The 255,000-nt window shown below is 35.3% G+C and overlaps 4 protein-coding genes across 12 annotated transcripts in view; 2 read left to right on the plus strand and 2 right to left on the minus strand.

The window, feature by feature from the left end:
* The window catches only part of LOC106867862 (uncharacterized), a 90,022-nt gene extending 64,755 nt beyond the window's left edge, over window positions 1-25,267 (plus strand). The window contains exons 2-6 of one of the 3 annotated variants that reach the window (XM_014912906.3): window positions 6,773-6,991; window positions 12,000-12,320; window positions 13,710-13,934; window positions 20,889-20,973; window positions 23,361-25,267. In XM_014912906.3, the coding sequence (XP_014768392.1) occupies window positions 6,773-6,991; window positions 12,000-12,320; window positions 13,710-13,934; window positions 20,889-20,973; window positions 23,361-24,267 (1,757 nt within the window). In that variant the 3' untranslated portion in view covers window positions 24,268-25,267. The remainder of the gene's footprint in view (window positions 1-6,772; window positions 6,992-11,999; window positions 12,321-13,709; window positions 13,935-20,888; window positions 20,974-23,360) is intronic. The other 2 variants (XM_014912907.3, XM_089352756.1) reach the window with 2 other exon arrangements.
* A 42,766-nt stretch (window positions 25,268-68,033) lies between these two features.
* On the minus strand, window positions 68,034-199,488 carry LOC106867861 (sortilin-related receptor). 2 transcript variants are annotated; one of them, XM_014912904.3, is made up of 43 exons: window positions 199,151-199,488; window positions 150,613-150,846; window positions 149,769-149,930; window positions 147,786-147,853; window positions 146,070-146,244; window positions 133,289-133,390; window positions 132,691-132,860; window positions 131,473-131,671; window positions 128,345-128,374; window positions 125,858-126,046; window positions 123,986-124,074; window positions 121,980-122,155; window positions 120,622-120,823; window positions 119,765-119,890; window positions 118,934-119,016; window positions 117,215-117,387; window positions 116,676-116,902; window positions 115,939-116,203; window positions 114,788-114,926; window positions 113,103-113,303; window positions 112,420-112,530; window positions 109,895-110,011; window positions 106,037-106,159; window positions 104,570-104,686; window positions 103,843-103,965; window positions 101,249-101,407; window positions 99,832-99,966; window positions 96,539-96,808; window positions 95,319-95,462; window positions 94,262-94,376; window positions 91,841-92,019; window positions 90,844-90,950; window positions 88,552-88,677; window positions 87,280-87,505; window positions 84,954-85,052; window positions 83,675-83,772; window positions 82,465-82,675; window positions 81,667-81,770; window positions 77,424-77,589; window positions 74,095-74,201; window positions 72,454-72,637; window positions 71,679-71,882; window positions 68,034-70,163 (listed from the first exon to the last, which is right to left on the minus strand). In XM_014912904.3, the coding sequence occupies exons 1-43, from the start codon at window positions 199,469-199,471 to the stop codon at window positions 70,099-70,101; spliced, it is 6,621 nt and encodes a 2,206-aa protein (XP_014768390.2). In that variant the 5' UTR covers window positions 199,472-199,488; the 3' UTR covers window positions 68,034-70,098. The 2 variants fall into 2 exon arrangements, with proteins under 2 accessions (XP_014768390.2, XP_014768391.2); XM_014912905.3 differs by lacking the exon at window positions 128,345-128,374.
* A 19,609-nt stretch (window positions 199,489-219,097) lies between these two features.
* LOC106867860 (protein phosphatase Mn(2+)-dependent 1K) lies at window positions 219,098-244,032 on the plus strand. 4 transcript variants are annotated; one of them, XM_089352751.1, is made up of 5 exons: window positions 219,346-219,364; window positions 224,026-224,602; window positions 226,557-226,870; window positions 227,066-227,098; window positions 243,057-244,032. In XM_089352751.1, the coding sequence occupies exons 2-5, from the start codon at window positions 224,071-224,073 to the stop codon at window positions 243,324-243,326; spliced, it is 1,149 nt and encodes a 382-aa protein (XP_089208877.1). In that variant the 5' UTR covers window positions 219,346-219,364; window positions 224,026-224,070; the 3' UTR covers window positions 243,327-244,032. The 4 variants fall into 4 exon arrangements, with proteins under 4 accessions (XP_089208878.1, XP_089208877.1, XP_089208876.1 ...); XM_089352750.1 differs by lacking the exon at window positions 219,346-219,364 and adding an exon at window positions 219,868-220,108; XM_089352752.1 differs by lacking the exon at window positions 227,066-227,098 and having other exon boundaries at window positions 219,098-219,364.
* Window positions 244,033-249,747: 5,715 nt separating this feature from the next.
* Window positions 249,748-255,000, minus strand: part of LOC106867859 (CD63 antigen) — a 48,168-nt gene continuing 42,915 nt past the window's right edge. Inside the window, exon 9 of one of the 3 annotated variants that reach the window (XM_052968254.2) lies at window positions 249,748-249,982. In XM_052968254.2, the coding sequence (XP_052824214.1) occupies window positions 249,894-249,982 (89 nt within the window). In that variant the 3' untranslated portion in view covers window positions 249,748-249,893. The remainder of the gene's footprint in view (window positions 249,983-255,000) is intronic. The other 2 variants (XM_014912900.3, XM_052968255.2) reach the window with 2 other exon arrangements.

Genomic DNA, 255,000 nt, shown 5'->3' on the forward strand with positions numbered 1-255,000 from the left:
ATATATATATATATATATATATATGTATATGTGTGTGTGTATACACACACACACACACACATATATATACACCAAAGTAAGCATATAAATGTGAAACAAGGTGGGAAGAAAATAGAACTCAAATACCGGAGGTAGCGTAATATGCTTTATTATTAAATCTGCGAAAACATCACAAAAATCACAAAAAACTGCTATTTAGAGTTTCATGTTCCCATTCGTTGGACAGTTTTGATTGAGAATGGAACAAAATTAAAGTTATATTGTGATTTTTGTGATGTTTTTGCAGTTTTAATAATAAAGTATACACACACACATACACACACACACACACACACACACACACACACACACACACACACACACACACACACACACACACACACACACACACAAACTATGACCCTGCATGTTGTAAGAGATGTCTAAAAGGACTGATTCTTTTTCTGTTTGATCTGGTTATTCTTTGTGGTCAAGATATCTTATCTGACCTTGTTATTCTGATTAGATATCTATCACCTCCATTAAACTCCAGTACTTTTTTTTATGTCTGGCACTTGATCTATCAGTCTATTATTGCAGAACCATTAAGTTAAAGGGATGTCAAACATTGAAAAATATATACATGTACATATGCACACACACACACACACACACACACACACACACACACACACGTGTGCTCATGCACTCACATTCACACAGTTTCTCTCTATCAGATTCACTCATAAAGCATAAGTTGGCCCAAGATTATGGCAGTAGCTCAAGATGCTAAATAATGAGACTGAATCCCAAACTATGTATTTGGAAAGCAAACTTCTTAACTGTATGACTATGTTTGTACCTATTTATGTTAACTGAACAGAATGTAAATGGTTGATATATGCTGGGTTAAATAAGCACTTAATGAACTGATGGTGAGTGAGTAAGTGTGATCATGGTGGAGGCGAATCAAAATATACCCACAAGGGAGTGTTAGTGTTAGATTAAGAACATAGGCTTGAAGATTGAGATTAAGGGAGATATTTTGTGTCTATAACATGTTATAGACACTTATTCAACATTATGCCAGCATGGTAATAAATTAAAAAAATTGGTATCAAAATAAGAATGGTTAAATAGAATGATGATGATGATGATGATGACGACAAGGGTGACAATGACGATGATGATAACTACAGCAATGATGATGATGATGATGACAATTATAATGATGATGATGAAGACAACTACAACATCAACAGTGATGTTGTTGTTGCTGCTGCTGATGATGACTACAACAATGATAGTGATCATGATGACTTTGGTCTGCAGCATTTTTCTTTCAAGCAATGTATACAGTTTTGAAACATTTCACTTCACTATATATCAAGGCATCCTTTGCAAAATAAAGAATTTTTTAATGTAAAGTACAGAGGTACTAGAAATCTTCAACAAACTGTTACAGACAAATTCTTTTTTTTTTCACATTGAAAAAAATTGTCAGCTGATAATGATTACTGAGGTCTTGATGAAACGCTATAATACTCTGGGTTTTCAAGAAGACATATCATTCCAGTAGAAACTGTTGTTATTGAACCCTTTAGCATTCGGATTACTCATCATCATCATCATCATCATCATCGTTTAACGTCCGCTTTCCATGCTAGCATGGGTTGGACGATTTGACTGAGGACTGGTGAAACCGGATGGCAACACCAGGCTCCAGTCTGATTTGGCAGAGTTTCTACAGCTGGATGCCCTTCCTAACGCCAACCACTCAGAGAGTGTAGTGGGTGCTTTTACGTGTCACCCGCACGAAAACGGCCACGCTCGAAATGGTGTCTTTTATGTGCCACCCGCACAAGCCAGTCCAGGGGCACTGGCAACGATCTCGCTCGAAAATCCTACAGGAGCCAGTCAGGCGGTACTGGCAACGACCACGCTCAAAATGGTGCATCTCATGTGCCACCCGCGCAAGAACCAGTCCAGGGGCACTGGCAACGATCTTACTTGGCTTGCCGGGTCTTCTCACGCACAGCCCATTTCCAAAGGTCTCGGTCCGTAGTCATCGCCTCGGTGAGGCCCAATGTACGAAGGTCTTGCCTCACCACCTCAGCCCAGGTCTTCCTGGGCCTACCTCTTCCACGGGTTCCCTCAACTGTTAGGGTGTGGCACTTTTTCACGCAGCTATCCTCCTCCATTCTCACCACATGTCCATACCAGCGCAATCGTCTCTCTTGCACGCCACAACTGATGCTTCTAATGTTCAGCTTTTCTCTCAAGATACTTACACTCTGACGGGTAAAGAACCCCTTCAGTCATGAATGACCATGAGATTGCACCTAGAAAGTTCCCCTCCAAGGTACAGGTCTAGGCAGGGTTGTTTATGGAAGACCAACAATCACCTATGCATACCAGACTTCTCTCTCCACACCACCGATGTTATCCAAGGAAAAGGCAAAGGCTGATACAGCTTGGCACCAGTGATGTCATTTCTACAGCTGATGTAGAATGTTTGACAGCTGATGATGTAATGTTTGACAAACTTCCAAAATTTCAATCAATGGAGGTTCCATTCAGAAACCCATATCGTTTTTTTATCCTACTCCATCTTGTTTGTCCTGTTTCTCTTCTCTTTGCACATGGTATGTTTGCATCTTCTCTTTGTTAATTCATTCTTTCATCATTATTTTCATGCATGCATTGGAATCTTTTTAATATTTTCTCTTGCTCTTGATAAATTTCTCCTTGTTTTGGCACTTATGTATGACTTCATTTTATTTTCCTTACTCATTCCTTTTCTCTCCTTATTTCAATATTGCTTGTATATATCTGAATCAATCAGTGCTAGTTCTTCTAGAGACAAAACCCATCCTGCTTGATATATTAAAATTCTTCTACTTCAGTTTCTTGCTTATTGTCTAGCAACTCAAGGAAAGTATACCAAAATTAGTCTCACATGCATGTCTGATCTAGCAACATCTGGACTACTTCCCTAATATTTCTTTTTCTTTTAAGTCTAATTGATTTTGAAGGATATTGGCATTTATGCAGTATGTAATTTCATTTTCCTTTCTCTTTCTTTTCCCCATCTTTCTTCCTTTCTTCCTATGGTGTTGTATATAGCAGGTCATCTCATAAGTCCTGTCCAATTTTACCTTTTTTAAAATTGAATGAAATTTAATAGTATTTTAGAATGTCTAATGGAATTAAAAATTATTTTTAGGCATTTGTGTACATTTAAACTAATTAAATATCATTTTACAGAATAATAGAATTAAAATTTCCTTGATGAAAACCGTTTCTAGTATAGAAGTATCCAAAGAGCATTTGAGGCACATAATGCTTTATGAGTACAAAAAAGAAAACTCTGCAGCCGAAGTGACTCGAAACATACATTCAGGGAAAGAATGCTTGAATGAAAGAACTTGTAAAAGATGGTTTGCAATATTTAGAAGTGGCGATTTCAGCCTTGAAGATGAAAATCGAACAGGACATCCAGTTGAGTTTGATGATAAGCTCCTTGAGGCATTATTTGAAGAAAATCCTGCATTATCAGTTGAAGAATTCACAATAAAGCTTAGTTCAAACCATACAACTATTCATCATCATCTTCAACAACTTGGAAAGGTTCCTAAACTTGGAAAATGGGTGCCTCATGAATTGTCCGAAAGCAACTGCAAATCCCGAGTTGATATCTGCTCTTCTTTCCATTCTCGCAAACTCATTTTACCCTTTTCGGATAGACTTGTGACTGGTGATGAAAAATGGATCTTCTATTGAAATGTTAAACATCGTAAACAGTGGCTTGGTAAAAGGGAAAAAGCTCAACCACAACCAAGAAGGGAACTTCATGGGAAAAAGGTTCTTCTCTCTGTCTAGTGGGATTGCAAAGGAGTAATTCACTTTGAATTGTTACCACCTAATGCAACAATCAATGCTCAAGTCTACTGTCAGCAATTAGAGTGTTTGAACCAAGCTTTGAAGTAAAAAAGACCTGCTTTAGTGAATCGAAAAGGTGTGATGTTTCATCAGGACAATGTGCGACCCCACACTGCAAAGATCACATCACAGAAGATTGAAGAACTTGGTAGGGAAAAAATTCCTCATCCACCTTATTCTCTCGAACTTGCTCCTTCAGACTATCATTTGTTTCGTAGTTTACAGAATTATTTGGAGGAGGTCGAAACTGACATTTCAGAGTTCTTCGCTTTGAAACCAAAAGAGTTTTACATTGATGGGATTAAAAAGCTTGTAAATAGATGGAAGGAAGTCATAGATAATCAGGGAAAGTACAGTGATGATTAAATTTCAATTAAATATAACATTTGATCACTTGTTTTCTTTATTTAAAATTCGGACAGAACTTATGGGATGACCTGATATATTTGCTATGATAATTCAAAGGCAAGTTAGACGGAGACATTTATGTGTATGTGTGTGTGTGTGTGTGTGTGCGCGCGTGTGCATGTGCGTGTGTATAATATATATATATATTTATATATAATCAAAATAAGAAGTCAAAGAAAGAGTTTAGTACATCTTTTATGATCAGTTACAACTGTTGTGGTACCTTGTTAAGTGTTGTATGTTGCTTATACCAGAAGGAAACAATAAGTATAAAATAAGAATATATATACATATTTGGATTTATCGTAATAAAAACTGTATTCCACTAAATTTATTTGTGTTTGAGTTGGAGGAGAAACATGAGAAAAAAAAATGAAGAATTAAAAGTGAAATTTTAAATGTTTAGACAAGTTCTGTCCGAATTCAGCAAACTAATTGTTAACTGATGATTATATGACTTAGATAAGGGTCTGCATAAGGCAATGGGAAACAACCCTTGAATCACTGCCTGAAGATAAGGTCTTCAGTAGTGTCCAGATAACCAAATAGGATTATGGGATTAACCACCATTATATTAGCTCTATGTCTGTCTCTTTTAACTTTGAAACCTTCACCAATTTGAAATATTCATTTGTTTCTTTGGCATACCAACCAAAGAAACAGGTAAAAGTTTATATTGCAACTACATCATGGTGTTAGATATCTACCAAAAAATAGAATTTATATTTTCTGAAAATTATACTGCTTCAATAAACATAACATATCTCAGCAAAAAATAGCTTCAAACATGACAATCTTCAATAAAAGATAGATTAATATATAAAACTGCTTTCTGCAGTTAAGGATAATGAAATTTTGAGTGGATATGTCTTATTTCTGTAGTAAAAAAGTTAACCTATCTTTCTCCACATCTCTCTCTGTCTCTCTCCCCTCTCACTCTCATTCAATTAGTTATGCCAATTTGTACCCCTTTCAACATTCCTCCAGGAACTACAACTATACGGAAACAAAATTCAAAGCAATAGCAGTAACTTGAGAACCATATTCCCAAAGAGTTATCTTTGTCTTTAGCTAAATTGAATCACAGATGTTTGTGAGATTAAATTTGGAGTCCTGGAGTTTTTGTTTAAAACAGTCCCTTTAAAAATGCTTCAGCATGTACTTCCCTCTGTTTTTTTGAAGGGTCTCTTAATGTTTATTTAAAAAACCCTCAGTTTATATCCCATAGTTAATTTACTGTTAGCCCACTTCTTTTCTTATCTTGAATGTTATCTAAATATTATTAACCTGAAATAACTTCAACTTGTTTTCTATAATTCTCTAGTGGCCAGTTGTTTTTATATATAAAAACTGATTATTTTCTTTTCCTTGTGCTTGTGTCCAATTTTTGTTGGGAAAGGGTGGAATAGTCTTTGGTATATTACCTAGAGTCAACTTTATTTATCCTTTCTCACATTCCTCCTAGAGAATAGAAAGGCAAATTGATATGACAAAATTTGAAAGTAGATGTATGAAGTTATATCTCCATCACCACCACCACCACCACAACTTAATGCCGATGTTCCATGCAGGCATGGGTTGGTAAATATTGAGAATTATTTAGTCTGGTGTTCTACCATTTTTGTTAACTCACCATGCTGTTATGAGCCAATAAGAGAGACACTAAATTAATGCTCGACCTGTTGGAAATAGTAGTCGAATCCACCTGAAATCTCAACCCACCGTTTAACTTTTTAACTGTGATATTAAATTTCATGGTCATTCCAGTAATGATGATAAATATCGAGACCCTGCCCCTGCCCCCAAAAAAGCAAAAAAATTAAATTGGTATTTTCTGAAAGTCACATTGCTTCAATAAACTTGAAATACCTCAACAAAAAATTATTTCAAACCTGACATTCATCAACAAAAGATAGATCAGTATATAAAACTACTTTCTGCAATTAAGGATCATGAAACTTTGAATAGGGATATCTGATTTTCGCAGTAAGAAGGTTTGAAAAATTAAAGACTACATCAGATAATGTAAACCTAGGTATTTCTCAGAAGACTGGAATATTTACAATTGGAATTTTTTTGATCAGAGATTAGTTCTATCAGCATTGGCCCAAGGCTAACAAATAAGTCATTTCTCAATATTGAATTTTATCTTGTAGTATTTCACATATCAACTTGTCCCAATATACGAGGAGGTGCTGGAAATTTCCTAACTTTAAGGGTGTTGCAAAAGACCTGGTTGGAGGCCCAACCTTCTGAGTTCTTTTAGAAGGCTTAGAAAAACTGCAATAAATGTGTGAACCTGAGAGGGGAATATGTTGAATAAAATCATAATTAACTAATCCTCCTGTATTTTCTTTTACCCAAAGCCAAGATCTTCTCAGTACCCCCTTATATTTTCTCTGAAATTCAATAATTTTTCCTTTTTACTTTTAATCTTTTACAGGTGATTGTGCAAAACACAATCAAAGTCTCGACATTGCAGCCAGGATCTCTGAAAATGGTAGTGATATCAACTGTGGAGACAAGCATGTGATTTTCATTTCAGACGTTCAAGCTGATGGCATTTTGCTGGAACCTGTTCAAGAACACTGTGGCACCAATCATACATGTGACATAACACAAGTGTATGGTGAATCATATGTAGAGTACTATTGTGTTGATGGTTAGTTGCTTATTAACTTCCACTCACGGATACATGAACAGACATACACACAGCATACACACACACAGACGTACACAAGTTTTCATTGATTTACATCATATCTTCATAAATATTTGCTGCTATCAGAGTGAATGGCACCACTGCTGGTGACACATAAAAGACACCCCTGCTGGTGACACATAAAAGGTATCCATGCCAGTGATACATACTAGACACCCAGTACATTCTATGGAATGGTTGGCATCAGGAAGGGCATCCAGCCATAGAAATCAAGCCAAAACAGATTGGAGCCTGGTGCAGCTCCCTAGCTTATATTTCCAGTCACACTATTTATCCCAGGCCAGCAAGGAAAACAGACGTTAAAGGACTATGATGGCAACGACAGCGGCTGCAGCAGCAGTAGTGATGATGATAATGATGAAAGTTCATAAGCAAATGACTTATGACTAGCTGAAGGTTGATAGTTTTGTCATCAATACATAGCATGATACACTGGCTCTGGCCAACACCATTAATTAAATGACAATGGCTCTGTGCACCTATCAGTAAGCACTACACAGCTGATGGATTTTTATGACACCTATTGAGTGGTGGTTCAACAGAATCATTAGAGTGTTAGATGAGATGCTTTGCAGCATTTGATCCCAACCCTTTGTGTCCTGAGTTAAAATCCAACTGAATTCAACATTGCCATTCATCCTTTTTGAGTTGATAAAATGAAGTAGCAGCCAGCTAATCAATCAACTGGGGTAGCCTAGACTTCTTCAAGCAAAAGACTATGGCTGAAAACCTCAAATAAATATTCTTAGTACTACTTGCTCTTTAATCCTTTTATTACACCATTTCTGATCACTTCAAAAGATGAAGTTTGTATCATAGAACCAGGGTCAGTCTCATGTAGGTCAGTATCAAATAAATTAAGGGTTGATAATGACATAAACTCCAACAACCACAGTATTCCTATGAGATGTAGTAACCTAGGTATCATTAATCTTGCAAAGACTCTAATGATTCTACAAATCTGACCCACTTTAATAATCATAATAATAATAATAACAACAACAACAACAACAACAACAACAACAACAATAATAATTTTTGCCACAAGGGCAGCTTGTGGGAGGTGGGTATGAGATGATTACATCAACTCCAGGGTTCAACTGGTACTTATTTTATTGACCCCAAAAGGACAAAAAGCAAAGTCGACATTGGCACAATTTGAACTCAGAACATAGCAACAGGCGAAATACTGCTAAGCATTTTGTCCAGCATGCTAACAATTCTGCCAGCTCACCACTTTCATAATAATAATAATGATGATTTCAAATTTTTGCCATAAGGGCAGCTGAAGGGAGGGGATTAAGTTGATTACATCGACCCCAGTGTTTCACTGGTACTTAATTTATCGACCCTGAAAGGATGAGAGGCAAAGTTGACCTTTGCGGAATTTGAACTCAGAACAAAGTGACAGGCGAAATACCACTAAGCATTCCATCAAGCATGCTAACGATTCTGCTAGCTTGCCACCTTAATAGTAGTAATAATAACAGTCTCTTGTTTTCCAAAATGGAGGTGGACATCTTTCTCCATGTGATTGGCTCGAAAAATTGTTAAGACACTAAGATATTTTCCTACTTTTCTTAATGTGAAACCAATGGTAGCCTTAATTCACAAATATATATACATACACACACACACACATATATATGTATATGTGTATATATATACAATTAAACCTTGGGAGAGGCATTATGCCGGTAATAAACACACGCATTGGTTCAGTCCTTTATTAATTTATATAGTTTTTTGTTAAATTATTTCATTGCACTCTTGCAATCTCTTCAGTAACTTGTCTCTCCACTTCCATTTATTTTGAATATATGATCTGGCGTTGTTTTGGCGTTGTTTCGAAACTGTTTGGTATGAGCATGTGAGTGTGTGCAAGCTCGTATGTGTGCACGCTCATATGTGTGCACGCACTTATGTGTTCGTGCTTATATGTAAGTATGTGCGTCCATATGTGTGTTTGTAACAATTTCGTTTATATCAGATCAGATAGAGACTTTTTAATTAATTTATTTACGTTCATATTCCGCATCATATGTGTGAACAAATTAATTAAAAAGTCTCTATCTGATCTGATATAAACGAAATTGTTACAAACACACATATGGACGCACATACTTACATATAAGCACGAACACATAAGTGCGTGCACACATATGAGCGTGCACACATACGAGCTTGCACACACTCACATGCTCATACCAAACAGTTTCGAAACAACGCCAAAACAACGCCAGATCATATATTCAAAATAAATGGAAGTGGAGAGACAAGTTACTGAAGAGATTGCAAGAGTGCAATGAAATAATTTAACAAAAAACTATATAAATTAATAAAGGACTGAACCAGTGCGTGTGTTTATTACCGGCATAATGCCTCTCCCAAGGTTTAATTGTATTTCTTTCAACACACGTATCCACATCAAGAATCTTGCACACGAAATACACATACGAAAAATGTATATATATATATATATATATATATATGCGAGTAAAAATAAATACAAAAAAGGTGGGTTTTTTTGTATGATTGTGTATAGAGGAATATATTATTTTGTTTAAAAGAGTTCCAACACTGTCTGTTTTTAATGTTTTATTTATATTCCTGCAGAACTAATGTGGGGTATAAAATATGGAATATACAATATATAATATAATATACAATATACAATATATTTTATATTGTATATTGTATATTATATTATATATTGTATATTCCATATTCTATACTCCACATTAGTTCTGCAGGAATATAAATAAAATATAAAAAACAGACAGTGTTGGAACTCTTTTAAACAAAATAATATATATATATATATATATATATATATATATATATATATAGCCATTGGAACAGGTCAGAGATCTTGGGAGGCACACCGATGTAATGGCTCCTTCATCTACCTGGGCTCCACACTCACCAACAACGAAGATCTTACCCTGGATGTCAACCACTGGGGTCGTGTATTCCCTATGGAAGCCCCTCTGGCACCACTTCTCTTTCTCCTGAAAGACAAAGCCCTGCATTTACAATGCATCCGTACCCTCCATTGTCCTCTATAGAGCAGAAATGTCACACCTCAAAGACCCTGGCAAAGAGGATCGATGGCTTCAATTGCAGAACCCTGAGAACTGTCAAGAACATCAGATGATACCACCATGTTTCCAAAAAAAAAAAGATGCTGCATGTGTGCACACATCAGCCTGCAGCCTCCCACCTCATGGCTATCTATTGCATGCGCTGGTATGGACATGTCCTCTGCCTCCCTCTAGATCACCACACCTGGGCTTTACTTTCATCTGAAGCAGCAGCTGCAGGCTGGAAGAGGCCTTGTGTGGCAGGCCTTGTGGCAGGCCTTGTGGCAGGCCTTGTGGCAGGCCTCGCATCAGATGGCTGGATGTGATTGGGGAAGATCTTCAGAGGCTCAACATCAGGATGCAAAGGGACTGTTATGGGAATGCCAGTGATGGAGAGCACTGGTAGACCTGGTCGGCACTATGGATGATGACACCTCTGAGACCACAAACTTGGAATAACTCCAACCCCTTCAAGCAAGAGCATGAAGTGAAGCCAAGCAAAAAGTACACACACAAAGACGCACAAACATATATATACACACACACTTGTTTTAGAATGTTCATTTTCAAATTAAAACTTTCCATCATAATTTTATATAAAACATTCTAATTACTTGTGTTCCAAATATCAACTTAATTAACAAAAGGTTTGTAGTTAACTGTTGTTATGATAGACAGCAAATGAAGGATATGATATGCTGGTGACTGTGTTGAAATCAAGCTGTGTATAATGAATGCACAGCACTTGTGAACAATTATCAGAATTTTATTTCACTGTAGAAATAATGTTCATGTTGGTCATGAATTAAAAATTGTGACATCAAAGTTTACATACTGAAGGACAATTATGTAGCTCTTACAAATAGTTGATTAAAAAGACTTTGTAATTAAGCTACCAAGATAGGGGGAAATATACATACTGGGTTCATGTCAGCAAACTTGTGTGGCTGCACTTGGAAGCTTTCTCTATGAACAAAAGATCCCAATTGTCAGTTCATTATCTACCTTACACAGAACTTGCAAACCTAAAAGGCTTATGGATTCCGACATACTGGTCAAAGTTCATGCAATTCCAGAGACCTTCAGTTGTTTTATATCTATGGCCTCAGATGTTGATAATGTGAAGCCACAAGTGAAATTTTCTCAGCTGTTAAGATATCAGGAAGTGAAAATAGTGGAATACATTTTACAGACAACTTCTTTGCAGCAAAAAATATTAACACTTTACATATACCCCAATAGATAAGTGCTCTGTTTATGTTTGAATGTGTCTTGTAATCTAAACACTTCAAATTTTAGTAATGTTACCTCACCCACATGCAAAAAAAAAAAAAACAAAAACAAAAAAGATAACGACTGTTAAAAGCAACAAAATAAGTATGTGGTTAGCTTAGCTGTGGGCAGCCACAAACTGAAGTTTGGTGCTCAAAACATGCTTATTTAAAAGCTTTGTAAAGAGATGTTCTAGCAGCTTCTAAAAAGATGCCTCACATAATGTCTTGATGCTGATTGGTCCAGAACTTGGCCAATCACATGAAAAAGCTGTTGCTCTGCTATGATTTTAACTTGTCAGTTTGTCAAGTAGGTTTTGAATCTTGCAACAGGATTACTAATTTTTACATTAACTGAAACATGGGTACCATCTTTCATTAGGAATATGGTTTCTTAAAGGTTAATGAAAGCATCTTAATTTAAACAGCTTAAAAACCTTTCAAAAGACTAAAATATAAGAATATCAAAATATAAAGTTTCTGTTCTGTACACTATTGTTCCCCATTCTATTTACTTTTTGTTGCTCCTTTTTTTAATTTGTTTTTTAAAATAGTATTATTCATGTACATTATTATTTTTTAATTACATTTCAGAATCTTTAATCCTGGGTTGTGAAGAAATTACATCAAAGCACAAAGTAGTGAAAGAGGATTTTGATGTGCGATGCTACAAGTATACACAGCACAAGTTCAAAGATTCAATATATCCGTGTGGCATAATTCCTAACAAATTTGCTAATAATAGATGGCTAATACTTCAAAGCCAAAGAGTTCATGTAAAAACATGCAAGGACTGTGATACAGACATGCATCCTTACTATCAGTATAACATTCCCAATAAAAATATTGCAGATGGAGATTATTTACAAACAATTTTCTATGATTGTGACAAAGTGATTTGGTTCTTACATGTTAGTAAGTACACAATATTTACCTTATTACTACTTGGTAAACACACCCATATATACATACACTCACATTTACAAATCATTCACATAAAAATGAACACATGCATTCATACATGCTAGTTCACACATATTCATGCACGATGGAACTAGTGAGGCACCAGACTAATGCAAACAGCCCATGTCCTTTTCAAATATTCTAATATAAATTCAGATGATACCAGTTATTTTACATAAATTTGGGTAGTCAGTTCAATGTTTTCTAAGCATGCAAAATTTATAATCATTTTTAAAGATCCAGAGAAATCTCAATAATAATCTATGATAGTGTTCTATGATTGTTTTACAGAGCATCATAAATCTTCAATAACTCACTAATACTACAGATTTCACTTCTTCAAATATTCTTATACATGTAATTGTTTTTAACCACTGTAATCTTGAATGTGTAAACCTTTTTTCCTTCCCCCTTCTTGGAAGCTTTTTCTATGAAACAAGATTTCGATTGCCATTTCATTATTTACCTTACACAGAACTTGAAAACCTAAAGGACTTATGGATTCCTCCAAATTGATCAAAGTTCATATAGCTCCAGAGACCTTCAGTTGTTTTATATCTTTTTTAACATCAGATGTTGATAATGTGAAGCCACAAGTGAAATTTTCTCAGCTGTTAAGATACTAGGAAGTGAAAATAGTGGAATACATTTTACAGACAACTTCTTTGTTTACAACAGAGAGAATTATCTCCTTATACATTGCAGTCAAGTATGCCACAGTGAAATGCACTGCTTATGTCTGTGAATGTGTCCTGTAATCCAAACACTTCAAATTTTTTTAATATCACCCCCACCCACATGCAACCCCCTCCCACAAAAAATGAATAAAGAAACAAAACAAAAACAAGGAAACCAACTACAAATAACTTACAACATACCTATATACCAGCGATAATATTTTTAATTTACAGATTTTGATGTAAAATATATATATATTCTAAAATATAACAGAATGTTAGATTCAGTTTTTTTTATTAGAAAATACTTTAAATATTATCAATAACTGAATTGATGACATTTAAAAGTGCTTGAACATATCTAAAACAGGCAAGGAATTTGTTTCTGGATGCAATGCCTTAGAACCAGATGGTTTATTTTAACTTTATGCAACAGTTTTAACTCACTTCATGAGATAGAATACGTGCTGTAGTGCACACTGTTTTATTTAGTGTATTGCCTTTATTATACCTTAAATAATTATATTGTGTTGATCCCTTTACAGTAACTCTCAGGTATTTTATTTGAAGAGTTAGAACTAAAAATAAACTAGTTTCAGACTGATATTTAAATAATAAATAAAAAGTAGTTTTATTTTTATGCTCATTTTGTTTCATTTCAAAGATTCTGATGACTGTGAAGGAATTTTCAAAGAATTCTTTTTGAAGACAAATTCTGGTAATCCAAAGTTTAACGAAAATGAAGCAGTTGAAGAGAACATTACAGGTAGCTACCCTACAGAAGTTGAAACCATTTCTCATTACGTTGACACCACTTCCTTCTTGCCTTCTCAAGAAGTATCCTCTCTTCCTGGTTTCTACAATGTTGATAAAAGGATGTTTCCACGAGGTAAGATAGGGATCTCTTGTAAATAGTATGGTAATCTATTACTTTACCATAGAGCTAACCAATCAAGTTGGTCTTCTCTGTCTGTTCTGTGTGTATGTATGTGTGTGTATGTGTCTCTCTCTTTCTCTATCTCTCTCTCTATCTCTCTCTCTATATATATCTATATATATATATATATATGCATATGTTTATGTATGTTTGTATGCATGTATGTATATATACTGGTTCATCCCATAAATAATGCGGTTTTTTCAATTGCATGAACTAAAAGTTGGAGGAGGACATGATAAACTACCTACATCAACTTATTATAAAAACAGGTATTAATTTTAACTTCCCTTAAAATTAATACCTGCAAGTTTTGAAAAATGTAGTTTGATTTTAACAGTTATTTTTTCAAAGTTATAATGGAAGTGACAAAGTAGCATATTCAGCATATTTTGCTTTACGAGTTCCATAAAGGCAACAACGCAATGGAAAGTGCAAGGATTATTAATACAGTATATGGGGATTGGACAATAAGTGTAAGCCATTGTCAATGGTGGTTCCAGAAATTCCAAGCAGGTAACTACAGCCTAGAAGATGAGCCTCATCCTGGAAGATCTGTATAACTTGATGAGGACATCCTGCAAATCCTGGTGGAACAAAATCCCATCATAACTGTTGAAGAATTAGCAGAGAAGCTTGGATTTGGTCTTTCAACCATTCATCAACACCTGCGTGCCATTGGAAAAGTCAGCAAATTGGGTCAATAGGTTCCTCACAAACTTTCCGAGTTAAAATCGCGTGCGGAGAGTGAATGTGTGCTCTCCTTTGCTGTCATGTCTCACAAATGAACCTTTTTTGGACTGAATAGTGACTGGTGACAAGAAATGGGTTCTCTATAAAAATATCAAGTGCCAAAGACAGTGGGTAAGGAAAGGAGAAAAATCGGCACCCCAGGCTAAAAAGGTCTTCACCCACATAAAGTGTTGTTATCTGTTTGGTGGGATATGAAAAGTTTAGTCCACTTTGAACTTTTAAACCCAAACCAAACAATAACAAAAGAGATCTACTGTGAGCAGCTTAAGCAGCTTAAATCAGTGCTAGAAGAAAAACAACCGTCTTTGTTTTCAAGACAAAAGGTGTTCTTCCATCAGGATAATGCTCGTCCACATACAGCGAGGATGACATTCCAAAGCCTGGAGCAGTTTGAATGGGAAAAGATGCCCCACCCACCATATTTGTGAGACATTACCCGATCTAATTATCATTTATTTCACAGTCTTCAAAATCGTTTGGACAAAAAAAAAATGAATTCTGTAGATGAGGTCAGAACAGTACTAGAGGAGTATTTTTCATCATGGACAAGTGAATTTTGGAAGAGGGGCCTTGCATGTCTACCAGATAGATGGAAAAGTGTTGTAGAAAATGAAGGAGAGTATATTTTAGATTAAAAAAGAAGTTTGTTTATCTTAATTTTGAAAAATGAAAGAAGTATAAAAAAGCTCCATTATTTATAGGATGATCCAGTATATCCCTTTCTTAATATCCTCCTACAAAAACAGATTGGTTTCTAACTAAGAAACAAATCCCTATCTTCAGAATTCAGATAACAGCAACAGTATATAGTAACATGGTGAACTTAAGAAAAGTCTGGTATATTTTCACTGTTCTACTTGTAGAATGAATTTGCCGGGTAAATGGTTTTGGTACAATTACTAACATAACCAAGTGTTTTAATGATTAAGAGTACAAATGTAAATTTATAATCTGGGAAGAGAATCTGTAGGTTTCAAAACAATTGATCATAAATATTTTATCTTTCACTGATTTTGAATGAAATGTTCACCTCTGTAGGGCAGCTAACCATAATAATTGTACACAGGCTTTTTTCTGTTTCAAACAACTATAACAACTCTGTTGTGTTTGAATTTAGTGGGTGTTTTGATTGGAATGTTTTATCAATGTATTGAAATGCATGGATATACTAAGCATTTAAAATATTTTTTTATAACAGTCCCATGGAAGTCTTTTCTAAGAGTGGCATTGAATATTGTTTTAGCAAAAACACCATACTGCCTTGGAAGAAATAGTACCTATATGATATTTTGTAGCAGTTACTGATCATGAAAACACATCTTATCTTCCACAAATATGTGATATAACAACATTTTTTAGTTCAGTTGGTATTCAATTGATATTTTTTACTCTTGGGTCACAAAAGCATAATTTTCAACTTTATGGGAAACATGCACACATATAACTTTTTATCATTTAGGTATCTGCTAAGGTCAGTTTGCATGGCAGTTCTGGGGTCATTTGGAACATCTTCAAGAACTAAGTACTTCTTGAATTGATCACTCCTAGTCTATATGATATTACTCCCTTCACGTTTGAGCACTTTATTGATGTATTTGTTTTTGCTACTGTTATTTAACCAGGTGCTGTCTGAGTGATACCTCACAGCAGTAAAAAAATGCTTGTTTTTTTCCTCCCTCTTTCTTTTGAGATAGAATCAGAAAACATTCCAGTACTCTATTACACACAAAATATTAATCCGAATTCTGTTGCCTTTCTATTTTAACCTTATCCTATTGTTTCTTTTTTATTTTACAATTTGATGTCTAACAGTTGTGTTCATTATTTAAACATTTTAAACTTGTGAACTGATATCATAATTGGCTTTTGAATTTTGGTTGATGCACTTTATTTTGCTGATGTCACTAAATTTCACTTTGCTTTCTCTTAAAATTTAAATCCCTTTAGCCAGTTTAACTAAATCATTATTTGATAAATTTGTTACCTCTTTCCAAGTTAAACACTTGTGAGGATCATTTCTCTTTTATCTCCTATAGGATGACTAAAACAAGTTCCATAAATATAAAAATAATTTGATTTTTTCTATCAAATATACCCTCTCTTTGGCCTTGTACAGAGCCAAAACAAATTAATATTTGATCAATTTGTTGATAGTGGTATGAAGTTTGTTGCAAAATTGTGTGTGAGATTTAGTTTCAGCTCACAGCTGAATTTGTTCCACTTATATCATTGACATCCTTATAACTGATAGAAAACCATAGTGCCCTGTGCATTTTAAGCTTCATACTTTTTAAACATATCATTAATTAATTTCAAACCAGATGTCAAATAAGATGCTTTATTGTATATTGTTTGATGTCTTGCTATTTTGAATTTAAGTCCTACCATTATCAAATTTAACTTTACATTATTCTGAGTATCACTAAACTCACTGATATATTTGGGATTGATTCAGTGGAGGAACATATCATTCATCTATTTGTGCATAATCAAGACAAACCAATAACCTTTTTTCCACACATTTATATGATCATATGATTTCAGTTTCAGAATCCTAAATAATGTACAAACATAAATGGAGTAGATTAGTGAGAATTTATTTCCTTTAACATTAATATATATATATATATATATATATATATATATATATATATATATATATATATGCTATGACTGTTGAGGACATGTGTAAGTTTGCAAGGAATGAAGCCAGTATGCTCCACTGAATGTATAATGTCAGTGTGCATATACAACAGAGTGTAAGCACCCTGAGAGAAAAAGTTGGAGATAAGAAGCATCAGATGTGGTGTGCAAGAGAGACGACTGCGCTGGTATGGCATGTGTTGTGAATGGATGAGAACAGCTGTGTAAAAAAGTGTCACACCCTAGCAGTAGAGAGAACCTGTGGAAGAGGTAGACCCAGGAAGAGCTGGAATGAGGTGGTGAAGCATGACCTTGGAACATTGGGCCTCACTGAGGCAATGACAAGTGACTGAGACCTTTGGAGATATGCTGTGCTTGAGAAGGCCCGGCAAGCCAAGTGAGACCATAACTGTGGCCTATGCTATTGCAGTATAACCAGCCCATTTAAAGAGTACCCTTCAATCATTGGGAAATAAACTGTGCTTGTGAAGACCTGTCGAGGCAAGTGAAATTGTTGTCGTGGCCAATGAGAGTACTGCCTGATTGGAACCCGTGCCAGTGGCATGTTAAAAGCACCATTCGAGCGTGATTATTGCCAGTGCTGCCTGACTGGCTCTTGTGCCAGTGGCACATAAAAAGCACCATTCGAGTGTGATCGTTGCCAGTTTCGTCTGACTGGCTCCTGTGCCAGTGACATGTAAAAAGCACTATCTGAGCATGGTCAATGCCAGTACCACATGACTGGCCCTTGTGCTGGCGGCATGTAAAAAGCACCCAATGCACTCTCAGAGTGGCTGGCATTAGGAAGGGCATCCAACTGTAGACACTTTGCCAGATCAAATTAGAGCCTGGTGCAGTCTTCTGGCTTGCCAACCCTCAGTCAAACCGTCCAACCCATGCCAGCATGGAAAGCTGATGTTAAACGATGATGATGATGATGTATATGTATTAATCAATGAAATTCTAACTTAGTCTGATTTTCATCTTTTATTATTTCCACTTTTCCAATTTTTCCAATTTTACAATATTGGAGTAATCTAGTATTTTCATACATTACACAATCATTAGGTTTATGTAGTGACAGTTGTGCTCCACAACTGACAACTGTAGTGAAATGGTTAGATTTGTCCGTTAAATACCCGCCAATGGGCTCCAGTAGGCTGAATGTTACGACCTGTATTTTGATCAATTAGTATGTAGCTTAGATGTCATGATTTAGTGAGCACGCCAACTAAGTCAGTATCAGGCTTAGATGTCATTATCTGGTGAATGCACCAACTTGGTTAGCATTTATCCTGCTTTTTTTGACAAGATGTTTTTCTTAATTGGTATGCAGCTTAGACATCATAGTTTGGTGTGTACATCAAGGATTGTTTACTTTGACTGCACCTAAAGGAATAATTGTTTTGGAATGTTGTAAACAATGTTCCTGTTTTTATAGAATTCTATTGTTACAGTTTTCCAGAAATTTTACATTTCAATCAAGTCAGTATTGATATGGTTAACACTACTACTATCCTCACCACCACCTTTATTATTGTTGTGTTAGTGGTGGCAGTGGTAGTATTATTATTATCATCATCACAATTATCACTGTAACTTTAATTGTTATTATACTGTTATTAACTGTTATTACTATTAACTGTTATTACTATAAGTGTTATTAGCGGTATTTCACTCGTTGCAATGTTCTGAGTTCAAGTTCTTTCGACATTGCCTTTCACCCTTTCAGGGTCAATAAATTAAGTACCAGTGAAACACTGGGGTTGATGTACTCAACTAGTCTCCTCTCCCCAATAGTAGAAAGGATCATTATTGTCCATTTAAAACAGGTTTGAATTTACCAATAAAATTCTTTACTCTGACTTTTCTCTTTACTTCACCTGTGTAAATGTCTTCAACTGTAGCCTCAGACAGACCAATACCTTGTGGGTGAATTTGGCTGATGGAAACTGCAGGAAACCTGTCATACAGACACACTCACATACTAATGAATATATATATATATATGTATATATATATATATATATATATATATATATATATATATATATATATATATATATATATATATATATATATATCTGTGTGTGTGTGTGTGTGTGCATGTGTGTATGTGTGTGAAGGCATGTGGCTCAGTGGCTAGAGCGTTGGGCTCACAATCATGAGGTACTAAGTTTGATTCCCAGACTGGACTGTGTGTTGTGTTTTTGAGCAAGACACTCTATTTCCCATTGTTCCAATTCACTCAACTGTAGAAATGAATTGTGACATCACTGGTGCCAAACTGTATCAGCCTTTGCCTTTTCCTTGGATAACACCAGTGATGTGGAAAGGGGAGGCTGGTGTGCATGGGTGACTTCTGGTTTTCCATAAACAACCTTGCCTGGACTTGTGCCTCGGAAGGGGAACATTCTAGGTGCAACCCCATGGTCGTTCATGACCGAAGAGGTTTTACCCTTTATGTGAGTGTGTGTGTGTGTGTATGTATATATCTATATCTATATATCTATATCTATATATATATATATATATATATATATATATATATATATATAACTACACTCTTGGAATGGTTGGCGTTAGGAAGGGCATCCAACTGTAGAAACTCTGCCAGATCAGATTGGAGCCTGGTGCAGCCATCTGGTTCACCCGTCCTCAGTCAAATCATCCAACCCATGTTAGCATGATGATGATGATGATGATGTATATATATATAAAATAGTTCCCAAAAATTAAATAAAAATGCAACAAAGAAACCAACAGAAAATTCACACATTACTCATTCCTCATCAGATATCATCCAAAAGATCCTTACAATTTCATGCCTTTAACAATAATATTGTTCACTTTTGGTGGCATCAACAATGTGAAGCTGCTGGGAATTGTGAGCAAATGTTGAAGACAGTGACAAAAACACACACAACACAAATGTGAATATGCAAACAAAATAAATTTACAATAGACAAACAAAATAAGGCTGTGCAGTTCTAAGATGAGATAAGTGTATGGGTAATGCAAAGGAAAGGAAAATGTCCAATGGGACTGGAAACAAAAAAGGGGACAAATGGAAAAGCAGAATGGTGAAAAAAAAATAATTAAAAAAATAAAAAAGCAAACTATGCTGAAAGTAGAGAAGAAAGTGAGAGAAATGTGACAGAATGAATCAGTGGTGAGGAAATATAGAAGATATGTATAGAACTTCTGATAAGCATGCGTGTGATAGCAGACAATTTAGCATGATTTTTTTTTAGAATTTTGCTCTTACATACTAAAGAGGAAAGACTTATTAATTTACTCATAGGTTGTGAAGTGAAAGCCAAAACTCCAACTGTGCTGTGCATTTCATCTATTTGGGTTTTACAAAATAACTTTCTTGCATGTATTAGGTTTGAGTGAATCAACTACTCTACTTCCTTACACATAATCTGTGGTCTATCATGTTTGTTGAACAGCATTTTCTTTTATATATATTTTTAATATATATCTGTATATATATATTTTTTTCAGAAATTGTCAATTACTTAACAATAGGAATTGCTGGTGGACTAACACTCATCACTTTAACAGTGTGTTTTATTGTCATTTTGAGAAGGTTAGTTTCAATTTGCATTTGCTTTTTTTCAATAAGGTACATGAAGTGTGAAGTGAAGCTTGTCTGAACTTCTGATAACCTGGGTACAATTTCAAACCTTATCTTTAGAACCTTTATATGGTGCTTCAACTTGCACCGCATTCTTCTTAAGCATTCTTTGTTCCTACCTCAAAGTGGAGCAATTATGTGAAGTAGCAGAAAAGAAAAAAAAAAAAATCTACCTAAGTTGTCAGAAGAAATGACTTGGAATATATCTTTTATCTTTTATCATTTACTTGTTCAGTCATTAGACTAGGGCACCACCTTGAAGAATTCTTTAGTCGAATGTATTTATCTCAGCACTTATTTTTTTCTTTTAAAGCCTGGTACTTATTCTATCGATCACTTTTGTTGAACTGCTAAGTTACTGGGACGGAAACGCTTCAGCACTAGTTGGCAAGTGGTGGTAGGGGACAAACACAGACACTAAGACACACAAACATATCAGGTCATCCCATAAGTTCTGTCTGATTTTACCTTTTTTAAAATTGAATGAAATTTAATAGTATTTTAGAATGTCTAATGGAATTAAAAATTATTTTTATGCATTTGTGCACATTTAAGCTAATTAAATATTATTTTACAGAATAATAGAATTAAAATTTCATTGATTAAAACCTTTTCTAACATGGAAGTATCCAAAGAGCATTTGAGGCACGTAATACTTTATGAGTAGAAAAAAGGAAACTCTGCAGCCGAAGCGACTCGAAACATACACTCAGTTTATGGGAAAGAATGCTTGAATGAAAGAACTTGCAGAAGATGGTTTGCAAAATTCAGAAGTGGAGATTTCAGCCTTGAAGATGAAGATCAAACAGGATGTCCAGTTGAGTTTGATGATAAGCTCCTTGAGGTATTACTTGAAGAAAATCCTGCATTATCAGTTGAAGAATTCGCAATAAAGCTTAGTTCAAACCATACAACTGTTCATCATTATCTTCAACAACTTGGAAAGGTTCCTAAACTTGGAAAATGGACGCCTCATGAATTGTCCGAAAGCAACTGCAAATCCCGAGTTGATATCTGCTCTTCTTTCCATTCTCGCGAACTCAGTTCACCCATTTTGGATAGACTTGTGACTGGTGATGAAAAATGGATCTTCTATCGAAATGTTAAACGTCGTAAACAGTGGCTTGGTAAAAGGGAAAAAGCTCAACCACACCCAAGAAGGGAACTTCATGGGAAAAAGGTTCTTCTCTCTATCTGGTGGGATTCACTTTGAATTGATACCACCTAATGCAACAATCAATGCTCAAGTCTACTGTCAGCAATTAGAGCGTTTGAACCAAGCTTTGAAGAAAAAAAAGACCCGCTTTAGTGAATCGTGAAGGAGTGATGTTTCATGAGGACAATGCACAACCCCACACTGCAAAGATCACATGACAGAAGATCAAAGAGCTTGGTAGGGAAAAAAATCCTCATCCACCTTATTCTCCCAACCTTGCTCCTTCAGACTATCATTTGTTTTGTAGTTGACAGAATCATTTGGGGGACATAACTTTCGCAAGCCAGGGGGAGGTCGAAACTAACATTTCAGAGTTCTTCATTTTGAAACCAAAAGAGTTTTACATTGATGGGATTAAAAAGCTTGTAAATAGATGGAAGGAAGTCATAGATAATCAGGGAAAGTACATTGATGATTAAATTTCAATTAAATATAACATTTGATCACTTGTTTTCTTTATTCAAAATTTGGACAGAACTTATGGGATGACCTGATAGATATATACACATATATACATATGTACATTGGGCTTCTTTCAGTTTCTGTCTACCTGCATGAATCTCTTTGCCATTGAACCATTCTGTAATTTCTGCCAATGATCAATAATATATGTGTGTGTGTGTGCGCACGCAAGCTTTTCCTTTGTTAGTTTCATTATTGAGTAATATGATTTCCTAAAATTAAAACAGCAGTGTAGAGTATCAGTGAAGTTATTTCGGAATAGAATTACATTGGATATAATGCAATTTGGGATTGGATCAGGATGTGGAACTACAAATGAAATATTCTCAGAAAAACAACTACTAAGAAAAAACCCACTGGGCTTTACATTTATCAGTCAACAGAAGACCTTTGATAGGTTCCTTCACTCTGCAGCGTAGGGAAAATTAGGAAGCCTGGATATACCACTTTTCTGATTGGTACATTTTCACAATTTAATCTGCTAAGCCATGAATCCATCTAGCATAATTTATCCATCTTTATATGTCTATTGTGTGTGTTGGTGGTGCACGCACGTGTGTGTGTGTATGTGTGTGTGTGTGAGAGAGAGAGAGAGAGAGAGAAAATAACCATTTTAATTTGACATTATGTTTAACTTTCTCTTAATTTTGATTTATTTCAGACCAAAGCAAAAATCTGTGGCAGCTCCGCCATCTTCAGCAACTGGTTTATATGGTTGTACTCACCTTCCTGAGAATTTTGATGCTGCTTCACCAGAGGAAGAGAATACTTATTTTACTGTTGAAGCTGATGATGAGATTATTCAGAAAAAAGTTGAGGAAAACACTTACAATTGTATTGATGAAGTTAAAGGGTCAAACCAGGATCCTGTTGTTGAGCGCTACAGTAAATTAAGGAGTCCAAGGACAGTGTTAGAGAAAATACCCTCTTTGACTATCAAAGACAACTATGATCAAATTGTTGAAGAAATGGTTCAGGGTAGAATGAATTCCACCTGTCCCAGAATGAAGAAAGTAAAACCGAATGGATCTCTGAGAAAAACAGGTAGCCTTCATCGGCAGGCATCAAAAGATTCAACAGCAAAGCCAGGTTCTCAAGAAGTTAATGAGGCTATAGTATATAAAGAAGTTCCATGTTATCAATGTTCTTCTCTGTCTCCAGAATATTTTGACCGTGCCCTTCCATCAGCTCCTCTGATGGAAAGTGACAGTGCATCAGAGCCTGATGCAATTTATGAGAGAGTTGATGATTTACTCACTTCTGATCAGGACAGGAACAACAGTCAGGTTAATGACATTTATGAAACTGTTACAGAGCCAAATGAATTAAAAAGTCAGTATTCCACATTCCAAAGGCAAACAGATGGTAACGTTGGTGAAAATAACTCACAAAACAACTCTTTAAAACTAGATAATAAACCTGCAATTGCCAATGGTAATCTTCAGCCACCAAGAATTTATGACCATATCTGTGACAAATGGAACAACACAGATAAGCCACTTCATCTCATTCCATCTGATGAATATGTATATACACAGTTACAAGATGACACTACACTAGGGTCATAAATTGATTAAGTGACAAAGGAATTTCATGACTTAAAGCAGCTCTGTCTTGAAAAATAGGTTTTGTTCACTTCTCTCAAAACCAAGAAGCATCAACACAAACAATGACAACCATTTACATTTGCTGAGTTATGAAGGAATTTTTAAATATGGAATAAAAAGTTAATTTTTTTTTCTCATATTTTGGGTTGGGAAATATTTTGTTATATTTAATGCTTATGATAATATCATTTTTTACTATTTCTTTTTGCATATATTTTATCATAAAATTTCTATTTAATTATATACCAAACCAAATTTTGGCCCAGTTGTACCTACAGATCTTAGAATAATATTTCTTTTAAGATTTGCAATTTTTTTATGTCAAATTCATTTTTGAAGTAACTTTTCTTAAAATTATTGAAGACATTTCTTTCACATTTGTACGAACACAATTTATAATATTCTTTTGTCATATTTAGTTATCAAAGATGTCATATTGACAAAGTGAAGACAAGTATTTTGTTTATTAACACACTTTTATACTAAACATGTTTTTCTTCTTAAAACATAATGACTTCAGTTTTTTTTTATTATATATCATTGGAAATACTTCACTCCATATTTTTGATTTGGTTTGAATTAGATGATTTTTTTTTTCCTGATTTTAAAACAAAAGAATATAATAAAGAAAGAGTGTGTTACACTCCCATTTCAAAAGGCAGATGTTCTTGACTATAATGTTTCAATGTGAATTAGATGTCAGTAAGATACTGTGGCATAAGATTTAAAGAGTAAGAAGATAAGCAAAAAACTCATGAATATTTCTGAATACAATGTAATAAAAGGTGATTTATTATTACTATTATTATTATCATCATCATCATCATTATTGTTTGATTGCATTTAATGGAGTGGGGATGCATTTCTAATACAGTCTGAGGAGATAAATATATTTGACTGCAAGACAGTCAAAGTTAAAGGTCTTGTTTCAATTTCTGATGAAATAAATGTTTCTTTTGTACAACTGTCTCTTTCTTATACACCCTTCTTGTTCATCATATCACTGGACTATGTTTTTGCTGTGGAAGGATTCTGACCATCCCCAAGTGACTAAAAGTAGATTGTCTTGTTGTTATAAAACAAAGAACTGTGAGCGATTGGCAGTTCGTATTGGTAAGCAGTTTGCTTCTAGCTGTGATCGAGAGTGTTGAGTTTCGTGTAATATTAATAGTGGTGCATTGTGTATATACTTTCTTCACCCCTGCTTTGTTATATCAGATATCCAATACAAGGATATAGAAGTGGTGACGAGTTGTTTGAAAATTGTGTTGGGCATTTAAAATTTTTGATACAAAACCAAAGAAAAAATCATTTTAAAATGGAGAACTTATTGACCTGAATGGTGTAGTTGCAACAGCAACTACAGCAGTAGCAATAGCAGTTACAGCAGCAATGGCAGCAGCAACTTCAGTAGCAACAACAAAACCAACAGTTGCTGGAATTAACACTGAAAAAGTCTGAAAATACTTCAGGTTCGTACTTGCCAGACAGCGTAGCAAACTCAATTGGAGAATTCAAATACAATCCAGAAGGTACCTTCTCTACATATTTGCGTAGATATGAAGAAATCTTCAAAGAAGAGTGTAAAAGTTGGTCTGACAAGAAAAAAGTACGACTACTTTTAAGAATGTTATCTCAAATATGAAAAATATAGTAATTATATATATAGGTGCAGGAGTGGCTGTGTGGTAAGTAGCTTGCTTACCAACCACATGGTTCTGGGTTCAGTTCCACTGCATGGCACCTTGGGCAAGTGTCTTCTACTATAGCCTGGGGCTGACCAAAGCCTGTGAGTAGATTTGGTAGACGGAAACTGAAAGAAGCCCATCATATGTATATGTATATATATATATGTGTGTGTATTTGTGTGTCTGTGTTTGTCCCCCAACATCACTTGACAACCGATGCTGGTATTGCAGCTCTTTGTAAGCGAGTCGGCATTATGGTTTTTGGCAATTATCTTATTGTTGTGCTGGCCGATCAAAGAGGCGAAGTTTTTGCAGCAAGAATAGCTGATCTTAAGCGTTCTTCTATTGAATATTCTGTAAAACTTATGATCAGGTTGAAAGTGCCTAGAGACCAATTTAAAAAATTCCTTACCTATATTAGTTCTTACGGCCATATTGAAAGCTGGGTTGAACCACAAAACTTTCCTAGTCCTAGTTCTACGTGCTGCACTGCTGCTAGCATTAGACTGGGTGTACTGGATCCTCTCAGAGAATCCACTATTCCTTAAAGCGCTATTATAATAAGGTGCTGCGTTACAGAATGTTGCCTCGTCCGCAGAAATTGACGATATTCGCCTACCTATGTTGCTAACTAAGTTTCTAAGAATAACAGGCGGATGGTTGGATTCTCTGCTAATATAGAATAATTTATCATTTGGTTTACGGTAAGGTTTGAATATATTTGAATTCAAATCTAAATTTACATCTAAGAAATCTACTTTTTTTAGGTTAGTATCTACTGTGATCCGTAAGCCTATCCTTTGGAAGAAAGCTATAAGATCCTTCCTAAGCTTATCCAGTTCGTGGCCGTTTAAATTATGGGTGACTATAAGACTGTCATCTCTATATAATCCTGCATCTATAAACGGAAATTCTAGTTTCAGATAGTGCAGAATGTAAGCTCCTATAAGCATACACAATTCAGCCCCGTCGTATGCCCCCATCGGTACATCGAAAAGAGAATCATCACTCCACCTGGATTAAAAAGAGTGAGCTTAAAGAAATAATGGAGATATGCCAACTATCTGAAGTTAGTTTTTTAGTGGATAGTTTTTTTAATAGGTCAATGAAAGAAGCTAAAGTGAAAACCAATTATGTTAAAGTTGAATACTTAAAAATACCTTATGTCAGTAATTTCATTGATGATGTTAATTCAGGTAAGGTAATTAGAAATAATAAAACAAAAAAATCCTTTTGCTGGAAAATGTTAGACATATAAATGTCAAGATTTGTTATAAGCTTGGTAAGAAGATATGTAATACCTTATTTAATTATGATAAGATCCTATCAAAAATCAGTCTTGAAAGTTTGAAAGAAATATACTTAGAAGATTGTAAAGGAGATAATTCGGAATTTTGTTATAAAGAAATAGGACATGTTTATACAAGAAATTTAGATATTATTAAAAATAAGGAACTAAGGGAGATTATGAGTAAAGGGACAAAATACAGAGAACAGGGTAAAATTAGTAAATATAATTTAAAGAAAGTTATATTTAAAGCCATTAATGAATTCATAGTTAAATTAAGTCTCAAAAAATAAGGTCAAATTGGATGAGTTCAATAGCTGGGTTAGCAAATTAACTTATATGGTAGTTAAACATTTAAAGAAATTTGATAAGTGGATCGGGAAAGATTCAGTTTTGAATAAACCACTAGTTAAAGAATACATAAATGAATTACATAAAAAATATGTAATAGTACGAGCAGATAATGCAGCAGGAAATTTTGTGGTAATTTGTAAAAAAATATTATATGATGGTTGTAAGTAAAGAGTTAGGAGTGGATAAGGAATTTAAGTTTATAGGCTAACTAGCAGAAATATCCAGCGTTGCCTGGATTAAAGAAAATAATGAAATTCGAAAATGCCTTTTAGATCTCTAACATGACACATGGATTATGCAGTTCTCAACAGTAATTAGCTGAGGTACAAACTATTAATGTCAATAACATATTTTGTCCAATGTTCTCACTGTTAAAATTGTTAAAAAAAAACAGGTAGTTCTTTGTCTTTGCAATCACCTTTAATTGTCAGTACTTATTTGAAACACATTGAACCTGAAAATGCATAAACTTGAGAAGAACCAGCCTGCAGGCACTCCTCTCCTGTTAAAAAGTACATCAACTCCATGCAAAATACATTTAAATGAGCATTCATTATAACGGCATTCCCACATGCATTCTTTTCAAGTTATTTCGATATTACAATTGCTTGCCCTAAGCCTTATTGCACGCAAATGGAGAAAACGTTCACTGCGTATACATCGATCGCTGTATGCCAGCGTCTAACAGCTTTGTGAATAGGGCCTTGCTATAGAAAATACTTGGCAAACTTAGATGTCCAGATCACTTTGTACCCATAATTAAATTATTTCATGATGGGATGGAGGCTTGGGTCAATGTTGGTGGCGGCATGGCGGGACCCATTCCTGTAAAGAATGGTGTCAAGTAGGGTGACATCATTGTCCCAACTCTCTTTTCTCTGTACTTTGTTGTTTCTTTTACTCATGCTTTTGCTAAGGTTAGCTCTCTGGGAATATATATCAGGTATTGATCTTTTGGCTGCCTCTTTAATCTGCACCAATTTGCCGCCAATTCAAAAGTTTTCCAGTCTCTTATTCATGACCTCCTTTATGCAGATGACTGTGACTTAGTCACTCATACAGTGGATGACATGCAAATACTTATGAATCATATTTCTGCTTCTTGCAAGGCATTTGGAATCAGCATTGGTCTGGACAAGACTGTTGTAATGTTCCAGTCTGCACCAGGAAATCTATATGTGGAACCAACTATCTTGGTCGAAGGAACAATACTGAAAGTGGTAGACATGTTTGTCTGCCTGGGCAGCACACTCAGCTGTTCTTGCTCCTTGGATGAGGAAATATCTTTCAGGCTGCAGAGAGCAACTGATTCCTTCCAGTCTCTTCAGTCTTGTGTCTGGTCCCAGCATGGCATCACAAAACAAACAAAAATTGCTGTGTACTGTGCAAGTGTACTGACATCGCTCCTCTACTCATGTGAGACAAGAACCCTTTACAAATGTCATGTAAAGGTCCTTGAACACTTTCATTAGAGATGTCTGAGACACATTCTGAATGTTGACTGGACCTTAAAAACTCCAGACACACAAGTCCTGAGGAGATCTTATATCTTGAGTATTGAGGTGATGGTGCACAGGCACTGGTTACGTTGGACTGGACACCTTATTAGAATGAAGGATAGCAGGATCCCTAAGCAGATGCTATATGGGGAGCTTGTTAATGGAAAGAGACCCCAGCAGAAACCAAGGTTGCAATTTAAGGACTGTGTTAAGTCCTCATTAAAGGCCTGTGATATGCAGGAAACTGACTGGGAGAGCAGATGGAGGAAGCAGGTTAAGGAAAGGACCGACACCTTTGAGAGAGCACGTATTCTGCATGAAGAATTTAAGTGTGCTACTCGAAAGCACACTGCTAGTGTAGTGAATGGGGAAAGCTTGGTTTGCAATGTTTGCAGTCATGTATGCTTGTCAAGAGTAGGGCTCATTAGTCACCAACATAGCTGCAGATGCAAAATATAAGTTAGTCCTAGAGCGCACAATGTTCCTGAAGGTCAGCAATGGTCTTCCTCAATCATGAGTAGACGACCATCATGTATGTATGTATGTATGTATGTATGTATGTATGCATGTATGAGTGTGAGTATTTTTAAAATTTGTTTCAGTCATTTTACTGTGGCCATGCTGGAGCACCGCCTTTAGTTGAACAAATTGACCCCAGGACTTATTCTTTGTAAGCCTAGTACTTATTCTATCAGTCTCTTTTACTGAACCGCTAATTTACCAGGACGTAAACACACCAACATTGGTTGTCAAGCGATGGGTGGGGTGGGTGGGCGCAAACACAAACAAACATATACACACACACATATATATACATATATATGACGGGCTTCTTTCAGTTTCTGTCTACCAAATCCACACACAAGGCTTTGGTCAGCCTGAGACTATAGTAAAAGACACTTGCCCAAGTTGCCATGCAGTGGGACTGAACCTGGAACCATGTGCTTGGTTAGCAAGCTACTTACCACACAGCCACTCCTGCACCTATGTATATGTTTGTGTTTCCGTGTCTTGACATTACATGATAGTTGTAAAAGAGTGTCACTCTCACACAGGCAGTGTCATTCATTTCCAGTTTTCTGCAGAAACATGTCTGGCTGTGGGGGAAATTATTCCTTTGCTTGAAAACAGGTGAGGGTTGATGACGAGAAGGGTATCCAGCTATAGAAAATGTACCTCAGTAAACTCTGTTGAATCCATGTGAGCATATAAAAGCAGGAGTTATAACAATAATGATGATAAATTCAAATTATGATAAACGTAAACAAACAAAGTTTGCTTTTAGAAGTGTTGAGATGTCTTAGAAAGTTAAAGAAGTGATTTTAAATTCTCGAACGCAGGATAATGCTAATAATATAGCCTATATTATTAGCATTATCCTGTGTTCGAGAATTTAAAATCTCTTCTTTAATAATGATGATGATGATGAGCATGTGAGTGTAGAGTAACTTTGCTTCAACATTTTATCTTCAAAGATCAATTCTCTGAGTTCATAATTTCATCCGACAACGAAAATAAACTATTTGAGTTAGGTGTAATGCTTCGTCAAAAAGTAAAGAATGAATGAAGGAATGAGTTAAGCATGTGAATGATAACTGTAAACAAGAAATACATAGTCAAAAATGAATAAACAAGCTATTAGATAAATGCATAAAAGAATGATAACTGTCAGCTTAACAAACAGGAAGAGTTTTAGTGTTAATAACTTGTTCTTGTTCTCTGGTTGGTTGCATGCTTAGTGGTGTCATAAAGTGGGATATGTGGTAAAGGAATTAGCAATGAAGCAGAGGATATGGTTGTGTATGGGATTTGTGAGAGGTGTTTATATGTAACATACAAGATTAAGATCTTTTTTGTCAGGGTGGGACAACTCATTTAATTAAAAAGTAAGTTATGTCTGGCAATATGAGGTTCTTGATAAAACCTGCCAACCTCAGTGAAACTGAGTTCTGAGAGCGCTATGTAAATTGTGCTCTCCACCAACATGTTACATTGATTCAGTGCCTTTCACTGAACCAAATTACCTCCTATCATGCTCTATGTCTGCCTCTTCTCACTCCACTCCTGCAGTCTACCCAACCATGTCATCTCTCTCTCTTTCTTGTCCTCCCTGTTAACTGTTTCATCATTATCATCCTGTTGCTCTACTCTACTCTCTTCTGCATCCTGTCATCTTTCCCAACTCATGACTTGTCGGTCATCAGCTTTCCCGGTTTATACAGTTGTAGTCTGCCTTCTCTTCTCTTCATATCCTACCCCCAAATCTTACAAACACCCTGCATACACACTTCTACTCACCTTCCACTTGAAAGACCACCTGGACACCTCATCAACACCGTCTGTCACTTCACAGCTCCTACTGATCATTCCCCCCCTCTCTTAATATATATGACTCTTCAAGCTGCTCCTCTACAAGAACTTGCTCTGTCCCCCTCCCCATTTCTCCCATACTTTAACCCCTCATCCCCTAGTACAAAGGTGACCCTGACTCCTTTGAGATTCATAGTCTTGTGACCTGCATGGTGACTTCAATAGTGCAGGTAACATGGAAAGGGTAATTAGAACACTGTAAAGGGGTTGGGGTTAGGAATAGCATCCAGTTGCAAGACCATGTCAAATCAGATGCTGGGACATGAACCTTTTAGATCCTGCCAAACTGTCCAACCCATGCCAGAATGGAAGATTGCTGATGCTAAATGGTGACGATGATGATGATGATAACGATGACGACAACAACATATACATTCTGGTGGAATCAATGTAACACAGTGACAAGGCTGAGACCTTTGAATCAAGAGATACATTCTGCCTGATGGCCTCCATACAGTTTCCAGCAATTGAATTTCACTCACAATATCAATAGGCTATCATCATCATCATCATCATCTTTTAACATCTGTTGTCCATGCTGGTATGGGTTGGATGATTTGACCACGGCTGGTAAGCTGAGGGGCTGCATCTGACTCCAGTCTGATTTGGTATGGTTTCTATGCCTTCCTCATGCCAACCACTCTGAGAGTGTAATGGATATTTTTATGTGCTAGTTGCAGGTCAGCAAATCTCTATATATACATCTATACATATACAGCTATACATACATATACATACATATACATACATATATATATATATATATATATATATATATATATATATATATATATATATATATATATATATATATATATATATATATATATATATATATATATATATATATATATATATATATATATATATATATATATATATATGTGTGTGTGTGTGTGTATGTATATGTATGTATATACATAGCTGTATATGTATAGATGTATATATAGAGATTTATATGTATACATATGTATGCATGTATATATGTGTATGTATGTATATATATATATATATATATATATATATATATGTATATAGACAGATGTATATGTATAGATCTCTCTCTCTATATATATATGTTTACAGATGTATATATATATGTATATATATAGATGTATATACATATATATGTATATATATATATAGATGTATATATATGTATGTAAAGAAAACAGAAAATGGAGAAATATTGATGATCTAACAGCTGTTTAGATGGGATGCAGTTTATTTTTTATTGAATTAATAAATAATAATTGATATAAGTCAATTGTTGTTCATCAATATTTCTCCATTTTCTGTTTTCTTTAAATTTTGATCTGTGACAAATTCATATTTATGCTTGTCTTTACCTATAATCTATGAGCGTAATATGTTTGCGTATGTATGCCCATAGTTAAACATAGGTAATGTACTGGTAGTGTAATGGATACTTCTATCCCTTAGATGGTTATTTTAACCTCTAACTCAGCTAACCTTTTATTTATATCATATATTTCTTATACATGTATACGTATATGTATATATATGTGTGTGTGTGTGTGTGTGTGTGTGTGTGTGTGTGTGTGTGTGTGTGTGTGTGTGTATAATAATATAAATAATATATAAATATATGCATATATCCATACATATATGTACATACCTACATCTATATGTATACATACATGCATATATGGGTACAGAACATGAAAAAAAAACGTTAAACACAATGAGAAACGAAAACATAAAAATGAACTTTTTTTGAACAACGAAAAAACAAACAGAAAAACGAGATATACAACATAAAGAGTATGCCCCTTCGTCAGTTGTCCCTGTTCCATCTACTCCGCATTTCGAAGGGAAGGACAATACGCGACTTCGGTGGAACAGTCCTTCCCACAAAGCAAATTAAATAAAATTTGGAATTTTTTGCGGAGGGTGAAAGTGTTAACAAGAACAGGACAGTGAGAACAAGACAGTAAAAACAAACGGTGAGGACTGTTGAGCCAAGACGATAGAAAAATTATTGTGAACGTTAGGTAGACGTACCATGAGAGAAGAGACACAAAAAACACGTCTTTTCTTTAGGAAGGAAGTGGACGGAAAGAGAGATCCCCTTTCGTCACGTGTTAGCGACGAGAGAGTCGAGGAGGAAGAGTGAGAGAGAGGAGGAACGGTGAAAGGGAGAGAAGAATAGGGAAAGGGTGGGAGAGAAAAACAGAAAGGACGAAGAAAAAGAGAGGGAGAGAGATAGACAGTCAGAGAAGAGATAGTAGAAGTGCGCATTGTAATTATTAAGATAAAACTTACTTGGAAAAGGATGCTTGGCATTCGATCATATAATAATATAAATGTTTCAGCTTCATAGCTGCAGTCATGCTGAGGCACCACCATTGACTGAGCTACACTAATATTTGAAAGATGTTTTGCAAACAACTTGCACATGCAAGTGCTACCAGTCAAGAACGCTGCATACTGGAAGCCAGCAAGTGTATGGGATCATCAGGAGAGAATGTGCGCCATTTTGGGGCCTACCTGTCAATGGCATCAATGCGCACTGGCCCCCTCAGTGATACGAGGCTCTGCTTACTAGATATGTATATATACATATATACATACAGATATATATATGTGTATATATATGTATATATGTATATATATATACATGTATATATATATCTATATATACACACACACACACACACATATATATATATATATATATATATATATATATATATATACTAATATATATATATCATCATCATCTTCGTTTAACGTCCGCTTTCCATGCTAGTATGGGTTGGACGATTTGACTGAGTACTGGTGAAACCAGATGGCTACACCAGGCTCCAATCTGATTTGGCAGAGTTTCTACAGCTGGATGCCCTTCCTGACGCCAACCACTCAGAGAGTGTAGTGGGTGCTTTTACGTGTCACCCGCACGAAGGCCAGTCAGGCGGTACTGGCAACGGCCACGCTCAAAATGGTGCAGTTTATGTGCCACCCGCACAAGAGCCAGTCCAGGGGCACTGGCAACGATCTCGCTCGAAAATCCCACGAAGGCCAGCCAGGCAACGATCTCGCTCGAGAATCCTACGACGGCCCCGCACAAGAGCCAGCCCAGGGGCACTGGCAACGATCCCGCTCGAAAAATTTCATGTGTCACCCGCACATGAGCCAGTCCGGGGGCGTCGGCAACGATCTCGCTCGAGAGTCCTACGACGGCCCCGCACAAGAGCCAGTTCAGAGCACTGGCAACGATCTCGCTCGAAAAATTTCATGTGTCACCCGCACATGAGCCAGTTCAGGGGCACTGGCAATTTCATGTGTCACCCGCACAAGAGCCAGTCCAGGGGCACTGGCAACGATCTCGATCGAAAATCCCACGATGGCCAGCCAGGCGGCACTGGCAACGGCCACGCCCAAAACGGTGCATTCTATGTGTCGCCCGCACATGAGCCAGTCCAGAGGCACCGGCAACGATTTCGCTCGAAAAATTTCATGTGTCACCCGCACATGAGCCAGTTCAGGGGCACTGGCAACGGCCACGCCCAAAATGGTGCACCCCATGTGTCACCTGCACATGAGCCAGTCCGGGGGCACCGGCAACGATCTCGCTCGAGAATCCTACGACGGCCCTGCATAAGAGCCAGTCCAGGGACACTGGCAACGATCTCACTCGAAAAACCTCATGTGTCAACCGCACAAGAGCCAGTCCAGGGGCACTGGCAACGGCCACGCCCAAAATGGTGCACCCCATGTGTCACCTGCACATGAGCCAGTCCGGTGGCACCGGCAACGATCCCACTCGAAGGTCCATACACATGCTGCGGGCACAAGTGCCAGAAAGGCGACGCTTTCCATTTCGCTTGCCCCAATAAGTCTTCGCAACCTGAGTTTCGTGTCTAATGAAGGAGACGGTGTTGGCATGGGTGCCAGTCGTCGAATTTAACTCGATTTCGATTTCACTTGCCTCATCAGGTCTTCACAAGTGGAGTTTAGTGTCCAATGAAGGAAGGTACGCATATGTGGACTGGCTGAGGCCATAGATTTAGGTCTCACTTGGCTTGCTGGGTCTTCTCATGCACAGCATATTTCCAAAGGTCTCGGTCAGAAGTCATCGCCTCGGTGAGGCCCAATGTTTGGAGGTCGTGCCTCATCACCTCATCCCAGGTCTTCCTGGGCCTACCTCTTCCGCAGGTTCCCTCAACTGCTAAGGTATGGCACTTTTTCACACAGCTATCCTCATCCATTCTCGCTACATGACCATACCAGCACAATCGTCTCTGTTGCACACCACAACTGATGCTTCGTAAGTTCAACTTTTCTCTCAAGGTACTGATACTCTGTCTAGTATGCACACTGACATTACACATCCATCGGAGCATACTGGCTTCATTCCTTGCGAGCCTACGCATGTCCTCAGCAGTCACGGCCCATGTTTCACTGCCATGAAGCATGGCTGTTCGTACACATGCGTCATACAATCTGCCTTTTACTCTGAGAGAGAGACCCTTTGTTGCCAGCAGAGGTAAGAGCTCTCTGAACTTTGCCCAGGCTATTCTAATTCTAGCAGCTACGCTTTCAGCGCACTCACCCCCACTGCTAATTTGGTCACCAAGATAGCGGAAGCTATCAACCACTTCTAGTTTTTCTCCCTGGAATGTGGCAGAAGTTGTTTTCTGCACATCCACAGTACTTATAGCTCCTGAGCATCTGCTACATACAAAAACTAACTTCCTAGTTAACCTTCCTTTGATATTGCTGCACCTCTTATGTGTCTATAGCTTGCACTGGGTGCATCTTATAGAGTTACTACCCACTCCTTTTCTACAGATCGAGCAGGGCCATCTACCCGAAGGGGTTTGTGTTTTGTCTGCCTTCCTACTTATTAGGACTTTGGTTTTAGCTAGGTTGACTCTAAGGCCCTTCGATTCTAGTCCTTGCTTCCACACCTGAAACTTCTGTAGTTCTGATAGTGACTCAGCAATTAGTGCAAGGTCATCAGCATAGAGGAGCTCTCAGGGGCATCCTGTCTTGAATTCCTCTGTTATAGCCTGGAGGACTATGATAAATAGGAGGGGGCTGAGGACAGAACCTTGGTGGACCCCTACCTCCACCCGGAATTCTTCACTGTACTCATTGCCAACCTTCACCTTACTGACAGCGTCTCTGTACATGGCTCGCACAGCTCTCACTAACCATTCTTCTATCCCTAGTTTCCTGTCAAAGGCTTTCTCCATGTCAACGAAAGCCAGGTACAGAGGTTTATCCTTGGCTAGGTATTTCTCCTGAAGGTATTTCTATGCTAATATGCCCAACCAAGTCGGATATAGGCAGACTTAGTAAGACCATTCTAGACTCAGTAATTCCCTGGATTAAACCTCACATTCCACTCAACATATGGGTTAACATTGAGGATGCTTGGAACTGGTTCAACTCCATTACTTGTAGGAACAATTATTCATTTATATAATTCGACATATTGAATTACTACGCAAGTATTTCTCCAATCTTATTGAATAAGTCCCTAATTTATGCTCATAACCTTTCACTTACTCTTAGCTAGGAAGACAATAATTGAATTTGAGGTTAAGCTTTGGACTAGGTCAGATAGCCCTGATAACTTCGATGTGGCTATGGGCTCGAGCCACTCAGCTCGGGTAACTGAGTTAATCGGAGCCTTTCTACTTAAGAGGCTATTCTCGGAGGTACCAAGCCTTCAGTGGGGTCTAAACAGAGATGACGCCCTATTCATATACCCCACCAATAGCAAAAGTACCCTCGAAAGAATTAGGAAAAAGATTAGACATTTTTTAAAATCATTTAATCTGAAACTTGAATTCATGACCAACACTAAGATAGCTATTTTTTTAGATGCTACATTAGACATAGATAAAAGCCTTCACTACCCTTACAGAAAGCCAGAAGAAACCACATGTTATATTGGCACACTATCTAATCACCCGCCCTGTATAATTAATACTACAGTCCAGGCTGTTTCGGATAGACTATCTAAGTTATCCTCAAATGAAAATATTTTTAGTGATCATGCTCATCATTATAATCAAGCCCTCTTTAACGCTGGGTACTCCCAGAAAATCTCTTTTGTTAAAAACTTAAATTGTAAACCACCTGAAGCATCAATCATTAGTAAAGCTCAGTCATATAAACAAATTAGTAATTCTAGAGTTGATTCTTTGAACGGAGGTAAAGTAAATAAGTCTAATAAAATCTAAAATAAAAGCACAGATACAACCAGCATAAATACAAATAGGCTTAAGATAAAAAAACATAAAGAAAGAAATCACACCAATCATAGTTCAGTTAGAGAAAACCCTAACGATTGGAGTAATAATAACAATAAAAGAATTCCTAAACATAAGAACTGTAAATTACGCAACTATATATGGTATAACATACCATATAATGTAGCAGTGACAGGAAAATTATGCAAGAAATTAATTTCAATTATATCCAATAACTTTCCACCTACTCATAAATATAGCAGTATTCTTTCCACTAAAACTATTAGAATCTCATATTTGACTCTCCCCAATATGAAATGCCTTATATCTAAACATAATAAAACCAAAATAAAAAAAACCTAGATTAAGAACAAACAATAATAATCAGTCTAACCCCCAAAATCCAGGAACTAATTAATAATGATAGTATCCAAATTGATAATCCTGAGAATAATAACATTGTTGATAATGGTAGTAATAATAGTAATTGTAATGACAACAACATTATTAGGCCCAATAACTCTATCCAAATATCGAATCACAGTACACTAGATGAATCACTAAACCTACACCCAACACAGAATAGTGGCACACCCTATAGTACTTTCGTGTTAAATAACGATATTGCTACTACTAATAGAATAACCAGTTCCACCTCAAACAGTAATTACAGCAATAATTATACTAGTCACAATTTCAATACAATTAATAATAATGTTGATAAGGCTAATAGATCTAGCACCAGTATTAACGGCGGAAAGAATAGAGATAGTGAAACTTTGAACAACTCCAATAGAGGTAATAACAGTAATAGTAACGACAGTGTAGGCGTAAACTCTAATTACCCTAGAAGTAACCAAGATAACAATTCTATAAACAGTTACCCTCCACGTGCAAGCATTAGACGGCCTGGCAATCATAAATTTGGGTGCAATTGTGTAACAACAAAAACAACATGTCTTTTACATAGAAACTGCCTAGCAAAGAACCTAGTCTACTCTTGTGAAATAATTACGGAAGCAAATACTCTCACTTACCTTGGTTGATCATCCTCCTGGAAATCTAGGTTCTATAACCATAGGTCATCATTTAGACTCAAGCATAAGGCTAATAGCACTTCATTATCACGTAGAATATGGGAACTTAAAGATGAAAATATTAACTTTAACCTTAGATGGTCCATAGTTGGATTGGCAGCGATTTATAAAAATAATAGAACTGGTTGTCAGTTATGTTCCTTAGAACTATTGAAAATCATTAGATTCCCTGAGAAGGACAAGCTAGTTAATAAAAGATCGGAATTCAAACCAACTTGTATGCATAAACTGATTAAAACCTTTAAATACTATAAGCCTTAAGTCCCCATTTTTAATTTCTAATCCCTTCATGATCTTCTCTCATTGGAAATTCCCTCATCTGATCCCTCCTGCCACTATTCAGGCATTGAATTAACAACTCCTGGGCTTACCCCCAACTACTTACTTATTCAGTTTACTTTCACTTAGCTAGATTCTGACCCCATATAGTACACACATTTAATAATCCGAGGTCTCTAGTCTTATTTATAGAGAAAATATCTAAATAATTTAGTCACTGACTCTAAAATTTCGAATAACACTACAATACACATAGGTCCTATTAGCTAACACTAATAACTTCAATTATGTTTATAACAATATTATACTAGTAATCATTAGTGGATAGGAACCTAGACTCTTTTAATTTCGTATAACACTTCCTAAACAATTAAAATAGGAGTATAGTAGAAGTTGCCCAATGACATAATTTACACAAGTAGATAGACCTGAAATTTCTCCAATCACAATATTTTTCCAATCACTATATTATTACTATTATATTATTACTATTATAATTGTTCTTCATACTTTTAATTTTAATTTTAACTTCAATCCTAATTTTCTTTTCATTTTATTTTTTTATCTTATGTTTTACATTTTCAATTTACTTTTTACCCCTTCTATTATTATTTATTTATCTTCTAAGTAAGTGTATGTACCCATGCAATAGATAAGTTTATAAAGCTTGGAATTTTTAGTGGTGTGTTAGGGTAAACTGACCACTCATCGCAATGATATTAGATTACAACCTTAATCTATATTTCAACCAGTGGTCTAGCTAAGAAATTATTTATGACCACTACAATCCATCCAAGACAACATCCTGTTCTCAACTCTATAGTATTTTATCTCTTTATCTCTATTCTACTTTATGGTTTTATTTCTTTTATTTCTTTTTTCCAATTTTGCTAAATCTTATTTATATATGTATCTAACTTTATTATCCTTTTTTTACTTTTATTACTCTCCATTTGACTTCTATTACTTTAATATTTTATTTTATTTTTTTATTCTTTTAACTTTTACTTTATTTTTTATTTTTGATCTTCTCTTTCTATCTTATACACGCTGGTTGAATACAATCCAATCTATTTAACATTCACTCTATGCTGAATTGTGGTACAACATTTATGCAGATATAACTTTTTAAAGGATAAACCTATTATAATGGATAATACTAAGTGGACTTTTCTTTTTCTCTTTCTTTTTCTTTTTCCTTTGTGATGTAATCTTGGGACTAGCAATGTTTTGCGGCTGAAGATAGCTTTAAACCATCCTTTATATCAACAATGTATACTGATGTAATGACAGATTGTGCATAAAGTTTGAAACACGTGTACCGTGATATCCTTTGTGTTCTGTTTTCAATTTACGTTTAATTAATATATATATATATATATATGTGTGCATATATATACATGTATATATATATATATATATATATATATATATATATGTGTGCATATATATACATGTATATATATATATATATATATATATATATATATATATATATATAGTAAGAATTTACAAAAATCAAAAGACAGACGGGTGTGTAAACAACAAACAGATGTATTAGTTAAACGCTCAGGAAGTGAGAAAGTCTTTTACGTTTCGAGCCTACGCTCTATGTATATATATATATATGTATATGTATATGTATATGTATATATATATATATATATATATATATATATATATATATATATATATATATATATATATATATACATATATATATATATATATATATATATCATCATCATCATCGTTTAACGTCCGCTTTCCATGCTGGCATGGGTTGGATGGTTTGACTGAGGGCTGGCAAGCCAGAAGGTTGCACCAGGCTCCAATCTGATCTGGCAAAGTTTCTACAGCTGGATGCCCTTCCTAACGCCAACCACTCCGAGAGTGTAGTGGGTGCTTTTACATGCCACTGGGACGAGGGTCAGTCAGACGGTACCGGCATTGACCATGCTCAAATGGTGCTTTTTACATGCCACCTGCACTGGAGCCAGTCTGGCAGCGATCATGCTCAAATGGTGCTTTTTACGTGCCACCAGCATGGGAGTCACTCAGCGGCCCTGGCAATGATCACGCTTGAATGGTGCTTTTAACTTTCCACTGGCAACGATTCCACGACAACGATTTCACTTGCCTCAACAAGTCTTCACAAGTGTAGTTTATTGTCCAATGATTGAAGGGTACTCTTAAATGAGCTGGTTATGCTGCACTGGCATATGCCACGGTTACGGTCTCACTTGACTTTCTGGGTCTTTTCAAGCACAGCATATCTCCAAAGGTCTCGGTCACTTGTCATTACCTTGGTGAGGCCCAATGTTTGAAGGTCATGCTTCACCACGTCATCCCAAGTCTTCCTGGGTCTACCTCTTCCACAAGTTCCCTCAACTGCTTTGGTGTGACACATTTTCACACAGCTGTCCTCATCCATTCGCAACACATGACTATACCAGTACAATTGTCTCTCTTGCACACCACATCTGATGCTTCTTAAGTCCAATTTCTATCTCAGGGTGCTTACACTCTGTCATATGAGCACACTGACATTACACATCCAGTGGAGCATACTGGCTTCATTCCTTGCAAGCTCCCAGGGGCATCCTGTCTTGAATTCCTCTGTTATTGCCTGGAGGACTATGATGAATGAGAGGGGGCTGAGGACTTATCCTTGATGGACCCCTACCCCTATTCAGAATTCTTCACTGTACTTGTTGCCAACCCTCACCTTACTGACAGCATCCCTGTACATGGCTTGCACAGCTCCCACTAACCATTCATCTATCCCTAGTTTCCTCATTGATCACCAGATAAGGGATCGGGGGACCCTGTCAAAGGCTTTCTCCACGAAAGGCTTTCTCCACGAAAGGCTTTCTCCACGAAAGGCTTTCTCCACGAAAGGCTTTCTCCACGAAAGGCTTTCTCCACGAAAGGCTTACTCCACAAAAGACTTTCTCCAATGAAAGCCAGGTACAGAGGTTTATCTTTGGCTAGGTATTTCTCTTGTAGCTGTCTTACCAGAAATCAGTTGTGCTTTTCCTTGGCACAAACCCAAACTGCATCTCATCTAAACTGACTCGCTCCCTAATTAGTTGGACTTTCATTACTTGGTCCAACAACTTGATACCTCTGTAATTATTTGTATCTAAAGCGTCACCTTTACTTTTGTAGCAGTTGACTATGGTGCTGCTACACTAGTCATTGGGTATGACTCCTTCATGTATCACCTGATTGACTATACAGGTGACTAGGCTATAGCCGACACTGCCAGATATTTTAAGCATCTCTGTGGTGATTCCTGATGGGCCGGTGGGGTTTCCCTGTCTTCATACTCTTAATTGCTTTATCTACCAAGGTACTGTCAATTCGGATAGCTGGTCCCTCTGTTGGGTTGGCATTCAGCAGACTCTCTTTCTCCCATTCGTTCTCTTCATTTAGCAACCTTTCATAATGGCGTCTATATATTTAAATGTATGTATATATGCATATATATTTATATATATGTATAAATATATAGTCTCAGGTCCACCAAAGCCTTGTGAATGGATTTCATACATGGAAATTGAAAGACAACAGTTGTATATATGTGTATATTTGTGTGTGTGTGTGTGTGTGTGTGTTTGTACCCCCACCATCATTTAACAACTGATGTTGCTGTGTTTATATCCCCATAACTTAGCCGTTTGGCAAAACACACTGATAGGATCTTTCTGATTTGGCGGACACCATTTTTTATTTAGTTTTTATTTAGTGTGTTTTCTACCGAAACACTTTAAAACTTTGTATACTTGTATATTTTGTCTTATAGAACAGAGAAAAATTTTTATATTCGAAGTTGTTTCATGTTAAAAATTGTCGTATTTCGGTAATTTCAACCAATCACTGACGTCTATTGAGGTGAAAACAATTACCGCTGTGGTTTGTCAACAACAACTATCAGCGATACTGTTATTTATGACATCGTTCGTGCGTTTGTACTGGTTTTAGCTTTAGGGGGTTAGGGTTATGAGTATTTTTGCCGGCACTAATTTTATTCAAGGGAAAAGATCCTATTACACCGCCACAACGTGTTGTTGACAAAGCACAACAGTAATTGTTTTCACCTCAATAGACATCAGTGATTGGTTGAAATTACCGAAATACGACAACTTTAACAAGAAATAACTTTAAAAATATAAACTTTTCTCAACAACACTAAGAGTAAAAGATGTTTTATATGACACATTCTACCAATGTCCCAAGTTTGAAAGTGTTTCGTTAGAAAACAAATGGTGTCCGCCAAATCAGAAAGATCCCACTGATAGAGTAAATACTAGGCTTACAAAGAATAAATCCTGGGGTTGATTTCTTTGACTAAAGGCGGTGCTCCTGCATGGCCGCAGTTACATGACTGAAACAAGTAATACAATAAAAAATTATGCCATTTTAATCCCAAGCAACGCCGGGTATCTCTGCTAGTGTATATATATGTGTGTGTGTGTGTGTGTGTGTGTGTGTATGTATATCTGCACAAACATATACACATGTATTTGTATGTATATGCAAGCACGTGTGTGTGTGTGTGTGTGTGTGTGTGTGTGTGTCTCTCTCTCTCTCTCTCTCTCTCTCCAAATATATTTTGGGTCCCAGTTTTTGAATTGTACATCCTGTTTTTTGCTTTTACTTTTTTTCCATTTCTTTTTGTGCTAATATTTTTTCAGGACATACATGGCATGATACAATGATAATATCCAGTGTTTAGCAGTGGTGATGGGTGTTGCTATTGGTGGTGAGGGTGGGTTGTTTTAGCAACATATGGTTTTGTTGTTGCTGTTGCTGATGTTGTTGTTGTTGTTGCTATACGAATGAAAGTATCCCTTGTTTGTATAAAGCATGTGACTAGTTGTGTGTATGTGTGTGCGTGAGGGAACTGGTTAGAATAATACACTTCCCAACATCCTGGGTTAGGAATAGGGTGGAGATGAATTAATAAGTCCGATCTAATCAGAATGTGTGCAAAAGTATGGATAAGAGACACATCAATGACTGGGGTGGACAAGGGGTGTTGCTTGGTGGGTTTTGGTGAACTAAAAGAAATATAGAAATATAGAAATAGAGAAACTGTAAAGTGAAGGCTATCTGGAATAGATTTGCTGAAGCTGTAAGATTTGAAACCTCACAAGGGAACAGTTAAGTGAATAGTCTACTTTTTGTTTGGAGATTTTTTTTTGTTTTACTTCTTGGTTTTGGTTTTAGGGATGCTTTTTCTTTTTTTTCTTTTTGTCTTTTTTCATATAGGGATTGAAAATGCAATTCTTGGAGTGAAAACTGAAACTATTGAGGATGGAGAAAAAAAAAAATAATAAAAAATAAAAAAATTAAATGTGAAAATAGTATTTTCATTTTTCTCAGGAAATGATATTGTCAGGATAAAAAGGAAATAACTTTGAATAAATAAGATAAAATAAGAATAAAATAAGAATAAAAATTCAAAAATGAGTTTCAAAGCAATACTAGATTCATGAGAAATAAGAATCTACATCAACAACAACAACAACAGTACTAAGAACAATATCAATATCAACACCACCATTACTATCACTCAACTTGCTAGAAATAACAGCCAAGTCTATCAAATCAAAATGTATTAAAAACATCAAGAGCACATTGCATAATGTTGTTCTAGATGCTAAAAGAAGTAACGAGATAGTCACAGCTAAAATGCCATTAATCATAGGTTTGCTAGATCAGGGTTGACCTGGAGCTAAAGAACATCACACAGCTACTGTTAACAAAAAAAATCATTAGCACTGTCTTTGCATGCATTCTCTTCATCAAGAACACCACACCATCACCACACTGTCACCACCACCAAAAGGCTCTACTGCTATCACTGTTATTTCATTCATCATATCAGAAAATACAAGGGAAAATTTTTTTTAATAAATCAATTAAAACTTTGCATTATTTCAATCTTCTTACAAGCAATAAAGACTCCCTTTGGTCATGAATGTACATGGGATTGCACCTAGAAAGTTACCCTCCAAGGCACAAGTCTGGGCAAGGTTGTTTTATGGATGACCAGCAGTTGCCCATGCATACCAGCCTCTCCTCTCCATGCCACCAATGTTATCCAAGGGAAAGGTAAAGGCCAATACAGCTTGGTGCCAGTGACATCGCAACTCATTTCTACAGCTGAGCAAACTGGAGCAACGTGAAATAAAATGTCTTGCTTAAGAACACAACACACAGCCTGGTCCAGGAATTGAACTCACTATCTCATGATTGTGAGCCCAACATGCATGCGAGAGAACATTTATGGCAAATTAATGTGGAATTTACAGTTCTTGTACACAGACTATGAATTCTAATTTGTACCTATCATCATAGATACATTAGGTTATGTACCAACAAATTTAAATTAAATTTATTTTGGAATGGTGGGCTACTGCATGATAGCTTCTATTGTGGCCCGGGAGATGTTGAACTCATCATCATCATCATCACCATCACCACCGCCGTCATCATCATATTAGCCTGTACTTCTCCATGCTTGCATGAATCAGATGGAGTGTATTGAAGCAGATTTTCTATGGCTGGATGCTTTTCTTGTTGCAAACCCTCACCTCTTCCTAAGTCAGGTAATTCTCCCCCAAGGCCAACTATGTTCTTGAAGAATATTGGAAATGAATGACACTGCTTGTATGACAGTGACAATCATATTACATCTGTCGTGCAATGTCAAAACAAGGAAACACAAGTATATATGCACTAACACACACACACACACACACACACACATGCATATGCACCCCACCATATTCAAGGTGCTTTCAAAAAGTACCTGACTATATTTTCCTGTAAAACTAATGTTGCATGGGCAAAATCCTTTGGGAAGTGTCGCCACCCTTTCTGTGCATACATGAAAATTACTGCATGGTAGACTACTTCAGTTTCTGGCTGTTACACCTATAGTACAGAGGTGTAGTGCACACTCGTCAGATATCCATTTCTACAAAGTGCATCAAACAGAGATATTGTCCTAGCAAAGGCGACGAGCTGACAGAAATGTTAGCATACCGGGCGAAATGCTTAGTGGTATTTCCACTGCCATTACATTCTGAGGTGGGGCATCATGAGATGAAATATTTGAAACTATTATCTTTGTATTTACCTCTGCAGCAGTTGAAGCGTGATCATGGACCACAATCTTCTAAAGCTCTTTACAATTTTCATCTGTATGAAGTCTCGCCTTGCGCACATGATTTTCACACCTCCAGTATATCTTCAATCCATCTGCATTCTGCTTATTTTTTGTGTACATATAATTTTCTTGATCAACTACTTTGATTTTTCCTTTTCTCTTGCAGGTAGGTAGTCATGTTGTTGGGTAGGCATATTGAATAAATTTGATTTGATTTGCTTGAAAATCTTTGTTTGTAAACTGTCCAGTACAGATACTTAAGAGTGGGGAGAGGGGGTTTAAAGACAGGAAAAAATATCTAAAACTGTCTAATGACAATTTTAATTCTAAAGTAATTGTTTTAAACTTTCCCTCAAAAATCACTTTTAAGAGTATTTTGGGACAAATTGACCTGGGGATGAATTGATCAACAACAAATTGACCGAGGACAAATTAACTGATGATGAAATAACTGGGGACGAATTGTCCTAGCACTGGTATCAGCTTTTCAAAAATGGATCTGACCTTTCTAGCAAACATCAATTCTGCGGGTGACATTCCTGATGGTGTATTCAGATTAGATGTTACTCAGTACATACTTAGAAATTGTTGCAGTGCAAGGTTGTCCATACCTTCATTGTTCACCTTTTCCAATGCCCTCTTGAAAGTGTCAACAAAATTCTATGCTTGACTATTTGACCTAGGATGATATGGCGAAGTAGTGATATGTTCGATGACAATGTTTTCTTGTATTTGAAACCATGGCTTCGTTTTGGTACACAGACCTAATTCACCGGACACCACCTCAGGAAAAATATAAAAAATTTTTTTTTAATTCATCTGACAACTTATTTGTACCTGAGGCAAAACCATTTACGTTTTTACAGAATTTATGGAGTGATCCCATAAATTAAAGAATTCCATCTAATCAGTACCACACAAGTTTGTTGTATTATTTGGCACAAAAACTTTAGCCTTTAAAGATTTTTCACGAAATGTAATGTTACTTATCAATTTGCCCTTAAAATATAATTTTTTCCTGAAACATCACAGGCAGTTTTTGAGGTTTCATTTAATTTAGCGCCCCCCCCCCCCATCTTTTTCCACGTATCTGTGTTAATTATTGAGATGTCGCTGCCTGTAACCAAGTGTAACTTTACGTTTGTGTTATCAATTTTTACATATCCAAATTTTCTTTGAGGCTCATTTGTATTTTTTGTCACTGATAATTCGTTTATGTGATTTTTTCTATTGAACCGTTTTTTAGGGTTTGTCCTACAATGTGACCTTTTATAGTGTATTTTACCACACTTGAAGCGTTTTATATTTTTAAACAGACAGTTATTTTTAAAATGTAGACCACTGCAGCCATAACATGGATTCGGTCTTGACATATTTTGGTCTATTTTCTTATTTGTTACCAGTTGACTCGCTTGAATCTGAGAACAATCTTTCTCTTCAATTTTATTTGCGTCATGTTGTAGATTACTAATCCTCTGGCATCCTTCTGCTACTGCCTGTACAGTTAAATTTTGGTCCTGTTCTAATTTTGTTGATATCCGGGAATGTATATCTGCATCTTTGCTTACAGTAAGCCCTTGAACAAAATTTAAAGACTTGAACATGTCCAGGGTCAACTCATTCAATTTGAATTTCTCACGCTCTCTGTTGACCATTTCGGCATAAGTGACTAAATCTTCATCATTTTTTTTGATCAAATTTAAACATTGCCAATGAGGGAGCTTCTTTCGCTGAAAATTTTTGATAAGATATTAATCGTTTCATCGAAACAAATCTCACCTGGCTTCTTTGGCAGAATATAATTACTATATTTTTCATGTCCGGCAGGGAATAACTTTTCTAAAAGTAATCGTACTTTTTTCTCATCGGGTCAACTTTTACACTCTTCTATCATGATTTCTTCATATCTACGAAAATATGCAGAATGCAGAGAAGGTAATACCTTCTGGTTTGTATTGGAATTCTCCAATTGAGTTTGCCATGCTATCTGGCAAGTATAAATCTGAAGTATTTTCAGACTTCTTGAACATTAATTCCAGCAACTGTTGGTTTTGTTGTTGTTGCTGTTTTTGTTCCTGCTGCTACTGTCACTGCTGTTGTTGCTGCTGCTGTTGCTGTTACAACTGCATCATGGAGGCCAATAAATTCTCCATGTTAAAACGATTTTTTCTTTGGTTTCACACAACAAAATAATTTTTTTAAACATCCAACCTAATCTTCAAACAACTCATTGCCACTTATATATCCTCGTATTGGATATATAATATAACAAAGCAAGTAGAAGAAAGTATATACATGGTGCACTACTATTACTATTACATGAGACTCAACATTCTATATCAAAAGTTCACAGGGAACTGCCAACCAACTCGAACTGCCAATCGCTCACAGTTCTTTACTCTATAATAATGAGTCAGTCCACTTTTTAGTTCTTCCGCAACATACATATTACCAGAAAAGTTCCATTCAGAAAAAGTAAAAAATGCCATGTTTGTGGCAGTTCCTTTGTCCACAAGTTTTTCGCTCTTTGTATGTTTCTGATCAGCTTGGTGGACATTTAATGGCTACAGATGGTTACCATTAGCAGATATCTTTCATCAGAGAGCTATTTAGTACCTTTCCAAAGTAAACTTGTCATATATTTTTTGTCTATTTCATTTTATGATTAGCTTAGTTTTTATTATGCTATCACTTGACTCAAGGGAATACTAAGTTTCAATTTTCCATAAAGATCCCATTTATTTCCTGTTCTTTTCTGTTCTTTTAGAAAGAAAACCTATTATCACTAAGTCTTTCTCAAATATCTTTTCAGAATAGTTTATCACATTCAGTGTAAGCCATCCTTTCTCTAGTCTAACCTAATTTCACTGTTGTGAAATGAAAATATGATTTTGTACATCTGAATATGATTAAGATATTTTTTTTTATATATCTTATTTGGTTTGTCAAGGATAATTTTTGTAGTGATGATAGAAGGGTTAATGAAATCATCTCTTGTGTATAATTAGTACTCATTTTATTGGCTTTAGGTAGTAAAGAAAGAAAAAATGGTATAGTCAATCCTCTGACTGCTGGGGATCAGAATGTAAGGAGATGAAATTAAATACTGTAAGATATTTATTTTAGGATTAATGATTCTGATATGAAGAAAGAAAAAAGGTAATGCAAGTGAACAACAGGAAGAATTTTGTGCATCACAATTTGGTGTTAAATGTTTTCCAGAGTGAAGTTCTTACACATCACAATCATGGGAGCAATCGAGTTATTTGGACAATGAACTTATACTATTACTACTACTACTACTACTACTACTACTACTACTACTACTACTACTATCCACCACCACCACCACTGATAATTTGATGGGGATGACCTTAAGCAGATGAGAAACAAATAGGCTTCTAGATGGCACCTCAGATTCTTGTAGTAACTTTTTCTTTAGACAGAAGTTTACTGTTTGGCAAGAAAATGTAATACCTGTCAATAAAGAAGCCTCTATGAGGTGCTCTCAACCATTTTTTATCTATGGATCCTTTTGTTTACTATTTTATTCTGGTAGACCCCCATAACCAGTCGATGTTTAAAAACTATTTTTATAGATACTTCTTTCAAAATTCCTATTTTGATTTTTTGTATATTAACTTGTGTAGGTTGAACTATGTAAAATGTTAGAGAAAGAAACCTGGCTGTTTCTTGCAATACATACCAATACATAAATCTAAAGCAAAATGTTTTCAGGGGACCTTAAAATATTATTGTGGATCCCCCTATTTTATTACATGGACCCCTTCAAGGGCCATATGGACCCTGGTTGAGAATCACTGCTCTATATGTTCATTCAGCTTGCTAAGCATACACCATCTTCTTGGAGAGGGAGACATTAGATCATGTTGTCTAACATATCTGGATTGGATGGCCATTGTTGGAATGCTTTTAATTGTAGATCTCTTCAATTAGGGTTAACCTGAAATGAAATAATCACACCAGCAACAAAAACATCGTCATCAGCAGCAGCAACTGTATTTCTAGTGCTTATGGTGGTGAATGATGCCATCTTGCATCATCTACTTGTTGCTAAGAAACCTGGACCTTTAGGAGTTAAGTGGTTTGGCAATGGCAACAGGTTACACCAACCACTAGTCTCTTAGATGGGTTGCCTTGTGGCCTTTCAACTCAGCCTACATGCTCATTAGTATCTTCAAATGAAATAAAGATGTTAACAGACATCTACACCCATAATTAAATAATTTCAAAGTTGTTTCAAGATCAGGAACCTATGTGTTCTAGTCACCACCGTTTTTTTTTTTGTATATATTTCTCTTAAGAAACTGAGTCAAAGGAAATTACTAGTCCAGGGTTACTGTGTGTTTGTGTAAATATACATGTAGATACAAACACACACACACACACACACACACACACACACACACACACATGCACATATACATGTATACACACACACACACACATGCACATATACATGTACACACACACAAATTTGTTTACAGAAAACATTTTAATATGCAAATAAAATGCCTGTTCCATTATGCCAGTCACAGTCTAATGATGCTGACTGGTGAACCAGTTTTTGGAGGTTGCATTGAGTTGTACTGATATAATGTAGGATAAATATAATAATAACAATACTAACCCTTGTATGGAATTTATAAACATTTAATGCATTGCAACACATGATCCCACAAATTACTTGTCTCTTAAGACCATAGTCCATATTCTGGGGATGATTACAGTGCAGTCTGTGGGCATCAGGTTGATCATCTTTATGGATTCATTTCTTCAGGCAATATAACATTAATGGGTGTACAACAAAAAGATGCTTATCTATTTTGACTGGTATGAAGGTTGACAGAGTGAAAAGGGATAAGAATCTCTCTGTTGTACATCTGTTAATGTTATATTGACTGAAGAGATGAATCCATGAAGATGATCAACCCGATACCCATGGATACTATGGATTGCACTGTAATCATCCCTGGAATATGGACTATGGTCTTAAGAAACATGTGATTTGTTGAAATGTGTATAGTGATGCATTAAATACTTATAAATTCCATCCAAGGATTATCGTCATATATATATAGGTGCAGGCGTGGCTGCGTGATAAGACACTTCCCACTGCGTTGGCACCTTGGGCAAGTGTCTTCTACTATAGCCTCGCACTGAAAGCCTTCTGATTTGGTAGACGGAAACTGGAAGTAGCCCATCATATACATATATATATATATATATATATATATATATATATGTATCTGTGTGTGTGTGTCGTTGTGTCTGTGTTTGTCCCCCCATCACCACTTGACAACTGGTATTGATGTGTTTATGTCACCGTAACTTAGTGGTTCAGCAAAAAGACTGGTAGAATAAAAAAATAAGTCCTGGGGGTTGATTTGTTTGGCTAAAACCCTTCAAGGCAGGGCTCCTGCATCCCCCAACCTGACACATCCACATTTCTTTGTCTGGCCGAACTTGTTCTCTCCTTCAACGGCTTCTTGTTTGTGGGGGAGTTTTACCAGCAGGTCTTGAGAGTGGCCATGGAAATGAGAATGGGCCCCAACTATGCAAACCTGTTCGTTGGCTACATTGAGGCCTAAATATTTTCAAGATTCACTGGTCCCACTTCCGAAATTTACGGTTGTTATATTGATGATTCTATCGGTGTGACTTCGCTCTCCTGTGAGCAACTAGACTTCTTCCTCTCTTTTGTCCAATCCTTCCATCCTACCCTCAAATTCTCCTGCACTGTTTCCAACACTTATGTCGCCATTCTTGACATTTTGGTCAACATACACAACTGTGTTCTCACTACCTCCATCTACTACAAACACACCGACTCACAGTCATACCTCAACTTCTCCTCCTCCCACTCTACCCACACCAAGCCCTCCATCCCCTACTCCCAATTCCTCCATCTGTGCAGGCTCTGCAGTGACAACCATGAGACTCAGTCCCAACTCATAGCTTGCCACTTCATCCTTCGTGGTATGCCCTCACCACTATCCACACCGCTCTTTGCCAGAACACGTTCCATGCACTGTGCCTCTGCTCTCTCTCCTCGCACCTGCCCCACTGTTACCATCTCCTGTTTCCTCTCACCTACCACCCCTCCACCCTGCCCTTCCAATGCACCATTCTCTGAGCTTTCTGGCAACTCCAGTCCGACCCCTCCACTTTGCACATCTTTCAAATGAGCCCACAACCTACATGACCTCGTGGTCCACAGTTTTTTCCCTAATCCCACCTCCGAACCTGGCTTGTTCCCCTGCTCCTGCCAACGCTGCCACACTTGCCCCTACCTCTCCAACACCACCATCCTCACAGGCACCCATCATCATCCCTATCATATCACTGACCCTTTTACCTGCACTTCTAGCGACGTCATTCACTGCATCTCCTGTTCCTTCTGTCCTTCTCTGTACATCCGTCAAACAGGATGTCACTTGGCTGACTGGTTCGCAGAGCACCCCTGGGGAGCTGCATTAGGTTCTGATCTGATTTGGCAAGGTTTCTACAGCTGGATGCCCTTCCTAATGCCAACCACTCTGAGAGTGTAGTGGATGTTTTTTACATACCACTGACCTGACACACACACACACACACACACACACACACACACACACACACACATATATATATATACCAGAGCATGTGTATGTATAAATATGTATGTCTGGTTTAGTAAACAATTTTAAAAGTGTTATACTGTACTACAGAATATATTTGTAAATCTTAACCAACATTGTTTGTAACAGACAAATATAAATTCTTGTTTTGGGGACAGAAAAAGAGGGGGTCAGCAAAATTAATTTCAATCCTGTGTTAGTATTTCATTAGAGATTGGATATCCTCTTTAACAGTCAACAAAGACACTGCTCAATCCACTGTTAATAGGAGCTCAACATCATACTCAACATCACACCTGGTTCAACATCACCAGGTTTTATGATACAAATTCCCTGTTTTATATTGATCATCATGAAAACTTCCTGCCAAAATTCAACTCAGGTTTACAGAAGATGATATCCAGTGTGCCACACATTGAGACTGAACTCAGAACCATCTGACTGAAAGCGAACTCCTTCACCATACACTTATGCCTACACATTCTTCACTATGCAGTCATCATTTTAAATTTACATATACACAAACAGGTGTGGTGTGTGTTCATATATGTGGGTGTAGATATGATGTGTGTATGTGTATATACATATGTGCATGTATATGTGTGTGTATGAGTATTTGTGTATATGCGTTATCATCATCATCATCATCATCGTTTAATGTCCGCTTTTCATGCTGGCATGTGTTGAATGGTTTGATTGAGGACAGGCAAGCCAGGAAGCTGCACTAAGCTCCAATCTGATCTGGCAAGATTTCTACAGCTGGATGCCCTTCCTAATGCCAACCACCCCGAGAATGTAGTGTGTGCTTTTTACATGCCACCAACACAGGAGCCAGTCAGGCGGCACTATGTATACACATGCCCACACACATCTATATATGTATATATTATACATGTGTATGTGTTTATATACATATATAAATATGTGTGTATATATATGTATGTATATATGTATGTAGGTGTGTGTGTGTGTGTGTGCACATGCATGCATGTATAAGTGTGTGTGCATACATTGAAATCTCACAGTATAGAATAAATTGACAGCACCCCAACTTTTATTTTGTATTACTCCCTTGGGAATAAATTAAGGCATCCTGAGTAACTCTGAAAGCTCTGAGACAATATTAACTGTTCATAAAAAAACACAAGAATTGGGATTTGCTGCCTCAAAACTATAAATAGTGAAGGTTATTTTTAGACAACATAAAGTGTCTTTCCAAAATCCCACCCACTCTGTCCCCACATTCAGCATCTTTATACCATATGGCAACACTCCCTAAATTGTTTCTAAGGGTTTGGTAAAAATGTACCTTAATTAATGCTGTGATACAGAATTTAAGATTTTGGGTTGGTAAGGCTAATGTGTGCATGTTTGTGTAAATAAACAAGCACCCACATATATGAATATACATAGACAAACACACACACACACACATATTTATACACACACATATACAAGGAGGTGCTGAAAAGTTCTTGGCTTTAAGGGGATTGCAAAAGCCTGGCTGGAGGCTCAACCTTCTGAGTTCTTTTACAGGGCTTAGAAAAACTGAAGGACCACTGCAATAAGTGCATGAATCTGAGAGGAGAATGCACTGAATTAAATTATAATTAACTGATCCTCCTGTATTTTCTTTTTCCCAAAGCCAGAAACTTTTCAGCACCCTCTCATACATATACATTTATAAATATATATTCATTCATTCATCTGTTCATTCATCATTTCACCTGTTTTTCTATGCTAACAAGAGTTAAGTCAATATATTACTAAGGGACGTTTTCTTTTTTAAACAACTTAATGCCCTTCTTGTTGCTAACTCTTGCCTGTTTCTCAAGTAAGGAACTTCTTATTCCACTTGTGTTTGAATGCGCAAACCCAGTGGAAGATTTATTGATGGCAGGAAAGACAATATAATGGCTTGTAGCTTATTGATTTTTGGAGCACACACACGCGTATATGCATATATATATATATATATATATATATATATATATATATATATATATATATATATATATATATATATACATATATATATCATTCACACACAGCAGTGTGTGAATAATATTCTTTAGGCCAACTTTTACTCACTGGCAGCCAATTTTATGCTTTACCACTAATTCAGTTTTAGCTCAATCTTAATTTGCTTTTTTGCACTAAGCTATATTTTGACATAAAATAATCGAAATTTGATTCAATAGAAAAAAGTTATGATAAAAAATGTAGGGCCAAAAATGCGTAATGGCTATTTGCTTTGATTCATAATTTCTCAGTTATTTGAAAACAAAACTATACTTTAATTATGTTTTTTTTTAAAGAACTCAATGAGTAGAAACTTTTGGTAAAAAATTCTTTAAAAGATATTAGATAGAAAAAGTATTATGCAGCTTCATGTAGCCAAAAATTTGGTAAGTAACTACTAAAATTGACTTTGACTCAAAGTATCTCAGGTATCTGAAAAGCAAACTACACTTTTATTATATCGTTTTAAAAGAACCCATTTAAAAGAATTCATTGAGTACAATCTTTTGGTGAAAGCCATACTCTTTTACTTGTTTCAGTCATTTGACTGTGGCCATGCTAGAGCACTGCCTTTCGACTGCAAATCGACCCCAGGACTTATTCTTTGTAAGCCCAGTTCTTATTCTATCGGTCTCTTTTGCCGAACCGCTATGTTGCAGAGACGTAAACACACCAGTATTGGTTGTCTAGTGATGTTGGGGGGACAAACACACACACATACATAAATATATATATACATATATACGACAGGCTTCTTTCAGTTTCCATCTACCAAGTCCAATCACAAGGCTTTCGTCGGCCCAAGGCTATAGTAGAAGACATTTGCCCAAGGTGCCATGCAGTGGGACTGAACCCGGAACCATGTGGTTGGTAAGCAAGCTACTTACCACACAGCCATTCCTACGCCTATGTTAAAAGATATTAAATAGAAAAAATGTCATCTGTTTAAGTGATGGAAAAAAGTGATAATTTGTTGTTTCCAACTTTTACTCACTTGCAGCCAATTTAATGCATTACCACTAATTTAGTTTTAGCTCAATCTTAATTCGTTTTTTTTTTTTTGCAATATGATGAACCAGTGGTAAGCTACATTTTGGCAAAATAATCGAAATTTGGTTTGGTAGAAAAAAAGTTATGTTAAAAAATGTAGGGCCAAAAATGGGCAAGTAACTCATTATGTTTACTTTGACTCATAATTTCTCAATTACTATACTTTAATTATGACTTTCTAAAAGAATTCAATGAATAGAATCTTTTGGGGAAGACCTCATTAAAAGATATTGGATAGAAAAAAAGTTATGCAGCTTCAAGTAGCCAAACAATTGGTGCAAAAAAAGTGCAAGGCTGCAGTAGAGTCCCCATTAAGAAGCAGCCACAAGAATATGACAAAAGCCTACCGTGTCCAGTTTGAGCTATTGGCTGACCAGAAAATCGAAGTGTATGAGGTAGAGACAGGATGAAACTGGTGCGACCACGTGAGCGTGCAATATATAGTTGGAATTTACAAAAAAACAAAACAAAAGATGAAGACGGGTGTGTAAACAAACAGATGTACATCTATCTATCTATCTATCTATCTATATATATATATATATATATATATATAAATAATAATACGACGCAAAAACGTATAAATTCAAATGAACATATTTATCTTCTTCAATATATATTTCAGTATAAAGAATTCATTAAGAGACTTAAATCAAATTTTGTTGGTAGTTAATTTATAATATATTGATATATATATATATATATATATATATATATATATATCATCATCGTCATCATCATCATCGTTTAACGTCCGCTTTCCATGCTAGCATGGGTTGGACGATTTGACTGAGGACTGGTGAAACCAGATGGCTACACCAGGCTCCAATCTGATTTGGCAGAGTTTCTACAGCTGGATGCCCTTCCTAACACCAACCACTCAGAGAGTGTAGTGGGTGCTTTTACGTGTCACCCGCACGAAGTCCAGTCAGGCGGTACTGGCAACGGCTACGCTCAAAATGGTGTATTTTATGTGCCACCCGCACAAGAGTCAGTCTAGGGGTACTGGCAATGATCTCGCTCGAAAGTCCTTACACACGTCACGGGCACAAGTGCCAGAAAGGCGACGCTGGGCACAGGTGCCATCCCAATTTCGCTTTAGCTTGCCCCAATAAGTCTTTGCAAATATATATACACACACACATACGTATATATACACACACACACACATATATATACATATACATAGCTATACCTATATATATATATATATATATATATACATATACATAGAGATATACCTATATGTATATATGTGTGTATACACACATACACTCATACATACATACTCGCATACATATATATATATGTATAATAATAGTTTGGCTCAGCCCCACATGACAAAGTTTCATGGGTGTGTAGGACACACCCATCTCATCAGATGTTCAGAAGTAGAGTGGAAGGTTTGAAAGAAATTCAAGATGGTTTTTAGGTGTTAATGGCTCTATTAATCAGCTCGGGTCACATGGTATTAATGGTAACAATGGAACGTCAGCTATTTTCTTCTTTTTTATGCTCATGTGCTCAGACGGGATGTTGGTGCTACTTTGGAGGCAGGTTATGGCATAGTGTAATCAGTGACATTAGTTCCTTCTATAAAGTACTGCATATGGTGGCGGGGAGAAGATATTGGCACAAGTTAGTAGCTCAGTTATCAATCAGTAGAGCAAGAATATATTACTGGCATGGGTTATATCAAATACAATTGTTGTTGGGACGTTGGTTATCTAGAATTATCCTTGTATCCCTTAAAGTCCTACCGTGTTTCTGTAAAATATATACTCCAGACAATTTTTGCCATCCAGTGAAGCATATATGGAATTACCATTGGAAGAATTCATGGAGTGACTTGCAATAAATTGTAGTCACAGATGTTAAATACTGATCAAAGTGGTTAGCCATTAACTGGAAGTTAACTGAGAGCTAACAGAGTATCTGCCTACCGTGCTGAGCCACTGAACTCAATGCGTTTTTTTTTTCATTCTCTCTCTATTTATTTCCTCTTATTCTTTTCTGTTGAAGAGTGTAGGCTCGAAATTTAAGACTTTTCCATTTTTCCCAAGCATCAAACTAATACACTTGCTTGTTGTTCCTACACCTGTCTTCATCTTTGTGTTTCTATAAATTTGAATTATATATATATATATATATATATATATATATATATATGTACGTGATATATATATATTTATTCATTCATAGTCATCAACAAGGGAGAGTACTCTACATGGCTTATGGTCAGAATTTATTAAGTTATGTTATTTGATTCAGGATGAAAATTGACAGCTGAAAATTCATTCGAGGTGGAGACAGATGAAAGAACTTTCTGACTTCAAATACAACTATTAAGACAGATAACTTACAGAGACCAAGGAATAGTGGAGTAACATGATATATGACTGAAGCAGCCAATAATTCTTTAGGGAAAATTTCTGCTTGTGGTGACAGTTAAATAACACTTTGGATTTTCTATTGATGGCTATTGTAAGCTGTTTCAGTATCTGAGGCTTTCCAGATAGGCAAAATTTGCAATTAAATGATTCTTTGGACTATGGAGTGGTGTTGTCAACATTGTTCCAACTTATAATAGAAGGATTGTGTCCTTGATTCCTAAACTTCCAGGTAAATTGAGAGGAAAGTGGAATTTTCCTTGTTCCCAGAGCTAAAAGTAGTACAGATGTTGATGGAATGTCCCTTAAGTCATTAGCAGTAACACATCAGTGGTGGAGTAACTATTACTTGGTAGAATTCTTTTTGGAGAGGCAAGATGCCCTGATTTCAACAATTGGAATATAGTTGTAGAGTGGGGTTGAGCAGCGGTGTGCTTCCAATTGTGGTATTTGTTGGTGGAAGCGATGTTATCTAAGCATTGAGTGCATTAAAGAACTTAAGATGTTTGTATATTGGTGGGAAGTAGCTCTTTACAAATGAACTGGAAATTCCTACTTATATACAAGGTCTGATCAATGAGTATCCTGACTGTTGCCATAGTAATGAAGCTAAAGCACACAGAGTAAAGGTACTTGGCAAAGATTGACCTTGAACTCTGCTGTGCATGCACACTAAGTTTTAACATTCTAGCTCACTGCCACTGTTTACAGTAGTACTTGGAAGGAAGGTGTGTAGCATGTGATTGTCGCATTGATCACGACAGAGAAAGTTGCCATGATGATACCTGCTCAGAGGCCTACACAAAGTTTCAGAAAGTGTATGGAGTGGATTGTATGAGCTGCACATAAGTGTACAAGTGGTTCAGACGATTCCAAGATGGCAGAAAAAATGTCAATATTGACAAACATTCTGGGAGACTCAACCAGCAGAACTGAGAGAAACATCACAAATGTGCATGCGGCTGTGAGGGGAAATCATTGAATCATCTGTGAGTTATCAGAAGATATGTGGATTAGTTATTGTTTAGTTCTGTCCATTATCACTGAAGATTTGGGTATGAGACGTGTGCCTGCCAAGTTTGTGCCAAAACTGTTTTCAGCTGACCAAAAAGACACTTGGGTTTCAGTTGCACAAGCACTCTTTGATTGTGCTGAGAATGATGCAAACTTTTTGAAAACTTTGTGTGGGCCTCTGAATAGGAAGGGAAATGTAATTTGGTTTATTCCACCTTCATCACATGAATTTGATGTCTCCATATACATGGTCTGATCAATAAGTATCCGGACTGTTGCCATAGTAATGAAGCTAAAGCATGCAGTTTGCCAGGCTGTCATCTATGTACATGTCATAGTTATGTGGGAAAGTTGGATTTCTAAGACTACCAAGGATGAAGAAACCCACAAAATCAGCCATCTCAGCACCATCATAGCTCTACAAGAAGTTATTGGACTGATTCAATAGTAGTTCATCCTTCTTTGTGAACCAATAAGGATTGTCATGGCATAACAATATCTTCCTGGCATACATCACTATCTTAATTGCTGTGAATTGTTTCCCAAAGTCCAGTACTTTCAAGAGGAGAGATTTTGACAGAAAAGAATAAAATACCACAACACTGAATCGAGTAGATCAGCAAGCTACTTTATTTTCCATACCGTGGCACCATTATTTTACTTCCAAACAACTAAAGAAAATAATTCCCTGGACTTTACTGCCTCAAAACCTAGAACTCATGGGGTCAGTTAATCAGTTTCCTTGAATCACAACATACTCTCTGAATGGGACACCAGTCTGTTGTAAGATTATTCATTTACAGCTGAGTGGACTGGAGCAATGTAAAATGAAATATTTCGCTCAAGAACATAATGCACCACCCAGTCCAGGAACTGAAATCACAATCTTGTGATTGTTAGTGCTATTGCCTAACCACTAGTCTAATGCCTTCAACAACAACTAGAAGACATTCTTAAAACAATCTTCTGATGTTCTTACACTTGCAGAAGCAATGAACTATGTACTGCAACCTTTTAAGCCCTGCACAAACAATGTTGTCACAAATGTACAAAAACCTAGTCCTTTGGCATACAATAGCATAAACACTGAAATGAATGTGTTAATTAACCTACAGAAAATAGGTTGTTATCTATATATGTTGTTGGTTTTTCTAAGTTTTGGTTGTAGTTCTCTGTCAGGTATGAAAATTTCTTTCAATAGCAGTATATGATTTCTATTCATGCATCATATATAGTCAGTCATTCCTGGTTTGGATGTTTCTCCACTTATTAAGGCTTTAGGTGCTCCTCTATTCTGACATATAAGAGTGTTCCATTTCTCCTTTAAAATGCATTGGATAATATAGATGCCATTCTCATGTTCCAGTCACTCTTAGATAAATATAACTTTGGTGAGAAAACTGAACAGTGTAATCTTAAGTCCTGATAATATGTGTTGCATATAACTTTCTCAGAAGATACTTACAGTAAGGTAAAATAAGCAGACACAATAGAAGCTCTACTTTTGTGTTTGAGAGTGACAGTGATTTGTTATCTAAGAATGTGTTTTTCAGGCGACTCATTTCTTCTGAAGCCCTAAGTGTCTTGTCCCTGAAACACAAATGTAATACTCACAACACATCAGTGATAGTGCAATATTATACCCATGCAGCATGTTTACCTCAAATTAAATTTAAAAATAAAATAAAAGCATATTGAACAATTTATTTTATTACAGAATTTAATTAAAATACAGCTTCTGTATTGAGAAAAGATATATTCAATGGCAGAGTGTGTGAAGCAAACAATTGGGTGAGAGACTGGATATAACTTAAATCTAAGAAGGTTCAAACGAGAGAGAGAGAGAGAGAGAGAGAGAGAGAGAGAGAGAGAGAAAGAGAGAGAGAGAGAGAGAATGAATTAAAAAAAGCTAGTAAAAACATTAGGCCAAAACAATTCACCCAAATTGTCTCTGGTTCTTTTGTCAAAGATACATGTATATAATATTTACAAGATTTTAAATATAGAAAATAAAAAGTAAGAAAGAAAAGTGTATGCATGTGTGTGTGTGTGTGTGTGTGCACATGGTATATATATATATATATATATATATATATATATATATATATATATATGTACAAATCTACTTCTATACATGTATAGCTTCTAAGAATAGTTTTGTTTTTAAATATTCTTCCAGTTTCTTATGTGTGTGTGTGTGTGTGTATTCTATATACAAAGGGATTTACAAGAAGTGTATTCTTACAAGAGTTTTTTTTTTTTATTTCAGTACTTTTTGAGATTCTTATTATTTGGGATTTGGTCCAATCAAAAACACAATGTCTATTAGTGGCTGTGTAAGCAGTTGGTCAGGGACAGAAGATAGAATATACACATATGTACACATAGAAAGGTTTCACTAATTTGAAAATGCTTAAAAAGTTTAATATTGAATTCACTATAGCTATATAGATGGTAGTTGAAATTTGGTAAGGAGTATTACCAAGTGTCTCGGAAGTAAATCTATAAACAGTAGAGTGAAGAACTGGAATCAAAATCTTAACAGATAACAGAAGAATTTTCAATCATAATCATCATCTTCCCCATCCTCCTCCTCATCATCATCACTATCACCAGCAGTAAACACTGTCATGTTGCCAAAGATGAGGTCTTTGGATATAAGCTTGTACTTTATATTTCTGTCTTCCTTTATTACAATTAGATATTTTAGAGTAAAAATAGAAAAATTTCCTGCCAAAATATGAAAACACTGCAAAGGACAAGTGCCAACCTTCTTAAACAAATAATTTAGGTTTGCAATTTTTAAGCATAAAGATTCAATAAATAACATGATGTGTAAGTAGCAAGTAGGATTCTAGATAATTTTTCAAGTTTTGGTCATGTCAACAATAAATCTGCATTGAGGAATCATAGTAACATTTTACTCTCAATACAGATATGCTGATTGTTGCAACTAGCATTATGTAGCACTTTTATATTAGCATAAATATTTTAACCCTTTAGCATTCAGATTACTGTCAAATGTAAAACATATTTCGTATGTGTATTCACATTGTTTTGAATTAATTATGTATTGTCTTATAACTGAGATTTCAATGATGTGATTGTTTATTTTTTGAGTGACAATGTAGGATAGGTGTGAGAGGCTGGATTTGACCTGTTTTAACATAAAACAAGTAGAATATTTGAGCTAGATATAGCTGGTTTAAATGCTAAAGAGGTTAAACATTTTCTGATAAAATATATTTAAAATCTCAGTTTCAATGGTAAATAATAATGGCATCTAACTTGAATTTAAAAAAAAATGTCTTACTATATCTAATGATCAAATTACTGTAATGATGTAAGGATATTAAGGTGTCGCAATACTTTTTATCAAAGATATGCATTACTATAATAAGATATGCATTACTGTAATAAGATTCTAATTTCTTAGTTAACTTGAATTTTCCAACCAATAGTTGTTTAAATATTAGTTCTTTCTGAAAAACATTTTACAATTAAATGTCTACTATGACAGTTACATGAAAGATTAAATAAGAAAATAAATGCATGTCATGTGGTTGTCAGTAACTTAAGTGTCATGACTTTCGTACAATGAGAATAGACAACTCTGGTGCAAAGTACCAAGTATTAAGTAATCACAGTCAGGGAAAAAAATGCAGTCATTTGTGGAAATGAGTACACATTCTAAGGAAATCAGACTTTAATGTCATGGCCATAGGCACAAATAACTCCAAGGAAATTGTTTCAAAATTTTGGCACAAGGTCAGCAATTTTGCAGGGAGGAGGAATTTGTTGATTAAATAGGCCCCAATACTTTGTTGATACGTTTTTCTATTGACTCTGAAAGGACAAAAGGTAAATTTGACGTTGGCAGGATCTAAACTCAGAATGTAAAGTGCCAGAAGATATGCCACTAAGCATTTCCCCAATGTTCTAACAATTCTCCCACCTTGCTGCCTTATAAAGAAATTACTAATTTCAGCTGAAGTCTTCCCCCTAGCAACAAACGATTTAAAAACATTGTTGCTTTCTTAACTTCAAAATTTAGGAAGCTCTACTTATTAGAAACAAAAGTCTCATAGCCAACTTTCAACACAATTAATCTTATTAATTATTCTATTTATTCTTGACAATGAAAGGTTGTATAGAACTCCCTTGGTTATAATTGAGAAATAGGGTTTAGACTTAAAGTAGGCTGTGGCCATGCTGGGGTACTGCCATTTGTTTACTTTAAAATGCTTCATTCAATATTTATACAATAGTTTTACTTAATAGATAAAAAGATGAAAATACTTATTAATCCTACAGACAAATGCAATCACAGGCAATTGCTTGTCTTTTTTCCTGATTAGCCAAGCACATCCAAAGTAATTACTTTTATAGACAAAATTCGCAGTTTTGTGATAACAGTGTTCATGCTTTTCCAAAGAGAAGTAAAATTGCTACAGCTAAGAATTGAAACTGAATGCCGGACTTCATTCTGTGGCAGCTAAGAATTGAAACTGAATGCCGGACTTCATTCTGTGGCAGTTTATATCTTACTTTACAACATTAATCATACAAGAACAAAAAATTCCATCATTTTGAAAACAAAGATTGAAATTTTCTAGAGAACAATGAAATATAGATATTTATACACATATATATGCAGGTCTTAGCATTTGTGTAGTGAACTTTCAGCCAATCACGCAATTACTTTATGCACTAAAATAGCCTTCAAAAATACATTAAATAAATGCAGGGGGAGAGAGAGAGAGAGAGAGAGAGAGAGAGAGAGAGAGAATAAGATAACTAAAGATGCAGTAATGTTACAAACTTTGCTATGTTTCATAGTGCTCCTTTTCCTCATCCATTTCCTGTATCACTTTGACCCTCTCAACTTTCTGCTCTTTCTCTGGCATTTTTACTTTAACTCTTACTCAGCCACTCACTTCTTATCATCCTCTGTCTTACTCTCTCTCACTTTTCTTTTCCCATTACAACTCTGAGATAGCTTTATCTCTCACTTGCTTCACCCCTGCTTTACAAAGTTTCAATATAAACATCACTGCTACTGCTACTAGCATCATTTACCATTAGCAGATCTTACTTTCATTTTCTCTAACTTTTACTCTCTCTATCTCTATATGTTACTATTATCTTTCTCTCTTTTTTTATTCTCTTGCTGTGTATCTTTCTCAATTCAGCATCATCAGCACCAATGTCCTCATTACTGCCCCTGCCACCACCACTATCATAACCAAATAGTCTTTACTATTTGAGTTACTTCTCTTAGTGGGGAGTAAATATATTATTGTATTAATGGATAAGTGAAGCAAACAAATCAATTCCTTTTATAAATTTTTTTTAACAATCAAACACAAGTGAATAACAAAGCAGTTTATTTTTGGATTTCAACATATATAACTGTTTCTTTCAGAAAACCAAAATAGACAGTATTTAAGATGATTTGGCTATTAACAGAAACATTTTTCAATTAAGAAAATATGAATTAAAATCAAGAGAAATAACACTTTTAACTCCTCGCAAAATATATTGTTCTAATTTCAAAAGATATCTAGTGGAAACTGATACAAAATACTATTCATGCAGGAAGAATACATTTCTTATGTTTTATCTATATAATTCTTGAAAATGAAAGGTTGCATAGAACTACTTTTGCTATAGTTGAAAAGAAAAATGGCTTAAACTTAAAGTACATAGTAGAGATGGTAGAATGAAGGTTCTAGATTGTTTTGTAAGAGCAAACTTGAAGATTACTCCTGTTTGTAGGTTTATTAGATAGATAGATAGATTGAATTTAATGTAACAAAAATATATCAAATCTAAAGATATGAAAGAAAAGGAGAAAATAACCAAACATATACAAATAATTTTTATTCCTTTCCACTTTTCAGAAAAGCAAACATTTTATATATGGACAAAATAATAAAATTACAAAACCAGGTATGACCACAAGTTAAAAATAAGTAGTTTATGTATGCAGATGTGTTCATATATATGAGTGCACTTATGAATGGAGGAAAGGACAAAATAAAATATTCAATTTGCGAAGATATTTTGTTAATTACGATAAAATTGAAATTGAAAATTTTATTGTACTAATACTAAATTCAGTTAGATTTCCTGCTACATAGTTTTATTTAGGTTGAAAAAATTTCTTGAATGAATTTATTAGAACAGGCCATTATAATTCAAGGGAGATAAATCTGATGAATAGATAAATTGAAAACTGGTCTCTATTGCATAAAATTTTGATACAAAAGGATAAGTTAGTTGGAATTTATAATAGATTATCATTCAGAACTGTTTACGTTGCAACCATAGGCATACAATGTAGCATGATAAAAGATGCAAAATTATTATTATTATTAAAAGTACACACTTTCCTAAAGTATTTAATTTCAGAGAGAAAAAGGAAATGCAACATAAAATCCATAATCCAATCAGAGTAAGTAGAATGTGAAAGATTATTTAGAATAACTTCACTGTATTCAGATTTATCAACATAGTCACGCATTTATAGGGGATGATGTAGAAGATTGCGTATTAGAGACATGCTTCAGGTTTACTTATAACAACACAAAAACTGCTAAATGTCTTTAAAATGTAGAAAAGGATATGCAAAATTTACTTCAGTAAAACAGGGAAGGATGATATCAATGTGAGGTAGGAAAGTCCTCTTGCTGTTCCTCTCAACAGTTTGTAATGTTCTAGTGATACCTGCTATCTCTACAGGTCAATAACAACAAGTAAAAGAAATCCATTTTGCTATATACTTGGTAAATGTGGCATGCCTGGGAACCTACTTAGTTTAGTATTACCACCAGATCCATGAGTGCCTTGAGTGGAGTTCAGTGTATTGTGAGCACTTGAACCAAACTGTCCTCTCCTCTCTGCTGTCCACTTATTTTCATACCTACTGTTTCCCTGTAGGCTGGATGTTGGCAACATCAATCTCAACAGTCAGAGAACGTGATGGACTTTGCCTTACCACCCCTGGTCATGAGGCTACATAAGAAATCCTTATATAAGAAAGACAGAGAGAAAAGAGACTGGGAAATTTTTCGAATATCTACCAGCATAAGTCTATCTGCTTCCTTATTGGGAAGGTTAATTATTTAGAACCAAAATTCAGAATATTTTGAAAAAAAAAAGGTACGGGCACTTTTTCAATAAATGCTTACAAATCTATTGTTCAAGGAAATATTTTGTGAATAGGAAATATCTGTTTCAACTGTCAGGAATGTAAAGAAAAGATAGTCAAATATACAAGCTCCAAAATAAATCTTGAAAAGATGATGATGAGGATGATAGTGATGATCAGATAGTTGGAGACACTTAAGATTCATCATGACCCTTGTTCTTCAGTAAAAAATGAAATACACAAATTTAACGGAGAAGACAAAATAGTATTATTAGCAATGGTAGGAATAATAAATGAAGCCTGACAAATACTACACACAAATATTCTCAATTAAAATAGATACAGACATACACAAAGAAAATAAATCTAAATAAAAAAGCACCTAAATGTATGGTGGTATGTGTAATACTAGATATATCTGAAAGCAATTGAATACATGTGAGTTAATATATGACATATGTATGTATCTATGTGTGTAATTTTTGTAGATATAGATGCCAATGTATATTTGATTCTATTTTACCCTTTTCTTCCAAGTGTATAATGAGAGTTTATTATAAATGTATTTACTATAAATGCATGATTAACAAGTTTTTTTCTTTCTTTATAAATGTCCTAAACAAAAAAAAATCAATAATTTTACATTTGTTATATATCTCAGAAGCTAGGTTTGGAAGAGAATGTCTTGCAAGCCTTGATCCTGGAGAAAATGACAGAAGTGCAAAATTGAAAATATTATAATACAACACAAAAATAATGCAAAAAGCAATTAATTAAAATTATATTTTACCACAGTGACATCGATTGGGTGGGATTTTATGATGAAGTGGCTAACTTAGGGAATGATGAAACTATTTTATAAACAGCAAAGATGAGGCTTGTTAGTTTGCTCAGGAGAGCAAAAAAAATTCATAAAGATACAAAGCCTAAGACTTATAGGAATGGAATTATAAGACATATTGATGTTTATATCTATTGGAAGGACACACAACAATGAAAAATCTGTCACAGACTTCTCTGGTTGAGAGCACATCAATATTGTATTGTATTCTAGAGAGTGTAGGTATAAAGAACATTTGTGTGTGTAATTTTTCCAGCTTGGTATAAATTAAATGTCTTTGTTCTATAACCTGAAGCATTATAAAAAAGACTGTCACCAACTTGTTAATTTAAGAAAAAAAAATCTAATCACTTCATAAAATACTTTTAAAGAAATGTTAGTTATACAGTAAGCAATTCTACTTGTTCATTCATTGTAAATATATTTAATAGATGAGATTCACTTTCAAAAAGTGTGTGTGTTATAATTTGTTTAGCTGAAAGAGATTCATTCTCATTTGAAAATGCTTGCGATAAAGGGAAATCTATTGGTAGTATGTACACATATACTCACATATACACATGTACACACACAGTCTTGAACAAATTCTTACTATGAAGTAGCAATGTTTTATTTTAGTATTTCTTTTAAAAAAAGTAAAATGCATTTAAGACTTGAAATTTAAAAACCCTGGCAAGATAAAAGAACGGTGAGAAAAACTAATAGTAGGATTGTGTCTATCTCCTGTTAAACTAGCTTCTGAAAAATGAGGAGTAGTGAAAACAGGAATAGGAATTAATACATTTGGACCAAGCTAAGTCATCAGACACTAACATATGTAAATAGAAACAACTGTTGATTTCTTACATACATACTAATCACATAATTATTTGTAAAACAGGGGAAACAAGGTTCTGAGAAGCTGATGCTTTTTCCCAAAGGCATTAACAACTTACAACAAAATGAAATAGCTACAACCGGGAATTAAAACTGGATGGCAAACTCAGCTCACCGAGAAATAATGTCTGATTCGTAACAGTTTATGTTTGGCATTTGAAGAATTTTCATCAAGAACAGAACACTGGGAATGATACAACACTCCCAAGTATCGTAGGATATTAGATAAATTTTGGTAGGAATGGGTAGATGGATGAAACAAATCAGTATATTCACAAAAGAAATATATTACTTCCATAAAATAAAGATCTTGTATGGAATATACTTACTTTAGAGAATTTTCAAAGGGAAAGTAAATTTATTTTTTGTGTATGTAGTTTATGTGTTAATAATTATTTAGCTATAAATGTGTTTGTATGTATGTTGTTTTGTTTATTTTGTGTGTGTGTATATATATACATATTAAGTATGTATTGATATGTATTTATCTATGAGAGAGAAAGAGAGAGTGGTATGTATATACATGTGTGGTTTAAAGGTTCTCATTTCATTCCTCTCTCTTTTCGATATGTTAATCAATATTTTGACAAACTACGAAGTGAATACGGTGTCAAACATAAGCAGTTAAAATAAACATGAACTACTATACAGTATAAATGAAAATAAAGATTAAAATATTAAAAAGTAATATATGCTAAATTGTAAAAAAAAAAAACCACATTGTTTTTTTAGGAATGGGGGCTGTGGAGATTTTACTGAAGGGAAACAAAATGAAATATCTTTATGTAGAGTTAAAGCTAAATATATGAAAAGTTTGTTTTTTTTAGAATATTTATAATTTTTGAGTGAAGATTTCATCTCCATGCATAGGAGCCAAAAAAAAAAAAATTTCAAGAACATGTTAAAATTTGTCACAAAATATACAAATGGAAGGTAATTTTACATTGTTATTTTTTATTCTTTCATTTTTCTCCAGTTTCTATTCAGTTTGTTCCCCCATGTAATAATAATAATAATAATAATAATAATAATAATAATAATAATAATAATAATAATAATAATAATGATGATGATTTCTGATTTAGGCACAAGGCCACCAATTTTGAGGGATGGGGTTGTCGATTCCATCAATCCCAGTGCTTGACTGGTACTTTATTTTATCAACTCCAGAGAGGTGAAAAGCAAAGTTGGCCTTAATGGGATGTGAACTCAGAATGTAGAGCTGGAAGAAACACCACAAGGCATTTCTTAATGATGCTCTAACATCTCTGCCAATCCAAAAATAAAAAGGAATGTGTAATAGGAATGTATAACAACAGTCGAATGATCTCAGTGAAGTTTAGCAGCATGTTAAATAGCTGTTAATTAAGAATTCTGATGTTTGTAGGATGGCATGTATAGATGTATGGTGAGTGTGTGTGCTTGTGTGTAAGGGAAAAGTGGAACTGATCTATTTAAAAGCCAGTAAACATATTGACCAAGAGGGAGTCTTTTTTAGCTGCAGGAAGGGAGCAAGCCCAAGTCAAGTGGACAACAATATCACATAGGAAATACACTCAGAATTATGGCCAACTCCAGTGAGTGTAAAATGTATATCTGTGTGAATACATGTGTAAGTGTGTGTTTGTTTATAACTGATGGATGTATGTATGCCTGCTTGTAATTGCATATATATATATATATGTGTGTGTGTATGTGGATAGCCAATTCTAATATACTGTTATTGTTGCTCAGTAAATGTGTTCTGCAGACATTCTAAGTAAGTCTGCCAGTGGCAGCAGATTGTTACCATGGCTATTCTGCTCCATTCTATAGCCATTCTATGCTATCACTAACGGTTCATCATCAGAAAATCCAGTTATCATTGGAGAATCTTCATCTTCTCCTGAAAAGAAAGAAAAAACAGTAATATTATATGGTAATGAAATACAGGGATTAAATGAGAAGGATGTGTAAAAGTTGGGAAGAAATGAGGTGAACATGTTCCACAGGATGTCAGCAGTGCATGAACAATGGAATTCAAAAGAGAAGACTGAGCTGGTACAGACATCTGATGCATATGGAGGATGATATGGAAGGTGCCTAGAGATTCAAGTGGAAGAAACCAGCTATATAGGAAGACATAGGAAGAAGAGGCAAAAGCTGATCTCAGGAAGCTGAACACAGAAAAATGATAAAAGAACACAAGAGGGATGTGCTGGAAAAAACGTGTTCAACACATGCTAGTATGGATGTGAAAATAATATGTGTGTATTGATCTCTACCACAGACACAAGGTCACATACATTTTGAGAGATGTATAGCTGATTGTATCGATCCCAGTATTTGAGAGGTAGTAATTTTACCTTGTGCATATTCTTAGTGCAAGTTGTGAAGAGTGAAGTTTGATTTTAAGTTATTTTTTCAAAGCTATAATGGAAGTGACAAAGGAGCATATTTGGCACGTCTTGCTTTATGAGTTCAATAAAGGCAACAACACAATGGAAAGTGTGAGGAATATCAATGCAGTCTATGGGGATTGGACAATAAGCATAAGCCAGTGACAATGGTGGTTCCAGAAATTCTGAGCTGGAAACTACAACTTAGAAGACAAGCCTCATTCTGGAAGATCTGTAGAGCTTGACGAGGTGTCTTGCGAACCCTGGTGGAAAAAATCCAATCGTAATTGTTGAGGAACTAGCAGAGAAGCTTGGATTTGGTTCTTCGATCATTCGTTGACACCTGTGTGTCATCAAAAAAGTGAGCAAATTGGGTCAGTAGGTTCCTCACAAACTTTCTGAGTCTAATCACTTGCAGAGAGTGAATGTGTGCACTTCTTTGCTGTCATGTCTCACAAATGAACCTGAATAGTGACTGGTGATGATGACCATCTTTGGTTTCAAGATGAAAGGTGTTCTTCCATCAGGATAGTGTTCAGCCACATACAATGAGGATGATATTCCAAAGGCTGGAGCAGTTTGAATGGGAAACAATGCCCCATCCACCATATCCACCATATTTTCCGGACATTGCTCGATCTGATTATCATTTATTTTGCAGTCTTCAAAATCACTTGGATGGAGAAAATATGAATTCTGTAGACAAGGTCAGAACAATACTGAAGGAGTATTTTTCGTCACGGACAAGTGAATTTTGGAAGAGGGACCTTGCAAGTCTACCAGATAGATTGAAGAGCATTGTAGAAAATGAAAGAGAGTATATTTTAGATTAAAAAAGAACTTTATCTTCATTTTGAAAAATAAAAAGTATAAAAAAACCGCATTAGTTAAGGGATGACCCAATATTTTCTTTGCACTTTTCTGTATGACAAAGTAAAGCAAACATAATGTATGACAAAGTAAAAAATGTATGACAAAGTAAAGCAAACATAAAATTTAAGGGGGAAAAAAACGAAACTTACCAAGATATTCTGCAGAATTAAAGGTTGTTCGTTCTGATCGAGGATCATAATGACTACTAGCATAGGCAAGGAAGCTGCGTTGGAGGCGTTTATGTCGCACAAAGAGAACAAGGAGAATACTGCCTAAGATGACTAAGATGAGAGTCACAACACTGATGGGTACAACGATGGCAACAAGATTGACACTTGAGGCCTTCACAGTCACTGCAAAAAAAAAAAAACAAAGGAAAGAAAGAGTTGTGTAATTTAGTTTCCTTTTCAATGTAATTATGTTTTCTGTAAAATATATTAAGTCATTCTGAACAGAAAGGGAGTTCTTAAGAGAAGGATGCTGAGATTTGGAGCAGCAGGTTTTGGGGTTCAAAGGATGTTGGAAATGGTGGAAGATTAAGAAAAAAAACAAAGAAACAAACATAATAATAAGCCTTAATTAACAATGTGTCTTGAACTGAATTCAGCCCTCTGCAGGCACAACTAAACTTTATAGGTGCAGGCATGGCTATATGGTTAAGATTCTTTCAGTTTCTGACTATTAAATCCATTCACTTTGGTTGACCAAGTGCAATTATAGAAGACATTTGCTTAAGAGGATACACAATGAGATTGAACTTAAAAACGTGTTTGAGAAGCAAACTTCTTAATCACATAGACCCATGCAAAAAAAAAAAAGAAAAAAAAAAAGAGGGGGCAGGGTTAGCAAAGCAGCATAGATTAATAAACAAATACTTGTAATACTAATTTCTCAAACACAACAACATAACACAAAAATACTTACAAGGAATGGCAAGGGAAGCTACACTACTAAATTTTCCATAGTAGCCTTCAATTTTATTCAGCCGCACTTTTAGTTGATACATGAATCCTTTAGCAAGTTTATTCAAACTGACTGATGTACTGTTGATAACACAGTACACCTGAAAATCTTTCTCACCTCCAACTTTGTAGACTACTTGATAGCCCTGTATCAGAAATGAATACAATACTGATTAAATGAATTGAATATTTTGAAGATGTAACAGAAATTATAAAGTTATACATGAGACATAAACAGATGTGGAGTTAATGGACTGAACCACAGATCATAGAGTCACAAGTTGAAGCCATATCTTGTATTTGCTACAATTACAGTACAAGCTTGCTCTGCTACAAGTTACAGATACTCTTTTATCACTCTAGCTGGCAGAAATGTAATGAATCAGTGACTGGCTCACTGGAAATGTCTAACTAATAGCACTATTGTTCAGAAATTATTATATAAATAAAAGACTAATATTTACAGTAGCATTTCCAGAAGAAATGCAAAATTGACTTCAGCAGGATAAAATCAGAAAAGAGAATTGTATCTTGACCAAAACTTCTTTTTGATATGCAAATAACAAGTTTATTTGAATTATGAAAGCTGATACATTATGAAAGATTTCTTTCCAACCTATTAACCTGTATATTGATACACAGATAAGGCAGAAAATTGGCAGATTTGCTAGAATAGTGGATAGAAAACCTTGTGGTATTTGTAGTGATTCTCTGTGCTCTGAGGTCTACATTGTCTTTTATTGTTTTGGATCAATAAAAAAGTACCAATTAAGGGAGTTGGATTGGCAAAATTGCTTGAGGGTTGGAAAAGATGCCTTGTGATATCTAATCTGGCTCTCTGTATTCTGACAGTAACACATGCAATGACACTGGCAAAAAAAGCCATATCAAGCAAAAGTTGGTCACCTTTCCCTTGAATAAACATAAGTGGGAAAAAAAGAGACTTGTATGCATGGATAACTGTCAGTTTTCTTAAAAAGAAAGCAAAAACAAAGCAAAAATAACACACTAGGCCTGCACATACATGTGCAGAAGAACAGACAACCTTGGTGGTTGGAGAGACTATATATATATGTATATATATATATATATATATAAAATAAAGACATCAAAAAGTGGACTTAGTGATATTACTTTTAATACATTGTTTGCAATTGTTTCACTAATTCACACTTTGACCAATCTTGTGTCATGTTCATTGACATGCTACAGTTATTGATTTACTTCTATACACTGTGTGAATGGTCATTTACACAGTGCATAGAAATAAATCAATAATTGCTGACATGTTAATGAACATGACATAAGATTGGTCAAAGTGTGAATTGGTTGCAAACAATGTATCAAAAGTAATATCACTAACTCCATTCTTTGATGTTTTCATTGCATACATACATACATACATACATACATACGTACATACATACGTACATACGTACATACATACATACGTACATACATAGCAGCTTCAATTCTGGGATTTCCAGTTTTTTTTTTGTTGTTGTTGAACAGTGTGTGTACATTTGTATGTATATCTGTACAAACTTGCATGTACACACTTGTGTGTACATGCATGTTTTACTGTTTGGGTGTATTGACTCACCGTAAACAAATGTGATGGTATGTTGATTTTGTTCCATATCAATTTGTAATAATATTTATCCGGATCTTCATCGACCACCTTCACAGCATTGGGCTCAGAGTATTGTTCTGCAACAGAATAGTAACTATCAGAGACTGCTAATGCAAAATTAGCACAGGGAAACCTATTGAAACCTGGTATTCTGGCAAAGTTACAGAATAGGACCCATTAGAAACAAACAATATCATAGTAATCAATAATGTTTGATAAAACAAATATTCTTTAGAAAAGTGATAGAAATAATGTTAGTTAGTGAATCCTGTTAAGTTACACATGACTTGGGAGAGAGAGAGAGAGAGAGAGAGAGAGAGAGAGAGAGAAAGAGAGAGAGAGAGTATGTGTGTGTACATATGTGAATGGGATATGAGTAGTTGATGTGGTGTCTGAAGAATTTCAAGTTAATGAATTGTGGCTATTTATTAGCGGATGTAAGTTCTACAAAGTAGTATTCCATGAAATGATCAACTATCTATAATGCTTGTTGCAGCGTTTAGAGGTGGGAATGAGGTAAGCAAGCACAATCAAGGTTGGAATACATCTAAAAAGTTCCAAAGAGTAGAATCTATTACAGAAGTAGTAGAAGTAGCAGTGAGATGTGCTTGGCTAAGAATAGATGACTTTCAGTATGGCAAAGTGTACCTGCCAGACATGCACATCTTCAATAGTTTCAAAATATCCTTCAATGATGGTATTATAACTTTCAGTACCAATCCACCTAACTCTATGATACAAAACCAATTTTTTTAAAGTATTCATATTTAATTTAAAACCTTCCCTCATAATTTTAAAGTAGAGCCTTTGCTTATGCTATAAAGACCAGTTTGATAATAAATTACTTATTTTACTCTCCTCATGCCTGATTACTTTCAAAATTAATTAAATATCACAGGCAAAGTATTACATTAGAAATCTGGATTCAAGAATCAAACTTGCAATTCTCTATCTTCAATACACAAATAGCATACAACTAAAATCATAGCATACTCTAAAATTCATACTTTACAATTCCTGATGATTTTCAATGTGTATTACACATATTTTACATAACAGAGTGCATTTACAGTGACCATCAAAGCTTTGAGTGCTGCATATGTCTAAGGAGGTGTGGTGTCTTGGTGTTTTCTTGTTACTAGTGGCAATTGAGATTTTCGTTTTATGGCATAAAAAGAGACAAGATCGTTATGAGCTAAATGTTTCAGCTCTTAGCAATTACTGAATCTCTACAAAGTGCAGGTAAGGTCCACAATGGAGTGTCACTCCCATGTCTTGAATGGTGCTGCTGCTGCACACACAAATATGAGAGGGTACTGAAAAGTTCCAGGCTTTTAGGGTATCACAAAAGGCCTAGTTGGAGGCTCAACCTTCCTAGTTCTTTTACAGGGCTTAGAAAAACTGAAGGACCACTGCAATAAGTGTGTGAATCTGAGAGGGAAATATGTTGAATAAAATCATAATTAACTGATCCTCCTGTATTTTCTTTTATCCAAAGCCAGGAACTTTTCGGTACCCCCTTGTAACTTAGATCATGTTCAGAGAAAGTCACCCAACTGATGGACATAAAATCACTCACAGGTGTGCTTCAGATTCTTGTGCACAAATGCGCCGTCTTCTCTCTCTGTGCCTTTTCTACCACTATTGCAATGATCTCTATTTGTTCATTTGTTGACTGATCTTATGCCACCTCCTCTCAGGCACTTCTACTCATCATCCATGTTATGTCCAACCACCAGGCCCTGCACTAATCACTATACCCAATCCTTTCTTCCTAGGACATCATACCACTGGAATCTGGTCTATAACAAAACATCAAGATCATCAATCTTGGAGAACCTGCAAAGGTCATGAGCAGTGCCTTTTGTCTGGACTTAGCAAATAAGGAAAAAATAAAAAAGAGAGGGCCTGAAAGGGCTATGGTTGCTCCTTCTTCCTTATATACACACACACACATATAATATATATATATATATATATATATATATATATATAGAGAGAGAGAGAGAGAGAGAGAGAGAAAGAGAGACTAATACTCCAAATATACCCCGTTTCACTCTGGGCTGGGGCCATGCTATGCTATTCTGTCATATGATGTTTATACAGAGTGCAATGTCTAGTTTGTTCATATCTGAGAGAAAACTTCAGTGGAAGTCTACGATCCTACAAATATCAATATGTTAATCAAAACTTTTACAAAAATCTTTCTGTCATCTTATAAAATAGAACTAGCCTACAATCCTTTGACATTTAGATCAAAATGCTATCCTGTCTCTTCTCTCTCTCTCTTTTTATATATATATATAAATATATTTATATTTATATAAGGGCATTACTATACAATAACGCCTCACGCCATAGAGAAATAGCGATGAACAGTCATCTATATGCTATGCTGGATACACGGTGTTCGTTTGGTATGTTGATTCACTGTTTATTTCTATTTTTCTTGACCATATTATACTGACGAGTAGAAGTTGTATAATACTACAATAACTACGAAATCATGATCTATAATTTAGTTCGTTTTTAAGGGGTTGGCTTTGAGAGTTGCATTTCCTCGCATTCGGTAAAAATGTGCTTTTTATAGTAGTCTGACCTTAGAGTCCCTCATAGCGTGAGGCGTTATTGTATAGTAATGCCCTTATATAAATATATATTTCGGGAATAAATGATGGATTTTTTCCCTTATGAGGTTTTTTCACGCTAGCTACTTGATAAATTCTTGTAAAAGAATTCATCCTATTATTGAATTTATATATATAAATATATATATATTTGTATTTGCGTAACATTCCGTTTTTGTATACATTCGCTGCTTTCTTCCAAGGAATCTAATGCTCTTAGCTTAGTTTTTCCTTGGGGCTGGCCAGATTGGAGCAATCTCGAGTATAACCAGCCAAAATTGCAAAGATAATCTAGAACTCGACTGAGAATAGAAAACTTGTCTTCTTTGTATCATCTGTCTGGATGTTTTGCGTTCTTGTCCCATTTTTGTATTTTTTATATATTAAAAAATATAGCGGCGTACGTACACTTTGGATCCCTCTCTCTGTATATATATGAATATATAATACTGATGGTAAAGTGTGATCATGCAGACATCATATATTTGTCATAGGTAATGGAATCAGAAGTAAGATATTGCCATAGTCATAGTTTGTAAAGGCTGGTCAATCAGTAAAAACACTTTTTAGTTTGGTGATATGTATATGTAAAATGCATTATTTGAACTAATCAGAATACAAGAGAAATGAGATAAAGAAAAGAAAACTGAACAGAAAAATAATACAACTTACCAACTTGCCATAAGACTGGTATTGAAAGACGAGACTGGCTAAGACCTATGGAAATATTATAAGTGGCACCACGTCTGAAGTTACAGATCTCAGTTGCAAGATATTTCTTGTCTGTAGGTGGCAGTGGTGACACTGAGTTAGAGCCATTGATATAGATGATGTATACCTGTATATCAAGTTAGTGACATTCAATAAGCATATTTCTTTAACATGCAGTAACAAAAAATATTTTCATTGAAGAAAAAAATAAAAAGAAAAAAGAAAAACAATGTATTGAAAATACCTGAAAATATATGTGTAATATGATTTAGTTTTAATTAAACTCAATTTCTGGTCATCATATTTTATTGTTGATAATGTGATCAGGTACACGACACTGCTTTTCCTCTTCCCAGGCTACAGGCCCACACCCCCAACACCCATACTATTAGGATTGGCACTCTCAACGTCGGCACGCTGAAAGGTAGATCTGGTGAAATTGTTGAGATGCTTGAACGGAGATGCGTAGATATGTGCTGCATCCAGGAAGTAAGATGGAGAGGAGGTTCTGCAAGGTTCCTCACAGGCAAAGAACACAGGTACAAGATTTTCTGGGCAGGGAACACTGACGGGGTCGGGGGCGTAGGAATACTTCTAGCGGAGAAATGGGTGGATAAGGTAATCGAGGTCGTTAGAGTAAGTGACAGAGTACTTAAGATCAGACTAGTGCTTCATCATAGATTAGCTACTGTCATCTCAGCCTATGCACCTCAACCTGGGCTACCAGATGGTCTGAAAGACCAATTCTATGACACCCTCTTGCAAACTACCTCGTCGACGAGTGACAGGGACCTTCTCTTTGTGGCTGGAGACTTCAACGGTCATGTCGGACGTCGTGCTGGGGGCTTCCATGGCATACATGGAGGCTATGGCTTCGGTTCCCGCAACGAGGAGGGAACCAGACTGCTGGAGTTCTGTGATGCAACCAATCTTATGGTCTGCAATACCAACTTCAGGAAACCTGCCAGTCACCTAGTCACCTACCGCTCCGGCAGACACTCTAGCCAAATCGACTACATCCTCGCCAGAAATAGGGAAAGAGGGCGGCTTATAAATGCCAAAACCTACCCTGGCGAAGAATGTACCCCACAACATAGATTAGTAGTTAGCGACTTTGGGATCAAGGCAAAATGGGTGCCCAGAATTAGACAGGCTTGGAGAAGAAGGGTGTGGAAGCTTAAAGACCCTGCAAACGGACAGAGACTTAGAGACAAGTTACTTGAAGCATTTAACGAAATAGAAGGGGATATAGCATCATACAACGTGGAAGACAATTGGAGATTTCTGCGGGACAACCTGTTGAAAGCCACCGACCAGATTTGTGGGTGGTGTAAGGTCCCCTCCCAACCCAGAGTAACGTGGTGGTGGAACAAGGAGGTAGACAGGGCTATTAGACAAAAGAAACAAGCTTGGAAGGACTGGAAGAACGGTGGTAGCAGGGAATTGTACCAATGTGCCAGAAGGGAGGCTAGGCGACAGGTTTATTTAGCCAGAGGGGAAGCAGATAAGGAAAGATTTGCCAATGTTCTGCGCCGTGAGGACCAAAGACTCGAGGTATTTCGGGTTGCAAGACAGTGTAGGAGAGAGAATAGTGATGTTGTAGGAGAGAAATGTGTTCGCATGGATGATGGTACGCTTGCATTAAATGAGGATGCAAAGAAAGAGGTCTGGAGATGCCACTACGATAGATTGCTTAATAAAGAGAATGAATGGGAGAAAGAGAGCCTGCCTTATGTCGACCCAATAGAGGGACCAGCTATCCGAGTTGATAGTACCAGGGTAGATAAAGCAATTAAGAGTATGAAGACCGGGAAAGCCCCCGGCCCATCAGGAATCACTGCAGAGATGCTCAAAATATCTGGCAGTGTTGGCTATAGCCTAGTCACCCGTATTACGAACCAGGTGATACACGAAGGAGTCATACCCTATGACTGGTGTAGCAGCATCATAGTCAACTGCTACAAAGGTAAAGGGGACGCTTTAGATACAAATAATTACAGAGGCATCAAGCTGTTAGATCAGGTTATGAAAGTTACAGAGAGGGTCATAGCCCAACTAATTAGGGAGCGAATCAATTTAGATGAGATGCAGTTTGGGTTCGTGCCAGGTAAAAGCACTACTGATGCCTTATTTCTAGTGAGACAGTTGCAAGAGAAATACCTAGCCAAGGATAAACCTCTGTACCTGGCTTTCGTTGACATGGAGAAAGCCTTTGACAGGGTCCCCCGATCCCTTATCTGGTGGTCAATGAGGAAACTTGGGATAGAAGAATGGCTAGTGAGAGCTGTGCGAGCCATGTACAGAGATGCTGCCAGTAAGGTGAGGGTTGGAAATGAGTACAGCAATGAATTCCGGGTAGAGGTAGGGGTCCACCAAGGTTCCGTCCTCAGCCCCCTATTATTTACCATAGTCCTCCAGGCAATCACAGAGGAGTTCAAGACAGGTTGCCCCTGGGAGCTCCTCTATGCTGATGACCTTGCCCTAATTGCGGAGTCACTATCAGAACTAGAGGAGAAGTTTCAGGTGTGGAAGCAAGGTCTAGAATTGAAGGGCCTTAGAGTCAACCTAGCTAAAACCAAAATCCTAATAAGTAGGAAGGTAGATAAAACACAAACCCCTTCAGGTAGATGGCCCTGCTCAGTATGTAGAAAAGGAGTAGGTAGTAACTCTATAAGATGTACCCGGTGCAAGCTATGGACACATAAGAGGTGCAGCAACATCAAAGGCAGGTTAACTAGCAAGTTAGTTTTTGTTTGTGGCAGATGTTCAGGTGCAATAAAGACTGCAAACAAACAGGAAACAACTTCTATCTCATTCCAGGGTGAAAAACTAGAGGTAGTCGATAGCTTCCGCTATCTGGGCGACCAAGTTAGTAGTGGGGGTGGGTGCGCTGAAAGTGTAGCTGCTAGAATAAGAATAGCCTGGGCAAAGTTTAGAGAGCTCTTACCCCTGCTGGCGACAAAGGGACTCTCACTCAGAGTAAAAGGCAGACTGTATGACGCATGCGTACGAACAACCATGCTACATGGCAGTGAAACATGGGCTGTAACTGCTGAGGACATACGTAAGCTCGCAAGGAATGAAGCCAGTATGCTCCGTTGGATGTGTAATGTCAATGTGAATACCCGTCAGAGTGTAAGTATCTTGAGAGAAAAGCTGAACATTAGAAGCATCAGTTGTGGCGTGCAAGAGAGACGATTGCGCTGGTATGGACATGTGGTGAGAATGGAGGAGGATAGCTGCGTGAAAAAGTGCCACACCCTAACAGTTGAGGGAACCCGTGGAAGAGGTAGGCCCAGGAAGACCTGGGCTGAGGTGGTGAGGCAAGACCTTCGTACATTGGGCCTCACCGAGGCGATGACTACGGACCGAGACCTTTGGAAATGGGCTGTGCGTGAGAAGACCCGGCAAGCCAAGTAAGATCGTTGCCAGTGCCCCTGGACTGGTTCTTGTGCGGGTGGCACATGAGATGCACCATTTTGAGCGTGGCCGTTGCCAGTACCGCCTGACTGGCTCCTGTAGGATTTTCGAGCGAGATCGTTGCCAGTGCCCCTGGACTGGCTTGTGCGGGTGGCACATAAAAGACACCATTTCGAGCGTGGCCGTTTTCGTGCGGGTGACACGTAAAAGCACCCACTACACTCTCTGAGTGGTTGGCGTTAGGAAGGGCATCCAGCTGTAGAAACTCTGCCAAATCAGACTGGAGCCTGGTGTTGCCATCCGGTTTCACCAGTCCTCAGTCAAATCGTCCAACCCATGCTAGCATGGAAAGCGGACGTTAAACGATGATGATGATGATGATGACAGATAACCTCAAAGCTCTTCTTTAATTAGTCATAATCTTAGAGTAATGTTAATGTCAAAGAAGATGTTGCCTCCAGCAGTCATTTGCATTTAGAACCACTAAAACAATGTATAAAATATTCAGTTTTTACACTCTTTGTCTTTGATCAAATTTTGGATCTTTTCTGTGGCTGTCACACATCTTGAAATTTTAAAATTAAGTGAAAATTTTCAAATCTGGTATATCGATGTAACTTTTCATGCTGAATCCAAACAGACATAAACTGTATTCCCTGTCTAAGAAAAACTGTCTTTCCATCAGATAATTTATAAAAAAAAAAATAGTCTATAAATTTGCTATGACAGCACTACCTTAAATATTTTTACGTTAGATTTAAGCTATTTCAGCACAAAAACTAACCTGTTTAATTTTTTCTTCTGAGCATGGTGGCTGCCAGGTGATATTTATACAACTTTTATTGGTGCCTTCAGTCACATGCACTTCTTTAGGTGGTGCTCGGTCATCTTGATTAAAAAAAAAAGCAACAAAACGTTTACAATTCAAGTCATGCAATCAATATGAACAGAGTTGAGAAACTGAGACATACACAACAGCCAGCTTCTAAAATGAGTTTTATTAAGAAACCTTTTAGTGACAAACTGCAGTCTTTAATAAACATTGAACTTTCTCTGTTATCATAATGGCCTTAAATCTAAGACATTGCTGTTTTATTTCAGTTTTTAAAGAAAAGGATAATAGTATATCATTTCAAAAGCTCTGCCTTCATTTCAGCAAAAATTTTATTATTTCCAAAAACAATATATTTTCTGTATTCGTTCTAGACACCCTTATCTTCTTATAGGAATATGAACTAAAGAGGCACACCTATTAATAGGTAATTAGCCATTTATGAATACGCCTGAACATTCAGTCTAATTCAGTCATATTCTCAGAGTGGTTGGCATTAGGAAGGGCATTGAGCTGTAGAAACCTTGCCAAATCAGATTGGCACCTGGTGCAGCCTCCTGGCTTGCCAGTCCTCAGTCAAATCATCCAACCCATGCCAGCATGGAAAGCGGATGTTAAACAATGATGATGATGATGATTGTTAATCTCAACAAAATATCACAGTTGCTGTTGTTAGCTGATCTAATGCAACAGTAATGACTATTAAAGTTAATATTTTATGTGATATGATGGATATAAAACAGTATTTACCTGATGAAGTTTGAAAGAGTATTTCAGAACTGAGTTGGCTGAGAGGTATTGTCTTGGATCTTACCACTGCAACTTTTACAATATAAGCTTCACACGCCTGTAAATTCTGTAAGACCATAAACTGGGATGTTGTGTATTCTACCCATCTTGCATCTTTTATGTGAGAATTCTCTAAATGACGAGGAATTGTGTCATAGAAAATGGCAAAGCGCTGCAATCAGGTTGAAACAGAAAAGAGTTATGAGTAGAAAATATATTTGAAATACAATTATCATCAGTTTTAATTTATTGATTCCAAGGTGATCACAAAATTTCTTGCTAATTGTCTTTTAGATCTTACTTTCTTATTTGATGTGTATATTGATTTAAATTCAAACAAGCTGAATTCAAAATGTATTATAGTGTTTCTGCTAAAGAGCAATCTAAAAATATTTGCATTTTAGGATATGTATGTACAAAACATACTGAGACCAGTGAAAACATGCTGGACTGGTATAGATGTGTTATGGTGGCTACAATATTATCATTACAGTTTGGTGATCATTATATAGATTAAAAAGAAAACTGAAAGATAAGTGATCTTTGTGGATGTCACATTTAGCTGGAAGAGGGTAATCTACAAAAGCTACAGTTAAATAAATAATGACACTGATGTGATTTCTCTTTTGCTCTTTGATACATTTAGTTTATTCCATAATGCTATATGATAAGTTATCTGTTTATCATTTTCAAGTGACTTCTATCTTTTATTTCTAGATGGCTCAGTTAAATGTTAATTAGCTAGTATCTTTACTTATGACCAGTCTTTTTAACACACAGTAAAAGCAACAAGGGCATCTGGCTGAAAAGTAGGAAACCATGTGTATGAGTTCCGTCCTGGGGCCTGCAGAGCTAACTCCTGCTTTAGCAGGGAAAATGGCATTAAAATGTTTGCTGCTATATAATTCTTATCAACTAGGTTATTTCATCAGAATGATTTAGCTTCCTATATAACATATCTTCTACCTTAAGTACATTGTTGATAAAATTCATGTTTTCAGGATTGGAATGTATTATCTGTGAGATGAATGTACTTAATATACTCAAATTATTAATTCATTGCCAAAGAATCAACACATATTTTCACAGTAAGTTTTATTATCAAATAGCATTACATCAATATATCTATATCTAAAAAAATAAACAGAAAAAACTGAAAAGATAATTTTACCTGGTGATGACCAAGGCTTGGTCCAATCCATGTGATATTGAAAGAATTATTTTTTACCAACATTGCTGCCAAAATATTGGGTGTTGTAATTTCTTTACCTAATGGATGAAAAACAAAACTGAATAATTTATTCACATTCAAGAGGTTCATCATTACAAGGAAGTAACAATTACAACCAGTATCATATCTTCAACACACACACACACACACCTAGTATCCCTAATGTCTTTCTTGGTATTAAAAAGGATAATTTTTTTTTCATTCTCATGTTACAAGCAAAATTTCCATTTTGGGTACTTTGTAACATAATCTACGACTTAATGAAAATTTTGTGCTGCTTGCTTTGGCAACCCTGTTCTACAGTTGACAAATGATACATTAGGCATACTGTGAATCATAAAATTTATTTTACTATAATTTCATTATAAAATGACATTAAGAAGAAGAGAGGTTTGCTACATGTTTATGTAAATAGAGCAGAGGAAAATTATCAAGTAAAACTCTGAAGTGCCATCACTGAATTAAACATGGCTTAGAATAACATGCTACAGAAAGGATGAGTTCATTAGAACACACAATACATAAAAGTTAGCATTTATTTATTTGCAATATGAATCTCTAATGTCAAGAATATGATAAACTTTCCAGTCAGTCATAGCTTAGGTCACTAGTGTAGCTTGGGAGCAGTAGGGGTGGTCTGTCCCAGGTGGCACTTTTAAATGGACAGCACTTTTGGGTCTACTATAGGCGATATGTGTTTTTGTGGGGTCCAGTGGCGGCAAATGGAAGGGCCACCCTGGGCAGTACACACTCTAGCTACGCTAGTAGCTTAGGTAGTTCTGTCTATGTCTCTCTTCCTCTGTCCTTTAGGTATAGATGGAGTTCTTGTGATACTCTTCTCTCTCCTAAGAGTACAAGTGTTGTAAATGAAGAAATACTTTTAACTAAAATTTGAACTTGAGTTAGACAATACTTGCACTGAAGCATAAAACTAAAATTAACCTAGCCAACAACAGAGCCATTTCATGGTCACTCAATCTGCTAGAAATAGTAGCCAAATCTCTTTTAACTAGTTTTTAAGAAAAGGACACACACAGAAAAAAAAAAAAAAGGACAAGATGATCATTGTTTGGATACCTCTAACCAATGGTCTGGTTGACTGAGGCTAACTTGGGGCTAAACAATAACAATAACAATAATACAAATAATGATTATAAAAAAATGTAAATAAAGCAAATCAGAGAACAAAAAAATAGTTCAAGTAACAAAGATCCTGTACCTTTTGTGTGAACAGATATCTCTACAGGGGGACCAGCTGATATATCATTGTAACCCTGGATCCGGATCAAATAACTACAGCCAGGAGCCAAGTTATTAACTGAAACAAACAGGTAAGATCATTAGAAAACATAAGAATAAACAGATAAAATTTATATCCAGCAGAGCCAAGCGCTTAATCAAAAACATTCAAGGGGTGATTAGAACAAGGGTTCCCAACCTTTTTTAGATTTCATATAATAAATAAAACAACTGACAAAGAGAAAATGAAAAATATTGTTTTAAAACATTAAATTCAAATAACAATAATTATGAAAAATAATATATGTGGTTAAGAAGCTTGTATCCCAAACCCATGGTTTCAGGTTCAGTCCCACTGCATGGTACTTTGAGGAAGTGTCTTCTACCATAGTTCTCGGGGTAACCAAAGCCTTGTGAGTGGATTTGGTAAACAGAAACTGAAGGACACGTTTTATGTGTGAGTGTGTGTCTGCTGTGTTTGCGTCTCCTGGTCTTGACAGCACATGATTGTAAATGAATGTCCTTTATTTTCAATATTGCATGGAAATATCTTTGGTCATAGGAAAATATTACCTTGCTTAGAAACCGGTAAGGAATGACAACAGAATGGGAATCTAGCCATTGAAAATTTACCTAAAAACAAAAATTCCATCCGTCCCATGCAAGCATGGAAAAGTGGACATTAAAACGATAATGAACAATGATATTTCACTTATTTATGAACTAAAGATGAACAGATACCAGAACCAAACACAGTCTTTTACACTACTCTGTTAGCAACACAGGAATTAAGAGGTATATAATACAAATTGTTAAATCCAAAGTGGTAGAATGAAAAAGAAAATTTAGCATTTTTTCACAAAATAGGTTCACTTCACATTTAGTATTCAGTTTTTAAAAATCTATAATTGAAATTATAATGAAAAAAAAAATATATGTATAGGTGCAAGTGTGGCTGTGTGGGAAGAACTACATGGTTCCAGGTTCAGTCCCAGTGTGTGGCACCTTGGGCAAGTGTCTTCTACTATAGCCTTGGGCCGATCAAAGCCTTGTTAGTGGATTTGGTAGACGGAAACTGAAAATAAGCCTGTGTGTTTAGATCCCTGTAACTTAGCAGTTCGGCAAAATAGACTGATAGAATAAGTACTAGGCTTGCAAAGATAAGTTTTTTTATGTTTTGAGCCTAAGCTCTTCAACAGAAAGGAGTAAGAGAAATAAAACAGAGAGGGAACGAAAAAAAACTTGGAGATTTCAGCGGTTCATATGAGTAGTATAAGATATGGATTCAGAGAATCATGTGGCTATCACAGTAAGTACTTCATACGGATTTGGCTATCAGTCCACATAGCAATCAATTATAAAGCAATGTAATGCAAAGTGTCTGTATGTATGTGTCTTTATGTCTATGTTTGTGTTTGCCACCCCATAAAATAAAATAATAAATGCGCCCTTTTAAAGCCTAGCCTGGCTCATGGGCCAGGTTTCCCGGTTTCAATGGCGTATGTGTTCCCCAGCTGGATGGGACGCAGATCCATCGCAGTGTTACTCATTTTTGCCAGCTGAGTGGACTGGAGCAACGTGAAATGAAGTGTTTTGCTCAAGAACACAACGCGTCGCTCAGTCCAGGAATCGAAACCACAATCTTACGATCATGATGCTGACACCCTAACCACTAAGCCACATGCCTCCACTTTCACCCCATACCACTTGACAACTAATGTTGGCTTGTTTACGACCCTATAACTTAGCAGTTTGGAGAAAGGTGACCGATAGAATATGTACCAGACTTTAAAAAAAAAACCCATAAGTACAGAGGTTGATTGTTTGAGTAAACTCTTCAATGCAATGCCCATTTTAGTCACAGTGCAATGATAAATGAGTGCAAGATAAAAAGATATCTTCAACAGACTTAAAAATAGGGGATATGCGTTATCCAAGATAGCTTAGTTCTAGATTTATTAAGCCTTAAAAAATAAATTGATCAAGGTTTGAACACCTTTCACCATATGTCTGCTGAATCAAGGCTAGTCTGGCACTAAACCAATAACAATACAAAAAAACCCACCTATTTTTAGATTTCAATCTAAAGACTGATACTTCAAAATTTAAACCACTTAGTTACTTTGCTTCAGCTTAGCAGTATAAGAGGTGGTGGTGGTGGTGGTGGTAGTCATATTCATCATCATCATCATTTAATGGCTGTTTCCCATGCCAGCATGGGATGGTTGGTGTGACTGAAAACTGGTAAGCTGGGGAGCTTTAGCAGTATAAGAGGTATTTAAAAAAAAAATTATTATTTCACTTACTAGTTACAGTTTCCTTCTGAACATCAATGCGGTGTTCAGCATTCCATATATCGAGGTATATGACTTTGTAAGATTTTGCCTTAAGTACCCGATTCCAAGAAAGAGTTACTTGATAATTTTCAGACTTCTTTGTGAGTCCTGTAACTGGACTAATCACTCCATCTCTGTCATAAGTTACATTGTTTTCACAGGCTACACCATCACCCGAACTGGTTGCAGCAAGAATCTAATACAGAAATACAAAAATGTACATGCATATAAAGAGAATGAAATTTACAGGAAAAGAGACAAGAATAGAAAGGGATGAGAGAGAAAGAAAGAGAGAAGAATTATGAGAGAGAGGAAAGAAATGTGATAGAAAAAGGTAAGAAAGTAATAGACTGAAGATAATATGGAGATTGAAGGAAACAAGAAGAGTGTGAAGTGATTGATATGTGTCCCATAAGATGGTGAGAATTAGAATAAGTGATTCAGGTTCATTTTGGGCAAGTTAACTATACAAGCAATGATAGGGGGTAGCTATTGAGGAAGTAAATTAGAGTTTGTCCTTTTAATTACAGGTACTGACTATTGGATGGGCTTCTACACAATTTCTCTTATGAACCTGTCAGGTTGTCAAATATAAATAATACTTAAGTGTTGCTTTTTTTCTTTTTACTGAGTCTCAACTTGAAGGAAGAAGATGATGAGTTCATAAAAATGAAGAATGAAGTCAAACGCAAGAAAGAAGTAGAAATTAGTAAGAGATAGGGTAAAATGAAAATTAAATGAAATAATCATCATCATTGTTTAACATCCGTTTTCCATGCTGGCATGGGTTAGACGGTTTGACTGAAGTCTGGAGAGCCCCATCCTCTTAAGTGCAAGTGTGTAGGGTGCTTTTTGTAAATTTTGATATTCCCATCTAAATTGATGGAAGAAATAGTCCACAGTAGGGAGAGGGGGAGAGAGAGGGGGCAGACAGGCAGACAAAGATAAGCAAAGTTATAGTTACAACATGGAAAGCGGACGTTAAACGATGATGATAATGATACATACATAATGGATTTGAGCACAGGTTTTTAGTTATCTATTCAATATCTTATTCAAACAGTCTTTTCACTTCTATGTTACATATATTATATTTTCTTTAAAAATTCAAAGTTCTTACACTTTGCAATGTTTAAACAATATTTAATGTAGTGAAATCATAAAGAAGGAAAAAAGAGACAGAAGAGATGGACAAGCTCACAGCCATTAGTTATGAAGGACGAATTAAAAAAGCAGGCTTACCTTTATGATAAAAGTGTGATTCTTTATTAAGGGCTGAGAAGTCAGGGTTACTGAATAGTTTGATTGACTAGTGTCTTTGACACCAATACTGTATTGGTTCCCAATGCTTGTGTCTTCAATGGTAACCTGCAAAAGAAAATGGCAAGATTGGAGGAATAATGAAAAACTGATGCTGCAATTTTGAAGGAGTTTGTTAATGTGTGCAAAGAGTCAAGAACTTCAACATAGATGTTTTATGCAAATGGATGATGAACACTGGATTTTAAATGTGCAGATATGAACCAACAAGTGAGTCTTCTTCTCAAGCATGACATAATGCCAAAGGTCTTGGTCATTGCCTCCGTGAGGCCCAATGCTCGAAAGGAACTCAGCCACTTTGCCTCTGTCAGGCCCAACATTCAAAAGGTGCTCTTTATGTGCCACCAGTATAGGTGCACTTGGCTTGATGGGTCCTCTTAAGCACAACATATCACCAAAGGTCTCGGTTACTATTCATTGCCTTTGTGAAGTTCAACGTTCAAAGATCATGCTTCACCACCTTGACCCATGTCTTCCTGGGTCTACCTCTACCACAGGTTCCCTCCACAGTTAGAGATTGGCACTTCTTTACACAGCTATCCTTGTCCATATGCATCACATGACCATACCAGCGTAGTTGTCTCTCTTGTACACCACATTTGATGCCTTGTATGCCCAACTTTTCTCTCAAGATGCTTACACTGTTGAACATGCACACTGTCGTTGCACATCCAGCAAAGCATACTGCCTTCATTTCTCTCAAGCCTACTCATGTCCTTGGCTGTTATAGCCCATGTTTCACTGCCATGTAGCATAGCTGCAGGCATCAAACAATCTGCCTTTCACTTGAGAGAGAGGTCCTTTGTTGCCAGCAAAGGTAGTAGCTCTCTGAACTTTGCCCAACCTAATCTTATTTTCACAGCTATGCTCTCCAAACATCCACCTCTACTACTAACCTGGTTGCCTAGATACCGGAAGCTATCTACTACCTCTAGCTTGTCCCCCTAGCAGTTGATGGAGTCTATTTTCTGCACATGTTCAGTATTTATTATGCCTGTGCACCTTCCACATACAAAAGTTAGTTTCTTGTGTACTCTTTTGCCCCAACTTTCTCTCACTCTATCTTCCTGTTTCTTGAATAACGCTGCGATGGACTGGCGTCCCATCCAGCTGGTGGGGAGGAACACATACACCATAGAAACCGGGAAACCAGGTCCATGAGCCTGGCTAGGCTTGAAAAGGGCACACAAATAAAAAAAAATATATATATATATACATATATTTGATCGGCTTCTTTCAGTTTCTGTTTACCAAATCCACCCACAAGGCTTTGGTCAGCCTGAGGCTATAGTAGAAGACACTTGCTCAAGGTGCCACATAGTGAGACTGAACTTGGAACCATGTGGTTAGAAGCAAGCTTTTTACCACACAACCATGCCTGTGCCTAGCCATACCTGTGCCTAGCCATGCCTGCACTTAGCCAAATATTCATTTGTTTCTTCATAAGCCATGTTGCACTGTTATTCTAGTAATTATTCTAATTCAGATCATCATTGAAATGCCCCAGAGTGACATATCATCTCTCTTTGTACTTTTCATCAATGATATTCTTTCACAATACACCTCATTCGTTCTATTACAATTTTATTTTGCAAACCATATTAAAGCTTTTTGTTTCAATAAATAGCCAAGAAATGTTGCATTACTGAGTGACTGTTTGCTTTGAAATGCTCAATTATGCTTAGACTATAGAGAGCTGTTTGCAGATCTACCATCAAACATCATAGTATTAATTTAAAGGCAGTCAAAGGCTTGATTGATAAACCTTCCTACTGAAAATTATAATTCTCCAACTTATTTATAATTTTTTTTTGCTCATTCTAAGAACTGACTGGCTGCATTTTGTCTCTACTCAAGAAGACCAACAATGGTTATCTATCTGCCTCACATCAACTGTACACTCTTCTCAGTAAAACACTGACAGTAACTTATAGTTGCAATCATTCATTCTAAGAATTACAAAATCTTTGATTCTATATTTCTATTCATGTGTTTCAGACTTTACATTAAACTTCAATTATTCAAAGTAATCGCACCAATTTTACCCATCTCTCTCCTCCCTCTTAAAGTAGAGACAATGTTTCTTTTCTTCAGATACAATGATAAAGTAGAAATTAATCAGTGAAATGTTTTTAACTATACACTCATGCTAATGTTATCAGTACTATTAGAGAGGAAAATTGCACCTCAATTACAAAGCAATTTCATACTCACTAGATAGTAAATAAGCTTTCCTCTTGGATAATTTGGTTTCTTCCAACTGGCAATGAGACCTCCATTTCCGTCTTGGTGGACAGAACAGTGCACAGGTTTGCTAGGAACTGCAAAACAAAGGAAAAATATTAGACATTCTAAGATAGAATCTTATATTATTAATTAATTTTCAACCATGGAGTACAGGTTAAAATATATGAAGCTGATTCTATAGCTTAGTTTCAATTCCCAATTGAAATCAATTCACTTCTTATCATATAAATTCAGTTATGCTGCTTATGTCCACAAGAAAAAAACCTCAATTTCCACTTTTCGTATGTCATAGGTCTTGTGCCCTATGTCCAGAATATACTTTCTGCAGTCTGTGCATATATCATAGAGGTAATTTTAATGTTAGCCCTTGGCCAACACAACAGTCTTATTAAATATTAGCTCTCTAAGTACAAGGTAGCTTAATTAAGTGATAAAGAAATATCCAAGAGGCTCTATGGTATAGCTTAAGGAGTTTCATATTTCTTAATTAAAATCAAATTTTTTTTCTCTTCAGAAATAAAATATTGGGATCAAGTTAATCATATTTGACTAATGATGCCCCAAAATGTGCACAGGAGAAAAAGTTAATCATATACTAGTATCAAGTTCAATTGATATCAACAAATCATAGCTTCCAGGCTTAAAAAAGGACACTGAATGTAGTTCTTGACATAATAAAACAATAACAACAACAAGAGCAGCAGCAACAATAATATCAACCAAAGAGAGAGCCTCTATGAGGCTGCTCAACTTGCTGGAAATGGTGGTTGGGTCTCCCTCAAATCACATCTGACCATATTAAAAAAGACAAAGGGATACTTTAGATAATGAAGTATTGGATATACTATGTATGAATAAAAGATGAGATGGACATAGCTGGAAAGCCTTTCATCATAGTTCTCCTCAATCAGGTCTAATTTGAAGCTAAACAATGACTACAACAACAACATTGAAGAATGCTTACTGCCATCATTTGTCTTCACTGAAACAAAATGCACAGGGCTGTAGATACGGCTACCGGTGGCATTGGAGACCTTCACAGATACAAACAAATAGTAGATAGTTGCTGGTTTTAGGTTGGTAAAGTTGTAGGTGGTTTTCCTGGTGATGCTGCGGTTCAGCCATGTATATGATGGCACTTCTCTGCAGAAAGATACAATCATAGATGTAGTTATACAACACATATAACATTATGTTCATATTTACTCTTTTCCAATCAACAGCAAAGAAACACGCACATATGCGCAAACACACACAAATTCCCAGCCATGCATTCACCTTATACATTTAGAGTTGAAGGCACATAAGCAAGTGGTTAGGGTGTTGGGTTTAATATAAGAAGACCGTGGATTTGATTCTTGTAGGGGCAGCATATTGTGTCCTTGAGCAAGACACTGCATTTTGTATTACTCTAGTCTACTTAGCTGAAATGAGTGCCAGCTGAGTACTAACTAGTGTGGCTCTCTTTCCCTTCTGGTTGTCACATCCTGGATGTCTTGCTGGGTCATGAATGGAAGTAGTGAGTAGGTGCCTATGTCTGCTTGTGACTACAGAGACACCTAAAACAATTAGTGAAATCATGGTATATACAACCAATTCATACTTGCTAGATGTGTGTGTGTGTGTGTGTATATGCATGGACTGGTAGGTGTGTGGGTACATGATTTGTGCTGATAAAGGTAGAGCAGATATTATCAAATATTATTCTGTAGCACACTTGTTTTTTAATCTTTTATAGGCTTCAATTCGGAGGCATTTCTACTGTTAATTATGCCTATCTGCAGTCCTTGTAATGTATTAGGACTGACTATTTTATCTGTGCGTCCATTGCTCATACTGAATACATGATACTCATCATCATCATTTAACATTTGTTTTCCATTCTGACATGGGTTGGACAGTTTGACAGGAACTGGCAAGGCTGGTAGCTGTAGTAAGCTCCATTATCTGTTTTGGCATGGTTTCTACAGCTGGATGCCCTTCCTAATGCTAACCACTTCACAGAGTGTACTGGGTACTGTTTAAGTGGCACCAGCACTGGTGCTTATTACATGGCACCAACACTGGTGCTTTTTTATGTGGCATCAGCAACAGCACTCAATGTACACTTAAATATGAGGGTTGTACCAGAAATAAATCAAAAGCAGGTATAACTTGAATTTTTAACCACAAAATTTGTTCAAATTGCATATGTCAGCAAAGTAATTCATTTTCTTTCATGACTCTTCTTCCTGTTCTTCTTAATTGCAGGCAAATAATGGGTTCCAAGCAGAAGCAACATTCACTTATTCAGTTTTTGTCAAAAATGGCATGCAGGCTGTCCAACATCCACAGAAGACTAAAGGTTGTGTATGGAATTTATGCCACTGACATGCACAGATTGATGAAGTTTAAACAAGATGAAACCAGCAAGAAGACAAACCATGTAGTGGGAAATGATCATCTGTGACCACTGACATGAATTTCCAGTGAGTAGACATATTTATTCATGTGGACAAACGAGTCACAGTATGAGTTTGCTGCACAACTGACTGTGGTCACAATATACTACAGAAGATGGGGGAAGAATCTGGACATTGGGAAGTGTATGCACTGTGGATAACTTGGCAGCTGACACCCAATTTGAAGGAGAGAAAGTGAAAGTGTGGCTCTGTGCAAGTATATCCTATTAAAGCATTGAACCAACCAATACCTTGTGAGTGTGAATTTGGGAGACAAGAACTGTACAGAAGACTGTTGTATGTATGTATGTGAGGGGAGTATAGGTGTATGTGCATGTGTCTTTGTGAGTTTATATTCTGTGCTTCTCATGAAAAGTCAACAAATCAACCCCTCATTCTACACTTTCAAAGAGACTGGAACAAAAAAATCCTTTATTTGAAAAACAGGTAAGGGCATTTGAATGTAAAACAGTTCTTCAATGATATGTATTCACCTAACTCATACGAGCATGAGGAAAAAGATAAGTATAAAAACAAATGAACAAATGATATATACACATAAATGCACAAAAGAGAAAAAGAATGGGGAAGATGGAAGTTCATGATAATTCCATTACCCTCTTAACATATCCCATATATTTTTGTTCAGCAATGTCTAGTAAATATATATTTGAACAAAAATATATGTTTACTGTACTCTGAGATATCTGTCACTTATTTCTAACCCGAAATACTTTGTTCATGATGTTATTCCTGTTTTCTATCATTAACTATCAGTAACTATCCTTTCTATCACTAATTTTATAATAAATCATAACTAATCCAAAATAATTTGTGTACTTATTGTTCCTTATATATAAATTCAAAATAAAAAAATAAAAAATTTTTTGCATGGAAATTGGAAAAAAAAAATGTGTACGTTAAGAGGTTAAATTTCAACTTACACAATACTTGGCATATAGGATATATTGCTGGAGAAATGTTTGGTTGCTTCCCATGAAAGTAAAACACTGTTGCTGGTCACTTTGGTATACCACAGATTAGGCACACGCAGTTCCTCTTGAAAAAAAAAAAAAATTTTTTTCATATTAAACAAGAATTTCACATAAAAAGCAAATGAAGATAATCTTTTTGCTCTAATAGGTCCTAAAGTCTAATTAGAAACTGAAAAACACAAAATCCTTGTGCCATTTGACAAGGAACATAAATCAAATTGTAAGTGAAAGGCAGTGAGCAGGCAGAATCTTTAGCACATTCGATAAAATGTTTAGTGGTATTTCTTTCAGCTCTTCATGTTCTGAGTTAAAATTCCACTGAAACTGACTTTGCTTTCATTCTTTCCAAGTTGATAAAATGAGTACTGGGGTCAATGTAATCAACTATCTCCCAAACCTAAAATTGCTAGCCTTGTGCCAAAATTTGAAGCCACTATGCAGATGAAAACTGAATACTGTACATTCACTGTAAGCAATGGTTGCACAGAAAAGATGGCAGAGAACAAGGACTTCAGATAAGAATAATTAACTGTAGAATTGTCTACGAAATTAACCTAGATAAAAGTTTTTAAAATGTTGAGGTTGTGCACAGATTTCTTTCTCTACATAAGTTTTCAACAACTGAAAACCCATCTTGAGAGATTTAACAACAGAGACTTTCTATGATTATTCAACCTGCTAGAAATAGCAGCCAAATTTTCTTAAAATCATATCCTACTTATTTTTTAAAGTTTTTTTTTGGGGGGGGGGGCACATTGGATAATGTAGTCGCCCTAGATACACAATGCTGATAGAATAAATATCAGGCTTTAAAAACAAAATAAGTATTGGGATCAATTCATTTGACTTCAAAGAAATTCTCCATGGCAGTGCCTCAGCATGGTTACAGTCTAATGACTGAAACAAGTAAAAGATAAAAGATCCATATTAACACTAGCTTCATTTACACAACTACCATATAATAACCATTGAAGTTTATGCATTCATCATATACAATGGCACTAACCTTTACACATTCCAAATTCTTCATCCCGGCCATTAAGACAATCAATATGACTGTCACATGCTTTCCAGTAAGGTAAACACCTGTCACTATCAGGTTCACATAAGAACTCATAGTCAGCACATTTCTTTGGAGGCTTGTTAAATCCTGAAAATCAAAACAAGGAATGTAGTAGTTTGGAGATCATAGCTAAGGAGGACAAAGCTATTCAATAGACTGATTTTTCTTCAACATATTTAATAATACATTTTTATCTTAGTAAAATGAAATACATTTGATTTATTTTTTCTACTTTTTAAACAAATTTTCACTTAACAACAAAGTGGCTTTGATATACAGAAATCATGAGAGAAAATAAAAGGAATCAACTCTGTATTTGTCCTTATAGTATTTTATCTACATGAACAATCTAGATAAAATTGTTCAAATAATAATTATACAGGCAACTGTTGTTATATTACTAACATCAGTGAAGGTGTCCTTAAATATAATCCATTCCAACTCTGGCTTATGTTGGCATAAAAAAAATAGTTCAAGTCTCTCTCTAAAACTAATCTTCTACCCTCTTTTGTTACCATATTTCTACTGAAATACATTAACTTTGTTTCAATTAATTTTGAAAATAATGAAAAATTTAGTAAAATAATTTTGTCAGTACTAATTTTGTGTTTGGAACATAGATTAATAAGAAATCTTGATAGAAGGTTTTAATTTAGATTACTTTAAAGCAGGAAGTTTGAATAAGATCCAAGTGGCCTGGGGGGGGGGGGGGGGATTTAGAAAAAAAAAAAGGAGCTGTCAGTTACAACAAAATATTGTTGAATGTTGTGAATTTTAAGTTTCTTTTACTGTAACTAAACATGGATCCTACTTTCCAGAAATGTTCTCAATTTAACATATTTAGACAGGTCACAAATGGCTAACTCTTAAATAATAAAGAATGTTCCTATTCTTTATCATTTCATTATCTTCCCCAACTCTGCCAATTTCATTCTCAATATTCCAAACAAATAATGATTAATTGTAATGTTGCTTCATATTAGGATATATTTTCCTTGATACCTGTGAAGCTAATCATCTTGAAACTTTTTCTCTTGCATTTAATCTAGAAGGACAGACAAGACCATATCAAGTTCTAGCTGTTCTCTATTAATATGACAATTTCTAGAAGTTCAGACAAATCAGTTGTCTCCCTCAAAATAGCCATGATGTAAAATACTGACCGTTAGTTGAGTGGTTGTAGTAACAATCCCTTTCATCTGAATGATCAATGCATTCATTGATACCATTGCAAATAGAGCTTTGTGGAATGCAACCAGGGGATTGTAAGCAGTGAAACATGCCTTCTCCACATTTTTCAATCGTTGGACAATTTTCTTCATCAGAATTATCATTGCAGTCATTCTCACCATCACAAGTCCATGACATGTGAATACACATACCATTTGTGCAGCGGAATGAAAATCCTTCACATTTGTGTTCATTGCCTGATGCTAGTTAAAAAAATAAATAAATAAAAAGAACAAAAAACAGAAAGTGACATTGAAACTTTAACCAATTGTTAAAGAAAATTTTAAAATGTTAAAATTTTTTAAATCAGATAAAAAATAGACATTATTTTCCAAATATATTTTCCCATTGTGATTTTTATACTTGTTTTCCTCTCATCCACACCAATTATCTCAAAATATTAATAGATACTTCCTATTTTATTTTAGTGCTTAAGGATTGGTGCAATTAATTTTCATAGACGTCAAACTTCAACTCATGAAGTCACAAATCTATATAATTGACTCACTGACCTATCCCAAGGCTTTAATAAAAATAAAAGACTGATTTGGCTATTGTTTTTCAACCATGGATGACAGAATTATTTATTTTATTAAACAATGGAATCTATTTCTAAATATAATATATTAGAACTGCACACACACCTATGTATTTGCTATACTTCCCTAATAGCTTACAGGAATGGTTACAAAAGGAAAGGATAGTGTAATAGGGTGGGGAGGGGTTTCAGAATAAGGAAATATACATGAATTATGAAATAAGGAAAGGAACAAAGAGAGAAATTGTTTGGCTGTCTATATCCTTTCCCACCCACCCATCAAAAACAAAAAAAACAAAAAATCCAGTCTTGTATAGGATAAGCAGCTTGTATAAATTAACAATACATGAGTTAAAACAGATAGCAAAGACAGGCAAGATGGTAGCATTTTGGCTTGTTCCACTTGTGTTGTCTTTGCTTTACCTTGTCTGGAGAAGGTAAAATACATCACTGCTGGATCAGGTGATAACGGTCATGGAGAAGGTCATAGCCCAACTAATTAGGGAGAGTTTTGTGCCAGGTAGAAGCACCACTGATGCTATATTCCTGGTATGGCAACTTCAGGAGAAATACCTAGCGAAAGATAAACCCCTATACTTGGCTTTTGTTGACTTGGAGAAAGCCTTTGATAGGGTCTTCCGATCCCTTATCTGGTGGGCAATGCGGAAACTGGGGATTGACGAGTGGTTAATAAGAGCTGTACAGGCCTTGTACAGGGATGCTGTTAGTAAGGTAAGAGTCGGTAATGAGTATAGCAAAAAATTCCGGGTAGAAGTAGGGGTTCAACAAGGATCAGCTCTCAGCCCCCTCTTATTCATCATAGTCCTTCAGGAAATAACAGAGGAATTCAAGACAGGTTGCCCCTGGGAGCTCCTCTATGCTGATGACCTTGCTCTCATAGCAGAATCACTACCAGAACAAGAGAAGAAATCTCAAGTGTGGAAGCAAGGTTTAGAATCTAAGGGCCTTAGAGTCAATGTTGCAAAAACCAAAGTCCTGGTAAGTAGGAAGGCGAACACATCACAAATCCATTCAGGTAGATAGCCCTGCTCGATCTGTAGAAAAGGTGTAGGTTGAAACTCCATAAGTTGTACCCAGTGTAAGATATAGACGCATAAGAGATGCAGCAACATCAAGGGAAAGTTAACTGGGAAGATAGCTTTTGTGTGCGGCAGATGCACAGGGGCAATAAACACTGCAGATGCTCAGAAAACTGATTCCATCACATGCCAGGGGGAGAAACTAGAAGTAGTTGATAGCTTCCTCTCCCTAGGTGACCAAGTCTGTAGTGGGGGTGGATGCTCAGAGAGCGTTACCACTAGAATAAGAATAGCCTGGGCAAAGTTCAGAAAGCTTCTACCCCTACTGGTGACAAAGGACCTCTTGCTGAGAGTGAAAGATAGATTATACGATGCATGTGTGCGAACTGCCATGCTACACAGCAGTGAAACATGGGCTGTGACTGCTGAAGACATGCGTAGGCTTGAAAGAAATGATACTAGTATGCTCTGCTGGATGTGTAATGTCAGTGTGCATGCACAACAGAGTGTAAGCACCGAGAGAAAAGTTGAACCTAAGAAGCATCAGATGTGGTGTGCAAGAGAGATGACTGCACTGGTATGGTGATGTATTATGTATGGATGAGGAGAGCTGTGTGAAGAAGTGTCATTCCCTAACAGTGGAAGGAACTTGTGGAAGAGGGAGACCCAGGAAAACATGGGATGAGGTGGTGAAGCATGACCTTCAAACGTTGGGCCTCCGAGAGGCAATAATGAAAGACCGAGACCTCTGGAGATATGCTGTGATTGAGAAGACCTGGTAAAAAAAGTGAGATCACAGCCATAGGCTACACCTAATATGGTTACAGCTAGCCTTCAAGAATTGCCTGTTCCACTTATGTGCTCCTCAAACTTTTGGATACTAATAAATTTTTTTGCTATAACAGTTAAGACATTTATACATTTTCATGTTCTTATTTTTTTCATTTTCCACCCAATTTAAAGATACAATGTCATAAAATGCTTGAATAATAAATATACTGTGTGCAAACAGTGATTTATATACTGTAAAATAGGCTGTAAGAGAACTGTTTCATCATTTAACGCTCCTTTTTCTATACTGGACAGCTGAGCTCCAAGGTTTGCTTTGGCAGGGTTTCTACAGCTGGATGCCATTCCTAACACCAACCACTTCACAGAGTGTACTGGGAATATTTTTTTTGTAGCACTAGCACTAGTGAGATGATCAAGTACTTACAAGGGAAGATAGACCCTTTGATTGAGTGGTGTAAAGCACTGAAGAAAATTAAAATGTGATAGAGGGACAAGAGCAGGTGTCTTGCCAAAGAGGTGAATACATGGCTTCCCCACCCAGAAGGAGAGACAGATGTGTGGTCAAAGTACAAGGTGACAGAGAGAATAGGGATAAATGAACAGAAAAGGTGAATAATATTTCACATCTATCATATACCAAAGGTAAATGAAATTAAAAATTTACTTGTTAATTTTTACCTTCCGTATAATCAAAATCATCATCCCATTAACTTTTCCCCTGCAATTTTGTTATTGTTTATAATGTATCTCTTTTCCTTATACACATATACAATATCAATCCATATCATCACAATCAGTGAAAATGGACAACCCACTCTCGTACTAGTTTGGTATAATAAGGGCTCTCTTTACTTACAACAATATTCTTCATCACTTCGATCAGAGCAGTCTACATGGCCATCACACTGCATCCTTGTTAGGATGCACTTCCTGTCAGTAGTGCACTGAAATTCATCTGCTTTACAGCTTGGTGGTGGAGGAGAAAGAAAACCTTGAAAAGGTAAAAATAACAGTTATAGTAGCAATAATACCAAAAAATATATAAACAAAGATAAGTGAAAACTATAATACTGATTTTCAATAATGGCAAAAGGCCACACATTTAAGCGAGAGAGTAGAATTGATTAAATCATTCCCCAGTAGTTGACTGGTGTTATATAGATTTTAAGGGCATTCAGCTGTAAAAATCCTGCCAAAACAGTTGCAGAAGTCTGGTGCAGGCTTCTGCCTCACCGGCTCCTGTCAAACTGTCCCACCCATGCCAGCATGGAAGGTGGATGATAAGCAATGATGATGATGATGAAAAACAAAGCTGATCTCATCAAAGTTTGAACTCAGAATTATAGCTAAATACTGCAAGATATTTTGTCTGATGCTCCACCAATCATGCCCATTAGCAAATTCAACAATGATTTTTAACATTGGCCTAAAGCCACAAATTTCATTTCTTGGTCCTGATGGTTTACCTTTGACAAATAACATCAAGACAACTCAATGAAATGCTGAAGACTATGAGGAATATACATGAACGACAAAAAGAAATCCAGATCATTGTTTCAACACAGACGCAGATTTTCTATGGCCAGATGCCCTTCCAGTTGTCAACCTTACCTGTTTCCAAGCAAGGTAATAATTTCCCTATGGTTAGACATGTTTTCTTAAAACATTGGAAATGAATGACTTTCATTTAAAAAAAAATCATGTGATGTCAAGACAAGGAGATGCAAACATACACACACATATATATATACAGGTATATTATAAATGTATATATGTGACAAACTTCTTTCAGTTTCCACCTGTCAAATTCACTCACAAGACTCATGATAGAAATATAAAGGAAAATATATGGTAAAAATTCATCAGAGTATTTCAGAAATTCAGAGCTTAGTGAGTAGCAGTGAAACTATATCTAGTCTATTTATACTGACCATCACCTTGCAAAATTAATTTTGAATAAATTGTGAAACTATTTGTTGCTGTTTTGAATTTTGAAGTATTATAATCTTCTATATGTACAATTCTGAACAAGAAATTAATAGCAAATATTGTCTTTAAGAAGACAAGAGGACCAGTGTCCTAAAATGGTTATGGAATTACTGGTCTAAAGCTGCCATATTTTAAATTTATTTTTTTTACTTCAGTATTTGGAACTCACATTTTTCTTGTATCTCACCTGAATTAACTTGGAAAATCTTGAGTATCTTTATTTTCTTTTTAACATTCTTAGAACTATAATAATTATACTTTGTAATATACAATTTGTTACTTACAGTTTTCTTCATCTGAGTTATCATCACAGTCATTGATGCCATCACAACGTTCACTGGCAAAAATACAAAAGCCATTGTCACACTGGAATTCTACACCATTACATCTGGGCAAGGAACTTGACTTAGTTGTAGTTGGAACAGGTGCTGTAGTTTTGTAAACTATATGGAATGAAAAAAAAAAAAACCCACATACATAACTAAAATTCTTGCTGTGAATAAATAAGTGAAACATACTACAAAAAATTTTTTGTTAACTAAAACTTGAATGAAATGTATTAACTGATATTAAAAAGTACTGTCCCTCTTCCATCACTCCACATACACACATAACTAATGTTATTAATTAGCTTTCCTTTACTTCCTCACTGATGGTTTTTATCAAGGATTTCATCAAAGCACAACCAATCATGATAAAGCATGTTTACTTTCATACATTTAAAGCACATATACAAATAAACACAGATATACATTTGATACACAAACAAACATTGGCAGTAAGCTGGCAGAATTGTTAGCACGGCAGGCTGCGTAGATGTAACAATAAATTGTAAAGTATTTTGCTTGCCACTATGCTGATTCAGTCAACCCACTGTCCTTTGGAAATAAAATAAATATGGTTTGGATTTAAATATATATATATATATACGCACACACATTTTTGCGTGGCTCCTGACATTACACTATACTCCTAAATTTATACATATTTATTTGTAACTAGCAGAGATATCTGGCGTTGCTTGGGATTAAAATAGCATAGCTTGTATATATATCACAGTTATGTTAAAACAGGTGATATGAGAAAGTGCAGCATTGACGACAAAACATTTGTGAAGTAATTGATGAGCTAATTCAACTAAGCAACATGCAATGCATCCATTTGGAGTATGCAGGTCCTAACCTGTCATGGAAAATTGGGGGTGGGGGTTATGTGATTTTTGAACACACCGAAAAGCTGTCAGTGAATATACTCTCCTTTGCGGCAGTCGGCGCTGCATCTAACACGACCAATCGTCTGAAGTTTTGACCCCTTCTTCGTGTTTGTTGCCCTACATCACTCATAAAGATAATTTAGAGGAACTGTGCTTGTTCATTTGTGGGTAACAGGGAACCAATGAGGTGATAGACTTGCCCTTGATCTTAAATGTTCAAGTATCTTCTTAGATGCACCAAATGATATCATTTGAAATGCAAGGTTGTATTGTCTGATATTGTTCAGAAAATCCTTTGACTGGATGGAAGTGCCTTCCAGAAGATCCATAAGAGGTTGAGGAGGAGCTAGTAGTGCTGGCAATCTTACCTTACCACCTGAGCAGCACATGCTATTAGTTTCATTTGTAAATTTTAAAGCTTTGCAGAAACGACAATTTGAGTTTAGCACACCAATTTGGGCAAAATTATCATTTTTATAAGAACGGAATGGATCATATCTGAAAGCAGCTCCAGGAGTTGTGAAGAATGAATTTGTATGTAGTCTGTTTCTGAAGCTATTCTACTGGACCGCTGTCTAATCATTAAAAAGTTGTTTTAATGATCCAGCATTAAGTGCTGCAGCATGCATTTGCTGATCTTGGGAAAGTCTCATCTCCCTTCTCTCTTGAGAAAGTTTCATCTCTGGAGACTCTTAAGAAAGTCTCATCTTGCTTCTGTCTTGTGACTCCATTTGATGTGCTGCAGCATGCATTTGCTGATCTTGGGAAAGTCTCATCTCCCTTCTGTATTGAGATTGCATCTGATGTACTGCAGCATGCCTTTCCTGATATTGAAAAAGTCTCATCTCGCTTCTGTCTTGAGACTCCATTTGACATGCTGCAGCATGCCTTTGCTGATCTTGGGAAAGACTCATCTTCCTTTTGCATTGAAACACCATCTGATGTGCTGCAGTATGCATTTGCTGATCTTGAGAAAATCTCATCTCCCCTCTCTCTTCAGACTCTCTGATACATCATTCCACTGTGGTGGCTGTAAAAATGGAAAGTTTGCTGACGTGTAATGTTGCTCACATTAGGATGTAAATTATTCATTTATTTCAAATATAATAGAAATAAGATGATCTTAGTGTTTTCACATTAGAATTAAAAGTGAAACTATTATCTCACATTACAATATAGATGTTATTCTTTCACTTTTCACACATAATACCAAATCATGCCAATGTTATATTGCTTTAATCCAAATGAAAAGAACAATTACATGTTGACACTCACAGGGTCTGATACTATTACCTTGTAAAATTTGATTTGATTTGGTTGAGCCATTTGAGAATGCATAGAGAACAGACAGACAGAGAGAGAGACAAAGAATTTTATATACAAAAAATAGTGGGTCAACCAATAACTAAATCCATCATCTTCATGAGGGTTAATTTAAAATAATTAAGCAAAGAAACCTCTGCTATCAACAGATTGAAGATAAATTCCATTGTTTTAACATATAGTGCACCATCCATATCAAACGCTAATATTTTAATCAGGCAATATATGCAAATAAAGAAATGAGGGAAAAATATGAGCTCAAACTGAAAATATCAATGTTTTATATAAATGATGTCATAGTTGATTTAGCAGTTGGATAGGGTGATTGTCAAATTGGCTTACCGTCTGTACAGTTAACTTCATCAGAATAATCACGGCAATCGTCATCAAAATCGCATGTCCAATTCAAAAGAATACAACGACCATTCTTACATGTGAATTCATTAGGAGAACATGATGGGTAAGCTAGAAGAAGGAAATGAAAATAGTGCATGAAACTTTAGATAGTGAAAAGTATTATTATATTCTTGGTCTGATATCATAATGAGAAAATAGCAACACAATATTCACTTTTAAAGCAAACTGTATAATTATAATACTGTGTGTATGCATACATACTCATATACCTGTGTGGTAGTGAGATACAATTTATTTTTCACAAATCATTAAAAAAAAATAAACATTCGTAATGGCTGTGTGGTTTAGAAGCTTGCTTTGCAGCCATGTGGTTTTGGGATCAGCTCCACCACATGACACCTTACGTGTGCATGTGTGTGAGAGATACCCCCCCCCCCACACCACTATCACTTGACGACTGATGTTGGTTTGTTTATCTCCTCATACCACAGTAGTTAGGCAAAAGAGACTTATAGAATAAGTACCAGACTTAAAACTCAGTCCTGGAGTTGATTTGTTTGAGCAGACCCTTCAGGGTGGTGCCCCAGCAGATTCACAGTCCAATGATTGACTCAAGTAAAAGATAAAAAGTAAACAAAAAAAACATGAAAAACATTTTGAAGAAAAGGAATCTGTTATGAATATTTGAGGAAGATGAGACAGAAATACTCACTGCAATTTTTCTCATCAGAACCATCACTACAGTCATTTTCATGATCACAGATCCAATGTCTTGGAATACACTGCATGTTAGGGCAATGGAAATTACCTTCAGAACACTGGTTAAATTCTGTAGAGAAATAAAACAAACATAAAGCAACTGCTAATAATTTGGTAAAAAGAATATGGCTTTGATGAAATTTATAGTCTTATGCATTTAAAAAATGTCATTAGAAAAGACAGGCAGAAATAGAGACCTGCATGCATCAAATATTGACATATTTATATCACGTTAAAAGCAATTAGATGGGTTATAAATATGTAAAGTAGTGTGCATTACTTTTCTATCAAGTTTGTATTAGGATGATTTAAGAGTAGAGACTTTTAGACTACCATAAAAATCCATGTAATTTACACACTTTTTCCGCAAAAACAAAAATAAACTTTATATTGTTTTCAGAATTTTTTAGAAATTTTTTTTCTTGAAAAATGATGTATAGGAAGTTGACTCATTTAATGTCAGAATAAGATTTTACAGAAAAAATATAATGAAGTTGACTTTTATGGTATAATGCTTACTTTTTCTGTATAAATTTACTAAAACCATTAAATGGTTAACTACTTTTTGAAGTTTGATGTTCATGCTGGTAATCATGGTCCAAGCCATATTTTACACTGCTTGGAGTTTTTACCTATTGCAATGGTGCCCAGCAATTTCCTTAAATAGGTCAGTTTTTCTCCATTTAAGAAGTTTAGCTTGCATTTGCCTCCAGGAAGCTATTGCTTTCTTTCTCTGCATTAGGACAAAGAAATTCATTGCTGCTACCAGCTCTTACTGCATCTAACGCTAATGACATCAAAATTCATCCTCACTAAGTGAATATGACTTGGCATTCCTGCAGAAACGTTCATTTACCTTATATGATGTTTAATGTCATTTCACATTCACGTTGAATTATGCAGCAATTTTATGTTCTCTTTATAGAACACTTGTAATGTATGTATTACCAGTTCTTTTAGTATTGTAGATTTTGTATTAGAAGTTCTTTGTTTGCAATGTTTTTTTCTGAAAGAATTGCAGTGTCTATTATGAAGCATTCTCTTTTTTCCAAGTCATGTACAATAATACCTGGTCTATAAGGTGGTGAGCTAGTGGAATTGTCAGCATGCTGAGCAAAATGCTTAGAGGCATTTCATCTACCTTTATGTTCTGAGTTCAAATTCTGTCAAGGTCGACTTTAATTTTTGTTCTTTCAGTGTCGATAAAAATAAGCACCAGTTGAGAAACAGGGTTGATGTAATCAACTTACCCACTTCCCCAAACTTGCAGTCCTTGTGCTAAAATTTGTAGCCAATAATATCTGGTCTACAGTACTAGATTATTCTGTTTGGATTTTTAAAAAACCCATAGAAATCTTACTTCATAAGTAATTTAGCAATCAGATAAAGTCAGGAAAAAAGTTATTCCAAAACAACTTACCATCTTCACAATTAGCTTCATCAGAATAATCATGGCAGTCATCGTCAAAGTCACACGTCCAATTCAAAGGAATGCAGCGGCCATTATTGCAAGTGAATTCAGCAGAAGAACAAGGTGGATAGGCTGGAAAATGGAAGGGAAAATAGACCAACATTATTAGAGATAAGTTATTTTTAACGTCAATATTTCAATAAAAAGAAGAAAAAAATATCTAGAAAATTAACAGACCAGAAGGAAGTTAACATTACATAAATTGGTACATGTAATCATGAATTAGCTAAGATATCAGAAAAGAAAAGTGAAAACAGCTCTTAACTGACAATAATATACATTATCAGTATCTAGGCAAATTGATTCAATTATGTCTTCACTAAGTGTAGAGTTTCATTTCAGATAGATCACAATAATTCATCTTACTAAATTCATTTATTACCTTAATTGAAAAGAAAGATTTTCTTTACTAGCTTTATTACATGATGAAATAAAGCTTGATATCTATAGGTGAGAAAAGCAGAAAATAGGGGATAACAAATATAACTAATGTTTTAAATCAAAAATTTGAAAGAAATCACTTGAAATGTTTGAAAGCAGGTGTGTCAAACAAATGAGCAGTGAACTGGATCTGGCTCATGACAATGTTTAGTCTAACCTCACCTCCAAGTTCAATTTTCTAGTAAAGTATTAAATTACTTTTTAACTTTTACAATATTCCATAAAATATATATTGTTAGCATACATTCAGTGTTGGAATCCAAATGAGAGTTGAGTCAAATTAGTGCACCTTAGAGAATCTTTTGTTTTCTCAACCACTGAAAAAGAAGTGTATAACTCTTAATATTAATAGATATGACCTATTTTTCCTTCACTTTGTCTATACATTGGAAGTGAAAGTTGCTTTTTCAAATTTAGGTATGAGTTCATTTGAATAGATTCAACTGATACACGAATGGTGTTGAAAGGGCTTGAAAATGAAATAGTGCAAGCTTTCTACCAAGCACTGGTCTTCTCAAAAAAACTGCCTGCATTCATTTAAGCAATTTCTATCTCTGCTCTCACACTATAGATTCTTATTTAATAGGATTGTATGTATACCATATGAATGAGCTTTTCCAATACATCACTGCAAACAACATTGCTTACATCTCATAGTTGTTTCTTTATTGTTAATAAAGTTGTTATGATTATATTGACCCCTTTAGCCATTTATTTTGGTTTAATTATCAATAGGGAATTTATGAATAATTGTCCCTATCTGATGCTCAAGATCTAGTTTATGCTTTAATCTGACCTGCAAAATCAAATGTTTTAGAGCTTCATTTGAAAAATCAAAAATGAATCCAATCAATATTTTTAATGAGGTTAACTTCATCCTTTTAGTGTGGAAATCAGATATATCCACTCAAAATTTCATTACCCTTAACAGTGGAAAGCAGTTTTATATACCAATCTATCTTCTGCTGAGGAATGACATTGTATTTAAAACTATATTTTGTTGAGATGTATCAAGTTCATTGAGGCAACATCATCATCATCATCTTTTAACATCCATTTTCCATGCTGGCATGGGTTGGACAGTTTGACTGGTAAGCCGGGGAGCTGTACCAGGTTCTGATCTGATTTGGCAAGGTTTCTACTGTTGGATGCCCTTCCTAATGCCAACCACTCCAAGAGTGTAGCAGGTGTTTTTCTTACATGCCACTGGCATGGGTGCCATTGACCTGACACTGGCAATGACCACAACTACAGTCTCACTTGGTTTGACAGGTCTACACAAGCACGGTATATTGCCAAAGATCTTGGTCACCTGTCACTGCCTTCATGAGGCCCAACACTCGAACAGTACTTTTTATGTGCCACCAGCACAGGTGCCAGTCAAATGGCACTGGGGAGCATGACTTGCAAAAAATACCAATTCTATTTCTTGGTAGATATTTAACACCATTACTGGAATAACCATGAAATTTAATTTTGCAGCTAAAGAGTGAAATACCAAAAGAACAGTTATAATTTTTTGGACTATTAATTCCATCATTAGATATATAAGACAATTTAAATATTGACATCTACACTCTGCTTCAATCAGATTGATCTCTGATCTTCATACTCTATATTTACATAAATAGTATCAAATTAGATTCAAACTAGAAACCTTTAATTCTACACTAAAGGTAATAACATTCTTATCCACAACATAACTACCATAGATTCTTAGTTTTAATCAAGTCTGGTATTACAGCCCCAGCTCATTCAAAAGTACCTTGGATCATAGGGTGACATGCTGTGTTTGAGGAGACCTATTGAGTCAAGTACATCGACATCAAAATGAAAATCAAACGGAAATTGTAGTTGTGATCCCCATGCCGGTGGCATGTAAAAAGCACCATCCGAACATGCCAGTGCTGCCTTGACTGGCTTCCGTGCCAGTGGCATGTAAAAAGCACCCACTACACTCATGGAGTGGTTGGCGTTAGGAAGGGCATCCAGCTGTAGAAACACTGCCAGATCAGACTGGAGCCTGGTGCAGCCTCCTGGCTTCCCAGATCCCAGTCGAACTGCCCAACCCATGCTAGCATTGAAAACAGATGTTAAACGATGATGATGATGATATATGTATGTATGTATATATATATATATATATATATATAGGAACCAGATACTTAATAATAAGTGGGTTAATAACCTAAAAAAAATTATAATCTTAGCAATTTATCTCAAATATTTAGACATCTAATTTCTACTAGTTATGATTATAATAGAAAAAAAATGTATTAAGAATCATGTCAATACTAACCATATCTTTAACTAATTGTTATTATTTGGCTGTCAAGTAATTTATCAGACAGTGTGATTTCAAACACCTATCTAGCTTATAATCTTTGGTTAACAACTAAATATTGAAGGATTGAGAAAATATTAACTTTTATATGTTCCAAATGGAAGAACACTCCCGCTAGCAGTAGATGATTTTGCTTCAAATAAGAAGCATTTCTATTCCTACATAACTATGCATAACTTTCATTATTACTGCTATCATTATTTAAAAAATTATTATTATAATTATTATCATTATTATAGTTCAAATTCCACCGAGGTTGACTTTGCCTTTCATCCTTTCGGGGTCGATAAATTAAGTACCAGTGAAATACTGGGTTGATGTAATCAACTCATCATCTCCCCCAAAATGGCTGCCCTTGTGGCAAAACTTAAAACCCTTATTATTATTATTATTATTATTATTATTATTATTATTATTATTATTATAACGGGCAGGGACTGGCAGAATCGTTAGTGTTAGACCCATGTTTTTGCAGTATTTAGTTTTAGTCATATAAATCCTGAGTTTGAATTCCAGTTGAGAAAATAAACTACCAAACAAATACTGGGTTTGATATAATCAACTGCTTTCTTTCCTTCAAAACTGCTGGCTATGTGACTAAATCATTCAACTTTACTTTTCATCCCTTAGCAGTCAATAAAATAGTGCTAGTTGAGCACTGGGGTTGATGTATTTGACTAGCTTCAACCCCCAAAAGTTCAGGCCTTCTGCCTCTACAGTAGAAAGGATTATTATTATTATTATTATTATTATTTCAAGTTAATTTCCAAAATTCTTCTAATACAAATTTATCCAACATTTTTGTCCTTGTTATTATTCCCATGCCACAATAGAATGTTAATGCAAAAATAAAAGTTGTTAATAATGTATACTGTATGTGTTTCTATTTTTTTATGCTAATCAATTCAGAAAAAATAACAACAAACAAATAAAATAGTAACAAAAATATTTAAATATCAAAAAAATAAAATAAAAAATAAAATCGCAGGAATATTTAAGGAAGATGAGACAGAAATACTCACTGCAATTTTTCTCATCAGAGCCATCACTGCAGTCATTTTCATGGTTACAGAGCCAGTGGTGTGGAATGCATTGCATGTTAGGACAACGGAAGTTACCTTCAGAACATGGATGATATTCTGCAGGGAAACAAAACTAACATAGAGCAGCTGATAGGAGCTGGTATGATGTAAAATCTCAGTGAAATGAGAATGTGATAGCTACACTGGGTGATAACAAACCATTCAGTTGCAGTCAAGTGCGATTAATTATTTCTGAGGAGCTTTGCAGTTCATGCAATCTAAATATGCTGATCAGAAACAGGAGGGGGAAAAAAAAAAAAAACAAAGTACAAAACAGAAAAGAAAAAGGAAAGGTTTGTTTGTATAAGGGAAATGAATGTTCACTATGAAATTAAAAGAAAAGTCTAAGAAACAAAGAAATATAATTTTACTTACATTATGGAACATATCCATTTTAATTAGATATTATCTTCAAGCTTTCTGTTCCATATATGATTACAAAGTAAATGATTATAACCTATTCCCCTCTTCTTTGATTGCTTAGAAGAGATCAATAATAAAAACTATCATCACCTAATATCATCTCCAGTTGAAATCTCTCTTTTTTTTGTGCTAGTGTCATTTAAAAGACTAACTGGATCTATCTTTTGTAACAGTAATAACTATGATTAGAGCTACAACAAAGCTGACTTATTCAGTTTCTTTACAGTTTCTTTTTTTTAAATTCTTTTTTTGAGTATTCTCAATAAGCAGTAGTGTTCTTCTTGCAAACTGAATACACAAATTATTAGAATAAGAACTTTTATAGTTGGAAACCTTATTTAATCTTAATCACAGAAACTGTGAGATAGAAGTAGTAAATATTTTCATTGTATGACAAAAAAAAAAAAATTAATGTGTAATAGTAATAAGGTGCACCAAGACGTTATGTTATTTCATTTAATGTATGATAATTACCATCTTAATATTTTGACAACATTCACTAAAATATTTTCTTTTGCAAATCCAGGACAGATTTTAACTTATTTTGAGATAAATGTAATACAGTTGAAAACAAAATTGTCAACTATTAGTCAAATTGAAACTATATCTTAGATACATCACAACCTTAACTTCAAACAAAAACTTTAATGTATTTAGAGTATTTTAATAACACCATATTATGATATGTGAAAGAAACAAAAACTTAGCTATTAAGTGAACACCCAGCAATTAAATCATACTAACATGTTTACAAGAATTGGCAATGTAGATGTCTGAGAGGAATGTGCTAGACTAAATGCATTACAACTTTTAGGTTTGGAATTCTTAATTTAAAGTTTCAGGATGTAAAATAAGTAATGGTATAGTACTAGAGGTTGAATCGTTTGATTACATCCACATCACTTATAAAACTGGTCTCATGCTAAAGAAGAAGATAATGTGTAATATCAGAGAAATAATATATTGCTTTCCTGAAGATTCTATAGTTTGCAGGACAAAAGAAAGCTAGGAATGATTGAATGGTGTGTGAGTTCTGGTTCAGAAAACTTGGCAAGGTTGGTGGTGAACTAACAGAGGAAGTTACATGGATATCTTCCAAGATTCCAGTATTAAATTGCTTATTTTTTCATGAGTCCTGAAGCCAATAAAATATTAATCCTAAGTATGGTAACCTTTTTTTTTTGCTTTTAATTGGTTTAGTCTAGATGAAGAGGTTGCATCTGAGATTGGTGGGATTGATGCCATTAATGTTGCTCTTGGAAGAATTATTAACTGCAAAGAAGATATGCAGGTAGGGAATTCCAGATGTTTTGGGAAGGAAGGACAGAACAAAGTAGTTAGTGTTGGGCCAATGGGAGATGAATACACAATACAAGTAAAGAGAAAAGGAGTCATAAGCAAGATGGGAGTGCCTGACTGAAAATGTTATGGAACAAGACAGGTCCAAGGTGCAGAGGCCACAGCAGTAGTGGTAGGCAAGGCAGAGTGAAGAGACAGCATATTTGTGGGTCAGTGGTTGGAGTGTGTTGGCAAGTTTGAAAGTTGAAAGACAAGATTGATGGAGTAGTTATTTGAAAGAGTTTTCTTAGTTCAATAGTCTCAGGAAAATTGCTATGCTCAGTCTGCAACATTGGTATGTGAAGAAACTCAACACTGGGCAGTTTGTATAAGAATGGATGCAGTGAAATATTAGCCTGAATGGCAAAGGAACAATAGTTTAAATGCATGATGTGTAGTAGTGTGGTTGACAAAGTGAAAAATAGTTATATCCAGCAATTTCATTTACTTAATTAGTAATGACATGAAGCTAGGAAAATAGTAAAGTATCAAGAATTTCTATTCCAAGATAAAAAAAAAGGTGAATCTGATGATAGTGATGCTGTTGGTGATGAAAATATGGCCAAGACAAAAAGTAAATGATATTAGTATTAGAATATTGCTCTTAAGGAAATATTCTGTTTGCAAATGGTGTGAATAAACATTGTATATATATAAACACTACATGATCAATTAAATAATGCTAGTATGTTGGTAATACTAACCACAGTTAAGTTCATCACTGCCATCAACACAATCAGGATCATGGTCACATTTCACAGCAGCTGAGACACATTGGCTGTTGTGACACTGAAACTGATGAGGTTCACAAGTATCTGACAAATAGGAAGATAAGTATTAACAAAACTATGTATGAATTCATTCAGTGATTACACAGAAAAATATATGGTGGTTAAAAAATAAGCTAATATAAGGATAGTCCTTGATGGAAACCACAAATATCAAAAAAATCTTACTATTGTTTTGAAGCTGCCAGTAGACTTATATCAAAAAATTTTGACAATTTTGTTGTCAACACTCAAGTACAAGTTTTTCAGTATTAACCACAGTTACTCTATTCACAACTCTTATCAATTTCACAGTCTATCAGAATGAGCTCTAACAGTTTTGAAAAGTTACCATGTAATTTAATCTACAATTTGTTTAATTTCATTCCTTTTCCTTCATTGAGAGGGTGTTCTTATTATCCCATTTTGTTGAGCTAAGTGGGAAAACATAGAAAACAAGGAAGAAGGATTTTACAGAAGTAAAACTAAAATGGTTAATCCAAGGTGATTTAACATTAGTATTTTGTAAACATGGTGAAAGCTATAAGAATAACAATGAATAATGAATGAAAAACAAAGCTGAAGAGAAGAGATTGGATAAGGGGGAATATTATATTTACTGTTGTTTGGTTTGCAAATTCCATTTTGGTAAGTTTCCCCATGAGGACAGTAACAGTCTTCATCTCCAGAAGGCTTTAGAATATGTCCAATGTAGTTTTGACAGAGACAAGTTCGGTTGTTGTGTCCAATATGCAAATGATGAGGTCGAGGTACACAGAGCTGTGAACACATCCCATTCTTGAAAGAACAAGCACTTAAAGCTGTAAAAGTAATAATAAAAAATATACATGATATTAGTTAAAAAAACATATTTTGCAGGGTTAAGTTTTAATTTCCTCTGTTTCATAATGCAAAATGTGTTTCAAGTTCTTCATTCAATGTTGCTTCTACAAAACCTCCCAAATTAATTTTCACCACCACATAGTCGTGAGTGAAATTAGAGGTGATAGTAAATGGGTCATTAATGTAAAGAAAAGACATACAGTAAGCAAACCTTTGGGGAAGTGGGAGAGGCAGTCACTGAAGTTGACAGAATGTGGGTAGGAGAAGCCACAAAAATGCACAAATCTCACAGGAAACTTTAGTCCAAGAAATTAATCCTTAGCATTCACATTATTCAATTAAACGTAATGCTTATTTGTTTTGTATTAAACATGCATTATTTTGTAGCCATGAAATTTCTATGAGGTAACTTTTAATTTTTAGAATGATATGGTAGGGTTAGATCTGGCCATTTTGAACATAAAACAAGTTCAATATTTTGGTTGGATATGGCCAGTTTAAATACCAAAGGGTTGAAGACAGGTGGAGTCCATTTGCAGGTAACTTAAAGTGATATTCATGTCAGACAGGTTTTTGCTCTTCTTTTGCTCCAGATGAGCTTTGATAATACAGTATGAGGTCTGATGATGAATTGGCTGCTATTTCTAGCAAGTTAAGTATCTTCATAGTTCTCTTGTTGGCTCATCCCAAACTGGTTGAAGATTTTACTAATATGAATGACAGAAACATTACTTTCTTGAAAGTTCTCAAAGGCCAGACTCAAATGGTCATTTCATGAGAGAGTAAGTCAGTGGCAAAAGTTGCTTAGCTCCAGGTCATCCTTGATCAAGAAGACTTGTGATCAAAAGCATTCCATCTATGACTGTCCAGTCTTTCTTATTCAGGTATCTATGTCTACATTACATAATGTATCCTTCCCTTCTTTAAGACAGTAGGATGTGATTTGAGGCTAATTTGACCGTTATTTTTAGCAGGTTGAAGACACCCCCACCCCCACCCTAGCAGCTCTTTCATTAGCTCTTATGAGATGTCAGATGTGAAAGTGGTAGACAGTAGTTGTCAGGATCAGAGAGGTTGACTCTTTTAGCAATGGAACATATCATTGTGTGTTTTAACAGACTAAGATAAATTATCTTGTAGATAGTGAAAGAGTAAAGAGCTCAACAGTACTTTATTTGAAATTGGACTGGAGAGAGATGGGGTTTGGGACAAATTTTGTTGTGTACAGTGTTGAGCTGGAAGTAAAATGGGCAGCAAATAATGTGACTATGTCTATATATATAACCATCTTAGTCAAGAAACGTAAAGAGGGCTTCTATTGTTAAATATATCTTATATATAGCATCAACAAAATTGATACTTTTACATTACAATAAATTAAAATCACTGAAGACCAATTAAAAAAAAACAAAAACACTACTTGAAATAGAAATGTTAGAGAAAAATAGAAAACAATACTTACTGCTTTGGGCCAATTGATGGACAACCTTCAAATCAGTTATACCAGTCACATTGGTTAGCATTGCAGTCACACCATAACCAGTATTTTTGTTAGCAGTCAATAATGCTTGTCTGCTGAGATCAGTCCAGTAAATATTTTCCTAAAAACAATTAATTAAATGATAATGAACAAAGAATTTGAATGTTATTTTCTTGGTGTTACGCTGAATATCTCCGAGAACTACGTTAAGGGTATACGTGTCTGTGGAGTGCTCAGCCACTTGCACGTTAATTTCACGAGCAGGCTGTTCCGTTGATTGGATCAACTGGAACCCTCAACATCGTAATCGATGGAGTGCCAACAACAATGTGTGTGTGTATATATATATATATATATATATATATATATATATATATATATATATATATATATATATACATATAGATGTATATATATGGGAGAATATACAAATAATAACAACAGACGAGGACAGGTGGTGTAAATAACAAAAGGATATATTAGTATGACGCTCGGGAATACGGAAAGTCTTTGACGTTTCGAGCTACGCTCTTCAACAGAAAGAATACGGAGACATATATGTATGTGTGTGTATATATATATATATATATATATATATATATATGTACATATAGATGTATATAATTGTATGTGTATATATATATATATATATATATATATATATATATATACACTATAGCTGCAGGCTGACCAAACCCTTGTGAGTGGTTTTCATACATGGAAACTGAAAGAAGACTGTCATATATATGTGTATATTTGTATGTGTGTCTGTGTTTGTACCCCCACCATCGCTTGACAACCAATGTTGCAGTGTTTACATTTCCATAACTTAGTGGTTCAGCAAAAGACACCGATAGAATAAGTACTAGGCTTACAAAGAATAAATCCTGGGATCGATTTGTTTGACTAAAGGCGCTGCTGCAGCATGGCCATGGTCACATGACTGAAACAAGTAAAACAATAAAAAAAACTATACCATTTTAACCCCGAGCAACGCCAGGTATCTCTACTAGTGAATTAATATAGATTTATGAATTCAACCATGATGTTGTGAGTTACTCTATTTGTGTGCTTGATTGAACAGGCAGTTAAAAAACAAAAGGAATAGAAATGACAACACTATGGTTACATACCTTATATACCACAATAGCATAAGGGTGTGGGATTTCATTGCCTTTTACTATGATCTTTCGGTCATTGCCATCTAAATCTGAAGAGACAATTTGATCCAGAAAGGCATCTGTCCAGTACAATCGTCCCATCTGGTGATCAATAGTAATGCCATTGGGCCATACCAAATTATCTTTGCCCTGAACTATATAGGTGATGTTACGGCAGTCCATACTGGCTTTGACTATACGTGGGTTAGTTGATGACCAGTCTGTCCAATAGAGGTAGCTGTTAGAAAAATCAAATATAATAATTCATTTGTTAGATCAACAAAGATTTATTTTCAGGGTTCAAACCTTACATGCAATTTACATGTTCTATTAGTTCAGAACTCTGTCAATCTCATCACTCACTCTCATTAATAATGTAACCAAAAAATCAAACTACCAACATGATTAAATTGCTTTTTTCATTTTTTTTTTTGTCCTGAAGCTACACGAGCCAATCTAAAGGGAGAGCCTTGATTCATTTATTCTTATGTCACATAATACAGTAGCCAAATGAAATAATATGCAATTTCCCCAAATATATACTTTTACTAAATGGAAGACACTATTCAAACAAATTGTTTTCATTAGGTCTCTTTCATACAGGTATCTGATCTGTGTCCACATTGATCTTTGAGATATCTGAAATCTACTAATTATTGATTTCAGCTAAGTTATTCACACGTCTTTGTTAAATTAATAAATATATGTACCCGTAGTGTGGTTTAAGAGTAATTGATCGAGGTTTATCCAGGGTATCACCTCCTCTAAGAAGTGTTCTCCTGAAACGGCCAGTTTTATGCACCACTTCAAGCTTGCGAGCCCCAGAATCAATCCAATAGATATTGCCTGAACTCCAGTCAAAAGCCATTCCTTCAATGCCAGAAACATCTTTTTCAATAAGAACCTCAAGGCTATGATTTCCATCTAAACAGAGTCTCTGAAAGTAGAGTATGTTTGAAAGTTAGTGGGTTTTGTGAATATGAAAATAAAGACAAGTGAAGAAAAGAGATGAGAGAAGAAGAAGAAAAAAAATAGAAGAACCGAGACTACTAAATAATATCTTAGTAAGAGTAAAAGCAGTTGGAACAGACCATGAATGTGAGGAAATGAATGGACTGTAAAGGATAATAGAAAGCATAAGAGCAAAACAAAAGCACATGAAAGTTAGTTAATAAAGAGAGAGGATAACTAAAAAGCATAGCTATACTGAGAGGAAGAAACACAATGTTATTAAGGCAATTTAACCAACCGTTATAGTGTTCAAAGCCAAGTCTCCCCAGTAGATGCAGTTGTCTTCTTTGTCAAAATCAAAAACTACAGCATCAAGGATGCCTCTTTGTACAAGGATGTCATTTTTCTGGGAACCAAATTCATATCGATGAATCATTTTGCGTTGAGCATACAAAAGGAATTCAGGAATTTCTGAAATAAAAATATTTAATGCTTGTATATATAATTGTGTGTGTGTGTGCATGTATATCCTATACAACAAGAATGTCCTTCCTAATGCCAACCACTTTACAGCATGGACTGGTAATATTAGAAAGAATTACAGCCTGAAGCTGTAATTAATGTTTACTTGAAGTATAACAGTCTAAAACACTATATTATACAACATTACTTACATCTTACTGCATAACTCTATAAATATTTCAAAACTGCTAGCCTTAATATTTCAGCTAGATCTATGTCTCTATAAATTATGTATAAGAAACACAACAACCATTACCATCATTTTAATGTCCACTTTACCATGCTCATATGGGTCAAATGGAATTTGTTGGGGTGGATTTTCTATGGCCAGATGCCTTCACTGATCATGGAGAAATATTACCACACCTGCTTCCAAGTAATGCAATATTTCCCTATGACCAAGGAAAGATCAGAAACAAAGGACACTATTTGGATGACAGTGACACTTATTTACAACTACCATGTGATGTCATGGCAGGGAGACAGTAACACACACACACACACACATATATATATATATATATATATATATATATATATATATATATAACATGCTTCTTTCAGTTTCCTTCAATCAAATCCACTCACAAGGATTTAGTTGACACCTGCTTATAGCAGTGAATGTACCTCCAATTGGTATATATTTAGGAGTTAAGTATTCACCAAACTGATAGAAGTACATCTCAAGACAAACACTGTTTACTCTTTCAATGATAGTCCAGCACTCCATAGACAGTCAACAACTAAAAATGGTAATCATCATCATTTTAACATCCATTTTTCCGTGTATGCAAGGGTTGGACAGAATTTATGAAGGCAGATTTTCTACAGGCAGATGCTCTTCCTATTGCCAATTCTCACCCGATTCCAAGCAAGGTAATATTTCCATGGCCAAACATGTTTTTGTAGAATATTGAAAATGAATAACACTGCTTGCATGAGAGTGACAATCATGTAAAACTATCATGCAAGGTCGAGACACAAACATACTCCACTACCCATATATCATCATCATCATTTAATGTCTAGGATGATATATATATATATATATATATATATACACACACACATACACGCAAGCACACACACACCCATACATGCAGATGCATGGGGGTTGAATGTTTATGTCTCTTTGTCTTGACATTGAATGATAGTTGTAAATGACTGTCACTGTCATAAAAGTAGTGTCATTCATCACAGGCTTCTTTCAGTTTCTATCAACCAAATCCTCCCACAAAGCTTTGGTCAGCTTGCCCAAAGTACCATTTGTTGGGACTGAACCCAGAACCATGAGGTTGGGAAGCAGGCTTTTCAAACATATACAGTCATAGCTGCGTCATTAAGAAAAAAATTAAGATTTACTTTGATTTGTTACTATGGTGTCACCAATCTATTTAAACAAGGCTAGCTGAAGTCATGTGGGATGATTAAAAACAGTAACCCAAATGCTTTTTAGCATTTGAAGTTTATTTCATACAGAGAAAAGCTGTATTACCTTTGACTGGACAAGAATTCATTTGTGGGGCATATATTGCCTCCATTCCACCTTTGCAGCTATCACCAGCAATACGACGGTAACTGGCAAAACACAAATAAAATAGTTATGCATACATCTTAGTTGATAAGGGAAAGCAAGGGAGAATGAAACGACACAAATGTATTTAGCAGAGTTAGGAGTGAATTTGTAAATAGACATCAATGTATATAGTGTTTGTGTGTATGTGCGTGAGACAGAGAGAGAGAGAGATTGTTACTGGGAATGGGGATGGCACATACAATCTAATAATTTCTGAGTAATTAAATCCCTAAGACCACTGTTTAATCTCAATTGTTCAAAAATAAAACAGATGAGAAAATATTTCCCAAATGGACAGAATGTAAAAAAGCAAAACAAAATACAGTGATACCTCGCAGTATGAGTTTGATTTGTTCCATGACCAAGCTCGTCTTACGATTTACTCATTTTACAAACCAATTTTCCCCATTGAAATTAATTAAAATATAATTAATCGTTTCCAGCCCCACAAAACCACTCAAAAATAATTTTTTATGCGTTTTCAAACAAAAGGTGTAGTTACAAGTGAAATGACAATTATAAACAGAGAATGCATAAGAAATATGCAAACTGGTTTTATTAACTGAATTACCTTAAAGATGGGACGATTTGTGTGCTTGTATTGCAGATTTCCACTTGTACTTCAAGACAAAAATTTGCACGAGTCTCGGCTCGTACAGCAAATTACTTGTACAATGGAGCACTGGTACTGCAAGGTTCTATTGTATATTGTGTATGATTAAATTTCAATTTAAAAATGTAAGTACAAACCCTTTGGTGTAAGAATAGTAGGTTCCAGGGTAGCAAGGACTTGGTATCTTATGTATATCAAGGTCTGAATTGGGATCAGTTTCACAGGTCAAGCTGTGTCGAGATCTTAATTTAAAGCCATAATCACTGAAAGTGGAAATAAAAATAACATACATGTATCATCATCATCATTATCATCACCATATATATACACTATAGATTTAGTTATATGAATGAAAAATGAAGATAGAGAAGAGAGCCAGAGACACACTGATGGGTGGTGGGGCAATGTCTGAATATTGAGAGAGACACAAGAAAACCTAAAGAGACAGACATTTTCCTCTTTAATGTAAGAAAAAAAACAATATTTAGTTGTGTAGTAAATTTATTTTGATTACAATCAAAATTTGAGGTTTAAGGTGTACAGTCAACTTAATTGATTCTAGTTTGATATGTTAAATTATTGATGGAAAATAAAAAGTAATGACAGGCTCATAAAGATTTCAATTAAGAAACATGAAGACAAAACTAAAACACTCTATGACATTCGATACAGCTCTTACTGTTTCTGCCACCTGAATGATAAAAGAAACAAAGACGTGTGCCGATGGTGGGTCCACACTGGAACAACTGTAAGTGAGGAAGAATTTATTAAACAAGCAAGTTATTTCCAACTCCACACTTGTTGCCAGTCTTGGAATGCACAATATGGTACACATGGAATAATACTGTATCCCAAATAAGAAATAGTGAAATAAAACAACTAGTAATGTAATAGATTTAACAACTCATTTAATACATACTGCATCTTGTATTCAATAAGTTGAATACAAAATGCATTTTTGAATGAAATACTGAATAACAAATTGCATACAAACCATTCAAAATCTTCCCTTGTACAAGTGCAATTCTTTGTAATTATTGGACGTATGTATTCTTCTCCATTGTAACATTTTGCATGTGGGACACGTTTTTCAATGATATCTTTTCTTCCTAATAGACACCCCCTGATTCCTTCAGTTTCTTTCAGAGTATCAGACAAAGACCACAGTTTGTAATCTTCCTTGCTGCAAACAGACTCTGAGGATGACATTAAAAAAAGAAATTAGTTTGACTATAAATTACAGATACAGCAAAGGACTGAATTGTTCAAAAACTCTCATACCTATATTAATACATTAATGAGAGAGGCAGTGAGAGAGAAGAAGGGGAGAGAGAGATAAAGAGGGTGTAGTGCATACTTGAGCATGTGTAATTGAGCACCTGTACATATCTGTAGTTGTGTGTCTTTACATGTGAATATACCTGCATAAGCATGTATGTTTTCACATATTTCCAAACAAAGATTAAGAAGACCAGCATGTGCCTTCAGCTTTGAGCTATTTGTAAAAGGAGAATATTGAGAAATTACAAGAAAACACCAACAATGTTCAGTAGAGTTATGAGCATAGAAGAGTAATTATGATGTTGAGTTGATTAAATAGTCAGGTCAAGTATGGGTAAGGGAGAATTACCAGTTGAGTTAATGGTGGGTTGACAACTTTTGCAAATAGACTTAAACTACTAGTACAGCAGCCACATTGAGAGGATGGTCAAGGATAGAATGCCTTTTATCATCAATCTGTTTGATAAGAGCTGACCTTGGTCTAAACTGCTATGAACTGATTGTAACAAACAATGGAAACTCTACATGGTTGATTGACCTGCTTGAACTAGCAACCAAATCTCCCTGAAATCACAGCCTAGACAATCTGTTCCTCTTACAAAACTCTACATTAGCTTCCAATGAAAGCCCACTTGATGCATCTGCTGTTTCTGCATCCTTAGAGTGCCTCACCCCAGTCTCAGTATTAAACACCGCATCTCCCTGGAGTTAATTGCCTTCTTGCATTGCTCTTGCATTCCTTAACCTCAATGTAATTTCTTGATCTACTAGAAATAGTAGCCAAAACCAACCTCAAATTACATCCTACCATCTTCAAAAAAAGACATCATAATTGGGGAGGGGGAAGAGGATGGTTAATACTGGAATGCCTTCAATCATAAGTCAGCTAAATCAAGGCTGACCTGGAGAACAACATTTAAAATTAAACATTGAACATATCAGCGTCTATTAAAAACAACAAGAAATTCATTGTAAACAGATTTAAAGTGTGGTTCAATAATATATACTGGGGTATTTTTTCAAAACTGTACTGAAACAGAAATTAATAAAAGTGATAAAAAATATACTTACTGAAGATAGAGCTCAGATTGACTTGAACAATTAGCCACTCGTGTTTTTCTGCATATGATCCAAATATTGAAAACACTGTGGTTTTTTCACCTGGTTCAGTCAATAAACCATACACCCAAATCTTTCGGTCAGTAAATTTTAATGATGTCCAGGTTTCACCATTGTTCCAGGAATAACTGATATATAAAATAAATAAACAAATAAATAATCTCTTTTTTTTTAAAAGGCCAGCTTCCAACCCAGGTCAAGGTGACAAAGTCCACTCGCCACACACCTCGGTCCTGGATATATTCCAGGCCAGTCTTTGCAATCAAGTTGTTAATGTAAGTGTGATGACATTTTCAAATAAATATACAAATAATGACCAAAATAAAACAAATAAAATTAATCATTTTCTAATACAATGATATTTGGCATATTTTTCATTGCTGTTCGTAAGTAAAAAGGAGATGGTTTTCTCAAATGTGTTTTTTTAAAAAAATCTCTTTCAATCATCATCATCATCGTTTAACGTCTGCTTTCCATGCTAGCATGGGTTGGACGATTTGACTGAGGACTGGTGAACCAGATGGCTACACCAGGCTCCAATCTGATCTGGCAGAGTTTCTACAGCTGGATGCCCTTCCTAACGCCAACCACTCCGAGAGTGTAGTGGGTGCTTTTACGTGCCACCGGCACATGATTGTAAAAATGAATAGCTGTATAAAAATTATTGCATCTGATATTCTTGTATAACTTGGACATTTTCAACACAGTAGCAGAAAATACTCTTAGATTAAACAATCTAAAAATGAAAAAGCCTAAATTTTTTATTGGAAGAAAAATTTCTTCCAAAGAGCATGTTTAAAAGGCCTATAATTTTTAACAAGATAGATATCATTGAATATCTATAATATCAATTGCTATTTAAACTGAAAAGGAGTGGACAGGGTATATTATTAGACCTCAGTGAAGCATATTTTTCCAGGTACTTAGCAGATGTACAATATTGTACATAGGTGGCTGTGAAAAATTAGCATGTTTAATAAATAAATAAATCACTGAGGTTATCTATTGAAATATGCTACCTCGTGGAGCTAACACACACACACACACTAGAATGTGCTTATGGCAGTTTAGGTATCATTTCATGAGCAAGTAAAGGAAAACTGAAAAAGGTAAAAGCTGTCTGTTAGAGATGAGTAAGCCATGGATGGATGGATGGACACACATGAAAGGTGAATTTTACAAACATGCATAAAGTGAAAGTCAAATCTACACATAAAAGAAAGAGTTATTTATTTATTTATTTTTATTTTAACTAAGAAGGACTTTCGAGCAAGATCATTGCCAGTGCCCCTGGACAGGCTCTTGTGCGGGTGGCACATAAAATACACCATTTTGAGCGTGGCCGTTGCCAGTGCCGCCTGACTGGCCTTCGTGCCGGTGGCACGTAAAAGCACCCACTACACTCTCAGAGTGGTTGGCATTAGGAAGGGCATCCAGCTGTAGAAACTCTGCCAAATCAGATTGGAGCCTGGTGTAGCTATCTGGTTTCACCAGTCCTCAGTCAAATCGTCCAACCCATGCTAGCATGGAAAGTAGACGTTAAACAACGATGATGATGATGATGATGATGATGATGATGATGATGATGATGAAGATGTAAAACTTTGCTGTCTCTCAATTTCTCTCCTGTTAACTTTTCCCTGAAAAAGGACTGAACAAAATGTTGGATTTTCCATTTCCCATGGCAAATTCACTGTACTCTTTTTACTGATTTTACTACATAAGTCTTGTTGACACAAGCCAGTACCAACCTCATTGGAGTCTGAGTATAAGTTAAGTTTAGGGTTAGAATATAACTTCAGTTAAACAGAATCTAGCACATACTCACTTATATGTAATTTATACAGTTAAAGTGAGACAGTATGTACAAATATGTATAAGCTTTATAGAATTATGCAGCCAAAGAACAAAAAGTTCAACATTGACATGTGAATAATAAAAAGAAACTGTTTACGTACAGTATTGTGTCTGTAAGTGCAGACTGCTTAATGGCAACAATAAGTCCACCATGGTCCCCAAAGATGAAATAATGCTTGTCCAGTAAGATCTATAAAGAAAGAAATACACACATTGCTAAGTGAACATTAAAAACAAAATGAGATATCAGGTCATCCCATAAGTCATGTACGAATTTTGTATAAAGAAAACAAGTGATCAAATGTTATATTTAATTGAAATCTAATCATCAATGTACTTTCCCTGATTATCTATGACTTCCTTCCATCTTTTTACAAGCTTTTTAATCTCATCAATGTAAAACTCTTTTGGTTTCAAAGCAACAAACTCTGAAATGTCAGTTTCAACCTCTTCCTGGCTTGTGAAAGTTATGTCTCCCAAATGATTCTGTAAACTACGAAACAAATGGTAGTCTGAAGGAGCAAGGTTGGGAGAATAAGGTGGATGAGGAATTTTTTCCCAACCAAGCTCTTTGATCTTCTGTGATGTGATCATTGCAATGTGGGGTCATGCATTGTCCTAATGAAACATCACTCCTTCACGATTAACTAAAGCGGGTCTTTTTTTCTTCAAAGCTTGGTTCAAACGCTCTAATTGCTGACAGTAGACTTGAGCATTGATTGTTGCATTAGGTGGTAACAATTCAAAGTGAATTACTCCTTTGCAATCCCACCAGATAGTGAGAAGAACCTTTTTCCGATAAAGTTCCCTTCTCAGTTGTGGTTGAGCTTTTTCCCTTTTACCAAGCCACTGTTTACGACGTTTAACATTTTGATAGAAGATCCATTTTTCGTCACCAGTCACAAGTCTATCCAAAAACGGTGAAATGAGTTCGCGAGAATGGAGAGAAGAGCAGAGGTCAACTGGGGATTTGCAGTTGCTTTCGGACAATTCATGAGGCGTCCATTTTCCAAGCTTAGGAACCTTTCCAAGTTGCTGAAGATGATGATGAACAGTGGTATGGTTTGAACTAAGATTTGTTGCCAATTCTTCAACTGATAATGCAGGATTTTCTTCAAGTAATGCATCAAGAGCTTATCATCAAACTCAACTGGACGTCCTGTTTGATCTTCATCTTCAAGGCTGAAATCTCCACTTTTGAATTTTGCAAACCATCTTCTGCAAGTTCTTTCATTCAAGCATTCTTTCCCATAAAGTGAGTGTATGTTTTGAGTCGCTTCGGCTGCAGAGTTTCCATTTTTGTACTCATAAAGCATTATGTGCCTCAAATGCTCTTTGGATACTTCCATGTTAGAAAGGGTTTTAATCAAAGAAATTTTAATTCTATTATTCTGTAGAAAAATATTTAATTAGTTTAAATGTACACAAATGCATAAAAATAATTAATTCCATTAAACATTCTAAAATACTATTAAATTTCATTCAATTTTAAAAAAAGGTAAAATCGGACAGAACTTATGGGATGACCTGATAGTTTCACAAGAACTCACTGCATGTAATTTATTCTAAAATCATATCTACCTGTTGGTAGTTTATATTTCTTGGCTGGCACAAGTGATTTCATTAAAATGGCTACTTTAAATAACAGCTGTTATTTCCTGAGAACTTTTACTCAGTGTGTAGCAACTTCAGCATTTCATAAATTAACATTACTGTGACAGAACAAATGAAACTTTTGAGGCCTCATTCAGAGCACTAGTAACAAATTTAGGACCCCAAAATTTGAGCTATTAATTCATAAGCATGGTTAAATTACTTTTATAAAATACAAGTAACCTTTACAAAACAAGTGAGATGGGGAAGATTAAAAAAAAATTTCTTCACACATTTTTATTGCTCTCAAAATGGCTGTGTGTGTGTGTGTGCATGTGTGCATGCATTTTAGAGCAAGAAATATAAGATTACTTTCTCACCTCATGCCAAGTAAGGCCAGCATCTACTGACAGGAATACATTTTGGTTATACTGTTTGATACGACTACCAACAGTACCAGCAGCAATTATAAGTCCTGGTGCTGATTCTCTTGAGAGGATTGGCTGGGAATGACTATTGGGATAAAGATGTTCAAGTTCTTGGCTTACATGCAAAGAACAATGAAGCCACTGCAAAATAAAAAAAAACTGGATATAGTATAAGTTTTGTAATACAAATAGAAATTATGAGGTTTTGGTTGAGTCATAAAAAAAAAAAACTTCGACAAGTACAATACCTACAGTTTGGCTTAAAATCTCACTACAAAAGTATGATCTAATGCAGGGGTCTCCAAAATGGTTGATATCGACCCTTGGGAGTTGATGGGACTATTCAAGGGGTTGATAAATGCACATCTACTTAATTATTATTTATTTATTTTCTTGTACATGCCTGGGGGTCGATGAGAGGTCAAAGATTCCATGAAGGGGTCGATGGTCTAAAAAGTTTGGGGACCCCTGATCTAATGTAAAAACATCTAGTTTTCTATACACACATGAAAAAATAAACAGAATTTCCCATAAAGCTGTTTCAAGACTAACTGATTACTCATCAGAAGGGACATACTAGTGTCTTTGCTAAATAGTTATTTAGCAATTTATACTAATATTAATGCACAACTTGGTATCTTTTAGAAAATCTGAGTCAGTTATAATGAAGACATAACTATTGCTTTTTTTTTAAAGCCTTACTGTAAAAAGAAATGAGCTAATGTAAATAAATTTAGTTTTTTCATATTTAAATAGTTCTACATTAACTTTTTATTTTAGTGGCATTTAGTAACAAAAATATTTACAAAATGTTTATGCTATATATAACTTATAAGTTCTAGGTCACTTGTAGCTTACTGCTATGTAGTTCTGAAAGCTTTATCTGAGATTTTCATGCAGTGTTCTTTGTATAAAAAGGACTGTAACTAAATACTGCAAGAAGCTTCACCAATTCTGCTATACCACTGCTGTCCTGACATTACTTTTACTATTTAGTGTCAAATTGACTGAGACACATTTTATAAATATATACTTTCTTTGATTAGAGAATTTCCCCCCACCAACAAATATTATGTGGGTTGTATGCTGTTCCTTATACAAGTCATGTTTCTTTGTATTATAGCCACTGAAAGTTGTTGATGAAAAAGTAAAGTTTTGTACATGTCTGTCTTTTCAATGAGTCATCTGTATAATCATCTAATTCAAAATACTTTCCTTATTCATTATCTGAGTATCAGTAACATACATAATTTGAGTATCAGTAATGTACTTGATTAGGTTGCTTTAATCACACTATAACCCTACCATTTTATGTTTATTATTTGCTATATTATTTCTAAAGGTTTTTAAAACTTTCAGGGTTGATAACTATGACTTACCCAATAAAAGAAGATACATTGATCTTAAAATTAGAATAGCAAAAACACCTATCTCTAGACAACAGCCTAACTATTAGACTACGAGGACATTATTTCTGAATGTTAGTCATGTTTGTTTAACCCTTTTGATATGAGCCTGCCTGAGACCACTCCTGGCTCTGTAGTACAAATTCAAAAGTTCTGAATTAAAATTTTCCACTAGAATTTGGTCTTAATTTATGTTCCTAACACTAGCTTAATAATACCAAAGTTGTTTTACTAAATTCTTTGTTATATTTAAAATTAATTGAAACAAACACAAAATATCTCAAAAGGAATATGGTAACAAAATGGTTAATTCTGTTGATAACAGTAAAGTCTAGTTAGAATTATTTACAGAAACCTATGTAAACAAACATTTACGGTCATGTATGATGTTGTTAAAGCAATTCTGAAAAATGTTTTCAATTGGAAAGAATCATGCAGGATTTTATTTGTAAACAAAAATTACTGAAAGCAATATATAATAACAAACAGGAAATAATTTTCAGTTTGAGTCCCAATTGTTTTTAAAACAACAAAAACAGACAAGCAATAAGATTAATAATGGTATTTAAAAAGTTTTTTTTTCAAGTGATCTTCAATGTTTTATTTTAGTCTTAAGGGTATTAAATCAGTGAAAATTCCTTAGTAAATGAAACATATAGATGCAATATCCCAGAATAAACTAGCAGGCAATATTAATTTAGCCAGGAAAAAATGAAAACAAAAACAAAAGGATTGAACAAAACACATGCAGAATTTTACATATGCAAAATTCTATCTTCATGCAGCATGAAGACAGAGCATTCAAAACTAATGTTTTGCAAGTAAGCTATCAACTGAGATTTTAGCAGCAAATTGAAATGTTGACTGGCATAGTTAAGGGGTTAGATAGAACAACCTTACAAGATTTACAACTGTATCTGAATATATCTATAGAGCACTGGAATAGCTTCATATGCAGGGATGGAAAGTCATGCTGTTGTTTTTTTTTTTTTAATCATTGTCATGCAAAGATGATCTAAATGGAAAGAATTACCTTCTTTCTAAACCAGTGAGTGTAAAATGACTACACAAAGAAATGAATAAAAATAGGTGAAAGTAAGTTACGTAGTTTTCCTTTTTTTTTTTTTTTTTACAACACAATGTTTACTTATAAACAACTCACCTGCAAGTTATTAACCATAATTAAAAAAGTAATAATGACGGAAGAAATGATAATTGTGGACATGATAATGATAAAACTTAACCATTTTATCTTACTCTAAAGGAGAGAGTAGAGATGTATTTAGCAACTAAAAAAAAAAAGGTAACTTTTCAACTCATGCCCATGGATGGATAAAGAATAAGCTTATTTATTCTACTGAGACAAAACACTATACTAAATCAATGATTTCCATTTTAGCTTTGCTGCCATTATATTTAAGGCTTCTTCATTTTACAGTTAAATTTTCAGTTGGTATGATTGTTGTTATTTTGTTGTTCAACCCCAGGTCAATTCTCATTGAACAGACCAAATGTCAAAGGTATCCCAGACATGACCCCCTCATCCTTTTAGAATTCTCAAGAACTACATTATCTAATGAGGCCTTACTTTGTATGAGGCCTTACTTTCTATGGATAGTCATCATATGTAGTAAATATAACCATTCTACTAGAGACAGATTAACACAGCCATTTTTAATGAAAAATAAAGATATTTAGACAGAAAAAAAAACTATTAAACAAAATTGTATGAACTAAAGTGGTGGGGGAAACATCCAAAGTGATTTAAAACAAAAACAAAAACAAAAATACATTCAAACAAAGATTACAAAACAGTTTCTTTAATTTTTTTTCATTCATTTAAATATCCATTGAAATTTAGAGGGGGGAAATTAACTCTTTTATAACATTACAAAAAAAAAAACATATGCATGCTTTAAAAAGACACAATGATTATAACTTCATGGATTTTTATGTGGTTAGGATTCATGATGAAAATTGTTATATAAATGAAGGCTTGTAGTAGATAATAACTAGTGTTTGAAGGAAGATACGGAATTAGAATTAACCTAACTCCTTGACTTTTTTTATAAATAATTTTTTCTGTTATTTTATCTTGCTAAAGTATTTCCAAAGTCAAACATTTTTCAGACCACTTCTATTTACTTCTGTTTATCTCATACGAGTATGAGATAAACAGATATAAGATATAGAACTCAGAAGTTCCTTTGAAAGCTCTTAACAAGGGTAGTTGTTTTGCATTGCTAGATAATTCTTTAGCGCTATTATCATTTGATTTCATTAGGAAATCATATATCTTATCAATTTACACCCAAGTATAGAGAGTAGTCCCTTCAAGTCCCTCTTTGGCGATTCACTTATGTTAAGTGCCTTATAAAATTTTGATGGTACAAGAGATGATGCTATTCTTTTACTAAACACTGAATTACTGTTGTTAATGCTATCAGACAATATAAGGAAAACTTCAAACAAAGATGCATCTACCAACTAACACAAAGAAGACATTCAAAGAAAATCTATCTCTTAATAACTGGTAATGCATAAGCAGAGAATGAAATCATCTCCAGCATTATCATCATCATCATGATGTATTTTTTTGCAAGAACATTTTAGGCTCAAAGAGTCTTTATGTGCGTTATTTTAGCTACGATTACTAAAACTGAGAGAGTTTGGTTAAATTTGGAAATGTTTATATTTTGCTATTGCTCAAAAACTGAATCTACAGATATAATATGTAAATTGTACATAAACCCTCTTGTATTGGTTGCTGTGGAAGATAAGCTTGACAGTAAGTAATGGTGGTATTGCATTTATAAATATTCAAAGGTATGTGCAAATAGATTTCTTTCTCAGTTTTTTAATTTTTTATTTTGTGTATTTTTATTATTTATTTATTTATTTATTTATTCTTTTATATGTTTCAATCCTAAGACTGTGGCCATGCTGGAGCACTTTTGCCTCTTGATTTTCTTGGCAGTTAGATTTTGATAATCTAACCTGGTTTAACAATACAACTTATCCTTTGGATGCCTTTGGCAGAATCTATTCTGTTGCAAGCAATCAAACCAGGTTTCTGTTCTGAGAATAATTCTATACCTTAATGCAATGTTTCCAGCTGCAATATCCTTGCGTAATGTCACAATTTATTAAAAGGAAGAATTTAAAATAACTTTTCAGCAGAGGCCTGGCCCTGTAACTCCTCAAAAGGCCTAGCTATTTGTTGGTAGGCCCACTCTTGGTTACAAATTTTCAGCTAGGCCATTTACAAAGATTTAAAAAAAAATCAGTTAACAGAAACAGAAACATATTGGTCATGATTTCTGATTCCCTTTCTCCCATCACCAGTCTCAAAAGGCCTGCAAAGATCATGAACACTGCCCAATCCCCCTTTGACTAAGCCACAAAAAAAAAAAAGAGAAAAGGTTTTACAGAAGGATGATAATCTTTTTAATACTAGTTACCCAATCATGTGAGCAACATTACGTTGATTTCTCTTATTTTTCATGTATGTTATTAGAAGTAAACAAGTACTGCATATTGCTAATGATAAAATCTAACTCAGGCATGGGTAACATTTCTCAAGAAGCAAGCTGCATGAGACATGGTTAATCATCAGGCAGGCTGCACTACTAAAAAAAAAATTCAGGATAATACTTTGTTAGGCAGGCCATTAAAAAAGTCCCTTGGACTGCTGTTTGGCCATGACTGATCTAACTAATAAACTTTCAGTCATTAATTAGCCTATGTTCTTGTCTGCCTTGTTAAATTCTTCTTAGAAAAGCAATTCTAGTGGGCAAAGAGAGTAAAGAATATAGTCCACAATGAATTACAAGAAACGAATTTCAAACATTATTAATTGCATGACAATGTGTTATCTCCTCCAAGTAAAGAAATTTTACATTTTAGAAGATAAAAAAGGCAACTACAAATAACAGACAAGAGCTACCACTGAAAATCGTTCTTCAATTCACATTGATATATCAATAACCACCACTAACAACAGTACTATTCTGTGAGTCTTTTTCATAGGTTATTGATATTCTTGGCAACATACTCTCCTCTCAGAAGCCAAATTTTACAAAACATCATTTTCTGTTTTTACAATAAAAATATTCTGTGAATAATTAGCTAAACATGAAAAAAAAGAAAATTCTTACTTACAACAGAGCAGTTTAAAACTGTTCCGTCTCTGGTTTTTTCAGGAGCCAACAGAGGACGCCATGTGCCCCCTTTATTAAATGTTATCAAGCTAATTTGGTTATCAACATTAAAGGAGTTGTTCATGAACTGTGAAGCAATATAAACACCACGTACACCTTTCACTTTGTGAATATCAGCAAATGATTTATCTGCATAAACACTAGAAAATAGAAATGAATAGTTTTAGAAAATGTGCACATATATATACATATACAGGGTACAATGGATAAATTGTTGCCTTTTTATATTTTTAATTTTGTGCATGTGCATCATTTGTTTTTGATTTTGTCGACTACACAGTATGGTAGGGTCAGTTAGGAACTGTCTGTGGGAGAAAAACAGCTCCATGACGCAATTCACTCTGCCAGAAATTTGAAAACGGTATGCTGTACTGCTTGGCATTCATGCTGGAAGCTCCAATATGAACATTTTAGAATGTTTGGGTGTCAATCAGAGGACAGTGCATGTACTGAGAGTGATAAAAATCAAACATCCAGTCAACATCATGATGTTTGGATTGATCACTAGTGATCATGATGTTTGGATTGATCACTAGTGATCATGATGTTATACCTCCATTCATCTTACCACACAGCCTCAGACTCAACACGGAGGTCTACATCAAGTGCCTGGAGGAGGTAGTGTTACTCTAGGTCAAGAGGGTGGCTGCTGGAAGACCCTATGTCTGGCAACAGGACTCTGCATCATGCCACACAAGTAGGAGAACCCAGTCGTGGCTGTCAGACAATTTCTGCAACCACATCACTCCTAACATCTGGTCACCTAACTCCCCAGACTGCAACCCCCTTAATTATTATGTGCGAGGCGCAGTTGAGCAAGAGACCAGAAAACTTCTTGTAACACCAAGATGAACTGAAGACAAGGATTATGGCAGCATTCACCAACTTAAACAAGGAGACTGTCCAGAAATGTTGCAGGAGATTCTGAAGTTGTTTGGAGGCTGTGGTTGAAAGCCAATGGTGATTTTATTGAATAAATTTACTTCTTAGTATTTCAAGATATTTTCATGTAATTTTGGCAAATATATCTGCTGAAATGAGATATCAGTGTTATTTTCATTTTTGAATCTGCCCTTAGCACTTTTATAGCTGAATCTCATAAGATAACACAGATGATGAAATAAGAAGAGGAAAAGGAGGAAGAAGAACAGGAAATTACCTTAGCCATGTGTCTTTATTTGGACCTTTAGGCTTGAAGTATATAATTCTTTCAAGGGATAAAGAGAACTTGATCCCATTGACATCAGAAACAAATAGATTGCTCAGATAATTATGATGGTTAACACACACAAAAACTTGGTCTTCAGAAGCATCAGCTATGTAGTAGTCCTGAAAAAAATGTCAAATTTTTATGTGAATACATATTTCAGTACATGTATTTCACTGATGTCAATTATAAAAATAAATGAACTGACAGTATTAGTAACATCATTTAAAATACACATGAAAAAAAAAAAAGAGAAAAAATCAGAATGAAAACAAATAAGAAAAGCAGGGCTGCTCTGTCTCTTGCTATCTCTCTTACTTCCACTAAATGCCTTGCAGGGGATGTCTAGTAAACAAATACTCACACATGCATGCACTTAATTAATTTTATAAAGTATGGAGGAATATCATAAAATAAACATTACCTTTTAACTATAACCTAACATGTTGAAAGATTGATGCTTGGTTAAATCTATTTCCTTTCAGTTCATTTCTCTAGAATTCTCTCTAAAGTTGTCTATGAGATAGTGAATAAAATAAGTAACACTTACCATATTGTTCATTTGAGGCCAGAACTGGGCCAGTCTGAATTCACCACCATTGCGAGAAACCCATAATTGGAGATGAAAAGGATGAGATGATCCAAAATAACGCTGAAATTAACAAAGATATAGAAATTTCATGAATCCAAATCAAACAGCAAATAGTCAATGAATAACATTTCCTTTGTTAATTAACATACAGTAAAAACATACATAAAGCTTTAGAAACTATAACAACTTGCTAAATGCAATAACTTATATAGTCTTACAATGACTATAAGTAATAATGAAGAGAGATATTATGGGAAATTAAAATGTAATCCATCTGACTCATTTCAGATGACCTGAATAACATATAAAGACCGAGAATTTATTAGTACTGGTTATCCTTTTCTAAGATATATTCTCTATTCATCAGGATCCTAGGCAATCTTTACCAATCTTTTACAATTCAAAAACCCCATCCCAATAATGAAAAAAAAAAAAAAAAAATCAAAAATTGAAAACCAGAGATACTAAGATCACAGTGATTTGGGTATGTCTGGCTTTCAATTTTTTTGGTAATTGGGATGGGGTTCTTAGGGTCTTTATTTGTTTGCCCAATTTCACCTTTGTGTTTAGTGATAACTTTTGGTTTCGTCAGTTTGACTTCTATGTCAGCATGGTACTGCTTACTAGTACCCTTAATTATCAATTGAAATTTTATACTGTTATAAGTTTTTTTACATCTGCTAAACCACTGATATTATTATAAATAATAATATCCTCATATATATATATATGTGTGTGTGTGTGTGTGTGTGTGTGTGTGTGTGTGTGTGTGTGTGTGTGTGTGTATATATATATATATATATATATATATATACATACATATATATATACACATATGTGGCTGTATGGTAAGTAGCTTGCTTACCAACCACATGGTTCTGGGTTCAGTCCCACTGCGTGGCACCTTGGGCAAGTATCTTCTACTATAGCCTTGGGCCGACCAAAGCCTTGTGAGTGGATTTGGTAGACGGAAACTGAAAGAAGCCAGTCGTATATATGTATATATATATATATGTGTGTGTGTGTGTGTGTGTGTGTGTGTGTGTGTGTGTGTGTGTGTTTGTGTGTGTGTGTCTGCGTTTGTTCCCTCAGCATCACTTGACAACTGATGCTGGTGTGTTTATGTCTCCGTAACTTAGCGGTTTGGCAAAAGAGACCGATAGAATAAGTACTAGGCATACAAAGAATAAGTCCTGGGGTCGATTTGCTTGACTAAAGGCGGTGCTCCAGCATGGCCACAGTCAAATGGCTGAAACAAGTAAAAGAGTAATACACATATGCACATATATATACATATATGTCTATCTTTGACATGCACACTCTAATTGTAAACAGTCACCATATTCATGCAAACAGTATATATTTTCTTCTGTTATAATATATATCTTCTGTTATAATATGGTCAGACACTGAGCTGTTTATTGTTCAGAGGACTAAGGAAGTTATTACTTTGCTTGGAAATAGGTGAGAGTTGGTAACAGAAAGGGTATCCAGTCATAGAGAAACCTACCTCAATAAGATTTGTCTCACCCATGCTAGCAGGGAAAAGTAGATTTTAAATCAATGATAATGATGGTGATGCAGATCATAATACTTGAGACTCAGTAGAATATCTTAATACTTTCATGAGAATATTTCTAATGAAATACAATGCCTAGGCATTTCAGTTCATTTTGAAAATAATGACAAATTTGTAGGAATTTTGCAAATTAACTTTATTAATTGATATTCAGAATGCAACTGAGAGGTGTTCTTCAAGAAAATGAGAGAAGGTTTTAATTTAGATATGAACATTTTTAATGGGAGACTTGGCATCATAGATCTAGAAGTAGATTCAGGTGGATTGATATCAAAAGGATTAAGATTAAAAGGGTTAACATTCCGATTGTTAAATGTAATGCTTATTTGCATTCTTTTTAATTAATAATGCATTATCTTGTAGCCTTGAAACAGCTATGATGTGACTGCTTATTTTTAGAATGACATTGTAGATGTGGGAGGCCAGATTTGGCCACTTTAAACACAGAATCAATATTTGGGCCACATGTGACCAGTTGAAATGCTAAAGAGTTAAACTTCTTTGTGATGGAAATTTATATACACAAATTTTCTACCCACAGCCAGCTACTTTACTTACGTTGCTAATAGCATTTGTCTAAACACTTTAAATATGAGTTATATTATCAGTTTGACAGGAATAATAAAACACTTCTTATAAATCACTTGACTATCCTACTTATACTGATTTTTCTCATTAAACTTTTATTGAAATTTAAATATAACCTCCTTGTGAACAATCATGGAAGTGACACATACTTAGTCTTTCTTTCTTTTTTGAACTCATTTTGTTCTTGAACTTACTTCCAATTTTAAAAGACCCATGAAAATTTTTCTTTGATGTTTACTATATGAAAATATCCTTAGACACCACAGGATAATTTTCAATCTTAGCTATGCCTTGTGGATTACAGCCCTGACTCTATGCAAAGACCAGATTAACATACAAAAGTTCAAGAAGTCCACAGTTAAAACTGAAGTGGACACCAAATTCATGTGTAACAAAACTGAGCAAGTTATAGTAAAATTGATATAGTGAGCCAAAAGGATATGGTTAAAACAGGATTAGGATTATAAACTGGGGAAGAGCCAGTATGGAAAACATGTGAAAAATACACACACACATATTGTTATTATAACATCCACTCTTTCATGGGTTAGACAGAGTCTATTAAGGTAAATACCCTTTCTGTTGTTAACCCTCACCAGCTAAAAAGTAAGATAATATTTCCCCTGGCTAGATATGTTTTCATGGAATATTGGAAATGAATGACACTATTTGTATGATAGTAACACTTATTTACCACATTTGTGCAATGTCAAGACAAGGAGATGCAAACAAACACATGATGGGTTTCTATCAGTTTCCATCTACCAAATCAACTCACAAGGTTCTGCTCAGCCCAGGACTATAGTAGAAGACACTTGTCCCAAGTGCCATGAAGTGGGTCTGAACCTGAAACCAAGTGGCTTAGAAGCAAAACTTCTTAACTACATAGCTGTAATGGCCACTTGTTGCAAATGCAGGGACAGCCAATAGGAAAGGTGTTGTATTTATGCATCTAATGTAACAATTTGAACCAAAAGTTTATAAAAACAAACAAAAGTAAAATCCTTCTCATCTACATGAAACTACAAACCTTCACGACAAAATGTACTTCAGCAACTAATATATGTTTCAGTGTAAGCAAGGAAATTGTAAACTTCAAGACTCAAACTGTTATAGTGAACACGCAAGTACAAAACTTTCACACCAGCTGACCATGCATTTGCAAAAAAGAGTCACTATAGTACATTATAATACAAAATATCAAAACAAAATAGAAAAGCATTAATTGATAACACTCCTAATCTATCAAGAATTTCACAAAAGCTAAAAAATTAACTATAGAAACTTTATTAATAGCAAAATACAAACTAAAAATCAATATACAGATATAGTATATAGTAATCAGAAGTTTACAGTAAATTTTAAATCTTGATTACATTACCACTTCTATAATCCTTTAGCTGCCACCTACATAACACTCCTACTGAGTACCTCTATTATTATTTCATTTAGAAAGTTGAAAAGGTCTTAAAATGGTAATGGAATTAGGAACATTACTGTTCCATATTAAACATAAAAGGACTTATAAGGAAATATCTTTAATAAATAAGGAAAAATCTTAATAAACATTCAATTTGAATGCAGTCATGCCTTCAATATTACATAAGTTTAAGGCAGCAAGCTGGCAGAACTGTTAGCATGCTGAGCAGTATGCTTAGTAGTATTTTATCCATCTTAACATTCTGAGTTCACATTCCACTGGGGTTGACTTTGCCTTTCATCCTTTCAGGATTGATAAAATAAGTACCAGTCAAACACAGGTTGATGTAATTGACTTGTCCCCTCTGCCAAAATTTCAGGCCTTGTGCCTACAGTAGAAAGGAATATTAAATATGTCTGTGTGTGTTTTCTCCACTAATACCTCCTCTATCACCTACACTTGGTTATGTTGTCTTGAATGAAGGTAGACAATGTACAGCAGAGAGGAGTTCTTACTCTTGCTGGGGAGATGGCAACTGCTCTATATTCTGTAAATTGGTTAGTGAATGATGGAAATGTAGAATAGAAAGAACACTTCAGTCTTGCTGAAGACTAAAAAACCTTTGTAGTGTTAGTGGTACAATACAAAGCACCTAGAACACTCTGTAAGGAAAGGCATCCAGCCAGAGAAATCATAACAAAAATGTGGTTTTCAACTGTCTAAAGTGGAGATTAAAGAACAGAATCACAGTCCTATCCAACCCATGTCAGCATAGACAATAGACACAAAATGATTATACATACAAGTGTGTGTGTGTGTGTGTGTGTGTGTGTGTGTGTGCGTGCGTGTGTGTGTGTGTGTGCGTGCGTGCGCGCGTGCGTGCGTGTGTGTGTGTGTTCAGCAAGAGTGAGACTTGTCTGGGTTAAGTTCAGGAAGCGTGGGGTGTTGTTATATGGGAAAAGGTTTTCTTTGGAGATGAAAGGGTAGGTCTATGGGGGTTGTGTGGGAGCTGCAATGCTGTATAGGAATGAGACATGGTGTTTGAGGGAGGCAGAGATGGCAATTTTGAGATGGACCAAGAGAGAAATGTATGGAGGGAAACTGTTTGATAAGAGGTGGGCTGAAGACTTGATGGGAATGCTGGGGTTGGGGGAATCGGTGGAATGGCTGACAAGGGCGAATGGAGTGCAGTGGTATGGACATGTTTTGAGGAAGGATGAGGAACATGTTCTGAGGAAGGTGCTTGAGTTTGAGGTAAATGGACCATGAAATCATGATAGACTGAGGAAAACATAGAATGGACAGGTGGAGGAGGAGATTGGGAGGGTTGGCTTGAGAAGGGAGAACGCCCAAAACTGGGCAAGATGGCGAGACAGTGTGAGGGCAGTTGCTATGGCACTGAGGTAGATCCGGCCACTCCTGTTAACGGGGACAAAACCTAGATCTAAAACACTGGAGGTTGATGATGATGACATACACGCTTGAATGATGTTTACCAACCACATGGTTCCAGGTTCAATCCCACTGCGTGGTATCTTGGGCGTCTTTTACTATAGCCTCAGGCCAACCAAATGCTGCCATAGGTTGGACAGTTTGACTGAGGGCTGGCAAGCCAGAAGGCTGCTCAAGGCTCCAATCTGATCTGGCAAAGTTTCTACAGCTGGATGCCCTTCCTTACGCCAACCACTCCGAGAGTGTAGTGGGTGCTTTCTATGTTCCACTGGCACAAGGGTCAGTTAGGCAGTACTGGCATCGACCACGCTTGAATGGTGCTTTTTACGTGCCACCAGCATGGGAGCGGAACAGGCGGCACTGGCAACGACTACGCTCGAATGATGCTTCTTACGTGCAACCTGCAAGGGACCAGTCAGCTGGCACTGGCATCGACCATGCTCGAATGGTGCTTTTTACATGCCACCAGCAAGGGTGACAATCAGGCGGTACTGTCATCGGCCACGGCAACAACTTCACTTGCCTCAACAGGTCTTTCCAAGTGCAGTTTATTGCTCAATGATTGAAGGGTACTCTTAAATGGGCTGGTTATGCTGCACTGGCATCTGCCATGGTTATGGTCTCACTTGGCTTGCTGGGTTTTCTCAAGCATATCATATCTCCAAAGATCTCAGTCACTTGTCATTGCCTTGGTGAGGCCCAACATTTGAAGGTCGTGCTTCACCACCTCATCCCAGGTCTTCCTGGGTCTACCTCTTCCACAGATTCCCTCTACTGCTAGGGTGTGACACTTTTTCACACAGCTGTTCTTATCCATACGCAACACATGACCATACCAGCACAATTGTCTCTCTTGCACACCACATCCGATGCTTCTTATGCCTAACTTTTCTCTCAGGGTGCTTACACTCTGGCGTGTATGCACACTGACATTGCACATCCAGCGGAGCATACTAGATTCATTCTTTGCAAGGTTATGCATGTCCTCAGCAGTCACGGCCCATGTTTCACTGCCATGTAGCATGGATGTTTGTACACATGTGTCATACAGTCTGCCTTTTACTCTGAGCGAGAGGCCCTTTGTCACCAGCAGAAGTAGGAGCTCTCTGAACTTTACCCAGAATATTCTTATTCTAGCAGCTACACTCTCAGAGCATCCACCCACCGCTACTGACTTGGTCACCTAGGTAACAGAAGTTATCAACTGTTTCTAGTTTTTACCCCTGGAATGTGACAGAAGCTGTTTTCTGCACATTTTCAGTGTTTATTGCCCCTGAGCATTTCCCTCATACAAAAACTATCTTGCTACTTAGCCTTCCTTTGATATTGCTGCACCTCTTATGTGTCCATAGTTTACACCAGGCACATCTTATGGAGTTTCTACCTACAACTTTTCTACAGATTGAGCAGGGCCATCTACCTAAAGGAATTTGTGATTTATCTGCCTTCCTACTTATTAAGATTTTGTTTTTTGCTAGATTGACTATAGTGCCCTTCGATTCTAGACCTTGCTTCCACACCTGAAACTTCTCTACTTCTGATAGTAATTCAGCTATTAGAGCAAGGTCATCAGCATAGAGAAGCTCCCAGGGGCATCCTGTTTTGAATTCCTCTATTATTGCCTGGAGGACTATGATGAATAAGATAGAATTGGGCATTTGCATTCTTAACTAGAGCTATAACCAAGAGTTTTCAGTCAGCCAAGCTGTGACAAAATTAGATAAATGAATGAATAAATGACAATAATAAATGAGTAAGAAAGAGAGGGAGAAAGAGGGAGAGTTGGATTGAGGGAAGGGATCTAAAGTTTGTTTTGTTTTTTCTCTAAACATAAAGTGTGGAAGACGAAACTGTGTTTACATAGGCACATAATGAAATAGAATAATGAAATGAAATAATAAGATAATTATGATCTGCGCTGAAAAAAGAGGTTTAGATGTGTGTTAGGTAGAAAAAAAAACATCTTCTGGTTTTCTCTGTTTGGCGATATATGCATGTATATGTGTTTGTACCCCCACCATTGCTTGACAACATGATGTGTTTACGCCCCCGTAACTTAGTGGTTCAGCAAAAGAGCCTGATAGAATAAGTACTAGTCTTACAAAGAATAAATTCTGGGGTCGATGACTGAAACGAATAAAAGAATATATATTTATGTTTGTCTGTATGTGTGTGTGTGTGTGTGTGTGTGTGTGTGTGTGTGTGTGTGTGCATTTTACATTTGATGTAATGTTCACATTGCTTAAATAAATGGAGTCGCAGGAAACGATCGTACTGCATTAACTTTGGATATCCTTGTTGCTTATTTTGATTTGTGTGTGTGTGTGAGTGTGTGTATAACTATAAAGATAGATATGGCCGGTCTTGGCCATAGAGGAGCCATATCTATCTTTATCTATATACTCTACAACTTAGAGTATGCGTCTCTTTCGGATTTACAATTTACTGAGTATATATATATATGTGTGTATATATTGAACAGAAGATTTTAAATGTGTATATATCAAAGCATTAAGGTTAGGTGGTGGTATTAAAATTCCCCTGACCTCTACTACATGTTTGGATTTGTGCTCAAATGAGAGAATACATGTAAATAATTATGTAAAGGACTTAAATAACCATCATTATTATCCAAACAAACCAACCAGTAGGATAAAACCAACAGCTGGATATTAGAAACCTAAATTATTGGTCTTTTGTATAATATTGATTTCTTACAAATTTCCTACACTCTTTGCTATGCAATGAAAATGTCTGTGTAACAGTAAGGTAACTCAGATTATAAATTCATATTGCAATATTCTGACATTATCAATGAGCCTGAGGGTTGTGTTGTAGCTCATGAAGGAATTTATGTAAGAGAGAGGGAAATAAAGAGTGAGACTGCATGTGTTATAAAAGATTGTGAGAGAAGGAGACTAGTAGAAGCAAAAAGATTAACCATGATAGAAAGAGAGAACGATGGTGATAAGATGATATATGAAACAACAGACAAAGAATACACAAAACAAAAAAATAATAAAAAATAAGAGACAAGACAAAAATGGCGGGAAATGAAGGAGTGTCAGACATAAAGCCATATATCTTTAACTTCCACAGCCTGTTATCTAGAGAGATCTGTCAAGAGGTTTTCTAGTACAATTTTATTTCCTATCAGTAAACATAAGCACTTGAGGCAACTGTCGTAATTCATTCAATATATAAATACTACTTAAATAATGTCTTGATATACTTCCTTACTTAATGTAAACACTTAAATTCGATGCCTACAGGAATCAAATTATCTATCTATCTATCTATCTATCTATCTATCTATCTATCTATCTATCTATCTATCTACCTGTATGTGTGCATGCATGCATGCATTGTGTGTGTGTGTGTGTGCATATATCATCATTTTAATATTAACTTTTCCATGTTTGCATGAATCACATGGAATTTTCTGAGGCTATGAATGGATACCCTTCCAGTTGTCAACTCTTACCTCTTTCCAAGTAAGGTCTTATTTCCACATAGTAATGTTTTCTTGGAAGATTGGAAATGAAGGACATCACTTCTGTGATTATAACACTTGTTTTACAACTATCATGTGATGTCAAAACAAGGAGACACACACACACAGATGCATGTGTGTGCTTACATATGACAGGCTTCTTTCAGTTTCCAACGACCATATCCACTCACAAAGCATTGATTGGTTTCGGCTGTAGTAAAACACACTTGCTCGGTGCTACACAGTGGGACTGAACTCAAAACCAAATACTTAGAAAACCATATAGCTGGGAAGCAAAGTTTTGAACCATACAATCATACATGCATGTATAGGTACAGGCATAGTGATGTGGCTAAGAAGTTTGTATTGCAGCCACAGGGTTCTGGGTTCAATTCCTCTGTATGGCACCTCATGTAAGTGCTTTCTACTATAACCCCATGCAAACAGAAAGCTTTGATTGTGAATTTAGACAGGAACTGAAAGAAACCCATCATGTGCATGTGTGTCTGTGTGCATATGAGCAGCCATGCATTTGTCTCTTTCTCTTGATATTGCACACTAATTGCGAACAAACATTAGCATCATGCAGGTGGTGCAATTCTGTTTGCAATCTTTTGCAAGGACATACCCAAGTCAAACTAAGGGGAAATACTACCTTGCCTGGAAACAGGTCAGAGATGGTAACAAAAAAAGCATCCAGCTATAGAAAATCTACCTCAACGATTCCTGTCTGACCTATGTAAGCACACACTATATATATATACATATATCCATCATCATTATTAACTACTACTACTACTACTACTATTAACATCCATATTCTATGCTGGCATGGGTTGGATGGTTTGACAGGAGCTGGCAAGCTAGAGGATTGCGCCAAGCTCTACTGTCTTCTTTGGCATGGTTTCTAACATTTTTCTTTCATCAATGTAATAATGTCATTAATATTTTTTTAAACTATAAAGCAAAGAGCTGGCAGAATTAATAGCTGGATGAGCAAAATGCTTAGTAACATTTTGTCTGTCTTTACATTCTGAGTTCAAATTCCACTGAGGTTGACTTTGCCTTTCATCCTTTTAGGGTCAATAAGTAGCAGTTGAACACTAGGGCCATTATAATTGATTTACCCTCTCCACTGAAATTGCTGGCCTTGTGCTAAAATTTGAAACCAATATTTTTCTACCATAATATATTCAATCTATAACTGACACAATACTTGTACTGTACCTGGTCACTGACTCTTACATATTATGTGACACTCAAATCTGCCGTTGACAAAATCACTTTTATCAAACAAGACTTGACCATGTATTATAACTACAACGTAATGAAAGAACTTCTCTATAATTGTTTGACCTGGTAGAAATAGCAGTCAAATCTCTCTCAAATTATATCATTCTGTCTTAAAGCTGAAAGTATATTTAGTCTAGATACATTATGTCTGAATAAAAGACAGGATGATGACAACAGCAATACCATTGGCTTAGTTAGAGCCGATCTTTGTCTAAATAACCATACTGCACTACAGTCAACTGCATTATGTACTTGAACCTGTCAACAACTCCTAATTCATATACTGCCATGTTATTCTAATCCTGACATAAATTCCTACAATACTACATAACATCTACCAATGACTACTGTTTAAACAGAAAGGCTTTTCTAGTTGTCAGGCAACATTTTTTCAATTGACATGTTATATGAATGCTACTTTTCTTGTTGAATCCTCTCAACTTATATCATTCAAATAATTGAATACAGTTGCCAAATCTTTTTCCTAAGACTTACATGCAGGGGCCGATGCATTCAAGTTCTGAGTGCTATGACAAGCATTTCAATAGTAGAAACAAAATGATTTTTTTTTTCAACCTTATAAAAATAGAAAGAAAGGAAGTGAATAGTCAGATTCCAGTCAAGCCAACATGATAGCAAAATTCACCTTGGCTCTTTATATGAAACCTTGCTTGAGCAGACATTTGGTTATAAATATTTCAGCTGCAACCATCACTTTCTTTTAGGGATATGGAGAACAACATTATCTATAGTATTCTTTCCTGATGTACTGTAATTGGAGGTAATCTAGATGTTATTACATGGAAAAATGCAAGCACAAAAGTCATATTCTTAAGATTATAAACCTGGAAAAGTACAGGACAAGTTATTACACCTGTAAAAGTATAGAACAAGCTATTAGTTCTAGTAAAGTAAAGAATAAGAAACTTTTTACTTAAAATATTGCGGCAAAGAATGCCAGTTCTTCTAATTTATCACTCTTTACAGTTCTCATCTTTTAAATTTATTGTACAAAACTGTTCGCCTAATTTGTAAGTTTGTCTAATTAGTCACTTTTTTCTGTATTTAAGGTAGTAAATTAGCCAAATTGTATTTAAATAAGTATAGTGTTATTTGTAAACTATAATAAAATAATTTTTAATATTCAAATTTTAATTTTAGCTGCAATATTTTAACTAAAAAGTTTCTTATTCTTTACTTTACTAGAAGTAATAGCTTGTCCTATACTTTTACAGGTGTAATAACTTGTCCTGTACTTTTCCAGGTTTATAGTCTTAAGAATATTACTTTTCATGCTTGCATTTTTCCATGTAATCCATGATTTTTACAGGCATTGCTGTTATAAGATAATTAATAATGTGTCAACTAATAATTTAAGATTTTACTTTATAAAATACTGAAAGATAATATTTCAATTTTTCCATGTAAGTGATGATAATATTTCAATTTTTTTCATGTTTAATTTAAATATATGTTGTGATCGAATTATTTGATATTACCCTTCCACACCAAATTAATGACAGGGATTTTTACCATGTTGTTGGTTGCACCATGGCTCACCAAAAGTTACAAACAACAAGACCCCAAAACCATCAGTTACCAGGCTCACTTTAAGTAACCTAATTTTGCAATATTAGGAGGTCACAGGAATTCATTCAACAAAAAAAAAAAATTCCCAATGATTCCGGGATTAGGAGGGAACCCCGCCACTTCATTTTTTCCAAACCAAAATAAAGGATTTGCAGCATATTAGGAGGTCAGGGTACTTGATTCCATGCAAAAAATCAATTTTTTTTTTTTCTAAGTGAAAATTGTGGTGGTGTTAATATAGAAATTGACCATAATGTTGTTGTTATTTAGCCTCAAATAAACCCTGATACTGCAAACGTATCATCAAAGACATTCCAAAGACAGCAAACTGTCTTTTTAGGGATAATCTAGGACATTACATACAATGGGCATGTGATTTAGGTAGGGGGATACTTTGGCTGCTATTTTTAGCGTGTCAAGCGACCAGGTAGAGGCTCTTTCATTGGTTCGATTGCATGATGAAATTTTTTTACACATATATGTAATATGTATATACATCATTGGCAGAAGTTAGAGAGTAAGTCAAAAACTGAGAGTTTCGTGTATTGGCACTTATCAAACACGAATTTGTCCATTGTCACTGTAACTTCTGACGAAATAACTTCTAAAATATAAAATTTTGTCAAAAACGTTAAGAGTAAACCCTGCTCTATGTGATACATTCTACCAGTATTGGAAGCTTGAAAGTGTTTAGCTAAAAAAATTTAATTAAATAATCGATACGTCTAATTGAATAGATCCGAAATGGATGAAAGGCAAAGTCGATCTCGGCAGAATTTGAAATCAGAATGTAAAGACAGACGAAATACCGCTTCTAAAATACAAAATTTTGTCAAAAACGTTAAGAATAAACCCTGTTCTATGTGACATATTCTACCAGTATCGGAAGTTTGAAAGTGTTTAGTTAAAAAAATTAATTAAATAATCTGTACATCAAAGTTGACCTTGGCAAAATTTGAACTCAAAAACGTAAAGACATACGAAAATACTGTTAAGCATTTCACCCGGCGCACTAATGTTTCTGCCAGCCTGCCACCTTAGAAAGTAAACATTAATTTTAGAAATATATTCCTTATTCTTATAGGTGAAGAATTACTCCCTTACTCTCTTACTTACTGACATGAAATTTTGTAACATTTTACTCATAACTCTTCTTCTACTAAATTTTGTTCAATGCGACCAGTGATTCTGAATTCCTCATGCATTTTTCTATCATTTAAGCCTAAGAAAGGTATACTTTTAATTTAAAATTAAAAAATTTATATCAATTAATGATAAAAAAAATCTTTCTCAAGTCATTTAAGGCAACTTAAAATATACTAACAATTTTCTTTGTTGCAAACATGTAGTTGTCCTTGATCTCAAAATCTTCAACTCCTGATATAAGGGCCAGTTGACTTCCTAAGAAAAAGTTTGTTGAAAGGACAACAGTACTGTGGCCATTGGGTTCTATTCGTTCCACGTAGATATTGTTGGGATTATCATATTTCCCTTGACCCCTATAATAAAGGAAAAATAAAAGGACATTGAATCAAGTAATAGGTTTGTTCATGTGAACATGAAATAACTGCTAATATTTTTTTACGTAAAATGATATTATACATAATGATAAAGCAACAATGTGAGAGGGAAAAGAGAAATCTGTTCAATGATGGAATCCAAAATATCATATATTTTGAGGGAGTGAGATGTTGTCAATTTCATTAACCCTGGGACTTGACTAATATTTATTTCCTTGATCACAGAAGGATAAAAGAAAAATTGACTTAGTTTACAACTATAAATCATTTAATCCAGTGCCATTGTTTTAACTGTCTCCATTGCCTTATCAGTAATTTTGATAGTAATAAAAAAATATATATATTCTTTATTATAAACAATGATGCAAGAAACATTTAGTATTTTCTTGGTGCAGTCAACATGAAGCCAGATTGCTTTTAATTCATTCTGTTGCAAGAATTTAGACTAGATCCTAGTGTTTTCAACAATTATGTTTTTCCTGTAAACATTGACACAAGCATAAGCCATAACAAATTCACCAGTTTGTGAGTGTTTACATATCATGGGCAATGCCTTCATGTTTTTGATTTGACTTGTTAAAATAATTGCTAGATTCTTGACAGTTATGCAAAAATTTCTTTTACTTTTTAGCTGCTTATTGTTACTGAAATAAATACCATAAGATACTGGGATTTTACAACTCACTATACCCCTCTCTTTACAAAAAGGATTTTTCAACTGCAAAAGAAATCCTTGTTCAAGAATTAATAATAAAACAACATTTTAAACAAAGATTTAACAATCTGAAATGTTTAATATGTTGAAATATTTCATTGATAGTCTTAGGTTACTATCCTATCTCAGAAATTATTTGTCTTACTAAATCTAAATCTCAAATTTTTTATCACAGTTATATTGTATGATAAGAAAGTAGCCCAAATGGCTAAGAAAGTAGCCCAATGTGAAGTCTGAACTTGCTAACAATATATAACATTCACGTAGAGCCAATCATCTCATCTGTTTCTCCTCTTACTTCATAATAAGCACTTAATAAGATCATTCCACTCAAGAACTTGGGAACTCCTTACCAGCCCAAGTTTTTCTACCTATACTTGACCTTCAAGAGTTCAAACTGAAGAGTAATCTTATTCAACTATCACTATCTCATTGTCTAGAAAGGATAGGAGAAAGATCAGATGATTTAATATTAATGCCTTTCTTAAGAATGTTAGCAAATATGTGAAATGGATAAACTTTTGTCAGGAATCAAAACAGGTCTTAAACTCTAATCTAATGTCTAAATAGCAAGTTAACATAAATTTATCAATAATAATAGCACTCCAGCTGCAATGAACTGTGTGTTATAAATAAACTGGCCCAGTGAGAATAAAATTGTTATGCCCAACCTAGCTGAAAATAAAGACAATTACCTGTAAGTTTTGTAAATAATCATCAAGATTTGCAGAAACATTCAACCAAAACTAACAAAGATAAATAAGTAAATAAATACAAGAGAGCATAAAAGTTCATAATTAGTTACCAAAAGAAGGCTTTCACATTTTCTTGCACTAGAGTCCAAGAATCTCCAAAATTCTTTGTTAAATATAACTGAAACAAAAAAAAAAATCCAAAGTAATACCAAAATCAACAAGCCACATGTTACTCTGAATAATTCTAAAATTGTAAAAGAAAAGTTTATTTTTAACTCTTTATGATAGGGTTATACCAAAAGTATTTTTAATGACATAGGTATTGAATTCATAGTTTGTGATTTATGTGTTCAAACTCTGTAGTACCATTTTATTCTAATATCTTAAAGATACCTACTAGAATGTTTGGTCCCTGAACTCAATGATTGATCCGAGCAGAAGAGGGTGATGCCAGGTGGGCTGGCTAGAAAGGTGCAACTCTAATGACATTAGAGCTAGTGGCATTCCGGTGCAACCCATCTTCTGCATGTCACTCCAGGTATTCTTGTGGCAGAAGGATTTTGGGCCATAGTGCATGGGGACCCCCTTGGCAAGGAGATCTCCACCCTAAACAAACTCACACCATTGACGGATTTCTTTTTGATTCAACTCTTCTCCTCACTCGTTTTTCTTTATAAAAGCCCAACAGCAATGGGGTAAGGATAGTGGGAAGAGGTTTTGGTGAAACTAGAAGCTCCTAGTCTGGACCTGCACGTAGGTAGCAGATGCAAGATGATCGCCTTCCTGGGACCTGGTGACAACTCAGGGACTCGGTCCTACATCTGCAACTAGGTAGGCCTATTTGGGAACACCACTACTCACCCTGAATGGGGAAGGCCCTAGAAATGGTGGGCTAAATATCAGATGCTACCATAGAATCCTGGCTGGTAAGTCACGTCCAGCAGGACACCCATTCAAGTGGTCAAAGAGCAACAGAAATTAAATAAAATAAATTATTAAATTAACCATTAGAACATGGAACATGTGAATGCTCCTTGATCCTCAAGACACAGGAGACCAGAACGTAGAACAGCTGTCTCCAAAGAACTAGCGAGATTTAACATCGACATTGCTGCCCTTAGTGAAACACGTCTTTCTGGGGAAGGAAAGCCTGAAGAGATAGGTTTGGGTTAGACCTTCTTCTGGAAAGGGAAAGAAGGAGAGAGAAAAACTCACAGAGTCGCTTTTGCTGTAAAATCCAAGCTTGTAAGGGAACACCGTCTGAAACCTTCTGCCATCAATGAACAGCTTATAATTCTCTAAATACCAATCTCTACTACCACCTTTATGACACTGATCTCTGTTTATGCACATACACCTGATGCCAATGACAATGTGAAAAACACCTACCAACAGCTGCCTTCAGACAATGGTGTGCCATGTGAAGAGGGGGCTAACATTTTGTGTAGGTCACATTGTTTGTTACGAAAATTAATGGTAATTTCTTTACTATACCAACATATTGTTCATATTTATACCTCTCTATATACACTGGAAACAAACATCAATTGTAATGTTTAACAGTGGTTTGTAGAAGGAACATATTCAGATATAAAAAACAATTTGCCTGCAAAACAAAATTCATTAAATGAAGCACGAATAACCTGATACAAACTAAAATGTTTGTGCTTAAAATTTTCAAGTTATAAGCGCAAGTAATTACAAAGGAAATTTGCTTAGATCAGATACAATTCAGGTTTGTGCTAGGACAGTGTACTGTTAGTGCCTTCTTCCATGTGAAACAATTACTTATGAAGGTTTTAGCAAAGAGCAAGCCACTGCGCTTTGCATTTATTGATCTGGAAAAGGCCTCTGACAGACCCAGTGATCACTAATAAAACTAGATGTAGTTGCATAGCTTGTGAGAGGCATAGACGCCATGTAAAGAGATGCTGTTAGCTAAGTGATAAATAGCAATGAGTAGCTTTCAGGTACATATCCATCAGAGTTTTGATTTTAATTTTCTCTTATTTATTACACTTCCCCAGGCCACAACAGACGAGTTTCCGATTGGTTGAACTAGATGAATATCTATATACACAATAGCAACTTACTTTTCTCTGTGAATCATCATCATCCATGCCAAGAAGTATTTCTGGATTCGAAGAATGAAAGGCCAATACTCTGGGGCAAAAAGGTACAGGATGCTTAATGAAAGCCTTTCCATAGTCTCGTGTGAAAAATGTGACGTTATAAGTTATATCCACAAATACATACTGCAATAACAAGAAAAGATATGAATGAATATATATATATATATATATATATATATATATATATATACACACACACAAATAAAAGAATCATACTTTTTCAATAATGGAGGAAGTTATTCTCAGAAAGGATCAGATCCTGGACTCCACTAATGACACCTTAGGACCAGATGGTGTTATTAAACTGGGGTAACTGATTAAGTCTATAATATGAAAAAACTCCAGGAAAATATTTTGGACTTGTGTAAAAGTGATTTAACAATAGTTTGTGATGAGTTTCTTAATGTCAGTTAATTAAATAAGATGTCAGGAAGATAAACAATAATGATGGTAATTATACTTCCACACAAATGTCTTATTTTGTATGAGTGTTCATGTAAGTACACAGCAGACAAGGCCAAGATAACTAAAAGATGAATATCAAATTTTTTACTGAGGAATCAGCCTGAGGCCAAAAGAAGGATGGTTAATTTACTTTGAAATTTTTTTAAAAATAAATAACATAGGTTAGAAATAAATGAACCCAAATATATACCAACACTCAAACAAACAGCTGATGTATAAAATACAGTCATAAACTGTATTCATAATTATATACACACACATTCATGTTCATACACTGACACCATGAGCATATTAAACTATAATAAAGTATGAAAAGATTTGGAGAAGCATAGAAACTTACATGGCTGTTCTGTCGTGGGTGATTATGAAACTGGTGAATAGCTGACACATTGTTGTCTGATGTCAACTTGTAGCTAACATTTTCAAAGTCTTTGCCATAATTATATGATATGAATACATTGCTGGAAGATGCTTTGGCTGTTGGTTTGGAGTCTTTAGTTAAGGCTACAATCACTCTGCTATTTTTACCTGCCCAGTGCACAACCATGAGCTGATGGCTGTCTTTCAGGTGTGCCTGTAAGAAAAATAGAAAAACATTAGCATTTGAAAATATTAACTGACCAAAACTAATCAATGATAAATGCTAAGTCATATTGGTTTCTAATTTTGGCACAAGGCCAGCAATTGTTGAGGAAGGAGTAAATTGATTACATTGACCCCAGTGTTCAATGGTATTTATTTTATCGACCCTGAAAGGATGGAAGGTAAAGTTGACCTTGGTGGATCTGAACTCAGAATGTAAAGATGGATGAAGTACCACTAAGCATTTTGCCCAGTATGCTAACAGTTCTGCCAGCTTGCCACCTTAAATCATATGAATGATGAAATGATAGCAATTTGTTGTAGTTTGGGATATCTATCAAAGATTGAAACAATCTAGATGTTGTTCTTGGTGTTTTCTTTGGAACTTTTGAGAATGCAATATGGTTAATAAAGTTCGTTAATAGAGTTTGTGAATATGGTTGACAGAGTTTGATGGAATGGAGTTAATCTTAGCAGAGGTGAGAGTCAGACTTTCTTGGTGGATTTCCTTAGTGAAATCTGTTAGGATAAGATTCTTCTTAATGGAATTAAGAAGTTTGTCCTTGATGGAGGCCATGGAGTTATTGAAAGAAGAATTATCATCTCAACTACTAACAAAAGTATTAATCAATTTGGGGGGATGGTTTTCCCGTAATCCTTTACACTCATTCTCACAGATATTCTAAAGGAGCACAAAGAGCAAGGTTGCTGCCAGTATTTTTGTTCTTACAATCATAAGGAATTTAGAATTAGATACAGTAAAATACCTAAAACCAGTATTCTGCTGTCTTAAACAAAATATATCATTCTTTTACATAAATTTACAAAATAATTTAAAACCAATTTTCTGTTTAATCATCTGTATATTATTGTGAGAGAAAACAGGTTTAACACCATTTAATCAAATTTATCAGTAAATATTTTTCTAACCTTTTCAGAAAAAAGCTAAATAGAAAGAACATTTTATATTGTTTACAGTAAAGTAGAGCAATTCTTGGTACTTCTTTTGAAACTTCATATTTCCAGCACAGCCTAAATATGTGTATTAACACTTACAGGAATTTATTTTCAATACCAAAAAGTACTCTGGCTGAAGTAATCACTAATATAATAACAAAAACCTTTGTTTTATTGAACTTATTGAGCCAATCTTGCAGTTGGCTTTCTCCTAATTAGGATTCTTGCTGTATCTATGTTTACAGACTGTGAATGAAATAAATAAAATTCTCCATTCTCCAAACTGTATTGTTCAGAAACTTTGCTATAGCTTGAGTATGTATCATAAATTCCAAACTAGTGTCTCTTAAAACAAAAAGTTTGTTTCTTTTGACTAATTATAAAGTTAAATTTTTAAGGGATAGAGACATGTTAATTTTAACCCTCACTTCTTCCCTCCATATACAAAGTGTCCTAAAATTAAGGCAACTGAAGTTTTGGGTCTTAAACTACCAATAAATGTGATAAGATATGAAAATTATACATTATTATAAAAGCTTAGTGTGTCTTCTTTTTGTTTCAGACTAAATGAATTTAGATTTATAAATTAGATAATGGCTACAGACTGAAATACAATCACAGCCCTCCACAAAGGAGGCAAAACTAATAAGCTATAGCAATAAAGCTTAAGATTAACTGGATAACAATCTGGAAAATTGTCAAAAAATTTCAAGAGACTGATTCCACTGCTGACTGACCTGGACATGGCTAAAAAAGAAGTCTGCAGACCCCTCGGCTTATCAAAAATACCACAAAAATAAACAGCAAAATCCTCATCATTCTGTTAGAAAACTGCCTGTCACAGCAAATAAGCCAAACATTGATGTATCAAGTGCCGAAGGAGGATCTCATGACCCACCCCTACAAGATGTTATGCTGTTACGAACTCATGCAAGTTTATAAGGCCATGAGAGAGAAGTTGTCTTATCCTGCATCAGATTGTTGAAGGCATGCTGCCCAACCTGGTGTTCACTGATGAACAGAAATTTGACATCAAATACAGTAAACTGCCAGGATGACCAACTTTGGAGTATGTCTGGCTCCGTCAAGGATAGACTCATGTCAAAATTCACAGTCAGTTGTGGTTTGGGCAGCTGTTAAAGCCACTGGAAGGTCTCCCTTCGTTTTTCTGTCCTCAGGTGTTAAAATTAACACCCAGTGTCATATTAACAACATTCTGGAATCTGAATGCTTCCATGGATGAATGAGCACTTTCAGGACTCGGCATCATCCTACAGCTCCAAACAGACACAACACTGGATTCAGATAAACATTCCATCGTTCATAGGCAAGGATGTATGACCCTCAAGATGTTCCAATCTCAACCCGATGGATTTTTCTGTTTGGTCTATTTGGGCAATTAAGAATCTCAAGCACTCCTCATACTTCGCTTGACACACTAAAGGCAAAACTGTGTCAGGAATGGGCTTCAATTCTGCAAGAACAGCTGCATGCCATGTGTGAAACATTCGCACCAAGACTTAAGGCTGAAATTCAAAACAGAGGTGGTCATATCAAATAAATGTGGTAGTGTCATAATTGTGTTTCCTTTACCATTGCATTGCAATGCTCAGATCCAAAATATAACGATATTTTGCTTTGACAAAATTGAATAAAGTTGGTTGCCTTAATTTTGGGACACCCTGTATAATTGATACCAATAAAACTCAACTGACTAAGATGGAACTTGAACTCACAATCAAAAAGAATTTAGAACTAGATATAGTAGAATAGCTATAACCAGTATTCTGCTGTCTTAGGTTATTTCTCTAACAAAATACCAACTTCACATAATTTTGTAGTCTTCCCAGAATAGATTACTAACCTTGCAAAAAAAGTACTTTCAAAATTAACTATAAATCTTAACATTAAACTATTGAAAGATTGGCAGTAATTCTCACTTCATAGCTGTCACTAAGGAAACATTAGATAACAAAGGCAGATACTAAAATCTTTACAAAATTAAAATAAAAATTAAAAAATCAATAACTTCAATGGATTTAGTGTAAAAAAAAAAGGTTACTTAACTCACTGAAATTATTGATTTCTATGATACTGAAGGCCACTTAGCTAGATATTACTTGTGTCTGAAATTTGCTGATGATACAGCCATTAAATACAGAAATGAGGTCAATGTTTTAATAGCAACAGAAGACAGGTTAGATATAGTTTTGTAAAGCAGTAATTTTCAAATGATGCATTAACAAAATAAAACATCTGGTTGTATACATAAACTATTAAGCTCCATGAAAACATACCTGTCTCTACTAAATACAAATAGCTCTATTTTGTATTTTTCCACATACTAACCAATCCAGTATTTTACTAATGACAAATCAACAAATGAGAATTATAATCATTTAACTGTTCAGATCCATAGAGTTACTTCCACATCTTCCACAAATGTTACTTATCAATATACACTATAACAGCTGTCAAAAACAAAAGCTTGGCTACTGAAAAGTAAAACAATCTATAAAACAATAAAATTAAGTTATTCTTTTCAAGTAATTTTCATGCAAGATTCACTCAAAACTTTATATAACATACATCAACAATGTTAGGTCACCACCACCCCTGCCAGTTTTGTATATTGGTTACCAATATTCACCACAGGTATATCTAGTTTCAAATGAACAGGTAAAAATAAAGCTACCATATTAAGACTCTTGTTAACGACCAAGCTGGGCGTTTATCATATTTTTACTGTAAAAAAAAATATGAAAGCAAGCTTAGAAACTATATTGGAGACACCTTTTGTTGTCTATGAACTACATCTATGAATCCACATTGATTTAAGTAACAATTATCATATATACATCATACATACATTTAAATTATTCTGGTATCCATTTTTCCAACCTTGGATACGTCAGATGGAATTCACTGAGGCAGATTTTCTATAGTCTGATACCCTTCTTATCACCAATTCTCGCCTATTTCCCTGCAAATTAATATCTTCCCTCATGGCTGGACATGTCTTCAAGGAAGATTAAGAACAAAGGACATGATGATGATGCTCATTTGCAACTACTGTGTGAGGTAAAGACAAGAAAACACAAACACACACACATGAATACATATACATATCTATTTACCTATCTATATGTAGACACACACACACACGCTCACAAAGACTTTTTCAGTTTCTTATTTCTTTATTGCCCACAAGGGGCTAAACACAGAGGGGACAAACAAGGAAAGACAAACGGATTAAGTCGATTACATTGACCCAGTGCATAACTGGTACTTAATTTATAGACTCTGAAAGGATGAAAGGCAAAGTCGACCTCGGCAGAATTTGAACTCAGAACGCAGCGGCGGACGAAATACCACAAAGCATTTCGCCCGGCGTGCTAACGTTTCTGCCAGCTCACCGACTTTTCAGTTTCTGTCTATCAAATCCACTCACAAGGCTCTGATTGGTCTGGGGTTACAGAAAAGAAAAATGACCAAATGACGAAGATGTCATGCAATGAGACTAAACCCCAAACCACTGAATAGTTCGTCATTAACTTCATTACTTGATCAATTAAAGTTGCTGACTAGAAGTCAGTGAACCATAAGCTTTCATGAAAGCAAAAAGAAGAGAAGAAAAGACAAGAAACAAATGCAGGCAAGAGAGGGGTGGGCATGGGAAAGGCTCTGTAGTTAAGCTGTTGGTTTTAATCTTTCTGTATAGCACTACAGTTTTGCACCCTTAAAGACTACACAACTGAAAGTATGGAAGTTCAACATAGACAAACACCTAAATGTAAATACCTGACCTGCACCTACATTCAAAGATACAGAATCAACTGTCTCTTTCACTTTGATTCAATGCACATAGATACATAGATTCTTCATAAACATTCTTTTTGCATGTCCTTAAAAATTTTTTATTTCAGAACCATTACCCAGTTAATTGCAACAGACTGTACTGTGACAAGTTTGTCTTTTTCCTTCTTTAATATTTCTTTACACAGCAGGCCTTTTGTTTCGCTTTGTTTGTGAATGCAGCCATATACATTTTAACATGAATACAAATACTGTTCTTTGTGCACATACCAACATAAATATTAACATTTTCTCGTGGGCTCTTTTTTGCCTTTTTCTTTGTGCTTTCACCTGCACACTTCACAAACATCAATGTGACAACAGCCAGTTTTTATGTTTGTTCTGTAGACAGTAATTTTCACTCTGCACATTAATTCATGTCAAACTCAAGGTAGTGTGTCTATTACAAGACAGCATTGTTCATTTTCCTGTATTCCACCCACATGTATAACACCCCATTCATAACCTACAGTGACACATTTATAAATATATGCCTAAATTTGAAACTGGGACTGCTTATTTCCATTCAGGAAATTTTTGATAAACAACTGATCACTTGAAACTGACCCATGATAACAGCAAAAACTTCAGGACATCAGAAAAAAGCTGACCACTAATTTTTTTTCAGTCACACATCAAATCCACTGATGATTTATCATTAACCTGACCAATGAAAGTTTATTAATTGTAAGTGCGCCCTAATATAAGCTATCATCAAGGTAAAAAGACGAGAAGTCAAGAGATACAAATGCAGCCAAGCATTTGTGATGATTGCTTTTTGGCTGTCACCAGTAACAATTATTAGTTTTGACAACTAGACTCAATGTGATCCATGGGAATTGTTTAGATATGTACACACATGTATGTGAATACACTGTACAAACAACACTTACACAGATAAACAAATTAAATCAACCCAATATTTGGCTGGTATTTCCCCACACCCACTTCCATCCCATCCAACTACTATCCTCATATAGATGAAAGGCAGTTATCCTCAACTTGATCTAAAATCAAAATATAAGCCGTCATAAGGTGCTGCAAGGACTTTTAGCTGATACTCTACTGATTTTGCCAATCTCATGCATTATTCTTTAGTTTTTCTAAGCTTCCAGATGTGGGCAGACAGTACATATACTACATTAGTTACTTTAGTGTGAGTTTTCTTGCCAGAAAGACTGATGTTAGACACACTTGCAGAGTATAGTTACTATCTCCTTATTCTACCGATTGATGTGAGTTATAAGATTTATGGCTTTGATTCATTAAGTGGCATCACTTTCACTAGTACAGTATTGCATATGATCTCATCACTGTCTTTATTATTTTATTTCCCTTGACATTACAATGTGTTGTCTGTCACTAAAGCCACATATATCACAACACTATTATTAGTAATCTTTATTACACAAGAATTAGATATCTAACTGTTGTGCAATAAACCTGACTTCTATGCTCATATTAAAAGCAACCAAACTTACCTTCACTAGATCAAAAAAAAAAAAATCATTGAAGATGAAAAGAAACCACTTCCTAACTGTTTAATCTGCTAAAAACAGCACTGAAATCACCTTCAAAACAATTCCTTAAGGAAGAACATACTGGAAAATGTAGTCCTATGTGATATCATATTAGAAAATCAAAATGGGATCTTCAAGAGCAAGAACAAATTCTAAATAAATAGACATTATCTAACACATTGGCATAATAATAGCCAACAGCAATACTCTTTTATGATTTACAATAGCAAATTTCCATTGTAACCTTATAACAGCTTCCATATATTATTTTTATGTAGCAGTTTTCATTAGCAAATGCCCATAAACTGAAATAAAATAACCAAATCATTCGAAGAAGTGTCAGACATAAGGAAAGATTTATGATGCCATTTTACATTAGATTAAGACATGGATATAAACTCTACTTAGTGATTATTACATGCAGTTTTACAGTTCTACAAAACAATATTTCATCACAACCTAAATATGTCAAGTATACATTCCACATCACCACCTTATTTTGCTTCTCTTTTCCAACAACAGTTAATTCCTGCTTGAAGCATACTCTAGAAAATAAATAACAATTTAATACAGAACTTCTCAAACTTCTTTTTTCTAACTATCATTCATTTCCTTTTACCTAATATTTGTCAACAGCCTTTGTTGTGATTTAGCAAAATTAAATACACCACATGTACAAATATATACACAAGTAAGGATATTACCTAACACTACAAGTGCAGTGGCTGCTTTGATTGCATGTACTGAAAAACACATATAATTTTAATGTTTTTTTTTTTATTATACTCTTGTTTATTGATTATAATTTTCAAGTCTAGGTGGTATATATTTGAAGTCTATTATTTTTGATGGTGTTGTTATTGTTATCATTGTTATTGATATTGTTGCTATTGTGATTATGGCTAACAAGCAGTTAATAATGATACTGTTTTTGTTTTTTTTGGTTTTTTTTAAAGATAACATTTCAATGAGACAAAATCTGAAAACAACAGTATCTATTACTCCACCCAGCTTGTTTATCTCCAGAATACATAAAATTCTTGACCACCCCAGGGGGCAGTACCATCCACTTTGAGAATTTAAAACAATAACCATGAGTCGACATAGATCATTTTTAAACAGTTTTATGGATTCCCCATTTCTTATTACAAAACACTGCTGACCACTTTCCTCTACCTCATCCTTTATGGAGATGCATGACTTAGTGATTAGCATGTTGGACTCCTCTTATGATTGTGCTTTTGATTCTTAAGTAAAACACTTCATTTCATGTTGCTCCAGTTTTTTTAAGATTTTAAATTCCATGATACTGCTTGTCTGGTTGCACCGGTGATATAGGGAATATCACTGAGGTGATGGTTAAACAAGGACAAAATGAGAAGGACAACAAAATACAAGTAGGGCAAGAAATTAATGGATAGAAATAATACAGTAACAGCACACGCACACACACACACACACACACACACATTGGATTACGTATCAAGGGAACATTTAAAAAAAAAAAGTGAGAAAGAAGAAAAAAAAATGTGATGTTTACAGCAGAAATTCCTTTGGTCATAGGTTTGCTCAAATAGGACATGGGGTGAGATGGGGACTAGAAAAATAATATTCTGCAGTGAAGCTAGGCTGACCTACTTGCAATTCTTTGTTTTGGGTTTTTCATATTTTATCATTTAGAAATAATTTTGATGATATATATATATATAGTATGTGCATGTATTATCCAATGTTCATTTTGTCATTTATGTTTGAGTTTGACTGATCTGCAAAGGCAGATTTGTCACTATGTTAATCAAATAGAATATTAGTGAATATGATAAATTTGAATAGCTTTTCACAAGTAATGTCTATTTGGTTCTAATTTATAGTTGAAGTCATTTCCCTTCTTTTGTTAAGTATGATAGAGTATGATAGAAATAGGTGTCTTGCTGTACAGATGATATATTCGTACACAAGCAGGTAAGGGAGAAAGGATGATGGAAATTAAGAGTTAGGGTGTACCCACAAGATACAAGAGGGTAGATTAACACCCTTAGACCTGGGTCTCTGTGTCTAACATTACCCTCCACCTGGGAGTAAAAAAATAAAGTTGCATATACAGCTCAAGAGAGGGACTCAGACAATCAAATTGGTGAAATTGATGAGGTAAGTAGTGATTTGGGTGAACAAATATTGTAGCTGAAGGAAAGGTTATCATTATTCTCCTGAATTTTTTTACTTCAGGAGAATAACAAAAATAGGCCTTTCCCTCACCCATATTGCTACTTTCCTCATCATTTTCACTAATTTGATTGTCTGAATCACTCCCATTGTTAGTGTAAGTGTAAACCCTTTGTCCAAAGAATAAATATTAATAATTTCAACTGCTAAAAGTCTAGGCCTTGCTTGTTCACAAGACAAAGTGCTAGGTTCATCACATGCTCATTTCATTGCTAAATCGGTTTTTTTCTCAATTAAATACAAAAATGAATAACAGCTATGGAGGACACTATTAACAATGAGTCATAAACACACTTGACTACAAAGTTGCAACATGATCAGTAGTCTAATTTTACTATTTTATCACCTTGAAATGACATTTAAGCTATTCCTGCTATAATGAGAATACGGCATGACAGAGTTAAGAGAGAGTAGGGATAAAGAGTCAAGGATAGTTAGGTAGGTAGGTAGGTTTAAAAGTGTGGCAGGAGAGTGACAGATAGTAGAAATGAGGACAGAAACAAATGCAGTGAATGGTAAACAAGGGTGGAGGCATGGTCAGTGATGAATCTCAGTTAAGGGGGGAGATGAAGGAAAATAGGAGTGGGTCAAGGAGGAGGTGTTGGGTGGCAATACATAAAAAGCGGGAGGTAGAGAGTAACAGTACAATAAAACTATAGACAAATGAGAAATAATGAGAAATGTGAAATGTAGGAGATGATGTGAAGATGCACAGTGACAGAAATGGAAGTCAGAAGCATGTAGGGATGGATGCAATGACAAAAACGATGGAGTGGTCGGTAGCAAATTTGAAAGGGTGTTCAAGGGAAATAAAGTGATAAGGGATGATGTTGGAAGTGCAAGATGGGTGACAAGGGAAGCAGTTCCAAGTAGAAGGATAACTAGTAGCTCAGAAAGAGTACAAAATATGTACAGTTCTGCCCTTATATATTTACTGCAGCTGAGGAAATAGTCTTATGAAGATGAGTTGTGAGGAAGGCTTGACAAGTATAGATAGAGTGTGGGGCAGAGACATTAATAATATGCTATTAGGATCTCATTTTTGCTGAGATGGACAAGTCCTCTTGAGCACAGCAAGTTGCTGATCATCTCAGTCCTTTATCATCTCTGTGAGGCTCAACAGCCTGAGGTTGGTCTTTACTATTGTATCCCATGTCTTCTTGGTTCTCCCTTTTCCAGAAGTTCTAGCCACATTTAATGATCGAGACTCCTTTATGCAACTGTCCTCATCCACATTACATCTGATCCCTCTTCTAGTATACAAAAGAATTGAACAATGGAATTATGACTAATTTTTATTTTAAAACCAAATTTGAATTAATATCCTCCTAAGAAAGTTTATCAATACACATTACAAAAAGATTAAAATATAAACAAAACAAAAAAAATCTACTTTTAATGTTTTATTCAAGTGATGACAGAACAGGCAGAGTGGGGAGAAAATGCTTTGTGGTATTGACAGACATCTCTTCATGGTTTGAGTTTGAATTGCATTGAAATAGACTTTGCCTCTTATTCTTCAGTAGTTAATAAGTATTAGTGAAATACTGATGCTGATGTTTGACCATACCACCCATAAATGTATGGTTTTGTGCCTTTGTTAAGAATTAAAATTTTAAGTCAAATAAGAAAAGGTAAACTTATAAGTCTCTAAGTTCATATGTAAGTGAAAAGTTGAAAAACATAGAGCCCATTAAAGTATACATTTCAATTGCTTTTTCATATTTCGTGATTTAATCTAGAGTGAACACACATGAACTGTCCGAGCTTAAAATATCAGTGTGACATAAAAACAAAGAAGAATTTCAAAAGAGAATATGATATTTGGGTTAGGCATTGTACAAACTTAGTCTGTCACCCTACAGAAAGGACATTTATTTCAAATGTTTTGGTCATCTCATTACATACAACTTTCCTTGGTTTGAGCCAATAGAAAACCTCTACATAGTCATTTGATCTGCAGGAAACAGCAACCAAATCTCACTTAAATCATACCTGCCTTCTTGAAATAGGAAAGACACTAGACAAATTGGATATTGGATCATGTAGTTCTGGATAAACTATCAAAAAAGACTAGATGACCATGGCTGGAATGTTTTTAAGTTCAGGTTTACATGATCAGAGGGTTGAAAAATTGCAACACTATCACCACCACCAGAAAGATGACCATTCAAAGAACAAAATGTTTTCATGTATCACATAGTTTGCAAGCTCTTTTGCTTCTCAAACTTCAGCCAAATTTACTGGAAGCTTGCCAAGAGGATTTGAACGAACTTTGTAGAATTACCCCACTCATTACACTTTACTCAAGTGGCTCAGTTAGCTGTATTCCAGATACAACTCACTTGTAATACAGTTACTAAATGCAGAAACTTCAATTACTGATGCTCAACAAGAAGACGTCATGCTTTTACTTCTGACATTAGCAATCTGATCACAAATAGCAGCCAAATATCCTTCAAATCACACACTACCACCTTAAAAAGGAAAGAACACATTGGATGGTATGATCCTGGATAAAATATGTCTGATAAAAAAGAAAAGGGTCACAGCTGGAATACTTTTGATTATAGGCCTGATTGATTGAGGTTGTCTGTGCTAAACAACCTTGTCTTATTTATCTGCACAAACATACTGACATTATTAAAAAAAGAAACCATACCTACAGTACTATACCCCATCTATTTCTCAGTAATATACTTAAACACTTACATATTCTGTACGAAATGATAATAAACCTTATAAACATTGGTAAACATATTTATAACAGACAAATCTGTAACAAAATCTTTCCTTCATGGATTTGTGCTTCCCTAGAACTCACTTCCACCTCCCATTTTCACTTCAAACTTCGATCTACAGAAATTCAAGATAAACACAACTGCATTGATTTAACCAGTCTGAGAGGGTCTGGTAAGGGTCATGGGCAGTATCACTCTTCTGAATACTACCCAATCAGAAAACAGGCTCACTTGGTCTGAAATTCAACAAGCTAAAATAAATATTAACAATGTAAATAAATATAAAAGGGTAAGAGGAAGAAATTTTTAGTTTTTGTAACTAGTGTTATAAACAAATAGTTACTGATATTTCCCTTAGTAAACATCAAATTTTGAGTAAAAATACTGTATTTATATACTTCTTTTATTTTTCAAAATTAAGATAAACAAAGTTCTTTACTACAATGCTCTTCCATCTATCTGGTAGATTTGCATGGCCCCTCTTCCAAAATTCACTTGTCTGTGATGAAAAATACTCCTCCAGTACTGTTCTGACCTCATCTACAGAATTTATATTTTCTCTGTCCAAATAATTTTGAAGATTGTGGAATAAACGATAATCAGATGAGGCAATATCCAGCGAATATGGTGGATGGGGCATTGTTTCCCACTCAAACTGCTCCAGCCTTTGGAATGTCATCCTCACTGTATGCGGATGAGCATTCTCTTGATGGAAGAACACCTTTTGTTTTGAAACCAAAGGTGGTCATTTTTTCTTCTAGCACTGACTTAAGCTGCTCGCAATAAACCTCTTTGTTATCATTTGGTTTGGGTTTAAAAGTTCAAAGTGGACTAAACCTTTCATATCCCACCAAACAGATAACAACACCTTACATGAGTGAAGGCCTTCTTTAGCTTGGGGTGCCAGTGTTTCTCCTTTCCCTACCCACTGTCTTTGGAGTTTGACATTTTTATAGTGAACCCATTTCTCATCACCAGTCACTATTCAGTCCAGAAAAAGTTCACTCATCAGACATGACAGCAAAGAAGAGCACACATTTACTCCCTGTGCGCGATTAGACTCAGAAAGTTTGTGAGGAACCCATTGACCCAATTTGCTGACTTTTCTAATGGCACGCAGGTCAGGTGTCTATGAATGGTTGAATGATCAAAAGCTGCTAGTTCCTCAACAGTTACGATGGGATTTTGTTCCACCAGAATTTGTAGGACATCCTTGTTGAGCTCTACAGATCTTCCAGGATGAGGCTTGTCTTCTAGGGTGTGGTTTCTGGAACTACCGTTTATTGTCCGATCCCCATTTACTGCATTAATATTCCTCACACTTTCTGTTGTTGCCTTTATTGAACTCATAAAGCAAAATAAGCCAAATATGCTCCTTTGTCACTTCCATTATAACTTTGAAAAAATAACTGCTAAAATTGAACTGTACTCTTCAAAACTTGCACTAAGAGTAAGGAAAAGGTAAAATTACTACCTGCTTTTATAGCAAGGTGACACAGGTAGTTTATCCTGCCCCCTCCAACTTTTATTTCATGTAATTGAAAAAAACTGAATTATTTATGGTATGACTCAATATTATTATAACAGACTTATATATATATATATATATATATATATATATATATATATATATATATATAGATAGATAGATAGAGAGAGAGAGAGAGAGAGAGAGAGAGAGAGAGAGAGAGAGAGAGAGAGAGAGAGAGAGAGAGAGAGAGAGAGAGAGAGAGAGAGAGAGAGATAAGATATGGCAAAATTATGGGGGAAGTAGACAGCATAAATCAAAAGGAAATTACAATTCTAATGGTTGAAGTTAAGAGAAAAATATATTCTAGTTATTATGACAGGTTTTTGACAGGACAAAGCTTTTTATTATATTTCTTTTCTAAACATTTGTACATTAAAAGCAGGTGGTAGGTACAGTTCAAAACAAAGTTTTAGAACAGTTTGAATTTTAGTCACATCAACTCAGACTATGTATTCTGAAGTTAGCAATATAATAATCCAAGTATATGAAAAAAATAAAAAAACCTCACTTGCAGTTCATTTAGTCTTATTTTTCAAGTAGCAAATTTTGTCTTTGGTACTTTTTTGTTCCCCACCTCCACTAATTAGTGTCACCACTATTGTTGCTACCAGATTGAAATCCAAATGGCTTCATCATAAACACTTCTGTATTAAGAGTTGTAGCAAGTTAGGTCATTAGCTAGCTTGGTGGTTAACAGAGTGATGACCTAATGAATCTGTAGACAGATTGAAGAAATAAACAAACTAGAACTAACTACATGAGACAGCAATGAGGACCATTTTATAGATAATGTTTATATAATTGGCAATGTTAGATTTATGCTATTTATAGAATTCAAATCAATGAGTAGACACTGTAAGAGATTGAAATTCGTAAACAGACATAGATGATACAGAAAGATGTCACTGAACTATTAAATGTAATGAATGAATGCTGAATTAAACTCTAACTCATCTTGTCGTCTGCTATACAAGAGGCCTCCTAGCCAGATAACATACATATAACTCTAAATCAACACTCAGACATTTCACTCAAACCCTACCTATGCAATATTTGAATCTAGTACAAAAAACTTTGGTATTCAAAAACTTCACTCTTTCATTCTAGTCAAATAATCACTCCAAAATATTTAGACATGTATATAAATATGAGATCAAACATCAAGTGTACTGAGTTAACCCTGCATGCTTAGAAAAGTGTGGTGCTATTTAATATTATATATTTTTCAACTAACCTAGCAACTCAAGTATGAATTACAATTTTCAGTTTTCAAGACAACTGGTTATACTATTTGCTATTGCTATCTTGAGCATGCAGATAAAAAGTAGCTACTAAATAATACTTTGTATAGCTTACACCACTGAAACTACATGAACATTAATTCAAACAGGTCAAGAAACTGATTGACTTATTATTCATTTATTTACCTTCAAAAGCTAGGAGTGTTAAAATTTAATGTTGCATTGAATAACCTTGATATGCATTCATGAAAGTCAAAAGTTTTTTTTATCAGTAAGTCTTGGTAAGAAGATAGGCAACAGCTACATTCTTTTAAGACACACATGATTAATGAATCTGAATTTCTGAAAATTAGTAATAAAAAAAACACATTGAAAATGAGTTAGTTTTAAAGGTGAATTGTTGAAGGGAGGGGAGACTACTTGGGCTAAAGTCCCTGTGCTAACTGAGGAAAAAGACATAATTTAGGTCTTTTATCATTGAAGTTTAATTCTAAATAAAAACTTTGATAAACATGAGTAGAAGAACAGTTTGTAAAAAAAGAAAAATAACCAGGTATTTACAATAGCTTGTTCATATGTTGTTTAATCATATACAACCAAAATGATAACACTGAGTTACAAGAGTACCATAAAGAATGTTTGTCTAATGAGAAGCTGATATTATAAGAACTAGGGTGAGTTGCAGGGTAAGAAGAGGACATGGAAGTTTCACCTGCTGCTCTTTAGTTAATTGTAAAGAATATGGTTATGATATTGACAGGGGAAGGTCTGCAGATTTTTGCTGATAATGATCCTAATTGTGAATTTAAAAAAACAAACATATGAAATGTCACCCACAGGATTGTTAGTCTCTCTCTCCTCATTTCAAATGATGATCTCTTCTGCTTTGGTGTTTTATGTCCCTCCACAAGTTCCAGTTTGAAGAATAGTCTTTCTTTTATATGCAAGAGCTTACATAGGTTGTACAGATGAAAATTAGCTCTCTGGTAATGTAATCTATAACCAGAAGGTGATCATGTAGCCTCTTCTTTTATCTTGATATATCAATGTCTTATTTCTTTGAATAAAGCTGTTTCCAATGTTTTATTTATTAGTATTTAAATAAGTTTATATAAGTTAGTTTATTAATAATTAATTATTTGTAAGTTTTAATCTTCATCTTGTATATTAGTGCTTATGATTTATTGCTTATTGTAGTATGTTTCTTATGTTTTATCTATTAGCATCTAATTTATATAAGTTGATATATTAGTAACTAGCTTAAAAGTTACCCTATTGGGTGGCTTCTATGCTAGTATGTAGCTTTAAAGCAACTAACCCTGAATGGGAAGACGTGCAAACAGATTTCTGACTTGTTTTGGAGAATTTGTTACAATTGCTTCCTCCAGAGTCATATCCCAAGGATGATCATATTCATCACTAAAAGTCATGTAAAAAAAAAAAAAAAAAAAAAAAAATCGCCAAAAACAACTGCAGTAATGAAAACATAGGAATCCAAAATTTCAGGATTACAGGTCCAGAATTGGCCCAGAATGTTTTTAATTTACTCTGACACACTGACATTCACATTTATTATATTAGATATGTTTAATTTTGGGGAAACTGTATTTCAATTAAAGTGTATTATATGTGTGTGTGTGTGTGTACACACATACACATATATATGTATTACAGAAAGCAAAAAATTATAACAAAAATGAGTGTTCAGTAGTTGGTTCAGTATGCTGACCACAGAAATTTCTGTCCATGAAAGTTGTACATCATCTCCCTCTTTCTCTCTCTTATTATTACTCCCATTGCCATCATCAACACTACCACTTTTAATAAAACATCATCAACTCTCCCTAAATTTTTTTGTCTCTCTTTCTCTCCCTCTCTTTTTCTTTCTTCCTTTCTCTCTCTCTCTTTCTCTGTCTGTCTGTCTGTCTCTCTCTCTCTCTGCCTTCTCCACTGCTCTCACAGTCTCTATTATTCTTACCCCAGCATGCAGAAGTGTCACTGAATAGTGAGAGCTGGGGTCAAAGTGTGACACACTGACACCCAGAAATTAGTTTACGCATTTATTATATTAGATTATTATTTATTTATATGTTTTAGCTTTATTCTGTATGTTGATTTATAAAAGTTTTATACATTTGTGATTTTTAGACTGGGTACAAGCATTTTATTTGCATATTTTGAAACAGCATTGGACTACATTTTCTAAGGCTGTGTAACACTATCAGAAGTAGTGGTTTTGCCATAAACTGCTGAAATTACATTGACATACAATAGGCAGCTGACAAAGGAAGTTGTTCAGTTGTGTTCAATATATATTCTTTCTAAAGCGGCAAAAACGTTCTGAGTTCAAATTCCACCGAGGTCGACTTTGCCTTTCATTCTTTCGGGGTTGCTAAATTAAGTACCAGTTGCATACTGGGGTCGATCTAATCAACTGCCCCCCCCCCCCCCACTGTATGTTGTTTGCATAAGAATTTAGAAACATTGTGAAATAAATGCCAATCGTTTCTTTTTTTTTTTTTAATCATGGATAAAAATTGATATCTCCATGCAGAAAGTGGTATAGAGGATGCTAGTTGTGTTAAGAAGTACTGAGTGCTCCAGATGGATGGAACCCGTGGGAGAAAGAGGTCAAAGAAGAGATGGCATCAAATGGGAAGACTGATCTCAAAAGGATGAAATTCATGGAAGAGAAAACAAAGGACCGTGACTTGTGACGAGCTCTAGATAAACAGATGTAAAAATGATAATGGAGATTGGGATGTATAGGATTTGCATTTGGGTCTTTCTCAACCAGTATGTTCACATTAAGACTCCATGCATCACTCACCTCTTCTCTTCATTATACTCTCATTTTTCACTCATGGCTACTTCTATCAATGTGCCTCCCAGCTATCACCATCTCTCTCCCATCATACCACTTGTGTAATGACAGATTATATGGCATTGGCTCTATCTGTATTCAGTTCTACCCACTTTATCATCAACCCTTCTTTATTGCTAGCCATCACTGTCTCTCCTTCCTCCCCTATCACTTATTATTGACATCCATTTCTCCCGTCACTGTCTCTCTCTCCCAGAGCATTCTCAACCCTTCACATCACACTCTCACTCCCAGTACTCACCTATCTCCCAGACCTCATTCCTACCACTCTCACTCTTCTCATCATGTTGTTCATGCTGTTCCTATTGAATCTCCTTACCAACAATTGTCTTGCAGCTAGTTATATATAAATACGTGAGTGTGTGTGTGTGTGTGTGTGTGTGTGTGTGTGAGAGAGTGTGTGTGTGTGTGTGTGAGTGTGTACATACACAAATGTGTAGTTACATATAAATACGTGAGTGTGTGTGTGTGTGTGAGTGTGTGTGTATGTGTACATACACAAATGTGTATATACACTTATACACACATAGATGCTTGAATGCTTCAGAAAGAGAGAGAGGGAAGAGTAGAGATAAAACCAGAAAGAGAGAAGGAAGGAAAGAAAGAAAATTGGTCATTAAACCAATATTTGATGCTATTCAGTAGTTACAAGGATATATGATCTAAAATTAGCTACCAGTAATGACTGTCTTGATATTTAGCCACTGCTGTCTGCAAATTTACAGATCTATTCAACACAAAAATAACTTTCAGTTGCTCCATTGTTTTCTTCTTGTATCTTTGTCTGTCGCCACCACCAACACCACCACCACCACTCACACACACTGCTAACAGAAAGTGTGTGTGAACATTTTCTATAGATACATGAACTAGATCTGAAAATGTAAGTTACGGTATAATAACTACTATAATAAGTATATTTCACTTCATATGGTGGTGTTTGTGCACATATAGACTCCACTCTCCCTGACTCTCACCAAAAAGTCAGCAATAAAACCTTTCAGTTTCCCTGACTAAAAGTCTCCCTCCTATTACTCTCTGAAATCCTCAAACCACCAGCAGATCTGATCATATCTCATCCTATGCTAAGAACAAATAAATATCTCACTTCTCCCCTCTACAAAGTCATTGCTCACAGAAACTTCAACACTCACAGCTCCTCATTGCTCTCACACTCATCCCACATCCCCATTCTGAAGTTACAAAAGCCAAATGCTTTACTATTTTCAACTCTTTGCACCAACTTTTGTTTCACCTCCTTGTATTCCAGACTAATGTTGTGTTGTTGTTGGCACTCCATCGCTTACAACGTCGAGGGTTCCAGTTGGTCCGATCAACAGAACAGCCTGCTCGTGAAGTTAACGTGCAAGTGGCTGAGCACTCCACAGATACGTGTACCCTTAATGTAGTTCTCGGGGATATTCAGCGTGACACAGTGTGACAAGGCTGACCCTTTGAATTACAGGCACAACAGGAACAGGAAGAGTGAGAGAAAGTTGTGGTGAAAGAGTACAGCAGGGTTCGCGACCATCCCCTGCCAGAGCCTCGTGGAGCTTTAGGTGTTTTCGCTCAATAAACACTCACAACACCCGGTCTGGGAATCGAAACTGCGATCCTATGACCGTGAGTCCACTGCCCTAACCACTGGGCCATTGCGCCTCCACTCCAGACTAATATACAGAAACCATAAACACCCTCAATCTCTTTCTCACCTCAAAACATAACCTCTACCAGCCAGTAACTGTTTCTGCATTCATCAGGTTGTCCAACCACTGCCTTGCTGCAAGTGTCCAACACACAATCACTTAATATTTATGTACCAGCTTCCAGGAATGTGTTTAATATGTAAATTGGTATATCCAATAACGTCACACCACTATATGTAGTGGCTATTTATGCAACGAGCTTGTGGATGATTAATAAGTTAGATGGATACTGATGATGGAGCAAAAACTTCTGAAATATGGCATATACGCCCATTACCCATTTTTACATCTTTGATCTCATTGTTTGCTTACATCTGACACCTCAGATACGAAATGTTGTAACAAAACCAGTGCTGACTATAATTTCTACACAAAATCTGTAGAGATGACCTTAACAAATGATTCAAGTGCACTGCTAACACAGTAGTACATGGTATTGACTTATAAAAAAAGAAGACATTTAATATACTTTGTAGTATATTATTATTGCATAACAAAATACCATGAGCCTACAAGTCATTAATATTTACATATCAGCTGGTTATTTAAGTGGTTATTTAAGCAATGAGTTCTTATTATTAAGGTGGTGAGCTGGTAGAATCGTTAGCAATATTTCACCTGTTGTTATGTTCTGAGTTCAGATTCTACCAAGGTCCACTTTGCCTTTCATTCTTTCATCATCATCATCATCGTTTAACGTCCGCTTTCCATGCTAGCATGGGTTGGACGATTTGACTGAGGACTGGTGAAACCGGATGGCAACACCAGGCTCCAGTCTGATTTGGCAGAGTTTCTACAGCTGGATGCCCTTCCTAACGCCAACCACTCAGAGAGTGTAGTGGGTGCTTTTACGTGTCACCCGCATGAAAACGGCCACGCTCGAAATGGTGTCTTTTATGTGCCACTCGCACAAGCCAGTCCAGGGGCACTGGCAACGATCTCGCTCGAAAATCCTACAGGAGCCAGTCAGGCGGTACTGGCAATGGCCACGCTCAAAATGGTGTCTTTTATGTGCCACTCACACAAGCCAGTCCAGGGGCACTGGCAACGATCTCGCTCGAAAATCCTACAGGAGCCAGTCAGGCGGTACTGGCAATGGCCACGCTCAAAATGGTGCATCTCATGTGCCACCCGCACAAGAACCAGTCCAGGGGCACTGGCAACGATCTTACTTGGCTTGCCGGGTCTTCTCACGCACAGCACATTTCCAAAGGTCTCGGTCAGTAGTCATCGCCTCGGTGAGGCCCAATGTACGAAGGTCTTGCCTCACCACCTCAGCCCAGGTCTTCCTGGGCCGACCTCTTCCACGGGTTCCCTCAACTGTTAGGGTGTGGCACTTTTTCACGCAGCTATCCTCATCCATTCTCACCACATGTCCATACCAGCGCAATCGTCTCTCTTGCACGCCACAACTGATGCTTCTAATGTTCAGCTTTTCTCTCAAATTAAGTACCAGTGAAACACTGGGGGTTGATGTAATCGACGAGTCCCCTCCCACCAAATTTCAGGTCTTATGCCTTTAATAGAAAGGATAATTATCATTATTAAGGTAGCAAGCTGGAGGAATTGTTAACATGCTGGAGAAAATGCTCAGCAGCATTTCATTTGTCTTTATGTCCTGAGTTCAAATGGTGCCAAGGTCAACTTTGCCTTTCATCCTTTCAGGGTCCATAAATTAAGTACCAACCAAGTACTGGTGTCAATGTAATCAACTATCCCCTCTCCAAAACTTTCAAGCCTTATGCCTATAGCAGAAAGGATTCTTACAATAATTAATTATTTCATATTTTCAGACCTTATCTTTAGAGATAAAATTCTTTACATATTTACATCTATGCCATGTTTTGCTTGGTTTGAACACTGGTTATCAATAGGCATCTTATTCTAGAATGTGTATATTGTATTAGATTGGATTAAAACCAGAAAATTTATTTCTAAGCTAAAAATAAAAGTGCTCATATCTACTAGAATAAATCAGTGGTTCTCAACTAGGACCATATGGCCTTTAAGGGTTCACATAAGATTTTGTAGTTAAAATTTATGTGCAATAAATTGGTTATACTTCTATAATACACAATATATTTTAATAATTTTCTTTTATACAATTCCTAATAATATTTAAATCATAAAAATATAATGGTACTTTTTTAAGCATAGAATGTATATTAGGGATCCACTTGAGTAAAATAGGAATCAAAGGGGTCCATAGACAAGAACTACTGGTATAAATGATCACATGAATAAGAGTGTGTAATTAACCTAAGTATAGAAATTAAGATTTCTAGTTTGATATCATGTACACACTGAGATACTCGATAACAATCAGAGATGAAACTTAGTATGGACGTAAATATTAAAAAAAAAATTAATGTCTAAAGATGAGGTTAATAGTCCAAAAATCAAAATCAAATATCCAACTTAAGGATATTTAATTTGCTCATAATTTATAATCCAAATTATTACTCAAAGTGGATTCAGTTCACAACATTCAAAGGTCTTCCTTATCAGTTACTGCAAGAATATCATCTAATGTTACTGGCTATTTTATTTATAAAGCAAGTTGGAGAAAAGCCAAAACATTATTAGATTGTTAGATTAAATGAATTAATTAATAATTTTAGATCATGCTAGGATTAGCTTTGATTTCCAGTTCTGGAATTGAACGATTGTTAATTTAATATGCTACAACTTCAACAATACTATTTAATCTGTTGTTTTATTCTCCAGCAAAGACTGATCTTTTGGCTTAGAAACAAGCCAAGCCATCCAGGAGAGCCAGTGAAGGACACTTTGTGGTGGTTCAACCCATTAGAAAACCCATTCATATCAGACAGATCTGATTTAACTACTGCACTTCATGTAATGTTTAAGAAAATAAAGAACTAAATCTGCATTATTGTTTCAGCATTAATAAGTTCTGAAACAGCAAATAAATAGGGCCACAAAATCTTTACAGTGATATAAACTAATTCTTGTCACAAGAGGAAAGGAAATAAAAAACAATATTGTAGTTCAGTAGAATGAAAATGATTAAAATGATAATTAGCCTAAGTTCAGAGTTGCTTAATAGAGAAGCAAGAGTTGACAACAAACATGTCTTTACTGAGTGACAATGTTCAATAGCTAGATTATAAATGAAATAGAATGACTGTATAACACATTGGACTAAATGGTAAATAAACAAATTATTACCCTGCGCGCATAAGCAAAAGCAGGGTATTGTAATCACATGTCTTTGTCTGTGTGTTTGCAAAACTACTGGAAAATGGCTGAAAAGATTTTTACCACATTTGGCAGAAATACTCATTGGGTGAGTGGCTTGAAATGATGAACATTTGGTTTGATTATCTTAAAAAAAAAAAAAAAATCGAACTTACAAATTTCCTGATAAGCAAGCAGTCATATTATTTTGTTCACTTTCTTTTTCATATGAATCGATTATGGTGTGACTATGCATGTAGATGTGTGCGTACAAACATACATACATACACAGATATGCGACTGTGTGTGTGTGTGCGCGCGCGTGCATACAGTGATGGATTTGAAGGTTTCATTTATATATGACTTGATTTCTTGTGCCTCACGGAGGCAATGACCAAGACCTTTGGCATTATGTTGTGCTTGAGAAGAAGACCCATCAAGCAGAGCAAAATCACACAGTCATGGTAGATACCAGTGCCATGCAAATGGCACACATGCTGGTGGCACGTAAAAGAACCCATTACACTCTCGGAGTGGTTGGCATTAGGAAGGGCATCCAGCCATAGGAAACCATGCCAAATCAGACTGGATCTTGGTGCAGCCTTCCAGCATACCAGCTCAGTCAAACCATCCAACCCATGCCAGCATGGACAACGGATGTTAAATAATGATGATGACCAGAGTACAAATACCTATAATGGTGAAAATTAAAGAAAAAAAAAAAAAAACGAACTTACAAATTTCCCGATAAGTAAGTGGTCATATTTTGTTCACTTTCTTTTTATATGAATCAATCCTCGTCTATGTCGATATAGATCATGGTATACCTATGTGCGTAGACACATATGTGCATACATACATACATACATACATACATAAATAAATACATACATAGATATGTGTGCGTGTGTGTGTACACTGATAGATTCGAGGGTTTTGTTTATTTACAAGTTGATTTCTTAATTTCACTGGAGTATAAATATCTATAACGGTGATACTTAAAACAAAAAAGTTTTAATTAATTTAGTTTGACTAAAAATCATGGGTAAACAACACATTGTAAGTCACTATCATTTGCGAAAAAATTTATCTGCACACAGGGTATGCATCGTTCCTCTGATGCTTTTTTTTTTATCATTAATTTTAATACTGAATCATGGTTTTAAATCTGAGAGTAAGGCTTAAATATGCAAATTCTTTTCTTAACTCTTTTGATAGCAGCCTGCCTGAAATCGTTTCTGATGTCTTGCTCACAAAACCACATGTTCTAATGTGTTTATGTTTAAATTAAAACTTTCAGTCATAAGAACCTTTTGAGGTAAATTACATTTACCCAACACTAGTTTCATCATCATCATCATCGTTTAACATGTTTTCCATCATGGCATGGGTAGGATGGTTTGATCAGAGCTGGCAAGCTGGAGAGTTGGATCCGGTTCCAGTCTGATTTGGCTTGGTTTCTACAGCCCTTCCTAACACCAACCACTTCATAGAGTACACTTGATGCTTTTTATGTGGGGCTGGCGCAGATACTTTTTACATGGTATCAGCATGAGTGCTTTTTACATGGCCTAGCAAAAAAATTTTAATATTTGGTATTTTGATTCAGAATTAATTGAACCATTTTTTTTTTTTTAAACTATTAAATTTTAATACAGCCATAAAAGAATTAGATCTATTTCAAACGATGTGTTCAAATAATCATTTTAATATCTTCTATTGACATATATCTATATAAAAAGATAAATGTAAGAATAAATGAAAACAAACAGATGACAAGGGTAAAGAAAAGAAAATTTTTTCTTCAAAAATATTAGAGTTTTATTACTAATCAGTTAATAGATTTTCTATGTTTTCATGAGAAAACTACTTTGTTTTGTTATTGTTGTTCTTATTCCTTTTACAAGGTGACAATATTATGAAGAGCAAAAATAGATTGCATCACCAATAAATAATAACTCTGAAAACACCAGCATTGTAGACTGACAGTTTCTCATAAAAACACCAGGATATATCTTCATTCTCTTTCACACTTTATTTTAAACACACACTCTCTCTCTCTCTCAATAGCAAGCTTAGCTGATAACTCATTAGTATTAAAAGCAGCAAAGCTTTTATGAATTCGATTGGGGATGCTATTGATTAATGGATAATAGACTTCCTATTGTATCTGTGCAGCTAGAAGATAAGGTAACCAAGGACGATCATAACAAAGACGTTCCTAGTGTTAAGAAATCAATACGAGTAGTGAAGTCATGGAAATAAGGACTTTGTCCAAATGGCCCTGAGAAAAATCTATCTTAGTCTGAAACTGATTTTTAAATTAGTGTCAATAAAAGGAAAGCAGTAATGACTGTTTTGTTCAACAAGAGCATAATCTCTTTTTCATTCTCTGATAGAGAATGGCTGTGAAGCTGAGATCAACAATATAATTGTGACCTCATTTGTGGTATACTGGAGATTGTCCAACCTTGATCAAAGAGACCTTATGATCAAAGGCATTTTAGTGGTGACCATTCCATATTTTTAGAGTATTAGTGCTACATTACTAAATGTGTCCTTTTTTTACGTTGGTACAGTGGAATATGAGGGATATCTGACTGTTATTTCTAGAGGGTAAACAACCTCTTAGATGTTACCTTATTGGCTCTATAATTGCAGTTATGAATTCATTTTTTATTTTAATGATGGTGGCAAAAGATTAACAATATTTCATTATTTATTTCATCTTATTTAAATTAACAATAATGAATGAGGCCATAATTTTTATGTAAAATCAGTATAAGTTATACTAAATTGAAAGTGTTTGTCAGACTAAAAAAAAAAAGGTGAGAAACCAGTGTATTAAAAGATCTATTAAATTGCAGGCTACAGTTTTACAAATTATTAATGAATATGGAGAAGGACATATCACTAAAAAAGGTTTGTATTTTAAAGTTTGATAGTCTTAAAAATATGTCATCATGGGTCAGTCATTATAGAATTAATACTTCTTTTAAAAATAACTATGCTGCTGACTACCTGTGTTGTAAAGAAATGTTTTAATGCAGATAATGATGATGATGAGGGAGTGATAAGTTAGACATTGCACTCGAAGTTACCCAGTATTTGAGTCAATTGTGTTGTCATCATGTGTGTGTGTGTGTGTGTGTGTGTGTGTGTGTGTGTGTGACAGACTTATTTCAGTTTCTATCAACCAAATTCATTCACAATGCTTTGGCTGATCTGAAGCTATAGCAAAAGACACCCAAGATACCACCCAGGAGGACTGAAATCATATGGTTGGGAAGCAAACTTCTTAACACATAGCCATGCCTGTGCTCACTGCAATTGTTTATGATTGTTTGAATTTGTTCTGAGTGGGGCAAAGTGGTAAGAAAGGATCTACAAACGTTGGGACTTACAGAGAGGATGACAGGAGACTGAGACTCCTGGCAGTTTGCTGTGATTGAAAAGACATGCCAAGCTAAGTAAAAGTGCGGTTGCCTTTGAATACAGGCTTGTCCCTTGCAACTCTTTGCAGCTAAGCATCTTGCAGGCTCATAAGTGCTGGTGCCACGTAAAAAGCACCCATACCAGTGCTGCATAAAAGCATCCAGTACAGTCTGTAAAGTAGTTGGCGCTAGGAAAGGCATCCAGCTGTAGAAACCATGCCAAAACAGACACGGTCCCGGAACAGACTTTCAGCTGGTCAGCTTCTGTCAAACCATCTAACCTATGCCAACATGGAAAATGGACGTTAAATGATGATGATGATAATGCATATAAAGTTGGTAGAAGTAAGTATAGGTTAATAAAAAAAGATTAATTTGACAAATTCACATATGCTGATAGAATGAACAGTAAAATACTATCTGAGAAAGAAAAAAAGTTGGGAGACATAGAAGAGAAGTAAAGCAAGGTCTTAGGATAACATTTTAGAGAATTTCAATACACACCAGTGAGTAGGCTATTTAGATATAGAAAATTACTGCTTATAATTATCAAAGGCACATCCGCTAGGTTCAGGTTTATACTAATATATATATATATATATATATATATATATATAATTCTATATATATAATTTGATTTGCTCACAAAACTTTAATACATTTAACTGCAGAAGAGTTAAGTGTCTTGTCTAAGCAGCTGGTGCAATAATGATACAAGCACAATCTGAAAGACTGACACCATCTACTCAGTTAATGCTTCTACTCTAAAGATTATTTAGTGAATTATAGATTTATCATGTATTATTAACTCTAGGAAGCCAGCTAGCCATTTGGATCAATAGAGCAAAAAGGCTAGACTGGTATTATCTTCATCAGTCAAATTAGATGTAATTGCAGAATATTTAATGTGGCCTTCAACATAGATTGACAGTATTAACAAAGGATTGTCAGCTTTCAAGAGAGTAAAAAAAATAATGTATTAATATTTAATTGGCCATAAACCTTCCATTATTGACTTTAAAATCACATTCTAAAACTATCTCAGAAATGATGCTGCTTGGAATAAACATGGAATAGACCATAAACTGATATGATTTCCTATTATCATTTCTTGGTTGGCATGAAGCTAATGGGTTTTAAAGGTGATAAGGTAAATAGCAGTTGTAACCTACATGCTCATTAATATTGTTCTTTGGAGAAACAAATGGAAAATTTGAAACTTTAAAGCTGCAGATTTGGTACCCCAAAAAAGTAACTTTTACTCTGTTCTATGACCTGCTAAAAATATTAACCAAATCTCTCTCTCAAATCATGCCCTACTGTCTTATAAAAAAGACACATTGGATAATGTATTCTTAGATATGCTATGTCTGAAAAATGGATAGTCATCACTGAAATGCTTTTAATCATTGGTCTGCTGGAACCAGACTAACCAGTGGCTAAACAATAACGAAATATTAAAAAAAATTAATTAAACAAGTTTTATTCATTGCATTAAATAAACCTTTCTGTATGCATGTCTTTAAACTCATTTGCTTACAAATATAAATCTCAAGTTGTTTTACTCGTTTTATTGAACCAACCCTAGAGCAACCTAGCTATAAACGAAATGTCATTAAACCTTACAATTGACAGGTAAAAAAAAAATGTATGCATTTGATTGAGACATCAGAAATGTTGAATTTATTATAATCAGAACTAAAAATCTAGTTTAGATTTGTGGAATTTTGACAACTGGCAATGCAAATTCATTCGTACTCAATCATTACTATTGAAACAATGTCAGATTTAGCTGGCACTAGAATAGTGAAAAAGGGAGAGTGTGGTGCATATAAATCATACATCTTGCTAAAAAGAATAAGCAAAAGCAGGAACTTTTACAGCACCCACTGTTCAGATATGCAGAATCTCCTGTATGTAGAGCTTCTGGAATCCTTTGATAACCCAATTAGAAATAAGCAACAGTTTGTTTGTTTCTTTATACTAGAAGCCATTTATTAGGAAGTAGTTTCACTCTTTAGCAGTCAGATTATTCTGTCAAATGTAATGCTTTTTCGTTCACATTGTTTTTAATTAATCACACATAATCTCATATCTTTGAAATTTTGATGATATGATCTGCTGGCCTCACCATCAAACACATAATATATTTGGGCTGGAGGTGGCTAGTTTAAATGCTAAAGAGTTAAAATAAATGCAAAGCTCAATAAATATGAGTATGGATTTATTTTATTCTGTAGTATTATAGAATTTAAAAAAAAAAAATTTTACTAACATTTCTTAATATCAGCTCTATAATGATGATGGAAAAAAAGATAGATGAAAATAACATTGGATAGAAATTCAATCAGGGGAGGTGTGTGTGTGTGTGTGGGGGGGGGGCCTGTGCTGTTGCAGTACATTGCTGCATTCATCATGTTGGTGTATTCCTGGGTCTTCCTGGGTGACCTGTTGAGTAGAATCTCAGTCAGTCCCCATCTCCGCAAGATATGTCCTCATCTGCCAACACCATGTGGCATGTGGTCAACTAACATGAGCCGTCAATCCAGCCAGATCCTTAGCAAAGAGAACATGGTAAGCAGGGTCTAACTTATGAAATTGAGCAACATGGCCAAACAGTCTGAGTTCTCTTTTCACTGAGTAAGGAAGTGGAATCACTTGGCTTTAGAGTCTCTTGGGTCAAGACAAAGATCCAGTCCTTCATTGGCTTCTTGTTTGTCTCCATTGTGGATGAGAATGCCAAAGTTGTTGACAGCTTCACTTATCTTGGCAGTGAGATCCATAGTGGTATTAGCTGTGAGTCTGAAGTCCTAAAAAGACTTGGACAAGCTGGTGAGCTAGTGTAGTTGTAGACACATTCGCACTGCCAATATTTCTGCAGAAGGACAAGGGTTTGGGTCTTAAGGTCTCTGGTTCTCCCTGCCCTGCTCCGTAGTTATGAGGCTTGGACACTGTCCAGAGCCACCAGGAGCCATCTGAACTCCATTGGTACCAGGACACTTAGCAGTATTATGAGTTACCATTGGTTGGATTTTGTATACAACCAACAACTCTAATCAGAAACTGGGATGTGTCATGTTACTTGTATGATTTGGGAATGCCAGACTATCTGGCCAAATTCAGTCAGATCTATAAAAAAAGAACAAACTTTAAAAAACCAGTTTCTATATGAGCATTTTATTGGTGGCATTAGGTTTTATCCTTAGGAATGGAATTTCAACCATGTTTCGTGGTCTGCTACCACAACAGCTCCTTTATAGGATCCAGTTAGCTCAAGACATCATCAGGAGGAACCACGTCCGGTTTTGGCCCCTACTTCTCTACCGTTTTGACGTGGCGGCCCCCCCCCCCCCTTTCGGAGGTGTCTTCAGCTCTGGTGTTGGGTGCATGTCTTCTTTCTTCTATTCCCTGGCCTCTTCGATGCAGCATCAATGAGTGTCAGCGTCCGACTGATTGTCATGTCAAATTCCCCTTTTTGTACCTGCTGCTAGGCTCCAGCAAGCTGCTCCAGCAAGCTGCTCCAGCAAGCTGCTCCAGCAAGCTGCTCCAGCAAGCTGCTCCAGCAAGCTAATGCCACCAATAAAATGCTCATATAGAAACTGGTTTTTTAAAGTTTGTTCTTTTTTTATAGATCTGACTGAATTTGGCCAGATAGTCTGGCATTCCCAAATCATACAAGCTGCTCCAGCAAGCTGCTCCAGCAAGCTGCTCCAGCAAGCTGCTCCAGCAAGTTGTCACGTGACATTGTCTAAATTTCCCGCTGCTAGAGTCCAGTAGGCAGCACCAGCAAGTTGTCACATGACACTATCTAAACTTTAACTGACAATGGAGGGCACGAAGCCACTTCAGTGTCAGCCTGTCTCACCTAGGCATGTTATGACTTTCAAGCCATATTCGGTCTTCCCGCTTCAGCCATATATAGAAGCTGGCTTTTTCTACTGCCTCCTGTATCCTCCTTATCAGTTTTCTCAGTTCCGAGTTTGAAAACGCAAATCTTCTCTTGAATAGCGCTGTCATTTTCCTTTCAATGAAGCCTCTAGCCCCCACTGCCAGATGGTAGTACTCGACAGTCCATCCCTGTTCTCTGCACTCTTCAATTAGTTTCCCGTATCTCTTCTCCTTTCGTTTCTCTGCATTGTCGATGTTTTCTTCCCATGGTACTGTCAGTTCTAGCAAGATTCCTATTCTCCGTTCTGTGTTCCACATGACTAATTCTAGTCTTTTTGTTGTTTTTATAAGTGGAAAAATTACTAGACTTCCCAAATCCGTGGTCAGCTCCCAGTATCCCTTCCATCTTTCATCTATAATGAGTAAAGTGTAATGGGACATATAATAAGTATAAAAAGCTAGCTGAACTAGAGCGTATATTCATTTGGGTGTTACAACAGTTTAACATCCTAATTATATCTCAAAGGAATCACTCCACAAAATGAAAATAACTTGAAAAAAGAAGACACAAAACTTATTGATGCCATCGGAAATGTTAATAGTAAACCAATTTCAAGCATTCGAGTAAAAGCTAAAAAGTCAATTCAAGGTTCTATTGTCATTTAGCCCAGGTCAACCCTAATTAAACAGACCCTTATAATCAAAAGTGACCAAGCAATCTTTGTGTGTGTGTGTGTGTGTGTGTGTAATGCTCATACGTCGTTTTTGACAGGAGAGTCCATCACACACACACACACACACACACACACACACACACATATATCTGATGGCTGCTGTTTCTAGAAGGCTGAGTGTTTCCAGTGGTAAGTCATCTCAGAACCAAATATTTTCTTATTAAATCTATTTTTTTTTTAAATTCATAGTAACAGTATATATGTAAGAATGTAGAACAACTTACAAAATGTCAAGTCTTAGAATATTACATGTTAGCTTCTCCTTATAAAGCAGTATCAGAGAATCTTTTTGAAGGTACATAAGAATCTATGGAGAAGCATCTGTGCTGAGAAGAAATATGACTTATTAATTTAACAAATTCATAGCTATGCAACTTATATAAATATATATGTGTACGTGTGAGTGTGTCGGTTCATTTTCAGGTTTAAACTACATTTTCCATCACAGCCCTCTGTATGGGTTTTTCAACACATTGTGAGCAGTTTCAAATATGAATGTGGGTGAGATTTTACCTTCGTCATGAAAATTTTAAAACAGGCATTTGTTAACAGATTTCACAACATCACCAACCTACTTCACTTACCTTATAACATTTGTGACCTATTTTGCCTATATTATTAATTTGATGATCTACTTTTTCTCCAATGACCTTATTTTAATTTGGGTTACATCATATTTGGCAGTACATGAGAGATTTATTTTATCCTCCACTCCACCCCTGCACCACAACATCCACAAGATCAAATGCGCATCTTGCATGCTGAGCCATGAAAAAATATTTAGTTGTAGTTGAAAAATAATCTCTTTCCCTACATCATCATCAGAAGACTGTACCAACCTACCTGCAGAGTGGGCAGAGTGCTTTTTATGTGCCACCAGCACAGGTGAGGTCAGTTTTGGCATGGTATTTCTAGCTGGATGCTCTTCCAAATGCCAACCACTTTACTGGATGCTTTTTACATAGCACCAGCACTGACAGGGTCACCAAGTAACTTGCAAGGCAAAGATCCTTTGAGAGGGGAGGAGGCATTAGAGGCAGTGATCTTGTTCCACAATCACCATAAATGTTTTACTCACTGACATCTTATATATCATCCTTTATCTTTTCCTTGTTTCAGTCATTAGACTGTGGCCAAGCTAGGATACTGCCCTAAAGCATTTAGTTGAACAAAATGATCCCAGTACTTAATTTTTTAAATTGGTACTTATTCTACCAGTCTATTTTGCAGAACCACTACGTTATGGGTGCGTAAACCAGCTGTCAAGTTGTCAACTGGTTGTGGTTGTAGTGGTGGTGGTGGGTAAACACACACACACAAAATGACTTCCACATAGTAACTGTCTACCAAATCTACTCACAAAAAAGGATTGGTCAGCCAAGGGCTACGGTAGAAGACACTTGTCCAAAGCTGCTGTACAGTGGGACTGAACCCCAAAAGCATGTAGATGCTAGTGAACCTCTTAACCAAATACCCATGACTATACTCATTATTATGAGATGGCAGAAATGATCACCTGTGATGAAATATAGTATTTAATACCTGTATGTTCTGAGTTCAACTTTTTCAGGGGTTGATTTTGTCTTTCATTCACTAGCTTGATTATGAGAGTAGGCTGGGAAGTTCATAGGCTGACTATGAAAGAGTGATGCTAGAGCTGTGAAATCTTGCATGCATTAATTTCAACTATTCTTATTTGATAACTGTATTGTTTCTTTCCAGGTAAACTGACATCTGACTGTTCAAAGAAGACTTCAAAAGTAACTAGTAGCGACTTCTTTTAAAAATGGAAAATTTGGCACCATGGAAGAAGACTTTAGCTCCTCCAAGGACATTCATGCTGACATAGTTGCTACATAAGGAAATGATGCTCTAGCTTTATCAACAGTACAAAAGTGGGCAATTGAATTTAGTAGAGGAAAGGAGAGTCTTGAAGATGATCCAAGGTTTTGATGTTCTGCAACTGCCACCACCAAGGAAATCATTGATCATTATCACCATATGGTAATGGATGACAGGAGACTGGCTATAGATCAATAGCCAATGCTATTAGCATATCTCATGAGAAACTTGAAAATATGCTGCATATTGAACTTGGCTTCTGCTCAGTGGGTTTCACGTCTGACACCTAATCAAAAGCACACAAGGCTGATCCATCTATACCTATCACTTTACCCAAATATCCTCCTTTACATGCACACACCACCCTACCTCTGCCCCCTTCCTACCCCAACCTCCTTTTAAATCAACAATACAAATTTCTCTACAAATTTTTGGCCATGTAAGAAATTGCCAGAACAGCAGATTAGCAGAATTGGTGGAGCAACAGACAAAATGCTCTTTACATCCCAAGTTCAAATTTTACCATGGTCAACTTTGTTTTTCATCCTTTAGGAGGCAGAAGGTGAGTAAAATAAGGTGCTAGTTAATTACTAAAGTAAGCTTAAACCCTTGCTACAAATTTGTGGCCTTGTGCCAATGTGAGAAATTACGATGGCATCCACCATTAAATAAGTATTTTGCTAAATTCCTTGTTACTGAAGTCTGTTACACTATTTTCAAGTTTACATGAGCAAGGCTACTTAACAACAACTATGCATGTGCAAATGTGCATAAATATGGATACAGGGTTTGTAAGGAAATGTGTGTGTGTGTATGTGTGTGTGTGTGTGTGTGTGTGTGTGTTGTGCATGTGTGACAAGGGTGCACAAATAAGTGTTTATAAGTGTAAGGTTTGTAAGCAGTGTGGAGTTGACATGAAGTGTGAGGAAGATGTGAGGAAGTGTGTGTGTGTGTGTGTGTGTGTGTGTGTGTGTGTGTGTAAAACTGTCCGATGAACGGGAACGTGAAACTCCAAGTAACAGTCTTTTGTTATATTTCTGCTGCTTTTAAATAAAGCATATTATTCTACCTCTGGTATTTGAGTACTCTTTTTTCCACCTTGTTGCACATTTATGCGCTTACTCCAGTATATATATGGAAGTTGAGTAGATGTGTGTGAAGATTTGAGACATTTAAATTAATATTAATAACAGAATCTCCAAACAGTACAGGCTTGATAAATGGTTAAAAAACTAGATAAGATTTTTAATAAATACTAAACTGCTTGTTTTCCATAACTGTTGCTGCACTGACAGCCACTGTTTGTGGTTAATGCAGAAATACTAGCAGTAACAAAACCTAACAAAGTCCTCTCTGTTGCTCAAGGAATGGCTTATGAGTTAAAATAAATAGAATAATTGGCAAATAACTAGAAATTAATTAGATGGCCATTTTTAGTAGTTAACCACTAACTAAATAGAGTGTATGTGTGTGAGAGAGACACAAAGATGACAGATGAAATTGAGCCCTGTAGAATTAGAACAGAAAATTGTGAGGCACCATAATGATTTCACTCGGAACTGTTTTAGCAAAATTATAGACCTCTGGGCAAAGCTAGTATTAGGGCTACTACATATACAACCTACAAGTATGCCATAATATACATAGATTAGTATTGGGTTCCTAGTTCCATAGGATGACTGGCTAACTACATAGTATACTCATGCCTTAAGACAGTACTGCTGTTACCTCCATACCAAGTTCCAATAAAGACAATCATCTAATTAGCAACTTAATTCCAATACTCTTGTAGAGAGATAATTCAGGTACTGGAATATGACGACTGCATTGAGTTCAAATTATTCCATGATTACTAGATTGCACAAGCCAGATACAACTGTTTATCACTTAATAGAAAGAAAATATGCATATGGGGTGAGGTTGAAACTTTGTGGTTGAATGCAGATTAATAAAAGAGAAATTACTATTAGGAAAGTACACAAAAGATTGAAGCTAATTGTTTACATATATATATATATATATATATATATATATATATATACATACAGAGAGAGAGAGAGGGGGGAAGGAGAGAGAGGATAGGGGAAGCAAGCCAATTCTGAATTAGTTTTGATTTCTAGTTAGAGTGTTTTTCTTCGGTCTTAATGTTCTTGTAAGCCAACAAGGAAAACCTGCTAGAAACAGCAGTCAAATATCCCTTCCCATCATAAAAATGAAAGACATATTGGTTGATGCAGTCCTACATAAATAATATTCCAAATATAAGATGGGATGATCATGGCTTTGATCATTGATCTACTCAATTAGGACAGATTTAGGATTAGATAACAACAACCAATATCCTTAAGAAAAGTATGAACAACATTACAATACCTAACCTCTTACTCATATGGTTATCACAAATAGTCATAAAAGACAAACATCCCACTATAAAATAAACATTTTTCAACACTGAATTCTTTATATCTTATTCAACAACTAAAATATATCTATTTTATTTGTTTATTTAAAACTACTTGATAACAGTTTAAAGTGTGAGAGATTGCTTAATCCTTAATCAGCACTGATCATGTAGACTCACGATCATAGGCATTCCAGTCATGACTATTCTACTTTTTATTTTAGATATATATTTAGGACAACATTATCCAATATGTTATTTCCCATTTTAAGATGGTAAGAAGGTGCGATTTGAGGAAGATTCGACTGCTATTCCTAGTTGGTTGAAGGATCTATATCTGCAGCTTGGGAGGATATACTGACTTGAGCTTATGAATATATTAATTTGGAGCAATTCAAATGGAAAGTAAGTTTAACCCTTTAGCATTCAGATTACTTTGTTGAATGTAATGCATATTTATTTGCATTGTTTTGAATTAATTATGCATTATCTATCTCATGGCTTTGAGATCTTAATGATGTGATTGTTTACTTTCAGAACAACATTATAGGGTAAGTGTGAAACGCTGAATCTAGTCAGTTTGAACATTTTGGCCTGATATGGCCAGTTTAGATGCTAAATGGGTTAATCATAAAGCAAAATTTATTTTTTAAAAAATTACACTTTTTAGATGAGCAGAATAGGAAATAGTAAAGCTTTTGTCTTTCCCAAAGAGTTTCAATTGATAATTTAAACCAGGCTATGAACTCTTCATAAAAATAATTCTTTCTAGTTTTGACACAAGGCCAGAAACTTTTGAGGGGAGAGGGAAGTCAATTACATCAACCCTAGTACTTGACTGGTACTTTATTTCACCAACCTTGAAAGGATGGAAGGTGAAGTAGACATTGGTGGGAATTGAACTCAGAGTATAAAGAGTGGAAAAAAACTGCTGCTAAGCATTTTGTCTGATGCGCTAATGAATCTGCTAGCTCATCACTTTAGTATTAATAATTCTTCTCTACTATAGGCACAAGGCCTGAAGTCTTCTGGGAAGAGGGCCAGTTGATTACAACAACCCCATTACTTATTTTATCGATCCTGAAAGGATGAAAGGCAAAGTCGACCTCAGTGGTATTTGAACTTGGAACATAAAGCCTAAAAAATACTGCTAAGTGTTTTGTCCAACATGTTTAACAATTCTGCCAGCTCTCTAGACTTCAAATTTTGGCACATGGCAAGCAGTTTTGGGGAAGGGCGTAAGTCAATTACAATGACCCCAGTGCTCAACTGGTACTTATTTTATTGACCCTGAAAGAATGAGAAGTAATGTCAACCTTAGCAGAATTTGAACTCAGAACATAAAAACAGATGAAATACTGCTCAGCATTTTGCCCTGTGTGAAAACAATTCTACTAGCTTGCTGTCTTCGCCATCACCTTAATATTAATAATAAATATTAGGTAACACATGATATATTTAGGGGATTAACATCCTAACAGCAATTGCAATAATTTAGTACCAATCTTTACATTTGAAATTATGATAGCAGTAGCAGCAGTTTTCTGATCAAACTCAAGCTCCATGGGAGTAAGATTAAAATAAATGTCATCTTCCCAAACAAATAACCTGTCAATATTGAGATAACTGTCAACCAATCAGTTAGTAGACGCAATTAAGTGTATCTTTTATTTAATAACCTGCTATGTTATTGCAATGGTGGTAACACAGCTATAACCATGTCTATAATTGTAACTACATAATCATTTATTGGTTATGCAAGACTGAAGCTACAACAATCGTGTTGGTATATTCTAAAGTGATTATCGTATAATCACCTGCCAGAAACAGAGAGCTGAAACTTCTAAGTTTTCTGTAAATAGCAACAGCAATTTGAAAATATTTAACTTCTTCAGTAGATTGATCAGTTGGTTTTATGAGGGTTAGTGTCAAGTAAAGCATAACTAAAGAGAGAGATAAGAGAAATATCTGTGTGTCGTGTTCAGTTGACATTGATATATACCACAAGGAAATTATATTAAAATACAGTCATTAGTAATCAGTTATGCATTTATGGGCAAACATACACACATACGTTCAAATGTAGTTCCTTTATTCTCTCTTTGATTTCAGCCATTGGACAGCAGCCTTGCTGAGGCACTGCCTTTCAAGACTTTAGTCAGTTATTTATATATGCATATAACCAAATGGACTCTGGTTTAATCTTGCTGCATAACACCATGGGCAAGTGTCTTATACTATAGCCCTGGGTCAATCAAAGCTTTGTGAGTGGATTTGGTAGACAAAACCTGTGTGTGTGCATGTGTGTGTGTGTGTGTTACTATCTCCTTGTCTTGACTTCATGTGATAACTGTAAATGAATGTCACTGACCAATCTTCCATGAAAATATATTTGGTTAAGGGGAATATCACCTGGCTTGGAAACAGGTGAGAGTTGGCAGTAGGAAGGGCATCCACTTGCAAGAGAATCTGCCTCAACAAATTCTGTCCAGTCCACGCAAGCATGGAAAAATAGACATTAAAAATGGTAATGATAACGCACATATATACAGACAGATACATTAAAATGAAGACACACAGATGATGTAAGAAAATTAAAAACAAGAGCCAAGAGGAAATCAGACCCAAATATCCCAGTTAAGTTGTAACTAAACAGTCATCATGTGTCTTTTGTCTGCAACCTAATTAACCTTCTCAATAACTCCAGAGTTGTCACCTTCCAATCAGAGACTATTAGAAGTAAATATCTTTATGAGTAATTTTGCAATGTGGCTTTTGTATTTAATTTTTTCTATAAAAAAAAATGGTTTTGCATTCTACTTTCTTAAGATATTCTTGAATATTCATTTATTTCAGTTCCCTGATCAATGTTGCTGCTGCTGTTTAGTCCCACCACTACCAATGTTTGTCCTCATTTAGAAAATCTATGATGAGAAGCATTCCAGCAGAGACTGTTTCACGTTTTTTTGTTGTTCTGACATAGTGTATCTGGAACAGCATTACTTTTCAAGATGGCAGCAGTGTGACCGTTTAGAAGCTTCTTTTATCTCTTATTTGTATCAGTCATTGGACTGAAACCTAGCCAGGACAATGTCTAGAAGGAATCGGTCAAACAAATTGACCCCAGTACTAACTTTTCTAAGTTTGGTACTTATTTTATTTCTATCAGTCTCTTTTGTCAAAGCCCTAAGTCATGGGGACATAACCAAACCAACACCAGTTGTCAGGCAGCATGGGGTGGAATATATACACACATCCCAACTACATGGTTCCAAGTTCAGTTCCACCGCGTGGCATCTTGGGCAAGTGTCTTCTACTATAATCTCAGGCTAACCAAAGCCTTGTAAGTAGATTTGGCAGATGGAAACTGAAAGAAGCCCATTGTGTATGTGTGTGTTTGTCCCCCACCATCGCTTGACAACCAATGTTGGTGTGTTTACATCCCATAACTTAGCGGTTCAGCATATGAGACCGATAGAATAAGTACTAGGCTTACAAAGAATAAGTTCTGGGGTCGATTTGTTCAACTAAAGGCAGTGCTCCAGTATGGCTGCAGTCAAATGACTGAAACAAGTAAAAGAATAAAAGAATATATATATCTACCAAATTCATTCATAAAGCATTAGTTGGCCCACAGCTATAACAGAAGACACTTGCTCAAGGTGCCATTCAGTGAGAGTGAACCCAACAGCCTGTGGTTTCAAAGCGAGTTTCTTAACCATACAGCCATGTCTGTAGCTGTTCCTTACAGTCATGGCAGCAGAACTATGTCAGTGGTACATCCAAAGTTTGCCTCACTCAGAAGTTTGATGTATTGTGCCTCAACTCCTGGAATCTCCAGAGATTTCAGTACTGCATTCACCTTGACACTTTCAAAAGCATTTACATAATCAATAAAGTTCACATATGGGGGTAGTTTTCACTCGTTCTAAAAGCTCTGTTAGAATGAATATGTGGTCTATTGTGCTGTAGTGCATTTAAAACTCTGCATGCTTGTTCGACTGTTGGTCACTGAGATGTTTTGATAGTTTGGTAACAATGACTTTGTAAACAGTTTGTAGAAGTGAGACAAGAGGCCTATGGAGCAATAGCTTCTCAGATATTTCCTATCATTCTTCTTATAAAGCAAAATAATATTCAACTCCTTCCACAACAGAAATATTTTTCTTCATTCTTCATTTTTCTTCATTCAATTATCAGTTGTGACATACAATGAGGATTTTTCACAACTGCTACCCTCCACTCCATAACATTTTGATTGTCACATCATCTTTTCCTGGAGTATTATCTCTCTTCATTATTTTTAAAGCATTCCCTGTTTCACTGAGCAGAAATATATACATACATTAAATACAGACTAAGGAAAATCTGAGATGAAGTAGATGGGTAAAATTTCAGAATTTTGTGCTTCACAGATAAAGTGATGCAACACTGAGAGACATAGGATGATACTATAAAAGCCCATTCTGTTGAAGCTATTTTCTTTCAAAAAGTTTTCTATGTAATGTTCATTTACATTAAAGGTAAGAGACTTCCAGAAAGCAGTGGTTGCTAAGGAAAAGAAAATTTTGTGGCACTTTGAATATCTTTTAATGTTTTATTTGTTTTACAGCTTCAGGAGAAAGAGTATTGCCCGACACCTTCACAGATCATCTGGGATTAGAGAGACTGATACAGTTGATATTCAACTTAAACACTTATAACTTGATGTCTATAAGGAAATAGTGGGTGGGAAGGAAATTCCAGATAAATGATGCTCTGCGAAGGAAGGAAAGAAAATGAATGAATGAATGAAGGACAAAATGGGTGGGCCACTGTTGTGTGGAGGTGGTATACAACTAGCCTGTCCAGAGAAGCAGAGGCTGTTGTAGTTGAGACACTACATTGCATGACAGCAATTGTAGTGTAATGGTGAGTGAGTTTTAACCAATTACTCAGACATCCCTTAACTGAGTGCAGCCAAAGATGTTTAATAATTTAGCAGTAATACTGTCCCAGATATGACAGCAGTATTCCAGTGAAGGTATGACTTAAGCTTTAAATGGAATCACCAACTAACCATGAACAGAAAGAGTGTCTTTGGGATGCAGTTTTAACAATGTTATGTATAAGGGGGTTGCTGAGAAAGATCATCAGAAATTCTGAGGCTTTGCAGTTGTAGCAATAACTTTTGGAGTTTCAGTTGAATGTCATAAACCCAGATCAACAACTCTTGATATTTAGACATTGCTTTCTAGGCACATACATGCAGAGTATGAAAAAAGTTGTAGTTGAGAAAAAGTTAGCTGACATGGAGGACTGGAAGCCATCTGAATATTGGAGAAGAGTTATCTGTGTCATGATGATTCATGCCAGGTATCAAAATGCCAACATGATGACTATTGCTCAATGCTCTTTGATGGACAACAACTGCAACAGAGACTATGAATAAGGATCTTAACTACAATTCGTACAAGAGGTTTAAAGGACAAATTCTGACAAGCAAGGCCAAGGAGAACCATGTGACAAAAGCAGAGAAGCTCCTGAACAAGCTGAGGCATCCTCTTGAGCTGAGGATGATTTGGTTCTTAGGTGAAAAGAACTTCTGCCAGAAGCAGTTGCACAATACCCTGAACAACAGGTGGTTTGCTTACAATCCATGTGATGACCCATTTACCATGAAAACCAAGATCCCCCAAACTGTGATGGTCTTTGAATGTCTCCAGTGAAGGTGACATCATGTTGCCCCACATCTTTGAATAGGGCCTTAGGCTCAATTCAGATGGCTATGTGAAGCTGATGGAGATTGTGGTCAAACCCTGACTGGAGAGGGTTGCTGCTGGAAGGCCATATATATTCTACCTTTGAGATTCTGCTTCTTGCCATATCTCCAGAATGAGTCAGAAGTGGTTGTCAGAGAATTTCTAAAACTTAACCAACCCCAATTTCTGGCCTCCTAATTCACTCAATTGTAATCCCATGGATGTATCAGATACAGTTGAGAAAGACACCAACTGCTCTGTCAGCAACACCAAAGCCAAGACCAAGTAAGTGTTTGAAGATCTTTCCAAGGACACAGTGAGGAATGAATGCACCAAATTCTAGAGCCATCTCAAGACCATGGTGCAAGCTGAGAGCAGCTACTTTCTTATCTCTCAGCCATAATCAAGTTGATATTTTCTGATTATTTTAAAAGACTTTTTGGATGAGATAGTGTGTTTTCTTTTCCTTTTATGTAAACTGTCAAATTTAGCCTGAACACCCTATATGTATATTATTAGTGGTCAGTATAACATATAAGAAATTTGATTGACACTTTGATTTCTGTACCACACATACACACACATTAGCAGATAACATTGCTCAATATGTAAGAAACAAAGTTAAGTTTCTACATTAGAGACACCTGAGATTTAAGAGTGGGGAATGCAAAGTGTGTCATGAGAAGTAAAATGGCTTCATCTAGAAATGAAAAATTTGGTTTACTAAAACTAATATAAAAAAAAAGCTGGTGAATATTTGACATATTCAAGAATTATCAACAGCAGTAGTTGATATCAGCAGCAAAAATAGTTTTGCATTCCTATATTCTTGATAAAAACAAACAAATAAAAAATAGTACTTCAGCTATTAATATTATTTAGTGGCTGCGTTTTTGTCTTTGAATAAACACAAGATTGATAACTGTCAACTTGAATTTAAATACAACTACAAGCAACCAGCAAGCTGGTGCACCAGCTCTGTATAAGTGTATATGTAATTGCATAAGTGTGTACGTAATTGCATATTATATATTTTCAAGCCTGAGTGTGATCTAACTCTTCCTAGGAGTAGTAATCATAACATAAAAGCTAAGTTCAATCTACTAATGCTTGTGCAGCGCAATTCTTGTAATAAAGAAGCAAGTTTACAACAGCAGGAAAGAATGCAGAGCTTTAACATCTGAGAAGTGGTGATACTCGTGTAGCAGGAATATCTAGAAATCAGATCACCATATCCGATATCGCAATTTGCTAGAATACTACCCAAGTCATTGCAAAGATCTGGCTAATGAACAGTATGACTTTTCTTGGAAACACCATTCTTTTACAGTTGAAAACTGTATGGATATATGTCAAAGAATAATGGTGGACCTGTCATACAGTCATTCTAAAGTTTCCTACACTTTATTTTTCTTTCCTAAGCAGTGTAAGAATCTATACTATGAGGAGGCTACTGACCACCAAAAATGGCTTATGTTAATAAAATTTTTACTTTTGACAGTCACACATATAATATGCATAATATGTTGTTTGATGATATTAATATATTTCAGTTTTTCTACTGTACTTGAAAGGAATTCCCTCGCTACTTACAGAAAGACATTCCTGTATCAGTTTCAAGCTGACATAACAATTAACCACAATAAGCATGATATATAACAAAACAGAAATACAAAATCCATACAAGTTTTAAAAAGTTACTTTCACAGACTATTTTCTCTTAAAGAAAAAAAATGAAGACAAATACAGCTATAAGTACAGATAAACAAACACAAATAGTGATTAAGACTAATTAATCCCATTAGAAGAGTTATTAACCCATATACAAGAGTTAATAGTTTCAGAAGTGCACAGCAATCCAAAAAATGTATACTTATACAAGCATGTGCATAATTAAGCATATATAAAGTGGTAGCGTTTCATACATAACGTGTATACTACTTTGACAATAGGTCTGATCAAGATATGTTTGCTTGCTTTAGATTAAAAGCTAAATGCTGCGTTGATTAAGTGACATAAATAATTAGGCTGCTAGAAGATAAAATTGGCTTACAAAGAATCTTTAAGAAATGACAGACAGGTAAAGTCACCCAGATCTAAGTAGGAGAAATGCCATTAATACTAATATTAATAACAATTTCTAACATGGCACAAGGTCACAACTTTTGAGAGAGAAGAAAATTATATTAACATAACTAGTATTTTGATTTTATCAAACCCATAAAAATGAAATATAAAGTTGAACTTGGCAGGATTTAGAATGTAAAAAAGCATTAATATTTTCTTTTTTTTTTCTACTATAGGTACAAGGCCTGAAACTTTGGAGAAAAGGCCAAACTGATTACATTAGATCCCTGCTTCCTTGTGCTCAACAGGTACATATTTTATTGACCCTGAAAGGATGAAAGGCAAAGTCAACCTCAGTGGACTTAGAATGTAAAGCTAGAAAAAAATGTTGTTAATCATTTTGTCAGGCATAATAATGATTCTGCTAGGTTGCATTAATAATCATCATCATCGTTTAACATCCACTTTCTATGCTGGCATGGGTTGGACATTGACATGGAGCTGGCCAGCTGGGAGCTGTCCAGACTCCAATTGTCTGTTGTGGCATAGCTTCTACAGTTGGATGCCCTTCCTGGTGCCAACTACTTAATAGAGTGCGCTGGGTGCTTTTTACGTGCCACTGGCATGGGTGTGTTTATGCCTGTATGTGTGGGAGACAGTGATTTTACTTAGCTTGACACATCTTATGATGATGATGATGATGAGGAGGAGGAGGAGGAGGAGAAGAAGAAGAATTTTCAAGATGAAAGCTAGTAACCATAACAGAGGAATTAGATATGACATTAGAAATGTATGGTGTTATCCAGAGTCACCATAGCTGCATTGAAGGCTCCTGGGAAAATCAGTGCAGTGGGTTCTGTAGTATTTATTATTTATTGACAGCAAGCCACTATATACATAGGTTTGGACTGGGTCCCTAGACCCAAGGAGCCTCTGGGTAACTGCCTAGTGTGCCCACGTCTTAAGACAGCCTTGGTGTTTTAACTTGTAAAGCCTGATACAATTTCTTATGCATAAATATAGAAACAATTTTTTTTTAACATTTTGGAAAGGGGACAGTTAAATTTTACAGAACTCCCTTTCTCTCCACCTCACATCAATGATGATTCTGTGAAAAGTAAACCCATGGAGAAAGCCTTTGCAGCAAACTCCACATGGTATGCACTTGACATATCTTCTCAAAAATGCATCCTTTTCTCCGCTTCAAAATCTACCTTGCATACCTGCAAACACTACACTCCAAAGATTGCTCTTACACTCACCAAACATCAGACTTTCGAGACAAACTCAACCTGAGGACAGGTATAAGTTTTAAACATTTTCAAACAAAAGGTTTTAGCCTCATGACTGAAAAGTTTTAAGGATCAAGTACATTGCATGAAAATCTTCAGAAGCAACTTTAGCTCAATTGTCACTTACAAGAATTCCCAAGACAGAAGGGTTAGAAACTTGAGGAATTTCAGTTCCATCTAAGAAATACTTAGTATTGAAATTTTTCAAGCAAAGATATAAAACCAAACAATTTTACAATACAACTACAGTCTACCAATCTCTTGGCCGGTTGCCTTATATCCTATTGATTAGGCCATTTTTGCTCTCAGTTACTTTTGACTACACACAAAGGCCATTTTTACAGGAGATGAGCAATATAATCAATTGTTCTAACTATAAACTCCTAGTAGCTATTTTATCAACCCTGGAGAGAAGAAAAGCAAAAGCTCAAACCAGTAGAATTTGAATTCAGAAGTATAAAGCCCCAAAGTATATTTTCGAGATTCTGACAGGATGAAATATAAGCCAAATTTTCTTGAAGAAAAAAATGCAACCTATTTTTATGTAATATTAATATCAAATGTGTTACACTGGCAAGAGACTTGATAGCCATGTTGTTTAGATAATGGGTTAAAATGCAATGTTACAAGACTGTAAGACATATTACTCATCTATTTACTTTAGTTAAACTCTTGGTTAGAAATAAAATGAGTGCATGTTTGTGTCCTGTGAGATAAAGTAGACATGGACCTTTCAGTCAAGGCCAATCAAACCATTATCTCTACTTCATCTTGTGGCACAGCAGCCATAAATATCTAATACATTTATTTCAAATCTAATTTATACTAATCAAACCATTATTACTACCATTATTAATTCTAGTGACTAATCTATTTATCTCCTGATTAAGCTACACTCGTTTATTCACAAAAGTATCTTCCACATTCTGCAATGGACTTACAAAAGAACTTTGTCTCCACTTAGTTAAACTAAAGTGTTTATGAGCTAACAATGGAACTTCTAAGGAGCTATCCTTACCCCTACTGTGTGGAGAGTAAGGTTAGCTTACAATACAGTAGTAATTTTAATGGTTTAACCTGTTAGTACTTAAACCAGACATATCCGGCTCAAATAGGCTACCTGTTTTATGTTCTAGCTAGCCAGATGCAGCTTATCACACCTACCTTTCAATGCTATTGTAAAAATATACAATCACATCATCAAAATTTCAAAACTATGAGATAATGTGTGATTAATTAAATACAATGTGAATGAAAAAGCATTACATTTGAAAGAATCTGAATGCTAAAGGGTTAAAATATCAAAAGAAACATGCTTGTACAATCACAAAAACCAACTCTATTTCGTATCTGTTTCAATATTAGTTTAATTTCAATGACACTATGACCTGCCTGGCAAACATTAGATTGCCTTGATATTTCAAACATAGTTTGTGAGACAAGTTTTATATATATGAATAGTGAACAAAAAAACACCTCCAAATGTTTCAAAATAACCCTTAGGAGGAAAAAAAAATTTATAAGTATTTGCAGAACAGGAGAAGTAATAATGATATTGAATTGAATGAATAAATATATGATAGAGACAGAGAGGAAACAAAATTCAAACTAAACAAGACTATTGATCAGTGGTTCTCAATCCACCACAAAGGATATTCAGGTATGTTGTGGATTTAAAAAAAATGTAATTTAAAGATTTAGAAAATCCATACTAATGCTTGAGTGTTTTGAAAATGTTATCTACAATTCTATTTATATGTAAATATGATTAATAATATAAAGTAAGCAATACTTTTCTATTTTCGAGCGAGATCGTTGCCAGTGTCCCTGGACTGGCTCTTGTGCGGGTGGCACATGAAATACACCATTTTGAGCATGGCCGTTGCCAGTACCGCCTGACTGGCCTTCGTGCGGGTGACACGTAAAAGCACCCACTACACTCTCTGAGTGGTTGGCGTTAGGAAGGGCATCCAGCTGTAGAAACTCTGCCAAATCAGATTGGAGCCTGGTGTAGCCATCTGGTTTCACCAGCCCTCAGTCAAATCGTCCAACCCATGCTAGCATGGAAAGCAGACGTTAAACGATGATGATGATGATGATGATGATGATGATGACTTTAGCTTTTTTTTTTTTTTTAACATTACATACAAAGTATGCCAATTTTTTTTTTTTAATCTTCAGTGCACTACAAAGTCAAAAATCATTCAGAAATGACTGCTTTGGGCCCTTGTGTCAAAAGTTCAAACAGCAGTACAGGTCCAAAATTTTTTATAAAAAAAACACACACACAGAGAAAGAAATTTCCCATCTGACTGAGATTCATAAAATATTGTCAGTGAGTGATTTTCAACAGATGCAGTGAAACTATGCTAAATGATCAAGTCACAGAAAGCCAAAGAAATTTGTCACATTAAGAAATGAAAAGCTGATGTAATTCTTGTGTGTACTTAAATTACTAAGAGCAATTCGAGGAAAAGAGGCCAGGGTGGAGCAGGAAACTGGTTTGTATATTGATGACATCCTGGTAGATGAAAGTGTGGAATTGGCAGAGAAAATTGAGTCATCTGAGACATTTCAGAGTGATAACAAAAACACTGGAGGCTTAAATAAAATTTTATAAAAAGGGAGGAAACATTGGACAATGTAGTCTCTGATATACACAAAGATGAGGTGGTCATAGTTGGAATGTGTCTGATCATGGGTTTACTTAGAGCTGAAATGGTACCAGCTTCAGTCATTGAACTGTAGTCATGCTGAGGCACTGCCTTGAAAGGTTTTGTCAATCAAATCGATTCTAGTGCTTATTTTGAAATTTGATACTTATTTCCATAGCTCTCTTTTTGTTGAACCACTAGATTACAGACATACAAAAATCAATGTCAGTTTTCAAGCAGTGAGGGACAAATACAAAGACATACATACACTGGGCTTCTGCACAGTTTCTGCCAACCAAATCCACTTAGTTGGCCTGGGGATTGTCGCGCAAGACACTTGCCCAAAATAGACAGACGGACAGAATATATCGAGCTTTGAATCTTTTCGATGTTCATTCGGGTCGTTATTTCCTGGATACTCGTTCTTGATAGATTAAAGTGAAAGAACTACATTCAAAGACCGCTATAAGAGATTTGATGGGTTTTTTTTTAAATCATAAGTCAGCCTTGAATCACCTGAACTGTGGTCAAAGTCGTCCGAGCAATATCATCCCTTTTAAATCTATTTATTATGAGACATGGTATATCTAAGACTATATTGTTTTTTTGTTTGTTTGTTTGTTTGTTTTTTACCTTCTTTTCTTCCCTCAAAACAATAGAATATGATCTGAAGGATATTTGGTCGCGTAGTGGAGCCAACCACAATTCGTACAAACGTAGCTATCTCTCTCATTTCGGTACGTTTTTTTTGTTTTTGTTTTTGTTTTTTTCCTTTCCTGTCAATGGAATTCATTCAAATTGCTATAGAGAGCAATGATGTGATGCTCTCACCACGAACTGTCACGAATTTATTCTGACCACTTGTCCTGCTCGACTTACCACTTGACATTCATTTTCTTATTTTTGACGTGTTCGGAAAGGAGGTTTGGTGAACGAAACAATTTTGAATCGGCGTCACAAACAGCGGGTAAAGAAAGTGTGAAAAAAATTGGGAATTCCACTGAATTGTAGTTATTTTTAGATTGTTTACGATATATACAATAAACCTTCTCAACGAGACAGAAGGAGGGGGATGTTTTTATTTGTTTGAATGAAATACGCATTTAAATATGATTTTTATCTTCCTTTCTTTATGTAACTGTACAGGGCTTTCATGCCTAATTTCTGGATCTTTGGTAGTTTACAGTCTATGGTTATTACTCCAGTCACAAATTTCATTTTGCGACACGAATATATCAATACGTATACCTCTCCTATTATAAGAAATGTCTTCATCCTTGCCTTTTATGTATATCAGCATCCTTCAGCGGAACCGTCATAGTTGTCTGACATGCTTTTGTCTTGACAACAGAGAAGTTTTATAGGTAAATAATTTAGATTCTTCTAGCACTTTCGCCACGTTCCATCAAACCAGTCAAACTGGGATGAAACAATTTGTAATTATAATTAAACAGTACCAATTAAAATTCAAATTGGTATTACATATGATTCTACTAAATTTTTGTTTTGCCTTTCCTCGGAATTTCAGGGTCCACCTCAATGGACCAAAGATGCATCTACTTACATAACCAGTCGGTAAAATATAAAACAAGAAAGCGGTGCACGCCGTGCAGAACACCTTAATATAATGAATAAAATTACTCAAAAAATTTAGAACATAAACTAATCACTAGTAAGTATGTAAGTAATATTATTATCAACGTAAGACTTACAGAACACACAAAAATATCAGGTATTAGACAATCGTAATCAAGACAACACAGATGAATACATTATTCTCGATATGTGTGCGTATGTGTGTTCATGTACACATCAAAAATCGAAAGAAAATATTTAGTGATATACAAAGTAGCGAGTTGGTTTTCCAGATAAATAAAAATTTACCATACATAGCAAATTTTTTCTTACTCGTTTAATTAACTGATAAAAAAATAATAATTTTAGTTGAGCAAGGAGGAACTAAGGACGGATTATTTACATATGGATTAAAACCGTTCTGCGTGTGTTGAGCAATAATAGTGGGAAGGAAAACAATATTTACATTGTTGGGCAGTCGTCTTCGATAATCTGGGTGAACGCCTTGACTACAACAATCATAATCACAAAAATGACAACAAAAAGAAGCGGCAGCGGGAATAAGATTTATGACAATTATTTCTCACTGGTAGAGTAAATATAAAGGCAAAAAAAGAGGCAATAAAACTAGATAAAATAGTAAGACTAAAAATCGACAGTATCAAGTTATAGTAAACATAGATACACAAGACATAGATAATGAGCCTGACGTCAGGGTGCTGAAGAATACAAACATGAGGTAAGGAATTGGTTGCTTTAACCGGCCAAACGACAGGAAGCAATAAAGAGAAACTGTGAAAAATTCTTACCTCTGTAGTCATGTTAGTAAGAAAAGGCGACGACGCTTCACGCTTCTTTCGTATTTTATTATCACCAACATTATCGTTATTAAATGTCTCGTCTGGTGAGAGCATAGACATCGCTCGATTCTTGTCGAAATTCGGGTCCACTTTCAATATACGAGTTCTATCATCAACATTGTATAAATCTGACCCTGTTTCTGGCAGATGAATGGTCTTAGAATTTGAACCGAATCGTCTCGCCTGGGCAGTAAGAAAAAGGGATAAATCCAAATAAAATAACAGGCTAAGAGGCAGCCAAGACCACCTGTACGCAAACATGTTCGCCATGTTAATCGGCGAAGGTTAATAGGCGAAGCACTACTCAAGTGTTCTTACGCCAAGCAGTTTGGAGATGAAAAAAATAGTCCGCTGTGAAGCGATTTCAACAAATTTTCCAGTAGTGTTTACAGTAATTTATTACATGTCTTTATCTCCAGGAATAATTGTTTGACTGGAATGGAAAAGGAAAAACATTTTTTTTAATAGGGATGAGGTTTAGAAATGTAATATTTCTGTGTTAACAATATTAAACGAGTTATGTGTATTTAGTTTAGCGCAATAACTGCATTAACAACATTAATATGTATGTATGTATGTATGTATGTATGTATGCATGCATGTATGTATGTATGTATGTATGTATGTATGTATGCATGCATGCATGTATGTATTACATAAATATACATTTATATATATACATATAATATACACACACATCATCATCATTTAACGTCCGTTTTCCATGCTGGCATGGGTTGAACGGTTTGACAGAATCTGGCAAATCAGGAAACTGTTCTGAGCACTACTCTCTGCCTAGGCATGGTTTCTACGGCTGGATGCCCTTCTTAACACTAATTACTTTACAGAGTGTACTTAGTACCTTTTTATGTGACACCAGCAGCAGTGAGGTCACCAAGTAATTTACAAGACAAGACCCCTTCAACTGAGTTGGAGGAGTAGTATTGAGGGAAGTGGCTTTGTCCCAGTGATTAAAGGATAGAGTATAAATAGAGGGACAGAAAAAGTTGTCTTGCAGTAGAGGAGATCATAGCAACTTTAGTAGGAGAGAGACAGAGAGGAGTAGGAGGAACAGATGGTGAAGATATGACAGGGTGGGTGCACTCAAGTTATACTCTAACCTTTAATCACTGAAGTTACAGGGAAGTATATATAAGCGAAGAGGAACCAAGGATTGGATAGAGTGGAATGGGTGAGTAAGTTCAGGAGACTACAAAAGGAGAGTTGAAGGTGGAGGGGAGGGAATGTTGTGAGAAGATATGAACAGAGGGAAGGAGTGTTTGGAGGATATGTTGTGGGGAAAAGATTCAACAGGGATACATTGTATGCAAGTAGATTTGAAAGGGTGTGAAGAGAGAGTAGGAGATAGAGGGGAGGGGAAGACAGCAAATGTTGAACTCAGGTGGTAGTGGTGGAAGGGAAGATGGGTTGTCAAGGAGAAGATTGTCAGGGACAGATTTGTACACAGAGGCATGTGGGGAGGTTTGTCAGAGACAGACTATGTGCAGAGGCATGGGCATAAGTGCCATGCCTTTATGGCCTCAATTTTACTAGCTGAATGGGTCTTCTCAAGCACAGCGAAATGCAATCATCTCAGTCCTTTGTCATCTCCTCTGTGTTAACATCTGAAGATTATTTTTCACCACTTTGCCCCATGTCTTCCTAGGTTGTCCTAGGTCTTCCTTCACATTTAGAAATCAGAAATTCTTTATGCAGCTATCTTCATCCATACACTTCACATGACCATACCAACACAGTCTTCTCCCTTGCACACTACATCTAATGCCTCTTATACCCCATTTTTCTCTCAACACATTTACGCTTTGGCATCCATGCACACTGACATTGCACATCCAGCACACAGAATGCTAGCTTCATTTCTTTTAAACCTTCATATGTCCTCTGCTGCCACAGTCTACATTTTGCTGTCATGTAGCAGAGCTGTTCCTACCCAAGTATCATGCAATCTGTCTTTCACTATGAGGGAGAGGCTTTTTTGTAACCTACAATGGCAATAGCTCTTTGAACTTTGCTCAGCTGGTTCTAATTCTAGCAACTAGACTTTCAGAGCATCCTCCTCTACTGCTAATTTGGTCACCTAGTTAACAGAAAGTATGAACTACCTCTAAGGACACACTACCTTCTGAGCATTGCAGGAAATTTATTCCTTGTGTATTTCTTAATGTTTAGAGTTCCTGCACATCTGCCACACACAACATTCCTATGATTCCTCTGCACCTCTTCTGTGTCCATAGCTTGCACTGGGCACATCACATGAAATTTTCACTTACATTTTCTACATATCAAGCAGGGGCATTTCACCAAGGGATTAGTAGTTTGTCTGCTTTCCTGCTTACTAGTACTTTGCTAAAGTAACTCTAAGGCCTTTGATTCCAGGTATTGCTTCCACACTTGAAATTTCTTTTCAAATTCTATTATAGATTCAATTATAAGAACAAGGTCATTAGCAAAGAGAAACTCTAATGAACAATCAGTTTTAAATTTCTTTATTATGGCCTTGAGGGCCATGATAAAGAAGAAGAACTGAGAACTGAGCATTTATGAACTCCTACGTGCACACTAAATTCATTGCTGACTTTTACCTTACTAACAACATCCTCAAACATGGCTTGGATGGCTCTCAAAAGCCATCCATCTACTCCAAGCTCTTGTAACAACTGCCAGATGAGGGAGCGAAGAACTCTGTCAAAGGCTTTCTCCATATCAATAAATGCCAAGTATAGCTGTTTATCTTAGGTTAAATACTTTTCCTGAAGTTTCATTATTAGGAAGATAGCATCAAAAGCGCTTTTTCCTGTATAACTTGAAATGGTTAAGAGATCAGTTTACTTTCATAATGTTCCTAGTGCAACAGATGAGAACAATAGACACAGAACTTGTAGGAAATTATGGATTTGGTTTTGAATCCTGATTTAGAAATTTGGTTGCAGTTCACTACAAACCAAAAAGGACTGACAGGAACCCCTTCATTAAGGTGTCCAGTATATATAATCTTATAAGGTCACAGATATCTGCACTGTTGAATGCTCCCTACGCCGAACTTTTATTGAACAGCTGTGTTTTCCTAGTATGCATAATTACATCTACTTCCTTATCACTAACATCAGTAAATTCTGTAACAAGCATAAGTGCACCCCTCCTCTCCTCTCTTCATCTCACACCTACTTCCTCTCTTCACTCCTCTCTTGCCCTGACACCTACTTCCTCTCATCTCTCCTACCCACCTTCTCCCTTCATCGTAACTCCTCTGTCCACACCTCACCCCCTACACATCCCAACCCCACCATCCCACTCCACCCACACCCCACTCTAACATACCCCACCCCTACACCCACATCCTCACCCCAAACCCACACTCCACTCTCACATCCCCACACCCAACACCACCACACCACATCATGCCACACCATACCACACACCACCACACCACATCACACTACACCGCACTGACCACTTCCCAGCACCCACACCATCATCCACACATCCACACATTACAGATGCACACACACACACATGCGCACATCCACATATCAAAGTCACCAGCCCCTATCTACATGCACTCACTTACACACTCTCACATACACATGCACGCGCACCTTTGTTTTGGGATAACCAATACTTTATTTATCTTCCTTTCCTCTTAGCTCTCCTGTCTTACTACCTCTGTCCAGCCAGCTGCCATGATTGACCGCTAGCTCCAAAAGTTTTAATTCTCTCTCTCTGTTTATTTCCTTGTGTTCCTTCCTGTTGAAGAACGTAGGCTCGAAACGTAAAATACTTTTTCAACTTCACGAATGGTAAACTAATACACCTGTTTGTTGTTTATACACCTGTCTTCGTCTTTTGTTTTTCTGTAAATTTCAACTATATATATGTGTATCGTGACTGCTGAGAACATGCGTAAGCTCGCAAGAAATGAAGCCAGTATGCTCTGCTGGATGTGTAATATCAGTGTGTATACACAACAGAGTGTAAGTACCTTGAGAGAAAAGTTGAACCTAAGAAGTATAAGTTGTGGTGTGCAATAGAGACGATTGCGCTGGTATGGTCATGTGGCAAGAATGGATGAGGATAGCTGTGTGAAAAAGTGTCACACTCTAGCAGTTGCGGGAACCTGTGGAAGAGGTAGACCTAGGAAGACCTGGGATGAGGTGGTGAAGCACGACCTTCGAACTTTAGGTCTCACTGAGGCAATGACTAGTGACCGGGACCTTTGGAAATATGCTGTGCGTGAGAAGGCCCGGCAAGCCAAGTAAGACCATAATCCGAGGCCTCTGCCAGGGGTGTAGCCAGCCCACTAATGCATACCTGTGATGGCACCTGTACCAGAGGAGCGCAAAAGCACTGTCCGAGCGTGATCGTTGCCAGAGCAGCTGTCTGGCTTCCGTGCCAGTGGCATGTAAATAGCACCATTTGAGTGTGATCGTTACCAGCATCGCCTTCCTGGCACTTATGCCAGTGGCACATGAAAAGACATTCGAGCGAGGTCATTGCCAGTGCCGCTGGACTGGCTCCTGTGCAGGTGGCACATAAAATACACCATTTTGAAAATACACCACTCTCGGAGTGGTTGGCATTAGGAAGGGCATCCAGGTGTAGAAACTCTGCCAAATCAGATTGGAGCCTAGTGTAGAAATCTGGTTCGCCAGTCCTCAGTCAAATCGTCCAACCCATGCTAGCATGGAAAGCGGACGTTAAACGATGATGATGATGATGATGATATATATATATGACAGGTTTCTTTCAGTTTCGATCTATCAAATCCACTCACAAGGCTTTGGTTGGCCTGAGGCTATAGTTGAAGACACTTGCCCAAGGTGTCACGCAGTGAGACTGAACCTAGACCATGTGGTTGGTAAACAAGCTACTTACCACACAGCCACTCCTGCTTGGTATGGAGGGTTGTTTCTGTTAGATACTGAAGGAGGGAAAACAAAACTTGCTAAAGGACAAATGAACTTAGTAGAGTCAATGGTCAGCCAACAGCTGGAAGTAATATATATATATTAAAAATGAGAAAGGCTGGTTTATGGGATTAACTTAGGTTTCCATCTCTAAAGGGTTTAGTTTTATGGTGTATGGACAGATCCCAAAAACCTGTTGGCCCATGACCTCTTAAAAACATGGAAGGGGAAATGCCATATTTTTAAAAGGTCATAGGCCAACAAGTTTTTAGGATCTGACAATACACCATGAAGCTAAACCGTTTATGGATGGGAAACCTAAGGTAATCCCATAAACCGGCCTTCCCCATTTTTAATATATACTACTCTACATCTTAGAGTGTGCTTCTTCTTTCAGATTTATGTTTTTTATAAACAATACACACACGCGCTTGCGCCGCGCGCGAGAGTATGGACAGAAATATAGATATAGTTATTTATGTGTGTGTGTGTGTGTGTGTGTGTGTGTGTGTGTGTGTGTATGTGTGTGTGTGTGTATACATATATGTATATAGATCACTCTTAGAGCTACTGTTAACCAGGACAATCTGTCACATGCCAGCCCTACCAAGCTTGCTTGGTATGGAGGGTAGCTTCTGTTAGACACTGCAGGAGGGAAAACAATGCCTGTCAAAAGACAAATGAACTTAGTAGAGTCAATGGCCAGCCTACAGCTGGAAGTGAGAGACCCTCTAGCCATTATATTTAAGAGATGAGGAATTATGTACATTATTAACATTATTCACATTTGATGGATATTTGTCCTCCCCAGCCTTCATCAGGTGTCTTGGGGAAATTTCGAACCTGGGTTCTCATTCCTAAGGTATTTTTCATTGTTATTATCATCATCATCATCATTATTATTATTATTATTATTATTATTATTATTATTATTATTATTATTATTATTGAGTGAGAGAGCAGTGCATGCCATCAAAGTGACACTGGGGTAAAATATACGAAGCCCAGTATACCCATCATGACTACCCGTCTAATAAGGGTACACCCAGGCACATGCATCACAACCATATGTGCACGACATGGTGATCTCATATCAAGATAAACAGAGCATGACCTCGCAGGTGGGGCCCAGTTAGAATTTTCTTCAGGTGGAGTAGCCCATCCCACTCAAAAGGTCCCTGTGCAAGCTGTTATTGACTTTAAATTTCAGAATGGTCATTGCTGATAGCCATTAACTTTAACAGCTAGAGTAAGATAGTTTTTGTCAGTGATGGTCTTACTCATCCATTGACAGTTGACAGTCACCATATAAGTATGCATGCATATCATCACCTTCATCACCATTATCATCATCATCATCATCATCATTTTTACATCCATTTTCCTATTGTTACATAGATAGGAAGGGACTTCTCAAGCACAGCGTCCTGCCTCTTGTTGCATTTTTGTTATTTCTGTCATGGCATTCAGCTTCCTGAGATAAACTTCTGCCCCCTTCTGCCCATGTCTTCTTTAGTCTTCCTCTTCCACTTATTCTTTCCACATGAATCTCCTGGCACTTCTTCAACCCTCTCTCATCATCCATATGCATTGCCTGCCATTACCAGCATAACTGTGTCTCTCTTGCACACTTATGATTCTTCAAATATCCAGTTTTTCTCTCAGCTCATCTATGCCTTTTTGTTCATACACAACGACATTACACATCCAACAGATCATGCTGGCTTTATTTTTTTCTTGCCTATGCATGTCATCTGTATTCAGTGTCCATCTCTCACTATCATGCAGCATCACAATTTTTCACTAGCATCTAACAATATACTATTCAAATGGAGTGAAAATTCTCTTGTTGTCAGCAGAAGTAATAGCTAAAAGGCTCTAAGAATTTTGCCCAGTGTGCTAATGACTTTGCCAGCTTGTTGCTTTAACATTAGTGTAAATAATACAAGTTTATTAATACTGTATTGTGTAAGGTACCAGTAAACCAGTCTGGCAGCCACAGGACTTTGAAGTTCCTGCTCATAAATTAGTGTAGATAACAAGAAATTCCAGACCATCAGTGTCCTGAAAGTTGATGTTGTGCCAGTATATTGTTACGTTTTGTTAGGTAAAGGACTATTTATTTGACAAGAAGCATGTTGCTGAAATGAAAGAGAGGTTCTGTTTGCCTGTAGTCATAATCTGATATTCACCATAGAATGTAATCCTTTGTACATTTGAACGTTAAAAAGATTGAAAAGGAGCATGTTTATAAATTATTCTAATTATTATGCCTATCTTTCTGAAGTGGTCTTCAAATTCTCTGACATAGTTTAAGACATATGGTGGATAATATATTTTGTAAATAACTACGTTATGCTGTTTTATATTTATTATTACTTTTATTAAAGAAACAGACTTTGAGTGTGGCAATAACACTAAAAACTTCACTGCCACCTATTTCTATTGTAGTTGAACAAAAGATGACATAGTTAATAGCAACTGCATTTTAGTTAGTAATATGAATAGTATCTCTTTCCAGTTAATAATAGGCATATTTGATTTTATGCCACTAAATCTCAGTTACATAGTTTTATTGTTGTTACTTGGATGTAATACATATATTGGAATCTTAATATATAAAATGCAATGTCACTCTAGAATGCCACATGCTGTGATGTCTTCTCCAGTGCCAACTTGATGTCTTCAGCTACCAACCCAGGCTCGGCTACTCATTTGGCTGAGAAGAGCACACTGTCAAAATATCAGTTGCTCTCTGACAAGTTTACTGTTGAGCCTGTGGTAGTGGAGACCTCCAGTGCTCTCGACCTTTGGACCATATCCCTGCTCACCACTATCAAAGCAGAGATGGCTATCTGCAAGTACAAACCCTGCGAGTCAGATTGTCTGTTCCAGCGCATCTCCCTCACTATCCTCCTGGGCAACACTTTTCCCATTTTGTCTGTTGGGACCATTAGGCAGTTTGAATTACAAGGAACTAAGAGAATGTAAACATTTCATAGCTAACATTGCTATTGATAGGAATGAAAAGTGGGTCATGTGTTTAGTGGTGTTGAGTAGAATGCATGAAACCACTTTGCAACTCTGATGCAGTGGTGCGTGTGACATTGTTCTTTTGTGATTGAGATGTTTAAAAACTATCAATGGGTATCAAATTATTTATGGGTTTGTTTCCAGTTTGTGTGTCACACTGGAAGGAGAGTGCAGTAGTTGTGATGAAGGGATGGAAGGGTTAAAAAGGAAAATTTACAAAGAAGTAGAGAAAATTGTGATGTGAAGGAGGAAAAGACAGAAGCAAAGAGAGAACTGCGGTAGTCTTACCTGTCTATCTGGAAGGGTCACTCACAACAGCCACTAGCTCTGTCTGCCACTGTACTATCTATCTATGTGGAAGGGGTCACTCACAACATCCACGTGCTCTGTCTACCACCGTACCATCTAACAGGTCTGCTTTCGTACGCTGTCCACTGCCAACTGCCTGCTCATGCCTTGCCGACTCTGCATGCCCACCGCAGCCCTTCCGGTGGGACTCACAGGCCTCACTTCCAACAGGACATGTGTACATAATCTCAAGGCTATAGTAGAAGACACTTGCCCAAGGTGCCATACAATGGGATTGAATCTGGAACCATGTGGTTGGAAAACAAGCTTCTTACCACCTAGCCACTCCTGCACCTATATATATATAGATATCAGGTTGAGTATAAAGTAAGCAACGTTTTGAACCATGAAGAATTTGTACCTGGATTTTTGCAGAGTTTTGAATTTTTTAAAACACATTTTTGAAATTGTCTGATAATACACACTTAGACTTGCCCAAATGCATCAATAAATGAACATCTGGAATGGAATTGTTAAAGTGCAATATTTGAGCAATTTTGCTATTCAACTTTAAAAAGACGTAAAGTAGCTGAAACTGCTTGCGATATCAATGAAACATTTGGTGAGGAAATGACCAGTGAGTGGTTTACTCGAAAATGGTTTAAAGAATTTTGCAGTGGAGACCTGAGCCTAGAAGGTCATGAGTGTAGTGGACACCCATCTGTCATCGATGACGATCAATTAAAGACCATCATGAGAAAGATCTCACATAAAACCACTCGAGAACTGACAAAAGAACTTCAAATTAGCCAGAAAACTGCCTGCAACCATTTGCATGCGATCAGAAAATTAAAAAAGCTCAACAAATGGGTACCACATGATTTGAATGAAAATCAGAAAATGCGCAGATATGAAATTTGCTCATCGTTTCTTCTCTGTAACCAGACCGATCCATTTCTTGATCATATTGTAACTTGTGATAAAAAGTGGATTTTGTACAATAATAAAAAGCACTCTTTGTAGTGGTTGGACCAAGATGAAGCACTGAAAACCTTCCCTAAACCCGAGCTCTCCAAAAGAAGGTTATGGTGACTGGTGGTTTACTGCTGGACTCATCCACTATAACTTCTTAAAACCTGGAAAAATCATTACTGCAGAAACATATTGTCATGAAATTGCCAAAATGAATGAAAAACTGCTGTGTCTCAGGATGGTGAACAGAAGAGGGCCAATCATTCTTCATGACAGTGCTTAATGCTCCAGAAGTTGAGGGGACTTGGCTATGAAGTTCTTCTCCACCCAGCTTATTCCCCAGACCTTTCTCCTACTGACTACCACTTTTTCAAGTACCTTGATGGTTTCCAATGAAAGAAGGAGTTCAAAAATCAAACCGATACTGAAAGTGTGTTCAAAAAGTTCATCAGCTCCAGAACTCCAGATTTTTATGTTACCGGAATAAACAAACTTGTAACTTATTGGCATATATGTGTTGATTATAATGGTACTTACTTTGATGAATAAAATTTCTGCATTGTTGAAATATATTGGGATGAATTTCATGTTTCAAAACATTGCTTACTTTTTACTCTGCCTCATATATATCTATATCTATAAAAGAAATTTTGTATGTGTGTGTGTGTGTGTGTGTGTGTGTGTATGTTCCTTATGAATTCCAAAACTGAGTTACTGATTTTGACGTATGGTGTATCAAAAGATTCAGTAAGCTTTCGGCTCCAAACTAAACTTTATTTTCATTCACATACTTGCATTACAAAAATTTAGCATTGTAATTTTCGTTTTAGTCACCTATCATAAACAGCATTTTATACCACCACCATATTGACGATGATGTCACATTTTCTATATGAGGGTGTTCGTGCGTTCATTACATATGACTGAGAAGTATATGTGTGTGACAGTGTATGTGTCTGTCAGTATACATACATTTTTGTGACAACTCACACACACACACACACACACACACATATATATATATACACACACACACACACACACATCTAAAGACAGAGACAGACACACACAGGGACTGAGACAAGCTTGAGGTGTGCATGAAGGCATGTTTGTGTGTGTCTGACTTAGTATATATATGTGACTGTACTGCCCAATAGTGAAATGTGCAGATTTTCAAAGAGTTTAGTTGCCTGGACCTTGAATGAACAACAGCATTCTCTTTTGAAATGCCACTGTTTGAATTTTCCTTTTCATCATGAAGAGTTGCAGTTTAAACAGCATTAACAATTATCACTGAAATATTATTCTGGTTTTTATAACCACAATACTCGTAAGTATATCTGAAAAAAAAAATGTTATTCTGGTTATTATAACAAATTTGGAAACTTGGTGAAGTAGAAAGCCTTAGCAGTTCTTTCAATATAATTACAGAAATGTTATTCCACTCCTTATAACCAGTTTGAAGATAATGTTCTTTTAACAGTCTCTCTTCTGATTCCTATGTTTGCAATACAGGAGATTAGGATTTCACCCACAAAATATTTTCTCAACAATTTAAATTTTTTTCCTCTCCACACCAAATTTATTTTTTACTTTTTTCAAGTTTTTTTTCTTCCATGCAGAAAAAACAGAGGGTACAAATCCTTGATGGGTAAAATCTTTATTTTACCCATCACCTCACCACTTTCAAAAAGCTACAAACTCCTAATGTTTCACTTTTAGCTTTTTGGAAAGTTTCTTCAGAAATAATGTCATTTACCTGTTGTTTCTAACATGTTGGGTTTTCTGGTGGTGGTCTGGTATTTTTTATGTCTGCTATTTCAGTACAATTCTATGCATGCATGAAACATCAGATGAAAGTGAAAGATTGGGAGATTTTAGCTTTTTGAAAGCTGGTAGGTGGTGGGTGGGTGAAGTGTGGGAAGGGGCATTGAGTGTTTCTTTAAGAAAAAATTAAACTATAAAAAGATATATATATTTCCCAGATTCTTAATCTCTGTATTTTTCTATGTGAATAACATAAAAAAAAAAAAAATAGTTATAAATTAAGAAATTGCGGTGGGGATGGGGGAGAAATAAAAATTTTGAAAACGTGATTTCTGGACAAAATCGTATTAACCCTTTTTTATATGATGAAACAATACATAGTTTCTGATCCTTCTTATGAACAGAAAGCACATTCATGCAAACCCATGCAAATTTTAACTTTCCCCTTCACTTTTAAACAAACAATAATTTCCATTATGCCATTAACTATATATAAGCTGTGCCGATTTTGCCCATAAGAAAGGAACAAATAATACAATGTGGCTGTAGGTATAACACCCGGGCAATACCAGGATGCATTGCTAGCATATATATATATATATATATATATATATATATATATATATATATATATAAACACATATATACATGTGTGTGTATGTGTGTGTGTGTGTGTGTGTGTGTGTGTGTGTGTGTGTGTGTGTGTGTTTACATACATAGTTTGGCGTATAGATTTTTGAAAAGATTTTAAAACCTTAAAAAAACAAAAAGCATCTCTGATTGACTAATTAATATTAGTCAAGCTTGGTGAAGGGAGAAAATTTAATTAAAGGGGAGTAACTATGTTATACACTTGACATAATGTTGACTATAAATGAAGGGAAAATATCTAAATGTAAATTAAATTAGATCTTGATAAAATATACTATTTTTAAATGTATAACAAGAGCATAGAAATGGAAGTTGAGATGAATAGAAAATAAATGAATTAGTAAATTAAAAAATTGATTGTACAAAGGAAAAACAAGTATTTTATATATAAAATATAGGTAACTAGAGATGATAAAAAAATTAATATATAAAATGTTTTTAATTGTTTGCAAATTAGTGCAGGAGTGGCTGTGTGGTAAGTAACACGGTTCCCTACCACATGGTTCTGGGTTCAGTCCCACTGTGTGGCACCTTGGGCAAGTGTCTTCTACTATAGCCTCGGGCCGACCAAAGCCTTGTGAGTGGATTTTGTAGAGTGGATTCGGAAACTGAAAGAGGCCCGTCGTGTATATATATATATATATATATATGTATATATGTATGTTTGCATGTATGTATATATGTGTGTGTATATGTTTGTGCATCTGTCCACCCACCATCGTTTGACAACCGATGCTGGTGTGTTTACGTCCCTGTAACATAGCGGTTTGGCAAAAGAGACTGATAGAATAAGTACTAAGTTTACAAAGAATAAGACCTGGAGTCGATTTTTTTCGACTAGAGGTGGTGCTCCAGCATGGCCGCAGTCAAATGAATGAAATAAATAAAAATAAAAGGAATATTATATATGTATTGGATGTTTAACTGGTTGGATGTTGGCTAAGAATAGATGTTTAATAATGAGATTAAAATAAGTTGAATAAAGTTAAAGAACTGGAGAATGATGAAAAAAGTTTCAAAGAGTGCCAGAATGCCAGCAATTTTTGGGGATGAGTAAGTGGATAATAACAGCCCAATTTTAGACTGAAAAAGACTTTACTGTTTTCAAAACTATTCCTGCTAGGTTTATTTCCCTTGATATTGCCTTTAAAGAATTTTAATGTTAAATAGATAGAAAGCTGTTCATGCTCTTCTATAAATTGTGTTGTGTTCAAGACTAATTTCCTTATCGTCTGTGATAAGGAAAGCAGGATGGTGAGTGGTAATAAGGTGGTAGTGGTGGTGGGAAGAGAGGACTGAAAAGTGTTAAGAAACAGTTAGTAAAAACGGTGCTCAGACTGCTTTGACCTAGAATGTGCAATGCTAATATCTTTTTAATAACAAACTTGGGCTTTGAAAATAATCATTAACAATATCAGTTTGTAGCTAAAAGTAAACTTGTCAAACATAGATGCCAATAGCAGTCAAACTATATTTAAATTCTGGTCAGTAGATTGCAAAGTAATGCAGCTTTGCATTTTTTGGGGGGAGGGGTTGATAAAGAGAAGAAACTTTCACTGCTCTTTTTAGATCTCTGTTGTTGTTCTTGTTGTTTAACTCCAGATTAACCCCGTTGTGTAGGCACATGGCTTAGTGGTTAGGGTGTTGGACTTATGATCCTAAGATTGTGATACTGATTCTTGGACCAGGTGATGCATTCTATTCTTGAGCAAAACACTTCATTTCACATTTCTTCAGTCTACTTAGCTGGCAAAAATGAGTAATCATGCAATGAGTCAGCATCCCATCCTGGGATGAATATATACACCATGAAGGCTAGGAAACTGGCCCTTTGAGATATTATAAGACTCAGGAAGGATCCATATCCTTTATCCTTTTCCCTCCTGTTGAAGCAGACCTATAACCAAAGGCATTCCAATCATAACTATCCTGTATTTTGTGGGTGTAGTGGGCTCTTTTCTTACTTAAGATGATAGAGTGTAATTTAAGGTAAGTTTGGTCACTACTTCCAGGAGGGCAAGCAACCACATAAAGGCTCCTTCTATAGACCAGTGTGATTGATACAACTAATATCACTTTCTCTAATTTTACCATAGGGCCAGGAATTTCAGGAAAAGTGAGCTTGTCAATTACACTGACCTCAATACTCAAGTGATATTTTATTTTATCCACCCTGAAAGGATGAGAGACAAAGTTAATCTCAGTGGCATTGATACAGGTAACATTATGCTTGCACTATTGTACAGGTTTTTAGGGATAAAAATTTTTAGCAGGGAAAGCAAAGAAGAAAGTTTGGTCAATATAAGCTAAGTTTTATTAATAAAAAATATAAAAAAGAGAAAGAAACTATTGATGTTTATCATCGAAAGGAGGTTCTCAGAAGATTTAGTAGTCCCTGGAAAGAGGAGAATATTCAAGGGAGTATTTATCTGCTTTCACCATCATTGAAATGATGCAAAAGAAGACAATTAATTAAGAATTAATTATCTCAAATAATATATAGATAGAAACTTACATAGAAGCTAAGAAGAAAAATAGACTCCTTTGTATCTATTATTATTACTCAAAACACATGAATATATAATTACTACCAGATCTTATGATTTTTCATTAGCTTAGACAAATCCACTCAGTATAGTGAGATAATCATATACATATTTCTTGGATACCCACACACTTCTCTTCAAGGAATTAGCCTCAGGGTTAAATTCTTCAAAAATGTTATATATATGGAAATGTCATTAACAATGTTAATGGCATTTATCCAGCAATATGCAGTGTAAATTGTTGTTGTTGTTATCAACATCATTGTTGTTGTTGTTATCAACATCATTGTTGTTGTTTAGTCCCAAGTTGGTTCTGACCAAAGACATTATATCATGACCATACCATCTTCTTTTCAATGATTATGTGCTCCAGATTATGTTATCAAATGACCTTCATTAAAAAAAGATGGTCGAGTTTAGTTTGAGGGAAATTTTGTTGCTATTTCTAGCAGATCAAGCAACTATGTAGAGACTCATCATTGTCTCAACTATGGATTAGTATGAAAATATATGTTATTATGAACATACGTGTACTTTTAAAAGTTGCTATGCTTTGTATTTTAAATTTTACAATAATTTTCAAATTTAATAACAATCAATAATATTAATATGCTTAGTTTTGTTTGTGTTTGTATGTACCTGTGGTGTGTGTCACACTTAGTTTAAAGGAAGAGGTATAAAGGTTGAAGGGAGAGGTATAAAGCAAGAGAGAGGAGAGACAGAGAAGGAATGAGAGTGAAAGAAAACAAGTAAGAGAGAGAGGGAGGGAGCGAGTGGTGACTGAAAGGAAGAGAGGAAAAATGTGTATCAGTATTTCCAGAGTAGACTGATACATACATCAAAAGAAAAGTAGATACATAGATACAGTGGTAAATCAAAGACAAATAACTACAGCAAATATTGGATGTCACTTTCACATTTTATTACCACACAAGGATAAAATTAACGCGTAAGTGGCTGAGTACTCCTTGGACATGCATACCATTAACATAGTTCTCACAGAGATTCAGTCTCACACAGAATGTGACAAGGCTGGCCCCTTTGAATTACAGCTACAACTCATTTTGGCCAGCTGAGTGGAGTGGAGCAAGATAAACCTTCAAGTGTTTGGAAGAAAATGAAAAAAGATCCAATACAGGCACAGGAAAATTTTTTTAGTTTTTAGGGACACTATGGGTGTTAATTGGTCCTAACAGCGGCATTTGTGGGTCTCACAGATCTGGAGAACAAGCCCCCCCCCCCCCCCCCCCGATAAACACCGATGTGCAGGCTGTTGCTATCAAACTGAGCGTGAGTCCAGGGCAAAGTCACTACACAACAGAATAGAAATTATTTTGTCTTAGCTTTCACTGCTTAAACTAAACGCATAACATTTTTGCCTTACGATATGGAACATTTCCTTTTCTTTCACTCTTTTTAAAAAATGGCACTCCATCACTTATGACGACGAGGTTCCTGTTTATCTAATCAATGGAACAGTCTGCTCATAAAATTAACATGCAAGTAACTGAGTACTCCACCAACACACATACCATAAATGTAGTTCTCAGGGAGATTCAGCCTCACACAGAATGTAACAAGGCTGGCCCCTTTGAATTACAGCTACAACTCATTTTTGCCAGCTGAGTGGACTGCAGCAATAACGCAGCGCACCGCTGGGAATCGTACTCATGACATTATGATTGTGGGCTGAATACCCCTAACCACTGAGCCACATACCTTCACACTCTTAACCGTAGAGAAAAGGAGTGAGGTAATAGAGACTGAAATACGATTGATCTTTTCTGACAGATGTACATCTGTCAGATGGGACCTTGATGACTGCTATGAAGCAGGAAAGTATACTAGCTCCTATATATATCTAATACTCAATATTTCATATATTCAATAAGATATTCAATACTTCATTTCATTTCACTATTTATATTATATTATATATTACAGATTCTATATCCCACATTAATTTTATAAGAATATAAATAAAACATAAAAAACAGACAGAGTTGGAACTCTTTTAAATAATATATATATATATATATATATATATATATATATCATCATAAATATACAGGGATTAGCAATTGAGTTGCTTCTCCAACATACTGAAAATTTAGAAATAGCAGTCAAAGAACTACTGATTCTAAACTACAAATTTTTCTCTAAAACGGATGGCGATATTTATGGCACACATAGAACAAAAAACCGGAGGGAAAAGCGTAAACAAAACAAGTCTTTAGTTAATTGGATACGAATCGTTTCATGGTTAAGTGAATGAAAATTTCACTAGTCGCATGGCCAAAAATTACCGTGAATTTTTTTAGAGACACTTTCAAATTTATCAGAATATTTGGGCTGAAGATTGGAATAGTGAAATTTTCATTCACTTAACCATGAAACGATTCGTATCCAATTAACTAAAGACTTGTTTTGTTTACGCTTTTCCCTCCGTTTTTTTGTTCTATGTGTGCCATAAATATCGCCATCCGTTTTAGAGAAAAATTTGTAGTTTAGAATCAGTAGTTCTTTGACTGCTATTTCTAAATTTTCAGTATGTTGGAGAAGCAACTCAATTGCTAATCCCTGTATATTTATGATGATAAATAGTTTTACCGATAAAGGTTTTTTTCATACTGAACTACTTGGCAAAATTGTTAATTATTAATTCTATTATTAATTGACGATTCCCTGTCCTTATTCTTGTATATATATATATATATATATATATATATACATATGTATCTATAAATTTATGTGTGTGTTTGTGTCTCTGTTTGTTCCCCCCCCCCCACTACTTCACAACCGATGTTGGTGTGTTTGTGTCCCTGTAACTTAGCTGTTTGGCAGAAGAGACTGATAGAGTAAGCACCAGGCTTACAGGGAATAAGTCCAGGGGTCGATTTCTTTGGCATGGCCACAGTCAGATGACTGAAACAAGTTAAAGAATAAAAGAATACCAGAGGGACATTCTGTACCATTAAACCAAGAAGGTTCTTTGAACATGTTTGATGTATTTTAAGGCTAAATAGTAATTCTGTTTATGTTTGAGTAACTGAGATATTTTGGTTGGATTATATAGTTATCGGTTTTACACTTTCTATATTCTGTAAGTGTCACAGTATAGTGTCACAGTTTACAGATGCTTACATTTTTTTATTTTTCGTGAAGTTTTCATGGGTCCAGCTAGTAAGAATTAAAAGGACAACAATTAACTACTGTATCACAGAACACAAAACACAAAGGTAGTGTTTCTCTGCCAGTGACCATGAATATATTTGCTTGAAAGTAGTTGGTCAGATAAAATTCAGTCACTTCATGTGATGTGATACATGTGGGGGTCTAATCAGTTTTGATAAAATAAATAAAATCAATAGAAAGCAAGTTATTTAGAATTTGTAATGACTTCAAGACATTTTTGGGAACTACTTTTGTCACTTTTTATAATCCAGGTAGTTTTAGGGAGGGTATCAAGTCATAGAAACCTTGCCAAAGCAGTTAATAGAGAGCAACACAACCCTTGGGCTAGTTGGATCTTGTTGAATCATCCAACACATGCCAGTAGGGAACATGAACATTAAAAGATGATGATGATGATGATGATGATGATGACAACAATAATGATGATGATGACAATGATGATGACGGTGCTGATGATGACAATGATGATGACAACGATGATGATGATGAAAGAATCAATGGAGAAAATGTGGACCATGTCAACAATCTTTACCTGTTTCTAAGCGACATATTTTTTTCATGGCCAAACATGCTTTCCATGGGAGACTTTCAATGAACAACAACTTGCATGACAGTAATGCTCACTTACAACCACCAGAGGATATCAAGACATGGCTACTCACAAACACACATGCACGTTTTGAACTGGGGTCAATATCAAGGTACTTCATAAGAATGAAAAGCAAAGTTGAGCTTGGTAAGATTTGAACTCAGTATGTAAAGGATGTCATCAAATACCACAAGGTATTCCAGTGCTCTACTGATTCTATTACTGCATCACTTGATGACAATGTTTGTAAAATTACAGAATGAATATTGCTTTAATATTATTAGTTTATTACTTCCTGGTTTTGTGTCTAATTCTTGTCTACTATGATTCTATCTTTCACTACTTGAAGAATGATTGAGTAAAATATACTGGAACCAGTTTAGTTGCATTCACTTCCTGAAAAACTTTGGCCTTGAGGTCAGTCAAAAGAAATCAGTAGTAAAAGACTTTTGTGTAACAGAGAGAGACCTTAGCATTGCCTATGATAACTGTGGAAATGCAACAAAGCTGAACAAGATTAGAAATGAATTTTCAAACATCATTTTCTGATAAATGTAATCTTCTTAAGTGGACAGGTTTGTAATTAAAACCATGGTTTAAAAATCAGCAGAAGAGACAAGCTGTTGAATCTATTAATGACTTTCTAATTATCTAATTATGATTATGTTTATTTCTTGTAGATTTGAAGCAACAATCAACTCAGGGTTAAGTAAAACAATTTACCTTGATGTGATATAACATTAAATAGTGTACATTCTATTTTATTTTGTCAACTCTGCTTTTATTAGATTTTTCAAAGTTTATTTTATAAACTGGAGTTTTGGGGCCATTAAATATGCATTCCAATAGATTTCCCCAAACTGACCTCTTCCCTAAAAAACAAAAGAAAAACATATAGACTGGAAGTATTTTTGATTACACATCCTTAAGAAAATATATAACAATCACAAAATCTTGTCTTTTTTTACTGTAAATTTAAGAATATAGCTAAAACTGCTAAACCAGACGTTTTCCATCACCATATTATGTATGCTCTCTTTCCATGCTGGCATGGGTTGGACGATTTGACTTGAGCTTGAAAGCTGGAGAACTGCACCAGGTTCCAGTCTAATTTGGCTTGGTTTCTACAGCTGGATGCCCTTCCTGGCTCCAACCACTTTACAGTGTGTACTGGATGCTTTTAACGTGGCACCAGCATGAGTGCTTTTACATAGCACTGGCATAGGACTTTCACAGGTCAATCTTCTTCACCAAGGGATGTGGCCTTAGCTCTTCTGTTGTGGAGGATGGGTCTTCTTGAGTACAGTAAGGCACCAGATATCTTGGTCTTTTGTCATCTTGCCAAAAAGACAAAGCAAAAATGAACTTAAGTCCTAGATATTCTTCAAGATGATTATATTTGTTGGTTGTCTTAATGTATCCTTGTTAATCCCAAGATAATCCAACTGTGACCATTCAGAATTTAAAAAATACCTGGAACTATACTTTTTGATACAGTGCTTATGAGGATTGAAAAGAGAGTGAACTGTAATGTTGGAAATTAGATGACTTTCAGCTTTTTCAAAATTGTCCAAAACCAAGGAAAAGAAAGAATTATATGGATGCAAATTCTGTTTTGTCTTCTCATGAATAAAGAAGATGCCAAAAAAAAAAAAAAATCCTTAATAGGTGCAGGCGTGGCTGTGTAGTGTGAAGCTTACTTCCAAACCACATGGTTCCAGATTCAGTCCCACTGTATGACACCTTGGGCAAAGTGTTTTCGACTATAGCTTTGGTCTGACCAAAGCTTTGTGAGCAGATTTGGTTGACAGAAACTGAAAGAAGCCCATCGTATATATGTATACATATATATATCTATGTGTGTATGTGTGTGTGTGTGCGTGTGTGTCTGAGTCTGTATTTGTCCCCCCCCCCCCCCACCGCACCGCTTGACAACCGGTGTTAGTATGTTTGTCATCGTAACGTAACAGTTCAACAAGGAGATCGATAGAATAAGTACCAGTCTTATTAAAAAGTAAGTACTGGGGTCGATTTGTTCGACAAAATTCGTTCAAGGCGGTGCTTGAGCATGGTCCTAGTCTAATGACTGAACCAAGTAAAAGATGAAAGAAAAGATAATAGGCGTAGGTGTGGCTGTGTGGAAGCTGGCTTCTCAACCACATAGTTTCGGGTTCAGCCCCACTGCGTGACACCTTGGGTAAGTGTCTTTTAATATAGCTTCGGGCCGACCAAAAGTCTTGTGAATGGATTTGGTAGACGGAAACTGAAAGAAGCCCGTCGTATGTGTGTGTGTGTGTGTGTCTCACCATCGTTTGACAACCGTCGTTTTACGTCCCCGTAAGTTTGCGTTTCGGTAAAAAGGGACCGATAGAAATAAGCACCAAGCTTAAACAAAAAAGTTCTGTAGTCAGTTCGTTCGACCAAAAATTCTTCAAAGTGGTGCTACAGCATGGCTGCAGTCTAATGACGAAACAAGTAAAAGATAAAAGATAGATTTCTTTATTAAGCCGCGCAGGGCCGAACACAGAGGGAACAATAATAAAAGACAAAAGATAAAAGATTTGTTGACGACAGGCTGGTATTTATCTCTTCCAGAAGAGCTGGTGTAGTGTGTCCTTGACACGACGTCAATAGTAAAGTGTTAGTTAGAGGGAATGAGTAACCTCCCTTACAGGAGAAAACTACCACGGAAGGTTTCTCACTAAGTGACGTTTCATAAATCTAATCAGTTGTTTACTGGAATTCTCATAGTGTTGTTTGGTATTTTTGTGTCTCTAAGAAATTAATCCGTTGGTTCCAAACAGGAGAACTAATTTAATCTGTGCACCACGTCACGATCTTCCTTGACTAAACCGTCACTACAAAAAGAAAACTGAAGATAGAAAAAAAAAAGGTTGTACTTGTAAACTGTCTACATTTTCCTCTAAGCTGCTGATTCAAGGTAATAATTTATTGTAAATTGTTTTCATCAGTATTTAACATTTTATTGCATATTCTCAAACGCTGTAATTGATTCGATTTTAAAATCGTAGTGGATCGTTTCATTTCAATCAGTTCTTTCGTTTTTGTATGAAATTGTTCTCATTATATCGTACAAGTGGTGCCGAATTTTTCTCAACAGCAGTTAATGTGCTAACGAAGAGATTAATCTTGTAAAATTCTTATATACTAAACACATGCTATTTGTTATTTAGACATTCATTACTGTTATGACAATGTACATAAAATCGTTATAAACAATATAAATATTCATAATAATTATTACACACATACACACACATTAAAAATAATCGTTGGTTGCAATCAATTTATATATATATATGTAAATTCCCCGCCTTTAATGCGTTGAGTTCTTCATTCAGCTTGGAGTTAATGTTATAAATAACACCCCCTCTATCTATCTATCTATCTATGCAGGAAATGAGGCCATGATCTTCAAGAATTAGAAAACTTAGGTGTCTGTAAAATTACTCAAAAATTATGCAATGTATTCCCCATTATAACTTAGATGTAAAAATAAGATTTATATTAAGGAGAATGTAGACAAGATGATGTAAGAGAATACGTATACGTGCATGGAAGCTGGTAGACTGTCTGCTGTTAGAGGAAGGTATGTGTGTATGGAAGTTGGTAGACTGTCTGTACACATAATATTAAGTTCGGATCTGCAGAAAGAAATTCTGCTGGAAAATGTGAAACACTTGTCACGTGGACACTTGAGAAGAGAGACATGAAAGCAAATCTACGCATTACGTTTATCAGAAATATCCGTGTTGAAGTATAGATGGAATATTTACAGTTTGGCAGTCTGATGGAGAATTCGAAGAACGAATAATGAGAAAAAGAGCAGAAAGAAAGAAAGAAAAAAGAATGGTTAAAAAGAGACGGAAAGAAGCTGAATTGAGAGAGAGAGAGAGAGAGAGAGAGGTGTGAAACAGGAGGTGTGTGAGCTTTCAGCCAATAATAATAATGATAAGTATCGTAACAATTTCACATATAACTTTAGTTTACAAATAAAAACAGTTGTGTGTGATTGATATGTGGAAACAGATTTGACATTCTTTCGAATTGGAGATAATTCATTTTAAAATATATCTTCTTACTATTTTAATATCATTGCTAACGTTCGTATGCGAATTGCAGGTTACTCTGAAATGTTGTTGCAAATTTTGTTGTTTAAATGCATGAGTTGTTTGGTAATAAAGTCCAAGGCATTCTTTATCTGTTAGATTTCTCAGTCCGGTTCTAGACGTGGGTAATTTTTGAAGAATGCTGGTAATCATTGTTAACCTGTTTAAATTTTTTAAAAATTCTTTATCGTATTTATGAAAATCTAGGTCTTTTCGATTTCTCCTTCCAAAATAGGAAATAAAAAAAGAAAACGACTGACAATTTTACATACAGAATAGTGATATTCACAATGGTTCCAATAATTTGAATTAAACTATATAACTGTTTTGAAATGTAAAATTAAGTTGAAATTCTTTATTTTAGTAAGCATTTCTAGACTTTCAAATCAAAAGATATTGATTTTTGATATGATCTATAAAATCAACAAGAATTATTGCAGCAGTGATGGATAACAGAAACAGTAGAGTGTCAGACTAAAATGCATTCCAGTATTTAGTTTCATCTTTTAAAAAAAGAAAAAGTGAAAAAAAATCTCAGTTCAAATTTTCTGGGATTGAGTATCAGTAATATGCTGAAGTTGATTCAGTCTCTTATATCCTCCTTCTACTAATCAGGGTCTTTAAGATAAAAATAAATGAAGACAAAGAGATGATACACTATCTATTGCTTATTATTCAATTAGTAGATGGCAGCAAGCTGGCATATTTTTTAGAGCATGAGAAAAAATACTTAGTGGCATTTCTTCTGGTTACTTACATACTAACTTCAAATACTGCTGAAATCAACCTTACCTTTCATCCTTTCATGATTGATAAAATAAGTTCCAGTTGAGAATAGGGTCAATGTAATTAACTAACCCATTTGCTGGCCTTGTGCCAAAATGCAAAACCATTGTTCGACAAGTAGAATCGCATCCTTTCTTCCACAGTGGAAATGACCCAAGTTTATAGTTTTAGATTTAATATACAAGAAGTGTGCACGCAGCATAATCTAACCTTGGAGCAAGCCCAAGTTTATAGAGTTTTGGTTTGAAAGAACTCCATCAGTGCATGCTGCAACGGGATTTAATTAACTAACTAATGTAATTAACTAACCCATTTGCTGGCCTTGTGCCAAAATGCAAAACCATTGTTCGACAAGTAGAATCGCATCCTTTCTTCCACAGTGGAAATGACCCAAGTTTATAGTTTTAGATTTAATATACAAGAAGTGTACACGCAGCATAATCTAACCTTGGAGCAAGCCCAAGTTTATAGAGTTTTGGTTTGAAAGAACTCCATCAGTGCATGCTGCAACGGGATTTAATTAACTAACTAATGTAATTAACTAACCCATTTGCTGGCCTTGTGCCAAAATGCAAAACCATTGTTCGACAAGTAGAATCGCATCCTTTCTTCCACAGTGGAAATGACCCAAGTTTATAGTTTTAGATTTAATATACAAGAAGTGTACACGCAGCATAATCTAACCTTGGAGCAAGCCCAAGTTTATAGAGTTTTGGTTTGAAAGAACTCCATCAGTGCATGCTGCAACGGGATTTGATATAACTGGTAGCTTTCAACTCAAGAGATGGGTAACAGTTAAAACTATAGGCAGTTAATTTAGCTCTGAGATTTTCATGCTAAACACAAATGCTTTACTGATTTCAAGTGCTGATATTGCTTTTGCTAAGTTTCTCAAGAGTTAGAGACATGTAAATGTGAGTTCCATGTAGATCTGGGTTTATGGAAGCCATGTTGGTGCTCATTGAAGAAGACATGAAACTTATGGTATTGAAGGTATTTGTGATCGTTGGAAGTGAGGGTGACAGATTTGATAGTCGGTAGGGTCAGAGAGGCTACCCATTTTAGAGATGGTGTAAACTGTGGTATGTTTCTTATGACTAGATTAGAGACTAGCCCTGAGGAATATTGAAGGGCTCTACCCATGAACATGAGGGCTGCAGACCACCCCCAGATTGAAGAAGTTGATGTCTATGGGGAAAATATGTGGGTGGAAGGAGAATGTCAAAGAGCTCTGGTTTTGAGAAGAAAGATTGGGGAAACTGTTAGTTTCAAGGTTTGAGATGAGATGAAAACTATGTATTAATTAGGTGATGTTGGGCAGGAATGAGATGTGACTTTCTTGCTAAGAGGAGTAAAAAATAAATAAATTGTTGTAGTAGTAGAGGAGACATAAAAAAGAAACAACATGATTGTGTATAACTTCAGGTTCAAGCTGATTTAGAAGTTTCTTTCATCAGATACATATCTGTCACAATTATTATGTCTTTGTTTCAACCATAGTTTATCTAATTTTAGACTACATTATCTAATGGGTCCTTTTTTTTTTAAAAGATGGTAAGGTATGATTTGAGGGCTATTTAGCTGCTATTTCTTACAGTTTGAGTGACAGTATTGAAGCTCTCTCATTTACTAAAAATTGCATAATTGTGTGCTAGGGGTTGTAGTGTGTTGGTGAACAAATCCCTATTATTCAGCCAGATAATTTTTGTTTTTGTTTTGGTGGAGTTAGTGGTGGTGGTGCTGTACAAACTGCTTGTATATGGTGCAGTAGTATTGCCTCAGATATATGAATAGTACTCAAATTTAGCCGCATTTGAGCTTGATTAAACAAAACAGACCATTACTTTCTCAAAAAAATCTTTAGAAAATGGTTTTCTTTTTATATATTAAGAGAGCCTTCAGTTGTATGTTAATAAAATGCTTCTTTTTCTCTCTATTTTAGAAGAAATTATTGCTGCTATTTGACTCAGATTTTGAAACTTCTTGGATGCTTATCTCAAGACAACCTGCTCAACTAGCCTCTTTGATCAAGGCTCAATGGCTTTTAATTTCTCAGAAGCCAACTGTAACTCAATTAAAACAGAAACTCTACCACACTTCTTCAAAAAACTATAGGTTTCTATCTGATCCTGAGAACAAAGGTAGTCGACAAGCTGGAATTAACTTTGACACACTTGGCTGTTGGAATAGTCGTCTTGAGTTACCAATTCACTATGAAGAAAGTATTGAACGAGGCAAGATTATTCCCAAAATTCCATTGACAGAAATTGGAAGTGCTACACTGTTAGGACGGCGTAAAGTTAATGAAGATCGCTATGCTGTTGAAGAACTTTCTCCCAATCTTCTCTATTTTGGAATGTTTGATGGACATGCGGGTACAGAAGCTGTTGATTTTGTCAATCAAAAGATGAAGAAGAGCATTTTGTTTTGGTTGAACCAAACTGATGATCTGGAGGAAGTTATTAAGCAATCATTTGTAGATGTCAACAACCAACTCGCCCGTTATTTGCTTTTCTCACGTATGTTTTGTTCACTTTCTTTTTTAATTTATTGGGAATAATTCTTCTTTGGAATGCAATTATTATAGTTTTTTTTGTTGGGTGATGAGAGTCAGTTTTTCAATCTTTACAATGAAATAACTCAATGCTGTTATTCATTGTTATTAGAGGAATATTTAGATATTTGCTCATGTTGACAAAATTTTTTTTTATTAAAGAGTAGATCAAATGGTATCTGAAAAATATATTGTTTTATGGGTCATAAGCTATTGTATATATTAGAGGTGAGTACAGGTATATGGGCTGTATGGTTAAGAAGTTTGCTTCCTAACAACATGGTTTTGGGTCCAGCCCCACTATGTGACACCTTAAGAAAGTGTCTTCTACTCTTGTCATGGGTTCACCAAAGTATTGTGAGTGAATTTGGTTGACCAAAACTGAAAGAAACCTATCATATGTGTGTGTATGTGTCTCCTTGTCCTGACATGATGCAATAGTTGTAAATGAGCATCTTTCATTACCAATCTTCTGTGGAAACATGCATGTGAAGCTATTAAATCATCATCAACATCATCATCATTTAACATCCACTTTTCCTTGCTTGCATGGGTCAGATGAAATATGTTGAGGTAAATTTTCTACAGCCAGATACCCTTCCTGTCACCAACCTTTACTTGTTTCAAAGCATGATAATATTTCCCCATGCTCAGACATATTTTTCATGGAAGACTGGAAATGAACAACCTTGCCTATGCGATGATAATGCTCACTTACAACAGTAATGTGATGTCTAGACAGAGAGAGAGAGAGAGAGACACACACACACACATAGGATTCTTTCAGTTTTTGTCTACCAATTCACTCACAAAGTTTTGTTTGCCCCTAGGCTATAGTAGAAGATACTTGCCAAAGATGCCATGCTGTGGGACTGAACCCAAAACCATATTACTGGGAAACAAGCTTCATAACAACATAGCTATGCCTGTATGCATAGATATTTATCAGAATAGTATGAACAAAGAAAACTTGGTTGATCTGAAAGTGTTCAGATTAATAATTAAAGTATAAAAGGTATATGATAAGATTAAGATATTTGTAATTTGCAAAAGATCTGTCTGATCTTCAAAACAAATGAACAAACTTGTGAAGGTATATCATTTATCTTTTACATACTGGGGCATTGTCGAGGGTGCATGATTTGGTGGTTAGAGTGTTGGACTCTCGATTGCAAGGTCATGGTTTCAATTCCTGGACCAGGTAGTGCTTTGTGTTCTTGAGCAAAACACTACATTTCATGTTGCTTTGCGATTATTCCAGCACTTGATGTGTTGTATGCTGTGCAACTGTTCAGGCAACATCGATTTGATGGAAGGAGTGAGCAAATGCGCAGCACATACATTTAGTCGCTATAAACAAATCATTTATGCAGGTGTCCAGCAAAAAATTGCACAACCTCTTTCTTGGACCATAAGACTACTATCATCGTTCTGGGATATTACCTTGAGGAGCTTTAGTTGAAAAAATTTAGCCCTAATAGTTATTTTTATGTCTGATACTTATTCTATCAGTCTCTTAGGCTGAACTGCTAAGCTTTAGAGATGTAAACAAACCAACACTGGTTGTCAAGCAGTGTTGGAGAGAGACAAAGACACACACACACACATACACACACACACACACATACACACACACACACACACACATGACAGGTTTCTACACTTTCCATCTACCAAATTCATTCATAAGGCATTGGCCAACCCCAGCTTCTGGTAGAAGACATTTGCCCAAGGTGCTGTACAGCAGGATTGAACCTGAAACCATGTAGATGCAAAGTAAACATCTTAACCACACAGCCATGGTTGGTATAGTTTTCATGATTATCGTAAAATAGGTTAATACTTAGGTGTCATTTGTAATTTCAGCCTTTGGTGTTTTTTATAATTATTGCTTATTTTAATGTTATGTATTCTTGTAGGTTCTTCCAATTTCCATTGTGGGACAACAGCTACTGTATGTTTACTGAAAAACAGTGTTGGATTGGTGATAGGGCATGTTGGTGACAGTTGTGCTATTCTTTGCCGACAGGGAAAAGCAGTTCGTCTGACTCAAGACCATGATCCTGAAGTTGAGGAAGAAGCTTCTCGCATCAAAAAGTGTGGCGGTTTTATTTCTTTGAACAGTTTAGGACGATCACATGTCAATGGCCGTTTAGCCATGACAAGGAGTATTGGTGATTTGGATCTGAAACCATATGGAGTTACTGCTAAACCTGATATTCTTACAATGGAGGTATGTTATATAATTTTATGTTGGTGTGGTGTTAGAAATGGAATAGATTGACTTAATCTTGTGTGTGTCTTTTTAAGAAGCTAAATATGCTTGGCATAAAGTGAGAGTGAAGAATAATACAAATGCATATTAACAATTGAAACACTTTCAGATGAAAGAATGTTGTTTATTATTTCACTCTCTTATTTGTTTCAGTCATTAGATTGTGGCCATACTGGAGCACCACATGTAAGTTTTTAGTTGAACAAATTAGCTCCAGTACTAACTATAAGTCTGTAATTATTCTATCAGTCTCTCTTTGCCACACTGCTAAGTGGTAGTAACATTCTTTTATTTATTGTTTTCATGTATTTAGTTGAAATATTTAATTTCAATCAGCCCCAGTTTTTCATATTTTCTTTGTGATAATAACGAATCTTCACTAAATGGCAGTTACTTTAGGTACTTTAGATCAAATTTCTTCTTTAGAGGTAGAAAGTATCTCAGTTACCGACTATTGTCTCGAAATAAAATACAAATTTATTCTGCGTTAGACTATTACTTGCATTTGTTATAGAGCTAACCCATTGATAATACATCTTAAACCATATAATACAAATGCTCTTCTAAGCTTATTATTATATACCTGCTTCAACTCAACTCATTAATCTCTCCAAGAATTTAATTATTCCAAATGAAATCATTCCTGGCCTATCTAATTAAAATAAAATTAAAAAATCATTTACTTGGTTATAAACTACTGGTAATGTGTCTCAACTGGGATGGTGTAGCATAAATATGTTGGATCGCATCCAGGAATAGACCACAGAACTGAATGGTATAAAGTCACTCACAAATGCAGTCCAGTTTTTGGACCATGGATGTGCTGTCTAATCTCTCAATTTTTTTATGGCTTCTGCTCCTCAGCATTAGGTGATCTTGTGTCACCTCTACTCAGCTATTCTCAATTTATTCATCCTCCACTCCTCTCTTTACTCATATAGTGTCCAGCCTCCATTCCTCACTAGCCACTCTCCATAACTCTTCCTTTCCAGAATCTCAGTACACTGGAATTCTTTTCCTGTACATCTTTCTGCAGTTGTCATCATGCAACAGTTTAAGTGGAATGTTAATGCCATCAGTCTCAATGATCCCAGAAGGCTTGCGAAGGTCATGGATACTTCCCCACCTTTTCCAGAATGAACTAATAAAACAAGAAAGACAGTTTTCAGTTCATTGAAGCTAATGAAATGATTCTCTGCACAGTCTCTCAACCTGCAAGAAATTGTTGTAAGATCTTCCTCAGATCACACCTTACTGACTTGAAGGTAAAAGAGGACATGTGCAAGGAAGGATAAATGTGGTCCTTAAACAAAAGATGGAATGATCACAGATCTGCTCAGTCATGCCTGATGTGGAGTTAAATAACAACACTAATTTTCACTTTTAGTCTTACATACCAACTCAAATACTTGAATTTGGAGAGCTTACATTCTTTGTTGTAGCTGTTCAAGAAAATAATCAGGTGCATCAATCTCACTGGTCCTCAAGAACTTGTGAAGGCTATGTCCCTTTCTCTAGACCAAACCATTTAAAAGTTAATGGAAAATAAATATCATCCTTTTGCAGATCCTTTACTTATATATATATATATATATATATATATATATATATATATATATATATATATATATATATATATATACACATACGAGGAGGTGGTGTAAAGTTCCTGGCTTTAATGGTGTTGCAGAAAGCCTGGTTGGAGGCCCAACCATCTGAGTTCTTTTACAGTGCTTAGAAAAACTGAAGGACTGCTGCAATAAGTTTGTGAATCTGAGAAGGGAATATGTTGAGTAAAATTATAATTAACTGATTCTCCTGTATTTTCTTTTATTCAAAGCCAGGAACTCTTCAGCTCCCCCTTCTGTGTGTGTGTATATATATATATATATATATATATATATCTATATCTATCTATCTATATATATATATATATATATATATATATATATATATATATATATATATATAGTCAGTGTATCATATATCCAAAAAAGAAGCACAGTCTAAAGCATAGAGCAGTAATGTATTTATGTGCAGTTAAGTCTATGTCCGGTCGCAGAGTGACCAATGGTTTCACATCCATGAAGTGCTTAGCTTTATGGACGACTTGTCAGACTCTAATGGCAATGGGCATATACCTCTTCAAACTGTGGAGTTAGAAGAGGTATACATCCATTGCCATTAGAGTCTGATGAGATGTCCATATATATATATATGTGTATATATATATATATATAGGGTGTTCCAAAAGTCACTGATGGCTTTCAATTTCTAATAACTTCCTTAATTTTACAAATAAATGCATGAAATTTTGATACAATATAAAAGACATAATGGAAATTAATATGCACAAGTCAAATTTTGCAACACTACTACATTACATATGGAAAAATGACATCGCTTAAATGGCAGCCATTTTCGGCTTTGCATGCCCATGCTCATTCCAAAACTTGCATCATAACACCCTCAAGAGTTTCAGACTCCACTTCTCTGATTTCTCTATTGATGTTCTCCTTCAGTTGCACCAGGGTCCCTGGTTTGTTGACGTAAACCCTCTCTTTCAGATATCCTCACAAGAAAAAATCCGGGCTAGTCAAGTCTGGGGAATGTGAAGGCCAGTTGACATTGCCGCAGCGGGAGATAATTCTTTCTCCAAAGCACTGTTTTAGCAACTGCATTGTTTCTCTTGCGGTATGAGCAGTTGCCCCATCTTGCTGAAACCATGTGTGTGGTCTACTTTGAATGGCTGGGTGCCAAAAAGGTCTCAATAATGAATACCTGAAAGAGAGAGCTTATGTCAACAAACCGGAGACCCTGGTGTAACTGAAGGAGAACATCAATAGAGAAATCAGAGAAGTGGGGTCTGAAACTTTTGAGAGTGTTATGGTGCAAGTTTTGGATGGGCATGCGAAACCAAAAATGGCTGCCATTTAAGCGATGTCATTTTTCATATGTGATGTAGTAGTGTTGCAAAATTTGACTCATGCATATTAATTTCCATTATGTCCTTTACATTGTATCAAAATTTCATGTATTTATTTGTAAAGTTAAGGAAGTTATTAGAAATTGAAACCCATCTGACTTTTGGAGCGCCCTATATGTCACATTTAGCACTACTATTATGGGATCACATTTAGTGCTTTAGTGTTTTTGTATTCAAATACAGATGAGATTACTGATTTTTATTATTCTGGTTGGGTCAATAAGGTAATGCTTATATGGTATAACTACTATAACAAAAGTAGTTGATTAAAAGTTAAATGCATTGGAAGAAAACTGTTGTGTTTAATTAAGAAGGATCTCCCCATTGATCAAACCATAAAGTTTTATCAAATTTAAGCAAATGAGGTCAAATAAGGTTAAGGCATGATTGTTAGTTTTTCCCCATGCCCACAACAACAATCAGATTTTCTCTGAAGCATGTTTTTGAGGATGCCTAGTTTTTTTCTTTTTTAAATTACAGTTAGGTTTTGATGTTTGTTCTCCAGCTAAGATGAAAATTCCAATTAACAATTTGCCTGCATATGTCAATCAGTATATTTCTCCTTAATTTATTCATGCTATTGACCTATCTAAGTTATTTCCCTCATCTCATTTTTTAAAAATGAAGGTTATAGTTAACTGTTAGGTTTATTTTTAATTTCATTGGAATAATTTTAGCTATAATAAATTTATTTCACATGAGTAAATTGAAAATATGTGACATGTTCAAAACAGGTGTTAATTATGGCTTCAAAATTTTGACTAAGTAGTTTTTATAAGCTATTTGATTGACTTAAAACCTAAGGACACGATCAGTGATTCTTTGAGCTATGAGGGTTCATAATATTTGGACCCTGTAGGCAGCAAGCTAGCAGAATTGTTAGCACACCAGGCAAAATGCTTAGCTGCATTTCATCTGTCCTTACATTCTGAGTTCAAATTCCACTGAGGTCGACTTTGCCTTTTATCCTTTTGGTGTCAATAAAATAAGTACCAGTTGAACACTGGGGTTGATGCCATCAACTTACCCCTCCCCTGAAATTGTTGACCTTGTGCCAAACTTTGAAACCAATATTTGGGCTCTGTAGCATCAAAGGAGATCATAGATTTTTCTCTCTCAGGAAAGGGTGCCAGGGTCTGATACACATTTCTGGAAGCTATCATACATATGTCTGGCAGTTGTAAGTTTTAGAGTTTGGTGTAAATCTTGTGAGTTCAAGAACCCAATATGATAAATCAACTATTGTTTTAATGTTATTTCTTCACATGCATTTTTTAAAGTTCAGAATCTCACTGTTTGTGATTAAGTTACCATTTTAGTGAACTTTATTGCTCATTCATTTGAAAATTAATAAAATAGGTACTAGTATGTTACTAGTCTCAATTCAATGGGATTAAATCGAAAGTAAAAGCTAACATGGGTTATAATTTTGAAGCCATAATAAATAAGGGCAGTTTTGGAAATGTCTGGAATGTTTATTTTGAATATTCTTTTTATAATAAGGCCACACATTTTTTTAGGAGGAGTGTAATTGATGTAATCAGTCTCATTGGTTCATACCTATCAGCCCCTGAAAGGATGGAAAGCAAAGACAACCCTGGAGGGATTTGATCTCAAGACTTAAGGTGACATAGCTAAATGCCACAAAGCATTGTGTGATGCCTCTCTACTATTTCTGCCAATCCACCTCCTTATTGTTGTTATTCATAAGGATTTCTAACAGAGGCACAAGACCACACATTTTGGATGAAGGTATAGTTGATTAGACTGACTTCAATTGACTTCACTGGTACTTTATTTTATCAACCTTGGAAGGACGAAAGCAAAGTTGACCCCTGTGGGTGTAAATCCAAAATATAAAGGCATGTAAATAAATACTGCAAGGTACTCTACCCATCTGCCAATTCCCTACTTTCTTATTCATGGTAAAGATAAATCAATGTTAAATATGGCTCACTTACAACATGAACAACATTAATGAAAATAGCTTGAGGAAGTTTCTTGATCCTCTGATAATATAATTGATGTTTTTCAAAGTATCAGCACATAGCCAATGCTCAAGCATGGTTTTAGTTGTGCTGGCTAAAAGAGAAAACTAAATATCACGTCAAAAACATCAAAGAATCCACTTTAGTATTAGATGGTAATCATAGACAACTATATTTCTGAATATTCAATGGCAAAGGTCCTTTCAATTCCTCAAAATATAGCAGCACCATACTATAAGGTGTTAGAATGGCAAAAGTGATAAATTGCAGGACTAAATGTCTTGCAGTATTTAATCTTATTCATCAGTGTTCATATTTCAAATTCTATCAGAGTGCCAGAACTGACTTTGTTTTTCTTCCATCTGAAGTCAATAAAATATGTACCAGACTGAGGTTAATTCCATTGACTATACCCCTCTCTCCTACAAACATGCCAATTTAACAAATCACTGTATGTAATTCTAATGACAGCAATGACCAATTATTTTATACATCAGATCTGAATAATTAAAATTTCTCCAAGAATTTTTTTCATTGTGTATCTCTAGTTTCATGAAAGCATGTACTAGAAACTCCAAATCTACATATACCAGTTATATAACAGGAAATCTATTTTGTGAGTATATTAAAAAAGGATTAAATGTAAATATATCAGTGGAAAATCAAAGAAAGCTAAAATGTGTCTTCATATAATTTTGAAAGAAAAGAATATGTTGCTTGATGTTTTTTTTTAAGATTACAGTTAAAATGGAATTCTATCCTTTATCTTTTACTGGTTCCAGTCATTTGACTGTGGTCATACTGGAGCACCACCTTAAAAGGTTTAGTTAAACAAATCAAACCCAGTACTTATTTTTGAAAGTATATTCTATCAGACTCTTTTGCTGAACTGCTAAGTTATGGTGACATAAACAAGCCAATACTGGTTGTCAAGTGGTGTGAGGGAAAAACTTAAACTCAAAGATACACACACACACACACACACACACACACACACACACACACACACACACACACACACACATTAGGGTGTTTCACGATTTTCAATTTGCGATAGAGGTAGTGTGGAAAAGTTGTGAATGAGTATCAAAATAACTGGTGCAAAATCTTAGAACTCTGCAACAATATCTTGTCTCCACAAATACATCAAAAAATGGAAAATTGTGGAAAAAAACGCCTCTACTTATTAGCTTTAAAATACAGTTTTCATTGCATCTTCTTCAGATAGCTTTTAAATGACTGTGATAAAATTACTCTAAAATATGACTTAAACATGTTTTTTTTTTTCTGTGACTTCATCTTCTGCCTCCACAAACACTTCAAAAATATACAAAAATATTCTAAATATTGTAATTTATCAAATTCAGAAAATTTTTCATGTAGATGTAAATTACAGTACACCCCCATCCCTCCTTGTGGAGGCAGAATATGAAATCACAGAAAAAAAAAATCATGTTCAGTCATATTTTAGAGTAATTTCATCACAATTATTTAGAAGCTACCCAAAGAAGATGCAATGAAAACTGTATTTTATAACTAATAAATAAGAGTGTTTTTTTTTCCCTCTTTTTCCATTTCTCAATGCATTTGAGGGGATGGAAGATATTGTTGCAGAGTTTTAAGATTTTGCACCGGTTATTTTGATGTCCATTCACAACTTTTCCGCACTACCCTTATCACAAAATTGAAAATCGTGAAAAAATGCTCCACTCTAATGTATATATGATGGGTTTCCACACAGTCTACCATATTCACTCACAAAGTATTGGTTGACCCAGGGCAATAGTAAGAGACATTTGCCCAATCTACTGCACTGTGGAACTGAACCCAATACCTCTTCGTTGCAAAGCAAGCTTCTTGACCACACAGCCATGCTTAATTTATTAAAATTTGAATTTGTAAAAATATTGCTAGAAACTCTTTGGTTTGTGTAAGAATAAAAAGAGCACTCTTGAATTCTTTAACAATGGATCTACACTTTTTTTTCATATTTCTTATATTCCTCTTTTATTGGTTTCAGTCATTGGACACTGGCCATACTGGGGCACCACCTTCAAAGATTTTAGTCATTTCTATCAATCTCAGTGCTTATTTCATCCTTCTCACTCATAAGATATGGAATGCAAAGGTGCCATTTGTGTGAAGAGAGTCAACTCAGTCAGATGTGACTATTGCAAAATGTTTCTGTTTGAATGTCTTGGTTTTACTCCATGGTGATAGAAACACATGTGCACACACACATACATGTACAAACATACATGTGCAAACACACACACACGTGTATATGAACATGCATATATGTATATATATACAGGGTGTGGTGAGTAAATTGTCACTTTATATTTTTAATTTCATGCATACACATTGTTTGTTTTTGATTTTGTCAACCACACAGTATAGTACGGACAGTTGGGCACCATCTGTGAGAAAAACTGCACCTGATGCAATTCACTCTGCCAGAAATTTGGAAACAACGTACTGTACTGCTTGGCATTCGCACTGGTTGAAGCTAGTGGAGATTTTGTTGAATGAATTTACTCTTTAGTATTTCAAGATATTTTTATGTAATTTTGGTAAATATATCTGTTAAAATGAGATGGCAGTGTTAATTTTATTTTTATGTAATTTAGACAACAGTTTATTCACTGCACCCTGTGTGTGTGTGTGTGTGTGTGTGTGTGTGTGTGTGTGCAGCTGATGAAGGGGATGTTTCTATGTGGCCTGCTTGTTTGTTGCACCTTGTTTACCTTTTTTGTCCTTGTTCTTTTGCCACGTCATGTACCCAGTTATGTATCTATATGTACATGTGGATGAACATATATACATACATCTACATATATATGCATATACTCATATATTGTTTGTATCACGACAGAACGCACGCGTTACCTTTATACAGTAAGTTTTTAACTATTTTTCTAATGCGACTCTCTATTTCTATCTCCCCCTCTCATTCTTCCCTCTACTGTTCTTCGCCTCTACCTGTCACTACTTCTCTCTCTCTCTCTCTCTCTATCTCTTGTTACTCGTCCTTCGCCTCTCACCGTTACTACTATTATCTCTCTCTCTCTCTCTACCTTTCGTTGCTCACTTTTATTCTACTTCCTCCCCTCCTTTTCCCTCTGCTACTCTTTCTCTTCACACAGCCTTGGTCACGTGTGTGCGGCTGCTATTTCTTTTCGTTCTTGGAATCACCAAGCTCGCACGTACTTCTTTGCCCCTCCTGTACGTGCTTCACAGAGTTCAAGACATACACACTTCACGTCTGGCTGTACAGCCTTTTTGTTTGTTTATTTCACCGTTTCGTTTTCCTGTTTTGTTTTCCATCTGCCACTACCCTCCACGAAAACAATTTAATTTGTGTTCATGGGAAGAACCATTTTAACGATGCGTACTGCCTTAATTCTTCAAAACGCCGGAGTTTTAATGGTGGCAGCTGATGAAGGGGATGTTTCTATGTGGCCTGCTTGTTTGTTGCACCTTGTTTACCTTTTTTGTCCTTGTTCTTTTGCCACGTCATGTACCCAGTTATGTATCTATATGTACATGTGGATGAACGTATATACATACATGTACATATATATGCATATACTCATATATTGTTTATATATATATATATAAGGTCAACAATTTCAGGCTGGTGGCAAACCCTGTTGTACTCTTTTACCACAACTTTCTCTCACTCTTTCTTCCTGTTTCTCTTGTACCTGTATTTCAAAGAGCCAGGGTTAGGGTTAGGGTTAGGCCAGCCTTGTCACACTCTGTGTCATGCTGAATCTCCCCCGAGAACTATGTTAAGGGTACACGTGTCTGTGGAGTGCTCAGCCACTTGCACTTTAATATTACAAGCAGGCTGTTCCGTTGATTGGATCAACTGGAACCCTCATTGTTGTAACCGATGGAGTGCCACGACATATGTATGCATATGTGTGTGTATATATGTGTGTGTGTGTGTGTATGTGTGTGTGTGTGTATATAATATATGCATGTATGTTTATATGTGTGTCTGTTTATATATGTGTGTATGTTTACATATATGTATATCTATAGCTGTATGTATGTATGTGTGTGGTTTGTGCAAAGTTCCAACCACCTCAAATGTGACATGTTTGTGGAGCATTGGATAGACAGAACTATAAAAGCAAAGAGATAGGCCTGAAAGGATTGGAAGCATGGGCGTAGCTGAAAAATGTGCCAGGTGGCCAGAAGAAAAGCTAAGTGATAGGTCTATCTCACAAGGGGAGAAGTAGAAAAGAGAGGTTTGCCAATGTTCTGTGGCATGAGGACCAGACTGACCATGAGGTGTTCCAGGCTGATAAGCAGTGTATCTGAGAAAATCGTGACTTTGTCGCAGAGGAGTGTGTACAGATGGATGATGGTGTGCTTGCGCACAGTAATTAAAAAAAGAGAGAGGCATGGAAGTGTTACTGTAAAAGGATGCTAAATGTGGTGAATGCTTCAGAGGAGAGTCTTCCTAGAATGGACTCAATATAGGGATCAGATATCCTAACTGACAGTAGTATGATAAATATGGAGAGCCCCATGGTCTATCAGGAATTATAAGCAAGATGCTTAAAATATTTGGCATAGTGGGATATGGCCTAGTCCCCCATATAATTAATCATATTGTACAGGAATGCATCATATCCAAAAACTAGTGTAACATCATTGTAGTCAACTGTTACAAGGTTAAAGGAAATGCTTTTGAAAGAAGTAATTACAGAGGATAGCATTAAAGCTCATTGGTTGACATGAACAAAGCCTTAATCCCTCATTTTCTGGTTGCTGTGGAAGCTATGGGTAGACAAATGGTTGTTGAGTGCCATCCAAGCCATGTACAGTGTACTGTTAGTAAGGTGAGAGTTAGCAATGAATTTAGCATGTAGATAGTTTACCAGGCCTTGGTTTTTAGTCTCTTCTTACTTATTATAGTCTTATAGGCCATAACAGAGGAGTTTAGCCCTCCAGCATTAAACTGGCTACATCTGACCTAAATATTCTATCTATTTTATGTTTAAACTATCCAGTTCTGGCCTCCAATACTTACCCTACAATGTAATTCTAAAAATATACAGTCACATCATTAAAATTTCTAATGTGCAATTAATTCAAAACATTGAGAATAAATAAGTATTAAATTTGATATAGTAATCTGAATGACAAAGGGTTAAGACTAGTTCTCATAGGACCTCCTTTCTGCAGGTGACCTTGCTTATATAGCTGAATTTGTTGTAGAATTAGACAGGAAATTCCAGGTGTGAGGATAAAAGCTGAAATCAAAGGGCTCTAAAGTTAACTTAGTAGTGTTCTAGTATGCAGAAAAACAGACAAACCACTAATCCCTTGAAGAAAATTGCTCTGCTCGATATTTAGAAAAGGTGTTGGTAGAAACTCCACACAGTATACTCAGTATAAAATGTGGGTACATAAAGAGGTGCAGTGGAATCACAGGAAAGTTGACAGAGAAAAGACTTTGTATGTGGCAGATACACAGAAACAATAAATACTAAGAACAAATGGGAAATATATTTCCTTGGATACCCAGGAGGATCCTTAGAAGTAGTTGATAGTTTTTATTGCCTAGATGACCTAATTAGCAGCAGAGGAAGATGCTCTAAAAGTTCAGAAAGCTATTACCTCTGTTAGTAGCAAAACACCTCTCTCTCTCAGAGCAAGAGGCAAATTGTGCAGTGTCTGTGCATGATTGGCAAAGTAAAAGTCTGTCGAGAGAAAAATTGGGCAAAAGAGGCATCATATGTGTGCAAGAATAATGATTACACTGGTATGGCCATGTGATGCTTATGGATGAGGACAGATGCACAAAGAAGTGCTGATTACTTAATGTGAATGTAACCTGTAGAGGAGGGAGCCCCAGGAAGATGTAGGAATAATGACCTCAGATGTTGAGTTTCACATTGGGGATGACAAAGGGCCAAGATCATTGATGCTGTGTTCAAAAAGATCTGTCCATCTAAGCAAAAATGAGGCTTGAAAAGCATATCGTTTATGTTTATGTTTGTGTCTCTGCACATAATCTGTTCTTGATGAATCTTTTCTCCACAGCTCATCTTCCGAATACTCACTCCTCCCACAGCTTCCCCACCAATTGTGCTCACCACTCACTGTATTCATCTCTATCACCATCTCTATCCATCTACCACTTTCCTTTTATACTTTCACGAACTTACCTATCCAATCACCCTGTCCAGTCTTCTGTACCAATTCTCTTACATTCACCTCCTTGTAACTTGACAGTATGTCCTGCGACATCTTTACCTCTATCTGCTGTTTTTCCCAGCTGGAGTAAGTTAACAAATGCCAGGAATAATGGTTTACTCTTAATTAAGTATTTCTCCTGCTGTTGCCTCACTTGGAAGATTGCATCCATGTTACCTCTTCCAGGCACTAAGTTAAACTATATCATACTGTATCTCATCTAAGTCTACTCAGTGACAGATCAATTGACTTTCATAAGCTGGTTAGATAATTTGATTCTTTTGTAGTTTCTTGCCTCTAAAACATCTCCTTTGCCTTTGTAGAAGTTTACAATGATACTACTATGTCAGTTATTGGGAATGACATCTTCCTGTATGACTTGATTAAATATCCATGTAATAATCATGCATCCTATCTCACTGGATATTTCGAGCATCTCTGCAACTGTACCTGATGGACCCACAGCTTTCCTTCTCTCCATGTCCTTAATTGTTTTATCTTCCATGTTGCTTTCAACCTTCTGTATTTTGTATGGTAACCATGAGGTAGCCTCTCTATATCCTTTGCTTTCTTGTTGTTCAATAGCCTCTAATAATAGCACTTCCAATGCTACTTGTCTTCTATAGTGATGGGGTGTTTGTTTTCATTGTTCTGAATAGACTTCTCATCAATGATATCTTGGTTCTCTCTCACATACTCCCTTGCAATTTTGAGTCTCTGATTTTCACATTGCAGGGTAAATCTCTTCCTTTCTGGCCTGTCCATAACCAAGTACACCTGTTGCCTAGCTGCTCTTCTAGCCATTTGATAATTTCTCCCTAATATTACCTTCTAGGTTTTCCAAGCTGGTCTCTTAGCCCTTATCATCCTATGAACCACAGTATTACTTTCAGTGCAGATGGGACTTTGCCCCAGCCACATGCCTGATCTGTGTCCTTAAGCAGGCTATTTCATAGGAATTCCTAGTTGTCATCTGTGGCACAGATGCTTAAATCTTTCTTGTTACAGTCGTATACATCAATTACAATTCCTCTAAACCTATTTAGTTTCCATGTCTTCCTTCTCCATATCATCTTCTGTTTCTGTATCTGCTTAGTTCTGACTTTGAAGTTAATAGCCACTAATCTATGTGGTGTAGTGCATTCTTCATCAAGAAAGGTTTTGATTTTTATGATATCCCTTCTGTTCCATTTCCTCTCATATGTGTGTGTGTGTGTGTGTGTGTGTGTGTGTGTGTGTGTAGTCATAAATGATAGAAATAATTTGATGAAATTTTATTTAACAATAAGAAAATTCAAATATTTTGACAAATATTGTTTTTCCATATACTTACCTTATATGCTTCAATCTATCCTAATCTACAATACTAAATTATATTAATCTTATCCTACATTATAAACTATTCACTATTTACTTATATATTTGAACTTTTAATCTTTAATTTAATATTTTTCTTGTTGATATCAAACTCTATATTTCGTAAACTCTGTCTCTATAAATATATGATTTTCCTCTCTTTATACCAAAGCTATCTAATAATTATTTCTTAAAATTTTAATAAATCTCCCTTCTCATCTTAGAAAACTGTTTCTTTAATTTATATTAATTTTATTCTCATTATCTTCCATACTTCATATGAATTTAAAAAAAATATTTACTTCAAATTTCTAATATTTTAAAATTTAATATTGTTCATATTTTCTAGTTGATATCAGTCCCTATATTTCATAAATATTGTCTGTAAATACTTTTATTTAGTTGTGGTTTTTTGTTTGTTTTTGTATTTTTCTCTGTGTTTATGATCTGTGTTTTGGTTATAAATTTATCTTTTCTTTTATATTGTACTAATAATATTTACTAGTAACTTTTTAATTATATTACTAAAATTCCCTTCCATTTATTAGAAAATTGTCTTATTAATTTATATCAATTTTATTATTATTGTCTTCCATAATTTTTTAAAATTTTGACTTTGTGTTCTTGTAACATTACATTGAGGATTTAGTATTTAACAAAGACTTTCTTTCACCTGAGGATCTGCATTATTTTGAAAGATGTTTTGCATTTTCCATTAATGCAGACATGTAAGTTATTTATTATTAAATATAATAATATAAATTATTTACATGTTTTTAAGTAATGAAACAATTTGTCATGATATTTGAATTTTCTTATCGTTTAATAAAATTTCACCAAACTATTTCTCTATCATCTATGACTTTATACACTCCTTATTGTTTTCTCTTGTATGGTACAATATATTTTGTATGTTTTGTAGAATAAAACATTAAGGAGCTTTTCTTATGAATACTACTAGAATCTATATTTTGTGATTTATATATATATATATATAATTTGAAAATCCAACACGACTAGGTGAAAAGCGCTTTATTTAATATGTGACATTAATAAAAATCTGTAAATGTACAAACATCCAGATTTCTGAGTACCTTAATTTATATATATATATATATATATATATATATATATATATATATATATATATATATGTATATATATATATATATATATATATATATATATATATATATATAACAGTTATATATATATATAACTGGTTTCAGAAAAAATTAATACGTCTTTGTCAAATTTATTGGTAATGCTAGATAAGATTCATACTGCTTGTTTATGATACCTCATCATGGAGTTTTCATTCAAGCACACAAAAAAAAAAAAAAATCGAAACTTAAACATAAAAAATAAACATAAGTAACCAATATCATATACCTATAATACATAAATGTAAATGGAATAAAAACAAATAATTGTGCATCAATTTATTATTTATTTATCCTTTACTGGCAATATTGAAAAGTACAAAAGTTAAATCAAGGCAAAATGTACTGTGAACCAATAAATTATACAAAGAAATGTTACTTTCAAAGCCATTTGATAAAGTGTAACATGCTTCTCTAATGTGAAACCTGTGCCTGTCTTTTGCTACACAAGTATTTAATTTGAAGTTGAACTTTTAGATAAACACACATGGATTTCATTTTCAGTGATTGTTATGTTTTTTTGATACCATAATAAGTTAGATAGGATAATGTCTATATTACGATATTACAATAACCAATAATATGTTGTGCATGTATAGAAATATTATGATCATGAAATTTGCATTAATTTATCTCACTCTTTCTCATGTAACTCCTAGGGACCTTTTGCGGAACCCTAGGGTTCCAGGGAACCCCAGTTGAGAAATGCTGCTTCAATTCATCATCTCTTAGCATAAAGCTGCCTCCCTCTTTACTGTAACCCCACTCAGTTGAAGGGAATCTAAGTCCTGCAAGTTACATGGTCATCTCACTAGTGCTGGTGCCGTGAAAAAAAAAGCATCCAGTATCCTTTGTAAAGTGGTTGACTTTAAGAAGGACACTCAGCTGTAGAAAATATGCCAGAAGCAAACATTGGTGTACAATGCTGTTCTCGGACCCATCAGATCCTGTCAAACTGTCCAACCATTGTCAGCATGGAAGATGAACATTAAAAGTTTACGCTGCCAATGCTGTCAATGAAGCTGCTGCTGCTAATGTATTTCTTAAAATTATCACAGAAACTTGCAATGAGGCAATGAATATGTGACATTAGCATTGGTTATAGATTCTTTTCTGGTTTATGTTGTGAATTAAAAAAAAAAAAGAAAATTATAAACTTTTGATAAAGTTATATGATTATAAATTTGGGAACTATTCACTTCATTTCAAGTACTGAAAACACCTTTAAATACTTTCATCACTGCTACATTTCATTTGGTGATCAAAACTGATGCTGCAGCCATGGCTGTATGGCTAAGAAGTTTACTTCACCACTGCATGGTTTCAGGTTCAATCTCATCTGTGTGTACTTTATGCATTGGATTGACCAATATTGTATGAGTGAAATTTGATTGACAGAACCTGAATGAAAGTTTGTTCTGTGTGTGTATCAGCATGGAGTGAGAACTGGTACATTTGATAGAAATACCCTACAATATTGAAGTCCAACTGAACTGGGCTTTTACTTCAAAGTCTACTTTGCATTTCATGTCTTAAAATATCTTAAGAGAATAACGAAATAAGTACCAGACATTTGGGTTTGATATCATCAACTAAAATCTTAAAAGCATAGTCATAGTCCCATTACTGAAAGCAGTAAAAGAAAAAAAAAAGAAAAGAAAGCTGGAAACATTAAAAGATATTTCATCTGTAGAGATGAGGTTAATAGTCTGAAGAATTATAGTCACACAGTTCTATATTTAAGAGATGAGGAATTATGTACATTATTTACATTTGACAGATATTTGTCCTCATCTTGTTTGTTGTTAACACAACGTTTTGGCTGATATACCCTCCAGCCTTCATCAGGTGTCTTGGGGAAATTTCAAACCTGGGTTCTCATTCCTGAGGTATTTTTCGATGTTATTATTATTATTATTATTATTATTATTATTATTATTATTATTGTTGTTGTTATTATTATTCAGATCACTGCTTGGAATTGAACTCGGAATCTTCAAGTTAGTAGCCCGCACTCTTAACCACTACGCCATATGTCCACGGGCATATGGTGTAGTGATAGCGTAGTGGTTAAGAGCGCGGGCTACTAACTTGAAGATTCCGAGTTCGAGTCCAAGCAGTGATCTGAATAATAATAATAATAATAACATCGAAAAATACTTTAGGAATGAGAACCTAGGTTTGAAATTTCTCCAAGACACCTGATGAAGGCTGGAGGGTATATCAGTTGAAAAGTTGTGTTAACAACAAACAAGATGAGGACATATCTGTCAAATGTAAATAATGTAAATTATAGTCATATTAACAATAACTTATTACAAAAATTTAAACATTCTGAAATATTTATTGGTAAAAAATACAGTGGGATGGTTTTACACCTTCTATCTTGGTATGACCTTATCTCAATTTGATTACTTCAATTATATTTTTTTCAGGTTAAACACTCAAAAGATGCTTTCTTGGTACTGGCATCAGATGGGCTCACATTTGTGCTTGCAGACCAAGAAATTGTGGATGCAGTCAGTAAGTGTGACATTCCTAAGGAAGCTGCTCATTTGGTGACAGACCAAGCCATGCAGTTTGGCTCTGAAGATAATACAACAGCTCTCATCATTCCATTTGGTGCTTGGGGCAAGTATCAAGCTGCCGACACTTCTAACCAGAATAGTTTTGGACGACAATTATTAGGTGTTCGATATTGCTGAAGGGAAAAAGAAAAAAAAAGAAGAGAAAAAAGAAAAAGAAACAAAGACAAAACAGTTTCCAAAATTTTCCTTCAGAATCTTGCCCTACCTCTTTGCTGTGCTTCACCTCCCTGTAGTCAATCCTTTACAGAATGCTGCATTACACATTATAACGTAATATCAGATTCAGCCATGAACACAATAGCTTACTGTATTAGGTTTGCACTTGTACTTTTAGTATACTGTGATATGTAATTTGGCATTAGTACTAAAAATATTAACAGCTAAATTTTACGTGGTGACAGCTCATGAGAATCCATTTGTTAAACTGCCAGTAGGAAATTATTTAAGGAAGTGTCTGCTATAAATTTCTGCTTTACTGTTTTCTTGTCCTACACCTTAGCCACTAACATCACTGATCTATGATAGCAACAACAGCCAACAGCAATAATTACTGTAATAAAATCTGATTACTTCCAGCCTGTAATCACTTCCTTTTGTTGATGGGAATCCAGTTGTATGCTTGTAGGATGCAGTAATGAGATAAGACGAGCAAAGAGCCATTGTGATGGTTTGTTATGCAAGAGCAATGATAAAGTAATGCAGTTTTGTTTTGGAAAATGGAGGTGCTAGTCTTTTGGTGCTAGCACCATTTAGTTGATGGTTTTACAATCATGGAATAATGGAGTAATCAATACAAAGTTTAATAAAAAATATCAATCTATTATTTCTGTGTGTTTTTGTTAATTCTTAAATATTTTCTTATTTTCATATTTCCTAACATTTTATCACATTTCTGCAAATTCTCACTGAAGCTTGTGTGTTGTTCAGTTGCTTTAGATGAAATAAAAGTCAGTCAGCAAACCTATTAAAGCAATCATCATCATTATTGTTGACATTACAATGCCTGTTTCTTTTTTTTTTTTCTGCTGACATCTGAACATTTGGTTGGCTGCATTTGCATGCAATATAGCATAATCCCATTCTTCTCAATGTTATATCATTTCAACAGTGAGATTCGGTGATTTTGTTGTCTTTCCTTGGATCTGTTTTGGTTTGACTTTGCTGTGGTATCCTTAAGTAGTTGCTCTTGTTTTTTTTTTTTTTTTCAATCTGGTGTCATTCATTTATATAGCTATATCAATGAAATTGTTTTTCTTGCCTGCATTAGCAAATGCTTTTACAGTCTAGCCACCAGTCTGGTTCAATTGCAACCAAACACTAATACGAGTTAATATTGTACAACTACTATATATCATCCCACTTTTTGAGACCTACTTGTTTAAGGGAGAGGCTCTTTATTACTGATAGAGACAGCAACTGTTTGAATGTCTTCTATTTCTCTCTTATTGAGATACTATATCTTCACCAGAACAACATCTAGCTAAGTAGCAGAAACTTCTTTCAGCAACTGAACCAAGAAAGAGTTTCATGAGCCTTGTAAATATGTGTGGAACATTTAAAGTCCTGGAGCTTTGTCACTTTGTCAGTACACCCTAATGCTTACTTTAAGTATTCAAGACTGAATTCTTACCACTTCCTTTCTTACTTACAAAACAAAGCCACTTTCTAACTGATTATGGTATTTTGTGTTCTTTGCTACAAACTAGTACTTTTGCCTTTGCTTTATTGTCCTTTAATTCTTACTAGTTGATACATACCTATTTAATGAATTTCTCATTAATTTTTCTGCCAGTCTTAACTTTTTCTATATGACCTCATACATGATCAGAGAGTGCAAACCTCTGCCAAGGCAACACCAATGTCCTCTCAACGATTAGCTGGAGATGATTTTTGAAATAACAATATCTGAAATAAACTCGAGTGCTCTCACAAAGAAGAATACTAATAATGAACCTGACCATTCTCAAAAATTAAGTAAAAATACTGGAAAAATAATCCAGAATCCTTGTCTGGTACTGGATTGATCCCAAAATCTAATCACTTCGTGCCAGTCATGAGGCAAAACATCCATGAAAGTTTCATCTGAATTGACCCAGCAGTTCTTGAGATATCTTGTCCACGGACAAGGTAATAATAAAGATGCATATAAGGAATGTAAGAATAGAGTTCAATTTATAAGATTATATATAATATAACTTAAAAACACTTTAAAGCAGTCATAATAATAAGTTAGAAAAATTTTAAATACAACTGACTACTTCCTTTAATAACCATGTGGTTCTTACTGCCTAGTAAGTATCTACCACTACTACTATTAAGAACTTCACAAAAATTCAAATAATATAATCAACTCTGAAATCCATCAAAATGCCATGTGACTATAAAGTATGTAGAATCAATCAAAAATAAGTATTCTATAAATACCCCCCCCCCCAGCTCAATTCTCCAAGAACATCTGCCAACTTCAACAAACACTGCTGCTGCTGGATTTTACCCAAACAGTTGAGAAAACATTTCATCAAGGAATGTCATGGTTTACTACTGCTACTACTCTCAAGCCTAATTCAAACTAATAATGGAGGAAAATTCCTCTTCAAACAATGTCATACTTATATACCTTGAAGTGGTCATACTAATAATGCATAAATCACTGCATATTAATATGCAACAATATGCAGTTAGTGCAATCAAAACACGTATTGGACAATTATTATGAATAAACTAACTGGAAATAAACAAAGTTTGAATTTCAAATTCTTCATTGTCCTTATTAACAATATATATCAAGTCATTAAGAATGAAATGTCCGATTTTGAACTGTAAGTTTATTTTACTTTATCTCAACAAAAAGCAATGCAGTTAATCAAAGTATGCACCTAAATTATCAACACAATTTTGCCATTTTATCAGTAGCTTATTTATGCTGGCAGTGAAGAATTCTGGAGAGCTGGAGGTGATGAAATCATGAAAGTCTGTTTTTGCATCTTCTTCAGATTTGTTATCTAATGCCTGGAAAATGTGATAGTCAGTTGATGCAAGGTCTGGTGAATATGGTAGATGACTTCCAAGTTCAGTTCCTATAACTTGAGTAGCATTCTTTGTGCAACATGTGGTCGAGCATTGTCTTGCAAGAGAATTGGCCTCTCTCTATTGACCAATCCTGGTTGTTTAATTGCAAGTTCACTCATCATTTCATCCAGTTGGTTGATGTAAACATCCACTGTAATTGACTTGCCAGGTCTCATGAAGCTGCAGTGGCTGACACCAGCGCTGGACCACCAAACAGACACCATTAGCTTTTTTTGGTGACTATTCTTTTTTGGATTGTGTTTTGGCACTTTGTCTCTATCCAACCACTGTTCAGAATGCTTGCTATTGTTGAAAAGAAACCATTTTTCATCACACGTAACAATATGATGCAAAAATGGGATGCTTTTATGCTGTGACAGCAAAGAACAGCAAATTTCAAGATGACGTCATTTGATGCTCGTTCAGTTCATGTGGTACCCACTTGTCCAGCTTCTTTACCTTGCCAATTTGTTTCAGATGGTCCAATACAGTTGGAATCGAAACATCAAACCTTGCTACTAACTCATGTGTAGTTTGAGATGTATCCACTTCCACTACAGTTTCCAGCTCATCATTTTCTACTTTAGACTCAGGTCTACCACGGGGCTGATTTTCAAGAGTAAAGTCACCAGACTGGAACTTCTCAAACCATCCATGTACAGTGTATTCATTTGCTACATCTTCACCAAATACCTCATTGATGTTTTGAGCTGTCTGAGATGCATTGATTCCATGACGGAACTCATATTCATAAAGAATACAGAATTTTTGATCTGTCCATAGGTTCACAAAAATTGATTTACAAGAGAAAACTCACAATATAATCAGACACCAACTTTTGAAATGTAAAACATTAGAGTTAATGACTGTCAAACTTGATGCTTAAAAAAATTGGACATTTCATTCTTAATGACCTGATATATATATGTATGTATATATATATATATATATATATAGTTTTAGGGAAAATAACCAAGTTTCAAGAACTCATCGATGAAAATCCACTATCACATATAGAAAAATTAATATATAAAAGCACAATAAATGAGTATAATATAAAGTAAAGTAAATATCATAAGATAAATATAATAAAAAGATTACACGTGTTTCATAACTAATTTTCAAATAGAAAAGAAATTTAAATCGATTAAAATCAATTGAAATTATCGAAAATAAATTCTACTCAAAAATATAGCTACTCGTCAGAAAAGAAAACACTACTAAGTCTCATCTTTCTTTGTAATCATATTTGTTGTTGTGATGATAATGTAGTGATAGTATTGATAATTTAGTTGTATTATTCAGATAAATAGGAGAGTATAAATAATGAGATGTTGTGTGTGCGCGTGTGTATGTGTGTGTATGTGCATGTATGTATATATGTATGTATGTATCTACCTACATATGTATGTGTATGTGTATCTTCTTGCCTTGACATCATGTGATTGTTGTAAAAGCATGTTACTGCCATACAAACGGTATCATCTGTTTCCAGTTTTCTGTAAAAATACATCCAAGCATGGGAAAACATGATGTTGGTTGGAAAGAGATCAAGGTTGGTGACAGGAAGAGCATTTGACTGCAGAAAATCTTCCTTAATAAACTCTGTTTAACTCATGCAAGCATTAAAGCAATATTGATGATAATGATGATGTATATGTTAAACTGAATCAGGCGTTCTTGTCTGATCCGCATTCTTAGATTCTATGACTGAAAGGAAAAGTTGAAACTTTGTTAAGTTTTTTATTGTAATTCCATTGATATCTAGGATGCATTAAAGGACAATAAATCAACTCCAGAACATGAATGGTATTTTATTACATTGTTAGTAGAAGGATGACGAACAAATTCAATCTCATCAAAATTTGAACTCAGAAGAATGTCAAAAAAAGAAATAGCTAAAAGCTGTAAGCTATTTTATTTGATGTAAAACCAATACTGCTAGTTACCACCATTAATGGAACAGAGATGGAATTAAATATTGCTAAGGATTTATTGTGCCGTCACTCCTCTACCACCACCAACAACAACAACATACTCTGATGAAGCTATATGGTGCTACTTAGATACTCAACTATGAGTCCACCGCATTTTATAGCTGTTTTGTCACCTCATTCTTCTTATTAATGCTCTGTACTCAACTAATGCTTTGTCCAGAAGCATATGTATATTGTATTCAACGCCATGTTATTAGTATTGCAATGCCTACACAATGTATATATATATATATGTGTGTGTGTGTGTGTGTGTGTGTGTGTAGATAGATAGATAGATAGATATCAGTATATTAGATGGGCTTTAACCTGTTTTTGCAGAGCTTTTGTTGGTCTGGGGTTTAGTCACAGTTGCTAGTAGTAGTAGTAGTAGTAGTAGTAAGAGGAGAATAAGTAAGCAATTAAACCATGTTAAATTGACATGACTGTTTTGTTTCGGAAACAATAATTCGGTGATATATTTATTAAGTTTATTATAATGAAAGACTGAAAACTAGATTATCATTTACCATTTTCACTTTATTACATTGGAAGATCATAAGAAAGATGAAAAAGTTTGGAAAACGAAAAACAAATCTTCCAACAAGATAGTTTTATAATTTTTTGACATTATTTTTCTATTAACCCAGAAATATATGTATATATATATATATATATATATATATATATATATATATATATATATATATATATATACACACATAAATATATATAAATATATATATATATATATATATATATATATATATATATATATATGTGTGTGTGCGTATATATATATATAAAATATACATATATGTGTACATATGAACACATATACATATATATATATATATGTGTGTGTGTGTGTATATGAATAATTGAAGGGATACCTTCACGACACAAATCAAGATACCGCATTGCACATACCAGTATATGTAGTACACAACATTTAAAAAATGGTGCTGTAGCATATTGCTTAAGTTCCAGAAACATGCAAAAGACATATACATATAAAAAAATAAACTGAGGCACGAAAATTAAGTCCAGTTTTCAGAATATAAACTTTGGACTCAAGCATGAGTTTCTAGAGACACGTCTTAAAATTATACACTCATTATATATGAGTATGCAGGAATCTATATATCATATATATATCGTATATATATATATATATATATATATATATATATATTCTCAAAGAACATTTGCTACCAAACTTTACATTTACTTTCAAACATATGCATGAAAAAACGTAATTGAACAAAAGGTAATTTGCATATGTATAGAGATTTATGCCTCAATATAAAATGTATAATGACATACATTCAGATGCTGTGATATTAATGTAAAACATATATATATATATATATATATATATGCATTGATCAATTTATCCACATGGTCTTCTGCACCATATTTTCATGGCATTTTGTCATGCCAGTTATAGGACACTGTATTTTGGCATTTTGATATCTCTAATGCCATTCATGTTTTTCGGTTTCAATGCTATTGGTGTTCACCTCCTCAAGATGGATTCCTGTCATTGGTTTCTCATACTATGGACCTCTGCTGCAGGGTATATTTTTGTCTGTTCTTTGCCTATTGTTCTATTGCCAAAAATTTGAGCAGATCAGATGCTTCACAACAGAGTCTCCAAACCATGATTTACTTTCTTGCTCCCTTTCGGATACCTCTGCACAGGTAAATATTTACCGCAGCCATCAGAACCTGTTATAATAAAAACAATGAAAAAAATTCTGTCTTGTAAAATTTCAACAAAACATTTTACAAAATGAAACCATTAAAAACATTTACAAAACAGTCAATTTAAAAGTAATTTTAATATGTTATTTCTGTAAATACAGTTTAGTACACTTTAAAACAATTTTGAAATTATTTAATTTAAAACCAAAATTAAGAGTACACACCTATGTAGATTTAGATTTTTTAATTATGCTAAAATATTTATTCTATTATAAAAATAATTTAAGTGGGAAATTGTTATAAATTTGGATAGTATTACTGAATTAGAACCATTCTTTAAGGCAAATAGCTTTATGTCACAAAGAAACAGACATTAGGTTTTATTATGGTCTGTTATACCAGTTAATAAAACACTGATTAAAGCTGTTAAATTTAAAGAACATATATTAAAGTCCAAAATTGATAGTGCATGTATGCCAAAGTTATTAAATGTGTGGAAATTATGCATGAATGAAAATAATTTTTTTGCAGCATATACCACAAATGGTTTATATATTATGCATTATTTTTGTTTTACATAATGTGGAAAAAGAGATGAATATTTTTTCTTCTATAAAACTAATCAAAAAGTATAGAAACAATAACCATTTGAACTCTGTATTGACTAAAATTAGGAATTGCTTGGTTATCATTTTATCAGAGACAACACTGAAGTTAATAACTGCAACAAAAAACTAAAAGCTATCAATGAACTATTTCCTAGAATAGAAAAACTGGTTATTCAATTTCTATTGTATAATATATTTAATCAGTCATCTAAATTGAAAACAAGAAAAAAATTAACAAAAAAAAAAAAAGGAGCAGGAACTACTGAAGATGTTTCTACATAGTCACTTGATGTTGCTGTCCCTTCCCCATCATTTAACAATATATTACCTTTAAAAGTGAATCGTGTAAAACAAAATGTCTCATAATAATGATATGATGGTCATGACTATAAAAGTTGATCAAATGTTTCTTTCAATGTGTTTCCTTTGTATCTATTTCAAAATATCCACAGGCTATAACACAACTGTAACACTTGTAATAATAAGGAAGCCTTTGATATTTTTCATAAACATTTCATACATATGTGGTCTATTTGAAAAGAAAATAGACATTTAAAACAGCATACCGATAAGCTGTTAGAGTGTGAAATGTTCTACATAGGTGACCTTGACTTTCAATCTAATAATAGTCATTGATTTACATGTACTAAAGTGAATTTATTTTAATGTACTTGAACAATGAGCGATTTGGAAGAGCAACATATTTATGGGAAATTCAGCTTTAATTTGGGATAAAGATTATTATAGAGACTTTTCTAATGTTGCAATAAGCCTATAACAGAATTGTTTGAGATTTGTGGAAGCAGCTTTCCAAATAGGGAAGAACATCTTTGCAAGACAATCCAAAACTTGGATGAACTTTCATGACAACAGAAAATTATCACCTACTATGAGTAAATAATACAATCCATGAAAATCATTGTTTCATTGTCTTTGAAGTTTTCAAAGGTAGAGACATCTGTAAAAGTTTGTGCCACCTTATTTTGAAAGATAAATTGAAGATGCATTAAGTTGTAGCAAAAGTTATGAACAGAAATTGAACCAAGTCACAGTGGGTCAAAAGCTGTTTGATTGTCTGAATGTCAAAGAAAACTTTCTAAAAAGTGTTATAATGGCTGAGGAAATGCGGGTGTACAGTTTTGACATCAAAATAAAAAGGTATTTGCCACAGTGAATTAAAATAGCATTTCCACATCTATAAAAATACATGCTGGAGCTGCTCAAATGTGGAAGGGTGTTATTCACCATGAGTTTGTTTCATGTGATCAGATGATCAATGAAGAGCTTTACTTGGATGCCATGAAGTGTCTGAGAGAGAATGTATGACAAAACCTGAATGCTGTACAATGGCTGTGTACCTGCTTATGTGTCAGTTCTTATCTATAACTTTAATGGCCCTTGTGCCCAACAACTATGTTCTATAGATTTGACCCCTGCAGACATTTTTGTTCCAAAAGTTGAGAGATCTGTCCTGAAAGGATAATCTTTATTTGATATGAGAACTGTACACTACCCCTGAAAATGCATTCCAGGAGGCAATTCAAAACTACAAAGTATATTGGGAGCAGTGAAGGGAACTATTTTGAAGAAAAGTCTGATTAAACTGTGAGAAAGGCAAGAATTTTGTTTTGTTTTATAAGACAATTGGGTTGTTTTGGACAGACCTTTATATATTCTTTTAAATTAATCATGATTTTCACTTGTAATTAAGTACAATAGCTTGTATGATCTCAAAAGTAATTTTCAAGTTCACTGAATGTGTATAGACCAGCACAATATTTTAAAATTCTAAATAGAAAAAATACCCATCATTAGGTTCTTTTTTAATGGAAAGTCATTCTCTTAACTGTGTATCTTCAGTTTGATAATTTTACTGATCATTCTCAGCTCAAGAATTTGCAAACATGACAAATTTGCAGGTTGCACATGTTGAAAAGAAAGAGCTCAGCTATGACAACATATGGTCAAACAGGGTCAGCAAAATTTTACCATAATAGAGACACATTTGCTTGGTTGAAAGAAATTCATAAAGTCTATGGAGACACACACACACACACAAATGCATGTGCATGCACACACATAGATGCATGTGCACACCACTCACACATGCATGACACACATATGCATATGTGCAACACACACATGCATGCACACATGCATGCACATGCTCATGCAAATCTACCACTTCATTTACATTCTCCTCCCTTGAGTGTATGTCCTGACACATCTCCCCCACCATCTTTTTCTCTCCTCTTTTTTCTTCTTCCAACAGCATGACACCTGTTTCTGTCCCCCTATCATACTTCAATCTCTCATCACCTGGCATAAAGTCATCTCCCTCAATACTACTCCCCCACTCAGTAGAGACGTCTTACAAGTTACTTGGTGACTTCATGGATGCCAATGCTGCATAAAAGGCACCCAACACACACTGAAAAATGGTTGGCATTACAAAGGACACATTGCCATAAAAACCATGCCAATACAGACATTAAGACTTGGCATAGTCACTGGCTCACCAGCTTCTGTTGAACCATCCAGCTTATACCAGTGTGGGAAAGGGATGTTTAATCGTGGCAATGATGAGGATGGTGAAGGACCCTCATAATGAGAATGTTCAGAAGCAACATATAGGCTTGCAATAAGATATGAGCTTATAACTGTATGTTAAAATTCTCAGAATGGAAAAAGTGGCGAGCTGGCAGAATAGTTAGCATGCTTGACAAAATGTTCAGTGGCATTGTGTCCATCTTTGCATTCTAATCAAACCCAAGACCTCGTTATTGTGAAATGAACTTCTTAATCACTTGGTCATCCTTATTGTACTCTACATAGATATGCATTTAGATTTCAGCATCCCACCAATAAAAACAATATGCAAACAGATAAAGTAATATCTTTTCTAAATGCAAATTGCGTGCATACCACGGATTGACTAAGCATTCCACTAACCAAAACTGTGGCCTGATTTCAATTCTAGGGTGAAGATATTTTCATTTCATTTACATTTACATAGTATTTGGAAATCTTAGATTTTAAGTCTACCAGAAAATAAAACTGAAAGCTACTCAAGTGCCATCCCTTGCGGCACATTAAAGCTGTCATATGGTAAACAGCTACATAGGTTTGCATTTTCTAAGATAATAAACAACAATAAAACATAAAAATAAAATGAAAATAAGCAGAAGTAAAATAATAATAAGGTTCAAAGTTTTAATGATTTAGTTTTAAATTATTCTGGTGCAGACTGTAGTCAAATACAATCATAATTGCTTTTAAAGGAACAAACATTATTTCTGAAATAGAACTAGGATAAATGAAGGATTAAAATAATAATCTTTAGAACAGAAATGTTTATCAAACAACTTATGTTGGATGTAGAAACCTGAGATGAGTATTATTATTTAATTCATCTTTTTTTAAAGTAAATTTCTCAAGTTAAGATTCCAACTTAATAAATTATAGATGTTTTCACAAATGCAGAATTGAATGAAAAATTTTACAAACTGAAATTGGATTTGAAGTTTTATTATTAATTTTTTTATTTTTATTAGTAGCTTAGTTCAATTTATATTAATAAATTTAGATACATTTTTAAATAATTTTATTTAATTTCAGTTGCTTGAATTTCATTTTCAGAATTTTCCATGCTGTTTGTACTTTATGAAAACATATTTGTTTTACCAATTCAAAATTTCCCCAAAAGAAAAGAGAGTTACACTCATTTTTATATTATGTAAATCCTCTCCACTGAAAAACTGAATGAAATTGAATATTCCAGTTGTACCAAAACCAAAGTAGAAAAAGAATGCATGGTTATGATAGAACTGAAGCTGAGACCCAGCTAGATCAAGTTTCAATCTCTCAGTTGCAGGCCCCATATTTTTATAATCCCAACATTATTTTTGAGCAAGGCTAGGAATAATTACTTATATATCATTAATCAGTTCATTACTTCAAGTGCTGTGTCAAGTATTAGTTTCCCTCACACACATGTACATGTGCATTTCCAAATATTGTTACACATGCATATTCACACACCCATACAGCTGAAAGTGTTAGTTCAAAGAACTAAAGAGCTACAAGCACAATAAAAGAATCAAAGTATTTAGTACTGAAGGAACATTTTTAATGATGATGAATGCTTGGTCACAATGCCATTGGCAATTAAATTTTTCCAATGCTTGATCTTCTTAAGTGTTGATGCCAATGGTAGTTTTTAAAAAATATCTTTATGCTTATTCCTTTGGTTACATTGAAAGTGCATTCCCAGATTTAGCTTATAGAGTTTTGGCAAATGAGTGCCTTCATTTGTATTATATAATCAGACTATATATAGTAAGTGCTTAAGGTTACTGCTGTACTGTGGTCTCAAGCTAGTTCTCAGTAATTTGAAAACAGCTGCAGTAAATGTTTAAAATTGTAATTTAAGTT

The sequence above is a fragment of the Octopus bimaculoides genome, chromosome 5 (assembly GCF_046866305.1).
Source record: "Octopus bimaculoides isolate indiv1 chromosome 5, ASM4686630v1, whole genome shotgun sequence".
Taxonomy (NCBI): Eukaryota; Metazoa; Mollusca; class Cephalopoda; order Octopoda; family Octopodidae; genus Octopus; species Octopus bimaculoides.

Excerpts from the sequence above, each read along its gene's own strand:
- LOC106867861 (XM_014912904.3), bottom strand. The coding sequence starts at position 199,471 with ATGGCGAACATGTTTGCGTACAGGTGGTCTTGGCTGCCTCTTAGCCTG. Across the intron at positions 133,391-146,069 it reads TGTTTGCAACAAAGAAAATT|CGTTATTTTGGATCATCTCA; the intron begins GTTAGTATATTT and ends TGTTAATTTCAG. Across the intron at positions 119,891-120,621 it reads ACAAGGGAAGATTTTGAATG|TGATTATGGCTTTAAATTAA; the intron begins GTTTGTATGCAA and ends TTCCACTTTCAG.
- LOC106867860 (XM_089352751.1), top strand. The coding sequence starts at position 224,071 with ATGCTTATCTCAAGACAACCTGCTCAACTAGCCTCTTTGATCAAGGCT. Across the intron at positions 224,603-226,556 it reads CCGTTATTTGCTTTTCTCAC|GTTCTTCCAATTTCCATTGT; the intron begins GTATGTTTTGTT and ends GTATTCTTGTAG. Across the intron at positions 227,099-243,056 it reads GCCATACTGGAGCACCACAT|GTTAAACACTCAAAAGATGC; the intron begins GTAAGTTTTTAG and ends TATTTTTTTCAG.